The sequence below is a fragment of the Lissotriton vulgaris genome, chromosome 6, assembly GCF_964263255.1.
Source record: "Lissotriton vulgaris chromosome 6, aLisVul1.2, whole genome shotgun sequence".
Lineage (NCBI taxonomy): Eukaryota > Metazoa > Chordata > Amphibia > Caudata > Salamandridae > Lissotriton > Lissotriton vulgaris.
The window spans coordinates 150,490,479-150,778,836 of record NC_141694.1 but is presented as its reverse complement, the minus strand read 5'-3'; the positions used below and the strand labels follow the sequence as shown (position 1 = coordinate 150,778,836).

General features: G+C 46.6%; 1 protein-coding gene across 1 annotated transcript; it reads right to left on the bottom strand.

The window, feature by feature from the left end:
- Positions 1–65,733: 65,733 nt before the first annotated feature.
- NEIL2 (nei like DNA glycosylase 2) lies at positions 65,734–283,805 on the bottom strand. Its single transcript, XM_086925145.1, has 5 exons — positions 283,699–283,805; positions 240,062–240,204; positions 165,868–166,208; positions 147,591–147,787; positions 65,734–67,299 (listed from the first exon to the last, which is right to left on the bottom strand). The coding sequence occupies exons 2-5, from the start codon at positions 240,197–240,199 to the stop codon at positions 66,965–66,967; spliced, it is 1,011 nt and encodes a 336-aa protein (XP_086781271.1). The 5' UTR covers positions 240,200–240,204; positions 283,699–283,805; the 3' UTR covers positions 65,734–66,964.
- Between the last annotated feature and the right edge of the window lie 4,553 nt (positions 283,806–288,358).

Genomic DNA, 288,358 nt, shown 5'->3' with positions numbered 1-288,358 from the left:
TCATCTTGTCCCTTCCTAACACGGCTTTCGTGCGGAACACAGCACGGAATCCGCCCTGATCAAATCAATGGAAGACATCAGGCAGGTGATGGATGCAGGAGGTAGAGTGGCCCTTATTCTGCTGGACCTTTCCGCGGCCTTCGACACGGTCCACCACAACTTGTTGGTGGACCGGTTGAGGGCCTGTGGAATTCAGGGAAAGGCACTAAAAATCTTACAGGCCTTCCTGTCCGATAGAACCCAGTCAGTGGCCCTAGGAGACCATGAATCCCATTCATTTGTATTGCCCTGTGGAGTCCCCCAGGGATCTTCGCTTAGCCCCACCCTTTTTAATGTTTATGTGTCGACCCTCACCCCGGTGATTCAATCGTTTGGTTTTCACCTCACGGCTTATGCGGACGACACACAGATTGTGGTGTCTCTCTTACCCGGCAATACTGATAACACAGCAGACAGATTCAAAAACTGTATGCACGAAGTGGGCTGCTGGATGGCACAAAGCTGCCTCAAACTGAATTCCTCGAAGACAGAGGTTCTGCTCTTTGGAGCTAGGGAGAACTTCTGGTCCCCGAGATGGTGGCCAGATGAAATGGGACCCCTCCCCGCGCCGGTGGACAAAGTAAAAAACCTGGGCATACTGGTGGACAGCTCCCTGTCCTTTAAACCCCAGATTAATGCACTCTCTTCCTCTCTGCATTATACCTTCAAAACCATCAGGAAAATTCTCCCGTATTTGGAGAAGGAACACAGGAAAACTATCGTTACAGGTCTAGTGCTTTCACGCCTGGACTATTGTAACAGCCTGATGTTAAACGCCCAGCAGAGTGTACTGAATAAACTTCAACTATTACAAAATGCAGCCGCCCGCCTGATCACCGACACTCCCAAATTTGCATCGGTAACGCAGGATTTGGTGGCTTTACACTGGCTACCAATTTGTAAGAGAATTGCCTTCAAGGCACTATGCATGATCTTTAAAGCCCATCATGATATGGGCCCTAGATACATGAAACTGCTATTTCGCTGGCATAAACCAGCACGAACCCTGAGGTCAGGAGAATTGGCTCTGGTTACGGTCCCCAGAATTAAAAGAGCTCGCTGGGGAGGCAGGAGCTTCTCCCTTGGGGTGGCAGAGGCCTGGAACAAACTCCCACTTGTGCTCAGACAATCCCAGGACCTGATGGCTTTTAGAAGAGGACTTAAGACCTGGCTCTTCACTCAGTAATCCTACTCACTCACCCTAGCTCTATCATACCAGCGCCAGGACACCTCCTGGTAACAGAGCGCTCTACAAATGTGCTAAATAAATAAATAAATAAATAAACTATAACTGGTGTGAAACCTATGGTTTTTTCAGTGAATTTCATAGGTTTTTTAAATGCTAATTCCTAACTATAAGTCTCACTTTATAAGTAAGACTGTTAACTCTCTAGTTGTTCTTTAGAACACTCTGGTACATTCTATCATTGGGCTATAGTTGGGCTACATATGGCTGATATTTGGGCTACATTTGTTTTTTTTTTTGTCTCTGGTGTCCATCTTTGGGCTACATTGGGCAACATTGGGCTACATTTGGGCTCTAACATATATATAGCCCAATGTAGCACAATGTATATTTTTTTGAAAGTTAATTTTCGTAAAAACCACTTGAGTATAGCAAAGGCACATCGGGCTACCAGTCCCTACAATTTTTCCCATTTTTTTTTATCTTGGAGCGCTCCCGGTGAGCGCCCCGAAGAGCGTACTCGTTTGAAGCGCCCCGGTGCGCTAACCGGGAAGCGTCCCGTTAGCGCCAATGTCGCGAAAGAAAACATGATCGTGTCGTATCGCGTAGCCGCGTCTGCGTGATACGCACGGCGTAAACGCACCCGGAAGCATTGGACGCGCTTACGCGACGCACCCCGGGGCGCGTAGCGTAAGCGCGTCGGGTCATGTGACCTGAAAATAACACTTTTGATTGGTTCACAACAGTTTTGTTTAGCAAATGATGAAAGACCCCACCTTTTTTCCTCATTTTCACTTTGTTGTTTGAGTGAAGAAGACTGTGAGAAATGGCTTCAGTAGTAGCAGCTGCAGGTGCATCTGGACCTGGACCACCACCACCTCCACCTCCACCACCACCACAAAGACCACCACAAGACCACATTGGTGGTCATGAAGAAGAGGAGGTGGAGAGGAGCAGGAGGAGAGGCAATATCTGCCTGAGGACACTCCCCCATACAAGCCCAAAGAACATTTTATTTGGGAGTTTTTCAAAATGCCAAGGGGTGCCAAAAAAGTAAATGCAGCAAAGGTGACTTGCCTCATCTGTGACCAAGAACTGCCAAGAGGGAACCCAAACAGGAAATATTTGTTTGGGAACCACACGATGATAAAGCACATGCAGAGGAAGCACTCAAACAATTATTCAAGAGCAGAAGTCAGGCAACTGACCAAGAACCCTCCCCATCCTTCAACTTCAGGCACCTCCAACCAACCCACTCCATCAGGTGCAGAGGCTAGGGAGATGGTCCCAAATGTTCAAACCAAGTTTTCCAAATTTAAATTTGTTTGCATATATTGCAACAAAACTATATCTAATGGTGAGCAGAGCATCACTTTACTTAATCGAGCTGCAGACACCCATCACTGCAGCAAGCAACATTAATTTTTTCTATTTTTTTGCTCCAGTTGAGCTGTTTGCAATTCCCTGTCTTTTGTTTCACCCCAGAAAAACTACAAAAAAATATAAAATTGTTCTGAAAATCCAAAAAAAAAATGTTCCAAAAACAAAAATATAAAACAGAAAGAAAAAAAAAACAGTTCTTTTCAGAACTACCTCCCATTTATATAAAATGACTTAAATTTTTAAACTCTGCCATTCTCTTTTCTCCCTAGTGCGCTCCCCGGTGCGCGTACCGGGCGCTCTCCCCGCGCAAACCGAAACATTTTTATTTTTATTTTTGCCCAGCGAGATCCTTTTATAGCCCCCACATCAAACCTAGGGGGTCAGGGGGGTCTACCCTGCCCCCTTATGGTCAATTCCCCCTTTGTTTTGGCCACCTCTTGTGTCTCGATCCTACCGAGACACAAGATGGCGGCCGCTCCGGACTGTTTCAAATGCTTACAGACACCCAAGAACCAATCAGCTTTCTGTGCGCAAGTCGCGTGTCGCGCCCGGAGCGCTCCCCGGAGCGCGTACCGGGGCGCGCTTATAGATATATATATTTTTTTGAACCTAAATTACTCAAAATCCACGGTAGCACATATCTTGAGACATAGCAAAGGCACATCGGGCTACCAGTCCCTACAATTTTGCCAAATTTGGTGTAAATCCATTCAGCCATTCGGGCTAAAAGTGAGGTCGACCGCCTTATGGAAATTAACATGGGGAAAACGCGTTTTGGGAACCCCCTTTTATCTCGGCCCCCTCTTGACGCATCCCCCCAAACTTTCAGGGAAGGACCGGAGCTCGACGAGGCCATTTTGAGGAAATTTTCAGGCAGATTCGTCAACCGGCGCCAAAGTTATTCCAAATAGAATTTTGAGATTTAACATTGAAAAAAATCCTAACTATAACTACCTACTAGCGACCACCAGTAGGATATATAGATATATATATATATATATATATATATATATATATCCCAGATTGCTTGTCGAACCCTCACGTACGTGAAGCACAGCATAGCACTGTGAATCCAACCCGCTTGCACGTCTGGCAATGAGCGGAACTGGCCTTGTTTATACAAGTCCCCCAGTTGCGTAACCCCAACCGTTTGCAATGTGCACAGCACAGAACGCTCTTGCACCGCCAATATGCCAGAATACGCCGCGATCAGCAATTTAGGGGCATATGGGTGGGGTAGCTTCGCTCGCGAGCCAGTGTCTGCCAGGCCCAGGCGGTGCAAAGCGCCGTATTGATTTCCATCCGGGTGCCTCCACTACCACCCGAGAGTGCAGCTGCTACCAGCGGTATTGGGAGTATGGCGTCTGCCTCAATCGCTATTTGAGTGAGAAAACATTGTGGGAAGAACCAATAATGTGCGAATTGCGCCTGTGGGCATAAGTAATAAAGACACATGTCTGGTGCCTCAAAGCCACTACGTTCAAAGTGTTGTACTAGTGTGTCTCAGCTTCAACACGTCTTTTACCCCCCCAAACGAATGATAGCAGGGCCATCAGTAACGCCTAAAAGACAGAAATGTTCAGGCGGACAGGAATATTCATGAATATAATAATTTTGGCAAAACAACCATTTTGATCACTGCAATGCGGCCCGCTAGCGAGAGGGGCAGGCGAGCCCACCGCTCCGCCTTTTCAGTGAGTTGTGTGATGGTGCATCCGTAATTCATGGTTATTAGTTGTGCAGGATCTCTGTGCAATCGAATCCCCAGGTTTTTCACCGGGTACTGGGTCCAGGACAGGGGAAAGTCCTGTTCGAACTCAATAGTACCAGCCATCAAGGGGAGTATCGTCAACTTCGCCCAGTTTATCCCTAAGTGGTACAAAAGGGGGTGGTGATGGACGGAGCAACTGAACCAATCAAACACTCACACCCAGTCAACAGATCTGGGTTTAATCCATCACCGTTCTTAAGCCCACTCTGCCACCCCAGTTCAGACATGGCCATATGCAAATCAGTATGACCCTGTGCCTCAAGGGAACAGTCCAGCCTGAACTGCCAAGCCATGCCTTCCCTGGACCGGAAACAAGCTTCCGAGGACCGGTGTCTGGCATTTCAGCCATCTTCAGCCCGGCTTGCTTGAATCCAGTGGCAAAATGAGCAAGGGACTCACGTCTGAGTATACCCTGCCAACTTATGGCGAACAGATCTGGGTTTAATCATTACCGTTCATTAGCCCACTCTGCCCCTTTTGAATCGTCCCAGTTTATACCTAAGCCAGATAATCATTTAAAATTAACATATTCGCGCAGCAATTCAGGGAGGTACGTTGCAGGCTCAGGAACATATAACCGCATGTCATCCGCATAAAGCGAGACACCAAGTAGTCGTTGTCGGAAGCACAGTAGTAGCAAAGGCATGTAATTGGCGCAACTTACAGGCCAGTGGCTCCAGTGCCAATACAAATAGCATTGGCAACAGGGGGCATTTCTGCCGTGTACCTCTGCCTATGGGAAACGCAGAGGACACCCAGTCATTCACACAAACTCTAGCAGCAGGTTCGGCGTACAAGACCCTGATCCATTGCAAAAAGAACGGGGGAAAACCCATTTGTGTGAGAACAGTAAACATATATTCCCAAGAGAGGGAATCAAATACCTTGGTGGCATCAAGTAGCACCGCCACAGCCCGGAAATCAGAGTCAAAATAGTGTAGAATGGCGAAAAGAGTATGCAAATTGAGCATGGTAGTTCTTGCAGGCACAAAGCCGGACTGGTCAGGGAGTACCAACAAGGGGACCATAGGCTGAAGACTAAGGGCGATCATTTTTGCCAATATCTAGGTATCGATATTAATCATTGAGAGTGGTCTGTAGGAATCACAGCGATTGGGCGCCTTATCAGGTTTCAGTAGCATTACCAGGAGAGCCTCCCGTAACGAAGGCGGAAGACGTCCGGTGTCGTACACTTCCGCGTAAACTTCAAGAAGTCTGGGGGCCAGATCCTCCATGAATTGCTTATAAAACTCGCCCGGAAGCCCATCTATGCCCACAGCTTCTTATGTGGGGAGGGACATAATGGCAAGCTTTACATCTTCCTCATCAAAAGGTTGAGTAAGATATTCCCTATGGCCGGTGGACAGCCAGTGCGACATCATCCAAGTACGAATGGATATCATCCGGCTGCACCAGGTCTCTATTTCTATAAAGGGCGTATAATAGTAGAGTATGGTCTCACTGATGGCAGCTGTGCTGTAATGAGCTTCCCCTGCCTCATCTAGCATCTCCGTGATATACTCTTGACTCCGCTGTGGAGCCAACTTTTGCGCAAGGGAGCGGCTAGGTCGACCCCCCCTCACCATAGTATCAGGCCTTACTGCGCCTGGATCTATGTACCATCTCCTGATCAACAGTTTCATTACGTTCAGTCACCAATTTGTGGATTCTAGACAAAGTTTTCGGCAACGGGTCCGTCTCATAGGCTCATTCTAAAGCGTAGATATCAGAAGCCAATTTGTGAATTCTGCTCCTCACATTGTGCAGAACTCCAGCCTGCGCACCCATACAGACTCCCCAGATAGTGACTTTGAACGCTTCCCACATGGTACCTGCACTATCGACAGATTCAGCATTTCCCCCCAAAAAATTGCAAATAGCCTCCCCAACCGTGGCCTTGAAGACCAAGTAGGTCAGTGAGGACGGTTGCAGTCTCCCCCGGAACGGCGGTCTCTCACACGCTAGGACCTGTAGACCAAAGAGCACTGGGGAGTGGTCCGAGAGTGTCCAAGCCAAATGACGCACCCCAATCGCCCAAGTACATGTAGCCTCAGTAGCCAGCCGAAAGTCCAAGCGGGACCAAGTCCCGTGCACGGATGACACAAATTTACTCTCTCGCATCCCAGGGTGTTGCAGACGCCACACATCCCTCAAGTGTCCCGTCTCAATAAGGCCAAGCAACACCTCCGCAGCTTGTTTAGGCCGTGCCAATTCACTACCCATCCGATCAGCATCCATATTCAGACAAACATTAAAATCCCCTCCCCATATTATCTCCGCGTCTGGGAAACCCGAGATGCGACACCAAACATCAGCAGAGAAGGCCGGGTCCTCAACATTTGGTCCATACACATTCACAAAAAGAACACTTGACCCACCTAACTGGCCATGCACCAGCGCCACTCGGCCCAGATCATCGGTCTCATACGCGTGACCTGAAACTGTATCCCTTTCTTGATCAGAATCATTACTCCCTGTGCGTAGCTAGAATATGAAGAGACTACACGTAAAATACATCTGACATTAGTACCAATGGGTGACACAGGAAAAAAGTTAAAACTAAAATATATATAAAAAATATAGTGCAATTTACACTACTACTTTTAACATCAAGTCTAAAAGTAGAACAACATTAAATCAATGGGTGTGGACTTAGTTTAAAATGGTGATTTTTCACGTTGATGTACAGGAATAGGTATCTAAAACAATGTTGTTCTACTTTTAGACTTGATGTTACCCTAGTCAAAACGTCCTGAAGAAGGTGCAACCATTTAACAACCACTGAAACGCCGCATCGACTGTTGTTTTTTGACTGTTTTATGATTAAGTAAATTGTTTTTTTATGATGAAATGTATTGCTTTTAATGTTTTTAACTTAGAGTGTAACCCTGAATAGGGAGGTACCTAAATAAATTGCACTATATTTTTTATATATATTTTAGTTTTAACTTTTTTCCTGTGTCACCCATTGGTACTAATGTCAGATGTATTTTACATAAAATCCAATTAGGAATCAGTCCCCCTCACCCTCCATACACTACACAGCTTCTACATATAGCAAATACATTGGTCCTACCCAATTGACCAATAACATACCATAGGGTTTCACGATATTTTTTCTCTGTACTTGCTCCCCTCCCTGTGAATTGAACCAGGGGAACCTTCCAAACTATATTTTTTGGAGACTACACGTAAGCCAGCCCACCTAACCTCCACATTCTTTTCCGATGATTTCGTAAGATGGGTCTCCTGTGGACATCCATCCATCCTGTCTAAGTAGGCAAACACTGACCTGATATTTTTGGGAGTATTGAGGCCACGAACATTCCAGGTTAAGAGTCGTATTTTTCCACTCATCTGATCAGTGGAATATAAAGTGGCTTAGCAATCAGATAAATCAAAAATATGTGCGCGCTATTGCGTAAAAAAAATAAAGTGCATAAAACACAAAACAGAGTGCCAGAAAGCATCCCCCCTCGCACCCCCATACCCCGTCCCACTTCAGCATCCCAACTCACCAAATCCATCCCAAACCACACCCACCTCTTCCCAACTAACTGTCACGATCGCGGGGTTCGCGAACTACATTTCCCTGCATGCTCCGGGATAGAACTACAGTTCCCGAGATCCTCCGCGACGCGCTGCATTCTCGCGAGGAACTTCTTAAAGAGAATGGCGGGCGGGGATCGGTGTCGAGTATTCCTGTCCTGGTGCAGTTTCTGATTCGGAGTTCTTCGGTCCTGGTGCGGTAAGGGTGCTTGCACCACAGTTCTTCGCAGCAGAACGCTGTTTGCTGCCTTTTGGTTCCTGTTTGCTTTGGGGGTTCGGCGATAACGGTGTTATCGTGTTATCGGTACTTTGCTTTGGGTGTTCTTTGGATGTGTCTCGGTTGGCATTTTCGGCCAACGGTGGTGGTTCTTTTAGGTGCTATTAGACATTGAATAGCATCTCTTGCTGTACTGGTTGCTTTGCTGTGATTTGGATGAAACCTTAGACCCAGCTAAGAAGAAGTAGTTGGTGTTGTGAACTGCAGGAGTTCCAGTGGAGCTTTGTGTGTGGCATATAAACTGTGTGGAAAGGCTATTTGCTTAACTTTGCTGTAGGTGTTAACTGTGTATTTGACTCTTCTATTAACAGGGGTTCTGGAGGTGTGGGCTACACGATTCCCCTGTGAGGTTTAGTGGAGTCAATTCGTAGGTATGTTCATATGTCATGTATAGCTGGTTTTGTATATGAACGCTGGATCTTCTTTCCCAAGTATATCACATGTGTTCTTGTATTTTGTACATTACTTTAGTTACACCGTATCAACCCCTACGTTGCCTCTACACATCTACAAGGCTTTATTCTTCTTTTACAGGTATAGCCCTTTATAGTACTTTCCGGAGCATTGTGATGTTTAAAGCATAGGAATCTAGTCTTATGTACATGTTCTGTTTATGTCTTTCAGATCTCCATCCCTGCTGTCCCCTTCCTTTCCTTCCCTGATCTGTTTTATTATCCCCTCACTTAATCCGGTCAACGCTCTGTGCCATTACGGCTATTCAGGCATTGGCTCGATTTAGAGGTGGGCCTACCAATCAACAAACCGATCCTGAGGACTAAATCATAACACTAACGAACAGCAATAGAGAACATGGATGGGGTATTCCCACGGGAGGGCGTTCGAGTGCTACTATCCTCGTATCTAGTAGGAGGAGGCTGAGCAGGGTTCTGTAACTATGCCTGATAAAGACAATACCATAGATCATGCACATAATATGAAAGCATGGGTATCACATTCGATCCCAGCTGAATCCACCTGTGTATGGGAGAGAAGCAAGGTATACAGATAAGTGGCACGTCATGAGCTAGAGTGAGACCTAATGGGTCAGACAGGCAACCTTGGCAGTAGAATAGTTCTGCAAATACAACTTACAGGCCTATTGTTCCTCTGTATCTGACTGTGTTCGGGGTTCGAGTCGTCTTCTCTTAAGGCTATTGGCATGTTCGAGGGCTGCTTTGGGATTGCTGAAGATGTGAGAGTCCCCGTCCGGGCCCATCTTTAGGCGGGCAGGGTATAGCATGGCGTACGGGACCCCTTCAGATTGGAGACATTTTTTGACAGCCCCAAACTCCCTCCTCGCAGCTTGCACAGCGACAGTAAAATCGGAAAAGAATGAGAGTTTATTGCCTTGGTGTTCAATAGTGTCCTTCTCTCTTGCCATGCATAAGATAACATCCCAGTCCCTGTAATTCAACACTCTTGCAATAATGGGACGGGGAGGGGCACCCGGGACCGGACGAGCAGCTAACGAGCGATGCGCCCGCTCTTCAATGAACATAGGTGAAAGCGGCTCTGCTCTGTAACAAAAAGATCTGTGATCAGTGTTTCAATAAAGTGTTTCAATTAGTTGATTCTGGCAGCCCAGTGATACGGATTTTATTATGCCTGGAGCGTGCCTCTAAGTTCTCATTCTTAGCCTGAATGACAGAAAGGACTTTTTCCATATTAAGAGTCTTCCCAGCAACTTCACCGAGGCCATCCTTTGCTGCAGAAACCCGCTGTTCGACTTCCCCCATGTGGGCATTCTGCTTTTCTAACTGCGAGGACATGTGGTCCAGTCGATAATTGACAGGCGCCATTGTGCCCTCGATGGATTGGAAGCTGCGCTGCATAGCCAAGAGTGTGGTCTCAAGGGTGGAGGGGCCCCCTCCTGTGCATCAGCCTCAGAATCAGAGGCCGCTTTCTGTTGAGTCTTAGTAGATTTACGTGCCTCGAACGGGAAGCGAGATTGGGTTTCATCTGTTCTGCGCATGGCGCACAGGGTTTAAACAGGATTGTCCGTAGGGGAAGAGTGGAACCCGGCCCTCACGGCACCCCTCGTAATGCCAAGTGTACTCAAACCACGGTCCGCTCCTCCAGGCTAGCCCAAAGACGTCCCCGAGATATGCAGGCCCCCACCCACGCACTAACACAAGAGGCCGTAAGAAGCAGGAATTGAAGTTTCAGCTAGAGTCCCTGCATAGTACAAGTACAAGTGTTGGCCGGTCCCACACTGAGAGCAATAGAGCCGGCAGTCCGACTGAAGTAAGGGGGGATGCAGACCACAGGCCGCCATGTTTGAAAGGAGGTGCTCACTCAGAAGACGCACCAGGTGGAGGGGCCGTAGTAATGCAGAGCTCAATCCAGCACGAAACCCGGGCCACACGGAACTCTTCACGCCCAGGGACCCCCAGCAACAGCTACGAAGATAGCTTCACTCAGGTAGGCCGCATGAAGTCCATTGCACAGATACGAGCTAAAAACAAGTGGCAACACAGATGCAAGGCAGAGGCCCTGTAGGTGCACAAAGCTCCTCACTCAGGTCACCGCTCCCTCAGGGGCCCAGCACTTCGAGCTATCAGGGAGTCCCAGGAAGCGCGGGCCTCGCGCCGCAGAGAAAGGCAGCCCAACAACAACTGTGTAGGTAGCGACTGTCAAGCTACGAGCATTTGGGCAGCAATGGAAGTGCTATCTCCCACGCCGTGGTGTCTCCCTCAGAGGGTTTGCATCGGCCTCCAGCTCCTACCGGGCACCCGCCCCAGTTCGCAGGCACAGCCCTGACCAGGGCCCGCGCCCGCCTCCACTGTCGCGAACTCCGGCCAGCCCGTGCCCCACTCACTGTGACCAGCACCACAAGGGTTGCCTCTGCCGGCAGTCCGCTAGTAGTCCTCTTCACAGAGGCATGATTCTTCATATTCTACCGCTGGGCCGCAACAGCTCACCTCGCCTGCAGAGGGCCCGTGGTCACGGCGGCAGCACCAGGCAGCTCAGTGTCATTCCCTCAGGGCCCACACAGCCGCAACAACTTTCTGCCCGCCCCCAGTCGGCACCTCACCACAGGGGCAAAGCAGAAACGCCACAGCCGTGCCTCGTCAATTGGGCACCCAGGCAGCCGCCATCTTGTGCGTTCACCACGGGACTCTGCTCCTTCGGGAATCTGCCCCTATATCGCGCTTTGCCACTCCACAACTCCACCAAGGCATGGGGGGTCACATATAGCTAGGATCACAGAGTTTTGTAGTGCAGATGCAGCTGTTTCAGGCAGATTGTGGGTGGATGGTGGCTCAAGTTTACTCAAGTGAGCACTAGAGGGCTCACTGCAAGATGGCCGCACCTTAGGGTCGCTCTGACCCTAAGGTGCGGCCATCTTGCAGTGAGCCCTCTAGTGCCCCCCAAATTTTTCTTATAATGTTGATACAAATAAATACATGATTTCTGTTTTTCCTTTATTTTTAGTTTACAGACGCTGCATTTTCAGTGAATATTGTGTTGCACACACTAGTTAGGGCTTTAAGTGAGATGAAAAAAACTGGAGGGGGGGGTCTCTCTAAAAGGGGCATGGTAAACTTGTTGAGGGGGCATGACCAGCACAATAGTGCTTGGTGTAAATCATGAGAACGAGAATTGTGTGCTTAAGAAATCCATTAACACAGCACAGCCAGGCAAGAGGCACAAATTAACATGTTTGAAACAATAGTGGTGTAGGCAGTGTGTCATGATCTCTAGTGCAAGGGTGGATATGGGTCCCCAGGCTGGTCTTTGAATGTGAAATTCAGTAATAATCACGACTCAGTGGGCCCCTTAGCCTATGGGCTCCAGTACAACTGCACTTCCTGCACCAATTGAAGCTATGCTCCTTTATTCGACAAGTAGCAGCAACAAGACAGACATTGGGGCAAAGAATGGCCAGACTACAGAGGTTAAATGGCTATGGCATGGCAGCCTTTTGAAAGAGAGGCTACTCTATGTAAAAGAAATTTTAAAAAGTATTATGTCCAAACATGATGTTTGTTACATGGTTTACATTTACATTCTGATCCGGACCAAAGCAAATACAGAGTACACAGTCGCTGGACATGCCATGTAGAAGGCAAGGGGAACCCCAGGGGAAGCTTATCAAGCTATGTAATGCCTTGACTTTTGGGATTTATTTAACACCATGCGCAATTGCTATAAATAGCATGCATGTATCTGTGTACTGAAACCAAGCCTCCATCTCACTGAGGAGTGTGTGACGGTGGTGCCCGGCACACTCTTAAGCTTACCAGCCAATACAGTATACTTTCTGTACTACTGAGTGATACTATGTCTAACATAGATTATGTGAGTGGCTGTGTGACTGTTTAACAGTGGGCGCCTGTACAGGCGTATAAGTAGATGTGTGAGTAGCTGTGTGGGGGAGTGGCTGTATTGGTGAGTGAGTGGGTACATCCGTGTCTGTGTGGGTGATAGAGTGGCTGTGTGAGTGGGTATTTGGTTAAGTGAGTTGGTGCTTGAGTGGCTTTATTGTAGTGTCTGTGTGAAAAGATGTATGGGTGAGTGAGCATATGTGTGAATGCTTATATCGATGTGTGAATAGGTATATACGTGGTTGTGTGGGTGATGTGTGAGTGCTTGCATGGGTGAATGAGTGGCTGTGTACGAATGAGTGTGCCAGTAGCTGTATGAGTGAGTAGTTGTATGAGTGGCTGAATGACTGAGGGGTGGCTCTATGGATGAGTGAATGGTTGTGTGAGTACTTGTATGGGTCTGTGAATGGTTTTGTGAGTGGTTGTGTGGGTGTGTGTACGAGAGGTGTTAGAACTCTGGGTCTCTAGTTGGCAGAGGTAGGTACCACTGTCCAAATAGGGACCCTTGCTTCTAGTCAGGGTAAGGAGGAAACCCTCTGAGATAACCCCTGCTCACCCTCTAGGTAGATTGACACGAGCAGTCTAGGCTAATCAGAAGGCAATGTGTAAAGTATTTGTACCAACACTCACAGTAACACAGTGAAAACACCACAAACTGACTCCACAACAATTTAGAAAAATAAAGGTATTTAATTTAATTTAACCCTGTTTTGCTATTTGCTTTTGCCTATTTTAGAGTCTTTACCCTGCTTTTATTGGGAGCCCACTTACTGCACATAATTTTGTTGACTCACCGCCATTTGGGCGGGTCCGGTTCCCGGGGCTGGTGTTCTGCGGGCGCCATCTTGGATCAGGACAAGAATCTTACATCGGTGAGCGCCATTTTGAGCGTTCTAGCGCTCTGACAACATCGCGGGACGCCTACTTAAAGTCGCTTCTCCCCGCGCAGCGGGGACGCGCAGTAGGGAGGCCGTCGCGTTGCCGGAGTCGTGCCAGAGTCCTGCCCGTCTGCGCCCGTCAGCGACGAGGAAGCGCGAGTCGCGGCAGGGCTCTGGGCACAAGTCTGGACTACCATTATGCCTGCTTTATCTACATTCAGCTATACTCGGGCTGAACTGCTATCCATTGGGAATAGGGTCGATGTTGGTTCATGCGACCCTGTGGACCCCTTATCCGGTCCATATGCTTGTGGCTGCAGGGGCTGGTCCCTTGACAGACCGGTCAGGATCCGATCTATGGAAGGGAGTGATCCGGTCACGAGCAATAACATCGCGGCTCGTGCACTTCGGATCTGGAACCTGAACGTGAGGTCATTGGTCAAACATCACCAGTTTATACATGACCTCATTGAAAAGGACTCCCCCGATCTACTTTTTTTCACCGAAACCTGGCTCCAGGACTCGGATGCCGCTATTCTTAATCTTACCTTTCCTCCGGAATATACGGTCTTCACACTGAATCGTGCCACGAGAGGAGGTGGCATTGCTATGGCGGTAAAATCGTGCTTCCCCGCGGAATGGAAAGCCCTTGGGTTGCCAGCCTGTGAGAGCGCTCTCTTTAAAGTGTCCTTTAGTCATCACTTCACGTTGAGTGGCATTCTTATCTATCGCCCTCCAGGCAATGACACCGCCTTCTAGACCGCCCTTGCCGATATGGTTAGTTCTTTAGCACCTAGCTGTGCGAACTTTAATATCACTGGCGACCTTAACATTCACTTTGATCGCGTGACATCCATAGCCATAGACACTTTGCTTGCAGATCTTGAAGCACTGCAACTTGTCCAACTTGTTACGCTTCCCACTCATACTGGGGGACACATCCTTGATCCCTTCTTCTCCACTTTGGAGAGGATGAAGGTGTCCAACCCGATCCCGGTTGGCTGGACCGACCACCTACTGGTGGAAGTCTTCTGTCCCATTGATAAGTCGCCATTCAAACCTGTGGATAAGCTGATCCTTAAAAGACACTGGCACAAGCTCAAACTTGAGGAGTTTTATAAGCTACTGGAGCAGAAACCCATAAGCCCTTCTTTGGATCTGGAGCAAGGATACGACCTGTTCTGCAAATGGATTTCGGATGCCCTTGATTCCCTTATACCTATGCGCTGGTCAAAATGTCATTCCAAGGTACCCAGCCCGTGGTATAATGACTCTCTTGCCGAGCTTAAAAAAATCTGCCGGAAAGCTGAGAGGGAATGGAGGAAGTCTTATGACCTCAGTCTGAAATCCTCTTATTTTGCCAAATTGAAGACCTACCACGGGGCAATCTGCAGAACTCAGGCCGCATTCTATGCCCAGGAATTCCAAACTAGCACCAACCCCTCTAAATTAATTTTTAAGGTCCTTAAAGACCTTATGAATAAAAGAGCCACTTCGGCAGAAATCTGCACCGACTCTCATTGTGAGAATCTAGCCTCCTTCTTTTTGGAGAAAGTGCAGGCTATCTACCGAGGATTTGACCTGTCTCTGCCTGATCCTGAGCCAGCTGGCCCGAATTTTTCAGACTATGAGACTCTGACCTCCTTGCCTAACTTGTCTATGGAGGCCTTTGACAAACTGAGTCTCAGGATTAAATCAGGCTCCCCTCTGGATCCGCTGAAGCCAGCTCAAATTAAGCTGCTCTCCCCCTTGTGTCGGGTCCCGATTCTTACTTTGATCAACCTGCCGTTGTCTACAGGAATGGTCCCCTCCGCATGGAAGCGGGCTATAGTCACCCCAGTTTTAAAGAAGGCAAATGCAGACCCGCTCCTGCCTGAGAACTATCGCCCCATATCTCTTCTTCCCTGGACGGCCAAAGTCACCGAGGCTCATGTCAATTCCATCTTGACTGACCATCTTGCTCATAACCATATATTAGATCCGAGTCAGAATGGCTTTCGACCGGGACACAGCACCGAGACCGCTTTGCTCTACATGACCGAGCATCTGCGTCTGGTGCTCGACTCTGGGCGGACGGCGGCGCTCTTTTTATTAGACTTGAGCGCCGCATTCGATACGGTGTCTCACCGTATTTTGATTCAGCGACTAGAGGAAGCTGGAGTAGCAGGGATTGCTCTTCAGTGGTTCCGCTCGTTCCTTACTGATCGTTTCTTTAAGGTGGCTATACCACCCACAGGGAGGGAATGGGGGAGTTGGGACGTTCTTGAAAGCAGAAAACGGAAAATGTAAATGATTGAAATGTATACTGAAATATGTGTCACGATGCGGAGAACTACTGTGTACATGTCTATGTTATGTGCAGTGACCTAACTTGCAAATAAAGAAATTTTCAAAAAAAAAGGTGGCTATACCACCCTGCCAGTCCACCTTCCATCCACTGAACCTGGGGGTCCCACAGGGCTCCTCATTAAGTCCAACTTTGTTCAACCTCTACGTGAAACCGCTAGCTGTGATCGTCAAACAGTGGGGTTTGACGATGACCTCTTATGCAGACGACACGCAGCTGGCGGTGACACTGAGTGGAGACCCTGAAGTGGATGCCCCCAGATTCCGAGCAGGACTTGTGGCAGTGGCAAATTGGTTAAAAACCAATTGTTTACAACTTAAATGCCAAAAAAAACGAAGTTATGGTTTTGGGGAAACATGCAGAGCTTTGGGGAGATCAGTGGTGGCCTCCAGAACTGGGCGCCACCCCCATCCCTACTTCTCAAGTAAAGAACTTAGGGGTATGGTTGGATCCGGCTCTTACCTTTACGGGTCACACGAAGAAGGTTGCTGCCACCTGCTACGGAATCCTGCGAGGATTAAGGCCAATCCTCAAATTTTTTGACCCGGCAGCTCGTGGTCCAAGCCTCAGTCCTATCTCGGCTGGACTACGGTAGCGCACTGATGCTGGGGGTAAACCAGGCTGAGGCATCTAGGCTACAAAGGGTACAGAATGCTGCGGCGCGGGCCATTGTTGGTCTTCCTAGGCATTGCTCGGTCTCCAGCACTATTTCTGCCCTTCATTGGCTGCTGGTTAGGCAAAGAATTAAGTTTAAAGCGCTCTGTTTGGCCTTTAAAATGTTAAAGCTCTCCTCGCCGCCTGCACTGGCTAACTTGCTTACCCCCTATGTTCCTTCGAGGTCTTTGAGATCGGAGCTCGGACGCCCTTCATCTCGCGGTCTGCCCCCGGTTTAAACTCAGCAGGATGGGTGGCCGCTCTTACAGAGTACTTGCCGCTGGGTTATGGAATTCTCTCCCGGTGCACATTCGAGCTCTGAACAATCTGTCCGTCTTCAGGCGTGCTATCAAAACTTTCCTGTTTCCTGTACTTATTTAGCCGTCTGTTTCCTTCCTTCTGTGTGTTATGGTTTGGTACTTGTTCAAGCGCCAGGACGCCCCTTTCCTGGGGCAGCTGCGCGCTGTATAAATTATATTAACATAACATAACATAACATAATCTAAACTACACAAGACCAAAACAACAAAAATCCAACATACACAGTTCAAGAATATGGTTGAGATAAAGTTCTTTAGGTTGCGATAAAATAATCCACAGTTGCGTGAAAAGTTCACAGTTGCGTCACGTATAGCTCACAGTACCTTTAGTTGTGACAAAGTTCCAAAAACAGAAGCTGAAGTGGTGGAAAACAAGCGATGCGTTGCTCCTGAGACCTTGGTGAGGAGATGCGACAACCCCGCTGAAGGTGCGGGCGTGTTGCTACGAATCCGGTCTGTATGGGGAGGAAGGCAACTTGTATGAATTCCGGTGCGTAGGTTCTGTAGGAAGTTTGTTCTCGCAAAGGCACGATGCGGCAATCTCGTAGGGGCTGCGACGATCTCCGGGGCGACGATACATGATCCAGCGGCGATCTCTCTCTCGCAGCTCCTCGATGCGATGGTTCTGCGACTATGCTCGCAGTGACGTGATGCGGTCCGCAAGCAAGCAGTGAGGCGAGCTCCCCCAGCGACGACAGACTCTGCGACGACACTCGCAGCGATGGTAGTCTTCCCGCACCGGTCTGGTGTGTCCCGCAAACGGAGGATGCGACAGCTCTGGCAGCAGCAACAGGCGCTGTGATGATCTCGGCCTTCGAAGCAGCGGGAATTTCCTCGCACTGTTGGGGATGCGCTCCGCAGCGAGCGATGCAATAACTTTTCTGTAGCAAAGTCTTTAAATCTTGGTTTCCGGCTTCCCAGCACAGGTACAACTTCCAGAGGCACCACACATGGGCCACGCACTCCAGGAAGGACAGAACTCTCTCAGTAGAGCTCACGGGAAGCTGGGGGTGAAGTCCTTTTGTTCCTGGGACTTCAAAAACAGGGAGCCAGCTCTTCTCAGGCCCTTGGAGATTCCTTCAAGCAAAGGGACTCAGCACAAAGCAAAGTCCTTCTCCTCTCCTTGGCAGCAAAGCAACAGCAGGGCAATCCAGCAGAGCAACAGCTGGACAATCTTCCTTCTTCAGTTTCAGCTTTCTACTTGGCAGAGGTTCCTTCTTGATTTCAGGATGATCTAATTTTCTGTTGTCCTGTACTCATACCCCTAAAAATCGTTGTTCTCTTTGTGCAAGTGGGCCCTGAGCCCGGTCTGAACCAGTTCTGGGTGTTTCTTGAGCACTTTGTTTTCCTGGCTTCTCCTTTCCTTTCAGAGTGAGGGGCAGGGTTGCCAGCCGCCCAGTAGGAGGTGGAGCCAGCATTATGGAAGGCAGGCACAGCCCTATTCAGGCCCAGGTGCTATCTCCTCCCACCACTCAAGTTGCAAATGCAGTCATGCAGCCTAGGGCTGACTCAGCCAGCATCCTAGGGAATCCCCAGCCCCTGTCACTCTCAAACCAGACAGTCAAAACACAAACAGGCCAAGGCACACCGAAAGGTCAGACAAGAGAACAGCAACTTTCTAAAAGTGCTGTTCTCAAACACAGGACTTAAAAACAACCTTTCCTAAAAGATGTGTTATTAAAGTCTGAGTTCAGGGATACCAGACTTTTATGTCCTATCTTGTTCCTATGGGAACTGCAGTGGCAGGACTGAGACACCATTTTGGGGCTACTCATGAGGATGGCACAATCAGTGCTGCAGGCCCACTAGTAGCATTTGTCATCACCAGCCCTGGCACACTCAGTGCACTTTACTAGGGACTTCTTGGTGATACAAATATGCCAATCATGTATATCCAATCATAATAACAATTTACACAGGGAGCACTTACACTCTGGCACTGATCAGCAGTGGCAGAGTGTCTAAAGCATCTAAACCAGCAAAAACGAAATCCAGCACAGCATAAAAAAAAAATACAGGAGGTAGAGGCCAAAATGACAGGGGAAACCACGCCAAAGATGCCAGGTCTAACAAGAGGTTGTATAAGGGTGAGTGGGTGTGAGTTCTTCTGTGGATAATGCTATCAGTGATGTCATTTGAGATGTCATCAGTGTTGTCACTGACCATGTCATGAGTGATGTAATGGGAGGTCATAAGCAGTGCATTGTGGGGGCGTAAGTTATAGTTAGCTCAGCTAACTATAACTGCTGAATTTCACTGGTTTTGTACAAATGAAATCTGAGCCTAACTATAGCATCACTGTAAACTTTTTCAGTGGATTTCTAAGGTTTTTTAATTCTATTTCTTAATTGTAAAGTCTCTGTAACCTATGTTATTTCCGTATTATAACCACTAACCTTTGACAGTGCGAGTGCATGAGTGTCTCAGTAGGTCTGTGAGTGAGTGCGTGAGTCAATGAGTTGGTGCGTGAGACAATGAGTGGGTGCGTGAGACAATGAGTGGGTGCGTGAGTGTAATTGGGTCTGTGAATGTGAGCATGAGTGAATGAGTTACTGAGAGGGTCTGTGAGTGAGTACGAGTCTGAGTGGGTGCAGAAGTCTCTTATTGGGTCTGTAAGTGGACGTGTGAGTCCCTAATGGCTCTGGGAGAGTGTCCGAGTGCTCTCTGTTTTGCCTTTTCTGCCTTTCCTGCTTGTTTTTTCTGCCCTTTTCTGCTCCTATTTGCCTTTCCCGCTAATTCTTCGACCCACTACCTCGAGAAGAATAGAATTTTGGACCCGTATCAGTCCGGGTTCCGCAGCAACTGCAGCATCGAAACTGCCCTCATCAGCACCACCGATGACATCAGGGCCCTGCTGGACAACAGAGAAACCGTGGCCCTCATCCTCCTGGACTTGTCAGCCACCTTCGACACCGTCTGCCACCGAACCCTGTGCACACGCCTCCATAACACTGGGATCCAAGACAAGGCTCTGGACTACACCACCTCCTTCATCTCTGGCAGAACCCAGAGCGTCCGCCTTCCCCCTTCCGCTCCAAAGCCACTGTGATCATCTGCGGCGTATACCAGGGCTAAGCCTGACATTGTTCAACATCTACATGGCACCGCTCACCCATGTTGCCCGTCTGCATGACCTCAGCTTCATCTCCTACGCCGACGACACCCAGCTGATCCTCTCCCTCACCAAGGACCCCCTCATCGCCAAAACCAACCTCCACGAAGGAATGAAAGCTGTCGCCGAGTGGATGAAGAACAGCTGACTAAAGCTGAACTTGGACTAGATGGAAGTCCTCCTCCTCTGCTCCAATCCCTCGGTCTGGGACGACTCCTGGTCGCCGACCACACTGGGAACAGCTCCAACACCCACCAACCATGCATGCAACCTAGGGGTCATCCTAGACTCTCCATGACTAAACAGGTCAACGCTGTCTCGTCCTCCTGCTTCAACACCCTCCGCAAGATCTAAAGGTGGATCCCCACCGAAACAAGAACGGTCAGCCAGGCCCTTGTCAGCAGCAGATTGGACTAGGGAAACACTCTCTTCGCAGGAGCCTCGGCCAAACTCCTGAAAGGACTCCAACGCACCAAATACGCCTCTGCACGCTTGATCCTCGACATCCCTCGCTGCAGCCACATCACACCCCACCTGAGAGACCTTCACTGGGTCCCTATCAACAAGAGGATCACCTTCAAGTTCCTCACCCACGCGCACAAGGCACTCCACAACACCGGACCAGTATACCTCAACAGCCGACTCAGCTTCTACACCCACAACCGCCAGCTCTACTCCGCTGACCTCACCCTCGCCACAGTCCTCCACATCCGAAGAGTGACCTCCGGTGGCAGATCGTTCATCCAGCTCGGCGCCAAGACCTGGAACACCCTCCCCATCCTCCTACGGCAGACCCATGACCTGCTTACCTTCAGAAAACTCCTCAAGACCTGGCTTTTCAAGCAGTAGTAGAATTTCCCCCCCCCCCCTCCTCCCCCAGCGCCTCAAGACCCTCAAGGGTAAGTAGTGTGCTTTACAAATGTTATGATTGATTGATTGATACGCTCCGTTTTGCCTTTTCTGCTTGTTTTTCTGCCATTTTTTGTTTTATTTTTCTACCTCTACTATGGGGGTGGGGGACCCCCTCCCCAGGCCAATTTATGCCCAGGGGACCCTCTCCCCAGGAGCCCAGCCTTCAAGTTGCGGGTGCCCTGGAGCACACCCAGTCCCCACCGTTGGGGACAGCATGCAGAAAAACAGATAAAAACTCTGCTCTCAGCAAGCAGGAGCAGTTTCACAGCTGTCACTTGTTGGGAGCGGAATTTGTGTGTGCTCTGACTTGACAAGAGCTCTCAAAGCTCCCACCAAGTTAGAGCAAACAGCTAAGTCCCAGGGGTGGGCAACCCGTGACATAGCAGAAGCCAGACTGGGAGGGGGGTCCACAGGGCCATATATGGCTGGGGGGGATCTTCAGGCTCCGGGCAGTCCAAAGCTATATATGGCTCCAGGAGTGCAGGTTCTGTGCTCCCCTCCCTCTTTTGCTGTTCACATGCTGGCCTTAGGGAGGAGGTGGCATGGGGGGGTCCACGAGGACCCCTGATTTCTATCTATTTAGCCCTGGGGTGGTGGTGGCCCAAGGGAAGGTAAATGTGTCCCCCGCACAATTTTTAAGTTAAAGCTCCTGGGAGGTGGGGGTCCCCAGAGGGTCTTGTCGATGCACAGAATAAAAACATAAGGCCTCAGGGAGGTGGTATTTCCGGGGCATAAAACTGCCCTAGGAGGGGGGGTTCCCTTCCCCCTCCTTTAATTTAAATATATGTGCACATGCCGGCTGGTCCTGGCCCAATCGGGGACTTTTGCCAAAACTGCTGCTAGTTCAAATTATTGTCGATGATCAGCCATGATTTTTGGTGAGCATTAAAAAAAGCTTTTTTACACTGGCATGGTCCCAGAGCTATGGGGTCGGGATATTCCTACCCTGCCCCCTTTTCCTTTTTGTAACATAATTTTTCTGGGACTCAGCTGAAGCCAAGTCCCAAGATGGTTGCCAACACTTACTGCTTAAAGTGTTAGTAGCCAATCAGATCTCAGCACGAGATCGGGGGTGGGGCAGGTTTCTTGGAGCCTTCGCATCCCTAGATTTCTACATTTGTTTTTTATTTAATGTCTCCCAAACTACTTATCAGGTTTACACCAATTTCCAAAAAGGTCCCTTTCTGGACCAACAGCTACCTTTCTATCAAATTTGGTGTAATTCCATTCAGCAGTTCGGGCTGTAGGTGTAAACTACTTATCAGGTGTACACCAATTTACAAAAAGGTCACTTTCTTGACGAAAAGCTACCTTTCTATCAAATTTGGTGTAATTCCATTCAGCAGTTCGGCCTGTAGGTGGGTCTAAAATTCCTATGGGAAGTGCACATTTTTTTTATCCTCTCTCCTTTCCTCTTAGCCAGAGCTTGACAGATCATCCCAGAACTTTCCATGCGCAACAAGAATCACCAGGGCACTTTTATGGAAAATTTAGTGAACATTTGTGTTAGATCTGGGGGTCTCTAGTTGGCAAACATATACACCTTTGTCCAAAGAGGGACCCTTACTTTTAAGTCAGGATAAGGGGATTACACAGGGAATACCCCTGCTCAGCCCCTTGGTAGCTTGGCATGAGCAGACAGGCTTATCCCAGAGGCAGTGTGTTAAGCATTTGTGAATATACACAGTAATGCAGTGATAACACTACAGATGGGCACAACACAGGTTTTATAAAAATTAGTATTCTTTATATAGACTTAAACACAAGACCAAAAACGACAAAAATCCATAATACACTTAAGATTACTTAACCCCTTCGCTGCTGGCCCGATTCTGTGCTGGGGGGAGGGGGGTGCACAGCGCCCCAGTGCTTAAGACAAGCTCAGCTCATCATGAGCCACAGTTCTCGTGTGCTCATGACGAGCTGAGCTGGTCATGGCCACACCCGTTTCAATAGAACGCTCAGCACGGTAGGGGAATTATCCCCGCGTGTGAGCGTTCTAAAGGCCGTGACGAGCTCAGCTCGTCATGAGCACACGAGAACCGTGGCTCATGACTAGCTCAGCTCGTCATGAGCATGGGAGGGGTTAAAAGAGGATTAAAGTTGCTTAGTTCAAGTTGCTGTTAAATGCGACAAAGTGCTCAACAAAGTACCTGGATGCGTAACGCAAAGTAAACAAAAGGCTCACAAAAGGGGAGATGCGTTGGTTCCGTGATCTGGGGGACCGGTTGCGTCCTGCCTCAATGCATGCGCAGAGTAGGGGACTCGTCGTGAGCCTTACCGGTGTAGGTGATGCGTAGATTCTCGGCCTGCCGGCCCGTTGCGGTGCGCAAGATGACGCCTTGATGCGATGCGATGATCTGGTTGCGATGCGAGAGACGGCGCCCTTGATGCGGCGATGCAATGACGCCCTGGCAGCCTAGCGACGACCCTGTACTTTGGAGCCGCGACAGGCCCTGCGACACGCTTCTCCGGTGATGCGATGGCGACTCTCACGATGGCGTCACGCTTCTCCAGTACTGTGACAGCAGGTAGCTTCGATGAACACGCGCTTCCAGGAAGATGCGGCGAAGGCTGGCTTCTCCGGCGATGCAACGATTTCAGCTGTGGAGGTGACCCGCTTCTTCTCGATGCGTCACGCTTCCAGCTCCCAGCGGCACGCAAGTGTCTGGAGTCAGAATTCCCAGCAAGGAAATTCAGGGGGAGCTGGAGGTGAAGTCTTTTGTCCCTGAGACTTCAGCAGGAGGCAGGCACAGTTCAAGCCCTTGGAGAATATTCTGTAGATAAAAGTCCTTACAAAGTTCCCTCGCCTTTCCCTTGGCATTGAAGCAACCACTGTAGGCCAACCCAGCAAACAGCACACTGGTAGAGGGGCAGTCCAAACTCCTGTAGCTTCCTTGGTTCTTCTCCTTGGCAGAAAGGTTTCTTGTTCCAGAAGTGATATAATTTCTTGGGATCAGGGTCCCAGTATTTATACCCCAAAACCTTTGTTCTCTGAAGGCAGAGAGGCCTCTGCCCAGTCCAAACCAGTTCCTGAGCACATTGTTTACATGACTCTTCTTCCTTTCACTGTGCAGGGCAGCGACATCAGCCGCCCCACAGGAGGTGGATCCAGCACAGGGAGGGAAGATACAGCTCTGGAGTACTCTGTTGACATGATTCCTCCTCTCCTTTCCCAGTGCAGGGGAGAGGCATCAGACAAGCCACAGGGGTGGAGCCAGCATTGTAGAGGGAAGGCCCAGCCCTATTTAGGTCCCAGGTGCAACTCCTCCCTCCCATCTAGATGCAGATCTCTCTATTCACCACTGGGCTGCCCCAGCCGGTCTCCTGGAATCCCGCAGCCCTGTCACTCACAAACCCAGACAAGGAATTCAATTAGTATATCAATTTAACATAGGGACCACTTGCACTGTGGCACTCATTAGTAGTGGCACAGTCCCCAAAACATATAACCAGCAAAAACATAACACAGAGGAGGCAATCCGTCAAAAATGGAAGGGAGACTCACACCAATGATGTCAGGTCTAACAATTCGTCAAAAGGTGCCGAAGATATGGGCAAGTCAAAAAATGCTTTTCCTATGGAAATTAGGTCCTAACTAGAACTACATACTGGCGCCTGCCAGTAGGTAATATATTACCTATTGGCAGTCGCTAGTAGGAAGTTCTAGTTAGGACCTAGTTTCCAAAGGGAACATGTTTTTTGAGTAGCTTATGACTTTGGCGCCATTTGACGAATCTTCACAAAAGTTTCCTAAAAAAGTGGCCTGGTTTGTTTAGTTCTGCATGGAAAAGTTTCGGAGTGATCCGTCAAGGAGCGGCCGAAACAAAGGAAAGGTCATAAAATGTGCATTTCCCATGCAATTGCCCATAGCGATTTTGAACATGACTACAGCCCAAACTACTGGATGGAATTTCATCAAATTTGGCAGAGGTAGTTATTAGTCCAGAAAGAACCCTTTTTGTGATATGGTGTAAATCCATTCAGTAGTTGTAAAGTTACTAAAGGAAAAATAACATTGTATATCTAGGGACACGGACTCCCTGCGGATCCCCTGAAGTGGATCTGCAAAATCATGCTCCACCAGCAATGCAGAGAACAGCTGACCACAGCCTGGTCGGGAGGTTGCAGCCACCATTTTAAGTATTGGGGAACAGTCCCAGGGTCTTAACATTTTTCTGCAAAATGATTCAAGGGGTCAAAGTCAAAAGATCTTGTATAGCGCACAGATCACCGTTAGGTCTCAAGGCGCTTGCAGACCCTTCAGCTGGCTGATTTATAACTCATTTCACTTGAGGAACAGCCATGTTTTTAATTTACTACAGAAACGTCGATTATCTGGGATGGACATAAGATGGGGCGGAAGCTGGTTTCAAAAATACGGGGCGAGATGGGAAAAAGATTGACCACCGTTACGCACAGAGCGAACTCACAGGGGGAAGTAAAAGGAGCTTAGAACTGGATCTAAGAGTTCTCACAGGTTGCTGTTATTTCAATTTTTCCCCAAGATACCCAGGACTGGTGGCATAAAAGCTTTTATGTGTGAGGCTTAGGATTTTATACGGCCCTCTCTTCCTAATTGGAAGCCAATGAAGAAGCTTCAAATTGGGGACGGATGGTGTCAGGGAGGAGGTACCCTACCCCCATAGGTGTGTTACAGAAGTGTCAGTGGGACCGATGTTGGATACAAAATGGAGTAATATAGTTTTTCTTCCACTTTATGAATCAGCGGATCACCCGCGAGGTTCAGCGCTGCCCCCTTATAAATCTGTGACAGATCCATTAATTTTGACACTCTGAAAACAAAAAACACTTTCAGACTCTCTCCGACACCCACACAGGTGCTTTCACACCCATTTGCAGAACTGCACAGGCAGTCACGCTCCCACTCACAGACCTACGCAGGCATTCACATACCCACTCACAGAGCCAGGAAGCCCTCGCAGACCAACTTACAGACCCACTTATACACTAACCCTCCCCCAGACCTACATAGGCATTGACACATCCACTCACAGACCCATTCTGACTCTCAGACTCATTTTGACACTCACATACCCGCTCACACCACTTACTGATCAACATACTTGCACACAGACCCATAAAGAGACACTTACAGACCCACACAAGCATTCACAGACCCTCACAGGCATTTACAGACCAACACACTTAATCACAGACCCATAGACACACACACCTACTCAGGCACTCACCCACCCACTCAGACCCATTTGGGGACTCACACACCCACTTACAGATCAATGCAGGCTTTAACCACTTGCAGACTCACGCAGGCAGTCATACACCCACTCACAGACCCAGGCAGCCACTCATAGACCCATGCACTCAAATAATCATTCAGAAACCCACTCAGGCACTCACAAACCTTCTGACAGACCCACACATCTACTTACAGACCCACACAGGTACTTTTACACCCACACATCCACTAGGGTACTCACAGACCCACACAGCCACTCACAAACCCACGCAGGCACTCACATCCATTCACAGACCCACCACGCCACTGACAGACCCTCTCAGGTACTCACACACCCATTCACAGACCCAGACGACCATTCACACACCCATTTACCCATGCAGGCACTGACAGATGCATTCACAGACCAATAGAGGCACTCAAAGACCTACTCACAGACCCACATAGGCACTCACATACCCTCTCACAGACTCATACAGGCACTCACAAACCCACACAGGCATTTACAGACCAACACACTCACTTGCAGACCCACACACCCAACCAGGCACTCACAGACCCATATAGGCACTCACATACCCACTCACAAACCCACACAGGCACTCACAAACCCACACAGGCATTTACAGACCCACACACCCAACCAGGCACTCACAGACCCATATAGGCACTCACATACCCTCTCACAGACCCACACAGGCACTCACAAACCCACACAGGCATTTACAGACCAACACACTCACTTGCAGACCCACACACCCAACCAGGCACTCACAGACCCATATAGGCACTCAAACACCCACTCGCAGACCTATGCAGGCATTAACATACCCACTCACAGACCCACACATGGAAACACACACCTAAATACCCATGAGCCACTCATAGACCCAATTAACTCGAACACCAATTTACAGACTCACTCAGGCACTCTCACACCTACTGAGAGGCCCACACAGGCACTCACAAACTCATGCAGGTACTCGCATAGCCACTCACACAGGAACTCACACATCCATTCACATACCCACACATCCGTTGACAGACCTACTCAGGTACTCACACCCTCATTCACAGACCCAGACATGTACTCTCACTCAACCATGCAGGCACTGATAGATGCATCCACAGACCAATACAGACACTCAAAGACCCAGTCACAGACTCACATAGGCACTCATACACACACACTCACAGACACTCACATGTACTCTCATAACCACTGACAGAACCAAACAGCCACTCAGACCCACTGACAGAGCCACACACCCAGTCACAGACCCGCTCATAAACCCACTCACAGACCTATGCAGAGATACTCATATGCCCAAACAGGTCCTTACACACCTACACACAAATCCATGCATCTACTTACACACCCACTTACAGGCCCACACAGGCATATACACCCACAGAGCTATGCAGGCACTAACTGACCCATTCACAGATGCAGAAATGTACCCATCGACAAAACTACACCCACATACACTTATACACCCACTCACAAACCCACCCACAGACTCACACACCTACTCAAAGACTACACACACACTTATACACCCACTCACAGTCCCACAGAGCCAATCATACACCCACTCAGGCTCACCTAGCCACGCATACACCCACTCACCAAACTTTACAGCCACTCACTCACCCACCCACTCTCAAAGGTTGCAGTTCGGAAATAATATTAAAATAATTAGGAATTCACAAAAAAAACTAAGGTTACAGGGACGTTGTAGTTAGGCTCAGAATATACAGGCTCAAAACTATAGAAATTCAGCAGTCATAGTTATCAAAGCTAACTATAATTACGCCCCCGCAATGCACTGCTTATGACCTCACATATTACATCACTCATGACATGGTCAGTGACCTCACTGATGACAACATCTACACAACCACTCACACCACCACTCATACACCCGCTCATTCTATTTCCCAACTATAATTGCCCTGTAACCTTTGTTTTTTTCCAGTAAATAATATATACTCTTATTGACCTTCAACCCCTAAACTCAACCAAACATAAATATACCATAATCATCCAAATTGCCTCACCCATCCTAAATCCTAAAAACTCCATTGCCCCTTGCCAGCCAATACCTTGCCCACCCTAAACCCTAAAAATGCCCTGGTCACCCAGGTATCCTCACCCACCCTAAACCCTAAAAATGCTCTCACCCTAATATATATACACACACATACATCTATACACACATACATCTATACACACACACATACATCTATACACAGACACACATATGCTATTGCAAATAGTCAATTCCCCAACTCGTGTCACGGTGGCACAAAGTACAGAACAAATTGCAGCAGGTGATGGCGCAGAAACAAAATGCTTTATTATAAGCTCTGTGGGAAACATCCTAAACCACGATTCTTGAGCAACGACTCACCTAAACTACGAGGACAGAACAACGAAGACTGCTCAACATCGAAAGCCAGAACCACGACGTCCGGAACCACGACTTGCCGGCCATGTCACTTCTCTCCGCAGTCTTCCGCCTACCATCCCCTTATGCTTAAAACGATTGGGCTTTGTTGAAGTGATACGTCACTCAACACTGCCCAATCACAAAATAACTCCCACGATAGGTTAAGAAGAAAAAAAAAATAGCATTGTTTCGTCTGCACCCTGAATGGCGTGATAGGTAGGTCATGTTCCGATGCCGACCGGCCCAACACCGCAGGAGTGAAGAACGTCCCAATCCTCTACCCTCACCGTGACCCCCAACACCCGCAATCAAAACGGATGGTGGAGAACACGACACCGGGAGAAGGTGGGTAACAAAACAAGGAAACCCAAGGTCTTGGGGAACACAGCTCGTCTCCTCTGGCTTCTTGGCAGCTGACAGCTTGACACGGACGACACCGCTAAAATGAAAAAAGGGGACAAGATTAAACACACCCCTACTACTATTACCAGTGCCAAGTACACACACGAACCACCGACCTCCCTGCTTACCCCAGTTAAAAAAAGGGAGTGGCTTGATATGAAACAGGAATTCTTCTTCTGCAATCGTATTGGTTGTTTCTAGCGTAACCCCAGACCAACCACGCCCCCTCGGGAAACACCGAGAATATCAAAGGGGGTGGAATTCACAATTCATTAGACAAAAAGGGACAGGGGGAAAAAAGGCATCAAGGGAATACGAAAGACACCCAAAAAACCCCTGGAATCTAAAAAAGAACACGAAGGTAGCGCAAAAACGGCCGGTATTCAGCTCCTTCGTGAAACCACCCAAACACAACGTACAACAAGATGGTTTGGATACAAAAAAGGGATAATAACGGGACGCCAGAACTCATGGGAAACGCAGCCGCGAATCCCACCGAAGATCAAAAACAGGTCCCCACAAAGGGTTCAGTAATGCCCAAAGGAATAGGAAAACTGGGTAACAGGGAAAAAGGGGATCAAAAACCCAGCACTGGAAAGAGCGCTTGAACAGAGCACGAAGGAAGGGGAACAAGGTAGAACCACAGGAACAGGAATCACACGGCAAGGGGCCAATAAAGAAACCAAGCACCTGTTTCCTGTTGGCAGCCCCCTTTTAAAGCGAGCCCTAGGGAGCGTCCATAAATTTGCATATGCACTTGGCACTTTAAGAAAAAACGCTGAACGGGGAACTAGACAGAAGGCACCAGGCCCCCTCGAACCCCAACAGTACCCCCTCCCGAAAGCCTTCCTACAGTCCTAGGTTTCCCAGGGTGCAGGCGATGAAACAGACGAACTAACCGGGCAGCATGAACCCTACTCGCCGGAACCCAAGAACGGTCCTGTGGGGGGTAACCCTTCCAGTCAATAAGGTAATACAGCCGTTCCTTCATCCGCTTGGAATTCAAAACAGTTTTAACCTCATACTCCACGTTATCATCTATCAAAACGGGAGGGGGCAACTCTTGAGAAGTGGTGACGTATGGCTTCATAAAGGAGGTGTGGAATACAGGATAAATACCATACTCAGCAGGTAAAGTCAACCTGATCGCAACTGGATTCACCACCTTCTGGACAGGAAAGGGACCTACAAACCGAGGCTGTAATTTTCTTGATCCCGGCAACTTCAGATTCTTAGTTGCTAGCCAAACCCTATCCCCAACTGCATACAGAGGAGCTGGCCGCCTATGCCTATCTGCCTGTACTTTCATGGCTTTCTTGGGACTCAAATAATTGCTGTTGGGCTTTCTTCCAGATTTCAATTAAACCCCTACTCAGGGAATCCACTGCTGGTACCCTCTCAGATGGCTGAATAGGAATTGTCTTGGGATGAAACCCCATTGAACAATAAAACGGTGACATGCCCAAAGCTGAGTGCATGCTGTTATTATATGCGAACTCAGCCACAGGAAGGGCTTGTACCCAACTACCCGTCAGTGACGTTAGCAAACAGCGCAAATATTGCTCCATGGTTTGATTGGTACGTTCTGTTTGCCCATCGCTTTGTGGATGGTAAGCTGTTGACAAACGTACTTCCATCTTTAATGACCGACACAGGGCAGTCCAAAAATGTGAAACAAACTGTGCCCCTCTATCTGAAACGATGGCAGTAGGAACCCCATGCAGTCGGATCACTTGGGCCATAAACACATCAGCCAATTCTCTAGATGTGGTTAACCCTGGCAAGGGAACGAAGTGAGCCATTTTAGTGAATAAATCCACAACGACTAAAATGGCCGTAAACCCTGAATCAAGCGGCAAATCGGTCACAAAGTCCATACTGACCGTATGCCAGGGGGAGGGAGGTACTGGCAAAGGGTGCAACAACCCCGATGGAGACATGTGCGAGGACTTATCAACAGCACACACCGGGCATGAGGCCACAAATACCTGTACATCATGGGCCATAGACTTCCACCAAAACCAACGCATACACAGCTCCTTGGTCATATTGACCCCCGGATGCCCAACCAAGGCCGATGAATGACAATATGTAAGAACCAGTGTATGCAACTCAGGGGGCACAAACAACTTCTTTGCCTGATACAATAACCCATCCTTTAACGTGATTCCTGGTTCCGACAGCCAGGGAGCCAGATCCAACTGTTTCATTTCATCCTGCACTTTAACCATGAAATCGTCTATGGAAGCACAACCAACGATCTTATCACCGGGAATCATAAAACAGGACTCCCCCATCTTGCTTTCCTGTGATGGATCCGCATAAATCCGAGATAATGCATCAGATTTCCCCTGTTGAGCGGCTGGCCTATACGTGATGGTAAAATCGTATTCATTAAAGAATAGCACCCATCTCATCTGTCTGGGGGTCAAAGCCCTAGCGGACCGGTAAAACTCAAAGTTCTTGTGATACGTATAGATAGTAATGGGGTAACGAGCCCCCCAAAGGTAATGGCGCCATTCCTCAAAAGACAGCTTTATGGCCAATAGTTCCCTCTCTGCTACCGTATAATTCTGCTCAGCAGGTAGTAGTTTCTTTGAAAAAAACGCAATTGGATGCATCAACCCAGATTCACTGTCACACTGAGACAACACGCCCCCAACGGCTAGCTGGGACGCATCCGCCTCTACATAAAACGGAAGAGCAGGGTCAGGATGCATCAACACAGGAGCAGATGTAAAAAGCCCGATCAATCTTTCCAAAGCCAACTGTGCTGCAGGCGTCCAATCAAACACCACTCCCTTCTTCCACAATGAAGTCATAGGCGAAACAAGGTCAGAAAAATGACTGATAAAACACCTGTAGAAGTTGGCGAAACCAAGTAGCACCTGTATGTCTTTAACACATGTGGGTCTGGGCCAGTTAACAATAGCTTCGATCTTCCGGGGATCCATCTTTATACCATCCGCAGAAATCAAGAATACCAAAAACTCAACATGTGTCGCACCAAATGTGCATTTATCCAGCTTGACAAATAAACGGTGTTCCAACAACTTAGACAAAACCTGTGAAACATGAGCATCATGTTCCTCAAAAGACGGGGAAAAAAACCAAAATATCATCAATGTAAACAATTACACTGACATCCAAAAACTCACGCAAAACCTCATTTATAAAAAACTGAAAAGCGGCAGGGGCGTTACACAAACCAAAAGGCATAACACAATATTCAAATAAAACAAACTTAGTACGGAACGCCGTTTTCCATTCGTCGCCCTCGCGGACGCGAACGAGATGGTAAGCACCTCTTAAATCAAGCTTTGTAAACACCTTGGCATGTCACAGCTGATCTAACAACACCGGTATGAGCGGTAATGGGTACTTGTTCTTTATTGTGACCTTATTCAACGCTCTGTAGTCCACGCAAGCGCAAATTTCACCCTCCTTCTTCGGTATAAAAAATATGGAGGATGACACAGGCGAAGAAGGCCGAATAAACCCATTCTTTAACATCTCATCCAAATACTGCCGTAGATGTTTTTCCTCCGGCTCCGACAACGCATAAACCCTACTACAGGGCAAAATGGCACCCAGAACCAAATCAATACGGCAATCAAAAGCCCTGTGTGGTTGCAATACACACGCCTGATCCTTATCAAACACCTCCTTATATGCCACAAACGAAGGAGGCAAACTGTTCTGAATGCAACCACTCGCTGCACAAGACAACGGAGACACCCAATCAGTTGCTTCACAATAACAGTGAAGAAGACAATACTCCGAATCAAGCATGACCAACCTCCACGCCCAATGGATTCTGGGATTATGGGCCTGTAACCAGGGCACCCCGAGTACCACCCCAAATGCTGGTGCGGCAATCAGATCGAAACAGACCGTCTCAGAATGCCCATTATCGAATGTCATCAACAAAGGTTCGGTTTGTCGTACAATCGACCCAGAGGTCAGCTCCGTGCCGTCAATACCCCTCACGGGTTCAGGCTGTTTCTTCATCACACAGGGAACCATTAACTTCTCGGCCAACCCGATATCCATAAAGTTCCCTGTGGCCCCACAATCCAATAATACCGACAAGGAAGCTCTACCACTAGATGAATAAGCGAAGCAAGCCGATATCGTGAAATGATGCGGGACCTTTTGAACCGCCCCTTGTACGTCATATGGATTACAAAAAAACACTTTCAAGGACAGAAGGACTCTCAATATCCCTTCCCACGAAAGAAACAGCCTTATTCTCCGGTATCCGGGACGGTTTCACTGGACACTCTCGAGCAAAGTGTCCACCCCTCCCACAATACAAACACAACTGCAGCAAGCGCCTCCGCCCAAAAGCATAGGTTCAGGAACTGTTTTTACGCCCCCATTCTCAGATGTTTCTCTCTTGGTTACAGTTGTCCTTGGGGGTTGAAACCGGATCTTTTCCCCTTTTCTTTAGCTCATTCGATGGTCGAGTTTAACAACCAAATCGACAAACTCAAAGCAATCTTCGGGGGGGTCTACAACCTGAGAGACTATATCTTAAGTCCTCGCACAAGCCCTGATAAAATAAAGAGGTTCTTTTTGCCATGGGCAATTGTGTCTCTGCTACTAGGCGATTGAAAGTAGCCACATAACCCAGAAGATCCTGCTTACCCTGCCGTAGCTTCAACAATTTTATTTTAGCTGTTTTGTAGCGCGCTCATATACTACCAGAGTGTCCTGGCGCGTAAAAAGAGAAACAAGCAAGTGGCCGGAGGAAAAAAGTAGAGATCTAAATTTTCTTTTTACTATTAGTATTTTAATAAGCCGTTCTGAAAAGATAAGTTTTAAGTGCCTTCTTAAATATCACAACATTTTCAGTTAATCTCAGGGAAAGGGTGAGGGTATTCCAAGTCCTAGCCGCGGTGACAGCAAGTGATTGGCCTCCTAAACGAACTCGCTGAAATCGGGGTACTCTTAAAAAGTTACAGTCAGCTGAACGCAAAGCCCGAGTAGGGACATAGCGGGTAAATCTTTCCCTCAAATAAGAAGGGCCAAGGTCATGAACTGCTTTAAAGGCTATGGTAAGAATTTTAAAGGTTATCCTCTGCACTACTGGCAACCAGTGTAGTTCCTTCATGTGAGTCCGAGTACTTTCTCTATATGGCACATTGCACAGTAGGCGAACAGTCGCATTTTGAATGATCTGAAGCCTTGCGATTAAAAAAGCCGGAGAGCCACACAGCAGAGAGTTGGCATAATCGAGCCGTGATAAAATAAGGGCCCTCGCAACCGACTCTCTTGCTGAAGACGGCAGATAAGGAAAAATCTTCCTCATGGCTTTTAGGGACCCGAAGCACACCCCAGTGAGTCTTTTTATGTGTGCTTCGAATTGCAGATCCTCTCCAAACCAGACTCCCAAGTTTTTAGCAGGAATATTGACGGAGCCTGGCTGGGGAAAATCGGAAGGCCACAGAGTTTCTCTGAAGTTGGGCGAGAACTGGCCATACAGCAAGATTTCTGTTTTATCAATTCAACATCGCTTGCCTGCATGAAAGCATGCTTAGCAAACAGACTATGCATCTGGTTCTTAAATGCCGGGAAACTACTTAACACAGGGTCATTGTTTTCTACTAAGGGGACCGCCCAACTAGCTGCAGTACCCGAGAGATATGAGATCACGAACGCTACTTTAGTAGTATCGTCGGGAAAAGCGGTAGGTCGACACAAAGTGCAAATGGCACTGCTTCATAAATATAGCATATCTGCTACTATCCCCGGAAAACCTCTCTGGAGCTGCTAGAGGCACCAGCACGGCTGTATTCACTGTAACAGACCCACTCTGCCCCCACTCCTCTCATATTTAAATATGGCTGGTTGAATCAAGGGGGGCCTAGCCTTAACTGAGGGATCCCTCTTTCTTCTCCTAGAGCTTTCCTTCACCTCACTCAGTGCCCCCCGTAACTCCTGATTCTCCTGTCGCGGGATTGGACTTCACCCTGCATGTGCGCTAAAGCCTGCATAATTTCCTGCATCGAAGAAGCCCCCCCTGCTGCCTCCTCAACCATTCTTCACTCGGGCGGTGTATTAATTTGTGGGCTTGGTTTTCTGTTCCGATGCTGACCGGCCCAACACCGCAGGAGTGAAGAACGTCCCAATCCTCACCGTGACCCCCAACACCCGCAATCAAAACGGATGGTGGAGAACACGACACCGGGAGAAGGTGGGTAACAAAACAAGGGAATCCAAGGTCTTGGGGAACACAGCTCGTCTCCTCTGGCTTCTTGGCAGCTGACAGCTTGACATAGACGAGACCGCTAAAATGAAAAAAGGGGACAAGATTAAACACACCCCTACTACTATTACCAGTGCCAAGTACACACACGAACCACCGACCTCCCTGCTTACCCAAGTTAACAAACGGGAGTGGCTTGATATGAAACAGGAATTCTTCTTCTGCTATTGTATTGGTTGTTTCTAGCGTAACCCCAGACCAACCACGCCCCCTCGGGAAACACCGAGAATATCAAAGGGGGTGGAATTCACAATTCATTAGACAAAAAGGGACAGGGGAAAAAAGGCATCAAGGGAATACGAAAGACACCCAAAAAAAACCTGGAATCTAAAAAAGAACACGAAGGTAGCGCAAAAACGGCCGTTATTCAGCTCCTTCGTGAAACCACCCAAACACAACGTACAACAAGATGGTTTGGATACAAAAAAGGGATAATAACGGGACGCCAGAACTCATGGGAAACGCAGCCGCGAATCCCAGAACGTCATCTAAGATCAAAAACAGGTCCCCACAAAGGGTTCAGCAATGCCCAAAGGAATAGGAAAACAGGGTAACAGGGAAAAAAGGGTATCAAAAACCCAGCACTGGAAAGACCACTGGAACAGAGCACGAAGGAAGGGGAACAAGGTAGAACCACAGGAACAGGAATCACACGGCAAGGGGCCAATAAAGAAACCAAGCACCTGTTTCCTGTTGGCAGCCCCCTTTTAAAGCGAGCCCTAGGGAGCGTCCATAAATTTGCATATGCACTTGGCACTTTAAGAAAAACCGCTGAACGGGGAACTAGACAGAAGGCACCAGGCCCCCTTGAACCCCGACAGGTCATTGTTGGACTTGGCCCTTCTGGCAGGTTCACCCCTGAACTTTTTGCTTTTAATGGTGACCTGGTGATGGTGATTTTTTGGGTTCTGCACACTTTCACTGAGTCCCAGTGGAAAGTGCGTGCGCACTCTGAGTGCGTGGAGTAAGGTTGGCCTGCCCTCCCATAGGAATGCATTGGGAATGTATGTGTCCCTGGTACTTCCTGTTGCGTGGGGTGTACAGGCTCGAGTCTGGTATGTGTGGACTCGTGTGATTGAAGGCTGCAAAATGATGTATGCGGCGTGTATGTGTCTAGTGTGGCAGTGCCACTTCCAGACATGGCTGTGCATGTGCTGTAAAGGTGCTGGAGCGTGATTGGCTGGAGATGGCTGGCAAGCCTGGCTCCAGGAAGTCTGGATGGGTCTGCCTAGGAGTGAGTGGAGAGATCAGCATGAGTGATGTGAGGGAGGGCTGCACCTGGTTCCTGAATGGGGCTGGGCTTTCCCCACACAATGCTGGCTCCGCCCCCTGTGGTGCGTCTAACAACCCTAGCCTCCCTAGTGAATGAAAGGGGTGGGTGAGCCATCAAGGGTGCTCCAAAACCAGCTGCGACTGGTTTCTCCAACACCCTGCACCTACAGACAAAGGATTTAGTAGTATAAGAAGGGGCTGTGTCCCCTTACAATTTGTTCTCTCCCAGGATCCTGAGGGGGCTACTGCTGTTGCTGGGCATGAGGACCACCACTTGGATTGCCTCCCTGGCTGGAGGCCCAGTGAGCTGGCTCTGGGCCCAGCCTTGCCCCTAACTGCCTAGAAGAACTTTGTGGGAACTTTATTGGGCTTATAGCGCCTGGGAGCGCTGCATTTGACCCCTAGCGCTGGATTTGCCTTTATAGCGCTTGGGAGCGCTTTACTTTCCCTTTCGCGGCTGCCCACGCCCCTTTTTGCAGATTTTAACGTCACCTGGCAGGTGCCCACCCTGCCAGGGACTTTGTGCTGTTTTTGGCCTGAGAGAGTGCTCAACTCGCTTTATATTTAAATTGGAGGGACCCCACCCCTCGTAGCACCGAGTTCACCGCCGCAGCCCCGGAGTGTTTTTAAACGTTGCCGGGCCGCTGCCTAGTGCGACCCGGAAGTGCCCGCCTCCCTGCTCGGGGCCGCACTGTCATTGGCGGCCACCCGAGGCAGGAAGCCAGGCAAAACAAAACAAGACGCCCAGACGAGGGCGGGACCGGCGAGTCTCCCTTCCGCTTCACCCCCGGTCTGGAGAAGCCTAGGAGTGCCTCAGAAGCAGCCCCGGAATGCCACGCTCCCCCCGCAGGACAAGAGAGGAGAGCCCTGAAGCCCCGTGTAGCCGCTGGTAAGGAGGAGACGACCGGCAGCCTCCCAGAGCCGGTGAGTGCAGCAGAGCAGAAAGGGGGGCCGTCAGGGCACATTGCCGGTGCCCCCGCCCCCCCTCCAGTGTGTAGAGCCTGTTGAGGCTCAGGGGGCAATCCGTTTTATTAGAGCCAGAGAGGCTCTGGGGGCCATTGCGTCCTTGTTTCTCTCGAGCCTAAGAGAGGCTCGAACAACAGAGCAAGTGGTCCTAGAGCCCCGAGGCTCCAAAAGGCGACATTCCATTGTGAAGAGCCCTGAGAGGCTCTTGGGGGCCATAGTTGCTTCGAGTCCCCAGGAGGGGGGCTCTAACGAAGGAGTACATTGCCATTTAGAGCCCACGAGGCTCAGGGGGCATTTTTGCATTTCGAGTCCCCAGAGGGGGGTGGGGGGGGACTCCAACACTCCTGAGGGCCCAGTTGGTTGTTTCAGAGCCAGCAAGGCTCCCACATCGTTTTTGGTGCTACTGTTCCTTTTAGGAGCCCAGAGGAGACTTACAGCTGCCCAGCACTTCGTGGGCAGCTGCCACGTTTAGGCCCCTGACACTGGGACACAGGGCGTCCTAGCCCCAAAAAGGCCAGTTAGCCTAGGGACAGTCACAGGTGGTGACTTATGTGAGTTTGGCGCAATTGTTCTTTTGCTGCACCAATTGTTCTTTTGCTGCACCTCTGAATGTATGTTATGCATCATGTGTTTTCCTTCCCTACACCTCTGAATGTGTTGTGATGCATCATGTGTAATGTGCCTACGCCCCTACAGGTATTGTGATACTTAGGTGGTTGTTCTTGCTAGTACAGGTGGTGCTAGTGAGGTCCTGGTTCTCTGCGTGACCTGTTCCTAAGGTGGTTAGGGTTGCGTAGGTGGTACTTCCCTGTTACCAGTGATTACTGGTTGTGTGCTTTATGTTCTATTTTGTGCTACAGTGATTTATATTCCATGTTCTAAGAGCTAATTCTACCTAGTGCTAAGTTCTAAAAGGGCCTATTCCTGACAGTGGTCCATGTGGCCCTGTCTTGTACATATCCCCTGTAAATTCTGCCCGTGCCTGTTGGCACATTGTAAAGTGTGTGTTTTCATCTAATGTGTTTTGGTGTAATACAAAGGCTATTTTTATACATAACCTTGTGTGGAGTTTCCTTTGTGGTGGGCCTTGGGTGTTGTTGCTGGGGTGCGTGCGCAAATACTTAACTCACATCGCCTCCAAGTTTAGCCTTGCTGCTCGCGCCACGTTACCTAGAGGGTGAGCAGGGGTTATCTTGGCGTGTAACTCCATTGCCCTGACTTAGGAGTGGTGGTCTCTGACTGACTTTGGCGCAAGCCCTGGCAGAGCCAGGGATCCCATTTGTAACATTGGCTGGCAGCGGAGAGGATCCGGATTTGTGTTTGCGTTGTACCACAGTGGCAACAGGCCGCACTACAATACTCTGCATTTTAGATAACCACATTTCGGGGATTATTGTTTTTTTGAAGTTCCATATTTTCTTCTCCTGAAGGTATCATTGTGTAACTGTGTCTAGTACATTTGTCCCCCGCCCTGCGCCCAGAGTCGGTACCCATGTCACGTGTGGTCAGGTTGAGGAATCAGGGGTGGTACAAACTGCCTTACCAGTCCGAGGGGGGGTTGTGTGTGGATGAATGGTGCATGGCACTAGACAAGTGAGTGCGAGTTCTCTGGGATAGAGAGCTTGCTGAATACCTTTGTGAATTGTGTACTCCTGTGTTAAGCGCAGACCCCTAGGTTCCCTGTGTAATCTTGTCTCTGTAACGTCCTGCAAAAATGGAACCTGCTTTTGATCTCCGTAATCTAGGTTCATACAGTGTGTGGGAGCTGAGAAGGTTCTGTGAAGAGAGAGGCAAAGGGGCGGATAAGGCAGGCTGGTACGAACTTAAGAACTGCATGGTCAGATGGCAAGAGGATCAATGGGATCTTGAGCGCAGTGAGGAAAGGGCCTGGGCCTCACACCATGAGGGTGGTGGGTCTGTAGGGAGCCCTGAAGATTCAGAAGAGGAGGGAGAAGATGACAGAACCTGGACACCAGTAGAGAGTATAGACCCCATAGATAGGGAGTCCCTTGCTGGGTCCAGCGTAGGAGGCAGCGCCTCATCCCTTTCTCTGTCCCCAGAGGAGCTGGAAGATAGGAGGAGAGAAAGGGAGCACCAGCTGGCTTTAGAAAAGCTCAGGTTAGAGCATGCCCAGGCTATGGCACAGCTGGGCGTTAGAAAGCAACAGTTAGAGACTGAGAGGGTCTTAGCGCAGGAAAGGATAGAGGAGGCTGAGAGGGCCTCCACCAGAGGCAAAGTAGCTCTGGAGGGTAGACTATCCTCTGTGCGCAGTTTTAATTTTCTGGACTCCCCAGGGCGGGTTGAGTCCAGTGGTGTCAGATATATAGAGCCCAGTGCGAGCAATCCCACTCCCAGTTCCCAGAGTATGGTACCTGTTTCCCAGGAAGAGGAGTATAGGTTGAAATTCAGGGGCAGTTGGAAGCGGTCTCACCACTCTTGGGAGGAGTTTGAGGATGAATGTTGTGGAGCACTGTGGGCTTGGGTAGAGGTTCACACTGACTCTGATTTTGACACACTGCTTAATATGGTTCTCAAAGAGCAGGTGCTCAGTTGTTGTTCACCAGGGTTGCACCAACCCCTGTTGGGGTGTGGATTGTTTGATGCATGTGAGCTTGCAGATGAAGCAGACCGCTGGGAAAGAGTCATTAGGGAGTGACTCCAAAAGTAGTGGTTCAGGTATCCTCCAGCTCAGCGTGGTGGAGGAGGCTCAGTGTAGCCCAGCTAGGTCCCAGGATAGCAAGGAGGGTGTAGGGGTTCACTGCCTGGCTCAGTGGAGCAGGAGTGAGAGGGAGACCGAGGGTCCCCAGACGCCCGAAGCCCTGCCTCAGGACTTGGATAGGTCCTTGAGGGAACACCAGGTTGGGGACCTAGGCTGTGCTGTTAGTCCATTTGAGGAAGATCTCCTAGTGTCTAGGGAACCTTGAGCATCTGTAACTAGAGCTCCAGGGGTTCTAGAGTCTGGCGGTACCGCTCCGGTAGGGAGGGTACAGGAGTCCAGCGTGAGGAGTGATTGGGGGAGTTCCCCAGTGGAAGAACCAGTGGGTCAGGAACTACCCAGTTGGGCTAGGATCCCGTGTAGTGACCATGGTGACACCACTTCTGTTCTGGGGGATCTTCACGCACTGTCAGGTGGACAGGGGACGGGAGATCTGCGCCAGACAGACAGTCACACAACATATGTGTCATTTGTTAGCCTCAGGGGGATGGTGTGTGAATCCCCAGAAGTCCTGGAGTGCCAGGCAATTATTCCACTAAAGTTTCTAGACCTGAGGTTGGAAGGCCAGGTTCAGGATCTGCCTGACCTGAAGGGTAGGATGTCTGTAAGCAGTGTCCTGACCGGTTCACCTTCCAGGGGAACCCCTCCAGTTGGGAGGGTGCAGACCTCTGGAAGGGGGTGCAGAGGGTGGGAAAACCCACCTCTAACCCTGGTGCAACCTGAGGGGTTAAACCCTGGGTTGGAATGGCGTGCTAGGTGTACCCCTCGCCGGAGGAGGAGGAACCCTAGGAGAAGAGGTAGGGGGAGGAGAGCCTTCCCTGAGACTCCTGGTCCGCCTGAGGGTGTAGACCCTAGGCTGGAGAACCAGTGGCAGTCTAGTCCTGTCTTGCAGACAGGAAGAGTGGAGAATGGCTACTATGTGCCAGGGGTTAATACCCCCCGCTCTGCGAATTTGCAAGGACCGGTGGCACCTGGGTGGCCCAGGGCCTGGTCCTGGCCCCGGACAGCTCAGGAGTACCAGTGGGGTAGCCCAGTTGGTCCAGACAGTGTTTTGAGAAGGAATCCCATGGGTTCACCGTGGCATAGAACAGGAGGGTGTCCCTGCAGTTGCGGGCCCGCGTCCGTGTTCTATCACCCCAAGCAGGGAAGTCCATTACGGTGGTGATTGGTCTTCCCTGCGTTTTGGCTGGAAGTGGGTTGTGTTGGACTTGGCCCTTCTGGCAGGTTCACCCCTGAACTTTTTGCTTTTAATGGTGAACTGGTGATGGTGATTTTTTGGGTTCTGCACACTTTCACTGAGTCCCAGTGGAAAGTGCGTGCGCACTCTGAGTGCGTGGAGTAAGGTTGGCCTGCCCTCCCATAGGAATGCATGGGGAATGTATGTGTCCCTGGTAGTTCCTGATGCGTGGGGTGTACAGGCTCAAGTCTGGTATGTGTGGACTCGTGTGATTGAATGCTGCGAAAGGCGTGTATGTGTCTAGTGTGGAAGTGCCACTTCCAGACATGGCTGTGCTTGTGCTGTAAAGGTGCTGGAGCGTGATTGGCTGGAGATGGCTGGCAAGCCTGACTCCAGGAAGTCTGGATGGGTCTGCCCAGGAGTGAGTGGAGAGATCAGCATGAGCGATGTGAGGGAGGGCTGCACCTGGTTCCTGAATGGGGCTGGGCTTTCCCCCACACAATGCTGGCTGCCACGTTTAGGCCCCTGACACTGGGACACAGGGCGTCCTAGCCCCAAAAAGGCCAGTTAGCCTAGGGACAGTCACAGGTGGTGACTTATGTGAGTTTGGCGCAATTGTTCTTTTGCTGCACCAATTGTTCTTTTGCTGCACCTCTGAATGTATGTTATGCATCATGTGTTTTCCTTCCCTACACCTCTGAATGTGTTGTGATGCATCATGTGTAATGTGCCTACGCCTCTACAGGTATTGTGATACTTAGGTGGTTGTTCTTGCTAGTACAGGTGGTGCTAGTGAGGTCCTGGTTCTCTGTGTGACCTGTTCCTAAGGTGGTTAGGGTTGCGTAGGTGGTACTTCCCTGATACCAGTGATTACTGGTTGTGTGCTTTATGTTCTATTTTGTGCTACAGTGATTTATATTCCATGTTCTAAGAGCTAATTCTACCTAGTGCTAAGTTCTAAAAGGGCCTATTCCTGACAGTGGTCCATGTGGCCCTGTCTTGTACATATCCCCTGTAAATTCTGCCCGTGCCTGTTGGCACATTGTAAAGTGTGTGTTTTCATCTAATGTGTTTTGGTGTAATACAAAGGCTATTTTTATACATAACCTTGTGTGGAGTTTCCTTTGTGGTGGGCCTTGGGTGTTGTTGCTGGGGTGCGTGCGCAAATACTTAACTCACATCGCCTCCAAGTTTAGCCTTGCTGCTCGCGCCACGTTACCTAGAGGGTGAGCAGGGGTTATCTTGGCGTGTAACTCCATTGCCCTGACTTAGGAGTGGTGGTCTCTGACTGACTTTGGCGCAAGCCCTGGCAGAGCCAGGGATCCCATTTGTAACATTGGCTGGCAGCGGAGAGGATCCGGATTTGTGTTTGCGTTGTACCACAGTGGCAACAGGCCGCACTACAATACTCTGCATTTTAGATAACCACATTTCGGGGATTATTGTTTTTTTGAAGTTCCATATTTTCTTCTCCTGAAGGTATCATTGTGTAACTGTGTCTAGTACATTTGTCCCCCGCCCTGCGCCCAGAGTCGGTACCCATGTCACGTGTGGTCAGGTTGAGGAATCAGGGGTGGTACAAACTGCCTTACCAGTCCGAGGGGGGGTTGTGTGTGGATGAATGGTGCATGGCACTAGACAAGTAAGTGCGAGTTCTCTGGGATAGAGAGCTTGCTGAATACCTTTGTGAATTGTGTACTCCTGTGTTAAGCGCAGACCCCTAGGTTCCCTGTGTAATCTTGTCTCTGTAACGTCCTGCAAAAATGGAACCTGCTTTTGATCTCCGTAATCTAGGTTCATACAGTGTGTGGGAGCTGAGAAGGTTCTGTGAAGAGAGAGGCAAAGGGGCGGATAAGGCAGGCTGGTACGAACTTAAGAACTGCATGGTCAGATGGCAAGAGGATCAATGGGATCTTGAGCGCAGTGAGGAAAGGGCCTGGGCCTCACACCATGAGGGTGGTGGGTCTGTAGGGAGCCCTGAAGATTCAGAAGAGGAGGGAGAAGATGACAGAACCTGGACACCAGTAGAGAGTATAGACCCCATAGATAGGGAGTCCCTTGCTGGGTCCAGCGTAGGAGGCAGCGCCTCATCCCTTTCTCTGTCCCCAGAGGAGCTGGAAGATAGGAGGAGAGAAAGGGAGCACCAGCTGGCTTTAGAAAAGCTCAGGTTAGAGCATGCCCAGGCTATGGCACAGCTGGGCGTTAGAAAGCAACAGTTAGAGACTGAGAGGGTCTTAGCGCAGGAAAGGATAGAGGAGGCTGAGAGGGCCTCCACCAGAGGCAAAGTAGCTCTGGAGGGTAGACTATCCTCTGTGCGCAGTTTTAATTTTCTGGACTCCCCAGGGCGGGTTGAGTCCAGTGGTGTCAGATATATAGAGCCCAGTGCGAGCAATCCCACTCCCAGTTCCCAGAGTATGGTACCTGTTTCCCAGGAAGAGGAGTATAGGTTGAAATTCAGGGGCAGTTGGAAGCGGTCTCACCACTCTTGGGAGGAGTTTGAGGATGAATGTTGTGGAGCACTGTGGGCTTGGGTAGAGGTTCACACTGACTCTGATTTTGACACACTGCTTAATATGGTTCTCAAAGAGCAGGTGCTCAGTTGTTGTTCACCAGGGTTGCACCAACCCCTGTTGGGGTGTGGATTGTTTGATGCATGTGAGCTTGCAGATGAAGCAGACCGCTGGGAAAGAGTCATTAGGGAGTGACTCCAAAAGTAGTGGTTCAGGTATCCTCCAGCTCAGCGTGGTGGAGGAGGCTCAGTGTAGCCCAGCTAGGTCCCAGGATAGCAAGGAGGGTGTAGGGGTTCACTGCCTGGCTCAGTGGAGCAGGAGTGAGAGGGAGACCGAGGGTCCCCAGACGCCCGAAGCCCTGCCTCAGGACTTGGATAGGTCCTTGAGGGAACACCAGGTTGGGGACCTAGGCTGTCCTGTTAGTCCATTTGAGGAAGATCTCCTAGTGTCTAGGGAACCTTGAGCATCTGTAACTAGAGCTCCAGGGGTTCTAGAGTCTGGCGGTACCGCTCCGGTAGGGAGGGTACAGGAGTCCAGCGTGAGGAGTGATTGGGGGAGTTCCCCAGTGGAAGAACCAGTGGGTCAGGAACTACCCAGTTGGGCTAGGATCCCGTGTAGTGACCATGGTGACACCACTTCTGTTCTGGGGGATCTTCACGCACTGTCAGGTGGACAGGGGACGGGAGATCTGCGCCAGACAGACAGTCACACAACATATGTGTCATTTGTTAGCCTCAGGGGGATGGTGTGTGAATCCCCAGAAGTCCTGGAGTGCCAGGCAATTATTCCACCAAAGTTTCTAGACCTGAGGTTGGAAGGCCAGGTTCAGGATCTGCCTGACCTGAAGGGTAGGATGTCTGTAAGCAGTGTCCTGACCGGTTCACCTTCCAGGGGAACCCCTCCAGTTGGGAGGGTGCAGACCTCTGGAAGGGGGTGCAGAGGGTGGGAAAACCCACCTCTAACCCCGGTGCAACCTGAGGGGTTAAACCCTGGGTTGGAATGGCGTGCTAGGTGTACCCCTCGCCGGAGGAGGAGGAACCCTAGGAGAAGAGGTAGGGGGAGGAGAGCCTTCCCTGAGACTCCTGGTCCGCCTGAGGGTGTAGACCCTAGGCTGGAGAACCAGTGGCAGTCTAGTCCTGTCTTGCAGACAGGAAGAGTGGAGAATGGCTACTATGTGCCAGGGGTTAATACCCCCCGCTCTGCGAATTTGCAAGGACCGGTGGCACCTGGGTGGCCCAGGGCCTGGTCCTGGCCCCGGACAGCTCGGGAGTACCAGTGGGGTAGCCCAGTTGGTCCAGACAGTGTTATGAGAAGGAATCCCATGGGTTCACCGTGGCATAGAACAGGAGGGTGTTCCTGCAGTTGCGGGCCCGCGTCCGTGTTCTATCACCCCAAGCAGGGAAGTCCATTACGGTGGTGATTGGTCTTCCCTGCGTTTTGGCTGGAAGTGGGTTGTGTTGGACTTGGCCCTTCTGGCAGGTTCACCCCTGAACTTTTTGCTTTTAATGGTGACCTGGTGATGGTGATTTTTTGGGTTCTGCACACTTTCACTGAGTCCCAGTGGAAAGTGCGTGCGCACTCTGAGTGCGTGGAGTAAGGTTGGCCTGTCCTCCCATAGGAATGCATGGGGAATGTATGTGTCCCTGGTAGTTCCTGATGCGTGGGGTGTACAGGCTCAAGTCTGGTATGTGTGGACTTGTGTGATTGAATGCTGCGAAATGATGTATGCGGCGTGTATGTGTCTAGTGTGGAAGTGCCACTTCCAGACATGGCTGTGCTTGTGCTGTAAAGGTGCTGGAGCGTGATTGGCTGGAGATGGCTGGCAAGCCTGACTCCAGGAAGTCTGGATGGGTCTGCCCAGGAGTGAGTGGAGAGATCAGCATGAGCGATGTGAGGGAGGGCTGCACCTAGTTCCTGAATGGGGCTGGGCTTTCCCCCACACAATGCTGGCTCCACCCCCTGTGGTGGGTCTAACGACCCTAGCCTCCCTAGTGAATGAAAGGGGTGGTTGAGCCATCAAGGGTGCTCCAAAACCAGCTGCGACTGGTCTCTCCCCCACCCTGCAACTACAGACAAAGGATTTAGTAGTATAAGAAGGGGCTGTGTCCCTTTACAATTTGTTCTTTCCCAGGATTCTGAGGGGGCTGCTGCTTTTGGGAGGACCGCCACTTGGAATGCCTCCCTGTCTGGAGGCCCAGTGAGCTGGCTCTGGGCCCAGCCTTGCCCCTACCTGCCTAGAAGAACTTTTTGGGAACTTGGGCTTATAGCGCCTGGGAGCGCTCTATTTGACCCCTAGCGCTGGGAGCGCTGGATTTGCCTTTATAGCGATTGGGAGCGCTTTACTTTCCCTTTCGGGGCTGCCCACGCCGCTTTTTGCTGACTTTAACGTCCCCTGGCAGGTGCCCACCCTGCCAGGGACCTTGTGCTGTTTTTGGCCCGAGCGAGTGCCCACCTCGCTTTATATTTAAATTGGAGGGAGCCCACCCCTCGTAGCACTGAGTTCACCGCCGCAGCCCGGAGTGTTTTTAAATGTTGCCGGGCCACCCGAGGCAGGAAGCCAGGCAAAACAAAACAAGACGCCCAGACGAGTCTCCCTTCCGCTTCCCCCGGTCTGGGGAAGCCTAGGAGTGCCTCAGGAGCAGGCCTGGAAGTCCTGCCCCCCCCCCGCAGGACGAGAGAGAGGAGAGCCCTGAAGACCATGTTGCCGCTGGTAAGTAGGAGACGACCGGCAGCCTCCCAGAGACGGTCAGTGCAGCAGAGCAGAAAGGGGAGCTGTCGGGGCACATTGCCGGTGCCCGCGCCCCCCCCCCCCTCCGGTGTGTAGAGCCTGTTGAGGCTCAGGGGGAAATCCGTTTTATTAGAGCCAGAGAGGCTCTGGGGGTCATTGCGTCCTTGTTTCTCTCGAGCCTAAGAGAGGCTCCAATGACGGGGCAAGTGGTCTTAGAGCCCTGAGGCTCCCAAAGGCGACATTCCATTGTGAAGAGCCCTGAGAGGCTCTTGGGGGACATAGTTGCTTCGAGTCCCCAGGAGGGGGGCTTCAACGAAGGGGCACATTGCTATTTAGAGCCCACGAGGCTCGGGGGTCATTTTTGCATTCCGAGTCCCCATTGGGGGAGGGGGGACTCCAACACTCCTGAGGGCCCAGTTTGTTGTTTCAGAGCCAGCAAGGCTCCCACATCGTTTTTGGTGCTATTGTTCCTATTAGGAGCTAAGAGGAGACTTACAGCTGCCCAGCACTTCGTGGGCAGCTGCCAGGTTTAGGCCCCTGACACTGGGACACAGGGCGCCCTAGCCCCAACAAGGCCAGTTGGCCTAGGGACAGTCACAGGTGGTGACTTGTGAGTTTGGCGCAATTGTTCTTTTGTTGCACCTCTGAATATATGTTATGCATCATGTGTTTTCCTTCCCTACACCTCTGAATGTGTTGTGATGCATCATGTGTAATGTGCCTACGCCCCTACAGGTATTGTGATACTTAGGTGGTTGTTCTTGCTAGTACAGGTGGTGCTAGTGAGGTCCTGGTTCCCTGCGTGACCTGTTCCTAAGGTGGTTAGGGTTGCGTAGGTGGTACTTACCTGTTACCAGTGATTACTGGTTGTGTGCTTTATGTTCTATTTTGTGCTACAGTGATTTATATTCCATGTTCTAAGTGCTAATTCTACCTAGTGCTAAGTTCTAAAAGTGCCTATTCCTGACAGAGGTCCATGTGGCCCTGTCTTGTACATATCCCCTGTAAATTCTGCCCGTGCCTGTTGGCACATTGTAAAGTGTGTGTTTTCATCTAATGTGTTTTGGTGTAATACAAAGGCTATTTTTATACATAACCTTGTGTGGAGTTTCCTTTGTGGTGGGCCTTGGGTGTTGTTGCTGGGGTGCGTGCGCAAATACTTAACTCACATCGCCTCTAAGTTTAGCCTTGCTGCTCGCTCCACGTAACCTAGAGGGTGAGCTGGGGTTATCTTGGCGTGTAACTCCCTTGCCCTGACTGATGGATGATGAGCAGCCGCCTGAAACTGAACTCGGACAAGATGGAAGTCCTCATCCTGGGATCTTCACCCTCCGCCTGGGACGACTCCTGGTGGCCCCCCGCCCTGGGCAGCGCACCCAAACCAACAGACCACGCACGCAACCTGGGCTTCATCCTGGACTCCTCCCTCTTCATGAGCAGACAAGTCAACGCCGTCTCCTCGTCGTGCTTCAACATCCTGCGCATGCTACGTAAGATCTTCCGGTGGAAACCCACCGAGACCAGGAAGACGGTCACCTAGGCCCTCGTCACCAACCGTCTGGACTACGGCAACTCCCTCTATGCCGGAACCACAGCCAAACTCCAGAAGAGACTCCAGCAGATCCAGAACGCCTCAGCACGACTCATCCTTGACATCCCCCGTCGCAGCCACATCTCCGTACACCTGAGAGATCTGCACTGGCTCCCGGTCAACAAGAGAATCACCTTCCGTCTCCTCACCCACGCATACAAAGCCCTGCACAAGCAAGGACCAGCATACCTCAACAGCCGCCTCAACTTCTACGCTCCCACACGCCATCTCCGATCGACCAGCCACGCCCTCGCCGCCGTCCCCCGGATCCGAAGAGCCACCACAGGAGGAAGGTCCTTCTCCTACCTGGCCGCCAAGACTTGGAACTCCCTCCCGACACACCTCCGCCTGACCCAGGACCACCTCGCCTTCAGGAAGCAGCTCAAGACCTGGCTGTTTGAGCAGTAGCGGACCCCCCCCCCCCTAGCGCCTTGAGACCCTCCGGGTGAGTAGTGCGCTATATAAATGCTGTGATTGATTCAAGTCAAGTCAACACTTATATAGCGCACTACATACCCAGAGGGACTCAAGGCGCTTGAGGAAGGGGGAGAATTTTACTTATCGAATATCCAAGTTTTTAGTTGTTTTCTGAAGGATAGGTAGTTTTGTGTAAGGCGGAGGAGGATGGGGAGGGAATTCCAGGTTTTGGCCGCTAAGTAGGAGAAGGATCTTCCTCTCATGTTGGCTTTGTGGATGCGTGGAACAGCAGCGAGGGCTTGATTGGACGATCGCAGCTGGCGGGTGGGGGTGTAAAAGGATAGGCGCGTGTTGAGGCATTCGGGTCCAAGTTCGTAGAGGGCTTTGTGTGCGTGGGTGAGGAGATGGAACGTTATCCTCTTGTTGACGGGGAGCCAGTGAAGGTCTTTCAGGTGACCGAAAATGTGATCTTTGCGGGGAATGTCTAATATGAGTCTGGCTGAGGCGTTTTGGATGCGTTGGAGTTTTTTCTGAAGTTTGGCGGTGGTTCCGGCGTACAGGGTATTTCCGTAGTCCAGCCGGCTTGTGACCAGTGCGTGGGTGACTGTTTTTCTTGTTTCGGTGGGGATCCAACGGAATGTTTTTTTGAGCATGCGTAGGATGTTGAAGGATGATGATGATACGGCGTTGAGTTGTCCGGTCATCGAGAGTGAGGAGTCCAGGATGAAGCCCAGCTTACGTGCGTGGTCCGTCGGTATGGGTGCGTTTCCCAGGGCCGGTGGCCACCGAGAGTCATCCCAGGCAGAGGGGGATGTACCTAAGATGAGGACTTCCGTTTTGTCCGAGGTCAGTTTTAGACGGCTGTTCTTCATCCACTCGGCTACTTCTGTCATCCCTTCGTGTAGGTTGGTTTGGGCGGTGTTTGGGTTTTTGGTGAGGGAGAGGATCAGCTGTGTGTCATCTGCGTAGGAGATGATGTTGAAGTTGTGTTGTTGCGCGATGGTTGCGAGGGGGCTCATGTATACGTTGAAGAGGGTAGGGCTGAGTGAAGATCCTTGTGGTACGCCGCAGATGACTACGGTGGCCTCTGATCTAAAAGGGGGAAGGCGGACTCTCTGCGTTCTTCCGGCGAGGAACGAGATGATCCAGTCCAATGCTTTTCCTTAAATTCCGATGTTGCTGAGTCGTTGTATAAGGGTGCTATGACAGACTGTGTCGAAGGCTGCGGAGAGGTCAAGTAGGATGAGGGCGACTGTATCTCTGTTGTCCAGTAGTGTTCGAATGTCGTCTGTTGCTGCGATGAGGGCGATCTCGGTGCTGTGTTTGGCTCGGAAGCCGGACTGTGAGGAGTCGAGGGATTTGTTGGTTTCAAGGAAGGCGGCGAGCTGGCTGTTGACGGCTTTCTCAATGACTTTGGCAGGGAATGGGAGGAGCGAGATGGGGCAGTAGTTTTTGAGTTCGGTGGGGGTCTGCTGTGGGTTTTTTCAGCAGGGCGCTGAGTTCGGCGTGTTTCCAGCTTTCTGGGAAGGTGGCGGAGTTGAGGGAGCAGTTGATGACGTTTCGGAGATGGGGTGCGATAATGAAGTCTGCTTTGTTGAAGATGTGGTGGGGACATGGGTCTGTTGGGGATCCTGAGTGGATGGAGTTCATCAGGCGAATGGTGTCATCAGTGGTGATTGGGTCCCAGTCGTAGAGGTTGTTCGAGGGGGGTTTTGGTTCAGAGGTGGGTGGGGTGGACTGGTCTCCGGGTTGGTTGTCAAAGCTGTTGTGAATGTCGGCGATTTTGTCGTGGAAGAATGAAGCTAGGGAGTCGCAGAGGACTTGGGAGGGAGTGATGTCGTTGGTGCTGGCGGTGGGGTTGGTAAATTCTTTGACGATGTTGAATAGTTCCTTGCTGTTGTGGGCGTTGTCGTCTAGTCGGTATTTGAATGCTGATTTCTTGGTTGTCCGGATTAGTTGGTGGTGTTTGCGGGTGGCGTTTTTGAAGGCGGCTCGGGTGAAAGTGTTTGGGTCTTTTTTCCAGGCTTTCTCAAGGGTACGACAAAGCTTCTTGGATTTCTTAAGGTCATCGTTGAACCAGGGGGCGTTTTTGCTGCCTTGCTTGATTTGATGGTTTTTCAAGGGTGCTAATTTGTTGGCGCTGTGGGTGATCCATTGTGTGAGGTTGATGGCGGCTTGGTTTGGGTCCGATGAATTGGCAGGAGGGTTTTGGAGAAGCGATGTGAAGATCTGGTCGGTGGTGGTTTTGTTCCAGTTTCTTCGCAGAATTGGTTGAGGGTGGTTGTGGATCGTGGTCTTTTTGTAGTTGAAGTGAAAGCAGCTGTGGTCCGTCCAATGGAGAGCTGTGGTGTGATTGAAGGAGATGTGCTTGCTGGAGGTGAAGATAGGGTCAAGCGTGTGCCCTGCATAGTGGGGGTGTTTACAAGTTGTTTGAGTCCGAGATTGGCGAGGTTGTCCAGAAGGGTGGTGGTGTTGCAGTCGTTGATCTTTTCCAGGTGGAAATTGAGGTCTCCCAGTAGAATGTAGTCCTCGGAGGGGAGGGCGTGCGGGGTGATGAAGTCAGTGATGTCTTCTTTGATTGATTGATTGACTTAGGAGTGGTGGTCTCTGACTGACTTTGGCGCAAGCCCTGGCCAGCCAGGGACCCCAATTCTAACAGTCATTTCTTAAAAAGAATATTTTAATTAATACTTAAAATTATTATTAAAAGTATAATCTAAAAAAACTTTGCTTTAAAATTGTATTAAATAGGACGAATAAACAATATAAAAATCGAGCAAAAAACTATAAAGGGATTTAAGGCTAAATAAAAGAAATTCGTTGTGAAGGAAGTCGTACTAAAAACAAGTAGTTGTAATGAATAGATCGTTGTAAAAACTTTCGTGGTAAAGGAGGTCATGGTTCAGGCAGTCGTGCTTCAGGCAGTAGTTATTGAGTCATACAACCAAGCTTGTGATACCAAAGGGGATGATGGACGGAGCGTTTGAGCAAATCTAACACTCACCCCCAGTCAACTGATCTGGGTTTAATCCATCATTCTTTAGCTCACTCCACCACCCCAGTTCAGACATGGCCATATGCAAATCAGTCTGTCCCTGTGCCTCATGGGAACAGTCCAGCCCGAACTGCCAAGCCATGTCTTCTCTGGACCGGAAACAAGCATCCGGGTACCGGTTTCTGGCTATTCAGCCATCATCAGCCAGGCTAGCTTGAATGCAATGGCAAAGTGAGCAAGGGACACCCGTCTGTGCATACCTTGCAAACTTAGGGCGAACAAAGTGATACCAAAGGGGATGAGGGACGGCGCGTTCAAGCAAATCAAACACTCACCCCCAGTCAACTGATCTGGGTTTAATCCATCATCATTCTTTAGCTCACTCCTCCAACCCAGTTCAGACATGGCCATATGCAAATCAGTCTGACCCTGTGCCTCATGGGAAAAGTCCACAGACTGATTTGCATATGGCCATGTCTGAACTGGGGTAGCAGAGTGAGCTAAAGAATGATGGATTAAACCCAGAGCAGTTGACTGGGGTGAGTGTTTGATTTGGTCCAACGCTTCGTTCATCATCCCCTTTGGTATCGCCTTATTATACTTTGTCAAAAAGTACAAAGAAGAAAAAGAAAATTATTGCGGCTGACACGTTTCAGCTAGATGCCTTCTACTGGGCCTATGTTACTGTTACAGTGGAAATTACCTATTTATGTAGTTCTACTATAATGTAATCGATCCACGAAACACTAGAACATTTTGGTACATAACAATACATCCCATTTCTGCCTCCATTTGGTCTTATTTTCAACTGACAAAATCTCTCAACAATGCATTCCATTCATTTCATTATGTGTGCAACATTAGTCTCTTCTCAGTATTCATGCCAAGTGTAGGAAGGTAAGATCCTTCCAGGACGGTTATCCCCACTTTGTACCTGTTCTCAGTGTATTTTTGACTAGTCTGACTGAGATCCTGCTAATCAGGAACCCAGTCACGGTGCTTTCTCCCTAAATTTGACCATGGTAAGTACAGTTGTACTTCCAAAATTCGCTACTGATGTTTCCTTGTAAGTCCTAGACTATGGTACTAAGGTACCCAGGGCATAGGTACACCAGGGGTCTTCCATGGGCTGCAGTATATATTGTGCCACCCATGAGAGAAGACTGAAACTGTGACTACAGGCCTGCCATTGCAGGCTGTGTGAGTTGGTGCTCGCACCTCTAATGACAGATAAAAGTTTCCTTATATCTGATGTCACTACATTTGAAACCTTTAGGTCACCGCTATAGCAAGCCTTTTAGTCCTGAAGGTAGGGTGCTTGATTATGAATGTGAGGGTGCCACTGCATGAGCAGGACACCCCTACAAACCCTGGAATCAATTTGCCAGGCTTTGTAAGTGCGGTCAGCCATTTTGATACATATAGTGGAAATCAGTCATTACAAGATGTCCAACTATATAGTGGCTGCACCGAACCCGGTCATGTTTGGTATCGAACATGTTGGAATCATACCCCAACAATGATTCCAGGGTTGTAAGTAGGGTCCCATGTACCAGTGGCCCCTTTAAGGTATCCCCCTGTACTCCTGGTTACAGCCTTTCAGGGTCTGAAAGCAAGCTAGTGTTGCTGCCGACCACAGACAAGATTCTGCCCTCCTGCTGCTAAGCCCAACTCAAGCAGGAGAAGGTAGAACAATAGGTTTCCTGCCGCAGGGAAGAGTGACCACCTCCCACTCAAGAATCAGTGTATTGGGCCGAGGTGGGGGCGCTTGCCAGCGCCACCAGACTGTTTTGAAGGGCACATTTTGAGCCCTCCTTGCATACCCCAGTTTGAGCCAGTCCAGGGAGCCCTTGGCTCCCGATTTGGCACAAAACTGGACAAAGGAGTATCCTCCCTTCTGTCGAGTCATCCTAACCCCCTTCCTAGGATATTTAAGGGCTTACCTATGGGTGGGTCCTCAGATTTGTCGTGGGACATAAAGCAATCCTGAAACCACGTCACTCTTCGACCTTCTAGACACTTGGAATTCGCCTGGAACTGACACTGCATCAAGGAAGACTCCTGCTGCTCCTGGTATCGCTGTTCTACAAGTCGTCTTCATCATCTAGGTATGCGCTTCATCAGGATCTTCACCAGACCTATAGGCATTAAGGACACCCAAAGTAATTTCTCTTGGAGTCAAGGAGTTGCTCCCCTGCATCTGCAGGCACCGCAACAAAGCTGCTTGGCCTGCTGCTCCCGACGTCCCAGGGACTTCAAAAGGTTCAGCGACACATGTGGTGGTTCTGCAACTGCCTCAAGGCATGACCTGTCCTCTCAGCAATTCTGAAGCCAGTATCCCTCGTTGGAACCACTGGGACCAAACCCCTGTGCACCACGTGGATTTGCCAATGCCAAAGGTTGTTGGCTCTGCTCTCAAGAGATTTTTGGGTTGCAGGAAGCTCCAACCTCCAGCATCTCTTCCTGCCAAGTACAGCATCCTCACCACATCCTCTGCACAGTGTGCCTTCCTTCTTGGTGAGCTTCTCGAAGTCCTCTTGCGACTCGTGTACCTTCGGCCTGTGGGACATCTTGAGGGTCGCCTTCTGCAGCGGGCTCTACTGCTTGCTCAGGGCCTGCTCCGACTCTTCTGCTTGTGGTGAGTCCCTAGAAGCTTTGCTGGTCCCAGTGTTGCTCCTTCTTCACTTTCCACACCAGTTGCAGCTGCCTAGGCTTGATTTTATTCCTGCCGGACAACAAATCACTGGTTCTTGACTTCCCACATGGGACAGCTTGTGCAAGGCTCATGGTCCTCCTCAGCATTGCCTGGTCCTCACAGCTGCAATGGGATGGTCACAGCAACTCTTCTGAACAATCCAACATTGGTAAGCATTGCTCTTCCACCTGAGTGGCACAGACCCTGTATCCTCTGCTTAAAGGTTCTTAATTTCAAGAATCCACCCTCGGATTCCACCAGACTCTTGTACAGTCTTCTCCAGTGGCATCTTTCCTGAAGCCCTCCATTGTGGTCTACAGCAGTTTCTGACGTCACTTCACACCTATGTACCCAGCCTCTCCGGTGTAGGTATCCTGGTTCCTGGGGTATCAACGGGAGGGGGAGATGGGGTGACTCTCCAACCTTCTGTCTTCTGTGGAGATTCTTCAGGGTCCTTCTTCAAAACTGCAACCACGACTTTCCTGTTGACATCTACTGGACGCGGCTGTGTTTCCACTCTGCACACAGCCTTCATGGGTACTCACCTTGGGTTGTTCCTCGAGTCCCCAGCTCATCTGAGGCTCATGGTCCAAGTACTGACTGCGGTCGCAGTTCGCATTGCACTTTCTTAATACATGGTTGGTCTCCCCCTGGAGACCACTGTATTTTGTGCTACTTACTTTATTGCAATTGAAGTATTATGTATTTGGATTTATATCAACGGGTAGAAAATATACCAACGTGTTACTGAGTGTTGTGTGATACATAGAAATGTTTATATATACAATGTGTGGTTTGTTTTTTGTTTAACCTACACTATATGATTAACCTGGTAAAACAATCTTCTTAATACTACAAGGTAAGCCTGAAGGCTGCTCTCCACAGCTACTACTTTGAGAGCTTTCAAAGGTTATCAAAGACCCCAAAAATCACCATACATGTTGCCTGGATTAGTGCAAGGTGCTTCACCTAAATAAATGTGCACCATATACTAAGCCAGTCTTCTATACCAAGTGACATTTGTCAATTTCTCATTTTCAAATTAAGAAATTGTTACATGTCCTTCACTTACCAATTTCTTATATTTGCATCCTTTCTTCCATTTTTAGAAACCCATAGGTCCTTACCAGTTTCACAACATTTTCAATGTTACCTCGTATTTATAAAATGAACAGTTTAAACAAGATACATGTTCTCTCTGGCGCTGTAAAATCTGTATTTTCTTGATGCTTCATATTGGTGGATACCAAGAACAAGATTCATCTTAAACTTTAGAGACTTTAACCTTGTGAACTCAATACAAAATATTACACATCTCTTTCCATGAAAAAAATACACATATATTGTCTAATCAATTACTATGCACACATTTCAAATGAAAGTTAATTTCCAAGACTTAGTACCATCAGAATGTTTAGGGTTGTATTTATTCACTGCCGTAAAATGCCCGAATGTATTTCTAATGTGATGTGTATATTCAAAAGTGTCTTCAATAAAATGGATGTTGCCCTCGATGATCAAAGTAAATTTTTCACACTGGAAGATTTCATTCTCCCCATAAAGGTGCCAAAATAAATCTTAAAGTCTGTAACGGAATAGTGACGTGCATTAATTCCCAAAGGAGTTATCCGGTCCCTCTGCTTGTAATTTGACCAATTAAATGGTATGCGCTGTTCACATAATGACATTGGTATCTTTCATAGATTCACATGCCTGAATCATTCCCCGTCGCCGAGGCAGGAGTCCCACGGTAAATTCAAAAGTAGTGCCAAGAGTAAGTAGTAGTAGGCTTAAAGAAAAAGCCTAAGGCCTAAGTCTTAGTAGCCTATCTACATCATTATAGTAAAAAGAACCAAAGTTTGGTCCCAGCCAATCCGCTGCTAGCACTCTCTAGAACCTTCCCAGCAGAGGCAGTACTCCTCAGAATTTCCTAGCACAAGTGAGAAGTAAGTATCCCAGATATAGAGAACTGACTAGCCGGGGAGGAGGGTGGGTGCATGTGAATCTATGAAAGATACCAATACTGGATAACTGTAGTTACAGGTAAGCAACTTGTTTTCTTATCCAGTATTGGGGGATCTTTCATAGATTCACATGCCTGAATCAGAGTAGCAAGCAGTATAACCATATACTGTCGTTTGCGGATGGTGGGAGACATTGGTTCATAAACTCCCAAATAGCATCCACAGTGTTTGAAAAACATCTTTGTCTTTTTTTTCGCCAAATGGAGTGGTCTTACAGAAAGCTCAGCTATATCCAAGTATTATAGATACTCGAGTCTGCTATAAATGAAAGAGATGACGTAGACCAGCCTGTCCAACCGCTGCATCTTTTTGATGCAAAGATTGAAGACGGTAATGCTTAGTGAACATGTGGAAATTTTTCCATGTCGCAGCACAACATATATTTTCCAGAGTTACTCGAGCAAACAAAGCGGTCGCCGTTGGTACTGTTCTAGTCGAATGGGCTTTGACTTTCCTCTGTAAAGAAGTCATGGCAGAAAAGAATAGCAGATGCCAGCCATCTGGCTATTGTTGCCTTTGTTACAGCATTTCCAAGAGTTGCTTGACCGTAACCCACGAACATCTGGTTGGATCGTCTGGTATCCTTAGTTTTCTGTAGGAAGAATTTTAAACAGCTTTTAACATCCAGCGAGTGTAATGCTCTTTCAGCTGGAGTGGATGGATCCGGAAAGAATGTTTTTAATCTTACCGGTTCGTTCAAGTGAAATTGTTTTGGTACCCTAGGAATGAACCTGGGATTTGCTCAAAGGGTTACGTAGTCCCGGGCAAAATGTAAAAAGGGTTCCTTATAGTGAAAGCTTGGATTTCACGAACCCCCCCCCCCCCCTTTTTTTTTTTAGGCAAGAGCCAGTAAATGGGCAACCTTCCAAGAGAGGAATTTGAGATCAGCTTTATGGATCGGCTGAAATGGCCGCTTCATTAACTGCGCTAGCACAGTGTTGAGTTCCAACTCTGGAGGGGTGCTTGCACTGGAGGGAAGGCTCAGAAAAGTCCTTTCATAAATTGTTTGACAAATGAAGAAGAGCATAGAAAAGGACATTTTTAGCATTTCCTGAATCTGGAAAGAGCAGCAAGATGTACTTTTACCGATGAAAAAGTAAGCCCAGACATGGCTAGGGAAAGCAGATAATGGAGAACTTGTTCTGCAGGAGCTTGAATTGAGTGAATATTATTCGCCTCCACCAACAGCAAAATCGCTTCTATTTGAGGTGATAAGTCTTGATTGTGCTTTGGGCACGAGATTTGGCCAATATTTCACGATAGTGCTGTGAAATGTTGAGGTCCTTGAACTCTAAGAAATGAGGAGCCATGAGTGCAAGTGCAAAAACTGTGGGTCCGTACGAACAACTTGGCCTCCGTCCCTTGACAACATTGTAGGCGTCAGCAGTAGGCGAATGAGCTTGTCTTGAGACAATAGTAGAAGTTCCTGGAACCAATATTATCTTGGCCAATGGGGTGCAATCATAATAAGATGGCAACCTTCAAGCTTCATCCTGCGGAGCTTCGGAATCAATGTTATTGGGGGAAAAGCGTACGCACAAATCCCTGACCATCACATCCCTATTGATCCCTGTTGAGGGAACCTGCTGGCATAATATCGGCATACCTTGTTCGCTCTCGTTGCGAATAGATCCAGTGCTGGTTTGACCCAAGCTTGGAACACTGGGTTAGCCTGTTCCTTTTCCAGCTTCCACTCGTGACAGTCTGACTGAGACGTGCTCGGCGTGTCTGCCAGGGTATTGTGGAGACCCCTGACGTGTTCGGCACTCAGGGCATCTTGTGGAATGCGACCCCTTCCCACAATTCCTGATCCTCTTGCGAGAGCGTAGCTGATTTCGTTCCTCCTTGTTTGTTGATATAATACATGCTGATGGTATTGTCGGTCCGGACTCGCACAGAGGAACCCGCAATCCTCGGGAGGAATGCTTGGAGAAACAGAAAAACGGCGTGGATCTCCAGCCGTTGATCTGCTGTTGTTTTTGTCTTTGAGACCATCTTCCTTGAATCTGCAAGTCCTGCAGATGACCTTCCGATCCTTCCATGGAGGCATCAGTCGTTAAAACGAAATCTGGAATGGTCTGTAGGAACGTGAGACCATGGGTTAGATTCTCTGTCTGCAACCACTAATGCAGATAATTTATCATGCGTGGCGTCACCTTGATGGTATCGTCGAATGAATCCATGGCTTGTTGCCATTGAAGTTGCAGTTTCTCCTGAAGAGGTCTCATTTTGAGCCGTGCGTGGGTATGAGATGTATCGCTGAAGAGCATATCCTCATGAACGAAGCAAACATTCAGACTGAGACTGACCTTTTTGAAATAAACCTTGCCAATTTTTGAAGACGTACCTGGCGGCCGTGTGATCAGAATGCGTTGCACTGGACTGTGTCTAACCTTGCTCAGAGAAAAAACATGGCTTGGAGAGGACGCAACTGATTTGCTTTCGTTGCGAATCAGCCCCAGAGAAGAGAAGGGTACATTCTGCTGTTGCAATCTTGTTTTCGTGTTCTGAAGGACCTTTGAGCAGCCAATCGTCTAGATAAGGGAATACCTGTATTGCTCAAGATCTCAGTGCTGCTGCCACTGGTGCCAAGCACTTTGTGAAGGTTCTTGGTGCCGATTTCAGCCAAAACGGGAGCACTTTGAACTTATAATGGGCGCCAGCCACTTGAAAGCGAAGATATTTCTGCTTTTTGGGGTAGATAGGTATGTGGAAATGTGCATCTTCCATATCCAGAGAAACCATAAAATCTCCTTTATTTAAACAACTCAAAATCTTGTGAAGACAAGGGGGAGGGGGACCCCTGGGCGGAGTAGTAGATTGCTGTTTGATGAATTCCAGGGTGTGGCCGTTGGTCACTAGGTCTAGAACCCATTTCCTGGCACTTGTGAACAAAAGCTGAAATCTTCAGGCCCACGGGTAAGGAGGGTAAAATGGTTGGCACCCTGTGGAGATCACTGCTTCTGGTTAGTGTCTCGGCCTGGATACTGTGATCTCTTTCGACCAGCCTGTCGGGAGATACTAGTCGTAGACTATTGACGGTATGATGTCTGGCTGTAAGGCTGTACTGGGATTTATACTGCTTTTTCTGTTGGTTTTGGTATCCTCCTCTTGATGAAAAACCATGTCCTCTCACGCCTCTGAAAGACCTGTACCCGTATTGAAGGGTGCCTAATGATCGTGCAGTATCCGTGTCAGTTTTTATAGCTCAGCGGGCTTCAACAATATGTTTACCAAACCAAAACCTCTCCATCATAGGCCATGTCTAGAATCTTTGTTTGCCTTTCAGGTCTGAAAGTAGTGGCTTGCAGCCCCTGAAAGCTGACGGAAGTTGGTGTTCACAATGTGCAAGGCGCAATCTATAGTTTCCGATGCGGCACGTTCTCTTTCCAACAGAATCTTTCTTGCTTCCTGCCTTCGGTCCTCAGGTAAGAGGTCAATGAGACTCTCCATGTCTGACCACATTTGACGGTCATAACAGCCTTATGGCTAGATGATTGGCAGCTCCAATAGAGGCCGCTGCCAACGTAGAGAATTTTGTGCCTATAGGGTCCAGACGATTTCCTTACTCGTCAGGCGGTGTGGTGATAGGCGTTGCAGGATTTTAGATTGTTGTTGGGCAGCCAGTGAAAAAACTGAATGTGGCCGAAGGGTGGCCTATTAGACAGGATGGGCTGTTAGCAGGTGCACAGTATTTCTTTTCTATGCGCGGAAGCACTGCTGGAATAGACGTAGTCTATTAAAGGTACCACTCTCGTGATCTTCCTGGATTCTTCCTTGAAATCATGAAGGAAATATTCTGTCTGTTCGACTGTAACTGGCAGTTGAAATCTAGCTGCTGCCCGCTGCATTAAATTATGTACAGGATGCGGTCATAGACGAGGCCATCGTAGACGATCTCATCATAGACTTTGCTGTCGTAGATATGGTTATGTAGGCGAGGTAATTGCAGACAAGAACGTTGTCATAGATAACCGTCATGAACAACCATCATAGATGAGGCTGTTGTAGACGACAGTCATAGACAATGCAATCATAGATGAGGCAATCATAGGTGAGGCCATCCGTAGATGAGGCGATCATAGGTGAGGCCATCCGTAGATGAGACGATCATAGATGAGGCAGTCCTATGATGGTCATCCGTGGATGAGGCCATTCATGGATGAGGCCATTGGTGGATGAGGCCATTGGTGGATGAGGCCATTGGTGGTCATAGACAATACCATCATAGATGAGGCAATCATAGGTGATTCCATCCGTGGATGAGGCCATTCATGGATGGGGCCATTTGTAGTTGAGGCCATTTGTACATGAGGCCATACATAGATGAGGCCATACGTAGAGGAGGCTTCATTGATAAGGCTGCCATAGACGACCATCGTAGATGACCATAGTAGATGAGGTTGTCTTCAAGCTGAGGCTGTCCTAGGCAATGCCATTGTAGATGAGACCATCATAGACGAGGCTATCTTCAACTATCGTCGTAGATGAGGCCGTCGTCGATGACCGTCATAGATGAGGCCGTCGTCCACGACCGTCTTAGACAAGGCCTTTGTCGACGACCGTCGTAGAGGAGGCCGTCGTCGACAACTGTCCTACATGAGGCAGTCGTCGACGACCGTTATGGATGAGGCAGTCGTCGACGGCCGTCATGGATGAGGCAGTCTTCGACAACCGTCATATATGAGGCAGTCGTCGACGACCGCCATAGATGAGGCCGTCGTAGACTACCATTGTAGACGACCGTCATAGGAGGCCATCGTAGACGAGACCATCGTAGATGAGGTCCATATTGGTAAGGCAGTAATAGTAGACATGGAGTTTTGTTATAGACTCATGTCAGGTTAAGAGGATTTCCCTGATGTAGTGTCAGGGATGAAAAGGGAGTTGTAGGATCAGCCTCTGAGGAAGTTTTTTTCCAATTGCCTCTCTCTGTGAGAAGTGCCTTATAAAGACTCAAGGTGAGTCTTTATGGCTTTTATGCGCGCCCTCTGGAGGCTCCTGGCACGACTTCTCCCTTTGACCTCTCCTATGAGGTGAAGAAATCATTGTTGTCCTCATCAGAAGTGGCAGATTAAAGTCTCTGTAGTCCCAATAATAGCCTCATCTCTCAGAACGTGAGAGTTATTGAGGAAAAGGTTAGACATATTTTGTAGTCTATTACCTTGTTTTCTGCCAATATGCCATATTACTGCCTTAATAGGGTCAGAGAAATGAAGTATGATCTTGGATGATCCAAAAAGAAGTAAAAGCTGAATAAACTGAGCAGAGCTCAGGGAGACTCCCTTCACACACGACGTGCAGTGAAAATCTGAGGATAACTGCCTCTGCTGGGAAGGTTCTGGAGGGTGCTAGCAGCTGATTGGCTGAGACCAAGCTTTGGTTCTTTTTACTATAATGATGTAGATAGGCTACTAAGACAGGCCGTAGGCTTTTTCTTTTAGCCTACTACTATTATTTACTCTTGGCACTATTGTATTTACCATGGGACTCCCGCCTCGGTGACGGGGAATGATTTAGGCATGTGAATCTAGGAAAGATACCCCAATCCTGGATAACATGAGTAAGGGTGAAGTGATGCCAGAGGCCTCTGTGTAAATAATTATACCCCGGGGAACAGATGGGGTTTCAGCTTCTTTCTAAATGACATGTAGTCATCGGTAAGACAAGGTTCTAGAGGTAGTTCATATCAGTGAGTTGATGCCAGATGGGAGAAAAAGCCGCCCCCCGCCCAGGCTTTCTTAATGAGTTTGGTTTTTGCCCGTACCTGGTTGCACGACCTTACATTCCGTGTAGGGGCACAGAATTGGATTTTGTCTTGTAGGATTCTGGGGCCGTGATGATGTAGGGCTCTGTGTGCATGGCCCAGGAGCTTGAATCTGGCCCTTTGGTGCACAGGCAGCCAATGGAGCTCACTCATGCATTCTGATGCCAAGTTATACTTGCTTTTGTTGCACACTAAATTGGCAGGTGCATTCTGGATTACCTGCAGACGAGAGAAGAGGTAGTCCGCCATGCCCACAAAGAGTGCATTCCGTAATCCAGTTTGCTTATGAGCATGGCCTGTGTGATGGATTTCCAACATTCCAGAGGGATTCATAAGAAGAGCCTTTTTAGGAGTTTTAATGTAGAGAAACTTTTCCCACACAGTGCATGAACATTACACTAGAATTGGTGCCCCTAGGTGCTAACTACTGTGTGTATGTTGATCTGGGTCCAACCTATGTAATGCAAAAATGTAGCAACATCAGGTGGCGCGGAGAGGCTGTGTTAAAGCTTGCTGTAGTTCTGGTGTGAGTACTGTGTGTCTGCACCTACCCATCTTCGCGTCCCGTACCCCCTTCTCTTCAATAAGGGGTCCTTCTTGAAATGTTGCAAGTTTTGTCATATTTTGTTTCCTGCACGCAGTCTTACAACACGGTCCGCAATCTGTTTTTATGTGGTAATTTCATTAAGCTTGTGGATTTCACTGCTTTTGAGTCACTGAAAAGCACAATCGAATAAATATGTATTGTTTTCTGTTATCCAAACCACCAACAAAATGGAAATTGACATTACCGAATGGGCACTAGAGGAAGCACAATTCTTGCACTTTGATCTGAATGTTTTACACACATTTGTCTGATTTTCCTCCGTTTCACATTTGGGTTTCAGAAAAGGGGGTGGTGATGAACAGAGTGTCTGAATTAAGCAGACCACTCTTACCCAGTCCAAAGATCAGGGCTTGAACCATCACCGTTATTTTGCTCACTGCACTATCCCAGCTCAGAACCTGGCTATATGCAAATTAGTCTGTCCCTGGCCCAGTGCATCATGGGAACAGGGCAGACCAAACTACCAAGCCAATTCTTCACCAGAAAGGAGACAAGCTTCCAGGGACCGGTTACTGGCATTTCAGCCGTCGTCGGCCCGGCTTGCTTGAATCCTGATGGTGCAGTGAGCAAGGGACTCATGTCTGAGTATACCCTGCCACACCTATAGTGGCCAAAAACGATTCAGAAAAGGGGGTGGTGATGAACAGAGTGTCTGAATTAAGCAGACCGCTCTTACCCAGTCCAAAGATCAGGGCTTGATCCATCACCGTTATTTAGCTCACTGCAAAATCCCAGCTCAGAACCTGGCTATATGCAAATGAGTCTGTCCCTGGCCCAGTGCATCATGGGAACAGGGCAGACCAAACTACCAAGCCAATTCTTCACCAGAAAGGAGACAAGCTTCCGGGGACCGGTTTCTGGCATTTCAGCCGTCGTCGGCCCGGCTTGCTTGAATCCTGATGGTGCAGTGAGCAAGGGACTCGTGTCTGAGTATACCCTGCCACACCTATAGTGGCCAAAAACGATTCAGAAAAGGGGGTGGTGATGAACAGAGTGTCTGAATTAAGCAGACCACTCTTACCCAGTCCAAAGATCAGGGCTTGATCCATCATCGTTATTTTGCTCACTGCACCATCCCAGCTCAGAACCTGGCTATATGCAAATTAGTCTGTCCCTGGCCCAGTGCATCATGGGAACAGGGCAGGCCAAACTACCAGGCCAATTCTTCACCAGAAAGGAGACAAGCTTCCGGGGACCGGTTTCTGGCATTTCAGCCGTCGTCGGCCCGGCTTGCTTGAATCCTGATGGTGCAGTGATCAAGGGACTCATCTCTGAGTATACCCTGCCACACCTATAGTGGCCAAAAACGATTCAGAAAAGGGGGTGGTGATGAACAGAGTGTCTGAATTAAGCAGACCACTCTTACCCAGTCCAAAGATCAGGGCTTGATCCATTACCGTTATTTTGCTCACTGCACCATCCCAGCTCAGAACCTGGCTATATGCAAATTAGTCTGTCCCTGGCCCAGTGCATCATGGGAAAAGGGCAGACCAAACTACCAAGCCAATTCTTCACCAGAAAGGAGACAAGCTTCCGGGGACCGGTTTCTGGCATTTCAGCAGTCGTCGGCCCGGCTTGCTTGAATCCTGATGGTGCAGTGAGCAAGGGGACTCATGTCTGAGTATACCCTGCCACACCTATAGTGGCCAAAAACGATTCAGAAAAGGGGGTGGTGATGAACAGAGTGTCTGAATTAAGCAGACCACTCTTACCCAGTCCCCAGATCAGGGCTTGATCCATCACCGTTATTTTGCTCACTGCACCATCCCAGCTCAGAACCTGGCTATATGCAAATTAGTCTGTCCCTGGCCCAGTGCATCATGGGAACAGGGCAGACCAAACTACCTTTGGACTGGGTAAGAGTGGTCTGCTTAATTCAGACACTCTGTTCATCACCACCCCCTTTCCTGAATCATTTTTGTCCACCATAAGCGTGGAAGGGTATACTCAGATGTGAGTCCCTTGCTCATTGCACCATCAGGATTCAAGCAAGCCGGGCCGAAGGCGGCTGAAATGCCAGAAACCGGTCCCCGGAAGCTTGTTTCCTTCCCAGTATAACAATTGGCTAGGTAGTTTGGTCTGCCCTGTTCCCATGATGCACTGGGCCAGGGTCAGACTAATTTGCATATAGCCAAGTTCTGAGCTGGGATGGGGCAGTGAGATAAAAAAACGGTGAGGGATCAAGCCCTGATCTTTGGACTGGGTAAGAGTGGTCTGCTTAATTCAGACACTCTGTTCATCACCACCCCCTTTTCTGAATCACATTTGGGTTTGGCAGACCTGATTATACAACCTGATTATCTTTATCTTCGGGTTAACAGGGTTTGTAGCCTCGGAAGACAGAGGAGACAGTAACCAAGCAGTAAAAAGTCAACAGCAAACTCGAACAGTGGAAACAAATAAATCTCACATGTGACCTGGATATCACTCAACGTAAAAGGCATATGAAGTATGAATAGTAAAAATAGTTGTTTTCACCAGGAATTACAAAACAAAATGTGTTTCTTTTCTATTGTTCTCATTCCGAGTAATTCTGAAATATCAGCACAGTTCATTTTTGTTGTGTGGTAGAAAAAAATAACACCCAACAGCCTGTCCTCTTGCAGGGGTACTTAGCAAGATGGATCGTCACATAAATTCTCTCACTTTGAAGTTGGCAAAAGAAAAGTAAACACCAAGTTCCGACAGAATACGAAGCCTAACATTTGAATGCTCAGCAAATGAGGTAAGATAAGAACATGAATTAAAGGTTTGTTTTCAGATCGTGAGTTCAGGGGAGGATACAGTGAAAAAGGAATGCTCACAGGAGAAAAATCAAGCTGGACAGTATAAATTAACAAGCAAATGACAAAGCCACCTAGGAAAGATGCACTCTGTAGAGCTTCTCAACAAAAAGAAAAAATAGGTCCCAAAAGTGTAAGCAGTGTAAGGACACAAAGTCATATGCAAGAAGAGGGAAGTGTCGAACACAGAGCTGGCCAGCAGGAATCCAGAGTGGTTTTGAAGTCCACCAATGGTAAGTAATGGGAAGGCTCCAAACCCCCTAACAATATACAATATGTCTCGAAGAGGCAGTGCATTCACTGTCTATGCAAGACCTACAACTTGTTGCGCAGCATCAGTAAGGAATATAGCATAGTTGACAACATTGTAAAGACACTGTTCTGCTTGAAAGTTTTATTTTCTTCAATTCACAACAACAGTGTTGGTCATAGACATTCTGTTTACATCAACAAAATATCGGAATTGATACCTCTCGCCCTTCGAGGTTAATATAAGTTATATTTAACAGCTGAAAAGAAACATTTCTTAGAATTTTCTGTGTTTGATTAAATCAAGAACTGAATGTTTCTATATGACAAGCGATTCGTGTTTCCGTCATAGTGTATCAAATAGAAGGTGTGCTAGCACTCATTTGGCAAGGACCAATTTGCATGATTTTTACCTTGACAACTGCATATACATAGCAATGTTAAAATTATATTTGCAGTGACAAAATTATATGTTGTAGTGGTTCAACAGTGGATGGGTTGCATCCTAAACTGATCAGCGCAAAGCTGAACCCAAGTTTCATCCACTTGCAGTGTCTAAAGCACATACATTTAACTCTGAATTTGTCTGCGTTCATAATGAAACTGTGGAAAGCACAAGTTGGAAACAGTCAGCAACGACTGCCTCAGTGTCCGAGCTGCACTATCTGCAAGTCATACGTTAACTCAGAGGAATGTCTGAGCTTTGGTCACCGATCATACCGCAACCCCAGACGTCATTTTGTATTGGTGGGGTGGTACAAAATTGCACTGTGCTGGTGCAAAGTTAGGTAATCTGGACCCAAGTGCTTTACCCACGATCTACTCTACTGAGCAAATTCCTACATCTCAAGTGGCAGTTTACTTTGGACTCAATATGTCCTTACCACAGATTATTTAGTACACCACAACTTTCTTGAAATGCGCTGTAGCATTTTATTCAAGATAAGATATATACATTGCAGTTCACATAATGCAAAGCGCTGAAACAGCACATATGCACTGATATTTTTATTTATACTCTAAAAAACAAAGCAACCCTAAAAATAGAAAAAAAATAGACTTGGTCCATGCATTTGGAATCCTTCACTTGAGCAATGAGAAATATCTATTTGACAAATTAACTGTTGTCACATATAGCACCACAAACGGTATGTCTGTGTATGCTAGCTGAAAGATCAAAAGTGCTCCATTTTCTGTCTCGATTTGCATACATCCCAAATATGGCATTTTATGCTACTAGTATGTAAAGACGATATCTGGTCTTCGATCTTCCCACCATACCTTGGACCAAAAAAATAGAAAAAAACGTAACACTATTCTCTCAGTAACCATGCAACCTGTTACTGCAAACAAAAGCAAAGATGCTAAATATTCACACCCATCTTCAGCGGGACTGAAGCGTTCTCAACCTGATTTGGGAGAATTTGAGGCTGACACTCCGGACACCACCAGGTAGGCCGCTTCAATCCTCCTGGGGGCCCGAAGGTGTCCTTCATCACCGGGTGACCCAGGGGACAAGTTTCCTTCAAGTAGATCTGGTGATGCATTCGGATTCCTTGCAGCTTGTTATGCAGCCAATCAGAGGTGAAACGGATGGCGTGATCCAAGACGGACTCCAGAGTCTTGAGGCCCAGAAGCGAGCCTGGTGTTAGGGGGTGGATCCCAGCTAAAAACAGGATTTCATTTTTTATGATGTTCCCTGAAACAAACAATTCATAATTGTGAGCAGTTAGCGTAGAAACCGGATTTGTCAATAATCTCACAAACTACTTGTACTTTGCAAATTCAACTGCATAGGATTTATGGCTCTTGATAAATACCAGTTTTGCCTGTCTACTGAATTGTAACCCTTTATGGTTGGATGTTTACAAGCGTAGGACTCACTTGGCAGGAAAACACTGCAGAACAAATCCAATGCTTGTTTGCTAAGTGCAAGATATTTTTAGGCAACACTGGACAAAACTGTCCAATATTGTACATCTCACTGCTGGGCAACAGGGTCCGGCTCATGGACATTATTGAGCTTAGCTGTGGCATTGCAAAGTATCATGAATGGGGAATGGGCAGTGTACGGAGGCCATATAGGGACATTATACTTTTGCAGGTTACATTTGCAGAGCAAGACAGCAGTTTCAAAACCTTGGCTACTTGAGGCATGTTGCAACCTCTCCTCGTCCTCTAGGTCGGGAGACACAAGGTACTTCACTAGACCGGTATAAGCCGCCGAATGCTTTCTAACCAAGCAGTCGGCAAGCCATTCACATCTACTTAAGGCGGAGACACGTACCCCTCAGCTTATGACTCAGAACAGGTTTAGGTAGTGTGATTTGAAAAGGATACTGCCAATCATAAACACCTCCTAGGCATTTGTAATATCCTTGACTGCTCTGTGAAAGACTGTCCCATCTATGTATGACTAGGCACTGCACTCCATGCAGATTGTTATGAAGCCATATGGAATGTGGTGAATGTGAGCTGGTCAGTGAGATGCTGGGCAGAGGTCGACGAGGGTGGATGGGATCTTCTGTAACTAATAAACTTATTTATACTTTCAACATCCTGGGATGATTCAGGTGGCTACTAGTCACAGCATTCTTACTCACTGTTGTGCAATTGCAAACTCCATCACATTAAAAAACATGAAAACTAACATGATGTACAAATGTGTTGCAACCTTTCTTCTGCAGTGTCCAGTGAGAATTAAACAATTATTGCAAGGCAGAAATACAGTTTTAGTGAGTTTTTAGGGAGTGACCACTGCGCCCTAGGCCTGGTCGCCCTACACCCCCCGCCTGATCCTTCTCACCTGCCGCCTGAGCCTCGCACTGCACGACGCCCCAGCCACCGCAGGACCGCCGCAGAGCCACACCAGCCGCCGCAGGGCCGCCACAGCGCCGCCCCAGCCACCGCAGGGCCGCCGCCGAGCCCCCAGGCTTTTCCTTTTCCCGCCGGACTACCACGAAACCCCGCCCCCCTGCCCGCCGATTGGTTGCCGCGCTCCCCGCCTCCCCGCCTCCCCGCAGACCCTCCCTCCCGGCTCCCCTCTTATGACGCCCCTAGAGCGACCGCGCAGCGGACGCGCGCAGCGGGAGCACCGACTGAGCGCCGAAGGTGCGCCAAAGGTAAGCCCGTCAGCGCCCGTCCGCGCCTGGACCGCGCCCAGCGCCAGGACCCCTGGCCCTCGCAGACCCCTGCCCACCCGCCGGACGTACGACGCGGCCACCCTCAACGCACTCAACACCGGCCAAACCCCTGGATGCTACCAAGCCACCCCGAGACGCACCCACGGACCCTTCAGCTGCTACGCCTGCAAGTTCACCTGCATCCGGACCTGCCTCGCACCAGCACCCGCCAAGCCGAACACCAGCAGCAACCACCTCAAGTGCATCCTGCTCAACACCCGCTCCGTCCACAGACACGCCATCGAACTCTGGAACCTCCGACACCACAGCACCCGACGTTGCCTTACTCACGGAAACCTGGATGAACGACTCCTCAGCGCCCGACATCGCCATCGCCATCCCAGAGGGCTACAAGATCACCCGGAGGGACCGCACCACCAACCAGATGGGAGGAGGCATCGCCATCATCCACAGGGACACCATCCACATCACGACCAACACCGACGACACCCTGACCACCGCCGAACACCTACACTTCCAGATCCACACCGACCCGAAGACCACCCTCAGAGGCACCCTGATCTACCGACCCCCGGGACCACGCACACAATTCAGCGAGGACATCGCCAACTTCGTCAGCCCGCATGCCCTCCCCTCCGCTGACTACATCCTCCTGGGGGACATCAACTTCCACCTGGAGAACAACAACGACCGCAACACCATCACCCTGCTCGACAACCTCGCCAACCTCGGACTCAAGCAGCTGGTGTCCACCCCCACCCACCTCGCCGGACACACACTCGACGCCGTCTTCTCATCCAGCAAAGACATCACCTTCAGCCAAGCCACCGGACTCCACTGGACGGACCACAGCTGCGTCCACTTCACCTTCAGAAGAACGACGATCCACCACCACCAGCAACAGGTTGCTCGAAGAAGCTGGAACAAGATAACAGCCGACCAGCTCGCCGCTTTCCTGAGCCAGCACCTTCCCGCCAGCTCAGCGAACCCCAGCCAGGCCGCCGACAACCTCACGAAGTGGATCAGTAACTGCGCGGACGAACTCGCCCCACTGAGGACCCCGCCCAGCAGACCCGGCAGTAAGAAAGCCCCATGGTTCACCGACGAACTCAAGAGCTCCAAGAAGAACTGCCGAGCCCTCGAGAAAGTCTGGAGAAGGGAACCAACAGCGGACAACATGACCACCTTCAAGCTTGCCACCCGGAAGCACCACCAACTGATCCGCGCCACCAAGAAAACTGCATTCAAGGACCGGCTGGACAACAACGCACACAACTGCAAGGAACTCTTCAACATCGTGAAAGAGCTCTCCAACCCCAACGCCGGAAACAACGACATCACCCCATCGCAAGACCTCTGCAACTCCCTCGCCTCCTACTTCCACAACAAGATCGCGGACATACACAACAGCTTCAGCACTCAACCGACGCACGCCACGACCGCACCAACGCCCCCCACCACCACCCTCCGCGCCTGGACTCCGATCAGCACCGAAGACACCATCCGCATGATGAACTCCATCCACTCCGGATCTCCAACCGACCCCTGCCCTCACCACGTCTTCAACAAGGCCGACGCTGTCATCGCACCCCACCTGCGGGACATCATCAACACCTCCTTCGACACCGCCACCTTCCCGGAGAGCTGGAAGCACGCCGAACTCAGCGCTCTACTAAAGAAACCAACTGCGGACCCCACCGAACTCAAGAATTACCGCCCCATCTCGCTCCTCCCGTTTCCAGCCAAAGTCATCGAGAAGACCGTCAACAAACAGCTGGCCGCCTTCCTCGAGACGAATGGATCCCTCGACCCCTCACAGTCTGGCTTCCGAGCCAACCACAGCACCGAGACCGCCCTCATCGCTGCCACCGATGACATCCGAGCCCTGATGGACAACGGAGAAACAGCGGCCCTCATCCTCCTAGACCTCTCCGCGGCATTCGACACTGTCTGCCACCGCACCCTAGTGCAACGCCTCAGCAACGTCGGAATCCAGGAGAGGGCACTGGAATGGATCATCTCCTTCCTCGACGGAAGAACACAGAGAGTCCGTCTACCACCGTACAAGTCAGAGGCCACCGAAGTCATCTGCGGCGTCCCTCAAGGATCCTCGCTGAGCCCCACCCTCTTCAACGTCTACATGAGCCCCCTCGCGGCCATCGCACGCCAACACAACCTCAACATCATCTCCTACGCCGACGACACCCAGCTGATCCTCTCCCTGACCAACGACCCCGCCGCCGCCAGAGCCAACCTTCACGAAGGGATGAACGACGTAGCCGAATGGATGACGACCAGCCGCCTGAAACTGAACTCAGACAAGACGGAAGTCCTCATCCTGGGCTCCTCGCCCTCCGCCTGGGACGACTCCTGGTGGCCCCCCGCCCTGGGCACCGCACCCAAACTGACGGACCACGCACACAACCTGGGCTTCATCCTGGACTCCTCCCTCTCCATGACCAGACAAGTCAACGCCGTCTCCTCGTCGTGCTTCAACATCCTGCGCATGCTACTGAAGATCTTCCGGTGGATCCCCACCGAGACCAGGAAGACGGTCACCCAGGCTCTCGTCACCAGCCGACTGGACTACGGCAACGCCCTCTACGCCGGAACCACCGCCAAGCTCCAGAAGAGACTCCAGCAGATCCAGAACACCTCAGCCAGACTCATCCTCGACATCCCACGACACAGCCACATCTCCGGACATCTGAGAGACCTGCATTGGCTCCCCATCAACAAAAGAATCACCTTCCGTCTCCTCACCCACGCACACAAAGCCCTACACGATCAAGGCCCGAGCTACCTCAACAACCGCATCAACTTCTACGCTCCCAAACGCCACCTCCGATCAGCCGGTCACGCCCTCGCCGCCGTCCCCCGCATCCGAAGAACGACTACAGGAGGAAGGTCCTTCTCCTACCTGGCCGCCAAGACCTGGAACTCCCTCCCTCCCGACCTGCGCCTGACCCAAGACCACCTCTCCTTCAGGAAGAAGCTCAAGACCTGGCTGTTCGAGCAGTAGCAGCACACCCCCCCCCCCCCCCCCCCCCTCCCCCAAGCGCCTTGAGACCCTCCGGGTAAGTAGTGCGCTCTATAAAGGTCTTGATTGATTGATACAATCCACTCCAGGTGAGGACATTTTCCCATGGGACTTTTTAAGACTTTGACCCGTAGCCCACAAGAAAAGATAGAAAAAATGCAAATTTTTCCTTTTGGCTAAAGAGGTAATATAGATATTTTCTCTACAGTATGTAAAACAACAGACAGTATCTTGATAATCTGTAAACTAAAAATGTCCCTTGATATAAAGTAGATTAGGCAGCTATTTTTAATGTCATTAAATTGGACATACATTAACTCTAAATACTATCAAGATCTTATCTATCTTGCAAACAGTATAAGAAACAAACAACATGGAATGGAATGGTCAAATAATAGTTCTGCCACAGCTAGACAGCTAAACACCGGTGGAGGTAAATGTTACAAGGTGCTATTCAAAAAGATAAGGACAAACAACTTCCAAAACAACAAATCAAACACCTAAACCGCCCTAATCACTACCATCAACTAACTTCAAAATCCTATGAGTCACTGAAATGACTAACCTCCCAATAAGTTTGGCATTTTTTATAACTACTGCCAACTACTGTCCCATCGCCACCTTCATTAAGGGCCACATCTTCGAACAAGCCAAACCAATAACTACACTCTTTAAATCATCTATTATTTAGGGATAATTGGCTGGCACTCCAAAAGCACACACACACAGCTTAAAAGACTTTACATTCCACAGAATGTTTCGGGAACTGCGACCCAATTGCCATCATATCCTTCACCCCAAAACTGACTGAAGAGAAATTAGATGCCAAATGGAGCCACAAAAGAATGCCAAACAACATGCCACTAATGTGAATTCAGGCTGTGGCAGGGACATTTTTCGCTAATAGAGATTACCTTTTTAAACTCATCAATAACAGACAGGTGAAGGCTATAGGAAAATGCCTCCTTTTGCTTGATTACCAGCAATTGTTTTGAAGTGATGTTGCTGATGTTTTGAATCTGTGCACTTGGGCTCTGCTAACCAGACTACAGTGCATGTGCTCTGATACCTAAACCATTGAAATTGGCTATACTTCTAATTAGCATATTTAATTTATCTAGAAGTCCCTAGTATAAGGTACAAAGTACACCCAGAGCCTGTATGTTAAATGTAGAAAGTGGAATGCACCCATTGAGCCACCCACTATAGTGACAGTGCAAACAAGACTGTAGGCCTACCTGTACAGTTATAAAAATTCAAATTGGACCTGTCAAAATACCTTTTTGACATAAATAAACCTTACTTTTAAATATTAATAAGCCAACCCTAAGTAGGCCATGCTGCCCAGAAGGTAGGGTGCACAATATTCAACCCTTTAATTGCTGCCGTCGGCCATTGGCCGACGGCAGCACTACCTCCCCAGTGCTGCCGTCGGCCAATGGCCGACGAGGCCCCGCCCGCGCACGGAAACGCCCGCACCGCGGTGGAATTACCGCCACGGTTAACGGGTTAAAAGTAGGACATGTAAAAGTTTAAAGCTGAACATGTCCTTAAAGTGCAAACACCATAAATGCTATTTTCACTGTAGGAGGGTTAGCTGTTCCATAGGAAAACATTGGGATACAATATTAAGTGTAGTAATTTTTCTGGCTAGCAAACCCCTACAAATTTCACCATTGAACTTTTTGAAATATATATATATTACAAGACCAATTCATTGCCGAAGTAGATTTGCAATACATTTTTGGGAAAAGCTACTTTTCCAGCCTAAAGCCCCTGGAGGACAACTTGCATGCACTCCAACTGCCACCTGGCAAATGAATGTCCCTTTGATGTGGAGTGACAATTGCTCCCAGAGACGGACAAAGGGTTGGGTGTGGGGAGGTGCTCCAGTTTCTCTGGTAGGGTGACCATCTGGGATGTGCCCTGGAACTTAATTAAGTTGAAAGAAGACTACCCTGTCACTGGCAAACACTAGCTGACATCTGAGCAGGGCCTTTCTTTGTTCCCCCAGTCAGGCAAGACCAATCCCAATGGAGAGGATATATTCCTGAAATTGGTTTAAGGGACCACAAGTGAGGGGTTGCTCATTTCCACCGTCACACACATGACGTGGGCTCATAGGCTCTGTGAAAGGGGACAAGCTTTCACCATTTTTGATTTGGGCTGAGATGGGCACAGTGGGATTGTTTGCAGAAGGGCACACATGAACTGCTGTAAAAGTGGATAGGGTTACCCCTGGTAACTCTATCCCTATTGGTTAGGCAGGGGCCAGATTCTCCCCCCCCCCCCCCACCTCCCCCTCCCAGGCAGATGCTAAATGATTCCCCCGATTCACCAATCTAGCTTAGTGTTTAGTTTCAGAAGCTCTCCGTTGGGCACTAATTTTCTATCAGTGGCTCGGGATAACAACATTGTTGGTACGAAGGGAGTCAAACTGATAACAAATTAGCTATAACTGCTTACCCACTATGGCACAATGGTTCTTGGTAATGTCCGGCTGTAAACTGTGATTTTATTTTGAAACGGTCCAGAATTTACAGCAGCTGGTGGGTCACACTATGGAAAGGGTAAGGCTTTTGATCAGACTAATTATATGGCTGGAGCATCACCGGCCTGGTTTTCTGGAATCCAGAACCACTGAGTGCTCTTCTTGAGTTCTAAAAACTTGCAGCCAACCCCAACCGAAAGCCATATACCACCAAAGAGAGTACCTACAAATAGGCCAAATGCACTCCCATGCCTTTGAGGTAGGTATCAAGAAGGACTAATGACTGCCACTCCATTGAACTATCCTTGACTGATAATTTACTTTTACAGTTGTAGTGGGTCATCAGCCAATTGAGTCTACCTAGAGATCCAACAGGAAAGAAAAACAATGATGCCACATACCAGCAAGGCTGGGGCCCCTCCGTACACTCATGTTGTGTTAACATCCATAAATTCAGGTGCACAAATGCCCCAGTAGTATTCTCAGTGTTCGGATGGGAGCTGGTATTGAGTCAGTAATCTAACTGCGGGGCTGTAAAACAGAATTTTAAAAAAAACATCTCCTTGAAGGTAGTAAGATCAAGGATGTGTTACATACGTAGAGAATTCCGTAGCTTAGGAGTCGCTACTGAGAAGGACATAACTAGTGTTTTCCTGGAGCCAGGATACATCAACAAGTTATTCAATGGATAGTAAAGCTGGCTCACTAGGGGATATGACTGGAGACACATCAAACAGGAAGGGCTAGCAACAGAGGTTATTCTGCCTGGCTAAAGCCTGTACACACTAAATAAGGGCATTGCAGGTGCCCAATCATGCACGAATGAAGGATGAAACCACTATATTTCCTCTCTTTGTGGACAGGTACAGCATGATTTTGCAAAGCCTGCTAATGACAAAAGTATGACTGATGGTATCCAATTAAAAACTATCATCAATTTTAATCCCTCAGTCTTTCTGTGCCTTTGGAGGAACAGGGAAGAGCTTAATTTGCAAAGGCCTGAAAGATGGAGACTAGGGCCACGTGTATCAAATAAGCATTTTGCGATTACCAAATAGCAATTATTACTGAATCCCTATTGAGTAATCGCAAAATGCTATGTATGTAAGGAATCGCCAAAGATTTAGCGATTCCTTATTACTACCTAATAGCGGTTCGGTAAATAGAGAATCAATATTAGGTAATATTACTCTATTTTTCTATGGGCAAAAAGGCCCATAGATGGGAATTGTTTTGATTTTCCTAAATGCACAGTTTGCATTTGGAAAATGCTTCATACATGTGCTAAGGGAATCAAAATTTGCGATTCTCCATTTGTAGTTGCAATTTTAGATAATCGCAGTTTTTGAGATTACATACAATTGATACTACTATGCCCTTCATACATCATGAAACACTATTTTGCATTTGCACACGGACAATTTTACTGAATCACACCATTTGTGAATGCAAAAAACTTTCATAAATGTGGCCCCTAGAGAGCTGTCTTTTTATCTACTCGAATCACTGTTTTCTCTGAGCTCAAATTCAGCCCAGTGTCTGCACGATATACAGTGCATTAACTCCAAATTCAATTTCGAAAGGCAGAAGGTGAAAGACTGTTTGCTCCCAGTTTTGGCAAAATCTGCTGAAGTTCCGGTCTAGGCTGTCTACCTAAATGGAGAGAATGCAAGGCAAAGACTGGGGCATGACTCAGCACGATGCCTCAGTCCGCTCTGGAAGTCTTGTTGACGACTTAAAGCTCTGAAGCTTCAGTGGGGAAAAAACCTGAATCTCAGCCCAAGTCACGGCTCAACCTTGCCGGCTTGACTCTCATCGACAGGTCAGTCACCTTATTGTGTTTTTTCACCAAAATTCTCCAATCTCCTGGTTTGGGGTTCCAAAGTGTCCACAACAACAATCCAAGTTTTTGGAAGCTCTGACTTGCTCCTTGGGATGTTTGTACTGTCTCCCACAATGCATCTGGTTGAAATCCTTTCAGGTCCAGCTGAAGGTAGTCAGCTAATTTCTTCTAGCTCGAGATGATGCAGCTGAAGCTCTTTTAACCAGCTGCTGGCAGGAAGTCCACTCCTTCACGTTTCAAAGCAAGGCAATGTCGTTAGGGCTAAAGTTGCAAAGTGTGCATCAGGTGCAGTAATTCCGAATGCAATCCTCTAGGTGCAGGCCAGGGTTCTAGCAGGGAAGTCCTACTTCTTTTAGTTTCAGACATGGATCTGAGTTGCTGGGCAGCTCTCCCATTAAATTTCCCTAACTCTCCGCTTCCAGCCCCTCTGCTAATTCAATTACTGCGGCTCCTGTCTGGCTGGGGATGCAGGATGTGGGGGTGAGCCTGTGTCCTGTCGTTTGCTCTGCAGCTTTCCTCCTGCCAGATGTCCTTTTTCTCTATGCAGGTCACTTCACAAGTCATCAGAGCAATTTGGTTCAGCCTGCCAAAGGCTGGTCAATCGGAAGAGGCTACTGGAAGGCTGGATTCTGGTTAATCAGAAATCCAAGTTCTATAACTCTTCGGTTATAGTTATAATAAATCTAACCTTGGCAAGTTGTTGGATTTAGTCTATAATTTTAATACTTTGAAGTATGATTGTAGCCATTGGAAAATGCCCTTTTGCTGGGTTATCTTCAAACATTTTGCCTTCTTCCTCCTATATTTTCTGACATGATTTTGTTGACTTTGGGCACTTTATCATTGCTAATCAGTTCTGAAATGCGCATGTGCTCTGTCTAAATTGTATTGGTGATTGGTTTATCCATGATTGGCATACTTGATTTACTAGTAAGTCCCTTGAAAAGTGCACCATGTGTGCAGGGGGAACTGTAACTCAAATGCTACTAGAGGGCCTGCACCACGGATTGTGCCACCCACGAGTATGCCTGCAAACATGTCTCAGGTCTGCCACTGTAATGCCTGCAAGAGCAGTTTTAAACTGCAAGTTTTGACCTGGCAAGTGCGACCAGTTGCCAGGCCCAAAAATTCCCATTTAGTACATGCAAAGCATTAAAAGGTAGGATATGTACTGTTGTGTATTACGCGTCCTAATTTCATTTTTCATTATTGCAAGGCCTATCTCTCCCATAGGGTAACATGGGGATTGCCTTGAAACATCTTTTAAATGTAACTTCCCATTGAGAGCAGATGGAGATTTTGGTTTTTGGAGCCTCTGAACTCACAATTTAAGAATACATCTTTTCGTAAAGTTGTTTTTTAAATTGCGTGTTTGAAAATGCCACTTTAAAAAAATTTGCATTGTTTTGCTTATTGATTCTGTACCTCTGCCTGTCTGTAGAATCTATGTCCCGATTAGGGTGACACTAGGGCTCTTGTGCACTGTTTTGCTTATTGATTCTGTACCTCTGCCTGTCTGTAGAATCTATGTCCAGATTAGAGTGACACTAGGGCTCTTGTGCACTCTCTAGACAGTCACTCACAGGGAGCAGAGGTGTGCTTGAATATCCTGAGGGGCTATCACCATACTGATGGGCTTTCCTAAGCTAGAGTGGTGGGAGGACTGTTTATCGACACCTGAATTGGGCTGTGCCTGTCCTCATACAAAGCGGTCTCCAGCCCCCTGTAGTGCACCTGGAGCCAGGTCAGGGAAAAGCAGGATCTTGTGCACTAGAAAGACTTTCCTGTGCCATTTACCTACTTATAAGGCAGAAAGAGGTATAAGTATTGGACCTCTAACACTCAAATCAGAACACTTCTGGACTGTGGATATTCTGCCAGGAAAAATTGCTGAATGCAGTAGGGGGAAACTGTCACTCTGCCTGTTACTCTGTTGTGCTGGGCTGCTGCTTCTGTGCCCTGGGATTTAAAGGACTGGACTTTGCTTTCTGAATCCGGCTTTCCAAGGATCTCCAAGGGCTTGTGCGCATTCATCTCCTGTTAAGAAGTCTCAGGGACACAAAAGACTTCTTGCAACTCAGTTGGTGATGCCGGACTCTGCCAACTGGGAGTTCTATCCTTGCCTGAGGTGCTTCCCTCCAGGTAAAGGGCCTCAAAAGTGGGTTCTGCAGCTGATCTCTGCAAGAACTGATGCAAAGCCTCGCTATGCAGCCTCTCGCCAAGTCTCACTGCATAGCTGGCAGCTACTCGGAACCGAACAAATGAAGCCCTGCAAAGCTTTACCCCGCAGCCTTCCAGAACAAACGTCAGACGATGCGAAGCCTCGCAAAGCGGTGAATGACCTCCGCAGCACATCGTCCCTGGGTGCCATTTTCTCCATCAACACCACAACACAGAAAGAAGCAGAGGCATTGTGCATCACCTCCCCTGTGGCAGTCAGAAACCAACCTCCCTTGTACCAGTAAGGAACCAACACATCACCTCCCCTGCCTAGCAGTGAGGAACTGACGCATCACCTCCCTTGTACAGTAAGGAACCAACGCATGGCCAGCATCTCCCTGGAAGATCCTGTCTAGGCTTGTCTTGTGTATTGGTTTCACCTTTGCAATGTGTTAAGTTAGCATAAGCTTGCTAGAAGTTTAAACGCCATTTTTCCTTTTTCTGCTGCCTCTGCACACAACACATTTTGTTATTACAGCTTTTCGCCTAGTTAGGTATTTTGCTTTACACAATAATAACATGTTTGCTTATAATATCTGCCTTGCTTGGTAAGCTATGTCTGTACAGTGAGTGCCGAGGCCTTCAAGGTTATTTCAACACAGCGCTCATTGTTTGGATTGATCAGCGCACAGAGTAGACATAATATGGATGCAGCTGTGGCCAACTTTGGGTTTAGGTGCATTTTAATAATGCACTGCGCAAAAGCGGGTGACACACACTTGATGAATATCCGTATGCAGAGAGTTGGTGCAGGAGATGATGTGATCTATTTCTGCTGAACCCAAAGGTATGGGCCCGCCCTTCTAAACCCAAAGAGACCGTCTGTAGATATAATAGAATATACTAGCTAGGGAGGGTAAATTGAGGTTCTATTTAAACCTTTTTCCTTTCGCATTTTAACATGCTTTCACCCTTTGTATTTTATGGAATAGTAACCATGCTGTTAACTTTGTTCCTTGTAATATGTTTGCTTGTATTAGCTAAGATACTGCGTTTGAGAACACTACTTCAGAATAAACATTATAAACTCGTACGTGTCCTCATTGACTTCTCGTTCTGGATTGATATGTTAGTATATATGTGAGGTAGCAATCCCAGGCATACAACCAAGGTAATGGCACACTGTACTAAGGCAAACACACAACTAATTCAATATGAAAAATTACATTTTTAATATGATAAAGACATATAGTAAAAATCAATACATTGATACAAATTGATAAAATAACATTGTACTAATACATATGTTGTCACAATAAAAAGTCGTTTTTAAGAAAAATAGATGGTTTCCTGTTGACGCGTTTCGACATACACACTATGCCTTCATCAGGACTTTTACCATCATATTTCTGTGAAGAAAGATTATAAAAAACGTTTTACTATTTAATTTACTAATGTTGTAACAGTGTAATTGAATCAGTTTACGTTTGCCAAAACATTCTATTGCCAACTATTTATCCAAATCCTGATGTACTGCTCAATAATCAAAAGCCTGTATTCATATCAAGTACCTATGCATTAATTATTCTCTAGGGCTATTACAAGTAAAACACAAATGTCTTCAACCTATAGCCACACTTGATATAATGTGTACAATGGTTAGGTTTTTCTCTTTTTCTTATTGACATATAAGGTTGACATTTCTTACTTGCTCATAGTAGCTAGATACATTCATTGCTGCATGAGTCGTTAACATTTCATGATTCCGTTTACGATTTTGATAATGAATCATCTATAAAACGAACATTTTACTAACAATAGAAAAAAGAGATTTTAGCATGAAAAATAGGAGTGATTTTAGCATGAAGAATAGGAGTGGAGCAAGTAAGGAAGGAGACATAATTAAAAACACGTAAGTTAGAGTGAAATGTTCCTATACTCTGTATTTATGAACCGAGAGTACTATAAAGTTAAAGTTTCAATATCTGAATGCATCCAAATTTTAGTGTCTATATAGCTCAGTTCAGAACTATTTACCTAGTAGATTTCCTAATATTCATATCAAGCTAGATATTCACACCCCTGAGTACGGGTATGTACCACAGTCAACCTAATAGATTTCATACTTTTCTTATGGTTATTTCAAGCTAGATATTCACACACCTGAACCTGGGTTTCTCAGATGAGGATTTTGCTACTTTGGTAGGTACCACTGTACCTTCTAGTTCCAACTTTATGTCAAAATCACAGGGGAATAGCGATATAGCAAAGTTATCTAACCTGAAAAAGAAATTAATAAGGATAGAAGCTCATGGCGAGTTTATGCTTAACTACTTAAAGGCTGGAATTATTCCATTAGGATTACGAATTAGAAATATCCCAGGTCTATTTGTAGATATAAAATCTTTCCTACATAAGTGGAGCATGATAGCCAGCAGGTGCTCAAGGGATTTAATGATCCTAATCATAGCAACATCTAAAGAGTTAGCATCAGATATAAAGAAAGAAATAGAGGAATTAGAGAGCAAAGTTAAAACCTCCACAGTAATAGCAGAAGCTGATAAACAACTTGAAGCTTTGAATAAGGATATTTTGTCCTTTGCTGAATATCTTACAAAAAGAAAACAAGAAAAATTCACAAAGGATAAAAGATTTTATACTTTGGAACGTACTTACCCCTATTTAGGAGAAAGCTTCTATAAAACAGATAACCAACAAGGAGAAGCAGGCTATAATCAACAAAGAGTAAATAATTTTTCAGATTCCTCAGACCCTGAATCAGACAATGAGTCCAATTACCAAGAAGAGGCCCATTATAATCCCCAAAATGGGCGTAGAAATATGCGCCAGCCTTTTTTAGGATACCGAGGAGCCAAACGGGGACGACAAAGAGTATGATTCCAACCGCCATCCTGGGGTCACCACCAGATATACCAACATCCCATGGAGCCCCAACATTATCTGGAAACTCGCAGCAGACAATATCAGAGGCAGTGGATGTGATTCCCATCTTTAACTTGTCAAAACATAATTTAGAGGCTTCAGACATATCCTTGCTCTCTAAAGGTCTAACTTTTGTTCCTCATGCCACTGTAAATTTATTTGAACTCTACCAAGATTTGCATTCCTTTTTTAGGAAAATAAGACTCCAAAAGTTCTTCATGGATAAAATTGACATAGATCAAGATAATACCAACAATAATATTGTAGCTCTACCTTCTACATTTACTCCATCATTGGACCAACTCGGTCCAAAGATGGCCATGTTCGAAAAAGTTGTTTTATCCAAACTGGAACAAGCACTTAGATATGTGCTTAAACCCAAATACAACATTACCAAAGAAGAACATAATTCTTTGCAGAATCTTAAGAATAACAAATCTTCGATAATAAAGAGCAGCGACAAAGGAGGCGGTATTGTCCTCATTGATTCCAACACATATGAAATGAATATGCTAAGTATGCTAAACGACCCCCTCTTCTACAGAAAAGTTACTACTAATCCAACTGACAGGGTAATTAAAAAAATCCATCAAATAACAAAAAGAGCATTAGACCGAAAGATAATAAACAAGAAAGAATATGAATTCTTGAACAAATCACAAGGAAAAATAGCATGTATTTATGGGCTTCCAAAAATGCACAAAAACCAACAGGATCCACCCTACCGCCCCATCGTTTCCACGATTGGCACTCCACCGAAGCCCTATCTAAATATGTGGACAACATTCTCAGACCGTACATTCCATTAACCCCATCATATATCAAAGATACAGGGGCAATGATCTCCAAGGTAGAAAACTTACCATTTGATGATAACAGTGACCTACTGGTCACACTTGATGTGGAAGCTTTGTATAGCAATATCCCACAAGACTGAGCTTTAGAAGCCACTATGTGGTTTATTGACTTACATCAAATACCCTGCAATAAGCACTTTATTCTTGAGTGTTTGTCTATAGTTCTGCAGGAAAATGTTTTCCAGTTTGGGGACCAATTGTACCAACAAATAAAGGGCGTGAGCATGGGGGCTGTCATGGCTCCGCCGATAGCTAATATATATATGGCCCGTTTTGAATCTCGCAATAACCAGAATGAAATGGCCCCATTCAATGAGTCTGTTTCCCATTGGTGCAGGTTCATTGATGACATTTTTTTTTATCTGGACCAATGGGGAACAGACTCTGGGGGAGTTCTTGGAGTGGATCAATCTTGCAGATGAGAACCTACATTTCACGGCTCATATTGATGCAACTCGAGTTGAGTTTCTGGACATATATATTAGAAACAACTCTAATAAGCTGGAAGTAGATCTATATTCAAAGCCCACATCTAGGAACACCTTGCTCCATTTCTCAAGTTTTCACCCTAGGAATCAAAAAGACTGTATTCCCTTCTCACAATTTCTCAGGGTGAGGAGAAATTGTACAAATATCAGGGACTATCATGCTCAATCTGTGAAAATGAAGCAGAAATTCCTCGATAGAGGATATCCGCACTGTCTTGTCCGTGAGGCATACAAAAGGGCTCGATATTATGAACGAGATGTACTGTTGAGATCAAATAAAGATGTTCAGGAACCAAAACTGGTGTGTATTACAAAACACTCAACACTGAATGCAACAGTTAGACAAATAATAAATGCAAATTGGCATCTATTGAATATAGAACCATCAAAGCCTAAACAGAAGAAACCGATGTTTGCGCATCGAAGAAATAAAAAACTGAAAGATTTAGTAGTGAGATCAAGATACACTGGAACATCTAGTAATCCCCCTTTTATACAAAAATCCATACAAGGATTGAATCCTGTAAAAGGAACCTCGAGATGTGGTTCCTGTCATTCATGTGATGGTATTATACCAGGAGAAACCTTTAGGCTGAATGACCTGTGGACATGCAACACCTGTAATATAATCTATCTGATCGTATGCCCATGTAATATTGGATACGTGGGTGAAACATCTCGATCAGTAAAAGTTTGTTTGAATGAACACAGATCAGCCATAAAAACACGCAAATTGACGGCCCCTCTGGTTACCCATTTTTTGGAATTCCAACATGCCCCATCAGATATTAAATGGCGGAAAAGATCCAGATACCTAATGCAAAAGGAGGTGAAAAAATAAGAAAAAAGAGAGAAGTCTTCTGGATTTTTACTCTAAAGACTTTCACTCATGGGTTAAACAATGATTTACCATGGGAAAATGCGATTCTGTAATCTAACCAGTTATACTGCAAAATCCAAAAAGACTGTTCCTTAAATAATAAAATGCTTTAATCCTGCTCTAAATATAACATATAAAAATAAGATCTTCATGAATACAAATAAATTGCAAACATGACATACAAATAGTCAAGCTCCGAATACGAGATTAAAATTCATTTTCCTTGTAAAGAATTAAACCTTTCCTCCGGGGCTGCTTGCATAATAGTCAAAGAATAAATAGAGCTTTTAACACACATGTATGTAAACAAATAGTCGCCATTTTGCAAAACGTGCTATTAAAAACGGGATCTTTCCCTTTAAGAAAAGAGGCAAGAGGTGGACCAATTGAAATCCTTCTTGTATAAGGAGCTTCAGAAAAGAGCGTGATGTTGTTCCTTTGGAAAACTGAATCGCGAGAGTGTGTACCCAGATACGTCGCACCATAGTGCGTTTACCGGTAAGAGATAGTCATCTTCTCACCCCTTTACTTAGTTTAAAAAGAAGTAGTTTCTTGCATAAATAATTATGGTTTCCATTTTTAAACTAGATATATCGCATATACGGGCTGGGAACAGTGAAGTAGAAATCAGCACCTCCCCACCCTGAAACGCCGCATTAAAGTGTAATTATCGGTAAGAAATTATCACCGTTAGATCTTTTAACTTAATGGAATAATGGTGGATTATGCCTAATATATAGCCCCCCCTTTTTTTTCTCATCAAACTAGATATATCGTGCATACGATTTATAAAAACAGACGAATAAGCGTCACATACCCACACCGTTTTTCAACACGTTTAGACCAAATAACAAGTTTGAAGTTGGATCATTATGGCCTAACGTCTCATATTTTAGGTAAGCTCTAGCGTGAAAAAAACATTTAATTAATTTTCCCTGCGTATTTTGGTCTACAACTACCTGTCATCTTTATGCTTATAGATTAAACTCCTACAAAATTGTAATTATCTTCATGTAGATGGAACATTGAAATGATCTTCTTAGAGGAATCACCAATACAATAATATTCCATGTGCATAGGCAATTGTGATGTAGGGAACCGTACTGTTTTCATGCTTTCAAAAAGAAAAACCTAAACCTGTAGATAAGATATGGTCATTAAATCAGGGTTGAAATTACATTATTTTCTAAAAAAGTGGAACCAATCGCCATAACCTAAAACTAATAATGTAAAGGTCAGGCCCTGAAAAATCACGTTTTTTTCGCCTGCAGATAATTGAAAAATTAATTTTGGAATTTTGAGAATCGGAATATCCAACTCCATACCAGGTTAAACTACCCTACAATTTTAGAAAGGTAAGAATCTGGAACGGGTAGTTAATGCGATTAAGTAGAATTTTTGGAATTAGACCTCTGACTGTGGTAGATGCCCGTATTCAGGTGTGTGAACATCTAGCTTGAAATAACCATAAGAAAAGTATGAAATCTATTAGGTTGACTGTGGTACATACCCGTACTCAGGGGTGTGAATATCTAGCTTGATATGAATATTAGGAAATCTACTAGGTAAATAGTTCTGAACTGAGCTATATAGACACTAAAATTTGGATGCATTCAGATATTGAAACTTTAACTTTATAGTACTCTCGGTTCATAAATACAGAGTATAGGAACATTTCACTCTGACTTACGTGTTTTTAATTATGTCTCCTTCCTTACTTGCTCCACTCCTATTCTTCATGCTAAATCACTCCTATTTTTCATGCCAAAATCTCTCTTTTTTCTATTGTTAGTAAAATATTCGTTTTATAGATGATTCATTATCAAAATCGTAAACTGAATCATGAAATGTTAACGACTCATGCAGCAATGAATGTATCTAGCTACTATGAGCAAGTAAGAAATGTCAACCTTATATGTCAATAAGAAAAAGAGAAAAACCTAACCATTGTACACATTATATCAAGTGTGGCTATAGGTTGAAGACATTTGTGTTTTACTTGTAATAGCCTTAGAGAATAATTAATGCATAGGTACTTGATATGAATACAGGCTTTTGATTATTGAGCAGTACATCAGGATTTGGATAAATAGTTGGCAATAGAATGTTTTGGCAAACGTAAACTGATTCAATTACACTGTTACAACATTAGTAAATTAAATAGTAAAACGTTTTTTATAATCTTTCTTCACAGAAATATGATGGTAAAAGTCCTGATGAAGGCATAGTGTGTATGTCGAAACGCGTCAACAGGAAACCATCTATTTGTCTTAAAAACGACTTTTTATTGTGACAACATATGTATTAGTACAATGTTATTTTATCAATTTGTATCAATGTATTGATTTTTACTATATGTCTTTATCATATTAAAAATGTAATTTTTCATATTGAATTAGTTGTGTGTTTGCCTTAGTACAGTGTGCCATTACCTTGGTTGTATGCCTGGGATTGTTACCTCACATATATTGTTTGCCCTGTCCCAGGATATTGATCCATAGCAGGGGGTCCTTGTTTTTGTCAAAGTTGATATGTTAGTATAACTGTTGGACTTGGCCCTTCTGGCAGGTTCACCTCTAATCTTTTTGCTTTAGATCTGTGATCTGTGTGGATGATTTTCTGGTCTGTGCGCACTTTTTCCCTGTGTCCCAGAGTAAAGTGCGTGCATGTAGTTAGGCTGGCCTGCTCTCCCATAGGGATGCATGGGGAATGTCTGTGTCCCTGGTAGTTCCTGATGCGTGGGGAGTGCAAGCTCGAATTTGGTATGTGCGAGCTCGTGAGAATGAATGCTTCGCAAGGGCATTTCATTATTTTAGAGCACTGAAGCTCTTAGGTGCCAGTCCCTTTGTTCTTGAGCCCACGAGGCTCCAACGTTGGCATCACCTGTGATTCACAACTGTCCAGCACTTAGTGGACAGTTGCTACATTTAGGTTTTGTGTTCCTGACTGCCTGCGCAGCCTTCCCTGACATTGGACTGAGGGCATTTCAGCCCTTGCGAGGCCAGTTGGCCTGAGGGACAGTTCTAGTGTGGTGATATGTGCACCCTGCGCATTGTAATTTACTTGTGTATGTAATTCCTGCGCAAATGTTCTACCTGCACCTCTGAATGTGTTTTAATGCCTCATGTGCAATGTATTTTATGTTTTATCCCCTTTGCTAAGAGTGACCTGCTTAGAGGATTGTTTATGTATTACCTTTGCTAAATGTGACCTGCTTAGGTGATTGTTAGGTTTCCTTCCCTTTGCTAAAAGTGACCTGCTTAGATGATGGTTTTCCTTCTTTAGGTCCTGCTGATAAGGTCCTAGTTCCCTGCGTGATTTTCCTACAGCGTTTAGGGTTGCGTAGGAGGTATTTACTCTTTACCAGTGATTACTGGTTGAGTGCTACATTTACTATTTTGGGGCTAGTCATTATATGTTTATGTGCTAAGTGTTATACCTACAAGTCTTATTTCTAACAAGTGCCTACCCCTGACAGTGGTCCATGTGGCCCTGTCCTGTACATAATCCCTTGTAAATTCTGCCCGTGCCTGTTGGCACATTGTAAAGTTTGTGTGTTATCTAATGTGTTTTTACTATAATACAAAGGCTATTTTTTATATAACCTTGTGTGGAGTTTCCTTTGTGGTGGGCCTTGGGTGTTGTTGCTGGGGTGCGTGCGCAAATACTTAGCTCACATCGCCTCCAAGTTTAGCCTTGCTGCTCGCGCCACGTTACCTAGAGGGTGAGCAGGGGTTATCTTGGCGTGTAACTCCCTTGCCCTGACTTAGGAGTGGTGGTCTCTGACTGACTTTGGCGCAAGCCCTGGCCAGCCAGGGATCCCGTTTCTAACAATAACGAAAGAGTGTTTATGTATTCCACGTTACCTGAGGTGTTCTAAGTCCATGTTCTGGGTTGTCTAATCATTGAGGGTCGATAAGAACCAATGAGACACTGATAGCTAGTCTGGTAGGGTATTTTGGATACTGAGGCGAGTTTTGGCACACCCTAATTCACTGAGGTTCCAAGTCTCTATGCACAGTTCTGTATAGGAGCAGAAATCCCTGCTACATGGCGCCCGATTGTTGGTGGTCTTATTGCATGACACTTGAGTAGTACTTATATCGGTCCTTAACACCCTTCGCTATTGTTTTCCGAAAAAAGTGGTGTCGGACAAACCTACCTATACTTACATAGGTCTTTTCAAGCTTGATTCTTTCAAAACGGTTTCCTTGAATTACTACCCAGTTGTGCTACGTACTTTTTGTTGTAACTTTTTCTTTCTGTGTCACTATGGCCGCGGTGGACATTCCGCAACAGTCGCATTGCGGTGTGCAATCATTTGCAAACTTATAATGTCCCCGTGGATGGCATGGCTGTGATCATGGTGGTGAGTGCGGAAGTGGCTTACCCCTACGAAATATTTTATTCCTGGGCGACCTTTCCGGCTGTGAACGCAAATACTACTGTGTTCGACACGTACATTGCCATGGCTGTGCAACAGGAATATGCTCCGTATAGGACACAGGAGGTTCCGATTAACGCTTGACAGAACAGAGTTTAGTTTAATGGCGCCCTACCCCACTCTTTGACAGCTCCGAGGTTAGGTCCATTGTCCATTCCAGGCGCGACTTGGCTGGATTTACACCTCATCCTCAGCACGGGGCGTGTTCCGTTGCTGAATTAAGATGACTACATGTCGCGATTAGCGTGATTAGGTCGTTGCTGCAATACATTACCCGCAATCTCCCGGGCGGGGCCCCAGGAGGTGCGGCGCTTCCTGCTGGACAGGGCAGAATGAAACTTAGGGGCAGATGTTTCAAGATTCCATTTTGCGATTTCTAAATAGCGATTTTTAAGGAATCGCTATTTAGAAATCGCAAAATGGGATGTATGTAAAAAAAAAAACACGCTTTTTTTTGCGATTTCTTAATCTTCCTTATTTGCGAATTCGCAATTTGCAAATTCGCAATTAAGGAATAATTTCCCATTCATTCCTATGGGCCTGGAGGCCCATAGGAATGATTGTGAAATTAATCTCAATTTGCGATTCGCAATTTGCTAATCACAAATTGAGAATAATTTCAAGGGTGCAGGGGTGTCTCAAGGACACCCTGCTGCACCCCTGAAATGTACATGTGTGTGCATATGGCGCACATACATGCCCTATGGGCATATGTGTGCGTCACATGCCACCTTCAAAAATGCCAAATTGTGCATTTTTAAAAGAATTCGCAAATTAACATCAACTACAAGTTGGTGTTAATTTGCGATTTCTTAATCAAAATTCGCAATTGAAAAATGCTACGTACATAGCATTTAAGGAATCGCAAAATTGCGATTCCTTAAATGCTATGGCAAAATAAGGAATCGCAAATTTTTGCGATTCCTTAATTTGCGAATTTTTTATGCATGCCAAAACATCCAAATAGACCGTTTGCGATTCGCAAAGGCCAAAATTCTGCGGATTTCGGCCTTTGCGATTCGCAAACGGCTTGATACATCTAGGCCTTAGTCCTGTGATGGTCAAGGCTGTGATGGGCATGCGCCCCCAGGATAAGGATGAATTTCCTTTCTGGCTTGCCGAGAAGTTTGACCAGATGGAAGCTGTATTTCCTAACAAGAGTCCTGGTGAAAAACACAGGATTCTGATTATTAGCATGCCAAAAGACTTGACCCCAGAAATTGGTGACCGAGTCGTGGGGAAAGATTTTTGCGGCAGTATATGTGAGGTGCTTCGTCACTCCGTCCATGACGGTCCTTCCAACGGTCATTAAACGTGTTCAAGATGAGCACAGACCTGAGTCAGCGGTTGAATTGGGTATGTGCCTATGCAGCTCCTTTGACGTAGTTTCCGATCTCATACTTGCGAATGTCAAGGGTGATGAGGTGAACTTTGAGGTGTCCAATGCTTTGCAGGCGGTTCTCGATGCCCACAAACCACAACAATTACCAAGGATTATTGTGGCGGCTTATAAAACCGTGGGCCGCAATAATGTGGGAGTCGAGCCATTTTCCACTAAGGAAAAGAAGCAACCCCAAGGGCTGAAGTCAGAGACTGACGAACAGCCCAAGACAAAAAAACAAAATTGGCCGAAAAAACAAAAACAGGGTAAACAACAGCAGCAGAAACAGGAGTCTCGTCCTGCATCACCAGTGCCTGTGTCTACAGAACGTATTAATGACTAGCGCGACGATCAAATCACCTGATCGTTTTCAGGTTTCTGAACAACGCTCTCCTCTTTCTTTTCAGGACTCATCGGCCTCAACATCCGGTGGTGGAGGCGGCAGCAGAGGTCGGGGTGGCCAGCAGGGACGCGACCAGCCCCGCCAAAAGACAGTAAAGGCAAGCAGGACGATTCAACACAGAAGAGACCCCAGTTTCAGTAGAAGAAAGTTTCAGTAGAAGAAAGTTGCCGCTTTAACACCGAGATATGCCACAGACAGTAAGAACGCAGCTTCGGAATCAGACATGGGCTCTGACCTTGCTGGACAGCGGGGGGGAGATTACCATAGTGCGAGGGGCCCTGCGTCCGCTACTGAAGGTGACAGCGACTGATCGATATGTTGTTGTGGAGACAGCTGATACTAGAGTAGCTCCCCCTGATAGACTTCATAACATAGTCCTTTTAATTGAAGGTGACATTCAGTGTACCATCCAAGGGGTATTTTGGGAAAATCTCAAAACTACATATGACATTTTGTTAGCGGAGGCTGACTGGCCCCCCACCTCTTGTGCTAGCTGCACTGAGAGGGGAGGAGGTGATCCTCTCTTGTTTCGCGCACACAGTCTCGAAAGAGCATGCGCTGACTTTTGCCGAAGAGTGGGCTCTTGCGCCGGCTATGTACCTTACAGTGTGGTTGGGATAAATTTTCCCCTAACCACGAGATTCCGTTATGGTCTATGCCACAGCCTCAACCTCAATATTCCATCCGACGTGAAGCTAAGGCTTCTTGCTGGGATTTTTGAATTTCGGGCGTACTTATATTCCCGAATATGCCCAGCGTATCAACCCTTTGTATGCTTTGATACAACCAACTTTTACCAAATCTTGCTGGCTGCCGGAACATTCAGCTATTTTGCAATCTTTGCAGGCTGATCTTCTAAAATCTAAATTCTTACTGACTCGTGATAACCACACCAACCTGGTGATAAGAATCATCCCTGGGGCGGTGGGTTTCACATACCTTACCTTTAACGAAGGAGACACAGTACCTATTGCTTACAAGTCACACTTGTACACTTCAGCTGAAATAAGGTTTCCCTCTGTGGAAAAAGTTTTGACAGCAGTGCAAATGGCTTTTCTTAAGGAACGTGTGCCTTCGCAGGGAAAACGCATATTGGTTGTAACCCCGTTTCCTGCATTAGAGGCAGTAACGAAAGCCAGTGTGCCAAATTCTAAAGCTTTGCACCCACGGTGGATACAATGGGCAGCATCATGGACTTCTCCGGATGTCACGTTTATATTTTTGCCTCCTTACAGTCGCAGGAGTTTTTGCAGTATGAATTTGTTCAACCTGCCCCTTTGGCTATGCGGCCTTTGGAAGACTTCCATTGCATCATATACACTGACGGTTCAGCGCAGGTTGCGCATGGGTCTAAACACGCATACGTTTCCCCCTGCGCAATTGTGGTAGGTGCCATGGTGAATGATGAATTCAAGTCCAGGGTCCTGCACACGCAGACTCTAGGGGACTGCACAGCACAATTGGCAGAGCTTCGTGCTCTGATGCTTGCATTGGAGTACGCTGATCCTGGTGTGACAACTCTTATTGTGAGTGATTCTTACTACTGTGTACAGTCTTACAATGAAAACCTGCTCTTTTGGATTCAGAATGATTTTCGTGATTCCAAAGTGTGGGGATGTGCAGTCACTGGACTCCTCGACGGAACACTTTTTGCCTCATATCGCCCCCTCCCTTCTGTGTTTTCAGCCGGAGGACGACTATCCCTTTAAATGTTCCGAAGAAGGCCGTCATGAGACGGAATCACGTGACGAACAACCCTTCAAAGCGGAAGACGCCGGAACTGAACGGCGTTCGTTAGGACCGTCTTCTGGATCCTGGGAGGAAGAAGAGACACTCGTCAAGACTTTCTCTGTTCTGCCGTGGGAGTACGCCGGACCAGCGTCTGCGGAGAAGAAGGAGGGACCCGAAGGTTCGTTCCAGGAAGCAGAGTCGGAACGAGGCACAGACGGGCAGCCAGACCCTAGCTGCCAACGCGACGATGCCAGCCACGGCCCAGGAGGGACGTGGCTGGACAAGGTACGAGGCCGCCTTGGGCTGCTGGGGCATAGTAGCGCTGTCCTTAAGGGTCGGGGTGTAAAGGGAGAGCCTCACTGAGCTATAGCACCGCCTGTAGAAAAACGCTTGCGACACTGGTGATGGTGGTGATATCCTCCCTTTCACTTACCGAGCTTCCCGCGCCACTTATTGAAGGGAGAAACCTTCCTTACCTATTTTTTTTGTGTTCTTTCTTTTCCGGTCCCTCGCACTCTTGAGTGAAATACCTTCTGGGTCCAGCCACTGAAGGAGGAGCACTGACCGCTTCAAACTACGAATCTGAAAGCGGACTACATCTCCCACAATCCCTTGTCGGAAAGACAATATCGATTATGTTCATTGTCCCCTTTTTGTTCTAATCCAAACTGAACAGTTTTCAAGACGATACAGGCTTAATAATTGTATACAATAAAGCCTTCCCTTAGACACCGCTACTTCCTTGTCCGGGTCTGCTTCTCCACCACTCCACACGTGGTGTCAGAAGTGGGATCATACAGTCGCCTCATCATGGAAAGCCTGATCCAACAGTTAATAAGAGGGCAAGAGAAGCTGGAGTGGGCAGTAGAAAAACAGATGACCTCCGCCCAAGCAGACCAGGAACTTTTGAGGGACAGTCTAGCTAACCACGTGGAACAAATGCTACAAGTAGCTGATGATCGTCGGGAATTAACGACAACTACAAATACGTGCAGGAACTGGCCCAAGCGTCTCTCTTCAGAAATATGCGACAGGGGAAGATCCCGACGCCTTTCTACTCAATTTCGAAAGGGCAGCAAGGGCATCAGGCTGGCCAGAAGCCAAATGGCCATTTTTTCTAGCCCCCCTCTTAACAGGGGAAGCACAAGCTGCTTACCAGGTCGCTAACCCTAATGGCAACACTCCCTACAAAGAGATAAAAGAACTAATCTTGGACCATATGGGGATGGACGATGAGGCATATAGAATTAAGTTTAGAAAGGAGCGGGGCACCACGGCAGAGAACCCCAAAACACTGTACTTTAAATTAAAAGCTGCAGCTGATAAGAGGCTAAAACCCCAGTCGCAAACCAAAGAGGAAATCATGGATATGATTTATTTAGAACAATAGAGGCCCTTCCCTATCCTGTTCAGAGGTGGCTTAAACAACAAACATTTAAGCCCTGAACAAGCAGTTGAAATGGCCAATACCTTTTATAGAGCACAACCTCGGTCCTTAACCTGGGACTCTGAGAAAAGTACAAAGCCTATGGGTACGGTGGTGAAACCTGAGAAGAAACCCATAAAGCCCTCCTTTGAGACACTGAAACCCAGACCCCCCCCCCCGTTTAGATGCACCTCCTGTGCATAATCCACAATGTTTTGAATGTGGGGAATGGGGACATATTGCCCGCAATTGTCCCAGGAAGAAACCACAAGAAGAACCAAATGGACATCGGATGTGTCCCCCGTTCTATTTTATATTCAGCTGAACTGGGACCCAGCTTCCACGTAAGTGTCCATGTAAACGGCGCACCAGTCAAAGCCCTTCTGGACTCTGGGTGTAAACAGTCTATGGTCCTCCAGTCCATAGTATCCCAGTTTCAAGAACCCGTTAAGGAGTCTGTACCTTTAAGATGCGTACATGGGGACGTTAAGGCATACCCTGTAATTCAGATACTGGTGACCCTTCACCAGGGCCAAGTTTTAGAAGTCAGACTTGGGGTCGTGCCTACCTTACCCGAACAAATGATAATAGGACAGGACAATCCATCATTTCTCCTTATGTTAAAAGACAGGCTTCAGGGAATAGGTCTATCATCACAACCTGCTCTCATAACCCAGGCCCCCTGGTTAACCGACCGAAGCATCAGGTTGGCACAGAAAAATGATCCGACTCTCCAATCAGCTTGGGTCCAAGCCCAACAAGGACAACCGGGTTTTCCTTCCTTTCAAATAAAAAGAGATCTTTTATATCGCATTGGGAAACAAGGTGAGAGTCTCCAATTGTTGGTACCCCAAACATTCCCCGAACAAGTTCTTTTCTTCGCACACTCACATCTGTTGGCTGGGCATAGGGGAGCACAAAAAACTATCCCGGTGATTCTACAACATTTTTATTGGTCCGGAATTTTTTCCCAGGTTACCCGGTTCTGCCAAGAGTGTGAGGTGTGTCAGAAAAAGAACCCCTACAAACCCCCAGCCATTCCATTACAACCATTGCGGGTTGTGGGTAAACCATTCGAAAGAGTGGGTATGGATCTTATTGGACCCCTTCCACGTACCAAGAAAGGCCATCTATATGCCTTGGTCATCGTTGATTACTCCACGAGATATCCTGAAGCTTTTCCCTTGCGAACCCCTACAACACGGAACATATCTGATAAGTTACTCGAACTTTTCTCCCGGGTGGGTTTTCCCCGTGAGATACTTACTGATCAGGGAACACCCTTTGTTTCCAAATTAATGGGGCAGGTATTTAAGTCTCTGGATATTTCCCACATCAAAACGTCTGTTTATCATCCCCAGACAGACGGGCTTTGTGAGCATTACAACGCCACATTGAAGTTAACTCTAAAAAAACTGTTATGGGGGCGTGGCCAAGATGGCGGGGTGAGTGGACGCACTCGCCGTGAGCTCCGCCGGCCCTTGGCCCTTAAAATCGCTAAAACTGCGCTGATCTCCTCCCCAGGTCACTGCAATTGGCGGCGCAAAAGAGAAGAACCCCAGTGTAGCTGCCAAGGGGACATAGACGCCTGTAGCTGCGCTTGGACGGTCCCAGACCCGGAGCCATTGCCGGGAGCAGGAGAGGCCCGGGACGAAAGCCGGAGGTGGAGCCAGAACTTGCCCCGTGGCGGCTGTACACCCCGGTGGGCGCGTCGAGGCTGCGGGTCCTGCCCCCCGGTCCCAGATACTCCTACCCGACCCTGCGGGAGATCTCGGTGGTCCGAGTCGCCTGACCCCCGGAGGCGAGGTGGCAGAGGTGCGAGCCAAGGCCGAGGCTTGGGCCTACGCTTCGGGCCCCGGAGGTGCTGGAGGACGCTGTAGCTTTGTGGCGACCCATCAGCAGTGCGCATCGGGTGCTGTGCTGCACCACCGAAGACGCGAGTGCCCTACGGTGAGTCGAGGCCCCTGGGGAGACCGCTGGAGGCTATGATGCTGCTGAGGGAGGGTCCTCACGCGAGGCCGAGGCTGCGGCCTACACCTCCCGGAGCGCCCCTACGGAGGACTGGAGGCCAGGAAGCCTCGCTGCGGAGGGGCTCGGCCGTTTGCCCGATCTTGGAGACGGCCCTTACCGCGGTGCTGACCCCTGAGCTGACGACGCCTCGGGGAGGCCTGAAACCGTAACGACCGGTGTAGCGACGCCCACCCAGACTCAGCGGGGGTGCAGTGGCACGTTGAGCGAGAGGCACAGGCTCCCCTGCCCATATTGTTGGGAAGCGACAAAGGCGCCAGCAGACTACTCGTGTGGCCTACAGCCCTGGACATCCTGCATACATCAGGCCTGATCGAGGGGGGCCATCCTGCGGAGCGGAGGACGCTGGTGGCGGCCCCCCTGTTTGCGGGGTGCTGAGGGACCTGAGGCTTGTGCCTACGGTGCTGGCCGTGGAGGAGGCGGAGACGGGGCTAGCCCGGCCGGGCCTGGAGACCCTAGTGGACAGCCAGTCCCAGAGTGAGCGGACCACATCCCGAATTACGGACCATCGGAAGGGGTCGACCGGTGGTGCAAGCTGATCCACTGGATCCTTGGCAGTGAGGTGTGGGGGAGCGAAGGCCTGGTTTGAAGCGTGGACCAGTGGTTGACCAGAGGCCCCACGGACCATTCGAGAAGGCACCTCCACGTGAAAGATGGCGAACAACAGAGGAGCCAAGAAGGGGGAGCGCACGTTGCCAGACATGCTGAGCAGGAGTAACGGGAGACCGGAACGGGAACAGCAGTCTCCAAGCCAACCGGGCGGCTCCCAAGGGGCGAACGGAGGGGAGCCGCCGGTCACAAGATCTTTCCTTGAATCCCTCTTTGGCTCCTTGCGGGAGGATTTTCAAACGCTTAAGCAGGAGGTGGCCGGAGAGGTTCGAGAGATACGGAGGGAGGTTGACGGCCTAGGAGATAGAGTGACCACGGTGAAGGACGCTGGCCACGCCAGGGACGAAGAGATCACACAATTACAACAGGAGGTTATACGGCTGCGGGACCAGCATCTTGATCTTCAGTCGCACGCCGAGGACCTTGAAAACCGCTCTCGGAGTGTTGGACAGGCCACGTGAAGGGCTTGCTCCCTCCCCGCATGACAGGGCCCGAGCCCCGGCCCTCCAGGTGTTACCCACAGAAGCGACCCGCACCCCGTCCCCTACGGGACTCCTGACCCCGGACATCTCTGTATCATGGGGCCGAGCCACTACCAGCTCCATCGCCCGGCCCGGCCGCCATCTTGGATACTGCACCACGAGGCCGCGTGGCCTCAGCTCGACCCTAACCCTGGGCCTGGCCAGGCCCCGACATCCCGGCACCACCATCCACCCAGGAGGTGAACGGACCACTTGGCAGGTCAATGGGAGAAAGAAGTGTCGATGGCTCTCCCCCGCCAGGTGCCGATCGCCCCCAGCTCCCCCGGGCGCTGGCTCCACCCCCCTGCTGGGTGTCTGGACTCCCTCATCCCGGACCTCCCGACCTCCAAGTGCGAGGGTCCGGACATCAAAGGGCGCCAGACCTGTAACTGGGGCAGCTTCAGAGCAGGAAGGCAGTTGTATCCTGGAGTCGAGAGACACCGTGACGAACTCATCCTTGACGGACTACTGGCACTCCCGTAGCCCTGCCTTGTGAACTATTGTCCTGCCTGCTGGTGCTGCCGCAACCTACTGCATCCTTCATCCATGTCGGGACCTGCTGGCGCCGCCGCGGACCGTCGCTACCTACGATCATCTCGGGACCTGCCGGCGCTGCCGCGGCCCGTCCACCTAGAACGCCGAGCTCGAGGATTGTGAGCTATCCATCATATCATCGCATCTACCAGATTGGTAACAAGACTGTCCCGCTACCCCCTTTCCCATCCAAGAGACTAGAATCGAGGGGACCCCTGAGTCCTGACCTCCTTGTACCATCCTATCGTACCTAAAGATTGCTTATAAAGAACGTTAAACCTTATCTTTGTGTGGTGTACATCTGTGGGGGGGAAGTTACTCGTCTGTACGATCACTGGAGACGGCTCTCCCCGGAGACCTCTCCCCTTGTCCTCGGCCGACCCTCCCGGTCCGTCTAACATTGGTGGCCAGCGGCGCGATCCAAATCAACGCGTAATCGTACAGAGAGTAGCTCACCCCACGACTAAACCACAATGACAACCAAAGAGAGCGGATCCACCGAGAAATTACAGATGGAGAAATTGGAGGAGTACAGCCATCGTGAGTTGAAACAATTCTGCATTGAACTAGGCATTGCTACCACCGGTCTGAGCACTAAAGACTATTTCAAGCACGCCATTGAGTCTTGGGCCCAAACCGGGGCCGCCAGACCCCCGGACCAAAACATTGCAGCATCAGAGAGGAACACCACGGCTCCCAAGGAGCGAAGAACAGGTCTCTCGCAGGAAGAGATCCAAGAGAGAGAAAGAAGCAGACTACATGAGTTAGAAATGGCACGGCTCAAAATGGACGGTGAACTAAAATTAGCCGAACAAAAACTGAACCTAGAACATCTGCGGCTCCGAGAAGAACGGGAAGAAAAACAGAGGCAAAGAGAGCTCGAAGAAAAGAGATTAGCGTACGAACACGAGCGCAAACTGGCAGAATTAGACCTACGGAAGCAAAACAAAGAACTGGGGGTGCCCGAGCAACCGCACACCCCAGGAGCAACAGAAAAAAAGGTCCACATCCCCAAGGATGTCGTCCGAGAATATTTCCGAGATGACGACATACAACAGTGGTTCAAGGCCTACGAGATCGCCATGACCTCCCACAGGATCGACCGAAGTGACTGGGGAGCCGGTCTATGGGGGAGGTTCGTCAATGAAGGCCGCAATGCCCTGTTATAGCTCCCAGACCATCTGATGACATCCTATGACCACATGAAGGCTGCCCTCCTCACCCGATATGGGCTCACACCCGAAATGTACCGCCAGAGGTTCCGAGACTGCACCCGGATCCCGGGTACAACTTGGGTGGAATATGTAAACTATTTCAGCCGAGCCTTCGAGGGTTGGATCAAGGGGAGCCACGTAACAACCTACGAGCAACTTTTTAATCTCATGGTGTGGGAGCACCTCTCCAACAACTGCTTCGTCGAGCTCAGGCAGCACCTCCTCGACAGTAAATTGACTGACCCACGACAGCTAGCCGCCGAGGCTGACCGATGGGAGAGCACCCGAGTAGGCCGGAGTGGGCCGCACGAACAGAACAGGAACAACCAAGGTCAGCACCGTCCCCGAGGAGGAGGAGGAGGCCAGGGACGAGGAAGAGACACCGTCCCGGCCGCTCCCGCTGCCAGCACCCAGCCCCCGGCCAGCCGGGGCAACCCCTGATGCACCCGGGGTTCCGAGCCAATGTCACGTGTCACCGATGCCAGCGAGTCGGCCACTACGCCAATGACCCGAACTGTCCACAGAACCAGACTCCGAGGCCCCGCCAGGTAGCTGCCGTCGCCCTGGGGGGAGAGCAAATCTCCGAAGAACAGGAAGAATGCGAACAAGAACAACAAGAGTGGGAACCGGCCGCCATGGTTCTAGCGTGCCTAGGGGGAAGAGACATGATCCCGCGGGCTCCCCTACCCGCCAACACCAGAAAATATAGTCAGTGGGTGAACATTAATGGGCGCAGGGCCGAAGCACTACGTGACACGGGGGCCAGTGTGACGGCCGTCCGCTGTCACCTGGTGACCCCAGAACAGATCCTGCCGAACATCCTCTGCCCCGTCCGTTCAGCCGACAATTCCGAGAGTCTGTGTTGGATGGCCTGCGTCCCCTTCGAATGGGGAGGAGTCTCCGGCATGTTGAAGGTGACGGTCCGAGATGATGCCCCCGTGGACTGTCTCCTGGGGAATGATCTTGAGAGTTCCCCGTGGGCCGCCGTGGAAAGAAGAGAGCACCTGGGGATGTTGGGCCTCCCGGACTGGGCGTGCGTAACCACCCGGTCCATGGCCGCCCGTGCCATCCCCCGACCTGAAGAACCCGAATGGCCAGCACCTCCTCCTCCGATCGCTCCAGTGGAGGACACCGACCATACCGACCCCCCAGAGCAAACCCCCGAAGGGCCTGCTCAGCTCCAGGACCTTCCCGACCTGGCTCAGTGGCGTCAAGAAGGGGGGCCCACCCAGGAGCAGTTCCGTCAAGAGCAGAAGACCTGTCCCTCCCTCGAGGGACTCCGCCAGCAAGCCCTCGCCCAGAGCGCAGGGGACACCACCGGAGCCCATTGGATCTATTGGGACAACGACCTGTTGTATAGTGAACAGAGAATCGCGGAGTTAGGGGCCAGTCGAGTGTTGGTGGTGCCCCTCCGTTTTAGAGACTTCTTGTTAAATTTGGCCCACGATGTCCCTCTGGCTGGACACCTGGGACAGGACAAAACCTACAGTCGCCTGGTGACCCACTTTTTCTGGCCAAAGATGAGAAACGACGTCCTCAACCACTGCCGGTCCTGCCCCACGTGCCAGGCCAGCGGGAAGAGCGGCCGCAAACTCAAAGCACCTCTGCAACCCTTCCCAGTTGTCACCACCCCGTTCGAGAGGGTGGGGATAGACATTGTGGGACCCCTGGACCCCCGAACAGCACAAGGACATCGGTTCATCCTGGTACTGGTGGACCACGCCACCCGCTACCCCGAGGCTGTTCCCCTGCGAACTGTAACAGCCCCGGTGGTCGGCCGGGCCTTAATGGGGATCTTCTCCCGGCTGGGCTTCCCCCGAGAAGTCGTCAGCGACAGAGGCACCAACTTTATTTCAAAATATATGAAATCCCTCTGGCAACAGTGCGGGGTCACCTACCGATTCACGACCCCCTATCACCCTCAAGGAAACGGACTAGTCGAGCGGTTCAACCGCACGCTCAAGGGAATGACCGGGGGGTTGGAAGAGCCCCTCCGTCGCCAGTGGGATGTGCTACTCCCGTGCCTCCTCTTCGCATATCGAGAAGTCCCCCAGAAGTCCCTCGGCTTCAGCCCTTTCGAACTCTTGTACGGACACCCTGTTCGAGGGCCCCTCAGCCTAGTCAAAGAAGGTTGGGAGATGGCCCCCCTGAAGACCCCTCCAGACGTCTTCAAGTACCTCCTGACCCTACGCAATCAGACCCGACGATTCAGAGAAATGGCAAAAGAGAATCTTGAGGCCAGTCAGGAGGACATGAAGAAATGGTACGATCAAAATGCCTCCTCCATCGAATTCGAACCTGGCCAACAAGTATGGGTGATGTCCCCCACCGAACCGTGTGCCTTGCAGGACAAGTGGACGGGGCCCTTCAAAGTGGTCGAGCGCAAGAGCCCCGTCACCTATCTCATCGATATGGAATCTCCCCGAAACCCCCTCCGGGTCCTCCACGCCAACAGACTCAAACCCCACTTTGTGCGCTCGGAGCTCAGCCTCCTGATGGCTACAGACAGTGGAGCGGAAGGAGACTCCGAACCTCTCCCTGATCTCCTAAAGACCTGTGAGAAAGATGGTTCCGTAGACGGGGTCCGACTCTCAGATGCCCTCACCCCGGAACAGCACCAAGACTGCCGGGACCTCCTGCTGCAATTTGCGACCCTGTTTTCCCTCACCCCAGGGGTCACCCCCTGGTGCTTGCACGACGTGGACACTGGGGACAGTCCCCCTATCAGACATCGGGCGTACCGCGTACCAGATCGGGTACGTGCCTGCATCCAAGAAGAAGTGTCAAAGATGCTCACGCTCGGGGTCATCGAGCCCTCGGACAGCCCCTGGGCCAGCCCGGTCGTGCTGGTCCCCAAAGCTGCTGCCCCCGGCACCACTCCTGAGCTCCGATTCTGCGTCGACTATCGGGGCCTGAACGCTGTCACCAGAACCGACCTTCATCCCATCCCCCGAGCAGATGAACTGATCGACCGCATGGGGGCTGCCCGCTACCTCAGCATCTTCGACCCGACGGCGGGCTACTGGCAGATCGGTCTCACACCCCGGGCTCAGGAACGATCCGCCTTTTCCACCCCCGATGGCCACTACCACTTCAAGGTCATGCCATTCGGCATGAAGAACGCTCCAGCTACTTTTCAGCGACTGGTGAACCAGGTATTGGCGGGACTCGAGGAGTTCAGCGCCGCCTACCTGGACGATATCGCTGTGTACAGCCGCCACTGGGCCGACCACCTCCACCACCTCCGAGAGGTCCTGCAGGCCCTCCAACGGGCCGGCCTCACAATCAAGGCCAGCAAGTGCCAAATTGGTCAGGGCTCGGTGACCTATCTCGGACACCAAGTGGGAAGCGGTCTGGTGGCCCCTCTTCAACTCAAGATCGCTGCCATCCAGTCCTGGCAGCCTCCAGTCACGCAAACCGAGGTCCGAGCCTTCTTGGGGCTCACCGGCTACTACCGGCGGTTTGTGAGGGACTATGGCAGCATTGTGGGGCCCCTCACAGAACTCACATCCAAAAATCACCCGAAGAAGGTCAACTGGACCCCCGACTGTCAAGCGGCCTTCGAGAAACTGAAGGCCGCCATGTGCACTGCCCCTGTGCTCCAGGCGCCCGACTACAGCCGGGAATTCATCGTACAAACGGATGCCTCCGACCATGGCATCGGGGCGGTCCTCTCCCAGTTGAACCCCGAAGGACTTGACCAACCGGTGGCCTTCATCAGCAGACGCCTCCTGGCCCGAGAACAGCACTGGAGCACCATCGAGAGGGAGGCCTTCGCCATAGTGTGGGCCCTCAAGAAGCTCCGGCCCTATCTCTTCGGTACCCACTTCCGGGTGCAAACAGATCATCGGCCCCTGCAGTGGCTAACGCAGATGCGGGGGGAAAATCCCAAACTATTGCGATGGTCCATCTCCCTGCAGGGGATGGACTTCACTGTGGAACACCGACCTGGCCAGGACCACGCCAACGTGGATGGCCTGTCACGCTTTTTCCGCCTCGACGAGGAGAGTCCCCAAGAGGATGGGTGACTCTCCCCGCCTTCAGCTGGGGGGGAAGCATGTTGGACAGGCCACGTGAAGGACTTGCTCCCTCCCCGCATGACAGGGCCCGAGCCCCGGCCCTCCAGGTGTTACCCACAGAAGCGACCCGCACCCCGTCCCCTACGGGACTCCTGACATCTCTGTATCATGGGGCCGAGCCACTACCAGCTCCATCGCCCGGCCCGGCCGCCATCTTGGATACTGCACCACGAGGCCGCGTGGCCTCAGCTCGACCCTAACCCTGGGCCTGGCCAGGCCCCGACATCCCGGCACCACCATCCACCCAGGAGGTGAACGGACCACTTGGCAGGTCAATGGGAGAAAGAAGTGTCGATGGCTCTCCCCCGCCAGGTGCCGATCGCCCCCAGCTCCCCCGGGCGCTGGCTCCACTCCCCTGCTTGGTGTCTGGACTCCCTCATCCCGGACCTCCTGACCTCCAAGTGCGAGGGTCCTGACATCAAAGGGCGCCAGACCTATAACTGGGGCAGCTTCAGAGCAGGAAGGCAGTTGTATCCTGGAGTCGAGAGACACCGTGACGAACTCATCCTTGACGGACTACTGGCGCTGCCGTAGCCCTGCCTTGTGAACTATTGTCCTGCCTGCTGGCGCTGCCGCAACCTACTGCATCCTTCATCCACGTCGGGACCTGCTGGCGCTGCCGCGGACCGTTGTAACTACCACCTTCACCGGGACCTGCTGGCGCCGCCGCGGACCGTCGCTACCTACGATCATCTCGGGACCTGCCGGCGCTGCCGCGGCCCGTCCACCTAGAACGCCGAGCTCGAGGATTGTGAGCTATCCATCATATCATCGCATCTACCAGATTGGTAACAAGACTGTCCCGCTACCCCCTTTCTCATCCAAGAGACTAGAATCGAGGGGACCCCTGAGTCCTGACCTCCTTGTACCATCCTATCGTACCTAAAGATTGCTTATAAAGAACGTTAAACCTTATCTTTGTGTGGTGTACATCTGTGGGGGGGAAGTTACTCGTCAGTACGATCACTGGAGAAGGCTCTCCCCGGAGACCTCTCCCCTTGTCCTCGGCCGACCCTCCCGGTCCGTCTAACACGGAGGAACATCCGAGTCCGGGGAGTTACTTCCCGGGAAGAAGGGGAGGACGTGGCTGCGTACCTGGGGGACTTATTCAGAGAAGTACTGGGTGAATCGGCCGATTTTCCCATCCGGATTGACAGGGCGCACAGAGTGGGCCTGCAACGCCGGTCCTCGGCGCCTCCTCCCGACATCCTGACCTTCCTGCCGGACTATCCCCTGAAAGAGAGAATCCTACGCGAAGCACGGAAGAAGTCATCCATGGAATTTCGAGGTCACCGGGTGGCCCTTTACCAAGATCTGGCAGCATCCACCTTGCAGAAACGTAGGGCCTTAAAAATTGCGACTGACTTCTTTTGGGAGCATGGCACTCAGTACTCCTGGGGGCACCCTTTCCGCCTCTTTTTCCGTTGGAACGGGACTCTGCATCAGCTGCGTTCCCTTCAGGATACTTGTGGGGTACTAGGAATCACTGCAACAGACGACAGAACACACACGCCGCGCCATCGACGCGTCACTAGAGACGGGTGGCAGCCGATCCCTGGTCGACGGTCTTCTACTTCCTCAGCACGGCCGGACTCGCCTGTCAATGCAGACTTGGACAGTGCAGCGCGGGGTGTGGCCAGTGACACAGCAGCTGGTGAGGTGGCACTGATGGCTTGAGAGAACTCCGGGGGAGATCGACATCGCCATAACTGTACTGCAGGTTTGAGGGTCCGGGGGGTGGGAGCGGGGAAGTGCGTAGTGGCTGGACGTCCACTTTTGTGACTTTCCGCAGGCTTGTCCGTTGAGGACCGGACTGGGACAATGGGTTCTTGGGGTTCTTTGGGGTCCGAGGGGGAGGGGTTGGGGTTGTTGAGACAGTTCCAGTTGTGGGTTGGGACTGGGGTCAGTTGGGGAGTTGGGAAGGAGGGGGGAAGGTTTGGTGGGACCGGGAGTGGGGGGGGGGGGGGGGTTGGGTTGGGGGGGGTTGGGGTTGGGAAGGGGGGTTGGACCCGGGAGTTTGAGGGGTGGGGGGTGGGCCGTCCAGTGCACAACGGGGTTCCTAGTCATACAGGTCATATGCATGCTTCTTGGTTTGCTCAGACATGAATGCTGCACACACATCTATGCTTTTCTCTTTGCTCTGCTGCCTCTGATGGAGTGCGGAGCTCCTGTACTCCCCGCCCTGCTGGTACGGGGCCTCTATGCTTTCCGTTACGTTCCTTCATATGCCCCCGGACAAATGTAAAATTGTTACCCTGAATGTTCGGGGTTTGAATAATCCTGTTAAGAGACGGGCAGTGCTCTCTCTTCTGGAGAGTACCCATGCAGACATATGCCTACTCCAGGAGACACATCTGCTGCCGGCAGGACATGCATAGGCTACGCTCTTACAAGTTCCTGTCACAGTTCTTCTCCTCATGTACCACTAAGACAGCGGGGGTGGCGATACTAGTGGCCAGACACTTCAAAGGGGAAATCCTCCACAAATTCACCGAACAGAGGGGCAGGTTGTTGGCTCATCAGTTCAGGATAGGGGGGTCTTCCTTTTACGATTGGGTCCCTGTATGGCCCTAATGAACGGCAAGATCGTTTCCTGCAAGCGGCGGTCGAGGACATCACTGCCTCACAGGATAGACATATCATATTAGGGGGAGACTTTAACATGGTTTTTGATTCCACAATGAATAGGTTGGCGCAGCGCTCCCCGCAGGTCGGGGAATTCTCCGCTGATTGTAAAGCTCAGTTAGCAGAGGTGGACCTCCTGGATCTCTGGCAACACTTGCATTTCACGGCTAGAGACTATTTGTACTATTCCCACGCGCACAAGACGTATGAGAGGCTGGACCACCTCTTAGTCACTTCCCCGGTACGAGCGCTGGCCTCGGGGTCCGAAGTAGGTGTGCTATCTCTATGGGATCATGCCCCGGTTGAGGCCACGTTGTGCCTACCTCCGGCGGTTTCCCCTCCCAGGACGTGGCGCCTCCGCGACACGTTGTTGCATAGGAAGGAAGTGGTGGACCGCATTTAGGAAGCGACCCGGGAATATCTAACCCACAATGACAACTCCGACACCAGCCGGGCCACGCAATGGGCGGCCCTGAAAGCCGTCATCCGAGGGGAATTTTTGGCGATCTCTGACGCTGACAATAGGGAGCGACAAGCCAAGAGGGATGAACTCACAGATGGGGTTCGCGAGCTTGAGCAGATCCACCGGAGGACAGGGGCCCCCAGGATTTGGTGGCAGCTCAAGGAAGCGAGGAAGCTCCTGGCGGCTTTGGACCTCGACCGGGCCGAATATGCTGCCCTCCGGCTGCGCCACACCTTTTACACCGGGGGGGGGGGGGACCGTTGCGGCAAACTGCTAGCTAATAGGCTCAGGGTGACTCGCCAGAACCAGTTGGTGAAGGAAATCTCTGACCCGGCGGGATCGGTGGTAACAGAGGACACCCACATTGCGGCCGCCTTCTGCAGGTTCTACGCGGATGTTTACGCGGGAGAGCCCCCGGATGAGACGGCTATGACCACCTAACTGGATTCTGTCACCTTGCCCTCTCTGGATCCCTCGCAGGCGGAACACTTAAATCGGGCTATTGGGGTCTAGGAGGTGATTTCCGCTATTGCCAGACTCAAACATGGCAAAGCACCGGGCCCGGATGGATACACTGCGCTCTATTATAAAACGTTTTGCACGACGTTAGCCCCTGTCCTTACCGGCCTCTTTAATTCATTTGCTGAACCGGGAGCCATTCCACCTGATCTTCTGCGGGCATCTATCACAGTCATCCCCAAGCCTGGAAAAGACCCTACACGTTGTGGATCTTACAGGCCGATCTCTCTTATGAATATTGATCTGAAGCTGTACACGGGGATCCTGGCGGCACGTTTAGCCCCTTACTTGCCCGGTCTCATTAATCCTGACCAGGCTGGTTTTGTCCCAGGGAGACAGACGGTGGACAATACGAAACGGATCGTCCACCTGCTGGAGAAGGCCTTCCGGATCCCGGGGGAACGAATGATGTTAGCGGTGGACGCGGAGAAGGCATTTGACCGAGTACACTGGCCCTATTTGGAACGGGTCCTAGTGAAAGCAGGTATAGGGGAAAAGTTCCACTCCATGATTTTTAATTGTTATAATCGGCCGTCGGCAGTCGTCCGCGTAAATGGGTAAACCTCTGGGGCCTTTGACATCAAACGGGGCACTCGGCAGTGGTGCCCGCTTTCGCCCCTGCTCTTCGCTCTTTATATGGAGCCTTTCGCCCAGCGGGTGCGCGACAACCAGGCGGTGACGGGAATACGGATGGGAGGGTTCACACACGCTATCAGCCTTTATGCTGATTATGTCATCTTATCGATTGCTGGACCCCGGACGGCCTTGCCGGCCTGTATAGAGGAGCTGGACTCCTTTGGCACGGTCGCAGGGTTCAAAATGAACATGGGTAAGTCGGTGGCTCTTGATATCTCCCTCGAGCCGGCTACTAGGACCTATTTGCAACATTGGTTCCCCATGCTTTGGTCGTCGGGGGCTGTACCCTATCTAGGGATCCAGATTGCTCCCACATTACAGGCTATGGTGTCGGCCAACTACCTGGCCCTAGGTGCCAAGATCAGGGAGGAACTGGGCCGGTGGAACCGTGGAACCTTCGCTTGGTTGGGCAGGATTGTCGCCATCAAAATGACAGTCTTGCCCCAGCTGCTTTATCTGTTCCGGGCCCTACCGCTCCAACCGTCGGTCGGGTGGATTCCACAACTACAGGCAGATGTCTCGCGCTTTGTCTGGCAGGGTAAGAAACCCAGAATGCGCAGAGCTCTCTCGCTACTGGCTCCTGAGGCGGGGGGTTTGGGAATACCTGACTTCCGTAAATACTTCCAGGCAGCGCAGTTGCGTTATTTTGTGGAGTGCAGTCGGTGGGAGTCCGATAAGCATTGGCTCTTCCAAGATCAGGTGGTGGCGGGAAGACCCTTGCAGGAAATCCCGTTCTTGCGTCGACCTCACCGGCCCAGGAACTTATACGCCTCCTTTATTACACGGGTGCCCCTGAGGGTGTGGGATGCTACTAACACCCCATATGGCCTTACCACGTTCCCGTCGCCACTCACTCCGTTGGTGGACAACCCGGACTTCACCCGGGGAATGGAGAAGGGGGCGTTTACACACTGGAGACAGGCGGGGTGTACAGCCCTGTGTCATTTGTATGGCCCTGAGGGGGTGGTCCCCTTCCAGCAGTTTCGCCAGGAGTTCACTCCCGGAGACCGAGCGGCACCGCTATATGCAAGCTCGCCACTGGGCCCTTCAGCCGCAGGTGAGAGAGTCAGCTGACCGGCTTTTTCTTCCATTCGAAAGGTGGTTGCTGTCACGAAAGTCTGATTCGAAACTGATCACGGATCTTTATAAATTACTGCAATCACCCTCGACACACCTTTACCACCCAGGGAGGGAACGCTGGGAACGGGAGCTAGGGAGGACGTTGAGCCCTAAGGAATGGGATCATATATCTTATAGAGCAAGGCATTCTGCGTACCACATGGGTCTCACTGATACATTCACCAAGATCTCCACCTATTGGTACTACACACCAGAACGGGTCCACAAGTTTGATAGTAGCAAGGAGGATACATGTTGGCGAGGGTGCGGACACCGGGGCACACTCACACACATTCTATGGGATTGCCCATTACTGGAGCCTTATTGGAAGGAAGTGTTGTATGAAAGTGACTCATTTTAGCATTGAATTTCCACGCTTCCCCGCTTACACCCTGCTGGGGGCTCCCGAATGGACTGATGTATCCCCTTAGATCCCGTAGAGGCAGGCAGATAGCTATAGCTTTAGGGTCTGCAGTACAAAACATTTTGATTCATTGGCACACCGCTACGATACCCTCCATCACAGGTTGGCTCCATAGGCTATGGCATGTATTAGGCATGGAGAAATTGTCTCTAACAGTGGCGGGTGATATAGAGCAATTTAATGAGCTTTGGCAACCCTTTCATTCCTTGTTGCTTTCCGAAATTAAAGAGCTCACCTGCCCTAAGTACCTTCGCCTTCTGCGGCTTACGAGCCCTGTCACTCCTGCCCAATGACCTGTTGGGGGTTTCATTCTCTCTGTAGGAGGTAGCTTTTGATGTACATTCTGGCTAGGGCTGTGCACTGGACGTTGGGTGGGGACGGGGGGAGGGGGGGTTGGGAATGGGTGTTGGGATGTTGGGGGTTTGTGGGGGGGGGAGTTTTTTTCCAATAGAAATGTCACTTCATGCTGCGACAGTTCACATCATGTATCGCTCTGATGGCATAGCCCACTAGAACTGCACTCTATGACTCATTGCTGGGGACCGGGACTACCTGCCCTGTTATGGCGCCCTTTTGATGTTATGTATTTGTCCCAGTATGTTGTGCTGAATAAAATACTTTAAACCTAAAAAAACTGTTAACGGTGGAAGGGAAAGAATGAGACATGCTCCTACCTTTAGCCCTATACGTGATACGGAGCCAAGTTCAGAACAGCTTAGGATGCTCCCCATTCAAACTCCTATATGGAAGAGAACCCCAGAGCCTGCTAGAAATAATAAAGGAGGTATGGGAACAGGAAAAAGAAGAGGACTCAAAGTCTTTCCTTGAATATACCCAGAGCCTCCGTTCCCGGTTATGCAAATTGAGGGAGTTTGCGGACTCCAATCTAGAAAAAGCACAGAGAAAACAACAGGTACTGTACGACAAAGGTAAAAAATTGCGCAATATCCAAGTGGGGGATTGGGTGTTGGTTCTGTTACCTTCCCCTTTAGAAAAAAACAAGGCAGGCTGGCAGGGACCATACAAAATTACAGAAAAAGTTGGGCTGACCTCCTACAGGATACAGGTCAACAACAAAAAAGACCCAGCTATACCACATAAACCTCCTTAAGAAATGGCTTGGTCCACCCCCCCCAAGATGTACACCAGGTGATAAGAGATTCTCAGACAGAGTCCACCCTAGAGGAACTCGTTAACACAGAATTAACCAAGGAGCAGGCGAGGACCCTTCATGACACTCTGCTTCCTTTTACACACCGTTTTTCCAACAGTCCAGGGAGAACAACACTTGCCGAACACTCCATAGAAACCCAACCAGGGAAAATAGTCAAACAGAAGCCTTACCGCATACCAGCAGCAAGAAGACAGGCGATAGACACAGAAGTAGAAAACATGCTAAAGCTAGGTGTCATAAAACCATCTAAGAGTGACTGGTCATCTCCGATAGTTCTTGTCCCAAAACCAGATGGGTCGGTCCGTTTTTGTATCGACTTTCGCGCAGTAAACTCCATCTCAAAGTGTGATGCCTATCCCATCCCAAGGGTTGATGAGTTGATAGAGAAACTAGGAGAGGCACAGTTCATTACGACCCTTGATTTGACAAAAGGCTATTGGCAGGTCCCCCATAAGAGAGAAGATCAGGAAAAAAACGCTTTTGTTACACCATCAGGTCTTTACGAGTTCACTGTCTTACCCTTTGGGCTGCATGGGACTCCTGCCACCTTTCAACGCCTTATGAATTCTGTATTGCAACAACATGAGGAATACTCTTCAGCATACCTTGACGACATCGTCATATTCAGTCCCGATTGGGAAACCCATCTTCAGCATTGCACCCGGGTCCTTAATGCCCTTAAAGAGGCAGGACTCCACATCAATGCAAAAAAATCCAGGGCAGGTTTCAGAAATGTAAAATACCCGGGTTTTCTTTTGGGTAACAGGATCATTGAACTCCAATCTGAGAAGGTAAAAGCCATAACAGAGACACCGTTTACCTCCACAAAGAAAGAAGTCAGGGCGTTCTTGGGGCTCCTTGGTTATTATAGGAGATTCATACCCCACTATTCTGAAATAGCTGCACCACTAACTGACCTGTTGCAAAAGAACGTTAAAACTAAGGACTTTCAACAACCCAACCACAACGCCAGGGTAGCCTTTGAAAACCTAAAAACCGCCATAACTACTGCCCCGGTTTTACATTCCCCTGACTTTACACAACCATTCTTGTAACACACGGATGCATCCGACCATGGCTTAGGGACAGTATTGTTTCAGACTGCTCCTATTGGGGTAGAACATCCAATTCTTTTCATCAATAGGAAACTTTCTCCACGTGAGCAAAGACATCCCATCATAGAGAAAGAGTGCCTAGCCATCAAGTGGGCAGAGGACAACATTAGGTACTATTTGGAGGGTACTCACTTTCTCCTTTACACAGATCATGCCCAACTTCTCTGGATGAGCCGCAACAAGGGGAACAACCTGAGAGTACTAAGATGGTTCCTTTCCCTTCAACCCTTTTCCTTTGAGGTGGTCCATAGGAAAGGATCAGCAAACGCTGATTTTCTCTCCCGACTTCCCTTGTTCCCCGAACGTGAACAAACTGGGGTAGAGGTGTGTGGGGATGTGCAGTCACTGGACTCCTCGACTGAACACTTTTTGCCTCATATCGCCCCCTTCCTTCTCTGTTTTCAGCCCGAGGACGACTATCCCTTTAAATGTTCCGAAGAAGCCCATCATGTGACGGAATCACGTGACGAACAGCCCTTCAAAGCGAAAGACGCCGGGACTGAATGGCGTTCGTTAGGACCGTTTCGTGGATCCTGGGAGGAAGAAGAGACACTCATCAAGACTTTCTCTGTTCTGCCGTGGGAGTACGCCGGTTCAGCGTCTGAGGAGGAGGGACCCGAAGGTTCGTTCCAGGAAGCAGAGTCGGAATGAGGCACAGACGGGCAGAGAGGGCCCTAGCTGGCAACGCGACGACGCCTGCCACGGCCCAGGAGGGACGTTGCTGGACAAGGTACGGGCCGCCTTGGGCTTCTGGGGCATAGTAGTGCTGTCCTTAAGTGTCGGGGCCTAAAGGGAGAGCCTCACTGAGCTATAGCACCGCCTGTAGAAAAACGCTTGCGACACTGGTGATGGTGGTGATATCCTCCCTTTCACTTCCCGAGCTTCCCGCGCCACTTATTGAAGGGAGAAACCTTCCTTACCGTTTTTTTTGTGTTCTTTCTTTTCCGGTCCCTCGCACTCTTGAGTGAAATACCTTCTGGGTCCAGCCACTGAAAGAGGAGCACCGACCGCCTCAAACTACGAATCTGAAAGCGGACTACATCTCCCACAATCCCTTGTCGGAAAGACAATATTGATTATGTTCATTGTCCCCTTTTTGTTCTAATACATCAAACTGAACAGTTTTCAAGACGATACAGGCTTAATAATTGTATACAATAAAGCCTTCCCTTAGACAACACTACTTCCTTGTCAGGGTCTGCTTCTCCACCACTCCACACAAGGGTAGCACAATAAAACATAAAATGATCTGGGTCCGAGTGGCTGAGCTTAAGAGAGCAATTGCCCCTCGTGTTTGTAATTCATACTCTTGGTCATCATATCATGGGAGTCCACGCTGTTGGCAATTCGCTTGCCGATGAGGCAGCAAAATCAGCGGTATCAACATATTTGGTTGCAGCAGTTACACGTTCCAAAAGTAAGATTGATGATATCTTGGCAGCTGTTGCTGCAACTGAGAAGGGAGGTAAATATCCCAAAGGATTCCCTTAGAAGTATTCATACCACTTAAGTCCTGATAAAGTTCCTTATGTGAAAATTCCTGACGTTGGTGAGAGGTTACTTCCCAACGCGGACCGCAGGCCTACTCCAAATACCGCAGCCCATGAAGGTGTTGCGTCTGCGCATGCGGGCGCTTCGGCTACTGTAGCTCAGTTACGTTTCTGGTGGCGGGGGCTGTACAAACAAACGCGTGACTATGTCCTTCAATGTGACATTTGCCAGCAGATTAAGCCTTCAACTGCTGCGCGTCCACCCCAGACACAGTTGTACATTTCTAATAAACCCCTTGGGTGTGTTTATTTAGATCACTGCGGTCCCTTTTCTTCTGATACTGCGTAGAAGTACATCTTAGTAGCAGTTGATTCATGCACATGCTTTGTGTGGGTCTGGCCTCACCGCAGCGCTGATTCACGGACTGTCATAAGAGACTTGCGTATCTTTGTAGGGAATTTTGCCTGTCGTACCTTCCATTCGGATCAGGGTCCGGCTTTCGCCTCTTAGGCGTATAAGGATGCCATGACTTTGTTGGGGGTCCAAGTCAAGTTTTCGTCTCCATACAGACCTGAGGGTAATAGTGTTGTGGAACGGATGAACCGAGATTTAAAGCAGTCTTTGACAGCTCGAGTTTTTAGGCACTGGCAGGAATTGGCTGGCCCATCTCAATGGCGTGCAGAGTGCTCTTAATAATCTCCCTAGAAGGTCTCTGGGTGGGCGGACTCCATACGAAATGCTCTTTGGTATCAAGATGTATATACCGGACCTCGGCGGTCTAGACTCGGTGGCTCAAGCTGCCTCCTTTGACGTAGATGAACACTGCAATGTTTTACAGGATCTACAAAAGACCAGAGACAGTCTTCCAAAGGACCATTTGCCCTCCACCTCGGATGATGCGTTGCACATCCCAGTAGTTGGCTGGCTACCCCAAGTTGGAGAACTGGTTCGTGAGAAGATCGAGAACAAGAAATAATTAGGTCCCTCTTATCGAGCTCCAGTTCCAGTGCTTAGAGTGAAGGGCACAAGAACAGTCATTTTACCACCACTTCCAGGTCGTAAGGAGAACAGGTATATCTCCATTGACAATGTCAAGGTACACAGAGTGGCCGATTCTGTTTTGGACCCGGTTTCCAATTCTGTGCCTGATGTTGCTCTCGAGTTGCCTGCAATTTCCAGTCCTTTATCGAGTATACTCCCTGGTACTCAACATGATGAAACTGACTAGACTTACCCAACTGACTTATCGATGCCTGATTTGCAAACTCGCTTGGCTACAGAATCCAGATTTTCATTTGACACTGTTTCCCACACATCTAAAAAGCTCTCAAAGATTTCTGTGTTGGCAAGACTGTTTAAAAAAACATTTTTTTTTATTCCCCCTTAGACTTTTATGTGGATGGTGCTTTCTTCGATTTACCTTTTTATGTCAATTGGTTTTGTGTTTTAATTTCAGTCTCGTCAATGGACACTATGTCGAGCATTCGACATATCAATGGAACTTTGGCTCCCCATTCCTCTTCACACAGAGTGCAAAGAGACTTGGCTTTTGTTAACATCACTGCTTGGCTTGTCTTATATGGGATTGTATGGGATGCTGTTCGATTTCAGATTAATGGGCCCACTGAGGTTATAAATGTCCCTAATGTGCTTAGAGTATCTATGGGGGATGTAGTTAAACAAAATATACGTTCTGATGATTGAGATGTTCAGGCCGTTGAATCATTGTTTTCTGATTTGAAATATTATGCTGCCTTTGATGCTGATAATTTGTACTTGGAGTCTGCTAATTACGGTGATTTATATTGTTATCAACATTTTGGCAATCACTACCTGCATAAAGCGAATACCAGGAGGCTCACTGTAAATTACACCCAGTGGGAACACTGTCCAGCTCCTGTACAAGGCAGTTTGGCTACCTTTTTGAAAATGTTCACTTATTTTTACAGATTTTAATCAATCTAAACCAAATGCCTTTTATTTTAAAATGGGTGAAAAGTCCATATCCAAAAGTTAGACTTACCGATACTAAATTACTATATTCGAAGTCCTTTCTAGACCAGTTGGCTGTTGGGGGCTACGAGTTGTGGAAGGATATGATTGACCGCAAATCAGTTTGGAGTTCTAAAAGCTTTGCACCATGCATGCCTCATCCCGAACCATATGTTGTTTCTGAATTCTACGATTTCACAGACAACATGCTTTGGATTGACTACTCGTAAAAAAAAAAAATGCTCCTTTTCCTGATTTAGAGGAATATTCTGGTTGGGGTAATACTACTAAATTTTAAGTGAGAGAGTTACAAACTCTATTATTGAATTCCTCCTTTAACATATCCAGTTTGGATCCCGAAGGCTGGTTGCTCTGGCACAGAAGTGCTGATTCATGCCAGCATCGTTTTCTGGGTTTAGCTCATGGCTTTTCACAGGTCAGGGTAGATCTCCGTTTTGAAAGTGGCCATTCTGTGACTATCTATTCTGTAGGCAAATTGTGTGAGAACTGGCTCAGACATTCTGCAAGTGTGCATGATGAAGTGTCTGCTTTGTACCCGTTAGGGTTTGTGCACACCAAAGAGCATGTCCCCTCTCATTGCACTAGTGGTCTCTGTAATAGCTCTCTTTAAACATACTACTGAAAGCCTTTGTTATCTCAGCTCCTCCCTAAGACTTCTGTGTATGTTGCTCAATGTATTCACAAGTTTGGACATTGCTGTCTTGTTTGCACATTGGACATTGCTTTTACCAAGGCTTATTTCGAAAACATTGGACCTTGCTTTTACCAAGGCTTATTTAGAACACTCCTCCCTAGGCCATGTGTTACTTCAACTCATTAGCATAATAACTGAAGCTCTGCACACCTGCTTGTGAGAACCACACCCAGTTCTTCGAACCACACCCAGTTCTTCGAACCACACCCTGCTCTTCGAACAAGACCCTGCTCTTCGAACAAGACCCTGCTCTTCGAACCACACCCTGCTCTTCGAACCACACACAGCCCCGTCTATAAAAGGCAGCCCCTGAGCCTCACCCAGTGATTGTGCTCGTCTAACTCCCACTTACCTGAGAACAGATCCTTCGGCGCTGGCACTCCTGCTCTCTCCAGTACTTGATAGATTCTGGCTCTTCCTTCTTCTGGTTTCCGGCTACTTCTTGCCTCAGCCCCTCTTCTGTCCATTGCAATCGACCTGCAAAAAGAGAAAAAGGTCAAGGTTAGACTGATCAGTATCCCTTTTCAGCAACAAGCAAGTGCAAAACCTTTTATTACCTGAAAGAACTTTATCAGCGATTTCTGGATTCATGTAAAGACAATTTGGAACAAGATATCTCCCACTAACTTTGTGGTTCAAACCTTTTGTTAAAGAATACTTAGTGGAACTTTGTGAAATAAACATTGTTTTACATGGAACTTTAAGAATCGAACAGAGGAAACCATTGACAGCAAGGCAAACAGTAAATAAAGGACTTGCACAAATTACCTGCTGTATTTTGATGTAAAAGTACAATATTTGTTTTATAAAAAGTCTGGAAATGTGTGAAAAGTGAGTTTGCTATTAAGAATTTAGGCTTTAGTTATATTAAGGTGAATGTTAGACGTTGGTAATTCTGATAATGATATTCGTTTGATTTTACAGAAGTTTTACAGTAATAGAAAGCACATCCTAGAACAGTAACACATTCCAAACCTGGAAGCTTGAGACCAGGATCCAAGAGGTACTTTTAGAAGAGAATTTCTAATAAGATTAAGGTTTAGTCAGGAACACATTTAGGGATAGGTTGCACTTATCTGTTCTATGTTATGTTTCATTAGGCACCAGTTTCTACAGAAGTCAGAGAGGGCCGCAGATTTTAGCAGCTCCTCTACAGTGGAAACGCAAGAACGGTGTTGTCTCTCTTTTTTTATTTTATCCACCCCCCCCCCCCCCCCCCCCCCTTCCCTTGAGCTTCTGGTTCTTAGTGCACGGTTTTAAAACTAGTGTGCTGGAACAAGCAGTTTCAGGGTGGGGTCGGAATGTCTTCAACCTCCATCAGAACTGAACAGAAACTCAGGTGAGCTGGGCTTTGACAGAAGCACAAGCCTTTAAAATATTCCGTTCTGCTGGACGATGAATGCCGGGGAAGAAACAAAACTGTGTAACAAAAGGGGGTTTTGGCAAGAGCACAGTAAGGCTGTGCCAGATACTCAATGAACAAAGAAATTGCCAGTACTGTGCAATAATTTGTGCTTTTAACACGGTATTGAGCAGAAATTTACTCAACCCAAAGACCACTGATTCAGTCTGAAAATTTTGTAAGAAAAGTGCATTTATTTCATTTTATATTTTTGTTTGCTTATTCTTTTTACTTGCTTTTAAAACAAAGTGGACCAATCAATTTGAACAAACGGTTAATTTGGATGACTGTTGACAATGAACTCATCTAATGGTCAACATGTAAAGCATATTTGTTTTAACAGATTAATTCAATCCACAAAAACAGAAACCAAAGACAATAAGGTATCAATACCAAAAACATTGATTCACCAATACAACATGAAAAATGACGCTTTTAGACAACAATCAGACAATAGACAACATATAATAGTGATACAGTTAAGAACCTGTATTTTTAAATTCAAACCATTTGAACTGAGGCCTATTGCAGAAACTCTGCACTGATCATAGATAAGCCTATACATACAAATGAAAGCATGCCTGTGTAGATATTTCTTTTTCATAAACGACCACACATTGATTTTATATTTACAATTTTTCAAAGAAAAGAGGGTTGGTCGCAAATTAGAATGAATCAAATAGGAAGGGGAAGGGGGGTCGACGCGTTTCGAAGCCCTGTTTAGTTTCAGGGATTCTCTTCAGGACCAACAGACAAAATCTGAAAAATATAAGTAAACAAACACTCAGTCAAAACCACACTTGAGAGACCTTCAACTCACATACTGATCAGCACGATCTATTGTTGTACCTGTGTTTTTCAAGTAACGATGTCGCAGTCATAAAGTCTGAAAATAGAAAGGGCCATTCTAAGTCGATTACAGTGCTTAAAAGGAGGATACAGACTTATATACAATCCATTTCAAAGGAGAAGCAACTTACATGGTTGTTTGTAAGGAGAGTCCAAAATAAATTCTGATGGAATCAGGAGTTTGTGTCCCGACTTTTCAGTCAATTTGTGGGCTATTCTGAAAAAGAGCAACCGAGTGCATGATTGGCATGGCGTATACCATTGACATAACTGACATAGAAGAAGCCAGTGTTCTTATAAAATTGGTTGCTTCCAAACCGATTTTTCGCACACAGGCGAAATGATAGTTTAACTATGGGCGGAAACCATTGATTCATATTACTAATAACAAGAAACAGTGTGCTCGTGTAACCGGTTGGTTGCACACGGGCGGAATGACAATATATGATTAATGAGCGGCGGACAACTTTAAATTTAAGGGGGGGCTGCCAACGCAGATCGCGCTCGTGCGAGGCGTCGTGGAATAGGGCGTTTGGACGGGAGCGTCGTCTTTTACCTTTTCCAATGGCTCTGTCCTCCTTCACTCGCTCCTCGCTTTCTCGTACGGAAACCGCCGTATACTTTGGCATGTTCAATTCCGCGTTTAACCGGAAGCGGATATAAAGGGAAACCGGTGTTCATGGGAGATGTAGTCTCCACTGGTTATTGAAGTCACACACAAGCGGGAGTGATTAATGGTTACTTATTTACTAAGGCAAAAGGGCCCAGGTTTGATTAATGTACAGATCGAGCGCCCCAATTTTAGTTCGTGTAGCACATGTTGGTTGTTTCATTAATGTTTCATTATTAGAACAGGACCAACAAAAGACCAGAGGCAAAACAAGATTCCAACAACCTTGGGAAATGTCAACGAGGCGACAAAATTACAAGAACTGAATCAAACGTCCATTTACAATCTTTCAAATAAAACACTCACCTCAAGTGAAATAAGTGCACTTCAAAAAGGACTCACTTTTGTTCCATCCAAAGCCACTGACTTCGTGAGACTTAAACTAGAGTTCATTGAATTCTGCCGAAAGATACGTTTAATCATTTTCTTCGCAGAAAAAGAAATGGGTCCACAAACAGAGATTACTGGATTAAGGAAAAAATCCAACTTTACTCCACCCATTCATAAATTACCCAAGGAGGTCTTGTATTTTGAAAAAACCGTGTTATCTGCCATTGCCTCGCACGAGAAAAAGAATAAGGATTTTGTTTCACCAAATCTATCTCGTCAAGAAAAACAAGCATTGCTTTCAATTAAAAATGATGCAAGCATCATAGTAAAACAAGCCGATAAAGGCGGAGCTATCGTCATCTGGGGGAACAACAGAATACGTGGCAGAGGCCACAAGACAGTTGACTGATGAGCAGTGTTACCGAAAAATCAATTATGACCCAACAAAGGAACTTCAAAATGCACTATCGGAAATTTTGACTAGAGGACTGGAACAAGGTTTTTTGGGCAAACAAGAATACAACTATCTTTCCAATAAGCACCCACGGATCCCTCTGTTTTATGTACTCCCTAAGATACATAAAAACGAACAACAACCACCAGGGAGACCGATCATTTCGGGTTGTGGTTCACTGTTTGAACCTGTTTCTAAGTTTATTGATTTTTTTCTTAAACCATTCTGCACCCAGGTTAAGTCTTTCCTTCAAGACACAACGGATTTTTTGAATAGACTACATGAACTTCCATTAAATCCAGAACATGACCTTTTAGTGAGTATGGACATTGTTTCATTATATACCCAAATCCCCCAGGATCAAGCCTTAGAAGTCCTAGAGATATTCCTGAACCAACAAGACATGCCATCAAAAATCCCAACAGAATTTCTTTTGGAGTTAGCTAAAATGGCCCTTACCAAGAACTACTTTAAGTTCAAAGACGATTTCTACTTTCAAATCCAAGGAGTAGCTATGGGGTGCCCTTTTGCCCCTGAGCTAGCTATACTATATATGAGTCAGTATGAGGATACATTCATATACAACAACAACCCCTTTCGTGAGCGGATTGGGGGTTGGGTCCGTTTCATCGACGATGTGTTCTTCACATGGACTGGGAATAATGAACAGCTTGAGCTGTTTCACACATGGCTCAATGACAGAACAAGAAACATCAAATTTAGTCTTGAATCATCCCCAACACGCCTCTCTTTTTTGGATGTTGAAATTTATTGTTCAGATGGTCAATTAGTAACAACCTTATTTAGGAAGAAATCTGACCGCAACAAAGCTTTGGACTATTCCAGCAATCATCCGAGAAACCTAAAACAAAATTTACCAATAGGGCAGTTCCTCCGAATCCGGAGAAATTGTACCTTCAAGGATGAATATCTGTCACATGCAAACATTTTAAAAGAGAGACTATTAGATCGTGGATACCCAGCCAAACTGCTGAAAAATGCAATAAAACGAGCGTGGTGGACACCGCGTGAAGCACTTCTTCAGAAGAGAGAGAAGAAAGATCTAAACCGGACGGTTTGTGTTTCAACCTTCTGTCCTTCATCCAATTTTTTGAAAAAAACAATCCACCAAAATTGGCATTTAGTAAAAGAAATCAATGAACAGCTAAAAGAAGTGCCACTTTTTGCATTCAAAAAAGACACAAGTATAGCCAATCAGATCGTCAGAGCGGCCGTACCGAAACCCAAGACATTGACTCTACGAGACTATGTAAGCCTACCCCCCATCAAAGGCCATCATAAATGTGGCACTTGTTTATGTTGCAATTCAACGATCGAAGGTGACCTTTTCCAACATGGTGGCGTGTCATGGAAACATGACCAGTTCACTAATTGCAAAACGCGGAATATAGTGTATGCCATCACCTGTATTTGTAACAAGCTATACATTGGCAAAACCAATCAAGAAGCCAGACATAGAATGTCACAACATAAATCTCGTATAAAAAAGAAAGTCTTAACAGCTCCACTTGTCCAACACTGGATTGATGAATCGCATGGGGATGAGGAGTTCAAATGGACAATCATATCAAAAATAGAACCAGATCCACGAGGTGGAGATCTAGAGGCCAAGTTAAGACAGAGAGAAGCAATGTTAATTCTTAAGTTTAACACCACCATTACTGGCCTGAATGAGATGTCTGAACTGTATCACTTGTGAGCCAAACTGCATAATCAATTATAGGCTGATCAACCGAGTATATAAGATGTACTATGCAATTTTTGTTACATTTTTGGATCAACAAAAATACCTTCATCCAGTAATATTTTAGGCACTTCAAGGCGTCATCTTTGTAACCAAAGACACAGACATTTCCCTGTAATTCCCATGGGTTAGAACCACAACTCCCATGAAGAAGGCGGTTACCATATGATAACAACCACGGACGAAACAATAATGAAACATTAATGAAACAACCAACATGTGCTACACGAACTAAAATTGGGGCGCTCGATCTGCACATTAATCAAACCTGGGCCCTTTTGCCTTAGTAAATAAGTAACCATTAATCACTCCCGCTTGTGTGTGACTTCAATAACCAGTGGAGACTACATCTCCCATGAACACCGGTTTCCCTTTATATCCGCTTCCGGTTAAACGCGGAATTGAACATGCCAAAGTATACGGCGGTTTCCGTACGAGAAAGCGAGGAGCGAGTGAAGGAGGACAGAGCCATTGGAAAAGGTAAAAGATGACGCTCCCGTCCAAACGCCCTATTCCACGACGCCTCGCACGAGCGCGATCTGCGTTGGCAGCCCCCCTTAAATTTAAAGTTGTCCGCCGCTCGTTAATCATATATTGTCATTCCCCCCGTGTGCAACCAACCGGTTACACGAGCACACTGTTTCTTGTTATTAGTAATATGAATCAATGGTTTCAGCCCATAGTTAAACTATCATTTCGCCTGTGTGCGAAAAATCGGTTTGGAAGCAACCAATTTTATAAGAACACTGGCTTCTTCTATGTCAGTTATGTCAATGGTATACGCCATGCCAATCATGCACTCGGTTGCTCTTTTTCAGAATAGCCCACAAATTGACTGAAAAGTCGGGACACAAACTCCTGATTCCATCAGAATTTATTTTGGACTCTCCTTACAAACAACCATGTAAGTTGCTTCTCCTTTGAAATGGATTGTATATAAGTCTGTATCCTCCTTTTAAGCACTGTAATCGACTTAGAATGGCCCTTTCTATTTTCAGACTTTATGACTGCGACATCGTTACTTGAAAAACACAGGTACAACAATAGATCGTGCTGATCAGTATGTGAGTTGAAGGTCTCTCAAGTGTGGTTTTGACTGAGTGTTTGTTTACTTATATTTTTCAGATTTTGTCTGTTGGTCCTGAAGAGAATCCCTGAAACTAAACAGGGCTTCGAAACGCGTCGACCCCCCCTTCCCCTTCCTATTTGATTCATTCTAATTTGCGACCAACCCTCTTTTCTTTGAAAAATTGTAAATATAAAATCAATGTGTGGTCGTTTATGAAAAAGAAATATCTACACAGGCATGCTTTCATTTGTATGTATAGGCTTATCTATGATCAGTGCAGAGTTTCTGCAATAGGCCTCAGTTCAAATGGTTTGAATTTAAAAATACAGGTTCTTAACTGTATAACTATTATATGTTGTCTATTGTCTGATTGTTGTCTAAAAGCGTCATTTTTCATGTTGTATTGGTGAATCAATGTTTTTGGTATTGATACCTTATTGTCTTTGGTTTCTGTTTTTGTGGATTGAATTAATCTGTTAAAACAAATATGCTTTACATGTTGACCATTAGATGAGTTCATTGTCAACAGTCATCCAAATTAACCGTTTGTTCAAATTGATTGGTCCACTTTGTTTTAAAAGCAAGTAAAAAGAATAAGCAAACAAAAATATAAAATGAAATAAATGCACTTTTCTTACAAAATTTTCAGACTGAATCAGTGGTCTTTGGGTTGAGTAAATTTCTGCTCAATACCGTGTTAAAAGCACAAATTATTGCACAGTACTGGCAATTTCTTTGTTCATTGGGGAAGAAACAGAAGGCATTGACGCCACGGATATGGCGCAGGCCCTAAACGAGGACTTGGCCCATGATGAATCAGTGTCTGGCATCTTGCAACATATGCAAGAGGAAATAGAGAAATTAAAGTTGGAAAACGCCTTTTTAAAACAGGATTTAAGCAGGTATAAACCTAGGGAATCTCAGTGGAACACAGCTTTTACAGGGGCACAAGCAAAACATGCAACTCCCCCCCCCCCCAGTTCAGATTACTGCTAATATTCCTAATGCTGTGCCTTTAGCAGCACCTGAACGTTTTCATGGAGATAGTAACAAATTCCATGTTTTTATCAATCAATGTCAATTACACTTCGTTTGTAAACCACAACAGTTCCCTACTGATGCTACGAAAGTGGCATTCGTCTTGTCTTTTTAGGGCGGTACAGCAGCCAATTGGCCAATTCCTTTCGTGGATAGAGATGATCCCATCCTCCATAATTGGAATCAATTTAAACGTACTATGACCAGCCTTTTTGCAAAACACACTTTCATGCAGGCAAGAGATGAGCTTTTAAATCTTAAACAAGGTAACAAGGATTTATTGACCTATCTCACTAGTTTTAATCGTTTACTCACCAAGACACGTTGGCCAGAAGAAAAGCATGTATCCCTTTTTTATAAAGGTTTGAGAGAAGAGTTAAAAGACGCGCTGGCTCATATCGTTGATTTGCCAGAAGACTATTCTGACTTTGTAGATTTAGTCGTGAAATTGGAACACAGACTAGGAGAAAGAAAGGGAGATAAATCCAAACTGGAATCGCGGTTAACTTTTATTAGATATGAGAAGAAAGACACAGATAATAAACTCCCTGAACCTGAGCCTATGCAAATAGGGACACTCAGAGGTCCATTCACGTCAGAGGAAAAAGAAAGAAGGAGAAAACTTCAATTATGTTTATATTGTGCCAAGGCAGGACATTTTGCCAGAGAATGTCCAGTAAAACCTAAAACTTCACGAAAGGGTACTGTTTCCTCTATCTTTTCCTGCGTACCTGCTGCCCGTGTGCTGGTGGATCAGCCTTCTTCTTGTGGACTCAGCGACTCCTCGCCGGACCCGCTCCGCGGGTCCCGCTTCGTTGCTTGGAAGCAGAGGAATACCGGGAGTGCGTGCAGACGCCAAGGGTGCCGGTAAGCCTTGCAGGGCTGCGAGCAGCGTGGTCAGGGACTCCATATCCCAGGAGTCCCTGATAGCCCGGCAGCTAACACCTGGGCCGCTCTCCCTGCAAGCCCCGCCCCTTCACCTACGGAGCTAAAAGCCCACGCTCCCATCGCTTCACTGGGACTCTTTTCCTGCGTACCTGCTGCCCGTGTGCTGGTGGATCAGCCTTCTTCTTGTGGACTCAGCGACTCCTCGCCGGACCCGCTCCGCGGGTCCCGCTTCGTTGCTTGGAAGCAGAGGAATACCGGGAGTGCGTGCAGACGCCAAGGGTGCCGGTAAGCCTTGCAGGGCTGCGAGCAGCGTGGTCAGGGACTCCATATCCCAGGAGTCCCTGATAGCCCGGCAGCTAACACCTGGGCCGCTCTCCCTGCAAGCCCCGCCCCTTCACCAATCACACAATCTATATACCAACGCTTGCTCTACCGCTACGCGGGAGCGAGCGGGAGCGACCGGGAGAAGCCCGGGACAAGGGCGGGACCGTCTGTGGCCGTCCGGGGCCGGAGGAGGCCGGGCTGGGCCACATCCCTTGGCTCCATAAAGCGGATATCCAGCCACCAGGATTATGGCTTCAGGAACCCGGTCTTGCAAGACAAAGAAATCTGCTGGAGACGTTGTTTTAGGTACTATGGACCAGTTCATAACCCGTGCTGTTTCCATAGTTGAGAAGGAGATAATCTTGGCAGAGCGAAGGTTGTCTCGGGACTCATTTAGCACGTCTAATAAGCGCTCTTCTTTGGGCGCCATTGCCCTAGCTGATAGCCCTGGTCATATTCCATCAACTCCTTTATTAATAGTTGACTCCCCCACCATTGACGAGAGAGTGAGTCGGATTAGGGCTAGCCTAGAAAGGGTAACTACCACAGCTCCAAGTATTGTGCTCGACCCGACACACTCCACTTCCTCTCTTCTTAGTATTCCATCACCAGAGAGGCAGATTCCAGATCGTACTCCCAATACCCCTGATGATTCGAGCCCCCATGTGCTTGTTAATATAGCTGTGAATTCCTCATCCACTGCAGGCCATTCTGTTGCTAACACTCCTAGAGTGGTAGTCCCTGAAACTGTACCTGTAGGGAATCTAACCCTAGGCACCGTCCCTCAAAAGAAGAGAAAGCGTCCCACTAGTCCCCGTAGGGGAGGCTCTCTAAAACCTCACAGTAAGGTTAGTAGGAACATCACACCAAAAGGGGGTATTACCCCGAATCAGGTTCCTCACTCAAACCCCCAAGCGTCCCATATTGGAGACTCTGCTGTCGAGGGTACTCCTGGGCAATTGGCTCCTATAGATGCTAGCATTTTCCCCCAAGTCGAGAGCATTATTAAGTCTGTGGTGATGCCACTCGTAGACAAGATCGATGGCCTTACACGCAAACTAGCCTCACTTGAGCAGTCAATGCTGGACAACTTTTATGCAGTGAAATCGTTAGTTAAATTTCACGCTAAAACCCAGGCTGAAGAAAACGGTGGGCTAAGGAGTGGTGCCGCTCCAACAGTTCCGTCTATTCTGACAGCCCTCCCTGAGCCCTCACCTAGTTTAAAAACGCCTGCCTTGGCTAAGGCTCCCAAACCTATTACTGGAACCACACCCCTCCCATCGACCCCTACCCTTGAGTCTAGTTTGGCACGTCCAATGAACAAATCCAGCACCCATGCACCAAAGGCACCTAAGGTCAAATTTGCTGCAAATCCCAAGCCTACCACTTCCAAAACTAAGGCAACTGGAGATACAGTGACCGTAAGCAAGGGCGCCACAATCATAATCACATCCCCTCCTACTTCTGCTTCGCATGCAGCGCCCAAATCCCCAGCAAAAACCACAACAAAATCCCCAGCCAAAGACAGGATAAAACGGCGTACGCCAAATGCTAGCCTTCCGCCTGGCTGTAAGCCTTATGTGGTTATCCTAACAGGGGTACCCGAGCTTGAAGAGGGTTCTTGTGAGTCCTATTCTGAACTCAAACACAAGACGCTCTCCTGGCTAAAAGCTAATAGACCCCTCCCAGGGCACATTGATGGCAGAATAGCCTTCGTCCGACGGGTGGGTTGGATCGGTAACAGACGTAAGGCTATTACCGGGGACTGTGTGTTGATCAATTTCAATGATCCCAGAGCTGCTGGCATGATTTGTAGCCAACAGTCGCAGCACAACTTTTGCGACATACAAACTAGGGATTTGGGGTATTTTTACCACCCCCCCCCCTTAATGGGGCTCAATAATAATAATAATTTCTTTCAAGATGGGGGTAGAGGTGTATGGTTCCCTCATTACCCAACCTTGGATCCTAGAGCAAGGGTACGGACCCCCTCCCGACCAACCACTCCACAGGGTTGGGGTTGGTGACTTAACACCTTAGAGGTAACAAATGTCTCCCCCCAAAGGGCTAACTCAACTTCTCTGGTAGGGGAGGTACCGCTGACCAATATTGTAGTGCCCCACCCCTCGCCTACCCCAATCCTACCCACTCCTCCAGGTGATGGGACAGATAAACTTGAACTAGTGGCTGGACCCCAAATTTTGGGTCCTCAGGGTGGGAATAGCGGTTATAATGAGCCCCAGCATCACGCCCCTTTGAAAATCATTAGTTGGAATGTGGCAGGCTTAAGCAGTAAGCTAGACGTCCCAGACTGGGTGGCGCTCGTTGAACCCCACTCAGTTTGCGCATTTCAAGAGACATGGTGCACAGAACCAAGGCACCGAGTAGGTAATGCCACCTTTTTTGTCCCGGCAGAAATCCCAGCTTCGGGAAGAGGTCGCCCCTTTGGAGGTCTCTTGGTTTGGATAAACATTACTTTGGGATGGAGGGTACACCATCACCCCCAAAAAACTCCAGATTTGATGCACCTCACTGTAACTTGCCCGAGGAGAGCAGAAAAGCTGGAGATTATTAACATCTATACACGAGAGGCCTCCGGGAGAGCTTTGTCACCAACGCTCTTGGACCTGGAGGCAGCCCTGGGTGAGTGCTGTAGTGATTCCCTAATTTTGGTCATGGGGGACTTCAATTGCACATTTGAGCCTTTGTTACCCGATGAATCCCTGGATCTAAATGATGAAGATTCTAGGAGAGGTGTCCCGTCACTTGACTTGCCCATCATAAATAGTTGGACCCCCAGAATCATCCAACTAAATTCCCTCACTTTAGAGCACGGCCTAAGGGCAGCCAATGGGAGGACACCATCAGACCTAGTGGGGGCTCATACATATAACAGGGTCGGTCATTCTTCCCGGATCGATTATATCCTTCTAAACTTTTCCTTGTGGGCTCACATGAAGGATATGGTAGTTCTACCCTCCCTGGACAGCGACCATAACGCCCTTTCTTTGACCCTATCAACCTGGTGGAAAGAGAACTTCCCTGGAAGTGGAAACCATGATGCTCTTGCAACTGGGCCATTGGGAGGAGTGGTCCCTACAAACTGCTTAAGACGCTTGAAATGGGACAAAGTGGCTATAGATGAGGAGAAAATGGCATGTATCAGAACTGTTACTTCTACAGCCTGTGCCATTTTAAAAAGTCAGCCTATTTGCCCTAATCAGATTACAGCATTGTTTTGTGAGGTCTCACTTTCAATTGGGGACCTTTTCATGGCCAAAGTAAAAAATGGGAACCCTAATCGTAATAACCAACAAGGCAAGTCAGGATGGTACACGAAGGAGTGTCGTGCCAAGAAGAGAGCCCTGATACTGGCGGTGAAAAGTGGAAATGCCACCCTAATATCCACTGAACGGAAGGGCTATAAATCGGAGCTTAAAACAGCAAAGAGAGACTGGGAAGACATGTTCTGGCAGGATCTCCGAACTGCCAGTGGCGGAAAAAACGCAAAAGCTTTCTGGGACTTAGTTCACAAGAAGAACAGACCCCTTGATACAGTTATTACCTGTAATATAACCGAGGACTTATGGTTCACACATTTTTCGAAATTGTATACGGCAACCGCAGTTGAAGCGTTGGATTTCGTTTTACCACAGCCCCTCAGAGTGATGGAAAGATCCGAGGAAAGTCTGTTTACTAAGATAGAAGTGGAAAGTGCAATAAAATCTCTGGTGCCACGCAAGGCGGCTGGCCCCGATGGTCTTCCGGGTGACTTGCTCCGAGCTGACATAGATGATTGGAGCACACTGATCTCCTCGGTTTTGAATGCTGCTTTGGAGGGCGCACCTCTGCCCGCCTCTTGGATGGCCGCTGAGGTGGTTCCCCTTCACAAAAAAGGTTCGAGAGAAGATCCAGGGAACTACAGGCCAATCAGCCTGATCGACTGCTCACAAAAAGTCGCAGGCAAGGTTCTTTTAACAAGAATACAGCAATGGGCAGATGAGAACAGGATCCTTTCAGATTTTCAGGCAGGGTTCCGTGCTGGCACTGGAACAATTGAACAATCGCTAAGGCTTCTTATGATCCACTGGAAGGTCGTCACAATTGGGAAGGGCACATTATATCTGGCCTTCATCGACCTCCGGACGGCCTTCGATTTGGTCCCCAGAAATAATCTATGGAAGGTTCTTAATGATCTTGGCCTGCCACCTTACCTGCTCCACCTGGTCATGAAGTTTCATGAAAACAACTACGCCCAAATTCGCTGGGGCCCCAATGGCCAAAAAACCCGAAGAATAGATGTGAACAGAGGAGTGCGGCAAGGGTGTGTTCTTGCCCCAACACTCTTTTCGCTCTATGTTAATGGGGTGGTGGACCACTTGTTAAGGATTCCAGCAGATGCCCCTCGTCTGGCAGGTCGCTCCATTCCCACCCTGCTTTTTGTGGACGATACTTTGCTCCTGTCAAAATCGCCAATGGGCCTACAACAGCTTCTCTCAGGCTTTGACGAATTTTGTAAACAAAGAGGACTCTGTATAAATACAGACAAAACAAAGTACCTTATTTTGAACCCTCCGCAAAAACTGGGCCCTCCGCCAACATTGGGCTCTGTGGCATTGGACAGGACTAAAACCTTCGATTACCTGGGCATCAGGTTGGTGGATTCTATGAAATGGGACCAGCATCTGCTCAAGATGTTGTTAAACCTAAAAAGAATAACCGGGACCCTGCTAAAAGAGCAGAGAGCAGCCTCAACTAAACCCATAGCTGCAGTATTGGACATCTACGCGGCCAGAGGAGTAAGTGCTGCCTTGTATGGGGCGGAATTATGGGGAATGTCGAACTTGAAAGACCTTACTCGAGCTGAGAATTCCTTCTTGAGAAGCCTGATGTCCCTTGGCCCTTCTGTCCCCATCTTGCCTCTGCAATTGGACATGGGCTGTCGGGCTATAGAAGACCTAGCGAAGTTACGCCCTTTGCTTCTATGGGCACGCATCTGGAGAGTTCCTGAACTCTCAAGTTATGCGGATGGTCTACGGGAGATACTAAGATCGACAGGGTGGGCGAAAATAAAGTGGCTAACGGACATTAAAGCCTTACTTACCAATCTGGGGCTGGAAGAAGCATGGCACCAACAGTCAGCCCCCCCCAAATCCACAATAAAACAACTTTATTGGAATGGGTAACAAACAGAAGGAATTCCTCCACCTCGATATGCAAGTCAACTAGAAATTTCATGGAGTCCAAAGATACCCCCTTTAGAGAACTGTATCTGGACACTATCTCAGCCCCTTGGGAAAGGTCCCTGTACTTTAAATTCAGAACTGGTCTTCTCCCTGTAATGGAACTTACTTGTCACTGGAAAATCCCATACCAGACTGCTCCGTGGTGTCCCTTCTGCCCACAGCGCAGAGAATCTGTCCCCCACTTTTTATTTGAGTGTCCTGCATATATAGTTCCACGGTCAAAATGGCTCAAGCCCATGTGTCGTACTCTGGGCACTAGGCATTGCAACGTGGCTTTAAGGATTCTCTATTCGGACACTCGTACCTTTTACGCATGTGCCACCTCGAAGTACCTTGGGTGGGCATGGCGAATCCGGTCAAAAAGACTTAGGCAAATTGTTTAATTACATTTTTTACCATGGTCTGTTTTAAACTAAATGCTTATTTTAAAACCTATAGATTCATTTTCTGATAGCAGAAAATTATGGTTTATTTTTAAATGCACTGAAAAGTATTTTTTATTGTATGTACGCTTTTTAAGATATTGTTATATGTCGAAATAAAGCCTTTTTGACTTTGACTTTTGACTTTGACTCTATCTCCTCAACTGAGTCGGGAAACGATTAAGCTCAACAAGGGGGGAGGTTACTTGTTCGAGAAAATATCTTAATCAAACCTCTAATTCTGCTGCCTTCATGGTACCGCACATACCTAGACATTTCATAATTCAGATCTTTTTAATTGTTCCTACCCAAGTTAGACATTCTCTCCCAGTCCTATGTTGTGGAAAATAAGTTAGCTAACAGATTAGTTCTTCCTATTTGCCTAAAGCCTTGTCCAGAAGCAGTATGTGCAGTGGATGGGTCAGAATTGATCTCTGGATTAATCACAAAACAAACAAGTCCCCTTGTCATGGTCTGTCAAAATGGGCACACAGAGATGATTAGCTTTGATCTGATAGATACCCCTAATTTTGGCTTGATTGTCGGGGTACCCTGGTTAACAACTCATAACCCAAAAATGTATTGGGTGAACAGAACAGTTACTTTGGATTCCTCATTCTGTAGAACCAATTGCTATCAAGAAGCAGGTACAGAACAGAGCTCAGTAATACACTGTGCTAGTGTTATACAAGACGAACCAAGTCTCCCTCCTGAATATTCGGACTTTAAAGACGTTTTTGATCCAGTGAAGGCTAGTGTGTTACCCCCACATCGGTCATATGACTGTCGTATAGATCTCATCCCAGGGGCCCCTTTACCTATTAACTGAGTATATGCTTTGACTGACGAAGAGACCAAATATTTGAGAACCTAACTAGATGACCTTCTACAATCTGGGTTCATCCGACATTCCACATCTCCGGTGTCATCTCCACTTGGTTTTATCCCGAAGCCGGATAAATCTCTGCGCGCGTGTATCGACTATAGAGGACTAAATAAAACTACAAAAAAAAAAATATATCCTCTTCCTCTAATACCTGTGTTGTTGCATCAATTAAGACATTCTACTGTATACACTAAACTAGATCTGCGGGGAGCTTACCACCTGGTCCGAATAAAAGAGGGAGATGAGTGGAAGACCGCTTTCAAGACAAAGTTTGGTCTATTTGAGTACACAGTAATGCCCTTTGGGTGGTGTAATACCCCTGCGGCCTTTCAATTCTTTATAACTATAAAAAGTTTAATACTAGAAGGACCCTTTCCCCTCCTGAGGCGGAAGCCGGGAGGTCTCTTTCTTTAACCTTTGTTTTGTAAACCCTAGGAAGTGTATTTTAACTTTGTAAAATTGTATTTGATTGCAAAATCATTTTTAAGTCTGCATTCCCTAGCGTGTTGCCCAGCGCTTGACTAAAAAGCGCTATAGAATCGAGACTCCTTAGCGCTCCTAAGCGCTCTGTGCCCCTCCCTTACCAGGACCGCCCTCGGCTGAGTATCGACGCCGAGGGATGGGAATAGAACTTGGCGGCCATATTAGGTGTGGGCCAGGCCAATCGCGCGCTCTAACTGCGCTATAAAACGGAAGCAAGAACAAACCTCCAGTGATTAATACTAGAAGGACCCTTTCCCCTCCTGAGGCGGAAGCCGGGAGGTCTCTTTCTTTAACCTTTGTTTTGTAAACCCTAGGAAGTGTATTTTAACTTTGTAAAATTGTATTTGATTGCAAAATCATTTTTAAGTCTGCATTCCCTAGCGTGTTGCCCAGCGCTTGACTAAAAAGCGCTATAGAATCGAGACTCCTTAGCGCTCCTAAGCGCTCTGTGCCCCTCCCTTACCAGGACCGCCCTCGGCTGAGTATCGACGCCGAGGGCTGGGAATAGAACTTGGTGGCCATATTAGGTGTGGGCCAGGCCAATTGCGCGCTCTAACAGCGCTATATAAACGAACGGTCATGACTCCGCGCAGCGGACGCGTACAGCGGAAGCGCCGGGCCTGCGCCGGAATCGTGCCAGAGTCATGCCCGTTTGCGCCCGTTCGCGCACAGTCGGGCTTAGGGCCCAAGACTCTTGATATCTATACCCCATGCCCTATAACATACTCCCGCTCGCATTTACTTACGCTCAATAGGACACTCCCACCTCCTTGCAGCCATTCGATTGACCTTGGTCTCAGTCCCCTCTCCTGTAATAACTGCCCGTTCAGTACCACTGAGGCCATTATTAAAACCACGCCAGCACAAAACAATAAGACAGTAGACACCGCTCTAAAGATGGCACTAGTTAATTGCCGTTGCTTACCAAAGCACTCCACAGAAATAGCTTTATTGATTGAAGATCTAAACGTGGACGTTTTGTTTCTAACAGAAACGTGGCTTGGCCCGTCCTCCGGTCCCGACATTACCCAGGCCCTACCTGCTGGATACTTGATCCAACATAGAGATCGAGAAATTAAAGTTGGCGGAGGGATCGCCATTTTATATAGGGAACATCTAACCTGTCGCCTGACTAACACGACTATCCTAGACTGTGAGAGCACACTATTCTCTATCTCCTATTCTCCAGAACTTTCAATCTCCGGTCTCTTAATCTATCGTCCCCCCGGCCAGGTTGGCCAATTTACTGAAGGACTAATCGAAACTATTCTGGACTCAGCCACTATGGTATCTAATTTTATAGTGTTAGGAGACTTGAATCTCCATTTTAACAACCCTTTGGACACTATCGCTATGGAATTAATCAAAGACCTAGCCGCGTGCCAACTCAACTTGATTGTTCAACACCCTACTCACTCTAAAGGCAATCTTTTAGACCCAATATTCTCCAATGTCGCGAACTTGTCTACATCCGCACCTTATTCTATCCCTTGGTCAGACCACATGGTCGTACCATTCGTATGGAAAATTAACAGACCTTGTACCAATCAACCCCTTTATAAAACTCTAGGCAGGCGATGGACAAAGTTAGAGCCCAGTGATTGGATAGACTCGCTGAAGCAGAACGAACCTATAAACAATCAAAATATCGACAAGGCCAACACAGATTTTAATCAATGGATAGAACAATCATTAGACAGTGTGCTTCCTAAAACACGCATCTCTAAGAAAAAAGGTCCGAACAAACAGCCCTGGTTCAATTCAGAGCTGAGACTCCTTAAACAGGAGTGCAAACGAGAAGAAAGACAATGGCGAAAACTCTTTGATGAGGAGAAAAAAATTAAATACAAACTCACAATCAAGAAATACAAGATGGCACTTAACGCAGCCAAATCCACTTTCTATTCCGAAAAAGTTGAGAACTCTACCAACGCTCCGAGAGAAATGTTTAGAATAGTAAAAACGCTGATTAAGGCCCCTGATCCCCCTACATCTGAACTTTCACCGGAAGAATCTGGTGCTCGTTGCAACGAACTAGCAAACTTCTTTGCCACGAAGATTGAAAAAATTCTACTTTCCCTTCCCCCACCCCCAGTAGTAGAGCTCAATCCTCCATTGAGGGATGATATCAATTCTACCTCACCTCATCTTGCATTTTTTCACCCTCTCAGTGATGACCTTTTCCCCTCCCTTTTCAACTCCATAAAGAGTGGCTCCCCTCTTGACCCCGCCCCTATGTCTATCCTGAAATTGGCCCTCCCCCATGTTAGTAGAAACATCATTGATCTTGTCAACACCTCCTTGGACTCCGGGATAGTACCTCAAGATTGGAAATTAGCCATGGTAAAGGCCCTGTTAAAAAAACCAAATCTCAACCCTGATGACTTCTCTAATTACCGCCCCATTTCCCTCCTCCCTGGTATCAGCAAGCTTGCTGAAAAGTGGGTCAATAAACAACTGGCATCCTATTTGGAGTCTCAAAACCTGCTACACCCCACACAAACAGGTTTCCGAAAAGGACAGGGAACTGAAACAGCTTTGTTGAGGGTGGTTGAGGTATCCAGGAGGATTCTGGATGCAGGTGGCAGCGCGGCCATTATCCTCCTGGACCTCAGCGCCGCCTTTGACACGGTTAATCACGTGTCCTTCTTGCCCGTCTAGAAAGAATTGGAGTCACAGGTAAAGGTCTTGAATGGCTTGAATCTTTTCTTAGCAATAGATTCTTCAAGGTCTTCTCAGATACCAACTGCTCCCTCCCAATACCATTACAGTGTGGGGTACCACAGGGCTCCTCCCTTAGCCCCACACTGTTTAATGTGTACATAGCCCCCTTGGCAGAGGTATTAACCCCCTTCGGAATCCAACTGGTGAGCTACGCTGATGACACCCAGCTAGTAGACTCCCTCACCCAGACAGACTCCCCTCAGAACAATCTTTGTAGCTGCCTGGGTGAAGTCGCAGAATGGATGGATGCCTCCCATCTAAAACTGAATGGAGGAAAAACCGAGCTGATGTTGCTCGGAAGAAAGGCCACCTTTAACACCCACTCTATGTGGCCCTCCTGCATGGGACCTGGACCTACCCCCAAAACGGAGATAAAAAGCCTAGTGTTTTGGCTCGACACGGAGCTTTCTTTTAAAACTCAGGCAAAAAAGACAGTGGCTACGTGCTTCGGACTAATAAAAACCATCCGTAAAATTCTCCCCCAGCTACCTGAAACTGCGAAGAAAACCATAGTCCAGTCCCTCATCTTATCGAGGCTGGACTATGGGAATGCTCTCTACTTAGGAGCCCCCACCTCAGTCATCCGTCAACTGCAGATAGCTCAAAATTCCGCAGCAAGGCTACTCACCGGAACCAGCCGCCGTACCGCCGTACCACCGCAGCCCCCGCATTAAGGGCCTTACATTGGCTCCCAATAAAAGAGCAAATCCATTTTAAAACTCTCTGTCTGGTCCATAAAACTCTCTATGGGAACGGCCCCCCCATTCTGAAGGATATGATCAGACCATACATTCCATCCAGGCACCTTCGCTCTAAACAACAAAATCTCCTTATAACTCCCAGGACCACCAAAGCCCGATCTGGGGACCGCCTTTTTTCCCGAAATGCAGCAAAGCTGTGGAATGCCCTACCGCTATCACTTCGCTTAGAACCCAGCCTGCTGGTGTTCCGAAAACAGCTAAAAACAGCATTGTTTCCTAGGCCATAAACTAGCCTTTTCCATCTTTCAGTTTCTGCATCACCCTTCTATTTAACATCAAGCGCTGGGATGCTTCCGAGTAGCCATGCGCTATATAGGAGCCTTTCAATTTCAATTTCAATAAATGAGGTCCTACACGAATTCCTGGACGTTTATGTCATAGTATACATAGACGACATCCTCATTTACTCTAAGAACCCGGAAGAACATACCCAACATGTTCATGCAGTATTATCAAAGTTAAAAGAAAATCATCTCTTTGCTAAATTTGAAAAATGTACTTTTAATGTCAGCAAAGTGGACTTTTTAGGATACTGCATGTCACCTCAAGGAATAATTATGGATGAAAAGAAAATTAATGCTATTACTCATTGTCCAGAACCATCATCTGTGAAGGATGTTCAGAAATTTCTGGGTTTCGCCAATTTTTGTAGGAGGTTTATTTCTCATTTTGCAGGCATTGCGGCCCCAATAACCACCTTGTTGCGGAAAGGGCAACGATTTCTTTGGTCTGATGAGGCGGCTCACGCCTTTCAACTCCTGAAACAAAAGTTCACTTCAGCCCCAATTCTGAAACATCCTGATCCTGACTTGCCATTTTTTGTCGAAGCGGTTGCTTCACAAGTGGCTTTAGGAGGAGGTCTCTCTCAACGAGATGCAGTAGATGGCCAATTACATCCTATAGCCTTCTATTCCATAAAGTTATTACAAGCTGAACAAAATTACACTGTGGCTGAAAGGGAACTATTAGCTATCAAAGTAGCCTTTTCTGAATGGAGGCACCTTTTAATGGGAGCCAAGTACCCTGTTACCATCTTTTCTGGCCATAATAACCTACAGTTCTTTGGATCACTAAAAGCATTAACTCCACGTCAGATGCGCTGATTAAATTGTTTTAGTACATTTCACTTCGTTATAACCTATAGACCAGGTGCACAACAAATTCAATCTGATGTGTTATCTAGATTCGGACATACCTCAGACATGAAACAAGGCAAAATAGGAGAACCCATTATTCCTCCCCAAAAACTTTTGGCACCAGTACAACAGAAGGATTTCATCACGGATCTATATAATGCACACATTCAAATGGTACCTCAAGATTGGTTAACCCCTTGTGTGCTTGTGACGGAACCGCTCCATCACAAGCCACGGGTGAGCTGTGCTTGTGACGGAACGGTTCAGGCGCGGCGCGTTCCATTGAGCAGGCGCGTTCGTGACGGAACCGTTCGTCACAAGCACAGCTCACCCGCGTGCCGTGACGGAGCGGTTCCGTCACAAGCACGTGACCGCCGCGCGGCCACCCTACCCCCTTAGCGCTGCGGCGGAATAGCCGCCGCAGCGAAGGGGTTAAAGGATTCCCATAACTCAATACAACAAGGTTTATTGTATCACAACAACATGCTGTTAGTGCCCACCACAAAATTTCAAACACAGGTGATAATTTGGCATCACGTCTCACCGTTGGCAGGTCATCCTGGCTGGGTAAAAACCCTGGAAAATGTGCGAAAACACTTTTGGTGGGACAATACGAGTAAGGACATTAAGCAATTTGTCACTACCTGTCCAGTTTGTGCAAGACATAAATCTTCTAATAAGGCCCTTGACTGTTTGCTAATACCAATGCTATCACCCAAACAACTTTGGCACACTGCGAGTGTAGACTTTATTGTAGGTTTACCACCAGCAAAATCCTTCACAACAGTATTAGTGATAGTGGATTTTTTGTCTAAAATGGCACATTTTGTACCATTACGGAAATTGCCAACTGCGGCAGATTTTGCCGATATTTTTATACGACAAATTGTGCGTTTACATGGTTTGCCAAGTAAAGTGGTGTCAGACCGAGGTAGCCAGTACAACTCTAGATTTTGGAAAAAATTATGCGAAAAACTGAAAATAGATGTGGCATTATCCACTCCTTTCCATCCAGAAACAGATGGACAAACTGAACGACTGAACCAAACCTTACTTCAAACGCTATGGGATTAGGGAATTGTGTTAGAACTCTAGCGGACAAGTGGGGGAGATGGGGATTAGCAACAATTAATATCGAGGGAAATAGGTTTACTGTTTGTTCTATGTACGGGCCAAATTTAGATGATAGTGAGGTAATGAATGTGGTTAACTTATAGCTTGCCACCTGGTGTCAACCTATAATCTTTTGTGGTGATCTAAACGTGCATATTGATGCGGATATCAATATTAGGACAATATTAGGACAACGTGGAGCTATAATGGACGTAAGACCAAGACCTCTAAAGCCCTCAGAGAACTTGTATTAGGGAACAGTTTGATTGATGTGTTGAATAGGTTGCGACCTCTGGCGTCTGGTTTTACTTTTTTTTCGGCCCCACACCAAAAAAGTGTTCGTTTAGATTATTTTTTTGTTTCTCCGGATCTTCTAGAGAAAGCAAATATTTACAAAGCCACAATTAGTTTCAGACCATAACCCTGTCATTTTAGAAATACAATTACTCGGTCAACACAAAAGCTTTAGCAGACAGTGGTCATTTCAAAGAAATTTGTTGTTGGACGAGGATTATCTGCAACATATGTACAAAATCATTATTGAGTTCTTTGCATGTAATAATGAGAAGGCTTCAGTCCAAATAGTCTGGGACGCCTTTAAGTCAATAATAAGGGGAGAAACTATCAGCTACTCCAATTTCCAGCAGAAAAATAAACTAAATAAATGTAAACCAGAATTAGATAAAGTGATGAAGGCAAAATTAAAAATTGCTTTTAATATTAAAATAGGTCAGGGTATCGAAGACGCTCAATGCGCACTAACCATCCAGCGTGCTGTTGCGTATTCTTATTTAGCTGATCAGGTAGCACTTAAATACAATCAATATAAGACCGAATGCTACTAGTTAAACGAACAAACGGGCAGAACGTTAGCACAAAGACTCAGACAGAAGGCCGCTTCTAACGATATTATAAAGATCACAGATCAAAATGGAGTAATTCAGGAATCCAAAGCTGGGATATTAAAGACGTTTCGTGACTTCTATTGCTCATTATATAACAAGTTAAAGGACGGTACAGGCACGGCATGCAATACTTCGGCATATTTAACTAACCTGGATAAGCTTCCACTTTCGGAAAGTGATAAGGCTTTATAAGCTGCTCCCATCGCTTGGGAAGAGATTGAGTTAGCTATTTTGGGTCTTGCTTCAGGTAAAGCGATGGGAACAGATAATATACCATTGGAATTTTATCGCACTTTTCGTAATGTTTTGAAACCAGAATTACTCAAGTTGTACCAACAGGCTTTTCAGGGTCATCCACCTGACTCTTGGTCCTTGGCCACTATAATTGTGTTTAGGGAAAAAGGAAAAGATGGTACCGAATTAGGATCATATAGGCCAATTTCTCTTATAACAGCGGATAGTAAGATCTTTTCTAAGATTCTTGCCAATAGGCTAGATGATTTTATGCCCATTTGGGTTTCCAAGTTTCAACATGGTTTTATTAAAAAAAGATATACAACTGACCATGTCAGACGAATTATTACTCTACTAGATTGGGCGCAGGCCACGGGATCCCGGAGTAACCCTATTGGATGCATAAAAAGCCTTTGATAGGGTCGACTGGGGATTCCTGTGGTCTGTTTTGACATGGAAAGGATTTCCTATAGAATATTTAAACGCTATAAAGGCGTTATATTCTAACCCTAAAGCTGTTATCCGGGTCTCTTCTGAGACTTCTGATCCCCTAATGATAACAAGGGGGACAAGGCAAGGGTGTCCTTGTTCCCCCTTGTTATTCGCGCTGTATATTGATCCTTATCTGAATGGATTAACAAAGGAAGTCGCCATTCCTCCTGTTAAAATTAATCAAGCAGAATATAAGGTCTTCGCATATGCCGACGACGCGGCGATGGTCACCTCTAATATCCAATTGGCGCTACCCAAAATGATAGAACTAGCCCAAGAGTTTGGTGAATCGTCAGGATATAAATTGAACATCTCGAAAACTCAGGGGATTCACTCCACCAAGGGCAGACCGGATGGCATGATGATCTCGCCTGAAGCTTCGTATCTTGTTGTAACAAAATCTGCCAAAGTGGAGGATATCGTACGGCTTAATACAGCCCCCTTGCTAGACTCTGTCAATCGGACCCTGGAGAGACTGAATAATTTACATTTATCCCTGTATGGTCGCACTAACGTACTGAAAATGATGATATTCCCTAATTTTTTTTACTTGTTTCGCACTATACCTCTATTGTTTCCTTCTGTTTTTTTTAGCAAACTAGACAGAATTGTCTCCAGATTTCTCTGGGGCTACCGGAGAGCTAGAAGATCTCTTAAATGGTGTACCTTACCTAGGATTAGGGGTGGCTGGGGGGGTGCAAAATTTTCGACTATACTATTGGGCAGTCTCTTTAAGATATATGGGAATTTTAATTTTTCAAGACTATGTAATGGATGATTCAGTTAGACCATCAATCTACGAAATGGTTCTGGGGATTGAAGCACGACAATATTTGTTGAGATTAATAGAACCCAGTTACTATAAAAAAACAAAATTTAAAATAATGATTACAGTGTTTCAAATCTGGAAACAGTTCAAAAAGAGATTTAACTGTTGCTTAGACCTAAATTACTATACACCTCTCTTGAATAATCCGGTCTTACCTGAAATTTTTAGAGGCCTTATTATTCAGAGATGGCACTATCGTGAGTTGTGTCTACTAGGAGATCTATATTCGACGGGGCAATTTGCTCCATATTCTTATTTACAGCAAAAGTATAATTTAACAAAAACAGATTTTTTTAAATAGCTCCAAATTATTTGGAGTCAAAAAATGTATTAAACACTAATATGATGGGAAAAATAGATGTATTAGAAAGTTGCAGGAAAAGAAGTAAAATTGGTGTAATTTACCAGATGATGATAAATAGAACCCAGGATAATTTGAATGTATATACAGAGAAATGGCAAATAAATTTTGGAATTGGGAATGTTGATTTATCTAGGTCACTTGAATTGGCTATTAGGGTACTATTTAACGGATCGCTAAAAGCCAACATTTTATGTCTGTTTTTGATTTATACTACACCCCAGCTAAGCTGGATAAATGGAAAGCTAAAAGTGGAGATTATTGCAGCCGGTGTAACCGTTTTGCCGCGGATTCTAATCATATGACTTTTAGTTGTCCCAAATTAATTCAATTTATTACTGATGTACATTGTTTTTTAAATAAAATTTGGGGATATCAACTCAACTATCCGCGGTATTAGTAATATTGGGAATGCAATCGGATCAAATTGGTAGAAAAACAATGGAAGAAGAAGGCCTTCTGTTTATATGTATGTCTGTATTTCGATACTGTATAACTTCACGCTGGCTAGATGTAGATCCACCAACCTTTCATCATTGGCAGTCTAAATTTTTAAATATCTATTAACTTGAAAAAGCGATTTATAAACTAAAAGGACAGAGAAGAAAGATCTTTTGTCAAAAACTCTGGGCTCCTATTTTTGATTGGATTTAATTACTTAGCTTGGAAATTTAAAGTTATAGATCTTACTGCATGTACTCTTTGCATTTTCTTTCATAAACTTTTTTTTTCTTCTCTACTTTGCTCTACCTTTGAACTGATGTTATGCCGGAATCGTTTTTCGTTCTTCTATAATCTTTTTTTTATCTCTATGTATTTATTATGTACAGTACCTTGTATAACTATCTGCTGTCATAAAATCAATAAATAAATAAATAAATTCAAAAAAAGCTACGTTGTTTATTGGCTGATTATTCTAGTAAATGGTTGGAAGCTCTCCCTGTAGCGGAATTTGTTTATAATAATACTGAGCATGCAGCTCTACTTTGCTCACCATTCTATTTCATGCGGGGTGTCATCCGAGAGCTATACCCATTTTATTAGAAGATTCCCTATTGCCTACAGTAACAGATAGACTAACGAGATTAGGTGACATACAAGACAAGGCTAGGAAAGATTTATTAAAGTACAAAGAAAGCATGAAAAGACAAGCAGACAAACACAGATTTGAGGACCCAATGTATAAAATCGGTGACAAAGTATGGCTCTCCACAAAGAACCTAAATATAGAGGGATCCCGAAAGCTGCAACCACGTTTCATTGGACCCTTTAGTATAACTGCCATAGTAAACCCGGTAACAGTCAAATTGGACTTCCCAAAATAACCAGTACATGCTATATTCCATGTGTCCTTGCTTAAGCCGTACAACCCAAATACCAGACCCGAACCACCATCTCCACCCATACCAATTAAGGGAAATCTACACTATGAAGTGAAAAGCATAAAAGATGCAAAAAGAATTCATGGACGTCTGTTTTATTTAGTAGAATGGAAAGGATGTGACGAAACTGAGAATTCATGGGAACCAGCGTCCTATGTACATGCCCCACGGTTGATTAGACAGTTTTAGCTAAAAAACCAGGGAAACCCCGTCTAGTAGGAGGGCCTTTGAGGGGGGCGACTGTTAGGGTTTGTGCACAGCAAAGAGCATGTCCCCTCTCATTGCACTAGTGGTCTCTGTAACAGCTCTCTTTAAACATACTACTGAAAGCCTTTCTTGTTATCTCAGCCCCTCCCCAAGACTTCTGTGTATGTTGCTCAATGTATTCACAAGTTTGGACATTGCTGTCTTGTTTGCACATTGGACCTTGCTTTTACCAAGGCTTATTTAGAACACTCCTCCCTAGGCCATGTGTTACTTCAACTCATTAGCATAATAACTAAAGCTCTGCACACCTGCTTGTGAGAACCACACCCAGTTCTTCGAACCACACAGCTCTTCGAACCACACCCAACCCTGTCTATAAAAGGCTGCCCCTGAGCCTCACCCAGTGCTTGTGCAAGTCTACCTCCCACTTACCTGAGAACAGATCCTTCGGCGCTGGCACTCCTGCTCTCTCCAGACCTTCATTGACTTCAACTGGCGCAGCTTCTGGCTCTTCCTTCTTCTGGTTTCCAGCTACTTCTTGCCTCAGCCCCTCTTCTGTCCACTGCAATCGACCTGCAAAAGAGAAAGAGGTCAAGAATAGACTGATCAGTATCCCTTTTCAGCAACAAGTAAGTGCAAAACCTTTTATTACCTGAAAGAACTTTATCAGCAATTTCTGGATTCATGTAAAGACAATTTGGAACAAGATATCTCCCACAAACTTTGTGGTTTACACCCTTTGTTACAAGAATACTTTGTTGAACTTTGGGAAATAAACATTGTTTTACATGGAACTTTTTAAAGAATCGAACAGAGGAAACCATGGACAGCAAGGCAAACAGTAAATCAAGGACTTGCACAAATTACCTGCTGTATTTTGATGTAAAGGTACAGTATTTGTTTTATAAAAAAGTCTGGAAATATGTGAAAAGTGAGTTTGCCATTAAGAATTTAGGCTTTGGGGGGAGGAGCCAAGCCAGCGACCGACATGGCCGCATAGACGCTCGGCTCCGTGAGCCCTCTCACCCAGCGCATAAATCCTGGCAATTATCCTGAGCCGTTACGGCATATTTAAGTAGTCGAAGGAAAACTGTCTCTTACCGTTTGCTCCTGAGGCTTCTACGTGCGGCAGTCTCGGAGAAATGTCCCCGACTGATTTGCGGCCTTCGGGGAGCTGGGACCGGGATGTCGAGTAAGGAGAGCAGCCGGCCGCGACTGCGACAACAGCGGCCATTGGTGGAGGTGAAGAGTTGGCCGGAGGGCGCCGGAGAATTGATGGGCCGACGGCGACAGCGACGACCCAGTCCACCTAGCGGAGTGCCTCGTGGGGATGCGTGGCAAGGCAGGGCCGAGGGGAGTGCATGCTATTTGGCCCCCTTTCCAGTTTTGTGTCCGGGCATAATCAAGGACTACCCCCGGAATCGGCGGGCGGCTCCCGGGGAGCGGCAGGGATTTTGTTTAGCCCTTTGGTGACTCTCCTCTGGGAAGCCTGCCTAAACTTTCTGGGTCCACGCTGTGAATCCTGTTGAGCCCTGGTTTAGGGCCTGGTCCCTGGGGTGAGGTGAAGAAGGTACGAGGCCGGATCAGCTAAGATGGGGGCCGGCACCCTCCTACGCAGATCATCTCCGGATCGAAAAGCTGCCGTGTGGGTGAGCTCAGGGGACTGGCGGCACGAGAAGGAGCCTATGTCCAGAGATGTCATGGCTGCTCTAACGATCCTGCATGATGCCCTGATCTGTAATGCCCGGGATCTGGGAAGAAGGATGGCCGCCATTGTTGTCTCGCCGTTCCACAAGGGCACAGTTCGATCTCAAGGGAGTGCTGACATGCCCGCCTCTATATCCGTGAAGAGTGCTCCAGCTACGCCTGGGTTCATGGAGACGCTGGGGGTCCTGGCTCAAGTGATCGCCCTGGACAAATCTGTTCTACATGTGAATGTCTTGTCAGGGAACATGTCTAATTGGCGGCTGGGGAAACAATGTCGATATATTTCTTGGGCTGCCCCGGCGACGTCTCGGCGCATGCCGGATTGTGCGACTCTCTCCTTGGTTGGTTAGACTGTGTTCGGACTTGAGGATGCTCCCGGGGTCGACACCGACGCAGATGGATTTCCGCCATACATGTTCGGCTGGGGTCTGGTTGCTGAAGTCTCATGGAGCGATGGCACGGCCGGTCCGCCCAGATCACTTGGACCCTCCACGCCGCTCTGTATGCCGATTGATGAGGGGTCGTATGTTGGTACTATTGATAGACAAGGCCAGGGGTGATATCGCCCGGAATCCAGTGGACTCTTTTTTTGTTGGCAGACGGTGATTGGGGGACATTTGGTGGGATTATATTGCTGGCATGATCGGTGATTAATGTTTTCCATGAATATTCTGATCTTGATTTTAGGATGGGTACTGTGCGCAGGGGTGGGGGGGGGCGGGTGGCAAGATCGAGGGCCCTCCTCCACTTTTTTCTTCTCTTCTTTCCCTTCTTTTTCTATATTTCGGGTCTCCATTAGGGCGACAGGCACGCTGCTGGGGACGGGGGGTAGGCTGTGGCCTTCTGCAGGGGTGCAGGGTGGGGGGTTAGGGGGATGGGATTTGTTGATTTGTCCGGTATTTGTTTCTATGGCCCTTTAGTTTTTCTTCTTTTTAATGTTGTCGTTCTTCATGTTTCCTACAGTATGATTCGTTTTGAGGGGTGGGGTTCAGCTTTGCTACGGAACGGGTTCGTGTTTACGTTTATCCTGACTCGTGTACCTCACCCCCAATACTCCAATTGTATTTGTATTACTTGCTGAGCTTATGATTCATGCTTGTTATTGTGGGACCATGTACGACCGTATGGCATTTATTCTTCGTTTTTCTTTACTGTAAAATGAACCTTCATAATCCTGAATCTCGGCCACTGAGCTTGAATACAAGTCATATCCTGAACTTTTGTTAAACCCCAGTTTCGAACTGCTATAATTTCCATATTGCTTGCTGTACTTACGATTTGACTAGCGGCCGGCCGGGGTGGATGTAGGCCCATGCCTGTAATTGCTTGAAGTAATAATAAAGGTTCCCAAAAAAAAAAAGAATTTAGGCTTTAGTTATATTAAGGTGAAGGTTAGACGTTGGTAATTCTGATGATATTCGTTTGATATTACAGAGGTTTTACAGTAACAGAAAGCACACCCCAGAACAGTAACACATTCCAAACCTGGAAGCTTGAGACCAGGATCCAAGAGGTACTTTTAGAAGAGAATTTCTAATAAGATTAAGGTTTAGTCAGGAACACATTTAGGGATAGGTTGCACTTATCTGTTCTTTGTTTATGTTTCATTAGGCACCAGTCTCTACAGAAGTCAGAGAGGGCCGCAGATTTTAGCAGCTCTTCTACAGTGAAAACGGAAGAACGGTGTGGTCTTCCTTTTTTTTATTTATCCACTTTCCCCCCCTTTCCTTGAGCTTCTGGTTCTTAGTGCACTGTTTTAAAACTAGTGTGCTGGAACAAGCAGTTTCAGGGTGGGGTCGGACTTTCTTCAACCTCCATCAGAACTGAACAGAAACTCAGGTGAGCTGGGCTTTGACAGTACCACGGTCAAAACCATTTGGGTTTCATTATGTAGTTTACATGGACATTGCAGACCCTTAAGGCAGGTAAAGTGCCATGGCATTACATGAATAAGTCATCCTTGTTTGCCCCTTTCAATTTGACTGACAAGCAACGCGTACTATCCATGAAGGATGCTTCTTTTTCCATGTTACACATTGAGAGGTTAGAGCCTTTACTGTTTTCAGTGTCAGAAGCCAATGCTGCAACGTGGCTTATTCACGGTTTAATAACTCTGCCGTTTCCTTTGTTAGAGTTGGTGAAGAATGCACTGAAACACCGGATCATTCCTTAATGTGTCGACATATCCAATTACATGGCTCTTGCAATCAAAATGAGCCTAATTTAGCCTGTGTTGTGAAAGGTTTACCCGTGCCTGCAATCGTTCCCACATTCACATTGCTGGCAAATGGGAGTTATTTACTTTTAAACAATGAGGATTGTTGTGTGTTAATAAAAGGGATTGCTTATGTCGTTACAGCCAGTGAACGTGTGGTTTGTTGCAAAAATGTAATGTATCCACCCCCGCATGGGAAACTTGATGTTTCCATCTGGCCCAAGATTCCGACCTTGAAAGCAGAGTTCAATAAGATGAGTCGCAGAAGAGCTCTATTGTCCCAGAAAGAAGTTGCCCTCACATCTGCTCGTGAAACATTTGTCCTTCACGTGGCTATCACCCGCACAGAGGTGCATGCCTTATTAAATACTAATTTGCCCTTGCACTTCGGTGAGTTAATTCACACAATCTTCAATGCGTCCTCCACTTCGAGGCTGGCTCACTTTTTTAAGTTGTAAGGAGTGCCTTAGTGACTTCCTTCCAAAAGATTTTCGGAGTAATTCCAGCTTTCTTTCATTCAATTTTTTCCAGCCTGTTTGGTGGATTTCCCTTGCTACTGGCTATTGCTGCTGGCGTGCTATTGCTGTTTTGTTTATTTCAAAATGGATGCACGTCCTGTGTTATAAGACGAGCTGTCTCGGCTAGGGCTCCTTCACGCCCGGATGCTTGAGTACTATGGTGCGCTGCCTCTTGCTACACTAAGTGCAGCTTATGGATTATCGTTTCGATTTTCCTACTTTACATGCGTTCAGCCTGTTTTCCATTGCCTGAGTTGCGACTTCGAATGGGCCCTGGATTTAGGTCTCTGCAATACGGTGTCTCCCGATGTGGATTATAATCAACTTAGAGTCCCTTAGTTACTCATGAATTGCTTTGTTCTGATGGAGGGGTTATGGCCTTTGCAGCGATGCATGGTATACTGGGTCATTGGAATGTGTTCACAGCGGCGCAAGATTTCTTGGCTCGCAGCTTCCTCGAGATTCCACCGAGTTGTCCTCTGATGGTGCAAGAGGCTCCGGTAATCAAAGAGCATGTAATATATATCATAAGAACAAAAAGGTCTTATTAAACTACAAAGAATATTTCCCACCAGCAACCTTTGGCTACTGCTATGGAAACATGGTATCTTTCTTTGAGCTTCTCATTATCATTTCACCAATAAGATAGAGGTACTTCTTAGTTTCAAGAATAATCATTGATATTCTTTGTATCCTCTGGTTGAACCATTGATAGCACACTTGAACCAGTCACCTTCTTCTCCCAAGGGATTAACAGGCATTCACTTTGAAGGCAATGTCTCCCAACTGAACAAGTGTGATCAGTCACTATGATAAATTCTGAAAAATCAAAGTCTTTCTTCATGTTTATCTCGCATGCACTAACCTGAGATACCCTGAACCGAACAGGAGCGATGTTCATGCTTGTCCTACCACCCCTCTCACTGCGAAGCAGACCACATTTCTGCCAGCCAGTGTTACAATGAAGGGAATGGGGCGAAATAATAAAGTAATAAAGAAACAAGGTCTGATCCGTTGGCTCACTGAACACCCTAGTCTGTTTCAAGGTAGGCATCACCCTTGACATGTTACCAGGTGGGCGTGGAGGATATGGTGCACACTATAATATAAACAAACAGGATTACCCACAGATAGTCACATCTAGTGCAAGCACTACCCTGAGCATCCCATTATCTTTTCATGCAACCAGATCAGCAGGTAGCCTAGGATCTTGGCTCAGGAAGACAGCAGGCTGGTGCCTTCAGTTAAGTCACAGAATAATCGCCTGAAGGAATGGAGCCCTTCTCCAATTCGAAAGTGCTGTAAGACACCTTACACATGGGCCCCACAATAATGAACTGTCCAAACCTGAACCAGACAAACCTTTGGGCTACTTCTCCCTCCAACTATCTCTGGCGGCTATCCCTAAACATTGCAGCAAGCTGGGAATGAGATGCTAAGGGAAGTGTCATATGTGCTAGTAGTCCTAGTCCTTTGCCGAGAGCTGCTGTGGCAAGATTCTATTGTAAGGCGTTAAAGATGCTCCTTTGGGGGTGCCCGACTGGCGGGGCTACTTATTGTACAGTTTCAGACAAACCAATGTCCTCCACAGGTCCATGACAGAGGAGGGCTTGCTTATGTCCACTGCAGACTCGTGACACAGAATGATGCGCCAATGTCCTCTGCAAGCTTGTGACTCAGGATCCACTAGATTCCCTTATCATGAAGATCACAGGCTGCTCGGAAGATGCAACCGAGGACGCACAGATTCATGATTGCCTAGCAACATGGTGCGTTCAGGGAGTGTATTTATAGTCCTGCCCAATTAAGGCTGTGAGTGGGTGACTGGTTTTCTGGTTGTATAATCGCCAAGCTCATACCATTACGCAACAGTGTCAACACAGCAACTACATACCAAATATATGGGGTGAGAAAACACAAAATCAGATGCACACGTGGAAAGCACACATACACCACACAGATGCACATGGGTTCTAAATGTGGGTTAACGCAGAGCATTTCCGCCAAGATCGCACAGCGCCTCTCCAGGAATGCACATCACAATAAGCGTTATATATAGTGGTGTATGTCCCCATGACAGTTAGTCAGTTTATACACTTCTGAACCAGCTTGTCGTTTCATGAAAATTAACACATTTGCCCTGGCAGAACAGATTTGTTTATTTCTGTAAATAGAATTACCTGCATTGTGTCGTTTGCTCTGAACCCACTAGGTTTGTTACCATGTTCATTTATTATTATTTTTTTTTAAAGAAAATACACTAATTGAGACGTCAAACATCAACTTGCATCTCTTAATACTGCCCTTCCATGGCAGATACTGTCACTATTGTCCAGGCGCCAGCATCACAGAGGTGCCCACCAAATTCTCAAGAAGGAGAGCACCGGTTGCGAAGAGAGCCCACCAGAAGCTCTGCCTAATTTTTCAATGCTAAATGGAGGTTATCACACTGCACCTCCCAAACTCCAGTCAATAACTTGAAAAATATTTTCATGAATGAATATACACTTGAATTAATCTTATCCTTAGTTAGGATTACTTTGGGAAGACTTAATTTAATATCTTTAGCTCAGCTGCGATACAAACAGGATTGAAACATTTGCAAATCTGTCTTAAACACACCCAAAAGGAGCAGTCCAGCCAAAAAGCTCCATTTAACTCCCACAGTATGGGAACATAATCAATCACAGACGTTTCAGGTTTGTTGGGCCTTTAGTAAGATGACATTTTGGTGTGTGGCACAGCAAGCTTAGGACCAACATCTCAGTGTATAAGTGTCAGCATATTGTGCAGTGCCTAGCAATAGCTGGACTGTCCCTTCTTAAGAGGAGCCCAGATTGATTTTCATGTGTTTGGTCCTGGGCAATTGTGCTGCAGACAATCTCAAAATAATGGAATTGAATCTATCCAGATTTTTTACCAGAGTTTATCAAAGATTCCGACTTTCAGAGGATTTCAATCCATCACTTTTTTACTATATAAATTAAATTAAAGCAAAAGCGATGCTAGACTATCAAGATTATGAAAACCAAGACGAGCTTCATTAAGACAGACTTGCAATTAATTTAAAAGGCTTACAGGTGTGTACATACCCAATCCAGAGAAATATCGCTGGTCCAAAAGTGTGATACATACGGGTCGCGAGTTACGGAGCGCCTCCAAGGCTTGCCCTCGATGGAACCTGGCGGACAGGATGTCAATGGCTGGTTTGATGAAGGGCCTTGAGCACCAACTCATGCGACAGTTGTAGAAAGCTAGAAATCCTCCATCATCAAAATTCAACACCAACCTGAAATTGAGGAGCTAAATTTGCCATTAACTAAACTCATAACATTAATGCCCATATTGACCAAAAGTGTGCAACATACATTTATTTCATTTGCAAGCAATAAAATGAGTTTCTGAATATACTAGTGGTTTACAAGGATTACCCTTGAAATTGATAATATTCCACTGTATATCCAGTCCCAGGATCTGCTGGGCGTAAAAATTGTTACACGTGATAACAAGGACTTATATTTAATTAATGTCTATCATAGGCCAAGTGCATCCAACAAGGAATCGTTGACAATAGAACAACTTGACTCTTTCTTAGACACAATAGGGCCCATGTCACGGATAATTGTTTGAGGCAATTTTAATTGCAAGTTCGAACTGATAGTTGGTTTCGAAAATCTATTTGCAGAGCAAGATATGGCGAATAATATTCCGGCCATAGACAGTAGCAGGGGGGTAAAGTGTACTGTTGCAGAGGCACAAATTCTACAGTTTACTGTAGGACATGATTTGAGGGCATGTAATGGGCGTCTGCCGTCAGCTAGACCTACGGCATTTACATTTTGTAGAGGTAGTGCTCAGAGCCAGATAGATTTTATATTGGTTTCAATAAGTTTGTGGCATATTGCCATTGATTTTAAAATTGACCCCAGAATGGAGAGCGATCATTTTCCCTTACAATTGACATTAGAATCCCAGCTTTTTAAGGTTACTACAGCTGGGAATGGAGGGAATGATACAGCTACCTGTGATCTCCTAATAAACAATAATAGACGAGCCCTAAAATGGCCTTATATCCTAACTAAAGATGCAGTGATGATAAATATTTATAATACATTTGCTGACATTGTAACACCATTCCAAGATCTCCTAATAGGGGAACGTCGTGTACTGGATATGCATCATAATTTGGTGGATGCACTGACCCCGCTTTTAAGTAACATCTATAAAGAGAAAAATGGAGGATGGAACAACCAAGGTGAAGTAGGAAACCCCTGGTATAACAAAGATTGCAGATTAGCTAAGACCACCCTAATTCAGGCAATTACTAGAAATAAGGGAGAGAAGGCATAACTATAATGGCTAGTGGAAACAAAAAAAGTCAGGGCCGATGAGATTTGGACAGGCTTAATTATTGCAGCAAAGTCCAAAGACCAGGCTGCCTTCAGGAGCCTAATAGAGGGGAAATAAGACAGGAAGGACTGCCAAAGACCTTTTTCTAGACGAAAATACTTGGGTGGAACACTTTTCTCAGCTGTATTCGGATTATACTGGGGAACCGCCTACAGTAGAAAAGGAATTGGAAATTGAAGCAAAGGCTGTTGATCTGCACTTTAGTCTAGAAGAAACCATAAAAGCGATTCAGGCCATCAAACCAGGGAAAGCCACAGGGCATGACAAAATTCAGGAGATTTATTGAAGCATGATATTGAAGTCTTTTAAATGTAATTCAATAGTAGCAGGTACACCAATTCCTGATACATGGAAAGGGGCAGAGATTGTGACAATTTTAAAAAAAAGGTAATTGCTATGATCCGGCAAATTATCGCCCAATTAATTTAATTGACCTTTTACAGAAAGTTTTTGCAAGACACATTTTAAATAGACTTTTAGAATGGATGAATGAGGCATATATATTATCAAAGTATCAAGCAGGGTTTAGAATCAAAACAAGCACTACTGATCTAGTGTTCAGATTCACATGTATTTGTTGGAAATATATTACATTAAGGAAGGGCAGTTTATATATTGCCTTTGTAGATTTAAGGTTAGCCTTCGATCTAGTTCCTACTGTGGGACTCCTTAAAACATACCGGGGTGCCAGAAGAATTATTTGTGCAATTGATCAGGCTCCACGTAGGAAATTATGCAAGAGTAAGATGGGGCCGAGGGGGGAATTATCTAAGGCAATACCAGTGAGAAGGGATGTACGACATGGATGCGTGTTAGCTCCCACACTCTTCTCACTGTATGTAAATATCCCTAAATATCTAGAAAATTGCAAACATGATTCTCCGCATCTCGGGGGCGAAGTTATCTCAGCATTATTAATGGCTGACTATACAATTTTAATTTCTCAAACCCCTAAGGGATTGCAATGCCTAGTGGATTCTTTTAATAATTATTGCACTATGAAGGGACTTGAAATCAATTCAAGTAAGACTAAATACATGTCAATAAACCCACACAAATCTTTTAAGAAGAATTTAGTTTTAAACAACCAAAAACCTGGAATATGTGGAAAGCTTTAACTATTTAGGAATCACCTTGGATAGTAAATTGTCTTGGAAGGGGCAACTAGAAAAAGAACAGGATAATGTTGCCCCAAAATTCACTGCCAATAATGAAATAACATAGGGCTAGTTCTTCAAAGGCTGTTTCTCCTGCCTTGGAGGTTTTCAAGTTTAAAGCCGTGCTCTATGGGGCTGAGATTTGGGGGCCATACTGTAAAAAGAACTTTGAAAGGGAAGAAAATAATTTCTTTCGGAAATTATTAAAACTCCCAACCAGAAAGCCCTTAATCCCAGTACTTTTGGACCTTGACATTAAACGTATTGATCATCATGCAGTGTTAAGACCATTACTATTCTGGGTTAGGATTTGGTCGACTCCTGAGCTTTCCCATTATAGAGAAGGCCCTTGAGGAGATCATGAGGATAGACCGAAGTAAGGATATTCCCTGGCTAAAACATGTTTTATCATGAACAAAGAAGTTAGGCCTATCCCATTATTGGGAGGATCCATTACACCTGACGTCATCTTGTAAGCGACTTTTACAGTCTACTTTTTGGACCTACATGAATAACAATATCCTACATAGTTCATCTGTTGGGTCCTTAACGTTGAAATTGATAGCATTCAAAGATGTCGTTCATTTTGAACCTTTTTTGGATGAGGTAGGCCCCCCGCTAGTGAAATCCCTATTTCTGCAGATTAGATACGGGCTTTTACAAATAAATGTAAATACGTCTACATGGGGTGGAACCAAGGTGGACAGTAGATATGATTTGTGTCCCCTATGTACAAAAGAGGTCAAAGAAAATGATGTACGGTTCATATACTTTTTTTCTGCCCTGCATAAAAATTAGCCAGGGAACGATGGATTAGGTCTCGCAGTAGGAATTGGGTGTTAGAAGTTGTAGTGAGGCCGAACGCATATTGAAGACTGATACTTCACAACTTGTCGTCTTCTGTGTAAGTAGGTTTCTATTTAATGTACACCTGATTAGGAAGAAAGCTGGTTTAAAGTCAAAAGTTTACATTCCCATATTAAATATTAAGTAAAAGAGCTTTTGCACCTGCACTTTTCAAAATGGGATATGTTTATTTGGATTAATGTCTCGTCCCTCCCTGAGACTATTTTTTAAACCTTTTTGATGGTATAGATTTTTATATGATGTAGAATGCTTAGTTTTTAAACGTATCTTTTTAAATGTATTTATGACCATAGATAGGTTTTATGGCATATTTGAAACAGATCATAAAAATTGTATATCAATTATTGCCCTTTTCCTTTTTTGTACCTCAACTGTTGGATTAATTGGTATTGTAAAATAGAATTTTTAATGTATCTTTTATGGTTATAATGGACCGAAATAAAGATTAATGAAATTAATATACTAGTGTTGTAATTTATTTTTTCCCCTTCACTTTTATTTTTTTTGGTGCTGACAAATACCTTTGTGTCTCCATGAAGTCGGATCACACTACTGTTCTGAGGTCAGATGGTTGTTACAACGGCAGGAGACCTGTAGTGGTGGTGATGTGCGACCCTCAACTAGCCTGGCTACTCAGCAACAATTACAGATACCAGCTCTTCAAAAGGACAATGCAGAACTGCAGGTTATAGGCACTTCTTTGGGGTAAGGATGGCTTTTATTCTACCGAATGTACCACAATAGTAAACTCCTCAATCCCAAAATAAGCGAAAAAGAACTCTTGAAGAACTCTTGAAGCTAGTTACAATTTACATTAAAAAGTTGTCAGCACTGAAATACTGCACCAGGATTATCTTTTTATTTTATAATAATTTTTATAATAATTTTTATTGAAATTGTAGGTTTTTCACACATTATAAACAAAATCATAGAACTAACCACTTTTCCGGCTAGACTTGGCAAACATATAACAGACTGCATTGCCAACAATAAACATGCTCGGACACAATTGCAGTCAGTTCTGCGAGCATGCTTTCAAAACCCTTCCAAAGAATCAAAAAACATATGGTGTCAATACGCCTCGTTTTATCTCTGTAATGAGGGTTTGTAAGTGTGGCTCCTTAGGATCAAATAATCACCTCTGGTGCCATGGGGTCAGAGTTTTAAATAAAGGCGAACAACTTGCAAACTAACTATGGAAAACCTTAACCTGAGATAAAATAACCTTCAAATAGTTTTTATTGATTTTATAGAGACTTCTAGCTGCATATTCCTACCGTAGATTATTCCCTAGGTATCAGAATGTTTGAGCAGTACCCCTGTGTGCCTGTTGGAAGTCTTTCAGCTCCGCGTCAGCATGGTCTGTGCCGGAACGGATGTGTGGTGCCTATATAGGCACCAATCCAGCGGGCTAATGTCAGTTATTTTCTTTCCGCGCCTGTCAGCACAGATCTGTGAAGAGCTACCCCTAGTCAATTTATGAATGACCTTTTTCTTGATGTTTTGCCAACACTGAGAATTTCTGTTGTTGCTTGGGATGACCCCTAAGAACCAGCGGGTTTCACGTCATGTGGTACTTGTCACTAGGTTTGTCTTTAGTGCTTTGAGTGGGACTACTACTCCAAAACCTGCAAGGACTACCACACCATGTACCCTCAAGCTCCTTGCCGCCCAATGTCAGACAGCACCACAATTCTCATTATCCATGGGTATCGGTCACATGGAAGATCCCAGGATTGCTAGTGGGACTGCTCCAGACAGTCATCATCCCAATCCAAATCATCGGATAAGTCTCACTAAAAGAAGTCGAAGAGGCCTTCGACTTCACTACGCCTCGTCCATCAGCACTCTAAGCCTCACTCCTTTGTGGAGTTCATATCAGGGTCCGTGCCTCCCTGAAGTTCCTGGAGCTGGGCCAACCCCTGCCCTTTTGTAAGAGTTCTATTATAAGGCCATGAACCTCATATTTAGGTGGCCGATCCCTGTAGAGCGCCTTCAGGCTTCACAGGTGTGGGAAGGGGCCAGCACTGGATTCCTGGCAGTGAGTTCACTCTCAGCGCGACTCAGGCCCCTGGGATTCAGTGCTGATCTGGAGCAACTCTGCCTGCTAGGGTGCAGCCTTCCTTGGTGCCCGCTCCAGTACAGATGTCCTACAGTGGCACCATCCCCACTGTCATACCAGACTGGTACGGAGCTGGAAGGGCAGCATCGGACGCCAGCTCTGGCACCAACCTGGGTCATGGTCTTTGAGATGGAACCAGTGTGTTTTACATTCAACAGGCCTGGAGAGGATGATGAATGGATGAGGTCCTATGACCCTCATGGATACCAGTATCTCCTAGATGACACAGAGGACAACTGGTATGAGCACCTAGCGGATGGCAGTGGTTTGGACACCTCCCTAGACACTGGCTTGATCTCTCCTCCTATTTTGGCTAGGGAGGTGGTGCCTTATATGCAAAGGTGGGGCAGAGGGAGGTTGAGGTCTTGGAACTTATTCTACCCTCAGTGGCAGCCAAGACGAATGTCTTGACATATATGCTTCAGCCAGGAGTTGGCCCCACCTAAATGCACTCCTTTGGGCCTGGTACAAGCCCCGCACTGGGGCCCCTGGACACAGGGCAATAACCTGCTGCTACCGCCCCACTCCTGGGGGCTGCAGTATCCTCACCCAGCACCACACCCCTGAAAGCTTGGGGGTCCAAGGCTCCACTTCTTGAGTCAGCCACGGCACGTTCCCTACCACTCCACCCGATAGGAAATTTAAGAGGTTGGACACCTTTGGAAATAGGATTTTCTCTTCCACCAGCCTAGCAATGTGGTCAGTGGACACTGTGTGCCTCTTGGGTCGATACACCCAAACGATAGGAGATTCAGCTGCCAAAGGTTGGTCATGGTCCCTCCCCCAAGATGGTCTACGCCTGCCGCTGGGACAAATTATGCATGGTGTACTTCCAAGTACTTCGACACTCTCTGCAATCCTTTTTCAGGTTTTACTTTTTGTTCTATCTTTGGCCCCTGCAGGGCTCTGCTCTGGGCATAGTTAAGGGCTATGTATCAGTCATTTATGCCGTTGCTGGACCAACCTTCTTTGTGCGAGTCACCTACACTGACTAGTGGCCAGATGTAGGTGGCTAAATAGCGGTCGGTAACGCCGAAATTCTGTAAATTTCAGCATTACCGACCGGTATTTAGCCAATCCTAATATAGGTAAGGAATCGGTAAATACCGATTTCTTAATACCAATTCCTTATTGCTCATGCATTTAAGAAATCGGTAATACCGATTCCTTACATGCAATATAGGAAGCACATTAAAGAGTGCTTTTGAGCCTTAAGAAATCAGTAATTACCACCAACTTCAAGTCGGTGGCAATGACCGATTTCCCTTAAAAAAACACTTTTTAGCTTTTTTTAAAGTGCCATGTGGCACACATCCTTGCCCTTAGGTCATGTATGTGCACCACATGTGCACACATGCACATTTCAGGGGTGCAACTGAGTGTCCTTTGGACACCCTTGAAATACCTCCCGGTATTACTGATTCGGTAATACTGATTCGCTAATACTGAATATCCTCACAGTCATTCCTATGGGCCTCCAAGCCCATTGAAATGAATGGGTAGGTATTCCTCATTACCGAATCTCAATTACCGATTCGGTAATAAGGAATATTAATGATTCAGTATTTTTTACCGAATCTTTACCTACATAGGAAATACGGATTTCCTAATAGCGAATCAGTATCATTTGCTATTAAGAAACCGGTATTTCTCATTTACCTACATCTGGCCCTAGGTTCCTTAAACGTCTCCAACATATGTTTCCTCACAGGCCATTCATTATGCCCCAATGGGAATTTAACCTAATTCGGACTTTCCTGATGTGCAAGCCTTTGGGCCGCTGCACAACTGCCCACTCCGTTTGCTAACCATCAAGATGATTTTTCTTAGAGGCCATAACATTGGCCAGGAGGATCAGCAAACTTTTTACCCAGATACGCTGGTTCTTAGAACATGTGCCTCCTTACTTCTGAATGTAGTTACACCCTTTCATGTAGTTCAAAATGTCCCCTTGCCTACCTTCTTTGCTCTGCTTCACTCTTCTAAAGAAGAGAAGAGACTCCAACGACTGAACTGAAAGACAACATTACATTCTACCTTGAACATACCAAAGAGTTCAAGGTGAAGGATCAACTCTTCATAAGGTATTTTGGGACTAAGAAGGGAAAGTCTGTGCAAAAATGGACCATTGTACTATGGATAGTCGTCTGAATAAAGATCTGCAATAACTGGCCAAAATGCAACCCCCTGAGGATTGGAGTGCTCAATTCACCACAGCCATGGGTGTGACCACAGAGTTATTTTGTAGAGTCCCTGACTAGACATCAGTCAAGCTGGTTACTAAGCACTACTACCTGAAGGGTGAGGTCAGTCAAAAAGGGAATTTTGCCCATTTGGTCCTGCAGGACTTTTTGGTCTAAAATCCGTTTAGCAGACAGTGCCTGGGTATCTATTCTAAGGTAAGGAATCTGCTGCTAGTAGTCTTAATCAGATGAATAAGTTACTTACCTCTGGTAAAGCCTTTTCTTGTAGAGACCATCTAACTGTAGATTCCTTACCGACCCTACAATCCTTCCGGCTTAGCAAATGTACAGTGCAAGTGTCACACTTATAAGGGCCTTAGATATGCATACCAATCTGTCAGTGTTTCTCATGGCTCTATGCTTCTGGCGTGGAAAGTCATGAAAAGAAACTGATGCCAGCATGCTGGGGTGGTACCTATATAGGTAACATACACAACACTTTTGGTTCGAACGATGCAGAATCAAACGCTGCCACTTACCAGTGCACAGCGGTACTGCTCGAACATTTCCAGATCCAGTCTGCCACCTGGGGAGTATTCTAGTAGAAGGAAACTGCAGCTAGATAGATTCTCTACCAGATAAGGTGTTGCTGAAGGTAAGTAACTTGTTCAACTGGGCCTACAACTACTTCATCTACTACAAGAGGGAAATAATGGCAAACTGAATAACATCAAACAGATGCTACTTTTAATATGGAGGGGTTTGCAAGTGGGTTGGGGGTTCCACAGACATTTCAACTTTGACTGAGTGGTCAATTAAGACTTATTTATCTTACCACTCCTTGTTGCCAGCCTCTCAGTCCTCCATAAAATGGACTGGTTGTTTTTTATACAATACTACAAAGGGCTAAGTGTCAGCCTGTTGCATTCCTAGTAGACTGGGAGATGAAGTGTGGAACCTTAACCAATATTGCTTTATGTCCACCAGCTTAAGTGGCTATAAGCAAACGGAGATGTCCCTTAAGCGAAAGCCAACAGAGGTAAAATCATGCTGGAGAGGAAGAGTGAATATTTTAAAGACATTTTATATAAAAATGATAATGGGCCTCTCAAATCTGGTTCTAAGCGATGTTCTTAGAAACCTCAAATGATCTCACCCAAAGACTTTCTCATGGGTGCTATTTAATCAATTATTATATGTCCCTAGGTGGTCACTCAAAATGAAAACGCAGTTTCCCAGCGTGAAAAAGAAAAACTCCTGCTAATTTTTGGGGTGACATTAAATAGTGTTGGACATACACTGTAGCGTTACAATATAAATCTGGGGGTCCTCTATCTCTGTAAGCACATTGTCAAACGTGAAAAACTAAAATCATGTTTTAACCTGAGAAAACAGAAAAAAAAGTTAAAAATGTCACACTGCAGGGAACCCAGTTCATTTCCCCGTATGAAATACCATAGACTAGTTAAAAATATGTGCAACAATAGCCAACCACCTCTTGCGCACTCATCAGGACAAGGTCATTTGTGTTATACTTATCCGATGAAATAACATCGGGTCCTAAGAAAGGATACAGGTCTTTTTCTATATCCTCCATAAACCTCCTGAGGCAAAGCACCAGGAGATCAACAACATTAGGATATCAGAATGGCCCCTGCATGCACAAAAACACAAGACGGCGTCCCATCTTGTATTTTGGTTGGAGGATGAACTAAGCAAGTACATTGTTCCCCTTTGGTTAACCTGTGGTTGGTCAGGTCTGAAGTTAGCTCTTTAGTTTTACAAAATTTAGATGCACAATATACCTACAGGGGCTTTCAGGCAGCTGTCTTCATCCATTGTCTTGTTCTAGTGTCATTTACATTTTTTTTCCATCCACTGCAGCACTATAGGGCAACGGGTCAGCAGGACAGAGTCGGGCACCTGTACGAGGCCCTCCTCATCGCCAAATGTGGTGCGTAGGCAGCCACTGCAAGAAAGCTGGACCCCACCGCAATAATGGACACTAGAACCTAATGCTACAGTGTAAGCAGAAGACCCAGAGTGGCATTATTCCAAATTATTTATACCCAGCCTTGAGGGTTGAGTGCAATATATCTGGTGTAAGAATCCATGACTGCGTAGAGGGTGGCTTGATACACCCTTTTGTCCCAGCTTTCATCCCAGATTTAGGCTATAGTCATCTTTTGTCCTTTATAGAAAAAAACAGACCTAAATCTCCACCAGATTTGTGGGTAGCTCAAATCCTGAGCATTTTTGTTGTGCTAGCCGTTCGCCTTACACATGACGGGCATCATTTGAACAAACTGGTTTTCTGCAGGCTTTTTAGGCGATGCCCGATTCAGTTGATTCCTGCACAGGATCAGCTCCACATCATAAAAAGGACAGACTGGGCCTCCAAACGTTATAAAAAACATGACTGTGTGCTTTGCAGACCAATAGGAGCAGGCAGGCGAGTAATGATGGATAGGGAGTATCTTAGCGACTTATATGCGAAGGTGAGAATGGCAGGCAGCCCTTCCCTGCCTCTCACCAAGGTAGTTAAGGCGTGGAAGAAAGCTATTAGGGTTTTGGGATGGGGAAATACCCTAACACTTGTGTGCCCCTCTGAGACTGGGGTATCCTGGTAGAGGTGTCAAAATTGCAGGGGTTCCACAAATGGGATGTGCTGGGATTAGAGGGGATATATGGGACCCCACGGCATGAGGTCTTTTGCAGATCTCCAGGCACAATTCTAACTTTCTACCATACAACACTTTTGATACCTCCAACTCAGACAAGCACTAAGTACAAAACCCATCTTGACCATATAGGGAACGAGTCCCGCCTACAATGCTAAATCCTAGCTGACCCACTCTAAAGGCATGCAGTCTCTCAACCATATAGACCACTAATCAATAACAGGCAGCCCCTCACTACTCTGAAAGAGCGGTGGGAGTGTGACCCGAGTATACCTGAAGACAAGGATTGATCTGATGATAGCCAATACACACAAATTGCCATCATGAGAGCAGGCTTCAGATTGACACAACTCAAGATCATTCATAGGGCATACATCACAAGGACTAGACTTTAAAAATCAGAAGAATCTCTACAGACATATGCCTCTGTCACTGTACACAACAGAGATTATTGATACACACCATGGTCTTGCCCAAATATTAGGCCATTCTGAGAAGGAGAACAGAAAAGCCTCTCAATGACTGTGGGGACTGTGATAGTGGTTACACCATGATTGGCTCTTCTGGAAATCTGCCGAGAACAAAGTTTCCCAAAATATGATCTCCTCTTTTGAAATACAGCCCTAATGGCGGCAAAGTGACACATAGCCCAGTTATGGAGAAATGAGTGTCCTCCAAAAGTGGCGAAGTGGACAAAAATTGTGAAATGATGCATGAATGTGAGGAGTCTACATATAAGGCTAGGATATGTCCCCGGAAATTTAATAAACTATGAGATCACTAGTGGAAATACAGAGTCGAAGACTGTCAAGGGTCAGCAGTCACAACTCTGCCATACCATGGACCAAATAATTTAGTGGGAGATGGGATGGACCTTGAGCATCTTTAATGAGCCTGTACGGAGCAGAACAAGTGAGGCCCTGCAAAGGTACTGAATGCAGGTCATGATTGTAGAAATGTTGTCAAGATCCAGTAATGCACTGCATGTATGTGCCATGATGTACAATTGGCTTACTCAATTCCATTCTAATAAAGAGAAATAAAAAAAATAAAAACATAGGGATTGGGCCATCCCAAGTATTCTAACCTCTTAAGTGCTGCGCCTATACCAGCGGCCAACGGCACCACTACCTCGGGAGTGCTGCCGTCGGCCGTTGGACGTTCCAACTGCACCTGCGCAATGGAACGTTCAGCACTGGAGTTGGACGTTCCAAAGCAGCTAAGGTGCTAACAATAATAATTATTATTATTACAACACCACCAATAATAACAATATGAATAATACTAATTATGTTTATTATTTTCTTGCCATTTCGATTCTAAGTTTAGTAAATAATGTGCGTAACTGTTACCCAGTAAAATGGCCCTTTATTTAACAACCACAGAAATATGAAAGGCCTTGCAAGGAATCTAATATTTGAAAGGTAGATTACACCAAATGTCAGGAGCATGTGCTGAACTTGCAGAGCAATTCGACAACCTATCCCTTTCTGCTAGGCCAGTTAAGGGGGGCTGGATCAACTATGAAGCCCCAGGATGTATCCTACCACTCCTTTGTTTAATCCAGGAGGATTGTGACTGGAAGGGTGCCTATGATTTGTCCTGGATCTGACACTACGTTGGATTCATTATTGAAACTATCAATGTCTATCTCGGATTCAGTCAGTTGAATCTGTGAAAAGACCTTGTACCACCTCTGGATGGAGACGCCATTGGTGATCAGCTAAGCATCGACAGCTGAGTTTGTCCGCTCTGGCGTCAAGAAAGCCTGCAAGATGTTAAACCACCAGGAAAATGCCCTGATGTCACAGTCATATTCAGAGACGTCCTGAACCCACCATGCCTTGTTTGTTGTGATGCCACATGGCAGTGGTGTGGTCAGTGAACACCTGATCTAGCTTTCCCATGATAGGAGGTTTCCAGTGCCAGTCAGATCCCTCTCGGCTCCAGCAAGTTGATGTGGAGAGGAGATTCTATTGGAGACCAGAGTCCTCTGATGTCCACGTCCCCTAGATGACCGGCCAAGCCCAGGAGTGATGGATCTGTTACTACAGTCTGCTCTGGCTGGGGAGTGGTGTCTGCCGCTGTTTAATACGCAGCTCGTCAGCACCACTGCCGATCTGCTGCAGTTCCCTCTAATATCTGGACCAGGTAGGAGAGGCATGTGTTAGCATCAGGATGCAGGAGGCCATGAGTCCAAGCAGCCTCATAGTCCATCTCACCAAAATCCAGGCTTTGAGCCTTAAACGTCAAAATCATATCCTGAATATCATGAACTCGCCATTCCAGAGAATTGGCTCGAAACTGCACTGTATCCAGAACAGGTCAGACGAAAGAGCCTGTTGGTCATAGGCACTTTGGACCACCAGAGAATGCAAGAGGTCTCCCGCGGTCTAGAGGTGGGAGATGAGTTCCTGGGGCAAGCCCACCTTTAACATCTAGCCATTGAAGCAGGAGAAGACTGGAACCCCTTACCTCCACAATAAACTGCAACCACCATAATAACCTTGGTGGACATTCAAGGGATTCTGGTAACGTCCAAAGGGAGCACAGTAAACTGATAATACTCATGGGACATGTGAACTGCAGGTAGCACCTGTGGGCAGGCAGGAGGGGAATATGAAAGTAGGCGTCCTGCAAGTCTAGCACAACCATCCAGACTCCAGGGTCTAGGGCAGACCGATGCCGAGCTAACGTAAGTATCTTGAATTTCTTCTTCAGAAAGAATTTGAGAGGGTGCAGGTCTAAAATAGGGCGGAGGCCTTCGTCCTTTTTGGGCACCAGAAAGTAGCGAGAATAGCTACCATAACTAGCTTCTGATGCTGGCACACTCTCAATGGCTCTTTTGGCCAAAAGAGATTGTACTTCCTGATGGAGCTGGCAGAGCTAGTGTTCTGTCAGCCGATCGGAGGATGGTGGCTTGGGCGGCAGGGTTTCTAGAAAACATATGGTGTAACTCTGCTGACCGATCTGAAGTACTCTTTGTCCAATGTTATGGACTGCCAGTGGGGCAGCTGATGTCGGATCCTGCCTTGTTTCTAAAAAGACCGGTGTGTAGAAGGGCATGTCCATAAGGGATGCCTGGACATCCCCCAAAAAGTTATGTTAATATGTTTTATATAGCGCACAGTTGCCCCAGCAAAGAGGCGTCCCAGCGCTGAAGCAGGTAACAGAGGCTGGGAAACAGAGAAAGCACTCGGCTATGGGGAAGAGATGGGTTTTAATTGCTTTGCGAAAGACCAAATAATTTTCCATAGCACGAATGGCGTATGGTAGAGCATTCCAGAGCTTGGCAGCCAGAAGACGGAAAGAGTGACCGCCCGATCGTACCTTCCTTGTACGAGGCACAGTAACCAGGTGTTGTCCAGTAGAGCGAAGCTGGCGCATAGGGCGGTAAGGTGACAACAAATTGGAGAGGATGGCCGGAGAGGAGAGTTTCAGGATTTTAAATGCAGTGCAGAGGACCTTAAATTCCACTCGGTTGGCAAAAGGGAGCCAGTGCAACCGACGGATGGCCATAGAGGTGGAACAGGTTCTGGGAAGATCCAACAGGGTTCTATCCGCCGCATTTTGGACTCGCTGCAGTCTCAGGGTCTTAATCTTGTTCACCCCTAGGTACAGTGCATTGGCATAGTCCAGTCTAGATAGAATGGAGGCCTGGATAATCATTTGCCCGACTGGTGTGTCAAAGAACCCAAGCAGCGATTTAAGCCCCTTAAGTATGCCAAAGCAGGTCCCCATGACTTTTTTGGTTTGGAGCTGAAAACTAAGGCCCGAATCTACCCAGACTCAAAGATCTTTCACCGCCTGCTTAGGAGTAGGTGCAAATCCCAGTATGGTTGGCCACCACCAGTCCCCACATAGCTCTTGATGATTGCCCACCAACAGGATTTCTGACTTGTTGGAGTTCAGTTGAAGACAATTATCAGTCATCCATTCGGCAACAGACATGAGATCTTCCCAAAACTTAGATGCTGCACTCCCAGTATAGTCAGAGAGGGCTACCACTAGCTGTGTATCATCAGCATATGATACAATGGTAAGCCCTCCACTGCCAAGGGTTGAACGTAAAGATTGAAAAGCAAAGAGTTCAAGACGGAGCCCTGGGGACCCCTTGCCTATTGGCATGGTACGAAGAGGCAAAAGGGGGGGCTATAACCTGGAAGGTCCTATTTGAAAGAAAGGACGAGCACCAGGTCAAAGCTGAGCCCACAACACCTGCTTCTCCTAACCTTTGTAACAAGATCTGATGAGAGACCGTGTTGAATGCGGCGCGGAGGTCCAACAGAATCAGCGCTGACGTATGTCCCTCATCCAAAGAGAGTCAGAGGTGTTCTGTGACAGCCAGGAGAGCAGACTCCATACTATGGCCTGAGCGAAAGCCATTCTGAGAGATGTCCAACCAGTTGTCTTCTTCCAGAAATCTGGCAAAGATGGAATAGACGCAAGTCTCTGTCTTTTTAGCAATCCGTGGGAGGAGAGATATCAGGCGATAATTTTCCAGTTTGGCTGCGTCGAGGGTGGGATTCTTAAGCAAAGGAATCACCTTCGCTTGCTTCCAAAAATTGGGAACTATCGCACTGCACAGAGAGTTGTTAATCACATGTCTTAGAGGTGACAACAGCAAAGGTAACAATATCATAAACTGGTCAGGTTTAAAAGGATAGGAGGGGGAACTTGATTTGATCTTGGAACACACTAACCGCAGCTCGTCCAAGGAAACCTGCGGGAAAGAAGCCAAAGTATGAGCAGGGGACGGACCTGGAGCCGGGTCGGAGCTCGTGGCAGTCTGAGTGAGGGATAGATAAATGTTTTCAACCGGGACCCCATGCAAAAAAGCCAGTCTATCTCAGCCAGGCATGTCATCTGAGTGCCACTGACAATGCAATTGTCCTTACTAACAAGTTGGTCATATCAAGTGTGCAGCGAATGGTGAACTCTGCTGCATCTCTGCCATCAGCAGTAGCTTGTGACATTATGGCTCAGGCATCCTCAGTACTTGCATAACACAATCCCAAACGTATGGGTGTATCAGCCAAAAGTCAAGCGGTGTTCACCGACCACAGAGCAAGGCTAGAAGAAGAGAACATTCCCTTACCAAAGAGGTCCAACCTCTTGGATTCCCGATCCAGTGGTGTGGTGTGGTAGGGAACGCACCAGGGTGGACTTTCGACGTGGAGGCCTGGGTAATCAGGCTCTTGGGGATGGGGTGCTAGGTGAGAAAAGCTGGATTCCCGGAGGGGAGTGATGGCGGCTCTGAGAGGGTTATTCCTGGCTGTAGTGTCTTGACTGCCACTGAGGGTAGCCGCCCGTCTCCCCACCATAGGCCCTTCCTCCGTAGTCCCTAGGAGAAGAGACCAGGCTAGAGTTTAGGGAGATGTACAGACCACTGGCATCCACCAGTTCCTCATACCAGTTATCATGGTCCCGTTCATGGGGGCGATAATTACATGGATCCTCAGATCGTCCCCAATCATACTCCGCTCAGGGCCTGTCGAAAAAGGAAGGCCATAGCTCTGGCTCAGAAAATCAGGTTCCGGCCAGCGCCAAACTCTGCATTGGACACTGCTGGTCTGGCTCCGTATTGGAGTCTGGTATGATGATGGGATCAGCGCCGCCAGGAATGAAGTTGCTGGAAGGGGATGCGGGGAAGGTTGGGGTCTTGTGATCAGAGTTGTCCTGAATACAGCACAGGATCCAGGAGGCCCAACTGGCGCAGAGGGCAGACTCGCCACTGGAAATCCAGTGGAGGGACCCACCAAACAAATGGGGCCCTTAGGCACTCCAGAAAGGTCAGTTGTTTTTCTAAGACACAATCCTAGGCAATCGATATACACACACACACATATATACACTCTCAAACACATGCTTGAATAGGAATATATGTTCTCCGACGAAACGTTAGTGGACGTTAAAGTACATGTAGCAAAATGAGTGCTCTGTGACAATAAAAAAACATTACTTGCGGTATTAAAATACAAATTCAAATCATAGATATTAGGATTATGACGCCCAGCTCATCCTCTCCCTCACGAAAAACCCCAAAGACACCAGACTTCGCTTCCAGGAAGGAATGAAAGACGTTGCAGCTGGGATGAGCAGCAGCAGCCTTCAGCTCAACTAGGAGAAGACTGAGGTCCTCACGCTTTGTCCCTCCCCTACCGCTTGGGACAACACCTTGTGGCCCCCGCCCTCGGAAACCCCGACCCCTACTGACCACGGCCAGAAACTTGGCATCAGCCGCAACTCCTCCCTCACCATGACTCGTCAGATCAATGCCGTTGCCTCCACCTGCTTCAACTCCCTCCACATCCTTCGCAAGACTTTCAAGTGGATCCCACCCGAAGCCAGAAAAACCGTCACCCACGCACTCATAACCAGCAGACTCGACTACCGAAACTCTCTATGCTGGAATCAACAAATCCCTGCTAAACAAACTCCAGACCATCCAGAACAGCGCAGCCAGACTCATCCTCAGTACCCCGCGGCCCAAGCACATGACCCAACACCTGTGAGACCTCCACTGGCTCCCCGTAGAGAAGAGAGTAACCGTAAAGCGACTCGCCCACGCCTACAAATCACTCCACAAACTCGGATCCAAATAGCTCAACAAATGTCTTTCCACGTACCCAAAAGATGCCTCGGCTCTGCCGACCTCGCCCTACAAAAACCCTGCGCATCCGCAGAACCAGAACCGGTGGAAGGTATTTCAGGATAACCCAGAGCTACCCCTCCACCCCCACTGCCTCACAGGTGAGTAGCGCGCTTATAATTCCCTGATTGATTGATGATAAAAAACACAAACACTCTGCTTAGTTTAGCTTCACTGACATTGACCTCTTCCGAACATCTTAAAAGAAAGCCACATGCTCCAGAGATTGTAATATCTACACTGCTGCTGCGGGAGGGATGGGAGCGGAGACATACACTAACCCAAGCAATGCTGGTGATTATGGCCTGTTCTCATTCAGGTTGGGGAAATGAAGACTTCGAGAAAGCAGCACTATCTTGGAAAGACACTTTGTCTTGTGTGCTGTAATTGTAACACATTCTTGGAAAAATACTGTTCTTAATTTTAAATCCATTTAAAGTGATACATTTTTAAAAAAACATCAATTAACAGGCAGACTTTATGAAAAGTACTATTATTTGTTTTTCTTATTTTAATATGAAATAATTTTCCACTATTTTAACTTAACACACATTTATGGCTATGACGACTTTCTGGCTAACTCGAGTTTATGGCACAGCTTCTTACAGTGAATTAGGCAAAGGGTTGTTACATTATGGCATTGGTGGACACTTGTTCAGTTCCCAAAAACTTTCCCAACCAAGAACTCCCTTGCGTATTATTCGTGAAATCTCGAACACGGAAGCGAAGTACTTTTCTGCAGCTTGGAACAAGTTCCTGCTCCTTCTGCTGAAGCAGCACCGATTGAGAGTGCAAAGTAGCAAATAAATGTAACATGTATTTTTAAGCCAAATTATTTGTGCGTTAGTATGAAGTTATGAAAATATCGAAAATGTGTTTATAGAAAATGGACTATCGCACTTTTCCCCCAATATCAAAGTGGAATAATGTTCTGTTGGTGCGGCACAAGCAAATATATTTGCTGCTTTGCAAAATGTTTTGGTTAAAAAGCATCTATGGCACATGTTCAAGTCCAGGGAATAAAGGGAAGAATTGTTGTAATATGCGGAATCCATCGAATGAGACTAATTTAATGGCAGATGTGCACAATGTGCAGGAGCAAAATGCTGTCACTCAAGCTCAGTAGAGCCATTGGCTTAAGTTGGCTGGACCGCTGCCCAATGTGGTGGTGGGCATGACAATTTAACTGACCAATGGATGAAGAGGTTGGATTCAAAATCCCAATTTGTAAGCATATACATAAAAAAAAAAAAAAAAAAAAGAATTTGCCAGAATTCTGCAGCAGTTCATTAAGTACCTGGGTATAGGGTCTTTCCAGTCTCCTCTCTTGTTAGCTTGCCTGGTTCTGGCAAATTCATTGGCCCGAATGCTGCCATACATCCCAAAATGAAAGCGCAACCATTTACAAGTCGTCATCTCCTTGGCGAGCTCATTGGATGCCCTATTCTTGATGGTTTGATTTGTTCCTGGTGTCTCGGACATTTCCAGATCATTATCTTGCAGCATCACACAGTTTCCCTGAGGGTGCATGGTGCCTTCTGAGCTTGGGCCAGCTTCCAGGTTTTCACTAGGCAGGTCATCACTCGTTGCTGATCCCAAATCTGAACCAAATGCAAGGAACAAATTCTTTCCATGGACCTAGAAGAGAAACTGTATTTTTGACACAAGTTCAATTAGGTCACGTTTGATTGTTTCTTTAAGTTATTCTTTCTAGTGCCAACACACTTTCTAAACCTATCCTTTCAAAACGGCGCAAAACAGTTTCTTACCCAAGCAAGACGCTATGGAAGGATCTTTGAGAAGTTAGCCTGGCATATGGTGTCCACTAGTTCTAGTCGGCACCTTGCACCAGTCTAATCGACCCTTATTGATGGTGGTTGTAAAGTCAACCTTATAGAAAGCTATCCTAGTGGTAGCATGGACCAGCAGTCATCAGGCTAAGACTTCAGAGAGCGTATTAGGCAAGTTGTTTTACCAATTATAATCCCTTGAGTACCAAATGAAAGGACACCACACAAGGTATATATCAAATATATGTATTTATTCTAAACACAACCCCTCTGTACTCTTTATGAGGTCAGAGGTAAAAGTACAATACAAGTTACTCAATTAACATACAATAAGTTGCACAGTATACGTTATGCCCTAGGGGCCTCACAAACAATATACTAAAATAGTGGTATAAGAACAACGACAGAATTAGAAAGCAGGCCTGGGACCTGTGGAATTGCTGGGGCTACTCTAAACCACAGGTTAGGAAGTAGGAGGCCCACGGGAGACGCGTGCAGTGTCTAAACACAGCCGAGGGTTACCATTGACTTTTTATGGGAAACAAAGAAGTTACAAATTTACAATTTAAGGACACTTCCAGATGGACTATGATGGAACCCTTTTAAACTAGGACACTTCGAGAGTCAAGACCCACATGCTCACCGGAGTACTTGTGTTACCTATGCACCGGCTTCCCTGGGTGAGGTGTCTTTTCGTGTTGACTTTTGGAGTTGTTTTCAATGGAGAGCTGCAAAGAAGTGCTGCAGGCGACCAGAGGAAAAGTGTCCGGGGGGATCCAAAAGTGGATCGAAGAACCGTAGAACCTGAAAGCAGAAGGGACAGAGTCTGGGTCACTTGCCAGTGACCAGGGCAGCAATCGAAATATGCCACTAGATGTCGGGTGATTTCAGGTGAAGATGTGAAGTTTGTCTCTTCAGCCACGAGGACCAGGAGGCGTTGACCGGGAGCTGGATTCAAGCTGTCCCATGAAGGATCTAGTTGACTGTAGTGTCGGTACCCAGACTGGACCAAACAAGCCTTGGCAAACGCAACCCATGCAGGATGTCGAGATTGGCCTCGGTGCAGACCAGCAAGGTCTGAGGAACTTCTCCTTTGTAGGGAAGTTGGAGCAAGCCTGGAGCAACCAGGAAAGCAAGTTAGATTCAAAAGAAAGTCTTCGGGGAGCTCACTATCCAATGAACTAGGAACCGCAAAGACACGTCAAGCTGAAATGCAAAAGCGGGGCCCACGGGTCACTCGTGGAGTGGGGGTCTCTGAGCTTCGGTGCAAATGGTGCTCGGGTCTGGGGCTTCAAGCACCCCAATGCGCGACTTCGAGTTACCTTGTAAAGTGAGTGCAGCTTGCAAAATGCAGGATGTCCAGGAGTTCCAGTCCGCCACGGGTCTCAGCTTTGCTGTCAGCGAAGGTCGGGGTCAGAGATGTCTTGAAGTCTGTGTCCTCTGTCGCAGATTCTTCGGGATCCGGCGGGAGCCTCGAAAATGCAGACCGGCAAAGTTGCTGCTGGTGCCTGTTTGAACAGGGTGGTGACTCCTTGACCACAAGGGAGATGTCTTCCCTCTTCCAGTCGAAATGGAATGTCGAAGGTCCAGGATTTGTGTTTCAAAGTTTCAGCCAGGGTACTCTAAAGTCCTAGTGACTGGGTTCCTATACTTATACTAAGTTTAGGGGCTGGACTACCCTTAAGTACCCTCCTAAGGGTGGACCTGGGAAGGGGTGGTTACACCCCTTTCCCTTTGTCCAGTTTTGCGCCAGAGCTGGGGCAGAGTGCCCCAGCATCCGGTTTGAACTGCGAAATGCATGGAGCACCTTGTGTGCCCCAGGCAGTGTCTGGAAAGCATTCACTAAATGCAGCCCTCCCTGCCCCATTGGGGGTTGCCAACCAAACTTCTGTCGGCGATAATGAACCTTTATACAAAAGCGTGGGTACAAGTAAAGAAAGGAGACGGATGCAGTATAACAAGCAAGATTCCAACATAAAATGGACTAAAACAGGGGTGTGTGTTGGCCCCTTGTCTTTTTAACATCTATACTGCTGACCTTGAGAAACACCTCCAACAAGTTCGAACCAACCCCACTAATTTGGGCAACACGCCAATCACTAGCCTTCAATATGCAGACGACATTGTTCTCCTTTCTCAAACACCTATAGGCCTGCAGCGATCAATGGCCCAACTAGGAGCATACATGATAACAGCCCAACTAACAATAAATCACAAGAAAACAAAGGTGCTATGTTTTTCCAAACATCGGAAAACAGGGTCAAAAGTAAGCATGACTGAAAATTCGTTCCGCTCGGGAAATTTGCGGATTTTCCGCGAATCTCGCGAAATCGCGATAAAATCCGCGAATCAGCGGGACACATTTTCAGCCAATGACTTACAGGGTAAAAGCAGCAGGTGCAAAAGTTGAAGCTAATTTTTTGTAACCTTTTACAAAAGGGTTACAAAGAAATTAACTTCAACTTGGGCACCTGCTGCTGTAAGCCTGCAAGTGCTTCCTGGCGCCTCGTTGCCTACTTGCAACTATTCTCTGACCCTGCTCTGACCCTTGAAGCAGGGTCAGAAAATAGTTACAAGTAGGCAATGAGGCGCCGGTCACGAAAATTAAACCTCAACAGGAAGCACCGACAGATATAAAAACAAGCATTTGCAATGCAATAGGTCTCGCATTAGGAAAGTTTGAGCTATTGGTCTTGTAAATGACAATTCTTTTTATTTCTGTGTTGGGTTTAAAAATAGCGAAATTAATAGCTTTGTCATTTACAATGCCAATAGTTATAACTTTCGCAAATGTGACACCTATAGCATTTGTAATGCAACATGTTTTGTATTTACGTGACTTAGATGTATTGATATTACAATGGCTTTTAATTTTTTAAAATAAATAATACTTAAATAAAAGTGATTTTAATTTATAATGGCAATAGCTTAAACTTTTGTAAATAACTTTTGTGAAGATTATGTTCAGTGTATTTTGTGACAAAAATCCAAGAACAGAAGTGAAATATTAACATCTTTTTGTGACATTTGTAATAAAGCTTGAAACATTGAGAGAACATATTTGAACCAGTTGTTGTTAAATGGTTGCGCAGATTGATGCTGGGGTGGCGCTGTGTGGTGCGGTGGTGATGCTGTGGTGATGCTGAGTGATGCTGGGGTGGTGCTGAGTGATGCTGTGGTGGTGCTGAGTGATGCTGTGGTGGTGCTGAGTGATGCTGTGGTGGTGCTGAGTGATGCTGTGGTGGTGCAGAGTGATGCTGTGGTGGTGCAGAGTGATGCTGTGGTGGTGCAGAGTGATGCTGTGGTGGTGCAGAGTGATGCTGTGGTGGTGCAGAGTGATGCTGTGGTGGTGCAGAGTGATGCTGTGGTGGTGCAGAGTGATGCTGTGGTGGTGCAGAGTGATGCTGTGGTGGTGCAGAGTGATGCTGTGGTGGTGCAGAGTGATGCTGTGGTGGTGCAGAGTGATGCTGTGGTGGTGCAGAGTGATGCTGTGGTGGTGCAGAGTGATGCTGTGGTGGTGCAGAGTGATGCTGTGGTGGTGCAGAGTGATGCTGTGGTGGTGCAGAGTGATGCTGTGGTGGTGCCGAGTGATGCTGTGGTGGTGCTGAGTGATGCTGTGGTGGTGCTGAGTGATGCTGTGGTGGTGCCGAGTGATGCTGTGGTGGTGCCGAGTGATGCTGTGGTGGTGCCGAGTGCTGCTGAGTGATAATGTGGTGGTGCTGAGTGATGCTGTGGTGGTGCTGAGTGATGCTGTGGTGGTGCTGAGTGATGCTGTGGTGGTGCTGAGTGATGCTGTGGTGGTGCTGAGTGTTGCTGTGGTGGTGCTGAGTGTTGCTGTGGTGGTGCTGAGTGTTGCTGTGGTGGTGCTGAGTGTTGCTGTGGTGGTGCCGAGTGGTGGTGCTGAGTGATGCTGTGGTGGTGCTGAGTGATGCGGTGGTGGTGCTGAGTGGTGCGGTGGTGGTGCTGAGTGGTGCGGTGGTGGTGCTGAGTGGTGCGGCGGTGGTGCTGAGTGGTGCGGCGGTGGTGCTGAGTGGTGCTGTGGTGGCGCCGAGTGATGCTGTGGTGGTGCCGAGTGATAATGTGGTGGTGCCGAGTGATAATGTGGTGGTGCCGAGTGATAATGTGGTGGTGCCGAGTGATAATGTGGTGGTGCCGAGTGATAATGTGGTGGTGCTGAGTGATGCTGTGGTGGTGCCGAGTGCTGCTGAGTGATAATGTGGTGGTGCTGAGTGATGCTGTGGTGGTGCTGAGTGATGCTGTGGTGGTGCTGAGTGATGCTGTGGTGGTGCTGAGTGATGCTGTGGTGGTGCTGAGTGATGCTGTGGTGGTGCTGAGTGTTGCTGTGGTGGTGCTGAGTGTTGCTGTGGTGGTGCTGAGTGTTGCTGTGGTGGTGCTGAGTGTTGCTGTGGTGGTGCCGAGTGGTGGTGCTGAGTGATGCTGTGGTGGTGCTGAGTGATGCTGTGGTGGTGCTGAGTGATGCTGTGGTGGTGCTGAGTGATGCTGTGGTGGTGCTGAGTGATGCTGTGGTGGTGCTGAGTGATGCTGTGGTGGTGCTGAGTGATGCTGTGGTGGTGCTGAGTGGTGCGGTGGTGGTGCTGAGTGGTGCGGTGGTGGTGCTGAGTGATGCGGTGGTGGTGCTGAGTGGTGCGGTGGTGGTGCTGAGTGGTGCGGTGGTGGTGCTGAGTGGTGCGGCGGTGGTGCTGAGTGGTGCGGCGGTGGTGCTGAGTGGTGCGGCGGTGGTGCTGAGTGGTGCTGTGGTGGCGCTGAGGGGTGCTGTGGAGTGATGGTGGTGCTGAGTGATGCCGTGGTGGAGTGATGCTGTGGTGGTGCTGAGTGGTGCTGTGGTGGCGCTGAGTGGTGCTGTGGTGGCGCCGAGTGATGCTGTGGTGGTGCCGAGTGATAATGTGGTGGTGCCGAGTGATAATGTGGTGGTGCCGAGTGATAATGTGGTGGTGCCGAGTGATAATGTGGTGGTGCTGAGTGATAATGTGGTGGTGCTGAGTGATAATGTGGTGGCGCAGTGTGGTGCTGAGTGATGCTGTGGTGGTGCTGAGTGATGCTGTGGTGGTGCTGAGTGATGCTGTGGTGGTGCTGAGTGATGCTGTGGTGGCGCTGAGTGATGCTGTGGTGGCGCTGAGTGATGCTGTGGTGGCGCTGAGTGATGCTGTGGTGGCGCTGAGTGATGCTGTGGTGGTGCTGAGTGATGCTGTGGTGGTGCTGAGTGATGCTGTGGTGGCGCTGAGTGATGCTGTGGTGGCGCTGAGTGATGCTGTGGTGGCGCTGAGTGGTGCTGTGGTGGCGCCGAGTGATGCTGTGGTGGTGCCGAGTGATAATGTGGTGGTGCCGAGTGATAATGTGGTGGTGCCGAGTGATAATGTGGTGGTGCCGAGTGATAATGTGGTGGTGCTGAGTGATAATGTGGTGGTGCTGAGTGATAATGTGGTGGCGCAGTGTGGTGCTGAGTGATGCTGTGGTGGTGCTGAGTGATGCTGTGGTGGTGCTGAGTGATGCTGTGGTGGTGCTGAGTGATGCTGTGGTGGCGCTGAGTGATGCTGTGGTGGCGCTGAGTGATGCTGTGGTGGCGCTGAGTGATGCTGTGGTGGCGCTGAGTGATGCTGTGGTGGCGCTGAGTGATGCTGTGGTGGCGCTGAGTGATGCTGTGGTGGCGCTGAGTGATGCTGTGGTGGCGCTGAGTGATGCTGTGGTGGCGCTGAGTGATGCTGTGGTGGCGCTGAGTGATGCTGTGGTGGCGCTGAGTGATGCTGTGGTGGCGCTGAGTGATGCTGTGGTGGCGCTGAGTGATGCTGTGGTGGCGCTTAGTGATGCTGTGGTGGCGCTTAGTGATGCTGTGGTGGTGCTGAGTGGTGCTGTGGTGCTGCTGAGTGGTGCTGTGGTGGTGCTGAGTGATAATGTGGAGGTGCTGAGTGATAATGTGGTGGTGGTGAGTGATGCTGTGGTGGCGCTGAGTGGTAATGTGGTGATGCAGAGGGCAGAAAGGCATAAAAAAGCAGCCTAACAATGGGCAGAAGGGCAGAAAAACAAGGGAAGAACGAGTCTAACAGAGAAATTACTCCAGGGCAAATCGCAAAAAAATCCGCGTTTTCACAGGAAAATTCGCGAATTCGCAGATTTTTTTGCGATTTCGCGGGGAAATATGCGAGTTCGCGGAACGCAAATTCGCAAATTTCGTCCATGCTTAGTCAAAAGGTAAATTCATCTGGAATCTAGATGGCAAACTAATATCCCAGGTGAATTCCTACAAACACCTAGGGTTTCAACTTGAACACAACCTCAACTTTAACAACCAGCTGAACAAAGGAAAAACGAAGGCAAAACAACTCCATTACGCCTTTAAAATTCTAAAGAGGAAGTTAAAAGGCTGCTCAACGGGTCACCTGTTAAAGGTAATTGCAGCAAAATTCATTCCAACTATTTCATATGGCTCAGAACTGATGAATACAAAAGATGCAGCCGCTTTAAACCAAGCCCAGTCGAGTCTTTTTAAGAATCTATTTTCAATTCCACGATACATCTCTCAGCCTCAGATTCAATTGGAATACGGGCTCAAAAACCAAAAACCAGCCCGACAAGGAGTGGTGGTCAAATATTACTAGCGGATGAGGCAAGCAGAAGAAAACACCTTAGCCCTTTCTTGCTGGGCAGAAATTGAACAGCAAGCGAGACAAAATAATTCCATCGTCAGCATTTTAAAAGAATCACTTGCAGACCTACACCTTGAAGAAGCCTGGAATACAATTGCCTCTTATTCCGTGTTCAAAAAAGTGGCGAACACGGCTGCGAAACAACTGTCTTTGTTAATGGATAAAACGGCATTTGCAACAAAAAAACATGCATGGGCAGTGATTCAATAGTATCAGACGCTGAAACCACAACAATACTTGTCAGAACACTTCTCACACCACAAAAAGCACTACCTGATGATGCTACGGTTGGGGCACTTCCCCACGAAGGATCTGACCTCGAAATGGAAACGCACATGGCTGACTAAAGAATGCAGACTGTGTACACAGGGAGATGAGACACTACTTCACCTCCTATGCATCTGCCCTTCGCTTTTAGAAAGCCGGAAAATCAGCCTTCGAGAGTTTTTTAGGAAAAAACAATTAAGGACATGCAGAGCTCCTGTCATAGAAAGCCTGGGAGGCCTGTCAGTGCAACTTTCCTGCAAAGCGATCACGTTCTTGGATATGGCAGCCAAAGAACTAGATAAATCACAAGAATTAACGTGAGTGGCCCTCACAAGACAGAGTAACTGGACCTCACCTTTTGATGCACTAATTTTTGATTGTTTCCAAAACGAAATATCCTAACCTTTTAAATGCCACTCTGACTATAAGCATAACATTTCTTATTTGTAATTTTAATGGGGATTGCGTAATGATAAGTATTTTTTTTTGTTTGTTTTTTTTACCTCTTTGCATCTTTTAAATCATTGTATTATTTACTGTGTATAACGTGTTTTTACAATCTTTTACGATTTTTTTTACAAAATCAAATAAAAGTATCATTGACTGACTGACACTGTATCTAAATGTGTTCTAATATTCGATTGTAAGGCGGAGTAGCTTCCAAGAATGTCTGTTGTTCCTAGCATCTTGTTGTGGGCCGACGCCAGGTTGTGTCTCCATTAAAACTACGCTCCCTGCCCCAATACACAAAAGCCTGTCTGGGGAGGTCAGGGCTTGACAAATCTGAAAAATATTACTAGTCCTCCAGGTCTAGTACCTTGTAAAATCTCCTCGACCTAACAGTATCCTACTTGACCTCCGTCTCTAAAAGCGAAGGAAATGTGATAAGATAACAGGATTTAAAGGCATCTTTATTGCTCATTTGCTTTGTAAGCAATAAAAAGGCCTTTAAATCTTGTTATCTTGTCACATTTGCTCCGTTTTCAAAGACGGAGGACAAAAGTTAGTATGTTTTCCTACTCGCCAGAAAGGGCGAGTAGGACCTAAAAATAGCTCGACCTCATAAAATTTACCTCGCAAACGCGAGCAGTCGAGTGGATTGGTCAAGCCCTGGAGGTGCCAGCACCTCCTTGGACAGGAAGCCTATTGTCCAGGCCTCCCCTGCCAGAGTTTTGTCCAGCAACAGGAGGTCAGACTCGTGTCTGTGGCAGCAGCATCCATTTTGTGATGCTGAGGCTCTGTTTAACTTTAACCAGGTAAACCAGTAACTAGTCTTCTCCCTCTAGAAGGGTGGAATGCTACCCCCGCCACCAGGACTGGAAGGGGCTAGTATTCCAAAGTGTTCAACACCTTACACAACATGTTTTGATAAAGTCAAACCAAAGTTAGCATTAACCGCAAGGATTATAATGCACTTAAGAGTATAGGGTAGGGGGGCGTGGCTTGGACGCGAGGCGGAATGGCTGCTTAGACCCGCAGCTCCGCCGACCGAGCTAATAAATCCGGCATATATCCTTTTAAATGGACGGCAATCCCGGACCTCTCCCGCTCAGAAGCCCTGTGTAGTGTCGGGGGTTGCTCGCTGGAGGTCCGAATATAGAAGCGGGAAGATCGACCGCTCGGAACTGCCGCGGGCGGCCCGCGAGTGGAGTGGCGGCCTGGGACCAATTAAAAGCCGGGACCTCGCGTGAGTCGCGATCCGGAGGAGGGCAGTGGGGAGCCCGGCGCTGCGTGGCCTGCACACCGGGGGCCGGAAGGGGCACCCAACAACTCCGCGCTGAGCTGCAGAGGTACCTGACAAGATCGATCGCCTCCTCCTCAGCTCCGGAGTAACGTAACGGACTGGTTTGGCCCGAATCGGGGGCGCGCTGTGAGGCGGCGAGCTCTGAAGACTGTGCTACCGTCCTGCTTTGGGGCTGACCCGGTAAGGAGAATAGCAGGGGAGGCTGCCGACGGACCAAGAACAAGTGGGGTGCGAGGGTGCAATAATTGGCCTGCAGGCCCCCCGCGAGGCCAATCTGTGTAGAGGGGCAGGCAGAGGTGCCTGCTGAGAACATCACTTTGGTGGCACCCCCCCCCCTGGGGTCGATTAACGCTTGTGGTGGCACGCTGCTTTTGAACTCCAGGAGCTGGGCACGGCTGCTGGAACCCTGAACTTTTGGCGCGAGGCGCCATTTTGAACCGCCTGAGAGGGCTGCTCGGCTGCTGAAACTGACAAGCAGAGGGCATCCTGGCTACGAACTGCCTGCTAAACAAGCGTGCACAGCTCCAACTGCCTGCGAGGGCGCTGGAGAAGCCTCGGCCACGTGAGACACCTCAAGCTGCAGAACTTGCTAGACGGAGCCAGCGCACGACTAGGTTCTCTGCGCTCCCTCCGTTGAATTCGCCGGGCAGGATGGGGAAACCAGATACGCGACAGCCGAAGATCACCTTTGATAAGGCCAAGCAGAAGACGACAGGCCAGGAGCCATGCGAGGAAGGGGCGGCCCAAAATGATGATGGGGGCGCGCACACTTCTGAAATTAAATCCATGTTTCAGGACCTCAAAACGAGTCTCCAAGGGATAGATAAAAAGATGGACGACTTGGCGGCGCGTATGGATGGCCTGACCAGACGCATGGACAAGCAGGATGGCAGGATGGACGTGATGGAAACGCGTGTGACGGAAACGGAGGAGAGTCATACTGCTATAGACCGGAAAATACGAGGCATGGACAAGGTCTTGACGCTAATCCAACAGAAGAATGAAGACTTGGAAGCCCGCTCAAGACGCAACAACGTCCGCGTAACGGGTGTGGCCGAAACGACCAACATTGCGAAAATGGAGGTGTACGTGGAGACCATGATGTCAGAACTATTCGGGTCAGGCCTCTCCCAAATGTTCCTGGTTGAAAGGGCGCACAGGACACTGGGGCCCCAGCCTCAACCGGGGGCTCCGCCGAGAGCAATTATAGCGCGCATACTGAACTACAGGGACCGTGACACCATTTTGCGCATGGCCAGAGATGTACAAGACCTCCAATATCAGGGAAACCACATCTCGATCTTCCCGGATTTCACCATGCAGGTTCAGGCGGCTAGGAGGGAATTCGTCCCGGCCAAGAAGATCTTCCAGCAGATTGGGACCAAATACTCGCTGATATACCCCGCCAAGCTGAGGGTGCAAGGCCCAGGCAAACCTTCCTTTTTTGTGGACGCCAAGGCAGCATTGAAATATGCAAAGCAACTTTCGCGAGATCAAAAGAATCAGCCGGCATCTGAGGAACCTGAAGAAAGAGCTGTTCTTAGTGACATAGAGTGACGGAGGGATGAACACTGAACCATCCTTGCGGACGCTCTGCGATGCAAGGGTCGGAAAGGCTTGCTGAGGGCCTCGGACACTGCAGATCCTTCATATTCAGATAAGTGTGCCATTACTGATACACGTGTGGTGGAGGGGGGAGGTCCACGCGGGAGCGCTGTCAGACTGGCGCTCGGTCGCCCTGGCATGAGTACAGGGTTAGTGTGCGAAAGACCCGCGTTCCCCGAGGGATGACTCCCATTGTAACTGAACTATTGAATTGCATTACAGGGTGTTTGATGTTTGGGTGGGGGGGGAGGGATAGCTTTGCACGACCTGATTGGGGGGTTGGAGCGGGTGGGGGTTGGGGGGGTTTGGGATTGAAGAGCACTGTTGCTAATTGTTTTGTTGAGAGGCAGATGTCACAGGACACGAATACCTATACAGATGCACGTGGTAGGCCCCAGAGCACTTTGGACGCCAGATATTGCGTGATGGCTGAGCGTGGTCGATTGTGTTGTACCCTAGTGCATATACTGCGGAAGGGAATGACGCTGCATTCTCACAAATCTGACTATGGCTCACATTAAATTGTTAACCTGGAATGTGCGCGGCTTGAATGATAGGCGTAAGGCCCGGTTGGTTCAAGCCTACTTGCTGCGAAGGAATATTGACATATGTTTTTTGCAGGAGACCCACCTAACTACCAATGCCGCTGCGATGCTCCGTAGTACTAGATGGGGGGTAACACTGCATGCACCCTACTCCAACTACTCCCGGGGGGTAGCGATACTCATTAGGCGGGGTCTTCAATGGACAACATCAGAGGTACAGTTGGACACAGAGGGGAGGTACATCATAGTGGTGGGAACTCTGTGTGGTATGAGGATGGTTTTGGTGAATGTGTATGGCCCTAATGATGACAACCCTGAGTTCTACAACGATCTTTGGTACAAAGTGCAGACTAAAGGGCAGGCAGCGATTATGTGGGGAGGAGATTACAACGTGGTGCTCTCAGACACGATGGATAGACAGGGTACTGCGAGAGAACACCACCCCAAGGCGGCGGCTACACTGTGGGATATCATCTCGGAGGCCCGCCTGATAGACTCCTGGAGGGCACTTCACCAGGGAGCCCGGGAAGGTACTTGTCTAACAATGCACAGAGCCACGTGGTCCAGACTCGACTACTGGCTGCTCTCTGGAGAAGTCCATACACTTGTGACAGATGCAGCACACCTACCACGCTCACTGTCCGATCATGCGCCAGTATGTCTTGCCCTAGCCACCCCAACACCCTACATCCAACCTTTTAGCTGGAGGTTCCCTTCCAGGGCACTTAGAGACCAGGTATTTAGCCAAGAGCTGAGGGTACAACTGGAGGAATACTTCGAACTGAACGAGGGGTCGGTAGACTCCCCGGGCACGCTATGGGAGGCCTGTAAGGTGGTGATAAGGGGGTGCTGCATGTCACTGAAGACAGGTGTACTCCGCTCAATCAGAAACACCTTGCAAACATTGGAAACTGAACTGGCAGAGATCGAGGCTAGACTTCAAGACACACCTACAGACAGAGCGAGGGCTGAGTTTCGTACGAAGCTCACGCAATACCAGGAAGAGGCAGACAGAGAGGTCTCCTTTCTAACGAAAGATGCGCAGGCACGACGATACGGGGAGGGCGACAGGGCAGGCAGGACGCTGGCTAATATGATCCGGGCTCCCAGGGGTGCGGACTATGTGCTAGAGATTAGAGATGAGGGAGGAGACATAGTGAGGGAGCCAAAGGCCATCCTCGGAGTCATGAAGAAATACTACAGCACACTCTACACATCGAAAATTGCGCCTGACGACCAAACTATCACAGACTATCTAGACACCATAGCCCTGGCCTGGTTTAACGACGGGGCCAGACAGTATATGGACCTACCGTTCTCGCAAGAGGACATACGGGCTATAATAATGAGCATGCCACCTGGTAAAGCACCTGGCCCAGACGGCTTAACGTTAGAGTTTTACAAGGAGTATGTCGATATTCTGGTACCCAAACTACACAGGGCCTTTGAGGAAGCGGTCGAATCAGGGATACTCCCGCAATCCATGCGCGAAGCACTGCTCATCACCCTACTCAAGCCCGGCAAGGACCCTCTTGAGCCGGACTCGTACCGTCCCCTCTCGCTCATCAATGTGGACGCCAAGATTTATGCGAAACTACTGGCTGACCGGCTAAAATATATGCTACCGCAGATTGCGCTATCAGATCAGTCGGGTTTCGTCTTGGAGAGATCCACTTCACACAACCTGAGAGTTCTGTTCGGGTTGCTCCACTATTTGGACCCCAAATCGAAAGCCGCCGCTGCGCTACTTGATGCGACAAAAGCGTTCGACTCCCTGGAGTGGAAGTTCCTGTACGCACTCTTTACTAGAATGGGGTTCAGCCCGCTGTTTGCCAGACGTATCGGCGTGCTATACAATCACCCGACTGCAAGGGTGCGAGTGAATGGGCAAATCTCTGACTCTATTCCGATCACGAGAGGGACGAGACAGGGGTGCCCGCTCTCTCCCCTACTTTTTGCCGTAGCTACGGAGCCGCTGGCGGCACGGATGCGGCAACACCACACCCAGAGGAGCATAGGCTTCACATCGCGCGGTCTGCTTATCTCCCTATATGCAGACGACATCACCATCTACATGATGGACCCTGAGGCGAATTTTGATCCGCTGATGAGAGAGGTGATTAGATATAGTGGCCTCACTGGGATCAATATAAATTGGTCAAAGTCAACCATGCTGCCACTAACAGATAGCACGGTAAGGTGCCACACCGAATTTCAGATTGACTGGGCCGAGGGGGAAGTAAAATACTTGGGCATTAAAGTGAGCCGCACCGTTCATGACATCTGGCTCTCGAACTTTGGAGTGGCAATGGACTGGCTGGAAGGCAAAGTAAAGAAGTGGAAGTCTCTTCCGCTTTCATTGATGGGTCGCATAGCTCTTGCCAAAATGGTGGTGGTCCCCAAATTCTTGTATCTATTTATAAACATACCCCTGCCGTTAACAATGGCATTTTTTGCCAGGCTCCGGTCTGCGGTCATTGAGTTGGTATGGGCGGGTCGGCAACCCAGGGTGGCCTGGAACCTCCTAACTCTCCCGTTCCGGCAGGGTGGTTTAGCTGCGCCAGATTTTGAGCTGTATGCGTACAGTGCACAAGCTCAGTTCCTGTACTACTGGCATCATCCGATCCCGTACCAACCTCACGTAGCTATCGAGATAGACGTTGCGTCTCCATGCCCCATTAAGACGGCGGTATACAAGAACTTTAAGAGGCCGCATGAGGACATAGACACGGTGGAGATGGTGCGATGGGCGTGGGCAGGCATAGCAAAACGAGCGGGCGTGAGCGACATGTACGCCCCCAGCATGCCACTAGATGGCAACCCCCTGCTGGAACCACTCACGGATGCAGCAGTGGTCCGTAGAGCGAGCGAGAGGGGCCTGAGGGTGGCAGCAGACCTGTACCCAGATGACCACTTTATAGAGATACAGGCCATGACTGACTCTACGACCCCGACGGCCACGGAACTTTTGTTGTATTATCAACTACGGTCTGCGTGCAAACGTAGATACCCGGGCTTCCCGGAGGCACCGCCGACGCTGGCGGCACTGGAGGACGTTCTTTCAAATGCGTCCTCCCGTAGATTGATATCAAGGATCTATAGGGCCACACAGAACGCGACACCAGTCCCACACACTGACTCGAGGATGGCCTGGGTGAGGGAGGCGGATATACAGATATCAGAAAAACAATGGACGTTCTGTTGCACGCAACTAGAACACTTATCCCCAAACTACAGGCTCAGGCTCATTCACTTCAATTACTTACACAGAACGTACCGTACGCCTTTGCAACTGGTGAGAATGGGTCTGTCGACTGATGCCTCCTGCTGGAGATGTGGTGAGAGAGAGGCCACCTTTTATCATTTGTCTTGGACGTGTGGCCCGATAGGGGCGTACTGGGAGAATGTGTTCCGCACCATGAGTCTGATGATGCATATACCCTTAGGTCCCGACCCATTGCTAGGCCTCCTGGGCTTTGTATTGCCGGTACCGAGTGCGTCCAGAAAGCTGGTGGCAATGTTACTCCTGCTTGCCAAGCGGCAGATAGCGCTCAAATGGAAACAGAAATCCCCACCAACGATATCAGGCTGGCTGACATCTGCCTTGTACTGCAAAAACCAGTTGGCGGCGTATTGGGAACTGATGCCACTCCGCTCTAGGCCTGTGGACATTTGGCAGCCATTGGTGGACTGGCTGGCCCACTCGGAGGGGGCGGACAGTGACTGAGGGTGGTACAGAGAATCATGTAGAGCGGGGGTAGGAGAGGTGGGGGAATGGCTCCATGCTGATAGTCAGGACCTTCTGTCGGCGTGCCTTGTGATCACTTGATGGACACTGATTGGGTAGACCTGTGACAATCTCTCACATATGTTTATGTTTAATGTTATAGGTTTATACTATATTGACTGTATGCGAACTGTGCACGTATTGCAACCTTGCTATATGAAAATTGGACATATGCTGCCTGCCCCCGGGTTGTTGGCTAAATAGCGGTGTACAGATTCAGAACACTAATAAAGGTTTTTTGGAAAAAAAAAAAAAGAGTATAGGGTATGGCTATATCATAGAACAGCTATAAGGAGATGGTTCCGAAAGCTGCAGAGGGGCTCAGCTCATGCTAGGGCACCCTCTCACATAAAACCAAGCACTCTGCCTCCAGGATTGTTAAGGCCTGGCATAGGAGTGACATAGGTGTATATGTGTCTATATAGATATAGGTATACTATATCTAAGTAAGGGGTGATTTCACCACCTTACCCAGGCTGTGTGAACAGACCTGTGTTGTCAGTTTGGAAGGCAAACCATGGGTGTCACAATACATGCTGCAGCCCCTGGTAGGCCTAGGGTGCACCTATGCCCTGGGTACACTCTATACAGGGGCTCACAAGGGTAACCCAGTAACCAATCTGGTATGTACCGTAAGTACATGGTATCAATTTAGAGAGAAAGCAGATAGACTGGGGCCCTGAATAGCAGGGTCCCAGGCCAACTAAGTAGAAAACCAGCAAAACACCAGGAAAAAAGTGGGGGTAACCATATAGTCAGATATCCACCTTCCTACAGGATCGACTATCGTTTTTAAAGCCAAATTACAAATCAAAACAGAAATAATCGACAAACGAAAACCATTAAGATAGCTGAGCAAGGATATCCATCACCATGAAAATCCATGTGTTGAGAGAAGGTCAGAAACTCACCTTCAGATACTTAAATTCATACCCTCTTATTCTTCCATGGCCAATGTAATGACTACTACTGAGTGGAGGTAAAACAACAACTATTTATATTGCCCTAATATACTTGTACATAAACATTAATGGCTAGATTTAGATCAAAAATAGTACAATATCTATGTGTTCACAGCAGGTTTCTATCGAAGTTATGTATGCCAGCATTGCTTAGATTTATGATCCCTATGAATTTGTACGTAGTTCAGATGCACTGGTGTCAAACTGAGGAACATGAGAGACTAAAACATTAATTTTAGGGCACGCTTTGAAGAGTTTCTGAATGCTAATGCCAAACATGTCACCACAGATCTCTAAATGCAGAATTATATTCTCCTTACCTCTACCTAGAGCTTAATACTGAGCATAAACAGTTTCATTCATCCCTAGTCATTAGGATCAAGCAGTTGATGTACCGCAATGTGACTTGTACTGATTAATTGAAGAAAGAAAAAAAACAGAAAGCCAAGACCAATTCATGTTTCAAAAATTGCTACAAAAATTTCATACTTAACTGGATTTCTGATTGTGGGTATGTGATATTTGCAAAATAGTTTTTTGCTGACTTTCAAATTTGCCAAGTTTTCTAAAAAAAGTTGAAAATATTATGCAAAAGGTTTGCCTTGCAGTTGATACTTTTAACAAAACCGATCATTCCACATGGAAATATTGCAGGAAAAGTAACTCAAACAGTTGACGCAAGCCTCACCAATAGAACCACTGTTTACAATTAGTTCAATTGCATTCTAACAATTAACCTTCCCCAGATAGATCCTACACTCCTAGGGTCTATAATGTGCTTGCTATCAATCATCCTTCACCTTGTTGTTAGTATAGTCAACATTCAGTTAGGAAAAGAACTAAATAACCCCCTTTATTCCAGCAGATCTTCAGTTTGCATTCAGTTCGATACGAACAATCAACATTCCTCTGATAGATCACATGATTGTACGGCCTAAAATGTGCCTGCTATCAATTATCCCTCAACTTGCTGATAGCACAGCCAGCATCTAGTTACAAAAATGATCAAAGAACCCCCCCCCCCCCTTTCTCGACAAGGATGTGGCCAATTTTAATGGATGGATTATCAATGCCGTTGATTCTATGTTGCCGCTAAAACCTCAGGTGGCGAAAAGAACTAAGCCCTCGTCCCCTTGATTCTCTCCCTCGTTAACCCCTGCCAGGCTCATGACGAGCTGGGCTCGTCATGAAGTAGCCTCCTGCCAGGCTGATGACGAGCCCAGCTCGTCATGAACAATGGACTTTTTAAAATTCCAGCACAGGAGAAAAATAGCATTAGCAGTGATGAGGTTAAGGGAAGAGAAGAGCCGATGTAAAAATCTGGAGCAAACATGAAGAAAGTCCTATTGCCTGGAGGCCCAGGATCATAAAGAAGCACAAGCACTACTACATTTCAGAAAATCTTCTTGTAGAGCTCAGAGAGAGTATTCCTCCTCTCCAATCTCGGTGGCTTTAAACACTTCACACGAAGCATCCAAAATTGATTCTTTTCTTTCACCGGAAGCCACAAAAAGTAATTTTGGTCCTTCCTGCGAACTCTGCAATGACATTTTTTGAAGACAAAATTCAGAAAATGTATGCAACCTTCGCTATAAGAACTGTACCTGAGGCACTGGTAAACACCACGCCAACTGAAAGTCATCTACTCTAATTTTCTCATGATTGCAGAAGACATTTGAAGGAACTGGACAAGTGTAAATCTGGATCCCCAGCAGACCCTGGCCCTCACCGAATCCTAAAGATGATCATCTCCACCATCAATCCTGTGCTCAATAACATTTTGAAAATCTCTTTAGAAGGTGGTCATTTCCCCTCGGATTGCAAACTAGCTTTTCTTTTGCCCTTACTTAAGAAACAATGCAGACCCCGCTATACTGAATAATTGTAGACCCATCTCCCTTCTGACTGCACCGAGCGAAATCCTGGAGAAACTGGTAACGGGCCAGCTTTCTTCCTCTGTAGCATCTAATGGCCTGCTTCAATCTGGCTTTCAGCTAGGCTTTAGCACTGAAACTGCCTTATTGGAGGCGAGAGATTACCTGGACTGCGGACATTCAGCTATGGTAGTTTTGTTGGACCTATCTGCAGCGTTCTATAGAGTCTCACATGCCATCCTTTTTAGACAGATTTAGATTTGGAGGCATCAGAGGCAGGGCCTTCTCCTGGCAGAAGTCCTTCAGAGGTCTGCTTTGAGTAGTTACATAGGAATGTACACACATCCAGATGTGAATTCAATTCTCTTTATTAGGTGAAGGTCCTGTAACCTCCACCAGCTCACATCTCAACTAACTGCCAGTTCCTGAGATTCTCTACCTTAACATTCCATATTACATCACAAGTAGGAAGCATTCCTACACAACTTTCACCTTACAAAATGTGTGTGGGGGGGGGGGGAATTAACATCACATATAGAAACTTCAAGTCACAAATTACACAAAATGGAATAGAACATTTATACCTGGAAACTTCAAGGCACACAACAGATTTGAATTAAGAAATAACTGTACTGTACAGTGTCCCCTTCACTCATCAGGCCCAATCACCTTGTTCAGACTTCCTAAACTCCATTCATTACCAACCTCCAACACAACTACATTCTTCTTTACTCCAATTACCTTACTAGGTATAGAATACTTGCTTTCCCTCCTTTTTTATACCATTCCAGTGTTCATGGTCACTACCCAGTCTCCACACTCATTGTTTTTCTCTCACTCTCAATTTCATGGCCTCCTTGGTCAACCCAGATTTGTCTCTGATCTTGCAACCACATCAGTGATTCCTTGGTGGCAGGTTCTCTTCCTTTAAGCAATAAATGGTGCTACTCCTTTCACAGAATGTGGAGTGAGTCCATGAACCCAGATCACTTTGTCCAACTCATCCTTCCAAGGCAATCCATTCACTATAGAAAGTGGTATGTTTTCCATTAGGATACGGTTTACTCTCTTAACCAAACATTTGCATGTGGCCTAGATAGTGCCACTTTCTCATGCCGGATACCCATTTGCGTCAAGAAATTCACCATCACGGAAGACATAAATTGAACTCTATTATTAGTGGTAATAACTCTAAGAATTCCTTCCCACATGAAGATGTATTTAAGAAACTTCAGAACACATTCAGTCGATTTGTGTTCCATAGTCTTCACCACAAACCATTTACTGTGATAATTTGTACTGACAGCTAGAAATCGATCTTGTATTCCAATTTTGTCCACTGGACCAATAAAATCCATTGCCAAATATTTCCCACGGTCTCTCAGGCAGCTCCTTGCAACTCAAAGGTGATTCTCTGGTTACCTTGATCTTTTCAGTATTACTACATGCACTGCTATCTTCCACCTTATCCTCCACCTCTCTATCCATTCCTGGCCACCATAAAAATTGTCTCAACCTTCTTTCACTTAGACTTCTACCTATATGTTCTTCATGCCCTATATCAATCAAACCTGCCCTCAAATTGCTTGGTGGAATAGCACAATTACATCATAGTACTTTGAAACCACAAATACTCAACTCATCATTTACCACACTGTATGGTGTCATTATTGGACTATCCCAGCCATCCTGATCCCAGCCACCACTAATAAGACGCTTCAACACTCCATAAGCTTCCTCCTTCGCCACAGTTTGTCGCCAGTCACCTTTGGTCAATACAAATTCCACAAAATCTTGTTCTTTTTCCTCCCCATTATACCAACTGTCCTCTATTGGCATTTGGGACAACAGTCAGTAACAACATTTTTCTTTCCCTTAAAAATGAATTTCAATTTTGTGGTGGATTGTGTGGACAGTAAACATCTCGTTATTCTTGGTGTCTCACCACCCTCTAATCCTTTACCACACTTGAGTATGTGCAATAAAGGTTTGTAATCTGTACGGACCGTAAAAGGTAGACCCTATAAATAATATTTAAAATGGTTTATCCCCCAACAACACGCCAATGCCTCCATCTCAAAAGTGGAATAAGATTGTTCCGCTCTTTGCAATCTCCTATTACCCTTTCCTACCCATCCACTCTCTGGGACAACACGGCTCCCTATCCAATGTTACTGGCATCAGTGGTAACCATAGTTTTGTTATTCACATTAAAGTGACACAGTGACGGTGACCTACTAACAGAGTGTTTGATATCAATAAATGCAGTTTCAGACACCTCCCCCCATTCAAATACACTTATTCTTTAGCAACAACCGCATGGGTCCAACTTTCTCATTGAAATTACTTATACATTTGGAAAAATACCTAGGCACATCAGATTCAGCTTTAATAATGTTCTTCCTAGGCTTGATTCCCTTTGCTGAAACTCCTGACCTAAATAATACACTTAGTTTCCTTTCAATTTACATTTTTCCTTCTTTATGGTTAGTCCAGGTCTTTCAATACTTGACGACACTTTCCTGAACACCTCATTATGCTCCTTTTCTGATCCAGCAACCGTCATACTGGAAGCATAAAACCTTCCGTATCCCACTGAAAATACCCTGCATCATCCTTTTGAAGACAGCTGAGGTGGAAGCAAGTCCAAATGGCATCCTTCCAGATCATATATCTCTCTGAGGAGTGACAAATGAAGTAAGAAGTCTTCATTCTTCATGCAAATTCACCTTGTGATAAGCCCATGACATGTCAAGTACACTAACCCATTTCCCTTCCCCCATTATGCTTAACATTTCAGAAATATTTGGCAGTGGATGTCTGTCCACCATATGTTCTGGTTCAGTTCCCTCAAATCTGTACACAACGGAATCTTTCCACATCTTTCGAAACCACCACCAATAAAGATGACCACTCCGATGATGATGACTCAATTGGTTCTATGATTCCTTCTGCAAGAAATGTATCCAACTCCTTTTGTAACAGTTCCCTCATCAAGTACGGTATAGACCTTACTCTATGAACCACAGGCATAGCTTTTTCCTTTAGAAATATTTTATGGGTGAAACCCTTCAATAATCCCAATTTTTCTCAGAAAACCTGAGGAAATGTAAGCACTAAATTCTCCCCTTCCTCATTTTCCTGCACAACTGATTTGATTGTTGTGATGGGTTCATCAGCAATAGGATTTAAGACAATATTCAAATGTTTCTGGTGCTGCGCCATCCCTGGAGATCTGAACCTTCCTTGGTTATATACACCTTTCTTTGCTGTTGAATGCAATATTCATCCACTTCATCCCCACAATTTCTATTCTTCCCCCCCCCACGTATCCTACTGCTTTCATGTCAGATACCTGCAGCTCTTCTACATTCCCTCTGAAGTATTCTTGGTAGGTGTTCATTCCAATGAGAGTGAATAAGCTACCCAAATCAATCAAGATCCGAATCCTTACTCCATCTAAAACCACATTGCAGGCAGTTTCTTCAACTTGCAATTGCTTTCCATCCTTTTCTGTATGTTTACCAACATTGATTTCTTGCACTGGTTCTGCAATTTGACAACACTACTTCCTTTATGTCCTCGCACATGTCATTAATCACCTTAACACCTTGTTGTCTACCCTTCATCCTACAAACTTTAGCCAGGTGGCCCTTTCTACCACAACTCAAGCAAATAACTTTTCTGGCTCCACACATGGTAGTCTATTAATATGCCTAGAACTACTACACCTATAACAAATTACAGTTATTTGCTCATTCGCCGAGCTCTTGTTCACACCTCCTGCTCCACCACTTGTTCCACAGCCAACTCCTACACTAGTTCCATAAGTCTTTATCTTTATTTTATTTTCCATTTCTTCACCTCACCACCTTCCTCCCTAACTTCCCTCACTTTTCTTATTACCAGTGTCCATGCCGTTCAGCAACATTGAAGTACCCTCCATATTTCTTGTAATCTGATCGGTCTCTTCTAAATTAGAATCCCTTGCAAACAATTTTCCTTCACCTGTTTATTATTAGTACAACATACAATTTGCTCTCCAATTAAACTTTGACAAATTTTGGAATGGACAGGTGATAGCCAACCCTCTTAATGCAGCTACATAACTCAAAATATCTTTTTCCTCCCTCTGGACATGAGAAAAAAAACGTGTCTCTTTCAAAATTGGTATTTATCTTTGGAATGAAACACTTATCCAGCATCATTAATGGCATGTCATATACTCCTATACATTTGCAGCTGGACCATCCCCAACACCTAATGATCCCAACAGTAAATCATCAAACTCTACTTCCCTCTGTTTCTAAATGATGCAGGAGAATTGCCTGTTTTCTTAATGGTCCATATTTGTTCCTTCCAATTGCCAACATATAGGTAAAAAACATATTTTTCCATCTTTTGCATTGAATTACTGGTTCACCAGGTGTAGACAGAAAAGTAGGAGGTGCCATCATACTTTGCGCAGCCATCCTGTAAATGTAATTTAATACGATAAACTAAAGAAAATAACAAAAATAACTTAATATAACAAATACAACTAACATAATATAAACTCCTATGAAGAAGGAATGTGCACTAGTCTTTTGCCTATTAGAACACTCCTTGTAGTAGCATTGTCTCTTTTTTGTTTCTGTGAAGAATGTGCAGTAGTCTTATCTATTAATATATCGTAGTCCTTCTATTGTTAAATCCTGCTTGTGGAGGTGAACTCGCAAAAACAAACATGTAGGAGAGACTTCACATAATTGCTTTAGCATATTTTCTTTTCATAGATTACAGGAATTGCCAGGCCGATCCTTTTTTAGGTCGAGCTGATGTGGCATTCATTCGAAGCATGAATGCATCAGCTCGACAACTTATGCTGCCGGTATTTAGGAGAGTGGACAGCAATCAGACGCGCGCTTTCCCATTGTCAGATTTCACATCGGGAGCGCGCGTCTGATAGCTGCGCATGCGCGGTGCAAGCCCTGGCTCTCACACAGACACAGGCAGCCCCCGCCCCTCTGCATGCACGCACGCACTCACACACACACACAGGCGCGCGCATGCACACGCAGGCATACGGCACACATACAGGCACACTATCCCCTACCTCGCATTCTCTCTCAATCACACACAGTCACGCATGCGCACACACATTCCCTCGCGCACACACGCACATTTGCACACACTCCCCCCTCTACCCCCCTGCCCCCACCCCAGGCATACACACAGGCACGCACGCACCTCACATCAGCCCTGGGCCCCACTCACCAACTGCGCTCTTCCGGCGGGGCTCCTCACGGCGCGTCTCCTCATCTACATCGGGGCTCCCTCAGGTCAGAGGAGCCCCGCAACAGGCGCCACACTCCTCCTTCTCCCCGGCCTCTTCCTGGGGACCCGGGCTATACCGGACGGCAGGGCGCTCCATGCGCCGGCAGCTCGCGGACCTCGGGAGGCGGGACTTCCGGTCGGCCGCGAGCGGATTGGCCGGCCGGCCAAGAGATTCCGGGTCGCCGCGGGCAGCGCGGCGGCACTCTCGATGCAATGCAAACTTGATTGAAAATAAAAGATGTAATAGCTGTATTGCAAAATGTTTATTAAATTCAAAGTATGGGGCAGGGAAATGATTTTAAGACCCAGGCGTGGATTGTGTAACAGAGGAAATAATGATGCAGTGCAATGGCAATGAAAAAAGAGAATAGTGAAAATCATAAGACCATGTTACAAAAGTGCACACATGAGCCAACTCATGATTGGCGGTTAAGCGTTCACAGCTAAATCTGTAACTCAACAGAAAGGACAATGCGCACTGAAACAATGCTTAAGATGAAGCATTGTCAGTCCTCAAAACTTACGAACACAATTTCTTTTCTAGGATGTCTATTCACAATGGCAAGATTCTTTGAGTGCTTTTTTGTCCTGGGCTGTAAGTGCTGCATCTGCTTTCATTCAGTATTAGGGGAGTGAGAGGTTGCCATCCGATGCCGCGGAATGGAACACTAGCTAGGTTTCTCATGGTACCCATCCAACTACATTCCTGGTAATGAACACAATCTTTGAATGTGACAGACCGTGACAAAGCGGGCACAAAATATCCATTCTTGGATTCTGGTGACCAGTGGTCTAAGTATCACCTAGCTTGTGTTTCCAGACATTGGTTAGGTTAGTTCACGAACCTACACAAGGATCTGCACTATATCATGTCTGCCCTGCCACCATTTACTTCTGACCCTCACCCCTCCTGCACCCTCTCACCCTCACACACCCTCACACCCCCTCACCCTCACACCCCCCTCACCCTCCTGCACCCTCACCCTCCTGCACCCTCACCCTCCCGCACCCTCACCCTCACGTACCCTCACCCTCACGCACCCTCACACCCCCACACACCGTCACACCCCCACACACCGTCACACCCCCTCACTGTCACACCCCCCTCACTGTCACACCCCCTCACCCTGTCACACCCCCGCACCCCGTCACACCCCCGCACCCCGTCACACCCCCGCACCCCGTCACACCCCCGCACCCCGTCACACCCCCGCACCCCGTCACACCCCCGCACCTCGTCACACCCCCGCACCCTGTCACACCCCCGCACCCCGTCACACCCCGCACCCACCCCTCACCCACCCCTGCCATTATAAATTACAATAACTTTTATTTAAGTATTAATTATTGGAAAAAAATTAAAAGCCATTATTATTTGTAATATCAATACACGTAAGTCACGTAAATACAACACATATTGCATTACAAATTGTTATATTCTCCCTGTCCTCAGCGTGCATCTCGTGCTGAGCTCGTGCTGCCCGCTTCCATTACGTGGCCAGTGTTCGGTCCTAACGGCTATTATTGCCCGTTTGGTCCCGGTCTTGCTGGTCGGGTTTTTCTACGCTCTAACTCAAATAAACTACCTAACCAACGTGACATCGTTGTACAGCCTCGTCTTTCCTTTTACAACATTTTGGCGACTTGGTGTCAAAGACGAAGTCGGAGGGTAGCCGAAGACAGAGAAAAGCAGAAACTGACGAACAACACGTCAAAGGAGAAAAGCGGAAGACCCGACCAAAGGAGAGCACTTGCGATTTGGCGAGAAGGATCGCTTAAAGAAGTGAAAGTATCGTAAGCCTCATCGGAAGGTACGTTTAAAATAACTCACCGGGGAAGGATGTAACTTTGGGTGAAGCGTGACGGAGCAGTAACTGTAAGCCCTTAGCCCGTCAACGCAGGCAACAGCGCCTCGGCGTCATCGTGGTTAAAAGGGAAATTACTCTCTAAACCGAAAGGCAGCATCGGTGAGCCCCACCACTGGGTGAGACTAATTAAAAGAGCAACGCGCTCAAGGAAGTGAAGTACATTTGGTTAATTAAAAGGATAGCGCACTCGAGGTGAAGTGCATTTAAAACCAGCACAAGCATCAATTTGAAACGGCTAACTTTCGAAATGCAGGCAACAGTGACACACTCACTTTAAAATACAGTGTGTCATACAATAGCCAATCAAAACAGCAGTGACACACACACTTATATTTGTTGTACCACGACATCTACAACAGCCGTATACGGAGGGTCACATCTTGATTCATGTTTCCTCCTGTTTTTGTTATTTAAACTGTTTATTTTGCTGTGACTTTAGCTCAGTGTTTACGCCATGAATGTAAGCAATGCCATCCAAGCCCCTGTCCCTTTCTTGAGTGCCCCGGGTGAGCCATCCATGGAATGGGATGATTGGTGTGAGGCATTTGAGAACTACATCGTAGCCTTGGATGGCACAAAGTTTTCTGCTATCAAAAAAAAGGCTTTATTACTGGGTGCTTTAGGGAAGGAGTGACAGAGAGTTTTTAAGTATTTACCGAGCCCGCCCTTAGATATTGATGATGTATATAAAGATGCTTTGTTTAGATTGTATACAAGGTTTGCTAAGCAGGAAAATGTAGTAATGCGCAGACATGAATTTTACACTGCTCCTCAAAGAGAGAATGAGACAATTGATGAGTTCGTCTCTAGGTTAAGGGAACTTTCTGTGAAGTGCCAATTTGGTAATATTCAGGATGAAATGATCCGTGATCAGTTAATTGTGCAATGTCTTAGCAAAAAAACACAAGAAAAGCTGTGGGCAGCCAAAAACCCCACTCTCACAGAGGCAATCACAATTGCTAAGGTTGCTGAAGAGAGTGACAGATGCATGAAAGAGCTTAAGAGAATACAACATGGGCACGCCAGCGGCCAAGAAGTTGCAGTGTTGCAAACAGATGTTTCAGAGGGCATTAGTTTAATACAAGGGAGACAGACAAATAGAGGGGGGAAGGCCACAACCTCGTTTAATAAGAGTGGGCAACCAAACAGGTTTAGACAGACCACACGTTCCTGCAACAGGTGTGGTAGTCCTTTTCACCTAGCTGATTCAAAGAACTGTACAGCTTTGTCTAGAGATTGCTTGAAGTGTGGAAAGAAAGGACATTACGCACGTATGTGTAGAACAAATAGTTCCAAAAAGATTGCCATGGTTGAGAGTGAAACCACTGATGATGAGGCGGAGGTAATGATGATTACATCTGCTGGGAGCCAAGAGATAACGGAAGGTGTTATTTTATCTCGCCCAAAAGCAGATTTTGAATTGAATGGGTGTGTAATAAACTTAATGGTGGATACTGGGTCACTATATACAATCATTCCAAAGAGTTTGTTTAATTCCTCTTGCAAAGAATCGACTCTTATCAAATCTGATATCACTCTGAGAGGTTATCAGGGGGTGAGCATTGGCGTTCTTGGGTTCTTTGAGGCCAGTATTAAGTTTAAGGGGAGAATTACTCGAGGGAAGGTTTATGTATCACCACACGGCCCTGCTATTTTGGGATGGTTACATCAGTACGAGTTAAACATAAGGGTGAACCCGAGAGCAGATCCACCTGTGATGTGTGTAGATAGTGAAAACGAATGCAATAGTGTTCATGGAGACTTAGAGACCATTCTTAAAAGGCATGAGAACATCTTCAGTGAGAAACTGGGGGAAGCTGTTGGTTACCAACATGTTATTAAAACCAAGAGGTGTGTTGCACCTGTAAAACACACTGCGAGGAAAATACCTTTGTCTGCTAGAGATGAAGTCAGAAAGATTATCAAACAGTTATTGGATGATAACATAATTGAACCTGTAGAGGCCACACAATGGTTGAGTCCTGTAGTTATCACGCAGAAACCGGACAATTCTTTGCGTTTCTGTGTGGACATGAGAAGTCTAAACAAGGCTGTGATAATGGACAACTTTCCACTTCCCAACATAAACGAAATTGTTCTGAGTTTGGGTGGAGGCAAAGTTTTTTCGAAGTTGGATCTTCGCAGCGCATACCACCAGATAAAACTTCACCCGGACTCAAAGCAGTTTACATCGTTCATCACCCCGGAAGGGACATACCAGTTCAAAAGACTTCCTTTTGGCCTTTGCTCTGCGGCAAGCGCATTTCAAAGAATCATCACCGACGTCCTCAAAGACATAGAAAGAGTGGTATTTTTCCAGGACGATATCCTTATTTATGGTTTAAATGTTGATGATCATAATGTTATTCTTGACAAAGTTCTCACCGCTCTTTCAAGGGCTGGTTTGACCTTGCGAAAGGAAAAATGTGTATTTGCTGTTGGGGAAGTAGACTATTTGGGGTATCACGTGTCTGGCCTTGGGATTCAGCCAAAGAAGGATCTCGTAAGCGCAATATGCAATGTGTCTGAACCTGATGATAAAGACAAACTAAGGTCTTTTATGGGCATGGTAGAGTACTATGCAAAATTCGTAAAGAATTTTGCAGAGAAAGTAGAACCCTTGCGTGTCATCATGAGAAAAGGGAAAGGTTTTACATGGGGAACTGACCAGAGAAATGCCTTTTTAATGATCAAACAAAATATCTTGGATGCTAACATCCTCTCAAGTTTTGTACAGTCATTTCACACCATTCTCACTGTAGACGCCAGCTCTGTTGGGATCGGAGCAGTTCTTACACCAAAAGGTGGTGGTAAACAGAACACTGTTGCGTTTGCTTCACGTTCCTTGACTGAGACTGAAAGGAATTACTCGGTCATAGAGCGTGAAGCATTGGCGGCTGCTTGGGCTACTCGGTATTTCCGTGTGTATTTGTGGGGGATCACATTCACACTCAGAACTGACCACAAGCCACTGTTGAAGGTTTTAGCCCCCGGGGGTATTAGGAATTGCTCAGGGCGGTTAGCGAGACTAGCTGTCAGCGTCCAAGAGTTTACATGCAATGTGGAAAACCTACCTGGTTGGTGCAAGTGTTGCAGACTGTTTATCGAGGTTCCCTGATACTAAGTGCAGCCTAAAGAGTTGGTAACTGAGAGTGTAGTTGCGTTTTTAGATGACCTGGAGAGCGATTTACCCTCTTCCATATCTAAGGAGGAATGGATGGAGGAAATGAAAAAGGATCTTGTAATGGAAGGGTTGATCAAGATGTGCAAGGAAGGGGTGTCAAGGCAAAGTACGGTCTCACCTGCTCTTAGGCCTTATGTCCAGTTACAGGATGAAATTTCTTTACTGACTGAGTTCATTATTGTGCGGGGTGAGAAATACATACCACCTGTTTCCCTTAGACCCCGTATCATTGCCTTGGCGCATGAGGGCCACCTAGGACAAACCCTTACTGGCAAACGCATCAAAGCTGACTTTTGGTGGCCGGGGGTTGATGCACAGGTAAAGAGTTGGGTTGAACAATGTCAGTCGTGCAAAGAGTCGGAAAAGAGGTTACAGGTTCGTGCTAGTAAGGATACTATGGGACAGATCATTTCTGACGATGGTGCGTGGCAGAAGGTCTGTATTGACTTCATAGGTCCTTTTCATGACCTGCTGGATTCAGAGAAGTTTGCTTTGGTGTTAGTGGATTCGGCTTCAAGGTGGGTGGAGGTTGCTTTTATGAAGAGCATCACTGCTGAATCCACTGTCAAGGTACTGGATGAGATTTTTAGGCGAGAGGGGATCCCTTCAATAGTTTTGACAGATAATGGCACACAACTTACCTCGGCAATCATGGAGAACTATTTTGTGTTTTTGGGCTTAAAGCACTTGCGCACGTCGCTTTACAACCCTCAAGGGAACAGACTGTGCGAGAGGGTGAACAGACTTGTAAAGGGCACTATGCAGCTTGCTTTAGCCTCTGGTCGGTCAGTGCAGAAGGAGATTAAAGAAATGTTGTGGGCATACCGCACGACTGTTCACAGCAACATGTCTGTTACACCTTTCGAACTCATGAGAGGGAGGCCTGCGGGTACGAAGCTGATTCCTACTTGGCTACATGGGAAAGTAGAGAAGGTTGGTCACAGCAAACCGGGAAATTATGCTTCCACTAACATAGCTGAAGGGGATTTAGTAAAGGTGAAACCTGGCGGGAATCGGAATATGTTCAACAAGTTTAGAGGACCTTACCAGGTGAAGTCTGTGGTTGGTAACTACATAAGGCTGCAGAATGGGCAAACTTGGAATCTCCGCAGGGTAGGACTTTACCAGAAAAAGGCCAAGCCAACCACTCATGTGCCTGTCACTAAAAAGATTGTTGCTGAAGAAGCTTGCAGACCAATTCGCAAAAGAGTTGCTCCTGCTTATTTAAAAGATTTTGTGTAATTTTCGCTTGTCCAAGGAAGGGTGTGGGGTTACATGGTCCTATGTTACATGGTCCTCTGCTCTTAAAGAGAAAAGCTTATGTTCTAAGCAATGTCATTTTACATGGTCCTGTGTTACTTGGTTCTTTGTTCTTAAAGTGAAAACTGCGTGTTCTAAGCATTATCTTTTGTGTTCTGGTGTACATTCTTGCCTAATTTGTTTTAGTACGCTTTCCTTTTCCACTGTTTAAGGAAAGGAGATGTGTTATATTCTCCCTGTCCTCAGCGTGCATCTCGTGCTGAGCTCGTGCTGCCCGCTTCCATTACGTGGCCAGTGTTCGGTCCTAACGGCTATTATTGCCCGTTTGGTCCCGGTCTTGCTGGTCGGGTTTTTCTACGCTCTAACTCAAATAAACTACCTAACCAACGTGACATCGTTGTACAGCCTCGTCTTTCCTTTTACAACACAAATGCTATAGGTGTCACATTTGCGAAAGTTATAACTATTGGCATTGTAAATGACAAAGCTATTAATTTCGCTATTTTCAAAAACAAAACCTAAATAAAAAAATTGTCATTTACAATACCAATAGCTCAAACTTTCCTAATGCGAGACCTATTGCATTGCAAATGCTTGTTTTCTTGAAAGTGTGCTTCCACAAAAGTGGTTCTTAGCCAAAGGTCTCAGTCACGTACAGCAAACTGCTCAGTAAAAAAGCTGCTCAAGAGTAGGAAGGCATCACGAGCACACTGAAAATCCTCGTTCTAAGGAGACGCGTTTGAGCGCCTTTTCGGTCTTCAAGAATGTATATTTCTATTCCTGTGTTATTCATCTTCAATAAAAAAAAATCACAAAAAAAATGTATCCAACTGTGAAACTGCATTTTACTCAATAGTTTCACCATCTAAACCTTTGTTTAAGATTAACTTTCCCCGAATTCGTCGTTTTCACAACTAGTGTGACCCACATAACGCTAATAGGAGCACGTTAAAAACATGACGCTCGAGTGCATGCTCCTTTAAAAATGTCAGAGTGAATTTTCTTTTTTTCCTTCACTTACGCCGCACCAACAATCACTACGTGTTGCAATCCTGAATTCACTATTTAAAGCGCTTTCATAATCCTCTGAGCTGCAATGGTCTACATTTCTAATGTTGAAACTGACAATGCCTTACAGTTTACCAGGCGGCTTCAGGGGTGGAGGTCATGGGATGGATGTCCTTCCCCTATATGGACACATGTCATCAAAATATGTAGTAATTTACACACACCCAGATGCGAATTCAATTATCTTAATTAAGTAGAGAACCTGTACCCTCCAGCAGCTCATAGCTCAACTAACTGCCAGCTCCTGAGATTCTCTACCATAACATTCTATAGTACATCACAAGTAGGAAGCATTCCTACAACTACCCTCTTCATTCTATATTTAGCACCACTAGCCCAGCTGATTGAATCTTGGGGTGTGCAGGTGGTAGTCTTATGTGCACGACAACCAGCTCTTGTTGTTTCAGAAGCATTCGGATTATGCCCTTACTACGCTTAAGGAGTGCCTTAAGGTCGTTGCTGTCTGGATGGATGCCAACTTCCTTAAATTAAACTCGGACAAAACAGAAGTCCTTTTTTACGTGCAAGTGGTCCCCACCTCTTAGCCTGTGGTGGCCTGAGGAACTTCATAACGCTTCAGCTCACACCTCCACTGCGAGGAACGTGGGAATAGTATTGGATTCCAATCGCTCTTGTTCTATTCAAATTAAACAAGTCTTATCAGTCAGTTTTGTTAACCGCATGCGCGCTAGCAGTTTTCCCGCTGAGCGCTGCGATTTTGAAAATCCCGCATTACGGGACAAGGTCAACTCGTCACACGCACAGCGCAGGTAACGCCCATGACGAGCTGACCTTGTCACACGCACCGAAGGGGTTAAACTCAAAACTTTGAAGAAGCTGCTACATTTAGTCCAGAAGGAGGTGTGAAAAACGATGGTCCGCATTTTGTTAACCTCCCATTTAGACTATGCTAACAGTCTCTATTTGGGCTTTCCTGCCTTCCTAATTTAAAGACCCCAGGTGGTTCAAAATATAGCAGCAAGACTGATGCGGAAAGTTCCCTATCAGCAGTCTATATAGCCTCATCTGAAGCAACTACATTTACTGTCAGTTACTAATCGCATCAAATGTAAAGCCCTTACTTTTAATTTTAGCACCTTTGCTGGGGAGGTCCCTTCAGATCTTAGTAAAAGACTTTGTCCATGCTAGCTATGCAGATTGCTTAGATAGGATAATCTTCGATGACTGAAGGTCCCAAAACACAAAAAGTCTAGAGAGGTAGAGAGATCCTTCATGTTCCTCACATCCAAACTGTGAAACACACTCCTGATTAGCCTTCGTAGTGCTACCTCGGTCTCGACTTCAAAAAAATAAGCAAAAACCTTTCTTTCTGATAAAGGTTAGTCCACTCTGCACTGCCATCTTTTGATCAGTCCCACCTAGCCTCAATAGCCGGGATGCTTCGGATGTAGCAGCAGTGCACTGTATAAAGGTCTTTGATTGACTGAGTGATTTCTTCCAGCATGAACTCCCATTCTATAACCTCCTGCTTGTCTACCTACTGACTCTGAACCGCCTCCACACCTGCTCGAACACTGAGCAAGACCCTGCCTCAGGTGCAAGTTTGTGAACCTCCCAACCCACTGCCAACATCAGATTCATCCCATTGATTTAGACTGCACCCTCCATTACCTCCACCGATAACCTCAAACACTTTCCCCTAGATGCATCATTGTAACATTTTGCGATTTCTTAATTGTGAAAATTAAGGAATCGCAATTAAGAAATCGCAAAATGCTATGCATCAAAAAAATCGCAAAAATGTTTGCGATTCGGTAATTTTCCTTAATTGCGATTCACAATTTGCGAATCGCAATTAAGGAAAACCCTTCCCATTGATTCCTATGGGCCAAAAGGCCCATAGGAGTCAATGGGAAGGCATTAACATTTAGCGAATTTCAATTTGCGATTCGCAAAATGTGAATGCAATTTCAAGGGTGCAGGGGGGTTTCAAAGAACCCCTCCCTGCACCCCTGAAATTATACTGTAAGTGCAATTTACACACACACGACCCAAGGACATGTGTGTGTAAATTAAAACTTTCAAATATGCAACTAGTGCATGTTTGAAAGTTTTCTGTAAATTAGCATGAAGTTGAACTTCATGCTAATTTACCCCTTCCAAATTGCGAATTCGCAATTCTAAAGTAATCATGCATTGCATTTAAGAAATCGCAAAATTGCGATTTCTTAAATGCAATCGCAATTTAAGAAATCGCAATAAAATTGCGATTTCTTCAATTGAGAAAATGGCAAAATGCTTCATGCATTCCAAAAACGGGATTTGCATTCGCAAACGGCCGAATTTTGCGATTCGCACCGTTTGCGAATGCAAAAACCCTTGATGCATCTAGGCACAAACCCCACCCTGCTGGTCTAAGTTTTGCACATTTTCCAGACCATAGAGTTCATCATTTTCATTTCAGTGTTTTCAAATATTTTCCTGTTTGACTATGCAAGACAGCCCTACAAAAGCACTCCTTTCACGTCCCCCGTAAAACCCAGGATGCAGAGGTTCAAAAATACAAAACAGTTTTTTAAAATGTCTTAGGAAGCAAGACTTCCTGCCAATCAAAATAAAGAGAACATGATATTGCCAATTTTTGTAGCCATTTTTGTGCATTTTGGTAGCATTGCAGCAGTTCTTTTGACAAGATTTATATGGTCTGGGGTAACAAGAAATGTACCGGCTATTAGTTTCAGGGTTGTCATGGACCTTATAGAGGACATATTGTATCATGGCTCCAGCATCATTGCATTGCATGATCCCAATATTTCTTGGAGGGCATGGTCAAGACAGATGCATGTCTGGTACATCATCTCAATCTTTTCAAAATATCGAAACTAGCTTTTTTATGTGTTCTGTTAAAAAGCCTCACAAGATAACCAGGTTTTCAAAGAGAGTCTAAAAAGATTGAGAAAGGTAGTAAGGTGCGAATCCTGGCAAAGGATTCCACAATTTAACTGAACAAAGTGAAAAGCAATGGCACCATATTCTGTTGTTTGCTGAACGCAGTAACAGTTAGTAAATCAGTAGTGGATAAACGTACTGTACTGGAGAACATGCATCTTTTTAGAGGTTTCTGATAAATGCTGGATCCTGCCCATAAATGGATCGTGGAACAATAAAAAGGGTCTTGAATTGGTCAAGTTCCTTGACAGGGAGCCAATGAAGCTGGGAAAGAAGAGGCAGAGGATAAGAGAATCGCTGCACTTTCGGTATCAAGCGAACAGCTGCATTTTTTAAAATCTACATTTGTAGAGTAAATAAGATCGAGCTATTTGAGAACTGACATATTCAAGTTGGAACCCAATGAGGAACAAGGTACAGGAAGAAATAACTGAAGAGACATGATCAGCCATGGATCACAGTCGCTCTTTAGTCCTAGACTCTTCAAGTTTAGCATGAGATGGAAGACGTTCCATTTCAGATGGCCAATAGGTATCAAGGTACAAAGGTTTTGTGCTGCACTTCCTACTAGATCGTCTGTTTTCCCAGCATTCATTATGTACCAATGACTTCCCCCCTCCAGTTACAAATGAACATTCATAGCCAACTGGAAAGATTGGTGGAGAATAGGGGACCAGTATTTGGGTATTGCCTGCATGCACATAGAAGATGGTCATGACTGGGACGAGGAGGACGTTAATTGGGGTGATGAAGATTACCTAAAGTGTCAGGGATGTTATTGGCAGGAAGATCAAGATTGCGGTGCGGAAGAAAATAAAGCTAGAGGTTAGGGGCGACAAAGTGGAAAATAAAGTTTTGGAAATGTTTTACTATTGAAGAATTATATTTTTATATTTTGGACACTGTACACATCTGGAAATGAGAATTGTCTACGTGATTTAACCTACTTAGCCTTGAGAAAGCCCCGGCGCCAATCGCCAAGAGGGGGCGAAACACGTGTCGGCTGTCCTTGTCGTATGAATAAAAATAAAGAAATCTCGCTACAAACAAAAATGTCTCTGTGCTCCATATCACGAGCTGGAAAAAACGGATATTAATCCTGGAAAACTGAATTAATTTTATGTGGAGATCACACTTACAACTTCTCAAAACTGTTTCCTTAACTTGAAGCCCAAGAGGTCCAGAGCTTCGAGTGTGTCTCCATTCACCAATTAACCATACTTATTCAAGTGTTGTCCAAAGCCTGAAAATCCCTGGGCCTTTGCTACCTTATTCGCACATAGAAGATGACCCTCCATATAAGGAAACATCTCGACAAGAGGGTGTGATTATATATATATATTATATATATATATATATATATATATATATATATATATTACCTACTGGCGGTCGCCAGTAGGTATATATAGTTAGGATTTTTTCTCTATGGGATTTTTGAAAATTCTATGTCTAATAACTTTGGCGTTTGTGGACGGAATTGGCTGAAATTTTCAGGAAAATGGAACATTTTGTTTCTGAGCAGCCCCTGACAATTTGGGGGGGTTTCATCAAGGGGGGGGCGAGAAAAAAGGGGGGTCCCAAAACACGTTTTTCCCATCGTAATTTCCATAGGGCGGTTGGCCTCACTTTTAGCTCGAACGGCTGAATGGATTTGCACGAAACTTGGCAAAATTGTAGGGACTGTTAGCCCGATGTGCCTTTGCTAGGTCTCAATATATTTCGAAATGCACCACCCAAGTTAGATGAATCGCCACTAAGCTTAATTAGTAAAGTTCATAAACAAATGATCATTCCAGATGGAAAACGCTGAATCCGTGGTTGCAAAAGAGTTCTTTTAATATGCCAAGAGAAACCAGCCAACGCGTTTCGTTCCGTCAGGCGGAACTTCTTCAGGGCGCAATAATGTACAAGAAGGCAAGAATATATTCCAATTCCGAGTGTCAGTTTGAGTAAGGAGCCAAGATCCTTCTGTGTAAGTATCCAATATGTAGAGTAGAATTTCGACAATATTTCCAAATATGATCTTTACCTTTTATATTCGAGAAATGTAGTTCTCAAAGGAACGCTCCCTTATCTTCATGCAGATTTTTGACGTGTTACGTATTCCACTGGGCCCAAATATTGGCCTTCGAATGGTGTGACGTGCACTTTATTTGCACCGTCGCGTATTCAATTCCAACAGTCCTCAGTTGGCTCCAAATTAGTGCCGGGAAGGGTTTGGCGCGCGGATCGTGGACACGCCAACTGAGGGGACGGATACGACCCCGAAAGGTAATTACCTTAAAGTGACTACTAATTTGGAGCCAACTGAGGACTGTTGGAATTGAATACGCGACGGTGCAAATAAAGTGCACGTCACACCATTCGAAGGCCAATATTTGGGCCCAGTGGAATACGTAACACGTCAAAAATCTGCATGAAGATAAGGGAGCGTTCCTTTGAGAACTACATTTCTCGAATATAAAAGGTAAAGATCATATTTGGAAATATTGTCGAAATTCTACTCTACATATTGGACACTTACACAGAAGGATCTTGGCTCCTTACTCAAACTGACACTCTGAATTGGAATATATCCTTGCCTTCTTGTACATTATTGCGCCCTGAAGAAGTTCCGCCTGACGGAACGAAACGCGTTGGCTGGTTTCTCTTGGCATATTAAAAGAACTCTTTTGCAACCACGGATTCAGCGTTTTCCATCTGGAATGATCATTTGTTTATGAACTTTACTAATTAAGCTTAGTGGCGATTCATCTAACTTGGGTGGTGCATTTCGAAATTTGGTTGAAAATTGTCTTTTTCCTAGAATGTATCTGGGATGTACTCCTGGGACAGGGAGTATTTGAAACTGCACGCCATTTGCAAGAAATCCTCATTTACATATTGGTGATACATGGGTTGGTGCATTGAAGGTGTAGAAGTGGTCCACTGTCCCGATTGTTTTGTACAGGTCTCAATATATGTGCTCCAGTGGATTTTGAGTAATTTAGGTTCAAAAAAAGATATATATCTGGGCGGAGCCTAACCACACATCTGATCTGATTGGCTGTCAGCACTTCATCCAAGAAGTGTTGGCAGCCATCTTGGGACCAATATACATGATAGCACCTCATTAAAAAGCATTGTAGTTAATAGAGGGTTTTAGGACTTTAGTTACATTATAAATCATTTGTTGATGGTACCATACTCGTTTTAGGAATTGTGGTGGGTTCTAAGGTGATTTTACCATGTGAAAAAACCTTCTGCTGTGATATCATGAATATTGTTTGAAAGAAAACTAATATCTCATGATTTTCCCACAGTGGTTTGGAAGGGGATCTATAAGCTAAACTGAAAGCATATTTTCTGTAAATTCACATTATCTTTCTCAGTCATGTGAAAATGAAGTCTGACATTCTCAGTAAAACATGTACATCCAACAAGGACAGAGACTGTCAGTTGATTCCTTTGTGTTCTACTGCAGCCTCCTAGAGTGTTCTAAAGAACAACTAGAGTGCTAACAGTCCTACTTATTACAAAGGTATGGCACACCTGAAGCCATCTTGATTGGAATAAAGTGGTAACTCTTAAAACATTTAATTTAAAAAGGAACAAAATGAGGGGGTATATTATGCAATAGAAGGTATTATTAGTGCTGCAGAAAGAAAAATTAGGGCACATTTTGAGTGACTTTTCAAATCCTCTTCTATTTCATTAAAAAATTCTGACATGCAGTCTCCCAAAATGGCCACCAGAGACAAAAGAGCCCAAATGTAGCCCAAATATCACCCAGATGTAGCCCAAGTATAGCCCAATGACAGAATGTCCCAGAGTGTTCTAAAGAACAACTAGAGCGCTAACAGTCCTACTTATTACAAAGGTATGGCACACCTGAAGCCATCTTGATTGGAATAAAGTGGTAACTCTTAAAACATTTAATTTAAAAAAGGAACAAAATGAGGGGGTGTATTTTGATATATGAATTATGATTAGTGCTGCAGAAAGAAAAATTAGGGCACATTTTGAGTGACTTCTCAAACCCTCTTCAATTTCATTAAAAAATTCTGACATACAGTCTCCCAAGATGGCCACCAGAGACAAAAGAGCCTAAATGTAGCCCAAATATCACCCAGATGTACCCCAAGTATAGCCCAATGACAGAATGTCCCAGAGTGTTCTAAAGAACAACTAGAGCGCTAACAGTCTTACTTATGACAAAAGTATGGCACACCAGAAGCCATCTTGATTGGAATGAAGTGGTAAGTCTGAAAACACTCAATTTAAAAAGGAACAACATGAGGGGGTTAATTTTGCCATAGAAAGTATGATTAGTGCTTCAGAAAGAAAAATTAGGGATCATTTTGAGTGACTTCTCAAATCCTCTTCTATTTCATTAAAAAAATTCTGACATGCAGACTGAAACATGCACTTTGAATACCAGCAGCAGACGTCCCTGGTGAGCAGTAGCTTTACTACAGTGATCTAATGTGCAAATAGAGTGCTAACATTCAGAATTTATGGCAAATGTGTGACACATCTGAATGCCTTCTTGATGGAACCAAAGTAAACAAGCATTGAAAATGCAATAGATCTCGCCCTCGTTTAAGTTAAAGCCATTCTGTTTGTAATGAGGTGGCTTTTTAGCTTTGCTTTTATTAGTGTTTTTTCAACTTTCATGTAAATAACATGCATCTGTATGCATATAAGTATATGTATGCATGCATTTATGTTTGTATTTATATAGATATACAGATGATATATGTTTATATATGTATGTATATATATATATATATATATATATATATATATTCACTGAAAAAACCATAGGCTATAGACCATATATAGTTAGGAATTAGCATTTACAAAACCTTGAAAATTCACTGAAAAAAACCATAGGTTATAGACCATATATAGTTAGGAATTAGCATTTACAAAACCTTGAAAATTCACTGAAAAAACCATAGGTTATAGACCATATATAGTTAGGAATTCGCATTTACAAAACCTTATTTTACTCACACAAAACCATTGAAATTCCATATATAGTTAGTTGCACTAACTATATATCGCGCACCCGCAATCCACTGCTGATGATGTCACATATTACATCATTCATGACATGGTCAGTGACATCACTGATGACATCACTGATGACATCTCAAATGACATCACTGATGACATCACTGATGACAACATCCAGTGACTGTATGTTTCTGTAAAGTTAAAATATGTCTTACATATTGAAGAATGAGTGGATGTATAAGTGTCTGGATGAAGGATTTAGTAGGTGCATGACTGACTGTATGAGTGAGTGATTAAATGTGTCTCACTGAGTGCATGGGTTAGTGACTAAACTGTCTTAATTTGTGCATCATTATGTCTGTTGTTCTGTAAACTGTTGCATGTGTTGATAAGTAGCTATATGAGTAACTATATGGGTTATTGATTGGTTGCCCAAGTATTTGTATGGGAGACTGAGTGTGTGTGTGGGTGGCTGGGAGGTGTATGACTGTGCATAGATGTGTGAGCAGTTGATTCACTAGATGTATGGTTTCAAAAGTGCATGTGGAAACAGCTGTATGGGCGGTTGACTGTGTGCATGAGTGTATTGGTGAGTGAATGGATATCTCAGTGCTACATGTCAAAGTAAGTACATATGTAAAACACAGTACATGTGAGAGTTGACATATATAAATAACTGTGCATAAGAGCCAGTGAATGTGTGAGTGGCTGTATGGATCATTGTGAACTTGTATCAGGGATTGTATAAGAGAGTAAATATGTGTTAGTATATGTTTGAATAAGTAAAGTTTGTATAACTGTATAGTTGAGGAAATGGAGGTGTGATTGATTCTTTGCATGACTGACTAGGTGTGTGAGTAACTCCATGGATGAGTGACAGTCTGTGAGTGTCTGTTTACACTGATTGTATCTAAGGTTATATTAGAGTCTGAAGAGGTTCATCGTATTATCACATGAATGATATCATCAGTGATGTGATCAGTAATGTCAAATGAGATGTCATCAGTGATGTCATTTGAGATGTCATCAGTGATGTCATTTGAGATGTCATCAGTGATGTCACTGACCATGTCATGAATGATGTAATATGTGACATCATCAGCAGTGGATTGCGGGTGCGCGATATATAGTTAGTGCAACTAACTATATATGGAATTTCAATGGTTTTGTGTGAGTAAAATAAGGTTTTGTAAATGCGAATTCCTAACTATATATGGTCTATAACCTATGGTTTTTTCAGTGAATATATATATATACACACATATACATATATACACATATATCAAAACAGGGTGAGAAAGCAGGGCCCTGAGGAACCCCATATTTGACTGGGGCTCTTGGGCTTTATATAGGAGGTAATCTGACAGATATGTAGTTGTGGAAAGCTTCAATGAGTATTTGTTTATCAACGTTCACTGCTAAGGCAACGCCTGAATTGAGAATAGAGTACGGGCCTTCAACAGGAAGTAGGAAAACCAAAGGAAATGATGGACGGAGCGTTGACAATGCAAGCACTCACCCCCAGTCAACTGATCTGGGTTTAATCCATCACCGTTCTTTAGCCCACTCTGCCACCCCAGTTCAGACATGGCCATATGCAAATCAGTCTGACCCTGTGCCTCATGGGAACAGTCCAGCCCGAACTGCCAAAGCCATGCCTTCCCTGGACCGGAAACAAGCTTCCTAGGACCGGTTCCTGGCATTCCAGCCGTCTTCAGCCCGGCTTGCTTGAATCCAGTGGCAAAGTGAGCAAGGGACTCACGTCTGAGCATACCCTGCCAACTTATGGCGAACAAAGCGGTACAAAAGGGCGTGGTGATGGATGGAGCATCTGAACCAATCAAACACTCACACCCAGTCAACAGATCTGGGTTTAATCCATCACCGATCTTTAGCCCACTCTGCCACCCCAGTTCAGACATGGCCATATGCAAATCAGTCTGACCCTGTGCCTCATGGGAACAGTCCAGCCCGAACTGCCAAGCCATGTCTTCCCTTGACCGGAATCAAGCTTCCCAGGACCGGTTTCTAAGCATTCTGCATAGGGTATTGATATTCTTTGGGCGTGTAGTATTGCATATATACATACACACATTAATATATATATATATATACATATATATATATATATATATATATATTACAGCTTCCAAAATGCGGGGCACTCCCAAGAGGTATTCAATAGTTCTTTAATAGAGCATCATTTATAGAGCAAATGCATTTCAGCGTTTAGCCTTCCTCAGTGCTCATCAACACAGCTCTAAGCACATAGCACATTTAAACACAACCACAAATGAATTCATTAGGGAGACTTTTTATACCGGCCGATGACGAAGGACTCATTGAGTTCATGGTATATTGCTAAACCTTGTGGCTGCCATGTCTGCGTGTGCTTTACAGCCAAATGGTAAATACCAAATTTTGTTTAAACGGCTGCATTTCCTCTTGAATAAAAGAAAGTCATGTTTGCCAAATGTCACTTACACGCAGCCTAATGTGTAAGTGACCAAATGTGCTGGACTATCCTCTCGTGCCCCTGTAGTATTGTACTACCTACATATCGTAGAGCACAGGGACACTCCAGCACATAAACCACATGGTCAGATTTACAATTAAGGGCTTTGTTAATTTTCCTTTCTTGCTCACTAAATGGGGTACTGTAGGTGGTCTTCTTGGTGCCATGTTGGCACGCTTTGCATGTTTTACATGGAAAAAGCCTTTTCTTTGAAATAGCCATGTGCCCTCTGATGGAGTAAATCGGTAATTCCGTACTAGAACATCTTTCATGGAAGCTGCCCTGCTATACGTAATAGCGGGCTTTTGTGGGAGTAAGTGGCCAATCACTGGATCATCTCAGATAAGAGGCCAATTTCTTTTAATTATGTTTCTGATGGCCTTATCTCGTCTGTTATAATCAAAAATAAATCTAAATGTAGCAGAGTCTGCAGTGTCTGTATCAGTAATCTTGGAGGGTTTATTTACAAGACTCTCCCTAGACACTGCATTACACTTGCCAATCGCGATGCCAATGCAATTGTGGTATAACCTCTAGCTAGAAACTTCTCCTTACTGGCTTGCTGAGTTAATTTAAGTTCATCCTCCTGACAGCAGATACGTTTGATGCGGAGCATCTCCCCATATTGGATGCTGTGTATCAAATGTTGTGGATGGGCACTGGCTGCATGTAATACTGTGTTTCCTGCAGTTGACTTCTGTGCAGTTTGGTTTCTATTTGGACATTTTGGATGTATATCTGTACGTCCAAAATGTTTACAGTGGTGGAACTGATGGAGGCTGTAAAATGTAAGTTGTGGCTCTTTACATTTAGTTCATTATTAAATTGATTCACTTCATTGATGGACCCCTGCCAAATAAGAAAAATATCATTTATAAATCTCAGCTACTTTTTGCCTTGTTGTTAAAAGGTACTGGCATGCTCCTTTCATAGAACCAGCTCCTCCACCAGCCCATGTGCAAACAGGCATAGCTGGGGAAGAAACTGTCTCCCATTGCCACACCGCACTTTGTAAATACAGTACATTCTGAAATAGGAAAATGTTGCTATTGAGGCAAAAGTCCACCGTGTTGGTAAGCATTCTGCTGTGTTGAACGAAGTTGGATGGTCTTTTGGCCAGGTAGTGGTTTAGTGCCTTCCCCCCCCCCATCATGGTGGTGAATGGCGGTATAAAGTGAGGGAACGCCCACTGGAATGAGTAAATAGTTGCTTTGCCAATCCACATTCTGAATTTTGTAAAGAAAATCGCCAGTGTCTTTTAAATAAGAGGGCAGGTGTTGAACAAATTCCTGTAGGTAATAGTCAACATATTGCGCGGTCCTTTCCAAAAGGCTGTTCCAGGCCAAATTATAGACCTGCCTGGTGGCTTTGCAGGGTTCTTAGGTATCTTCGGTATGAAATATAGTACTGGGGTCACTGGTTTGTCATTCTGCAAAAACGTGTATTCCTGGATGGACAGTAACCTGCATTTTTCCATGCCACTAATCTCATATAATAATCACTGTAGATGCATTTAAGTTGGAGATGGTCGCTGCGGTGATAGCAGTTTTTGTCGGATAGTTGACTCATTGCCTCATTTACATATTCACTCTTTTTCCAGAGGATTACCGTTGGAAAGTCGGTTACTGGTAGGGGCAAATGTAGGTCTGCCACTGGCCATATGGCCACTAACGCATGATAGGACTCAGCATAAGTCTTAGAAAATTATTCCCATGCTCAACACTTTGTAACGTGGCTGCGAGCAGACAGGCTTAACTTCAAATGTATAGCATTTAAAAAACACAATTTCAGTAAATAATTAAGACAACACAAAATAAAAATCCCACACCAATTTATACAAATAGGTAATATTTTTATCTTTTAAATGACACCAAAACGAAATAAATCCACTGTAGGGAACCAGAGATATGAATTTTTAAAGATTGGTCACTTTCTAGTGTTTAGAAACCAACAGTGCTCCTTTAAGTCATTTTGTTTTCTTGGTCAGGGACACACCTTTATAAATTGCTCTGAAGAATTTTCTCCCCACTGTGGTGGGCCACCTTCTTCAGCAAGCGGGGTCCAGTTAGAACACCTTCCTGGAGTTCTGCTTGCAGGTCCCAAAGTATCCAACACACAATCCAAGGTTCTGGAATCTCCAAGAGGGTCCTTGAAAGCGTGAAACTTCAATTCCACAATCCACTTGAACAAAACCCTTACAAATCCACTGGTACTCCAGGCTTTGAATTCTTTGTGGGACGGTCCAGGTGAGCTCGGTTAACCTGTAGCTTACAGGGAGTTCAACTCTTGAGTCCTTTGGCAGCAAGGTAATCCACAGGGCTGCAGTTTTACTTGGTGCAGTCTTCAGAGGTCAGGCCTTAAAGTTCCTTGCACAGCAAAATCTTTTAAGCAGGGCACTTCTTGCTTCAGTAAGTTTCAAACAGCAGATCTGGAGGGCTCTGACCCTCTCAGATACTTATTCAAAATTCTCTGGGTCAAGCACCAGGTCACTGCTGACCAATGAGAGCAGGACAACTCCTCATAGTTATGACCACATCCTGTAGAGTGTGGCATTAGTTTGTCCCAGAGTGCATCATTCTTCCAAATCCATAATGGCTGATTTTCCAGCAAGGAGGTAAGAGCTGGCTAAACACACCCCCTGGGGTGGCTTATTTCCATGGACTCTCCCCCCACCATCTGCACATACCTTCCTTAAGCCTAGCCCTGACTCTGGGTCAAGAGTGTCAGATTGAAGCTGAAACCCAGGCCTCCCCTCTGCCTTTGAAGAGCATAGTTTACGACGCCACCTCCTGGCCTGGCATTCCTATAGACCAGCACACTGCCCTCCCAGCATCCTGGCTAAACCACTTAACTCGGACCAATCAGGGCAGACTACTGAAAGGCTGAATTTGGACTTCCAAACGAGAAAGTCTCATAAATTCTTGTATGTACACTTTAGGAGAAATTCAACAATATAATATCGTTAGATTTACTACTACCATTCTGGGAAGTCTTTGAATGGTCCGGCTAGTCCTCTCCTATCAATATTTATTAATCAATAACTTCCTTCTATGTTAACCTATGGGCCATGGGGTTTGCAATGGGGAAAATGACTTGGGCTACTCTTCCAGCACCAGGGCTTATAAAACCATATTTTATAAGTATTTCCCTAATTTCTACAGGATCCCCACCCCCTGTGCAACTAGGGGAGACTTCAGGGGTTCTGAATCTGCAGAAGTATTGCAGATCATCCTTACCCAATTCTTTTAGCATCAAAGTCGAATTTGAGCAGCTCTTTAATACAATGTGGGGAATGAAATGTAAAATGTGAAATGTAAATTTTACTTTACCCAGGTATATAAAACCCATTTTATAAAGGAGCTCCTTTTAGATAACTGACCCCCCCCCCCACCCTTTGGGATACCTAGGGGTGACCCTGGGGGTCCCCAATATGCAAAAACATGGTAGGTTTTTCATTTTTAAGGGCCCTCCCCCCCAAAGTCGAGTTTGGGCACAATTTAAGATTTAAAAGCTGTCCTGGCCACCAGTGCTTCTTTTAAACTGACCTCAGGCTTCAGCACTGCACACATACTGGTGAAGAGAAACTGCTGGCCTCTAAACTGCCATGCCCCAGGGAACTGGAGACTTGTAGGGAGTTTCAATCCCCTGCCCTATTACATACTAGGGGTTTATGGGGTAGGTCATGCCAATTACAGAAGTACCCCACCATAACATAGTGTACCCTAGTGTATGTTGGGTTTCTTAACTGTAGTCTTATGTGTTCCTTTTAGCTTGGCACTGGCCCTGGTTAAACAGAGCCCAGGGTCAGTCAGTCAGTTACCACCAGTTCCAGGCAGCAAAAAGTTGAGGGGTGCCCAGGGCACAGGATGACTTTGCAACATAGCCCCCCCCCCCTCAAAACGAAAGGTTATGGGTTACCAACCTACACCCTGGAAGTCCTCATCGGCTAAGTGGAAAAACCTGGAAAGTCCATCTGCATTGGCATGGGCAACCCGAGGTCTGTGTTCCACTGTAAAGTCCATTCCCTGTAGGGAAATGGACCACCTTAACAGCTTGGGATTCTCCCCTCATCTGCATGAGCCACCTGAGAGGCCTGTGGTCAGTTTGAACACGAAAGTGAGTCTCAAACAAATATGGTCTCAACTTTTTCAGTGACCACACCACTGCAAGAGCCCCTCTCTCAATGGCACTCCACCTCTGCTCTCTGGGAAGAAGCTTCCTGCTAATAAAGGCAACTGGCTGATCAAGGCCCCTTTCATTTAGCTGTGACAAAACTGCCCCAATCCCTTGCTCTGAAGCATCAGTCTGAACTATAAATTCTTTTGTGTAATCAGGGGCCAGTAACACTGGTGCTGAACACATAGCAGCTTTCAGAGTGTCAAAAGCCTTCTTACACTCTGGGGTCAAAATCACCTTTTTGGGCCTCTTTTTAGAAGTCAGTTTTGTTAGGGGCCAAATCAAAAGTACTCAGGCACTTAGCAGCACCTAACCTATCAATGAGCTGATCAGCTCTAAGCATAGGGTGAGCGTCCGTCTTTGTGACTGCATTCAAAACTCTTTAGTCCACACAGAACCATAACTTCTTGGGTCCCCCCTGAGGGTTAGGTTTAGGTACCAGTACCACTGGACTGGCCCATGGACTCTCAGACGGTTCAATTACCCCCAGCTCCTGCATCTTAGCAACCTCAGCTTTAATGCTGGTTCTGACATGGTCAGACGACCTGTACAGTTTATTTTTGACAGGTAGGCTGTCACCAGTGTCAAAGTAGTGCACACACCACTCAGTGATGCCTGGGGTCAAAGAGAACAGCTCCAGCACCTGCGGCTGGTCTGTCAATTTGGGAAAGAATGCAACTCCCTCCACTGACCCATATTGCACATTAGTGGAGAGGAGGTCGGGCACAGGCTCAGTTTCCTCCTCCACACCCACATTGTGACCAGTAACATGGTCATGTCTGCCCTGTCATGGTTGGGGTTTCAATCTATTCACATGCAGGACCCTGTGAGGGTTCCTGGGGGTGCAAAGGTCAATCAAATAGGTAACCTCTGCCTTCTTTTCTAACATTAGATAGGGCCCACTCCACTTGTCATGCAGGGCCCTGGGAACCACAGGCTCCAACACCCACATTAACTGTCCTGGAGTATACTCGGGCACAGTAGCCTTTTTATCATACCAGTGCTTCATAAGCTCCTGGCTGGCCTCCAGTTTCCTGTTAGCCTTGTACATGTACTCCGCCATTCTAGATCTCAGGCCAAGCACATAATCAAGCACATTTGTCCTTAGCTTCTTTAAGAGGCTTCTCTAAAGACTTTCTTAGCAGGCTCAATGGCCCCCTCACAGGGTGTCCAAACACCAGCTCAAAAGGACTGAAACCAACCCCTTTCTGTGGCACCTCTCTGTAGGCAAACAGTAAGCATGGAAGGAGAACATCCCATCTCCTCCTGAGTTTCTCTGACAACCCATTTATCATGCCCTTCAGGGTTTTGTTGAATCTCTTAACAAGACCATTTCCTTTTGGGTGATAGGGGGTGGTAAACTTGTAGAGGACACCACACTCATCCCACATAGCAGTCAGATAGCTGGACAGGAGGTTTGTGCCCCTATCTGACACCACCTCTTTTGGAAAACCCACTCTGGTGAACACACCAAGCAGTGCTCTAGCCACTGCAAGTACATACATGGTTCTAAGAGGTATGGATTCAGGGTATCAAGTAGCATGGCCAACTACCACTAAGTTATACCTATTCCCTGATGCAGTAGGTGGGTCCAGGGGACCAACAATGTCCATCCCCACCCTTTCAAAAGGAACCCCAACCACTGGCAGTGGTATAAGCGGAGCCTTTGGCTTGCCCCCTGCCTTGCCACTGGCCTGACCGGTGACACAGAAGCTGCAAAACTCCTTTACCTTTTCAGACATAAGGAGCCAGTAGAAATGGTTCACCAACCGGTTCCATGCCTTTGTCTGTCCCAAATGTCCTGCCAAGGGGATATTGTGACTCAAAGTCAGGATGAACTCTCTGTACTTCTGGGGCACCACCAACCTCCTGGTGGTCCCCTCCTTGAGGTTTCTGGCCTCGGACTAAAGCAGTCCATCTTCCCAGTAGAGTTTGTGAAACCCACTGTCATCCCCTCCTCTTGCTTAGAAGCAATCCACCTCAAGCTCTCAAGGGTGGGACAGTGAGGCTGTCCATGACTGAACTCCTCTCTGGAGGGTCCACCTGCTCCTGTCAGTTCTGCCAAATCTGACAGCTCTGGCAGGGATGGAGTCCCTCCCTCAGAGGCCAGATCCTCCCCATCAGGGTTAGATTCTTCCTGCACCTCTGGAGTTCCCTGGGCTGGCTCACCAGGCCCAGTGCCCTTGTCCTTGGATGCTTGGCCCCTTTTTCTAGGGACCAGGTGTCCAGCCCCTCCCTTCCGGTTAGTCTGTGACCTAGTTACAGCACATACCCACTCAGGGAGCTCCAATATTTTCATACGGAGTCCTCTCGCCACCTCTGACCACTCGGAGGCTTCAAGATCATTGCCCAGTAAACACTGGACAGGGAGCACCTTTGACACAGCTACCTTCATAGGGCCTGTCCTCATTCCAAATCCACCACCACCATGGGATGGAGTTTGGTAGTGCGGTCTGCATAAGTCACCTAGTGAAACTCACCAGGTAACAACTTCTCTGGGGGCACCAGTTCATCCAGGAACATAGTTACACTAGCCCCAGTGTCTCTGAAAGCCTCAACCCCAGTCCCATTCACTTTAGGCCTCTGCCTGTACTTGTCCATGTTTGGAGGTAACAGTGGAACAAATATCCAGATAGAGATCTGGAAAACCTGGTGCACAGCTCAACTCACTCCTAAGAGTGTAAAGTACTATATACAATGTTCAACTTAAATTCAATACATTTCGCGCATATTTACAAAGTAATCCTCATTTGCATGACAACTGGTAATGAAAGAGTCTTCAAATGAAGTATTGATGCTTGGTGGTGTTAATTTGTTGATGGGAATTTGTTGGCTGTCACAAAATCCACGATTATGGCATCATCGCATCAATTTAATACATTCCCAATGCATTTAAGGCACGTCATGCCCTTCATCAGGGGTATCTGCAGAAATTAGTACAATATATTACAACAAACATACTAAGGGGAAGCGTATGTACATGTGCTTACTCATGGGGTTAGGCTAATACTCGACTGGAGTATCAACAAATTAATCAATCTCAATGCCAGAGTGCCGCGAACAATAGTGGTGGTGAAAAGAAATGTGACGGCGAGGAAAACAGAAATGAGAAAGGTGATGGTGAAAACGTGAAACACCTGAACATTACACCAAAAGGAACCAAAAACAAATCCAAAGGCTCGTGACAATTACACATGCACTACATCGATTGGGTAAGAAATGTTGAGTGATATGAACCAATAAGTGCTCAATCGGGTGTGGAAACGTTGTGCTAGAAGGCTAGACAATAGTCCTTACTTCAATAGGTAACGTCTGGCTACCTCCGACCACAAAGTACAGCCCAGGCCGATGGCCCGGAGGGGCTGAAAAACGGCGTGCTACGAACTGAAGTGACTGTAACGAAAGAAATGGAAGTTTGTTGAAAAGCAGACTAACCACTCCAGTACTAAAGTAATAATAAATGAACAAATGTGAAGCAGCGGGACTTACCCGTCTGGATTTCACAAGTGAGCCCAAGGTTTGAGGAGAAAAGCGGTGTCTGTTACAAACAATCTAAAAGTGAAAGCACTTGAATTAGATTGCTGTTGTACTGTGGTGGGGTTGAGTAACAAGACAGAGGAGCTGCCAACAATGTGATCAAACTCACCGGCACAATAATCAATAGCTCGAGAAGAATATCCACCGCAACGTGATGACGTGGCAATTCCATACGGAACACGCTGAAAGGCACTGGCTCCACGTAGAAGAGCTTTCCCAAGTACTCATTGGATTAGAGTCCAAAATCAAAGATCTTCAGGCCAATTTAACCCAACGAATGGAGGTTGACCTTTGGTCAACAACCTTAGCAGATATTAACACTAGACTAGACACCTACGCCAAACACATACATGAACGCAAAGTCCGAGAATTTTGTCGAAACACAATCGACTATTAGCATGCCTTCATCTGCTGGTATGATTCTGCATCCTCTCCCTTCAGGGTCAGGAGCCTATCCCTCCCAGCTACTGGAATGAACTCCCCCAGGAGTGCACCCCAATACCTAGAGTGAACCCTACTCATTTTAAGGGCCCTCTCAAAATCTGCTAGCCACTTGTCAATGTCATCCCCCTCAGTGTACTTGGGTACTATTCCTTTGGGAAGTTTAGGTTCAAACCTATCACCCCTGGATGTCTCAGCATCTTCTTCACTTTCGCTGCCACCATCCCTTTTCTCCTCCTCCCTATCCCATTTTCTCTTAGCCAATTCGAATTTCTCCTTCTCCAAGGCTATCAACTCTAATTGAGCCTGAAGGTGTCTCTCTGCAAGGGACAGTAGTGGTACCTGAGTAAGGGACCCTTCCCCACTCCCACCACCACCTTGATTCACCTGGCTAACACTAGTCACAATGGGAAAGGTCTCATCCTCACCCCTCTCTCGGGTGAGGTTGGGGAGGGGGTGGGGGGGGGGTTAAAACATTTTCCCACCCCCTTGGGTTCTCCTCGGCTGCCCTGGCCCAGGCATTTAGGGACTCAAGCAACCCTGCCTTCCTCATCTTCTTGGCAGGACGCAGCCCCCTAAGCCTACACTGTTCCCTAAGATCTGCCATCTTAAACTGGGACAGTTTAGCCAGGTCCAGCTCCAAGGTTCCCTACTTTTGGGTCACAAACAACTAAGCACAATAGATTTAGAACAATTTGGAAAAATCAAAACAATGGATTAAAAACAGTTTAGTCCAAATTCCAAAAATCAAACTCAAAAGTTTTCTTCTAAGGCAATTTAAAGGATTTTTAGAACCTTAATTTATTCACTGAAAGGTGTACCTTTTAAACACACTCCTCATCCACACCGCTGAAAAGCAAATGTTGGAAAGTGGGTTATTGGTAGGGGCAAATGTAGGGCTGCCACTGGCCATAAGGCCACTAACACATGATAGGACTCAGCATAAGTCTTAGAAAATTATACCCATGCTCAACACTTGGTAACGTGGCTGCGAGCAGACAGGCTTAACTTCAAAGACAGGTATGTATAGCATTTAAAAAACACCATTTCAGTAAATAATTAAGACAACACAAAATAAAAAAAACCACACCAATTTATAAAAATAGGTAATATTTTTATCTTTTAAATGACACCAAACGAAAACAATCCACTGTAGGGAACCAGAGATATGAATTTTTAAAGATTGGTCACTTTCTAGTGTTTAGAAACCAACAGTGCCCCTTTTAGTCAATTTGTTTTCTCGGTCAGGGACACACCTTTATAAATTGGTCTGAAGTATTTTCTCCCCACTGTGGTGGGCCACCTTCTTCATCAAGCGGGGTCCAGTTAGAACACCTTCCTGGAGTTCTGCTTGCGGTTCCCAAAGTATCCAACATACAATCCAAGGTTCTGCAATCTCCAAGAGGGTCCTTGAAAGCGTGAAACTTCAATTCCACAATCCACTTGAACAAAACCCTTACAAATCCACTGGTACTCCAGGCTTTGAATTCTTTGTGGGACTGTCCAGGTGAGCTCGGTTAACCTGTAGCTTGCAGGGAGTTCAACTCTTGAGTCCTTTGGCAGCAAGGTAATCCACAGGGCTGCAGTTTTACTTGGTGCAGTCTTCAGATGTCAGGCCTTAAAGTTCCTTGCACAGCAAAATCTTTTCAGCAGGGCACTTCTTGCTTCAGTTAGTTTCAAGCAGCAGATCTGGAGGGCTCTGCCCCTCTCAGATACTTATTCAAAATTCTCTGGGTCAGGCACCAGGTCACTGCTGACCAATGAGAGCAGGGCAACTCCTCATAGTTATGACCACATCCTGTAGAGTGTGGCATTAGTTTGTCCCAGAGTGCATCATTCTTCCAAATCCATAATGGCTGATTTTCCAGCAAGGAGGTAAGAGCTGGCTAAACACACCCCCTGGGATGGCTTATTTCCATGGACTCTTCCCGTACCATCTGCACATACCTTCCTTAAGCCTAGCCCTGACTCTGGGTCAAGAGTGTCAGATTGAAGCTGAAACCCAGGCCTCCCCTCTGCCTTTGAAGAGCATAGTTCGATGCTACCTCCTGGCCTGGCATTCCTATAGACCAGCACACTGCCCTCCCAGCAGCCTGGCTAATCCACTTAACTCTGACCAATCAGGGCAGACCACTGAAAGGCTGAATTTGGACTTACAAACAAGAAAGTCTCATAACTTCCTGTATGTACACTTTAGGAGAAATTCAACAATATAATGTTATTGGATTTACTACTACCATTCTGGGAAGTCGTTGAATGGTCCGGCTAGTCCTCTCCTTTCAATATTTATTAATCAATAACTTCCTATCATGTTAACCTATGGGCCATGGGGTTTGCAATGGGGAAAATGACTTGGGCTACTCTTCCAGCACCAGCGCTTAGAAAACCATATTTTATAAGTATTGCCCTAATTTCTACAGGACCCCCACCCCCTGTGCAACTGGGGGAGACTTCAGGGGTTCGAAATCTGCAGAAATATTGCAGATCATCCTTACCCAATTCTTCTAGCATCAAAGTCGAATTTGAGCAGCTCTTTAATACAATGTGGGGAGTGAAATTTAAAATTTCACTTTACCCAGGCATATAAAAACTCATTTTATAAGGAAGCTCCTTTTAGATAACTGACCCCCACCCCTGGGATACCTAGGGGTGACCCTGGGGTTCGCTAATATGCAAAAACCTGGTAGGTTTTTCATTTTTAAGGGCCCCACCCCCCAAGGCGAGTTTGGGCACAATTTAAGTTTTAAAAGCTGTCCTGGCCACCAGTGCTCCTTCTAAACTGACCTCAGGCTTCAGCACTGCACACATGCTGGTGCAGAGAATCTGACGCCTCTAAACTGCCATGCCCCAGGATACAGGAGACTTCTAGGTAGTTTCAATCCCCAGCCCAATTACATACTAGGGGCTTATGGGGAAGGTCATGCCAAATACAGGAGTACCCCACCATAACATAGTGTACCCTAGTGTATGTTGGGTGTCTTAACTGTAGTCTAATGTGCTCCTTTTAGCTTGGCACTGGCCCTGGGCCTGGTTAAACAGAGCCCAGGGTCAGTCAGTCAGTTACCACCAGTTCAATTCAGCAAAAAGTTGAGGAGTGCCCGGGGAACAGGATGACTTTGCAACAACTACATTTCCGCCCTTAACGGCATTGCGGATGACTGTCGTTTTTTAATTTGTTCATTAGTGCATGATATTGAAGTTCATCTTTGTTAGATGTTGTTTTGCATTCTTCTGCACTCGATTCCGCCACTTTATGCCTGTAATCAATTATTTGAGAAAACGTTAAATTCAATCCCTTACAGTGATGGGATTAAAGGTGGACCTTGGTTTAAAAGGAGTCATCCCTGGAACCGGTTGGCCTGGATTCTGAGCAGAAGTACTGGTCCTTTCACTGGTTTGTGTCATGGACACATTTTCAATTGCCAGTTCCTGTAATTCATTCAGTAAGGGCAGGTCAGAGGCAGTTAAGTTGCAACATGGAGGGCTCGCTGTTAGGTGTTGTGTTTGTGATTGGCCCATCCTAGTTGTGTTCTCATCGTTATTTGTACCGCGTTGGAGGAAGTGTTTCTTTAGTTTTAGTTTTATAATGCAAACCTTCACATTTGAGTAGTAGACAAAGGGGGAATTACAAGGGTGAATGACTTGCGTGACTCTCACTGCATTTTGTTTTACCCAAAATGCCCTGCTAACCTCATATTTAGTTAAAAAAAATCTTTCCACAAAACGTATTGAGGAGACATCAAAATTGCCTATCACAAAACAACCTGGTTTTGCGAGGGGGGTTGGGTGGGAGGGGGGGGGGGGGGGCCTGGGTTTTTGGCCTGTGCTCAGCAGGCAGCTAGGGAAACCTACCAAACCCTTCTGAAAACTAGACACCTGGAGGGTTCCAGGGAGGCATGGCTTGTGTGGATCCCCCAACGTTTTCTTACCCAGAATCCCCTGCAAACTGCAAATTTAGCTGGAAAAAAAATCACTCTTTCCACATATTTGTGTGGGGAAAGTTGTGGGATCACCGGGCTGACACAAATTTCCAACCACCTAGCGTTCCCCCAGGTCTCCTGATAAAATTGCTGCCTCACTCGTGTGGGAGGCCCAAGTACCCGCAACAGGCAAGGGCCCAACACTTATTGAGGAGACATCAAAATTGCTGATCACAAAACAAAAACATCCTTGATGTCTTCTCAATACATTTTGGGCCCTTGTCTGTCGCAGTACTTGGGCCTCTCACACGAGTGAGGCACAATTTTTAATCGGGAAACCAAGGGGAACGCTGGGTGGTAGGAAATTTGTGTCAGCCCAGTGATCCCACAACTTTCCCACACAAAAATTTGTGGAAAAAGTGATTCTTTCAGCTAAATTCGAGGTTTGCAGGGGATTCTGGGTAAGAAAAAGTTGGGGGATCCACGCAAGCCATACCTCCCTGGAACCCCTCCCCCCCCAGGTGTCTAGTTTTCGGAAATGTGTGGGTTTGGTAGGTTTCCCTAGCTGGCCGCAGAGCACGGGGTGGATCCACGCAGATTCCAGAACATTCTACCACGGAAATATGCGGAAAATTTGTTTTGACAATTTTTTAGGTTTGCAATGGATTCTGGGTAACAGAACCTCGTGAAAGCCAGCCAAGTCACCCCACTCTGGATTTCCCTGGGTGTCTAGTTTTCAAAAATGTATAGGTTTGATAGGTTTCCCTAGGTGCCGATAGTGCTAGGGTTCAAAATCTACAGCTAGGTACTTTACAAAAAAAGGGTCAGTTTTCACTGTAAAAATAAAGTGTGTCCACGTTGCGTTTTGAGCAGTTTCCTGATGCGGGCACTAGGCCCACCCACAAAAGTGAGGTACCATTTTTATCGGGAGACATAGGGTAGCAGAATTGTAGAGCAACTGTTATTACCCATTGACTTCCGATGCATTTCTGCCTTCCAAATGAAAGACAATGTATGACAAAGAAGTCATTTTGAAAAATAACCTATAATTCTCATGCTAGTATGGGTATTCACAATTTCGGAAATGTGCAAATATCTACTGTGTCTAAACTCTATATTGTGTTCCAATTTCATAAATACATAGGTGTCTTTCATACCGATTTTTCCATGTATATCTTTACCCAAATTAATTGCTATATACCCGGTACATAATAAAAAACCATTGCAAGACGCTGCTCAGTTATTGGCTCTGGGTTCGTCGGCTTCTTGGTGAACCTACAAATCCTATATATCCCCACAACCAGAAAAGTCCAGCGGATGTAACAGTATATTGCTTTCAAACAGCTGCCAAATTCGAAGAAGTTACAGGTGAAAACGTTGAGACAAATGTCTGTTTTTTCCAACTAATTTTCCCTATATTCAACGGTTAGTTTCTATAAAGAAACCTTCACGGATCTACACAAATGACTCCTTGATGCATTTAAAGAATTTTGTCTACTTTCCCATAATGTATAGCTTTCCAGGATCCATTATTGCTTTCATACCCATTTCTACCATTAACTGAAATAGCAAAAATAGGCTATGTCCCAGAAAAAATGTCAAAACTGTGAAAAATTGTGGTTTTCTGACAAAATTCTGATTGTCCCTGAAAGCTGGGATGATGGTGATTACAGCACCACCACCCATTTTTTGGATTCCACTTACAGGGAAAAACAGACTTTCATCTGTAGCCCTTTTTTCCCAAAAAATAAAACAAAATGTACCTGTATTTGTACTAATTTCTGGGCCCCCTCTAGGGGAATCTACAAACCCTGAGTACCTTTAGAATCACCACGATGTTGGAAGAAAAGGACGCAAATTTGGCGTGGAGGCCTAATTGCAAATTACCACAAATAGTCCAAAAAAGGGGTCAGCCTTGGGAGGGGGGGGAGGGCAGCAGTTAATGGGGTTAAGGTTTTACAGAAAGCCAGGAGGTTGTTTTCTGTCTTCAGTCCTATTGGGAGTGAATTCCACAATCTGACTGTGCCTGCAACGAAGCTTCTCTCCCACCCCCAAGAGGCCATTTTGGCCCTGGGAACTACAAGATTTGAAGAAGACCTTACATGAAAAATATTTTTGGTTCTTACTGGAGAAGGTCGAAACGCGTCAGCATTAATAGTGGTTTGGAGCACAAATGGAATAGACTTTCCCGTATGGGAATTTACAGTGGAATGGACTTTGTTCTCCATTGGTTGAATGAATTTGAATAATCTCCAACCCTATACAGGACTCCATCAGTTGGTTACACTGAGGGCAAAGAAGAAAGTGTTCCCGGTGTGGCATCTTTGCGAATATAAGCAGGACAAACACGATAAAATCAATTTGTCTTGATTTTGTGATTCATCAGAGACTTTGTGTGTAATGCTGGACTATGACGAAGTGAAATTGAGTCTAATTACTCTAAACTGCATTAAGCAATTAGTCAAATGTATATATGGTGTACAAATTAATGTTTTGTGTAGATATAGGTTTTGTACAAATCATTGTTTTATGTATATATATGTTGTGTACAAATACGAATATAGGAGAGGTGAATACATTTTTGAAATGAAGGACATCCTCAATGTACAAAATATTGAAATAACAAAAAATAATACGTTTAAAGCCCAAAGTCAATAAAAGGGATTATTGTGGCAACAAAAAAGTGCAATTTGTATTGTCAGAGGTATTATTTTTTTTAAAAATATTGTGTTATAGATTTCAGCCTCTGTTCTCCTAAACCAAATCATTCTCCTGTGGTATATACCTATGGTTGGTAGGGCATAGGCTACCGATTGATGTTTTGGGATATCAAGCAGCAGAAGAGCTGCTGCATTTTGTAGGACCTGCATTTTATTGAGAAAGCGTGCACGTATGTTAAGAAACAGACCACTGCAATAATCCAGTCCGGACAATAGGAGCATGGTTACCACCGCTTTCTGGAGCTCTAGTGGAATGAAAGGAAGGATATTTCTGATTGTTTTCATCAAAAACAGGAAGAGGTGATTGCATTGATTTGTCCCTCGAAGGATAGCTTGGAATCAAAATAAACTCTGAGGTTTTGCACCTTAGAGATTGGAGTGGGAGTTTCGCTCATTTCCTGTGGCCACCAGCTTAGTTGCCGGGAGGTGTCATGCCCAAATTATTATTATTATATTTGAATTTATATGGCGCAACAGCTACCCGGAGGTTTCCCGGCGCCTACGGACAAAGGTTAAGAGACATAGCAGCAATTGGAGCTTAGTGATTAAATAACCATGTTTTGATACCTTTTCAAAATTTAACATAGTTATGCTCAAGACGAAGTGAGAGTGGCAGTGAGTTCCATAGCATGGGGGCAAGTTGGGCAAAAGATCGACCACACATACGAGGCAGTTTGAACCTAGGGGTCACAAATTTAGCCTACTTGGCAGAACGGAGAAGACGAGTGGGAATGTATTGGTGAACTAAGGTGCTAAGATAGCGAGGAGCCATTCCAGCGTTGATTCTGTGCATATAGCAGAGTGCTTTGAATTTGGATCGATTTTTAATCTTTAGCCAGTGTAAGTCCCGAAGGGTCTTGGTGATGGAGGCCATTCGAGGAAACTGATATAGGAGTCTAGCTGCTGAGTTTTGAACCACTTGTAGCTTGCGGATGGCATCCTTGTTGACCCCTAGATATAAGACATTTCCATAATCCAATCTTGACACAGTAAGCATTGGACCACAGTCTTTTGTGCATGGGAGGCAGCAACCATAGAATTTTTTTTAACCATTTCAAAATAACAAAGCACATTAGGGCAACCTTGACCGCTTGTTGTCGCAAAGACAGTTGGTCGTCTATAATAATGCCCAGGTTGCGAACAGATTGCGAAGGCTGGGGAAAGGGACCCATTTGATGTGGCCAGTGATGTGGGCCCCAGAGATCTTTATTGCCACCAAGAATAAGGAGCTCCGTTTTTCCTCCATTCAGTTTTAATGTATTTGAGTGCATCCATCCAGCAATGTTTTGCAAACCTAATTGAAGAGAAGACACCTTAGAAGTGTCATTTGCAGATAAGGAAAAGATAAGCTGAGTATCATCTGCATAAGAATATATTGTAAGCCCAGCTTCTTCTGCTAAGGATGCCAGAGGACTGATGTAAATGTTGAAAAGTAAAGGGCTCAAAATGGAACCCTGGGGAACTCCATACGGGGAGACATGAGATCTGGAGTTAGCAGCTGATGAAAATACCTGAAACGTACGGTTAGTTAGAAAGCTTGCCAGCCATTTCAGAGCAGTGCCACCAATTCCCTTGGAATGTAAAATTTGAATAAGGGTCTCATGTGATACGGTGTCAAAAGCGGCACTCAAATCTAATAAGATAAGTGCCACTGTGAAACCCTTGTCCAGTCGCTGACGGATGGTTTCTATAACTCCCAAGAGTGTCGAGTCGGTAGAAAAACCTGTTCTAAAACCGGATTGGGACAGATGCAGGATATTTTGGGAGTTTACGAATTGAGTCAGTTGGTGGTTAAAAAAATTTCTAACATTTTTGGAAATGCAGGAAGCAGGGAAACAGGTCGGAAGTTAGAAAAAACTTCCCGATCAGCGTTGCTCTCTTTAGCAAAGGAAGGATCATTGCATGTTTCCAATTAGCAGGCACTACTGGCCCAAATCAATGTGTAGGAAGAAATCGGAGAGGTTCTGGATAAAGGTGGGAAGTCAGCTCTGATCCTTCTGGACCTCTCGGCGGCCTTTGACATGATTGACCACAATCAGCTCGATAGCCGCCTTTTTCGGTGGGGATCAGGGGAAAGGCTCTGGCTCTATTGATTTCCTTTCTGCCTGACAGAGAACAACTGGTGGAGCTTGACTGACACAATTCATCCTGCCCTGTGGGGTGCCACAGTTTTCACCCTGTATGTTACCCCCCTCTGCTCGCTCATAAAGTCCTTTGTATTCAAAACAGTGTTGTACGACGATGACGACACGCAAATTGTGGCGTCCTTTTCTGGTGATCCCACGTTCCTAAGTTAGCTGGATAGTCTGCCAATATCCGCTCCTAGACAAAAGGTAGTAGTAACAGAAACCGTATTGTTCTAACTCTTGAATCACTTGCCCGTCTTGGCCACATACAAGTTACATCATGTTTTCCTAGGTCCAATTTTCCCTAATGTCTGAATTCCACCCAGTCTCATTCCCAGTTGTCCAAGCAAAATGCACCTCCCACACTCCTTTTAGATACTAATGAGGTTAGGGAACCTTTTTAGCACTGAGAAAAACATTAAACTAAAAACCTATTAGTCTGAGGTGTCAACTCTGCCCAATCAGGGAAGCTATAACACTAAAAGCGGCATCCTGGAAGTTTAATGGCTACCCTCACCATTCATAGTGTGCTGAACTATTGAAAAAAGTGGACTTCTGCGGGACTGCCTCCAAGGTTGCCTTAGGACTGAGAAAGTTTGGAAATATAAAATGGGGAATACACCAGATCCAGTCAGTGGCAGGGCGCTTAAGTTATCTTTTTACGCTTCTCCCTAGTTTACCATATGCCAAATGCTTTAGACTAGGTTTAAGTTCTGATGTTTTCTCTTACCCTTTGTGGAGGCTACTTCAAGACGTACCTCTGCCCAGGGGATTCAGCAAAACTTCCAATCAATTGCGCAACATGAAACCTTATGGGCGGTGTCTGATTCCTTCAGCTGCAGTTGGGTTCGAGTTCCCAATCAGCGTCATTGGTGGCTCACCAAAATGTTGAGTTTGAAATCCCTTAAAAATAAAAGTAAGGCAAGAGGCGTTTGGCAAAACAGGAACAGTTTGTTTAATTTAACATTATGGCCAGGATAACAGTTACAGGCACAGGGTCTGAGGACTGTCTCTGTTTACAATCTATAGGTATCCTACTTTTATACAAAACTTAGGAAGTTGTAAAAGTTTCCAGCATAGAATTTAAATAATTTAAGCTAGGAAGAAGACAGACATGCAGCCATTTAAGATCTGGAAACTCAAGCAGCACGATTAGGTCTATTGTCCCTTCATTTTCTTGGTCCTGCACCCACTCCTGCATGCCCATAAATTCAAATTGTGCAGTAAATAGTGCTTAAAATAACACTGCATTTCTGCCAGCAGATTATTATGACGAGGTTGAGTCAGCTACTTTGGAACGAGTCCCTGGTGCTGGCCTACAGTTTCAATCACCCTGGCACACTACCTGAAAAAAGGCATTATTAATCTCCAAAAGGGCAGAGAGGACACCTTTCAGATCCCATATCCTTATCCTTGGTCATCAGGGGTAAATTCAATCTCTGCTAATATCACCTGTGCCAAAGCGAAGTCTAGTGGTTCCATTCTGGAATTGCCACTAATATCAAGGAAAATTAAGCCATTGAGTTCTTAGACTCCTCACCTTTACCCTTCACAGATGCAGTCCTATCTCTGATGGAAATAGTTCTTTGAAACACACAAAAGGTGATCGGAGGCTGCTTACAATAAGGCTAACCACTGGCAATAGCTGTGGTAGCACTCTAACCCACTGTTCTTTTGCTCACAATTCCACCTCAGTTTAGACCCAGCCATATGCAAATCAGTCTTGACCCTGTTCCTCATGGGAACAGTCCGACCAAACTGCCAAGCCAGGTCCTCCCTGAAACCGAACACAAGCACCCCAGGGCCAGTTTCACCCAAGAGATGGGCTTATCAGCCATAATGAAGTCTTGAACAACGGGGCGTGGCTTGGATGCCGAGGGGATAGGCGGCGTGAGCCCGGAGCTCCGCGCCCGATCCCCGCTATTATCCTGTATAAAGGCACGAAATTCATCGTGAACAGGATTCTCCGGACATAAATGGCAATCAGAACAGCGCCGGACCCCCAGGCACGGGGTTTAAGGCTTCTCCAGTAGCCCATTAGCCCGGCAGGAGAACAGAGAGACACCGAGCGCGCTGACTCAATATGGCGGCCGGTACTCGGAGCCGGAGAAGATAAACATCAAGAGAGCGCGGCGCTCCCGCAGCGACAACACGAGGCAGAAGTGGTGCCGCTCAAAGTTGCCTGGGCCCCCCTCCACGAGTGTAGACAGGGGAGCCACTCACTCCTGCGGCTGGGGCGAATTGGATTCCTAACGAACGGCGAACACAAAGAACAAGATGGCGGCCGTCCCTGAACTCAGCAGCTGAGAGAGGCCCTGTGAGTAGCGACAGAGCAGGGAGGCATCAGCCGCGCTGAGCGGCGGGAAGCCCTGTAAGGAGCTTTGCTGTGAGACGTGCGGCGAACTGGGATTCCAGGGAGCAAATCCTTCAGAGGTCGGAAACCAGCGCCAGATAAGCCTGACGGGTGCAGCACGCGGCGGAGGACAGCGAGCGACGGCTGTCTGATTGGGAGTCTAGACTGGTACGCTGCGGAGGCCGGTGCACGGGCTTGGGGCTGCGCTGAGCCTAATTACATTTTGGGTGGCTCCGAGTCCACAGGGGCTGACTCGGCAGACTGCAGGGAGAATCCCACAAGGGAGACTGGATCTCGATGGGTGTGGGGCTTGGCTGCCAGCAGAGCTGACCGCGTCGATGCGGCCAAGAGATACATAGGAGGACAAGTGGCTCTCTGCGGGTGCAGACCATGTACAGGACTAAGACGAGTGCTATGGGGCTGTCTGAGGAGCCCTGGGATGACCCTGGAATAGTGCAGAGAATTCCCGAAACTCGCTGCTAGCTGGGACTGGGCTGCGACTGAGCTGGAGATCCCAGGAAATAGCAGCACACCAAGAAGTGGGTCAGAGCAAGAGCTTGGACGCTGTGGCAGCCTTTAGCGAGGGCGAAGAGGGCACGGAGTATCGAACGGTCCTCTGACTCCTGCAAGAGCGGTCACTAGTAGGAACATTGGTGGTATGACCGGCACATCGGGGCTGACCGAATCCGGATGGGTACGGCACGGTGGATTTGAAGGGGAACTGACCCATTCCCACGAGAGAGGGCTAATTGACGCTTGATAATGGAGACGATTCATGCGGACTTTGGATGTTACCTGGAGGGGACCGGAGCCAACCGATGGTGAAGAACACAAAGTAGGATGGATGTTCGGGAGTGATTGTGGGGGATTGTGGGGTGGGGGGATGGGACTGTGGTGACCACCTTCGGAGCCGAGCTATGCCTTTCAGGCCCTTAAGGCCACCATGGTGCAGACTACGGAATAGTTGGGCAGTTGGGGGGGGGGGGTTCAATAGCCCCTCACTAGGTTTGGATGGGAGCTGCTTTCGCGAAGCTGGGTCCTGTTCTGGGGGGGGGGAGGGTGCCGAGAGTAGTTGGGGGGGCTCGAGGCGGGATGGTTGGGGAGGGGGGGATTGCTGTGTTGGGGCTGGGGAGGGAGAGTGCGACCCTGTGCGCCCGGATGCGAACTACTTCTAGCTTTCATCGGACAACATGGAACTATGGCTAGTACTGGCACTGTGAAATGTGTAACCTGGAATGTGAGGGGACTACATACGATGGCAAGGAGGCATAAAATACACGCTTCTTTGGTTCGGAGAGGGGTGCAGATTGCGCTCTTGCAGGAAACTCATTTGACGAAGCAGGAGGGCATTGCGCTGCAAAGAAGATGGAGGGGGTAACTGTTCAATACCACATACTCTGCATTTGCAAGGGGCGCGCTGGTCTGGATAAGAGCGGGGACCCCTTTCCAGGTGATCAGGCACACAATAGACCCAGAGGGCAGGTTTGTGGCAGTTGAAGGAAAACTAAAGGGCAAGGACATAGTGCTATGTAGTGTGTACGCGCCCAACACTGATCAATCGTCTTTCTTCACGAAACTTTCCGGGGCACTGGCGGGGTTCTTAGCGGGCCCCATTGTTATGGGTGGGGACTTTAATTCAATAACAGATACCGTATTGGACAGGTCCCATCCACCTCTGGGAGCGTCCCCAGTGCACCGTCTGGCAAAGCGTAGATTCGAATGGCAAGAGAGTTGGGAGTTGCAGGACGCCTGGCGGGTGCAACACCCAATGGCGAGGGATTACTCCTATTATTCTAGCCTGCATGACCTCCATGTCCGCCTTGACACCTTCTTATGCTCCCCACAGGTGCTCCCGGCGGTGACAAACACAGAATACTTAACTCGCACCCTATCTGATCATAATCCCCTGCTGCTCACCCTTAATTGGATAACTGAGACCTTGCATGTCCCGTGGCCGGACACACTAGATGTCATACTGTTTCGGGAAGGGCTGGGGGATAGGATCACACATTACTTTGGAGAAAACGATGGCACCGCGACATCCAGAGTGATGGAGTGGAACGCCTTTAAGATTGTTGTTAGAGGCCACTGTATTGGAAAATATACCGGAGCGCGAAAGGCCTTACTAGATGATCTGGAGAAGGCGGAGAGAACTCTGCGAAAGGCTGAAATAGCACGCCTCAATCATCCAGAATTGCAGGAGATGGTATGCACGGCCAAGGAAGCGGTGGCCGTTGAAATGGAGTGGCTCCGCTGCTTTGATCATAAGACTTATATGACAAGAACGCATGCGGAGGGGGATAAGGCGGGGACGCTACTGGCCTGGCTGGCTAACCCCACAAGGCGTAGCCACCCGATTTTAGCCATAGAGGGGGAGGATGGCCTTACGCACGACGCCCAAATGGAAATATTGGAATGCATCCGCTCGTATTATGAAACGCTCTACGAGAGCGCGCTGGAAGGGCAGGATAGTGAGATTGATGCCTTTCTGGAAGGACTGCAGTTGCCGCAACTAGAACAAGAGCAGGCGGAGGCCCTGGGCAGAAATATAGAACTAGGGGAGATTAGGAGCGCGGTGAAGAATATGGCTTGTAACAAGACCCCGGGTTTGGATAGGCTGCCTATAGAATTTTACAGCAAATGCATAGAACAATTGGCTCCGCGGCTCCGGGTAGTGTACAACGAGGCTAAGTCTCGGGGTAGACTGCCTGAATCCATGTGTGAAGCTTTGATGATACCATTGTTGAAACAAGGTAGAGAGCAGGTACCCGGCATCCTATAGGCCGCTGTCTATGTTGACGACGGCTTACAAAATCCTGAGCACCATATTAGCGACCAGGTTATTGCAGCACATGTCAGAGCTGGTCCATAGTGACCAACCTGGATTTATTCCCACTCGAAACACAACTGCCAATATACGCCGACTGATACGCCTGCTGGGAGAGCCGATGCCAGACACACAAACGCCTGTAGTACTATCGATTGACATTGAGAAAGCATTTGACAGTTTAGAGTGGGAATACCTGTACAGGGTCATGCAAAGCTTTGGCCTCGGAGACGGCGACATACGCTGGACGAAAGTGCTATACGCCTCGGCGGTGGCCCGAGTACGGGTGGGCTCCCTCGTGTCGCTCCAATACCCAGTGTGCCGCAGCACTAGACAGGGGTGCTCACTTTCCCCCCTGTTATTTGCATTAGCGATAGAACCCTTTGCAGCAGAAGCCAGGAAGGGACATTATTATAAGGGCCTAGTCTATCGAGGAAGTCCACAGATTATTTCGCTGTGTGCGGACGACCTCTTGTTATTCCTAGAGAACGCGTTTGAGGCGTTGGAGGGGGCAGAGAGACTCCTGGTGTTATTTGGCAGGCTATCCGGTCTAAAGGTTAATTGGTCTAAATCTTGCTTATTTCCATTACGACGGGGGGAAACGAGACCCGCCACCCGCCCACTGCTTAACTGGGAGCCTGACTGTTTGAAATATTTGGGAGTGCACATATATCATAGAGCTGCGGACCGGCTCGAGGGCAATGTGGGCCGCTGTATACGGGCGTTGCGGGGCTGTATGACCTTTTGGGCCACCCTCCCGCTTTCGGTGACGGGGCGTATATCCCTGGTGAAAGTGATAGCCTTGCCGCGCCTCCTTTACTACTTTCGCACACTGCCTGTGTGGATACCTAGATCCATCTTTCAGCAATTGAAGTCTTTACTGATATCTTTCCTCTGGGGCACGGGCAGGCGTAGAATAGGTCTGACCACGCTACTTCGGCCGAAAGATGAGGGAGGTCTAGCGGTCCCTGATTTCGAGCTCTATTACTTGGCAGTTCAATTGCAGATTTTCACGCAGGAGGTGGCGAGGGTGTATCGAGGGCCGGAGCATGAGAGAGAGAAGGGTACCCCCGCCATGTGCTGGCGTTCATAGTCCTGCAGCAGAAGCTGACTATCAGAGATCTATCGCTGGAAGAGCAGACGTTCAGACCCTGCTGGAACCGTGCACAGAGGCGAGTGGGGGTTCGACGCATGTACGCACCTGAAATACCATTGGGTATGGTGACAGCACTTCCCCATGGCGGGGATTGGTCGCGATTGCAGGGATGGGAGGATGCTGGGCTGCAGATGCTGGGAGATCTCTATGAGGATGGGGCGCTGATCCCATACCAAACCCTGCAGGATCGTTTTGACCTCCCCAGGGGGGACTTCCTGATGCATGTGGCTATAATACGGGCGATGCAGGTACATTGGGGGAAGGGATCCAAGAGCCCACCACATCCATGGCTTGCCAATACACCATGATGGCGGCCGGCACGTATAAAGCGGTGACGTGCCTCTACTCAAGGATGCTGCGCGAGACGCTGCAACCCCCAACAGCACTGAAAACTGCATGGGAACTAGATCTCCAGATAGAGATCCCTGATACTACTTGGGCGCAGATAGTGAGGCGGGCGAGGAAGAGCACGAGAAACACACGTTTTCAGTTAATACATTTCTACATCCTACATAGAGCCTACCTTACACCAGGGAAGACTGGGAAGTTTTTTGGTGTGGAGAGCGCGGCATGGCCTAGGTGTAACACGATAGGAGCGGACATGGGACATATGCTCTGGGACTGCACACACCTACGGGACTATTGGAGGGAGATTATTGAGACATTAAACAGTGTGACGGACAGCGAGTTACAATTCACCAAGGCGGTAGGTGTGCTGCACTGGTTTCCGCATACACCCAGGAATAGGATTGAGCAAATTTGTAGACATGGGCCTGATTTTAGCCAAAAGGGAATTAACAAGAAATTGGAAATCGGAGAACCGTCCGACGCTCAGCGGATGGACTAATGAGATGCTTAAGTGGGCAGCGAGTGAAAGTACACTTAGATACCAGCTAGCAGGTCGGATGACAAAGCAATGGAGGCGGCTATGGAGTGGGAGATGCTAGTGCAGACTTTGCGAGACAGCACAGTGGAGGAGGAGGAGGGACTCTCTGAATCAAGCGATGAGGCCCCCATACACATACCAGGAGCACATTCTCAATAGTGCATTAGTTACTCCTGACAGTACACATACATGTGTATCACCGTAGAGCTCAGGCGCATGGGAAAACACTCGTGGGTGGGTGGGAAGGTTGGGGGAGGAAGGGGGGGGGATCAGGGTGGAGGGAGTTGAGGGACAGTTGGAGGCAGGGGTGGAAGGGGCGAAAAAGTTAAAAGCGGAATAAGGAACTCCTGGCAAGTAGAATAACCATATTCAAGGGAAATCAAGACCGGGGATCCACCGATTGACGACGCCCGACCTCAGGGTTGTGGGCTTATTGGCTGTGTGCAAAATATATGTGATACAAGAGTGGCGCGTCAGCGGACTAGGAGTAATGTAAGAATATGCTGTGGATTGCGTTTTCTGCAATAAAAACGGTTTAAATTAAAAAAAAAATGAAGTCTTGAACAACGCTTGCTGTGATGTGTAGTATGCAAGTGTGCAGCGCAAAAATGTCATACCGCCTACTATAAATCTTTTCTCAGGCCACCCCTGAATAAGGTACGCTTCGACTTTGTTTAAAGTCTCATTGTTCTGAGAAGCAAAAATCCAAAATAGATTCTCCAAGAGCGGTGCTGCATTCTTCGCTAACTGCATCAATGGAAGCTACATACACTACATCAAAAAGATCATCATCCTTTGACTCTTGAGTTGGCATGCATGACAAGCAATGAGCACAAAAGTTGCTGCCACTTGACATATGCTGGATTTCAAAAACAAATTCCTGTAATTTGGATATCAGTCTAGTAAGGCATGTAGAAACATTCTTGTTTTACCCTCCTGCGAGTATGTGACTGGAGTACAATTGGAATTTGCAGCCCCATACATATATCTTACATTTTTGTACGCTCCAAACACAAACTAGAGCTACTCGCTCAATAGTGCTGTATTGTCTTTCATACTCTTTAACTGATCTGGAGGCAAAAGCTACGATAGGTTTTCTCCCTGCAAATTTTTGACTCAAAACAGCTCCTAAACTTTTTTGACTGGAATCTACGGTGATGACCGACATTTTATCTTCCTGGAATGCACTTAAAGCTGGAGCTTTAACAATTAAAAGTTTAACCACATCAAAGCACACTTTGTATATCCTCTGAACACCCTCAATGGCTCGACTGCTTGTGCATACCCAGAGACAAACCTGGCATAATTCTCTGCAAGACCAAGAAAAGAGCGCAAAGCACATCTATCTGTAGGTGCCCGCGCATCCTTAATGGCCCTGATCAGGGAACATTTTGGCTTGATAACGCAACCTGAAATTGTATGAGCCAAATAATCCAATTCATGTGTAACATGAATCCTTATGGGCGGGGTCTCATTCCTTCGGTTGCAGTTGGGTTTGAGTCCCCAATCAGCGTCATTGGTGGCTCGCCAAAATGTTGAGTTTGAAATCCCTTAAAAATAAAAGTAAGGCAAGAGGCGTTTGTTAAATTAAACAAACTGTTCCTGTTTTGCCAATCTGGCCAGGAGAACACTTACAGGCACAGGGTCTGAGGAATGTCTCAGTTTACAATCTATAGGTATCCTTTTATACAAAACTTAGGAAGTTGTAAAAGTTTCCAGCATACCATATATGGTAAGCAATGTTGGTTGCTGCATTTGGAGTCATACATTAATTGTCTAATGGTTATCACAGGTGGGTCTCTACTTCGAGTAGACACAATGTGGCCAGTTGTGATCATGTCCAGATGTCCGCCATGGGGAGCTTGTGATCACTACGTGTGCTAGGCCTGTTTGGGTTGGAGTTCTTAACTCATGTTGCATCTGACTTATGGTGTTTTTGGGAAAGCGTGTACCTCCTCCAGCCATGTGTGCTTTATTGGGGCAATCGCCTTTGAAGTGTTGCTGCACTAAGATGGAGGATGGATCAAGTTTCCTGCCTTAGCATTAGCGTGCTAGCTGATAGGATCATATTTTATGAAACTGTGTCTAAGTGACCTCATAGAAGACTGACTGATCATCGGATGTCTGAGCACTGACTGAATGTTAACCATTTACAAAGTAGCAATGTTATTTGGTGCCAACTAAGAACTAGATGGCTCATAAAAGGTAATTTTGAGAGCACAGTAACCCAATAATACATATTTCAATGCGAGACAAGTCATGTGTAGTGATTGGTATAAGATTTAAAATGTGATCTTACCATTACTGTAAGTGCTGCAGTCCTCCATCTGCTCCCTAAGACTTCACATTGTGGCATATAAAGTCTTGTCTCCACAATTAGCATTTGAAGCGAGAATTTTCGGATTAGCATAATCCGCTTTGAGAGTCAACATTTCTATATTTGTTTGAGAGCTGTCTGTATACTTGCTCATGTTTTAAGGATCGTGTCCCTGTGTAACTCCTTTGTTCCAGTCGCGATACATGAACTCCCGTTACAGCAATGAATGCAAAAACATATAAAAGTAATGTATGCCTATGGTTATGCATTTGCGGTGCCAGACAGGTACCTCCTTCACCTGATTCTGGGACTCACAGATTGGTATTTTCTTAATAAACTTAAAATCTGAGTCTTTTGCTTTACATTTTTAAGGCTAAAAGAGCCAGAGGTGTTCGAGTACCAGCACAACTGAGACCCAGAAAAGGAGTGTTTTCAATGTGCTTTTAAACTAGTCTAGCCTATCAATATCGCTCAATTCCTACGGTATAACTTGATGGCACTCTGCTCCCACATTTTGAAAAAACTGGTCCCCAAGTGTTCCTAATCATAAGGACATCTAACCAGACTTATTTTAGGATCAGATAGTTCTTAAGGGAAATATACATTTCAGTGCATGAGCCCTTCGAGAAGGACAACCTTGAAGTGTTTAAATTCACATGCTTGAATAATAGGAGCTAATATAGCCTGCACAAGTGCCTGCAGCCGTGGGGGTGATTTGATCATGATTACTTGGCTCTACTATATGCCAGGTTGCATTTATAACTCTCGACAATGGATTCAGAGTGACATAAAACAAGGTGCCGCAATAACTGAACCTAGCTATCACTATGAAAGCAGAAGTCGAAGTTTTGAGGTAAGACGATAATAGTGGCAGCAGATCTTGGCCTACTGATTTAGCTGGGCCTCCATATGGAGTAAAATATAAAAAAATCCAGGTATTTTTACCTCTGAAACAAGGCTTATGTTACGGTCTACCAAAGGCCAGATTTTGTGAGATTCATTCAGTTTTTTTTATGGATGTCCTTGAGCCAACCAACAACTCCTTGAGCAAACCAACAACACCACCATCTTAAAAGTGTTGTGTGCCAACCAGCTCTCCCACATCTAAGCTGATGTTCTTTCCAACAAGATAGAAAATGCTTTTGAATCCAATAATAAGTTGACATTCAGCGGGAGCAATAGCTGCGTGCCCTCTAACTATGTATGTGGCATCCTACCACTATATCGCTAACTGGTCATATAATGGCTTCACATTGAAGGTAAAATGAATAGAGAGAACCTGGGGCTCTCGGTATTCTGATTCCCGCATAGGCTCCATCTCACTCTTAACTAAATGAGATGGTCTACAAAAAAGGAAGAACGTAAATAATTTAAGCTAGGAAGAAGACACGCATGCAGCCATTTAAGATCTGGAAACTCGAGCAGCACGATTAGGTCTATTGTCCCTTCATTTTCTTGGTCCTGCACCATCTCCTGCATGTCCATAAAAAAAAAAAAAATTCTGCAGGAAATAATGCTTTAAATAACACTGCATTTCTGCCAGCAGATTATTATGACAAGGTTGAGTCAGCTAATTTGGAACGAGTCCCTGGTGCTGGCCGACAGCTTCAATCACCCTGGCACACTACCTAAAAAAAAGCCCTTAATAATCTCCAAAATGGCAGAGAGGACACCTTTCAGATCCCATATCCTTATCCTTGGTCATCAGGGGTAAATTCAATCTCTGCTAATATCACCTGTGCCAAAGCGAAGTCTATTGGTTCCATTCTGGAATTGCCACTAATATCAAGGAAAATTAAGCCATTGAGTTCTTAGACTCCTCACCTTTACCCTTCACAGATGCAGTCCTATCTCTGATGGAAATAGATCTTTGAAACAGCCAAAAGGTGATCGGAGGCTGCTTACAATAAGGCTAACCACTGGCAATAGCTGTGGTAGCACTCTAACCCACTGTTCTTTTGCTCACCACTCCACCCCTGTTTGGACCCAGTCATATGCAAATCAGTCTTGACCCTGTTCCTCATGGGAACAGTCCGACCAAACTGCCAAGCCAGGTCCTCCCTGAAACCGAACACAAGCACGCCAGGGCCAGTTTCACCCAAGAGATGAGCATATCAGCCATAATGAAGTCTTGAGCAACCCTTGCTGTGATGTGTAGTATGCAAGTGTGCAGCGCAAACATTTCATACCGCCTACTAAAAATCTTTTCTCAGGCCACCCCTGAAAAAGGTACTCTTTGACTTTGTTTAAAGTCTCATTGTTCTGAGAAGCAAAAATCCAAATAGATTCTCCAAGAGCGGTGCTGCATTCTTCGCTAACTGCATCAATGGAAGCTACATACACTACATCAAAAAGATCATCATCCTTTGACTCTTGAATTGGCATGCGTGACAAGCAATGAGCACAAACGTTGCTGCCACTTGACAAACGCTTGATTTCAAAAACAAATTCCTGTAATTTGGATATCAGGCATGTAGAAACATTCTTGTTTTACCCTCCTGTGAGTATGTGATTGGTGTACAATTGGAATTTGCAGCTCCATACATATATCTTACATTTTTTACGCTCCAAACACAAACTAGAGCTTCTCGCTCAATAGTGCTGTATTGTCTTTCATACTCTTCAACTGATCTGGAGGCAAAAGCTACGATAGGTTTCTCCCTGCAAATGTTTGGCTCAAAACGGCTCCTAAACCTTTTTGACTGGAATCTACGGTCATGACCGACATTTTATCTTCCTGGAATGCACTTAAAGCTGGAGCTTTAACAATTAAAAGTTTAACCACATCAAACACACTTTGTACATCCTCGGAGCAAATAATATTTTTGAGCAAGAACACCCTCAATGGCTCGACTGCATGTGCATACCCAGAGACAAACCTGGCATAATACTCTGCAAGACCAAGAAAGGAGTGCAAAGCACATCTATCTGTAGGTGCCCGCGCATCCTTAATGGCCCTGATCAGGGAACATTTTGGCTTGATAACGCAACCTGAAATTGTAGGAGCCAAATAATTCAATTCATGTGTAACAAACTTACATTTGTCTTGTCTAATTGTCATATTCCTTTGAGACAGAATGGTGAATACTTTCTTAGAATGCTGTTGTGTTCCTCAAAGCTGCTAGCATATATCAAAATATCATCTTAATAGGCTTGTACCCCTTTTAAATCATCACATAACAGACTTTCCATAAGTTTTTGAAAAACACTGGCGGCTGATGCCAAGCCACATGGTAACCTTAAGTACTTATATGCACTGTATGGAGTAACAAGCATGGTTAACGCCAATGCCACCTGATGATATGCAGCTCTTAGATTGATCAACGAAAACCACTTTGCTGCTACAATATTGGCTAAGAGCTCCTGTCTTCTGGAGGAGGGGATGAGAGCCACCAGTATGTTAGCGTTTAAACTTCTTAAGTCTGGGCATAACCTAATCTCAACAGACTTCCTGTGTGCGACCACAGTGGGGGCAAACCAAAGCGATGAACTGCAGGGTTCAATTATACCTTGCTCAGAAAGGTTCTGTATGGTAGGTTTGAGTTCCTCTCTTACACTTAGTGGTACAGGTCTTACCTTGTGTATTACGGGTTGCGCTTGTGGTTTTAATCTGATGCAGTTCTCAAAACCTTTAACACTACCTACTTGATCTCAGAAAATGACCTTGAATTAATCTATTAATTCAGTTACAGGGTCATTAACACAGCTGATGTAACCCTCAGGTAAATCTCCCAGACCGTTTGGAATCTTACCACCAGGTTTAAGCAATAAACCCATTTTTTCTTGGTCTTGCCACCCCAGTGTGTTTTTTAATTTAATGGCTGCGTAAACTTTAGTGAAAGTGTGTCTGCCAAGGCAACTAAGCTTGTTAGAGAAAAACCCCAATTTTGCAATGTCTTTCTCACCAAAGGCCTTGCGATTGTGTTTATATTTAAAGCACATTGGGACAAATTGTTATGTCACTGTGAATGGTTAGGGGCAAACCATAATCTGCCATGACTTCTAATGTTAAACCACCAATAATAGCTTCACATGTAGGATCTCTGAGTGAAGTCTGAATAGCATTGAATTCAATAGCGAGTACTTCGTTATTGACATTTATCAACTTCAGTGACTACGCAATTGGCTCACAGAATTGTTGTTACTCTTACAGACAGATTTAAAGTAACCTATTTTCTTGCAAAATAGACATTGTATACCCAAAGCTGGAAAACTATTAGTGATTTCTAGATCCACATCTAAAACGAACAATAATTCCTTTTTTTGTGTACTCTTGTAGTTTTTTAACTGAGTGATAACTAGAAAAATCGGTTCAGCTTGTTGGCTACTTTCAACTGTTATTAAGTTAACAGAATTATCGACATGAAGAACTTTAAAGGAAATAAGAGACTAAGTCAATGACTTCACTAAGTGTGCGATTGCAACAGCTCAATAGTCTTTCTTGCATTTTGCAAGAGGAGCATCTGAAAACAAACTGGTCTCTAATACTTGTGTTGAGATTAGCAGCAAATGTGCATGTAAAAATTTGAGCAGCAATAGATTACTACACACCTTACTAATCTGCCTGCTTGTGTATAAACATTTTTTACGTTCTATCATGATGCTAGGTTCCTCAGAAAATTGCTTGCGTAAGCTTGCAATAGCTGTAAATGTACACATTCCATTGAAAATCACCAAAGCACCCTGCAGGTGCTTGAATAATTGGCAAGTTAACAAACATTTCTTGTGCAGCCAAACCCAAACGCGATATAGAAGCGCAAATTTACTTTGCGGGTCTATAACCTCCATTGTTTCCCCTCTATTAAATTGTCACATTGGTTGGAGATTATAGCCCACTTGGTTTACATCGCTTGTAGTGGCAAGCACAAGGTTATGCTCAAGACTCTCGAGTCTTGCTTATGTACAATATAGCATACTGTAATCCACCATTTGCGTTCTGCGAGTGGTCGCCCTAGGAATTCCAAGCAGTTGAGATATTTGCTGTTGGGTTCTTCATTTGCAAATAAACTTAGAGCAACTACAGAACACCTCCGCAGCCTTAATTACTACAATATGTCAATCGTTTCACTTAAGGTGATTGTGGTCACTCCTCGGAGGATGTCAGGTGCATCCCTTATACAATATCCTTCCTCCAGAACTCCAATTTCTTCACTGACTCAGTACCACACTTCTTAAGATGACAACCTTTGGTAGAACACATTCGGAGGTAAACTATGTTAAAATATGGCAAGAAATGTTGATGGTGGAGGTTAAAAGTGTGTTCTTTTGTTCAGAAGTTTTGGTAAATGGATTAATTTGTACATGCACACATTCCCCTCTGGGTTGGCTGGTGTTGATAGCTGCCTATATGTTTTAGTCAATCTAACAAGGTATCTTAGCACCCTGTGAGACATATTTCCCTCCATATACTTGAGCCTTACCCCCTAGAGGTCTGTCACCACAGACGGGCTTGTGAGACACTTCCCTGTTGTTACAGTCCCTCTAAGGGTTAGGCATCAAGTATAATCTGTACCTAAACACTTGGGCATAGAACAAGTATATACCTCTCCACCTGGGGCTCAGACAAGTAGGCCAGCTTCCTTTTCGATGTTTGTCTTACGTCCTGTGGTTGCGAAAATGGAATGACCGAAACAAAATTGCAAACCAGCATAGTGACAGTAGATTACAAAAGGAGATTCTCCATTGGTCCTGATGTAAGCCAGAAACCCTACATGGGCTGTGAAGAAGGGATGACACATGTCGACTTAACTAAAGAATATATGGGTAGTAACCCTCCCTCCAATTGACCCAAATGTTCCTTAACTGTTAAGTATACCAGTGGTACCCAAAATAAAGGGCAGCTGGGGTAGCCAAAGTACTTTTAGTATTCAGTCTCCCTGTCAGAGTAGATATTATTCAAAGTGCTACCTGGAAAATGGTTGAGCCTATCCTGGTTTATAGGGACCAGAGCGCAGACCCAATGATTAAGCATGACACCAATAGGGTGTGTGAGGGCCCATAATAAACATATTTAATATTTCCTGATGGAGAAAAAGGACCAAGTCCAAATGTTATAATTGAGGACAGGATGGTAGGATACATTTTGTTAGAATGATTCGAGTTAGGGAGAAAGTATTCCACATTGGAATCTTATATCTGTTCCCTGGCACACTTTTGGGAGGGTTTTCTTTGATTGGAAGCCTGTATGTTTTAGTCCATAATGCCACCCTGACTCGACCACCTTCAAGACAGACCTCATCCCTACCGCTTTCCTTGCCCCTTCCTCTAGAAGCATTGAAAACATGAACCATAACACAAGCCCTGCAGAATACTTTATAATTACCGGGTAATAAAAATATTTTGTGCGCCTTTTGCTCACGCTTTGTCCATCACATTACTAGCGCTATGCCACAAGATAATAGCACATCCATGGTCAATCATGATTAACAATAAAATGTTTCCCAAACAGGATCACAACACATACAACATTGCTAACCAGGCACTCACCAAGGTGTAGTATGCTACCATCTGAAAATGCACTTCGGCGTCCCACAACAGGATATGAAGCATTATACAAATTCTACAATACAAAACTATATCAATGTACTCTGTACTCATTAGGCATGTAGGACAAGTAGAACATTTTCATATTCAAACTTGAAGCTGCATAATTGGAAGGGAGATGGGCTTACCTGACAATTTTGAAACTGGCGCTCGTTCAAATCCTTTAGGTTAATTTGCTTGGTGGATCCCGCAACCTTAACCACAAACCGTCCCACAAAGGGAGAAGCAAGAGTGTAGAACTTTTTGACAGATGGACCCTCTGGCATCCTGACTTAAAAAGAAAGAAACATCAGCAGCAATCGCAGAATTACAGGCTATCTGTTAATGTGAATCAGCGTAAAAGAGGACACTTTAAAAGGTTTATGTCAGAAAGATTCGTCTGTGATTAGTTTTGACTTCTGCCCAATTTACTCCTGGGGTAAGTAAATCTATTGTACCACAACTGATCCAATGTATAATATATATTCTAAGTAAAACTTATTTTAAATAAGTTAACAGGGAAAGAGAGAGAGGTAGCGAGAGGGGGGAGAGAGAGGGGGGGGAGAGAGAGAGAGAGAGAGAGAGAGAGAGGGGGGAAGAGAAAGAGAGAGAGAGAGAGAGAGAGGGGAAGAGAAAGAGAAAGAGAAAGAGAGAGAGAGAGAGAGAGAGAGAGATATTCTAAGTAAAACTTATTTTAAATAAGTTAACAGGAAAAGAGAGAGAGAGGGGGGAGAGAGAGAGAGAGAGAGAAAGAGGGGGGAAGAGAGAGAGAGGGGGGAAGAGAAAGAGAGAGAGAGAGAGAGAGAGAGAGAGAGAGAGAGAGAGAGAGAGGGCGGGAAGAGAGAGAGAGGGGGGGAAGAGAAAGAGAGAGATGTGGTACACAAACAAGGATGCGTAGTCCAGGTGTAGTAGAAGATCCCTCTTTATTAGCAGGTAGTTAGGTGCAGGCTACAGGATAAGCAGATACCAGGAGAAAACCCCACCTGGAGAGAGCTACCAGCTCCTCAGCCTGAGATGCATAACTGACAATCTCAACACAGTGAGGCACACTAACATTCCATGAGGTCACAGGACATTCTGATAAAGTGGTAGAGGGGGAAAATACATAGAAACCATTTACCACACATCCTCTTCCGTTAGCGAACAACAGCAAGTAAGAAGTCAAGACGGAGCAGAAGGATTCAGAGGGACTGTAGACACAAGAGCTACTCAAAGAGACAATTAGAAAAGAAGGAAACTCAAGCATGAAAGCAGAAACAAAGGACAATAAAAAGAGGCATGTAGAAAGATAAACATAAGATGCACAGATGAACTAAATGCAAATTACATAACATGCCCATCCACCCTCCTTAATAAAACAAGGTAGCGATCTTGGCAAATCAAGCAGGGTGTAACAACTTAATGACAAAATCAGTGCAGATGGAAATAAGCACAATAAGATGAACATAGAAACCTACACAGAAAAAGGAATGCCTTGCAAAAGAGACTAGTGCATGACGTGCACTAACAACCTCCCCAAAAAGGGTACACATAGAAAGGCAACCTTATAACCGTGGAACAAAACAACTCCCCAGGAAAGGGTACACCAGAGGAACCTAACACCCCTGGAACAAAGTAGACAGTAGCCGCACAATAGTGGCACAACTACACCAAGAGGTAGCGCTGACAACGCACCCCGACAATCCACAGAGTGATGCAACTCCTCCCCAAACAAAAGGGTACACCATTGAACAATGTAGGGATTGTTCAAGATAACATCACTAAATGGCGGCGCTGACAACGCACACCACCTTCCCCAGAAAAGGGTACACAAAGAAAACTAATCCTTGAAACTTTGGAGAAAAATAGTTACATGCAGACAACCTCCCCTAATAAAAGGGTACACCACATTAAAAGTGCGCAACGTAACTTCTCCAAAGGGTAACGACAAGACCCTAGGAAACAAAAAGTAGGCACTGACTGGCACCACAACCCCACAACCTCCCCTAAGTAAGGGTACACCATAAGTACTAACCCTAAGTACATGGATGGGGTATTAATTAGACACAAACACCCTAGCTGCACAAGGAGGGTGAAACACAGGATACACACCCTGTGAGACCAAAACCACAACGTCCCCTATATGTACATACAGGGTACCCCATAAGGTACAACATCACCCCAGTCTCAAAATGAGGCATTGACTAGCCCCACACCCTCCCCTAAATAAGGGTACACCGTAGGGTTAAGATGTTGCCTTAGGAAACTTAATGCTTAAAACATTCACCCACCCACAACATGCATGGAGATACTAAAAAGTTCACCACAATGACATACTACAACCCCCCAAAAGTGAATGAAACAATCCATTATGCCCAACACACACATCAACCTTCAACATACACCAAAATACAAATAAGGTAAAGCAAAGGCAAATTAAGAAAAAAAAAAAAACAAGAGTTTTTAGCTCCGGTGAGCGATTTCTCACCCGAGATCTTCATGGCCAGGATTGTCCATAGACTCTGATGAATTACTTGACACCAGGCGACGTGCAGGCAAGAGGAGGAAAGAAGTCCAGAAGATCCTACACCCAAGGAAACAAAACATCCAACCAAGGAAAGAAAACTGCTGAAGAACAACCAATGTTGAGACATCGACCGCCCCCAGGGCAAGAAAGGCACAAGCTCCGTTGTGCACTTAGTGGAGCTGAAACAGGTCATGTTAATAAGTCGCCCAGAACGTTGTACTGAGGAAAAAAAAACGCGGTTGGCAGGACGTCATAAACGTGGTTGGCAAAGCATGTGTATTACATGCTTAAACAAAAAAAAACAAACGCATAATGGCGGCACGCAGGATGCGCTGACCAGGGTGGCTCTCGGCACGTTAGTGCTGGACAGACGTATGCGGGTGCCGTAGAATTAGCTGAGATCGGCAGACGTCAGAATGGCCACTGAGGTAAGGATTAAGCGCATGACTAAGCTCGCACACTCATTTAAAAACAAAGAGACCGTTGAACTGTCCTGAGTAGCACGAATGAGAAACCCAACATTGTAAAAATAAAATATAACACAATGTACCTCAGCAGACGCGCACAACTTGCCTCTGTGTTTTAAGATCAGCGTAACAGCTCGTTTAGCTCTGCACACTCGAGAACAGCTGACAAGGGGTGTCTGTCGGTCTTCCGATAACAGTCAGCAGTGGGCAATACATGAGCACAAAACCTGGTTAAAATTCCACAAATGTCGGCGCTGTTGGCAAAACACAAACACCAAACCTCGGTAAAGCTCCACAAAATTACAGTGCAGACGTCCCACGCAGGCTAAGTGGTGCAGGCTTGAAGCACTTCGGAAACAGAAGGAACAGACCTTGACTTACAGATGAAAGGCACACATGCCGGTGATCTTCACATGAATTTCACAACGAAATTGGGAGAGGTGAAGGGTAGCGCCAGCGCTGGACAGCAGTAATAGGACACTTAGTGATGTTGACAGTTGAGAAAGAAACTGCAAGCGCTGGGCGAACTGTCATGGAGCAAAAGCCATAGAGAAACAGTAGGGTGAACAGGCCAGATGAATCTCACACACTTTTGTGGCTGGAGATAAACAATTTCCAGAAACAGCAAGTTCGCAGTGGACTCCCTCACTTATCAAACGCCCAGGGTGCAGGCTGTCCAGGGTGAAGAGGACACTGGTGAGGTTTGCTGGGCGTTTCTCCAATTACAAAAGGAAATAAACTTACTTCAGTTTTAATTTTGTCTGGATCCCAACACAGTCCTTGGTGTCCTTAGTGCTCAGTTACAGACCTCTTTATGTGCAGCATAGGTTAGTCCAAGAAACGTCGCCAAAATATGGTACACAAACAAGGATGCGTAGTCCAGGTGTAGTAGAAGATCCCTCTTTATTAGCAGGTAGTTAGGTGCAGGTTACAGGATAAGCAGATACAAGGAGAAAACCCCACCAGGAGAGAGCTACCAGCTCCTCAGCCTGAGATGACCAACTGACAATATCAACACAGTGAGGAACACTAACATTCCATGATGTCAAAGGATATTCTGATAAAGTGGTAGAGGGGGAAAATACATAGAAACCATTTACCACAAGAGAGAGAGAGAGGGGGGAGGGGAAGAGAGAGAGAGAGGGGAGGAGAGAGAGGGGGGGGGGAGAGAAAGAGAGAAAGAGAGAGGGGGGGGGGAGAAAGAGAGCGAGACAGAGGGGGGGGGGAGAAAGAGAGAGAGAGGAAGAGAGAGATATATTCTAAGTAAAACATATTTTAAATAATTTTAATAAGTTAACAGGAAAAGAGAGAGAGAGGGGGGAGAGAGAGAGAGAGAGAGAGAGAGAGGGGGGGAAGAGAGAGAGAGAGAGAGAGAGAGGGAGAGGGGGGAAGAGAGAGAGAGAGAGAGAGAGAGAGAGAGAGAGAGAGAGAGAGAGAGAGAGAGAGAGAGAGAGAGAGAGAGGGCGGGAAGAGAGAGAGAGAGAGAGAGAGAGAGGGCGGGAAGAGAGAGAGAGAGAGAGAGGGAGAGGGAAGAGAGAGAGAGAGAGGGAGAGGGAAGAGAGAGGGGGAGATAGCGAAGAGAGAGGGAAGAGAGAGGGGGAGAAGAGAGAAGAGAGAGAAGAGAGAGAAGAGAGAGAAAAAAACATAACAAACCTTTTTAGAAAAAAAAAAGAAAACCACTAGACAGATAACCAAAATATGTATAATTGTCAAGGTTTATAATTAGGTATAACTTCCAATTAAAAATCTGCTTACTAAGGGGAGACTTCACTTTTTCTGAGATATTTCCGAAGACAGGAAAACCAGGATGGTGGCCTGCAATCCAGAATGAAGAGACTCTGGGAACAGGTCCAGACCTTGGCTGAACAAAATTCCATCATTATGGCTAAACTGGAGGACGAGGAAGGCCGGTTCGGAAGGAATAATATTAAAGTGGTGGGAGTCCGGAAGTGACGAAAGGGTAGAGTGTCGAGCGTTACTTGGAGGACTTGATCCAGAATACCATTCGCCTCCAAGAGACTTTCTAAGTTCTACTCAATTGAGAGGGGCCCACCGTGTGCTGGGCCCTCCATTGAAACCAGGGGTGCCCCCACACAGCTTATAACAAGGAGTTTCAATTACAGGAATCGAGACGCGATCCTCCATGCGGCCTGAGTGCTTGGAGATTTTCACATTGACAACACGACCATAGGAGTTTTCCCAAAATTCCCCCTTCAGGTGCAGAGGCAGAGACCGTTTTGTAGGGGTCAAAAAGAGCGCCGAGAGAAATGGAGATTAAATATATGATGCTCTATCCAGCCAAGCTCGGTGTCATTTCTGAGGGCAAGATCGGCACTTCACCTCCCTGAGGGAGGTGTGGAATTGGATAGAAGGCTGGAGTACAGTGCGACCAAAAATGGCAAAGACTGGGCGCCAAGAGACAGACCTGGAACCTGTCCATCCTGCTTCTCGATTCAGACATGTGAGCATAATCTGAATAGGAAGGGAGTTTTATTGTATTAAGGCTGAGAGGGCTGAGTAAGGGCTGCACGTCTTCTCCACAATGTGACTTGGGCAGTTATTGTGGTGACAGGGATGCTGAATTGGTTGTAGACCCGAACTGACAGACTGTGGCGTGGTCCATTCGGGATGATAAATACTGAACATTTACAGCACATCTGAGTGAAAAGAAGAACACTAAGAGGACATCCAGTTGCACCATCAAGATGGTGGTGACGTGGCATTCCCACGTCCCCAATTGCGTGTTTTAGGGAGATAGGCCAGCTAGGGAGGTGGCTGGTTTTAGCAAAAGATGCAGGGTTGCGGTGAGGGGTGGATTTTCAGAGTAGTTAGATTTCAGTTGGGGAATCCTCTGCGGCTTCCAGACCGTAAACCATCCATACACACCAGAAAATAAGATTGCTTCTGTTAGCTGACTTTGGCTGCAGTTATGTTTTTTGTACAAGTTTGCCTGCTCATCTGCAGAGGGTCTGAATGCATTGGGGGTCAATACGAGATGTTTGGGGAAGTAGAAACTGCTTGCTAGGCAAACGAGGGAGGGGGTCTGGGAGAGATTACTTTCATAACATGGTAGGTAGGGATACGAGTGAGCTGAATATTTGTACCTGGAATATTAATGGTCTGGGGAATAAGATTAAACGGATGCGAATACTCCAACACTTGTGCAGACAATCCCCAGACCATGTACTGCTCCAGGAGACACCTCAAGGAAAATCAATACAAAGCTCTGAATAGATTTGGTTATAAACTGATTGCACATGCTGGACATACCTTTGACTCACTGGGACGGGGAACTTACTTAACCACTTAACTGCGCTGAACGTTTCGCTGTAGTGCGGAACGTTCTATTGAGCGGGCGGGGCCTCGACGGCCAACGGATGTGCGCAGCACTACAAAGGTATGCACACGACGGCCGTTGGGCATCGGCAGCAGCCATGAGGTTAAGCAATCAGTCCCACTAATGGTACACCACACATGGCTGGGCCCTGAAGGCCGATTTGTTGCAGCATCTGGAACATGGGAGGAGCTCTCAATATTTGCTAGCTGTACAACTCACCAGGCCTCATTGCGGGTACGTTTACGGAGGAGAGTGAAGTGCTGCTACAAACGACTGATGGATCTGGGTCCTGGGAGGAGCTATGAATGCGGTAATGAATCACAGCTTGGATAGGGAAAAGACTGGGACGACTGTCAGCTGATCAGGGTTTTCTGCAGCCCTTCTCGGAGGCACTGAGACTGGTAGACCTATGGCAGTTGCGTCACCCATACTTGAAACAATACACATTCTCCCCTGCACACTGAAGCTTCTCTCGGCTAGCTTAGATTTGCACTCACATAGGTGACTGCAGGTAAATTCAGAGCAGCCACACTATGCACGAGGTATATTAGATCACTTTCAGGTTGGAGTGACACTAGAAGGCCCCAATAAGGAATTTAAACTTCCCCGAAAGCAAACTCATGGTACCTGAAAGATAAAAGGGATTAAGGACATACTCAAAGAGGGAGCGGAGCAGTACTTTACGGAGAACTTGGGGTCAGTTGATTCAGCGAGTGTCCTGGGGGCGGCCTTTAAGGTGGTTCTGCGAGGTCAGGATCAGGTGCTGATTTGGGAGGGGGGTTAGGGGGGGGGGGGGGGGGGGGGAAGAAGCATTGACCTACTTGCTATGCAACTGAGGAGGAAACTGCACGACCAGAGGCAAGAGTGATTGTGGGGGGAAACTTAAAAAATATATTGAGTCAGAGACAGTATTATGTAAGAGTATTGGCGAGCGCGCATCCAAGATGGTCGCGTGAGCAAAGGGCTCCCGAGACCCTCGCCGCCTTCTACATATATCCGGTCACGGATCCTGAAATGAACGACGGGTTATTGCGGACATAACCCTGCTGATCTAACTGCTGTTTCCAAAACTCGAATTGGATGCCGAGAACCAGAGTTACTCCGCTCTGAAGCCTGAAGGCCTACATCGAGAGACAGCCCGGTACTCCAGCCTCCGAAACACCCAAGGGGCAGTTGAACAACATCGGCTAGTGGAAGGCAACTGGTACCCCTGGTGTACTTTCGGTTTCGTTTTCACTGCTCTTGTCTATCGAAAGACGACTGCCCTTTGTCCTTGTCTACCCACGGTCCAACTTGATGGACCGCTCCTACAGGGCGCCCTGTCTTTTGACTTTTCACAGCTTTGTCCGTGGGGAGCCATTCACACCAGGTCCCAAAAGCCCCTTTGGGGTGCACAGCTCAACATGGCGGGCAAGTCTGAAAGCGAGAGACGACGGTCAAGATTACGTCCCGAGGAGGCGCCACTCAATCCAACAACATGGATCGATACACTCGCCCCAAAGGTTCCCTCAGCGGTACTGGTAAAACACCGGAGGACCTTGGAGGTGGGCCCCCAGACACGGAAGAGTGGACACTGCGGGACATCATGGGCGCCATTGCGAGCGTGAAAACTTCCATGGGCCAGCAATATGAGACACTGGCCTCCAAGATCGACACAGTGGCTATTGATGTCAATTTGATTAGGACGGATCTGGCTAAAACTAATGAACGGGTCAAGTCGTTGGACATCACGACTGCCAGTCTTACAACCGACGTGTCTGATCTCCAGACTGAGGTCCGGAATTTGAGAACGTCGAACGATCACTTCGCCCGCCGACTTGATGACTTTGAAAGTCGTGCGAGGCGCAATAACGTACGCATTATAAGAGTTCCGGAGGAGTCGGATGAACAAACCACAGATCTCCTTGTGGAAGATCTGATACTAAATCATCTCGCCCCCAAGGGCCTCAGCAACTTTTTTGCAGTGGAGCGTGCCCACAGAGTTCTGGGCGGAAGACACAAACCAGGCGCTCCACCACGGCCCATAATTGCCAGGATCTTTAATTTCAGGGACAGAGTTGCCATCCTGCAGACATCGAGAACTGACGGCCCCACAAAATTCGAGAACGCGTCCATCAGTTTCTACCCGGACTTCACCCAAACGGTACAGAAGCAGAGAGTGGGATTTACCGGGGTGCAACGGAGACTCAGAGACTTGGGCTTGAAGTACGCCATGCTCTTCCCTGCCCGGTTACGGGTTGAGCATAACGAACGTGTGCTCTTTTTTGATCGGCCTGAGGTAGTCAGTGACTGGCTAGACACTTTATCCACGCATCGAGACCGCACGGAATGACCTGGAGGTGCGGAAGGTGGCCCGATGGAACAGGAGGAGTGAGCTGAATCGGCGTGTGTGGTTCATGGACTTTGCAGCAGTGGTTCGTTGAAAATTTGGTTTACCGTAAATACAATGATTATGCACCCAGAGGCGGTGGGGTGATTGGGACTCTTCCTCCTCCCGGGGTTTTCCTGTTTCTTCTTGTAGATTAGTTTTGGGGTAGGGCGACAGGCACACTGCAGTTGGGGTGGTTTTTTGGATTAACGCAGGGGTGCAGGGAGGGGAGATGCGGGTTCTGGGTTTCTGGGGGGGGGGGTTCTTTTTTCATTTTGTTTTGCTACAGAAGCTACATATCATTGTACAATTTGACTTTTGTGTCCTTCTCACTGTTTGGGAGATTCCGCCAGCGGTCCGGGGATGGGGAGTAGGGGGCTGAGAGATTTAAGTTGAAATGTCAATGGCTTGGGTGACAGGATAAAGCGGGGGACTGTACTGCAGTACTTGAGACGCCTTTCCCCCGATGTGGTGCTACTACAGGAGACGCACTTAGTGGGGAACACATGCCACGCAATGAATAGGCGAGGTTATCGGCTGATCGCACACTCGGGGTTCACCTCCGGATTGAGAGGGACTGGTATCCTTGTTAGGAACTCCCTCCCCTTGGAGGTTGACGATACCATCCTGGATGATAGGGGACGGTATGCCGCTATTACTGGTAGATGGGAGGGGGAAACGATTTCTATGCTCTCTGTGTATGTTCCACCTGGTCTACAAACCACGACATTCGCTGACTTGGGAAAGAGGGTGTTGGAGCTCCCCGAAGGGATCTTAGTGGTGGGTGGAGACTTCAACTCTGTTGTATGTGGTAGAGAGGATCGTTGCCCCCCCAGGGACCTCACAAGAGCACAATCCTGGCTTGGCAGCTTCCGGGAGACGTTGGGTCTTGTTGACTGTTTGAGAATGATGCATCCCGGGCAGGCCTAATATACCTTCCACTCAGGTGCACATGGGAGCCTCGCAAGGCTTGATTACGTCCTCATGCCAGCAGCACAGGCCACATCGGTGAGAGAGGTTAGACACTTAGCCAGAGGCATTTCGGACCACTCCCCACTATGGCTTCTCATGGATATCCAGCCGGGGGTCGGGTCGCCCCAATCAATCCCTGGCATCTTCGAAACCCTGAGACCCGGGAGGGTATTGTCAAGACTATAGACCACTTCTTTGTTGAAAATGTGGGGTCAGTGTCCTCATCTATATCGTTGTGGGAGGCTTTTAAAACTGTGATTCGAGGCCAGACACTGTTGTTGATTGTGTGTGGTAAGAGACGCAAGAATGAGGAGGTTGTGCGACTGGAGTCTGAAATCACTACCCTGGAGGCAGAGCTGGAGTCTGGGGTCACGCAGGATAAGCTACATGTCCTGCCACTCAAACAGTTCGACTACAGAGCCTTAGTGACAGACGCGGCTAAAGCCATGAGTCGCGAGCAACAGGGACGGCTGTACGATGTGGGTGATAAAGCGGGGAAGTTGATTGCATGGCTGGACAAAAAGGAAAGATTGAGTTGAGTTGTGCCAGTTGTCGAAAGAGCGGATGGTGTGCGAGTGGTTGATCCCCTTGAGATAGTGGAGGGCTTTGCATGTCACTTTCAAACGGTGTAAGCGCCAGTCTCAGATAGGCCTGAGGAGGACTCGCATTTACTGCTCAGAGATATCGCACTGCCTAGCTTGTCTGATTCTGATAGAGAGCTTATGGAGGCGGATTTTTCCAACGATGAATTAGCGCTCGCTATTTGCTCCATTCGCTCGGGAAAAGCCACTGGCCCTTATGATATCCCCATCGAATTATACAAGCTGTGCCCCGACAAAATGGCGCCATATCTCCGCGCGATGTTTCTGGAATCGAGCAAGGATGGGTCGCTTCCCCAGGACCAGAACTTGCCTCCATTGTTGTGATCCATAAAGATGGGAAACCCCCAGATTTGTGTGCCTCTTACAGACCTATATCACTCTTGAATGCTGAACCTAAGATCCTGGCAAAACTCTTAGCAAATCGATTAATTAAAGTAATTGGGGACCTGATCCACCCGGATCAGTCCGGATTCATCCCTACTCGTAACACCGCGTTGAATTTACGTTGTCTTCATGGCGTTTTCGCGAGGGCGGGAACGTTGCGTGAGCCGGCCATTTTGGTATCCTTAGATGCCACTATGGCCTTCGACACTGTGGAATGGCCGTACTTATGGGCGGCCCTTGCGAAGTTCAGTTTTGGCCCGGGATTCATCGGTTGGGTCAAACTCCTCTATGAGAATCCGCTTGCCCAGGTGGTGGTCAATGGTAGGGTATCGGAGCCCTTTCCCCTCGGAAGAGGCACGTGACAGGGCTGCCCCCTGTCTCCGCTACTGTTTGCGCTTGCTTTGGAACCCCTAGCGGCATGGCTGCGGTGGGAACCATCGCTTAAGGGCATTAGATGGACCCCCGACTTCGAGGACCACGTATCTCTATATGCGGACAATATCCTCCTGTATCTTACTTCCCCTCAGAAGTCATTGGGAGTGCTGTTCGATGTCCTTAGCTCCTTTGGTAAGAATTCCGGCCTGGGGATTAATTGGGTCAAATCTTGTGTCTACTCACTTACGGGTGAGGTACCGTCTGTGCAGCGTAACTGCCCGATACAAATATCTCACTCCGGCTTTAAATACTTGGGCATATATGTCTCGCTTGACCCAGCGGCTCGGTACCAGAATAATTTGCTCCCTCCGCTTCTTCGGCTAAAATCCGACGTGGCGGCCTGGTGTGGATTGCCGTGGTCTCTGGTCGGAAGGGCTGCCCTATTCAAGAGGATGTCCCTACCCAGATTTCTATATGCCCTTCAAAACACACTTGACATCGTGCCCGCCAGTTATTTCCGCGAGATAGAATGCCTTCAGAGGCGGTTACTATGGAGGGGCGCCCCCGCATTGCTTTAGCAAAGTTAACACTGCCCTGGTATGATGGGGGCATCGCATTGCCGGACATCAAGCGCTATTACTGGGCTTCCCAACTGAGTGCAATTAATCATGCCATGTATGGCCCTGCATCCAACCCTGCATTCGAGATGGGTAAATGGCAACTTCCGGGAGGGAATTACAATATGGCACTATACTCTAAATTGACCGGTAGGACATTAACGGGACCCACCGGAGTTGCGGTGCGGATTTGGCATAGTGCAAATGTAGCTATGGGTTGGTCGGACATATTGACCCGAGCGACCCCGCTTTATGTCCCCGATAAATTAGGAAGTCTATGGACCTCCAAGGGCTTCGAGAAGTGGGACCTCATTGGCATCAGTAAAGTCGGGGATCTCTGGGTCAAGGACACGATCAAGACCTTCGATGAACTGAAAATTGACTATACGCTAAACGATAGGGAGTATTTCCGATACATGCAGATACGACACGCGATTGGTTCGGTCTTTCCGACCGGAACCTTAATCCCGGAATCTTCCCCTCTTGAAGATAGAGTGCTGGATGGGCACGTCCCGGATAGCACAATTTCCCTGATCTATACAAAACTCATTAATGATCGATCGGATCTCCTTTTACAACTGCGGGAGGCTTGGACCGGCGATGGATTGGAGCTGGATGATGAGGATTGGCAGGCTGCGATATCCTCGCCCAAGGAGGTCGCGATTCCGGCCCGTCTTCGACTGGTGCAATTAAAGATTTTACACCGTATCTACATGACAGGCCCCCGACTGTTGCAAATGGGTTTTTCAGTTGATGGGCTGTGTAAGCGTGGGTGTGGTATGATGGGTCCCTTTCTCCATATTCTATGGGAGTGCCCCAAAGTCGTAACGTTTTGGAACCGTGTGCATGCGGTCATGAATGAAGTTACGGGAGTTGCGATGTTGCCTGATGCCCGACGGTGTTTGTTGAATGTGTGGGAGCCTAATGATTACAACGTGGCGCAGACACAATGGGTCACTCTGGGGAATATGGTGGCCAAGAGGGACATCGCGCAGCTATGGGGGTCCCAGAGGGCGCAGAGGGTCTCCACCTGGACAGAGAACATGGACTGGTGCATGTTTCGTGAAAAAACTGTGTATGTTGCATGGAAGGCCCAAGAAGTGAGGCAGAATATGGAACCAGTGGAACCTCTATCGCGGGGAGATCTGTACTCCTCCTTTTGTAGATACCCCGCAGATGCCGCAATCCCCGTAGCCTGACATTCCTTCTACCGTGTTGAGTTTCGTTGCTAACATAATTGTTTGTTCTCTCTCCCCCCTCTCCCCCCCCTCCTTTTCTTTCCTTCATTCACTGATTTGCATACAACTTTTCAGATGCGGCTCTCCCCCTCCTGGGAGGGACACCTCACATAAATTTCCTATTTTGCCTCTCTTTTACAGTTTTTAGTTTCTTTTTATGTTTGTTTATATATTAAAAAAGTAAAACCTTAATTTATCCTGCGTTTTTACGTATATTTTCATGATATGTGCTACTATCTGCCGCCGGACCCCCGGGTTGCCGGCTGAAGTGCTGTGTAACTGTACAAATACCAAGCTACTGTCTGCCTTGGCGACGGCCGGCCCGTCTGGTTGTAGGCTCGCATATGTAACTGAATGGTTTTTAACCCCTTCGAGGCTAATGACGAGCTGGGCTCGTCATGGCGCTTACCTGCCGTGCGCGGATGACAAGGCCAGCTCGTCATAAAACAATGAAAAATAATAAAACCCAGCGCAGGACGGGAAAACGCCTAGCAGCCAAGTGGTTAATAAAGGTTTTCAAAAAAAAAAAAAAAAAGTATTGGCAGAACAGGCAGCCTGCGGAAGCACGCTCTGGCGACGCAGTGACGCCTATATGATATTGGGGACAAGGTAAAAAAGCTATTAACTTGGTTTGAAAGCAGAGACAGAGACCGCTGCTGGTTCTAGAAATAATGGATCAGAAGGGCAAACCACAGACTGTTAGCTCGGTCATTGTGGACACGTTTGTAGACTACTATGAAGAACTCTATAGCTCAACCGGGTCCAGGTCTCCAGCTGACTGGGTTGACCTCCTTCTTACCACTGACTACTACACTTGCAGGGGAAGATACAGAGGAATTAGAGGCTGACCTCATTTAGGATGAGCTTGTGGCAGTGATAAAAGACCTCCAGTCCTGCAAGGCACCAGGGCCTAATGGCCTTGCAGTAGAATTGTTTAAAGGGATGGTAGACAAGATGGCATCAAATGTGCTGGCTATGTTCAATGGGGCACTGGATGGGGGATGTCTACCAGATCAGAGGACAGCCCTAAATAGTGGTAATTTATAACAAGGACAAGCCTCCAATGGAGTGTGGGTCATACAGGCCCAGATCCCTGCTCACCGTAGAAGTAAAATACCGTAAAATACTGGCGTTAAGGCTACCCACTTAAATATCATCCATTGTGCAACTGGACCAATCAGGCTTCATGCCTCACAGGAGTACTCGCTTAAATCTCCATCGCCTATACGAAGTGATGCATGCAACAGTAAACCAGGGGTCAGGCGTGGATTGTAGAGGTCACTGATGCAAGGATGGCTTTTGACAGTATCAAATGGAACGGTTTGCCACTCTGACAAGACTTGGCCTGAAGTTTTGAAGTTGGGTCAGACTACTGTATCAAAATCAGTTGGCGAGGGTGCAAGTTAATGGAGTGGTCCCCCCACCCCACCCAAGTTTTTTCTCTGCAGAAGGGCATTAGGCAGAGTTGCCCCACTTCTACCATGACTTTGCCCTGACCCTTGAACTACTTGCCGCCTGGATCCGACAGGACCCACTGCTGCAGGGGGTGAGGTGTGCTGGGGGTTGGGAGGAGCGTATATCATTGTACACTGAAGAGGTTATGCTGTACCTGACCATCCCAACCCTCTCCATTGACAGGGTGTGCTGCACATTTTTTACCTCTTCTGCAGCTATTCTGGCTATTGTATTAATTGGTCAAAGTCATTGGTCCTCTCGCTTGCAGGTGACAATGTGAGATTCTCTCGATCCTGTATGGCGCTTCTGGTTGCGGGCAGTTTTACATATCTGGAAATCCAGATAATTAGTGACCCAAGGGAATTTTTTGATAAAAAAATCTCATGACACAGCTGCTGAGGTTACGAAGGGATATCCAACATTGGGGTGCACTTCCTCTTTCCCTTATGGGTAAGGCAGCATTATATGAAATGACGAGGCTTTCGCGGTTGCCATACATGTTTCAAAACACACCCTGTAGAGGTTCCAAAAAAGTTTCTCTGTGATTGACGGTGAAGTCCATACATTAATATGGCAGGAAGGAGCACCGTGGATAGCGCTCTGTAAACTTCAGCGGGGAATCTATAAGGATGGTTAGTCCTAAATATTAATGAGAGACTCAGCTACTCGTAATAAATGACTGGGTCTTTGGAAGAATCATCAGGAGTCAGCATACGTAGTAGATAGACAAGCAATGGGAGGCAGAAGACATGAGGCACTTCTATACCAGAGGTGAAGAGAGAGGGAGTTGCCACCCCCCACACAGACAGTAGTTAAGGTATGGAAGGAGGCCACAGCACTGCTGTGGTGGACTTGTCGACTTACAAACATGACACCTTTACGGTACAGTGAAATGCTTCATGAAGTGGGTGGACTGGGGGTTTTTTCAAGGTGGGAGCTACTAGACATAGAGCACTTAGAAGACATTTGGAGAAATCAGGGCTACATAAAATTTGACACCCTGAGCCAGGAATTTGAAATGCAAGAAACAAAAAGATATAGATAACCCCTGTTAGGGAATGCCCTAAGATGACATATACGAGAAGGGGAGCAATTACCGGGAGGAATCTCTTCTGGAGTATCGCCTCCTAACCAAGCACATCCTCAATAACACTAAATCCATCATATAAAGGAAGTTGGTAAATAATTCACCTGATCCTTTTGTGGCGCAGAGGGCGGCCTTGGAGGGGAGTCTTAGTGAAGTAGACAATGACTGGCAGGAGGCCATTCAAAGCCCCCGGGATATGGCAATACGAGACAGGTTGTGCCCGGTCCACCTCCGTATTCTTCGTCACTCCAATTATTGAAGGGCCAGACTAGCGAAAATAGAGAGGACGCCCATGTCGGCGTGCATATAGGGATTTGGTGGGGAAGGGTACGTTCTACCACATTTTCTGGGAGTGTCCAGAAATACTAATGTATTGGAGAGGCATTACACATCAGAATGTCTAGGGCGATGGCCTTAGAGCCCCCAATGGATTTGAAATAGCAGAGGAAGAACAGTGGCCAAAGTATCAGAAAATCTGGTTGATGCTGGCAGCAGGGGTTGCCAAGCAGAACATGAGGCTCGGCTGATGCACCTAAATGAAACGACTGCAAACAGACCTAGATTGGTGCCTCCTAAGGGCAGAATTAGTGGTTTATCAGAGAGGCGATTGTTTCCAGAAGTGGGAGAAAATATGGGGAGCTTGGCAAGCATACAGGGGGTATTGGCAGGTATGCTTAGGGGATAGGAGGTCCCCGATTTGAGAAAAGGAGGCGGGTGAAGGAGGGAATTGATATAATTCATGGGCCATGAAAGCGCCCCTACAGTCCGGATTTATGTTTCGCTTTGTACTATAATCATCTTTCCTATGTAGTGCCAAGCTGTTTGATATGTCCTGATGTAAGTTCTTCTGCGATGAGCATGCTTGCAATAACAATAAAAAAATAAATACATAAATAATCAAATACTGTCTGCTTGAGAAATTGGACAGACATTATTGGTGTTAGCAAGTGGTTTCAAAAGAATAATCCTATGCACTTTCAGTCAGTCAGTCAGTCAAACAAGCTTTATTCGACATAGTCATAAAAGCATTACATATAAACATTTTAAAAATGGAATTAAAATTTATACAAGGTTTAAAACAAATAATTCATTATAATAAAATGACGAAATTAAGATACATCAAGTATTCATATATAAAGTGCACTTTCATAGTAAGTGTGGAAGATTGCTGTTATGTTCTTGCCGAACCTGCAGCTATGACATGCTGATCCAGTTTGTTTCCAACCAGTGCTTAATATGAGCCGGTGGTTTCCGGTGCTCGCCACCGGCATTTAATTGTCAACACCAACGCTTATGATGGTCTGCCACGTGGTGGCATTGTTGATTTAATTTGGAGAAGAGCACAACAGTTGTTTGTCAATGCAATATAACTTAAAAATGACTTATACCTGCTTCCAACCATTCTTATAGCTTTGGGGATGGAGTAGTCTGACCAGCCACAGGATGGAATAGTCTGACCTGACTGACACACTTGAGTGTAATAGTTAACATTTGTGCTTGTACTGTGTTTGGCAGTCCTGACTGGGGCATTGGATGGTGTAAGCTGCAGTGACCTCCTGACAAGGGCCTCAGCACTTATTTTTTCACAAATTAAGCATGGGTTACAACATACCTTAACTTTATGGTTGGGTTCAGGAGAAATCTCAATAAGAAAAACTAGTACAGTGCATGGCAGGCAAATGAACTCAATAAATATCTTTGAGTTACTAAGTCAGTGTATCCATTTAAGATGCGTGTAGAAACTGTCTGAAATCCAAAAAAGACACTACATATCACCCAGGCATGAAACATTTCAAATAGTCCAGGAATTCCCATTACAACTGTTTAGCTTCTAAGCATCTGTCTACAAAACATTGATTAGACCATGTTCTAAAAATCTGGCTTGGCCACAGCCTGAAGTTCTGTCTGCAGCATTTTTGTAATATTTGGCCTAGTTGAAAATCTAAAATGAGCCCTATTCACAAGCCTGCAAATCTATAAACAACTGGACTTGGGCCCGTTTTGGACTGGCGGTTTGGGCCTGCCATTAAGTCAGGACACCCCCATGACTCCCCCAACGACTATCTTCGCGGCGCCCATTGGGCTCCCACACTCTGCTTCCAGTACCTGGCCAGATGCCGGCCCGGCCCAAACCGGACTGCAGACCGGGCCCTCCAGCATATGAGCCAGTGTTGCACCCAGTTCTGGTGAAGGCTGAGGAGACAAGGTGCCCCGGATGAGGTCGGTGGGGCCCCCCCATTACGACGCAACAACACCCCAAAAGCAGGACCTGTTGTAGCCCGGGAGCCAGCACCTGCCCGGCCCCAACTGCCGAGGGCCAGGCCTAGGCATAGGCAGCTGAAGATCGGGAGCGGGCCCCAGGTGAGATGTAGTTCCCCCTCATTGGGGTGACAGCACCCATGGTCCCCCACACACAGCTACGACACAGTGCCGATGCTTGCTGCGGCCTAGTGCCTGATGCCTACCAGGCCCTGACGGACACGGGGTGAGCTGTGGCCTGGGCCGCCAAAGCGGAGGACCCGGAGCAGACTCCTGGAGACGCCACCAGAGGCTGGGTGCCCCAGGTGAGGTTTAGTGGGGACCCCCTTTAATGAAACAGTGCCCCAAGACCACTGCAAGCAGCCGCCACACACCGCGGTCCTGCGGGACCCATCGCTGCTGGGATCTACTGCAGCCCCAGACCTGCCACCCTGGTGAAGACAGCAGAGACAGGGACTGACCCCGGGTGAGATGCATTCGGGCCCCTCTGTTGTGACAGCATCCCAGGGCCCGTATTTGGTGGCACCCCTTTCCTTGATCAATGTGGGTAGGAGAGAGTGAAGCCAGGGAGGTACCTGGCCGCTTCCTTTACATTTTCCGCTCAGATCGGAGCACAGGGAGTGGGCCCAGACATCGCAGAGCGGCCCTTGACATTATGGAGCAGAGGGCCCACAGTGAACCACGCCCTGTGTCCCGAGATACAGCGCAACACCCAAGGCTACTTCACTTACCCCTTCGCTGTGGCGATCTGGACGGTGCGAGTGAGTGGGGGGGGAGGGGTTGGACACTTCAGCTGGGTGTACATGTCACTGGGTTGCGACACCATTGCATGCCGGGCGCTATCCCTAGACTTGGATCCTACCTCGAGAGCCTGTCTGGCAGCACATTATAGCCCGCAGGGCCCATCGCCGGCCTACTTCTTGCCCCCCTCCATTCCCCCTCATACCGGTGCATGTGAGGGGAACCTGCTGGATTGAGCAATAACTGGGACAAACTGGCCAGACCATTGCACCGCAACAAGATACCTACCACCTTGGTGAAACACATTGTAAGCCCTACCAATCACGCACTGAAACACCGGAGGCACTAGAGCAACCAGCTCTTTACTGCCCCAAGCAGACACAACTCGAGTCATGTGTATGATATATCCCCTGGCCATCTCCACAGGCACCCTTCCCACAATCCGGCGCTCAATCAGTATGCATGGGCAGAAGAGGGACCGCATCGACCACCAGGAGGCACCATAAACCCTACTTGGCGCCTAGTATATCGAAAACCTACCCTATCGCCTCACCCACCTCTGCATTGGGGCAGGGGTCAACAACCGCGGAGGAAGATTTCTCTAGACTGTAAAGCCATTCCACCAGCCCCCCTGAGACTTCATCAAAAGCTCATCCTAGACGATCCACATCACCCTCGTAGAAGTAGGGGGTGGCAGGACTCATGCTGGTATCATATAATTTCCGGGGCAGGAAGGCACTCTCGACTTTTCATCATGGGATAACATAGCCGACTACTCACATGAAATTGACAATATCTACAATAAGATAACCTCCGCCTCCACAAGTACATGCCAAAATTTGATTGTTGAATGCGCTCGAGCCCCACCTAGCTCCCTTACTTTAAAAGAATTCCCTTTGCTCACCATCCAAGACACAAAATCCCTATTAAAATCTTCCAAATCCGGATCCCCCAAAGACCTAATACAAGCTAAAATCTCCAGAAGTATCGCAGCAGAGCTGGCTGCACCGCTTTGTTCCATTCTTAACAGCTCAATCAAAGAAGGTGAGCTTCTTGCGGAATGGAACTCCGCCCAGATTATGCCAATTAGGCCAAAACAACAAACTGGCCCCTGATGTGATATCTAACTACCGACCCATCTCACTACTCCCTCTCCATAGCAAATTATTGGAAAACACATTAATACTCACCTAGCCACGTTCATTGAATCCTCAGACTGCCTCGATCATTCATAGTCAGGATTCAGTCCCAGGTATAGCACGGAATCAGCCCTGGTCAATGTCATAGATGACATCCGAATGCATGCGGATGCTGGTAGAGCAGTAATTCTCATACTGCTAGACTTGTCCGCAGCATTCAAAACCATCTCACACCACAATGCTCTTCAAAGACGCAGTTACTAGCTGGTGGCCAGAGGAACTGGGCCCTGCACTATCCCCAAAGTCAGTGGTTAAAATCTTGGGGGTCCTAATATATAGCAAACTCAACCTGGATGAGCATAGTTGCAACCAAACGGGCTTGCTTCTATGCACTCGGCCTGCTCCGCAAGGCGTTTCACTTCCTTCCCCCTTCCACACGTAAAACCCTGGTACACGCTCTGGTACTCAGCCGACTAGATTTCAGAAATGCCCTGCTGATCGCTGCCAAGGAGACCTCCCTTAGCAGTCTAGAGGTGGTCCAGAACACAGCAGCCCGCCTTGTAGCCAGTGCACCGTACCAAACTCCCCCTTCTCCACAAACTACACTGGTTATCCATACGCAAAAGAATTCAATTCAAAATTTGCTGTATGGTGTTCAAAGGCCTGAACCAGATGGGACCAACATATCTGGCAGACAAAGTGGTGGAGTTGTGTGAAGGGAGTGGAAATGGAGGTAGAGAATATTGAAAGGTATGTCGGGAAGGAGACAACATTGAGAATGGATAAAAACATAGGAGTGCGCTGGCGTCTCTCTGGAAGAATGGCGAGATCACATTGGTCTACAGTATAAGCTGATGGGGACAGGCATAGAGGTCTGTTATGGGATGTGGTAGTAAAATGGAGAAGGGTGCAAGCAGCTTGGAGGAAGCCTGTTTGGGCACTGTGTAGTGTATAATTACACAACTAGAAGGAAAACGTTGATCTTGGGGGCTATGTTAAAATAAATTAGGGACTGTGGGTTGCATTGTCACTTATATTGCGTGCATTAAGATCTGGATAAATATCCGAATGTTTGTTGTTTTTAATTGTAGTGAACCCCTGATAAAGGGCATAAAATGCCCGAAATGCATTGGGAATAACATGTACTACTAAGGATGATTTGCGTATGAACTCTTGCTTCAGAAAAAGGCCTGGAGTGGCATATCTGCTGCATTAGATGTAAAAAATACGTTGTGTCTCTCATGGGACATGATTAATTGATATAAGCAAACAGACAAAACAGTTGGAATACACAGAATAAAACTTTATTGAACAAGGATAAACTTGTGGAATCTTCTGTCATGAGACATTTTTCGCTGTGCGTCCAGTACAGGTGTGTCACTTTGCTCCAGATTGAGACAAACTGGTCAGACACACACCTTCACGTACCCTCCGCTCAAAAGGAAAGGGTCTTCTCACCGTCTCACGCATAAAACAAACCAGACTAGGAGGCAAAGCGTTCTCCTACCTAGCCCGCAACTCTGGAACCAACTACTTTTGGACATCAGCCAATGCATCAACTACTTGACCTTTAGGAAAAAAACTAAAAACTTAACTTTTCTAGTGCCTAACTCACCACCTCTATAAGTCCACAGCGCAGAGATACCCCAACCGGGGTGATTCAAGCGCTCTATAAATGACATAATAAATAAAGGGGCAGACTCCAGTCAACCACTCCAGGCCCATCTTTCAACGGTGCTCCACCGTCAGCCATCTCAGAAACATCAATGCAGACCCCGCCCTGAAGAGGTCCACTTCCGATCGGTTTGATCAGATGTAAAATACCATAAAGCACTCCCATATCATAATGGAGACTATGGGGCCGATTAGGATGGCGGACGGAAAAGGGTCCGGACCACCAGTCTCACGGGAAATGACCATCTGACCGCACCGTGGGGAAACATGCGGTGCTATTAGGATTCCCCTCCAGCAAAACCTGACCGCGGCGGACGGATGTCTCCAAAGACCGCCGACGGAACCATAGAAAAACCGACCGCCGCGGACGGAGTGGCCGCGGTAACAGGACCAACCGCCTACAGTGCAGTGGAGTGTGTCCGTGGGCTGGCTGTGGGGTTGCGTAGGCTGTGGTGTTGCTTGGGCGGCGTGTGCCTGATGCGGGGGTGATTGTGCCGAGGTGGGACTGGTGTAGGTGCACTTGTGTGTGTTCCTGTCCCCACCAGGGTGTCTGGTGTGGACAGGTACCAGTGTACATGCTGTGGCATGGTATGTGTGTATTGCATGCTTGTGTACCTGCGGCAGCGTCCACGACGGTGCATGACTTGCTGGTAGTGAAGTAGGAACAGGGCCGGGAAGGTGTATAGGGCTGGGTCCATGGTGGTCGGGTCTGAGCGGTGGGTCTCTTGGCAATGCTTTCCCTCTCTGTTGTGGTGCTTCCGCCGTCTATGAGATGGAGGTGTTTCCGCTGTGGTGTTCTGGTTTATTTGCGACATTGTAATATTGCGTGGTGTCTGGTGTGTTCCCGCCGCGGTTCACGTTTTTACGCGGCGGACGGTAAATGTGCCCAGTTCCTCTTCCTAATATGGCGGACGGAGGCCCGCTACTGGCAGAAGATAAGGTGCATTTATCGCCACCTCAAGCCCAGCGGTCATGCATCCGTCCGCCATCCTAATCGGCCCCTGAGTTTGGCAAACTGATTGCCGAGCTTGGCTTCCTCAGCAAAGATCATCGAAAGCTCTCATGGAGGGTGAGAAAAGCTACTTTGCAACCAGCAGTGGAAGACAACAAGCACTCCATCCATGATTTCCAGGATCAAGTCCGCTACCCAGAAGAGAGAGAGCAGAGGGCATAGGAGGACGCTCCCGGAGGAGCAACGCAAGAATACTGGGTTGCATGAGGAGTGAAATATCTAAACCCCATCACTTACTTGGAGAACTGGTTCAAGTCTTTCACCCCTGCTTCTGACTTCACTTCCACCCCTTATTCACAATGGAAAGGGCGCACCATGTGCCAAATAGGCAGCCCTCTCCTGGATGCTCTCCTCGCCAATGTTGGCAAAGCTGCACCACTTCCAAGGACAGGAATTCAATTCTCTGTGCTGCTCCCTGCACTGGCCCCCTCCGGATCGAGGACAAAGTGATCATGGTGTTCCCAGATAACACCAGGGCAGTTTAACAGCGAACTTCCTTCCTCTAAGCCACTTGCAAAAAATTAGGAGTCCAATACTCACTACTATTACTGGCGCGCCTTAGGATCATGGTTGATGATGGCTCTCATTTCTTCACAGATTCCACAGAGGCATGGGACTGGGCGGACCAACACTATGGCACAGGGGCCCCACATTGTCTGACCAAGCTCTCACCAGTGGCAAAACTGTGCCAGAACTAGTAGAGGAAGCCCCAGAAAACCCCTGCATCCCGAACCTCCCCGTGGACACCCCCGAACAGTTCAAAGAAACCAAGCAAAGGGGCCTTCAAGTAGTTGCCGCCATGGGAACCATCAACTCCGACACTGATGAAGAGAAGGGCCCGCACATTTTCACCAGAGACTATGACACTCTCCTGTCAGACAACTTGCATCAGGGCTCACTGACTCTTCCAACTGGGACCCCACAAACTGCAGAAACTGATTGAAGTGCATCTGCTGGGTGTGGCCTGCTCGCTATACTTAAAATATATATACTCGCTTATGTTTGTCATGCTATGAAGTTGGTTTTTACTGCAACTTATCCACTCAACCTTTACTTATAATTCCTTCTCCCGGCTCCCTCGGCCTATCACTTTTTCTCCAGAGCGCCCACTAAGCTCTGTGTGTGTGCAACTTCCAGAGGACCCTTTCCAGGTTAAAAAATGTACTATCCTGCCCCCTATCTCAGGGCATCCCAGCTAAAGACTCCTCGGGCATCTGCCGATGGACGGCCCTCATACATATTTTCTCCTTGCAGAATTGGGCCCATGAGTGATAGTTTTGCCACTTAGGCTTGAGCCACCCCCAACCTCGAAGTACAGGCAACTGTACTTGGAGGCAACTGGTTTGGGCATTCTAACTGTTGAAATAGCCCCTGTTCACTTACTTATTACCCATACCATTGTTCTTCACCCCCGATTAACCCTCCTCGATTGAACTGCCACAACAGAGCAGGAATACATACCGTACCCAAGATAGAAGAGTGACACCAATGGGAAGCTACCCCCAGCCACAAGCCCCCATCCTCTAGACCCCTTCCCTACAAGCAACAACATACTACCAACACACTCGGATTCCTCCACCTCACAATTAATGTACGTGGTATGCACATGGTGCGCTAAAGATGGTCTCTTCCTACATAAAGCCCAAATCATTTTAGTGCAGGAGACACACTACAAAGGAAGAACTTGAGTGCCTGTGTAAGCGTAAGGGAGGGGCACAATACATGCAACCACCGCGTATGCATAGGGTGACCTCATTTGGATTAGGCCTTGTATCCCATACCAGGTGCTAGATTTTATCATAACAAGGAGGGATGCTAGGCGCTACTTGAGGTCTGCCTAGACAGTTGACCAATACTAATCTGGTGTGTATACGCACTTAACTCTGACCAGGGACATTTTTGGGATGCCCTATCCACGGTCGTAGCTCACAAGACTACGATCCCTTGGATCCTCAGCGGGGATTATAATTACACATTGAACCTCACCCTTGACAGGCCCCATCCTGTATGGCAATCCTACAACCTCAATGGCAAAGTATACTTCTTTTATTAAGCACCCCATCAACTGCACGTGCACCTTTACCGTTTCTATGCTCACCCTTCCTAGTGCCACAGATGCATCACACTGACTATTAAGGTCGCATAGTTTAGTTTCACAATGCACATTTTATTGATCGGAGATGGACAATCCCCAAATCAGAGGATGCCAACCTGCTGCTTTCAGAGAGATTGGCTGGAAGACACTGTCCTCTGTGCCGAGCATGACACTTGTATTCAAAATTACTTTGCTGACAATCAACATGGCATCCACTAGAATGGTTGAGTGAGGTGAATTTAAGGTGATGCTTAGAGGGGATTGCATGTAGCAGATAGTGGGGGTCCGAAGGTTGCTCAATAAGGAAATCACTGCTGCCGTACAATAGCTATCTGAACTGGGGAAAGCAGTAGGCCGTGATCCTGATTTGACTGCGCAACTCGCTACACCCAAAACATTGTATATTTAATTATTAGAGCGCCTCTGATGCTTTCATTTTACCACCCACATGGCAAAGGGCCCCAGTGAGGGCAATAAGTCTGGGTGTCTTCTCGCCTGGCTGATACAACAGGATCGCACAATCACCCCAATCACTGAGATAATATTGCCTAGTGGCACCACGGTTCACATGCAGGAGGAGATCCTCCAGTCATTTTACTATTATTACTCAATAGTTTATAGTGCTCCATCACACTGCCTGGAGGAGCACTCCTCCTCGCTGGGATTGCCCTGCCCCGAATTCCCACCATTGTCAGTCAAGCCCTTAATGCTGCAATCACCATGGAAGATGTGACGCAAGCAATTCGAGATATTGCCCGCAACAAAAGCGCCTGGTCTAGACGGCCTACCCCTTGAATATTATAGCACCTTTGACGCTCCTGGCCCCCCGCTTGGCTGTAATGTAAAAGGCATTGCTGTCTACAGGGGAACTGGCCGACTCACTGCACGAGTCCCTTCTGGTCTCTCTATGTAAACATGGCAGAGACCCCTTGCAATTAACATCCTATTGCTCAACAGCAATACTGGGTGCGGATTACAAAATACTTAGGAAAATCCTCTCTGACCAATATGTACGGTTCCCACAACCACCTGACTGATATTGGCCCTGCAGGAGGCGTTTGACACGCTGACGTGGCCATACCTTTTCCCTGTACTCACTCACATAGGAGTGGGTCCCAGACTACTGGCTTATACGACTACTGTATACTCCGGCCTCGAAAAATCTACTTGCCCACTCGCAATTGCGGGTAAAGTTTTATCTGGTCAAGCTATTTTTAGCACCTACTAGTCCCATCTGGCGAGTAAACTTAGGCTGGAAATGACCAGGTGTTCAGTTCATTCAGAAAGTGAAGGAGCAATAAAGATGCCATTAAATTTTGTTTTATCTTGACACAGTTGCAAGAGGTCAAAGGTCAGTTCATCTTCTAACTAATAGCTGCTTGGAAAATTAAGTTTATTTCTCTCTCGGAGTCAGAGGCTTTTGTCAAGTGAGCTGTCTGAATGTCAGTTATTTTTCTCTAACACAAAACATTTAAATAAATAGCCTGTAAATTAATATTACAAATATATTAGGACTTACAAAAGAACATTTTATTGTAATTAAGAGGTGTTATGCAAACAAAGAGTTAAATAGACGCAAAACAAACCGGAATACTTGGTGATGTGCAAATGACACATTTGCAGTAACTATTTTCAAACATTGTTTGTACATTATATAGTTTTATCAGTAAAGCAGCAAAATCAGTGGGAAGATTTGTGGCCATTTCAATGTAAAATCTGCGGTTTACAAATGACAGTGTGCTACCACTTAGTGCTTTCGTTAAGTATTTATTAAAGGTTTTTAAACATGATTTGAGAAACATTTCTGCCCCCGCCCTTACGAAAATGCGGTTTATGAACTAAGAGGCAAGTCAGGGGTCATGTGTATCCTATATGTGCCTATATTTGTTATATATGGAAAAAAAGGTTTAGTCTATTAAATCAAACAAAATAATTTTTTGTACAGAAGACATGCTGAACTCGCACATTTGAAGGTGCTCCCATATGTGATAATGAAGAAAAAGGCAGCTCAATGAATTACATTATTTGCCCACGATCACATAATTTGAAACAAGTTTAGGGTCAAGTGCATTACAAATAGGTCGAGTAGATTATTTAAGTCACTAGAACGGCAGGTCTAGTAAAATGTTTATGATTTTGAGGCCTGATACTAGACCGACCTCTAGAATGAGATTGGGTCGAACCGTCTCTGCCGCCTTCCCGGTGTACCGGGGAACCAAACAGGGGTGTCCTCTATCTCCTCTGTTATTCACTATTGCGATGGAGCCCCTGGCCATCAGACTGCGGACAGAGGGACAAAACTGGGGTATTCCACTGGCAGATAGTACCCACTCAGTGTTGTTATACGCAGACAACCTACAGAGATATCTTCGGGACATTACCTTGGATCACTCCTCGATATGGAATACCTTGACCAAGTTCACTGCGCCCACTGGATAGCGTGTGAACTGGGAGAAATCTGCTACATATCTCCTCAATCCTGCCCAACCTGCATGCCCAGTCTATATAGGAGAAACACCCCTTTGTTGGCAGGGTGCGTCAATCCGGTACCTGGGAATACGTCTGTACAATACCTCACTGGACATGTACGAGGGTAATCTTCATACTGCCTTGCCTGATATAGGGATCTCAAATACATTTCTGCCAGTCCCTTCCTTTAGCCACTATAGGCCTGATAGGTCTCGCTAAAACGGTTCTGTTGCCTTGGCCCCTAGATTATTTTGTTAATCTGCCGGTTGTCCCACTGTGACCTTTCTTCAAAGAACTGAACACCCTAATATGCAACCTTATTTTTGGCACCTGTAGACCACGAGTAGCTCTTTGGAAACTGCAGTAACCGGTGGACCGCGGGGGTCTGGGCACTCCTACGTTTGAAGCCTACTTTTTAGCAGCTCAATTACAATGGCTGTCACGATGGATAGCAGGTCGGTATATGGGAGATGCTAGGAATGAGGAGGGAGTCCTACCCTCATCCACAACTCTTGGATAATTACTCCCCAAATCCATGCCTTCCCCTAGGCAACTGTTGCAAGTGGCAGTGGCCTAGACGTGCATATCCAGCGCATACTGAATAGTGAAGACATTCCAGGATACGCCCCAGCATTTCCCCTTGAAGGTCTACCACGCTTACTCGGCACTTTGGACAGCTCAGTACCTTCACACGTATGAGACTTATTTACAGATGGACATCTCCTTTCTTTCGACCAGCTGATGTATGACTACAACCTTCCCCTTGGCCATTTCTACTCCACAGACAAATAGCTCTCAACTGCCATACCCTTTGGAGCACTACGGACACAGAACCTCCCACTCACCTAGTAGTGCACACTATCCTTACAATGGGAGACGGCTAGCATCCATTACCTGGCTCTACAAGGCCATTCAAGACTTAAAGTGGTCTCCATAGACTCGCTTCAGCAGAGATGGGAGGATGACTAAGGCAGAGGGATACATGACAAGGTATGGACACAGGCCCTGGAATTCCCTGAACAAGTTTCTGATAATGCTTGTTTCAAGACAATACAATACTTTATTCTCCACAAGGCATGTCTTACACCAGCTCAATTAAAACAGTCATTCCCCGGCACCCAGACAACCTGTCCACTCTGTTGGGTGCTAGACGCAGATTTAATGCACATGCTATGGTCCTGCCCGGCAATTCAACACTACTGGCAAACTGTACATGACACTCTATGAGAAGTCACAAAACTGTCTTGATATACACAGCTGGGAAGCATGCTAGATGGGAGTTTTCAGATGCCGTAAGCAGCATAAAGTATGAATTCTGTTTGCCTCCCCGGCACTATTTCATGCCCCAACATGCACTCACCTTACAGTGGCGCTCTCCAACAGTCCCGCCATTGGAGGCCCGGTATGGGGTAGTGTGCTAATGGGCAACATGAAGTGCAACATTCACGAAAACTACTTAAATCTCCACACTGGGCCTAACACAATTCTCACAGCACACCAAGGAGAGCTACCTCCCCCACCGATAACATGGCTCCCCTACTTCTACTACAGGCATCGCCCACCTTCACAATGCATAGGCAAAACCATGCTATGGCCCCCCTGTCTTTGCCCCCCTGTCTCTGGGTCTTCTCTGCAGTATTCCTCTCTCATGGTACTCCTTCCCATTTTTATCTACTGCCATATCCTGCCATCCAACGAACAAAAGAAGGGGGTTCCCCGTGGGTTACTAACTGATATAGGCAAGCCAAAGGGGGGGGGAGAACAACTGTAAATAGAACAAGAGAATGCACCCTGCCTTTGGATACAAGGGCCCTAGCTAGAGGGTCCCGAATTGATATAAGAAGGGGTGATTAGCCTGGGAGTTGACACTGCGCACAACACACACAAGGTCAAACCAAAAGGACTCAACAGAGCATATTCAAAATATATATTATTTTATTTTCTTTAAATATATTTTTTTCTTTTTAGAATAGAGATATCAAAAACATATAAAAATGGAGCAGTACTTTCAATCTACATGATACAGTGGGGACATCACAAGGACAGATACTGATATGGGGACAATAGGGAAAAAAGGATTATGCTACATTCAAACCTGCCCAGTACCAGCCATACTTCAGACACACTATCTTATGTACATTCTCTCACTCTACCTTATATTCTATCATTCAGCTTTCATTCTTCCATTCATTCTTCCAATCCTGGCGTATGCAACACATAGATGACCAATATGTTGCAAAGATCGGGATGTTCTTCCAGGCAGGTGACTTTTAATACGTGTCCTGGTGTAATTAGGACAAAGAACCGTATTCCTGGAAAGCATGATCTGTTTTGCGTGACTTTCTACGGTAATACCACTGGCGCCCCAGGGTTGTAGCCGCAGCAAGTGTAAAACCTGGTGTCATCGAACAGAAATGGAGCAGCCCTTGCTTCCATCAAAATATCCATTCTAAATGTTTGTAGACTCTGGGGGTGAGACTACCACTTCCTAATGGCGAGCACAAACTTGCAGCAGGGCCTTATTTTATGTAATATAGGCTTCGGTGTCATGTTTATTACTGACGGATAATCTCTTATATATGCCTCTTATTGGGCTCTTGGCAGCATGCCTGATTTGCTGTCTTTCTTAGGCCCTGTTCGTCGCTTTCTCTCAACGTCATGGAGGTTTGAGCAGAAATATCCTGTGGGGGCTGTGAAAGCAGATGTTTGCTGCCTCAGCAACGCTCCCCACAACATTCACAGGAACTGGACGGTCCCAGGGTAAAGGTGCGCGAGTTCATTTACGCTCGCAAACGGATGGTGAAAATGGCATCTCTTGAAAGTTCAAATTTACACAAGGACTTAAGTTGTTGTGTAAAACCTGTGGTTCTTGTGGGAATGATGGATGTTGTGTAGGAAAGAAACAAAGCAATGTAATTTCAGCCCAACGTAAATATGTGCATTGGACCGCGTATGTGGTGGACGTTGGAAACTCAACAGGGTTTTGGGGTTTTCCATCAAACCTGTTAGTGTTTGCCTTCTCAGCCTCAAGTAATGCTCCTAGGGTGAGGGCTACACGGCGGCTGATAGGTAGCCGACCGACAGCAGCCTTTGGCCCATCTCACTCCACCCAGTAACATGGACAGACGCCATAGGATTGCCTCCGAGAGCTCATGTACAATGATAGCTTGTTCCTCTTTCTTAGGCGTAGGGAGACCCTATGCTTTAACTCCTACAGCTCAGTCAGCCACTGGACTGGTTACAGCTCCATACACCCCTGTCCTTGTGTGCAACTGGTGGATTGTTAACAAAAGGTGTGCTGATAACGTCACTACGATATACACTATACTAACAGCATATACGTGAATCCTCCATATCACACGCTGGGCTGTTAACACTTTCGAATGTGCTGGTGGCGCGGTGGGCAGCCTTTACAAATCACATAACCGAAGTCTTCTGGATCCCCAAATCTATTGTTTACAGTTTACAATGCATCAGCAGTGTTGGGGCACACACACGCACACGCTCCTTGATCTTTTTATCCCACAGATGCTGCTTAAACCGTCAGTAATTTCTTCCCACCTGACCCCAGCTCTTTTCCCTGGAATGACATCCCCTCCCTCGCCTTCGGTGAGTCCTTAGACAGATACTAGCATGGGGACAGTGAACAATAATTGTATTCTGTTATCTTAAGCTTTCGACAGTCTGGCGAGATACATAACCTTAAGTAATTCAAAGTAAACTATACATTTTCAGGGACGTTCAATAATCAGATCAAACATATATGCCACTGTGTTAAAAGTAAATCAATACCTCCCTGACCCTGTCCAACTCAGCCTAGTAAACTCGATGTGACCCATCTGATTATTGGAGGGCCCGCCCCTATCTCGGGATGATGGTACGAGGACGCAGATAAAGAAGTAAGTTATGGAGAACATCACTTCCGGCAGATCCGCGCCCTCTCCCCTCCTGGGAGTGAAACATTGGACAGCTCCGTGGGAGATCGCCTTTCTCTGCTTTTAAGGGGAAACCATGAACAGGTCCGTCTGAGACTCCCAGCTACGACCCCACCTTCTTTGATCCTGGACTGAACCATGTAAGAACCCCACCCCTTCCTACCCCTCCATCCGAGACCCTGAACAGATTTTTTTCTTTTCTTTTTATTTATTTTGTGAGACCCTGGAAAGTCCAGTATAGGCACCCCCCCTCATGCCGTCTGTTATGAGACCCTTAATAGACCCCACGCCCCCCCCTTCCCGCCGAGTGAAAACCTAATCAGATCTTACAAAGCCCCATCCCACGTCCAGTCCAGACATCAAAGCCCAGTGACCCCAACAAAACAACACAGCCACATCCTAGGCATATGCAAATAAGCCCCACAATCCTCTTCCATTATTAACACCCCCATACTCTTTGGGGCTGTATCCCAAATCCCTCACATACTCGCAGAAACGGGGGCATTTGTGATTTTAATTAATTAAAAGCATTTTCCCGTGGGAGCGGTTGTCTTAGCCTTCCACCCCCTTCCCTCCCAGTGCCACCTGTGGGAATCCGCCGGGTCGAACTTCTAAAGGAGGGTGCATTTTAGAATTCCTCCAGCTGCGCACACCGCCCCCTGCCCGACGCTGCCTGCAGTACCCCGCCAGTGAAGAGGAACAGTCGTCTTACCTGGCGTATCGGCTCTTCTGGAAGTCCAGCCGCCTGGAGAGGAACATCTGAACCGGTCCATGGGGGTCCAGCCACGGCCCGGGTGGCCCCAGGGGCCAGCCCATCAGCACCAATAACGGGGAGCCCCAGTCCTGCGGGAGGGGCCCACGGGAGCCTGGGTGGTCTCCTCGGGTACCCAGGGAGGGAGCGCCGCGCCCGGGGGACTCGCACAACTTCACCCGATCCGGCTTTGTCTGCCACTCAGCACTGGCATGTGGGAGTCAGGCAAAGAGAAGAGGCGGGGGCGTGGGGCGGGAGGTGGCGAGGTGGAGAGAGAGCGATGGGTGCAACAGAGGAGAGGCAGGAATGGAGAAAAGAGGGCTGGACAGAGAGCGAACGGGGGTAGAGATAAAGAGAGGGGGGCTAGAAGGGAGGGGAGAAGGAAAGAGGTCAAGGGAGGGCGCGTGGGAGTGAGGGGTGGACTGGTAGGGGAGGTGGAGGAGTGGGGACGAGAGAGAAGAAAATAGAAGCGGGGATGCTGAGGACGAGAGCGCAAGGGGTGGGAAAGCGAGGGACTGAAATGAAATATGTGAAGATAGAGAGAAAGAAAGATGGAGGGGAGGGGGCGCCGATGGGGTGGAGGGCTGGGCCAGCCGGCGCCACCTGTCCTGATTGTCAAAATATAATCCCTACGTTTTGAGAACATTTCGGCGTTTCGCCTGCCGCGACCCTGTTGCATTTTTATCATCTCGGTAAGCATGTCCCAGTGACGTTTTCTGCAAGTCCCTGAAAAATGTATTATTCCCCACAGAGTCGCTCAGTAGAGCTTTTTGCAAAAGAGGCAACCCCAAGGAAAGAAGGAGACAGACAGCGAAACGGAGATGTGATCGAGGAAGGAATAGAACTAACAATCCTTCGAGAAGCATGAATTGCATATTATGCTATAAACCGGCATCTGTGGTGATCAGTAAATCATGAGCTCGAATCTGGCAACACCGGCTCCGCAGTCCATCCTTCCTTGGGTCAAAAACAGAGAACAGTTACATGCATCTAAACAGTAACATCTTTTTACAGCTGCGGGAAACTAGTACATTGCAAGATGAAAAACAAGTCAGGTCCCGGCGCCGGCAGCCAATCACAGCGCGGCCCGGGGAATGACGTCACGGGGGTGTCCCGGCCAGCAGATTCGGGGGCGTGTTTTTCGCCCTCTCCCCTTCCCATTGGCTGGAAGGTAAAATTCCAGCCAATGGGAAGAGGAGAGGGCGGTACTTAAAAAAGACACAGAAACGCCCCCGAATCGCGTTTTCACGGGAAAAGCGTGATTGACAGCCACTCTCTTCCAATGGCAAGCCTCCATTTATGGAGCTAGCCAATGGAAGAAGGGGAGTGTTCAAGTCCCCCATAGTTTAAACAAAAGTTTAAAAAATAAAAAAGGTTGCATTGATTCTTAAATAGATCAAGGGTAGCACACTGCCATAGAGAGTCATCAGATCTTATTTTGCCAGGCATACTTTAGTGATGGTTGTAATTGAAAGACTCAAATTATCCTAACTTCTAGTTTTTTTCCCCCTACAAGACAAAGGCAGGTTTTTTAATTTCTCCACTGGGAGGTAGCAATGCCACATCCAGACACTTATAGGAGTATGGGCCCTGCTTAGCACGCACACATACTGACAACAGGATGCCACATTCAATGTTCCTCAATCAAATTTTATTTAACTCCTCACATGCCATTTTTATCTGCTATCTGTAGCCCTGATGGTCACAGTCCATCTGCCTCTACACTCAACTTCACCTTCAGAACCACAACATCTGATCTCATCACTTCAACCTCAATAAATGACTGACAGTAAGTAGCTATATGTCATCCTCCCTCGGAGGGACCTAACCATCAAGAAAAAAACATTCCTTAGACCCACAAACAAAATCAAAGTCAGGATCCTGCCCACCCATATTCAACCCAACTCTCTTATTCCTCTCCTCCATGCCCACATAGCAATCCACACGGTAGTCAGCCAAAGCCCTTTATTTATCTTTATCGCTCAGAGTGAACCCTATTGTCACATTATTGCTAGATCTAATAATAGCCACTCAGCAGACCACCTTCTACAGGTTATTTCACAAATTGAGAAACACATGGTCCGCATCACTACAGATGCGCCCACTCCAATAAAAGCATGATCTACAAGGTGCAAGACACAAATTTTGTATCAAAATATCTTTTTTACATAAATAGTGGTAAAATGTAGTAATTACAAAAATAATCGAGGAACAGAATGTAGAAAGTAAAAATATTGTTTTTTATGTACATATAGTTTTTGAAATATTGCATACATCATTCACTTTAATATAGTTGTATTAAATAGTGTTGCTTAGTTAAATATATATTTAACATTTTATTATTAAATTGTTTTAAGTATATTTTGACATTTTTAATGTGCAATTACATTTTTTACACTTAATTTATAATTTAGAAGCGGGTTGTTGGGTTTGTAGTAGAATAGGATGGGAAACTATTTCAATTATAAACGGTTTTATTTCCAATGATTGTAGGTTGCTCAAATATTTAATTAGTGGTTATGCAATCATGCATTTCTTAATTGATATTTTCATGACTTCAGTGTAATTTGTAATGCATATTTTATTTTTGCATAGTTCAATTAGTATTTTATTTTGGGTGGAAATGTGTGGGAAGATATTTAAATTATATATTTTTGCAAATTAATTTCTTAAATAAATGTGATTTTTAATATGTATTGTGTACATTTTTTCGGAATTTTATTTACCTTTTAATTAATAGGCATATTTAATGACACCACTCAAATGTATTTTATTTATTATAGTCTTTAATTGTGTTTTATTTAATTACTATTTTAATATTATTTAGTTATTTATAATTGTAGTTTCTGGAGGGCCCTGGATGTTTTGGGCAGTAGGGAGGTAACTGTATTTTATGTTTTATTTGTTTAATTATTTTTGTATTAATACTTTGTTTATGCATGTATATGAATTTTTCATTTTCAATATATGTTTTAATAATTGTATGTTGTTAGGTATTTAAAAGTTTGTTTAAAACTCATTAGGGGTTGTAATAGTATATGTGACTCCTCCAAAGTCAAACAGTTTCCCTACTGTTGCGTAGGTTGGAGTAGGGATAACAAACATAACCCCTTCAAAGTACAACAATTTCCCCTACGTTTGACTGAGAATAGTAAGCATTAGACCAGATATTCTTGGGTGGTAATCCTGCAAACCTTTTGCTTTCACCTATCCTTTTTTGCTGAATTCATTTTTAGTGGCATTAGGACTCTAGGCACTTTACCACTAACAAGTGCTTGTGATCTCTCCATTACATATGGTAAAATTAACTTATAACCAATTGGCACATTTAATTTACTTGTAAGTCCCTAGTAAATGGTACTCCATTTACCGAGGGCCTGCAACACTCCTAGTGCTACCCACCAAAATAGCTTTTAAAAACAGGTCTCAAGTCTGCCACTGCAGCCTGTAGTGCAGTTTTAACTGCCATTTAGACCAAGCAAAATAAACCTTTTGCCAGGCCTAAACCTTCCTTTTTGCAACACACATCACTCATAAGGTAGGCCCTAAAGGATTAGAAGGCAGTTTGAAAAAAGTAGGACATGTGGGTTTAAGATTTACATGTCCTGGTAGTGAAAATCTCCTAAAGTTGTTTTTCACTATTGCAAGGATTCTCGCTCTCCTAGGATAACATTGGGCTACCTTATTAGACTTAATAAGTGATAACTTAAGTTTGGGAGAAGATAGTTTACACTCAAAATAATTATAATTTAAAACCATATTTAATGGTAAAGTTGGATTTTAAGTCAATTCAGAAAATGCCACTTTTAGAAAGTTGCCATTTTTTTATCCTAACCATTTGGTGCTTGTAGCCTGATAAAGAGGACTAAGTGTTGGCAGGGTGGACCATCCTGCTAGGGTGGTTGGGGTGGAGTATTTACCCATCCCTGTTGCATTTCAAAGAGACTTTATACACACAAAGGGACATGATACCAGCCTATTGTCACCCTGGACCAGTTGGAGCTTTGGCAGAAGAAAGGGCCCACCACAAAGGATAACACGCGATATAAATATTGGACCTCTTGAACCACCCATCAGATCAATTCTGGACCTGTGAAAGACTCAGAAGAAGGACTGCCCTTCTGTTGGAAGGACTGGCCTGCAGTCTGAGGAAGGAAGCCTGGAACTGTTCCATTAACCCACGGTCACCGGAGTGGCTCCAAGGACTACTCGACCTGCCTCCTATTCTGAGTTACAGTGAGACAACAAGACCGCTGCCCATTGTACCTGCCAATGAGAAGCTCCAGTGAGTCAGACACTTTGTGGTAGAACAACTGCCAGCGATGACATGCAACATGAGCTCTACACACCAACAACCGTCTGCAATACCTAATCCGATCTTTGCACTACAGTGACGACCATCTGCAATGTTCTCCCTCCTTCTCACAGCCTCCTTCGAGGCAAACTGAACCCTTTGTTGTGAACTTTAAAGTAATTTTTTCAGTGGTACTATACAGGTTCCTGTATTTGAACCTCGCTCCATCGGGGTCGGCCTGAACTTGTGACTTTCCACTGGCATAGAATGACAATATGACAGAGTGACATTTGTGCTTTTAGGCGCTATAATTACCCAAAACTTTAAAATTGTATCTCTCTAGTTCTACTGATTGGATTTGTCAATCTGGTATAATCTTATTTAATAAAGTGAATGAGAGATTTTTCTTAAAATGTTTTTTCACACTATTACTTTTGTTACCAGAGGGTTTAGTAAGGGTTAATTTAGACACTTTTGCTGTTCATCCTGACTGGGAATGTGGTTGTTGCTTGGAAAGGGTCCTCACCCACCTCAATCAAAAATCCAATTTCTTACAGTAAGTCTAACCCCTCCAAAATCCTATACTTTCCTTGCTTTTGCTTACGTGTGAGTGAGAATGGCAAATGTAACTGCTGCAAAGTCACACATGTTTCCTACTTTTGCTTAAATTGGAGTTAGATTAGTTAATCTGACTTGTTTAAAGTCCAGCACTTTTGCTAGTGTTATTTTTGATTGTTATAATAATTTGTATTTTCTGTCTTTCATTTTTACATTAGTTTTAAAACAACAAATGTAATTTTTGTGTAAATGTTACTTTTTAGGTCTGGCCTCAGACAAATTTAGCTGTCGAGTCAGACTATTGTTTAAAAGAAAAAATAGCAAATATTATACATACATATATGGGCTTTTTGTCCGCTTTCTTTATTCACTGGTCTGATCAATTGTCATTCACTTTTAGCTTACACCCATCAAGCATACAGAATGAGGCACAGGCTCAGAATGGCATAATTAATGGGGCAATGTATTTTTTTCATTTCTGTGTTAAATTGTTTGTCTTTGATAATATTTACTTTGTGAGCCATGTGCTATTGTGATGCAGGCCAAGCACCACACTGCACTCTTGCGAATAGCTGCCTCGGGCACCTCCACTGACTTGTTTGTTGTACTGCTCATTAGGAATACAAAAGCATACGACTGTGTCAGCAGTTTGTTATTGCAGTTCTGAACAGTGCAGGTTGCCCCCAGGGAATGATAGTGTTTTAGTTGACAAATCAGAATAGTTACACCTTTTTAAGGTATAAGGGTGATTGAGTGATTTGCTGCGAGCCAATGCCAGGATATGTTATCAGCCTGAAGTGTGTTTCTCCTTGTGATCTTTTCCTTTCCTCTTGCCTTTCTTACACATTATCTCTTCTCTGGACTGTTTATTTACTTTTGTTACTGCTGCTTCAATACATCTGAGAGTATCCCCGTGCTTTGAATCTACTTTTCAAAGTTATGATCTCCCTGTTAGTTTCTGCCAATTCACAACAATTCTGTCTTACCCTTACTCATTCCCCATACGGAATGCTTCTGATCAAGTGTTTTGGGTGGGAACTAGTTGCATGAAGCAACGTGTTCCCAACCGTGGGTTTCCTGAACAACTTTGTTTCTAGCTTCTCGTTTTTTTATATACACTGAGATCCAAATTATATTTCTGCATTAAATAAGCAATGAGTTCAATCACGGAAACAAGATAAATAAAACGGGCATACAGTTTGAATTGTATTTTACGTTTATATTTAAATAATTCAATTCTTAGCTGTTAGATTTGGGGTTGGCAGTGGTAGGTAGGTACCTTTGACCAAATCGGGACCCTTGCGTCTAGTCAGGGTAAAAGGGTACAGTCCTAAAATAACCCCTGCTCACCCCCTTGGTAGCTTGGCATGAGCAGGCAGGCTGATCTCAGTGGCAGTGTGTAAAGCATTTGTGAACACATACAGTAACCCAGTGACAACACTACAGATGGACACCACACAAGTTCTAGTTTAAAAATAAGTATTTTTATATAGACTTAACACAAGACCACAAACAACAAAAATCCACAATACTGTACTTAAAAATGGTAGAATTTGCTTAATTCTCTTAAGATGTAAAATGCGACACTGAGTTCAGTGGAACTTTGGATGCGTAACGCTATACTACGAAAGTGTTGCAGGGAAGGTGATGCGTCAGTTCCTTACACGCAAGAACGGTGATGCGTTGGTTCCTCTCGGCGTGGGGAGGTGATGCGTCTGTTTCATAATGCCCTTCTGTGGCGATCCGACCAGCAGCGATGTGATGCGATGAAGATACGGTGCAATGAACAAAATGGTGTCTTCTCTTTGATGCAACAAGATGCACGCGTGCCCGATAGCCATGCAGCGACTCAACCATTATTCTGAGCCGCGACAGGCTCTGCGACACGCTTCCCAGTGATGCGGCGGCGTCTGATGCGACGTCAATCCTCTTCTCCAGCAATGCGAGGCGCTTCGACAACGATGCGACAGCGGCAGCAGCGGCACACACTTCTTCTCCGTGAGTCATGCTTCCAGCTCCTTGCAACATGCAGTCTCTCAGAAAGCCCAACACAACTGCAGGCACTTCTAAAGAACTCTTGGGGAGCTGGTGGGTGAAGTCTGTGGTCTCTCTGGTTCCTCTACTCAGCAAAGGTTTCTTCTTGTTTCCCAAAAGAGATATAAAGTTCTGGGGATTGGTTCCCCTCTTTTATACTAATGTTCCCTTTGTTCTCTGAAGGCAGAGAGTCCTTTGCCTAGTCCAAACCAGTTCTGGTCAGTCCTTGAGCACTTTGTTGACAAGACTCCTTCGTTCCTTTCACAGTGTAGGCCAAGGACATCAGACACACCAAAGGAGGTGAAGCCAGCATTGTGGAGGGAAGGCGCAGCCCTATCAGGTCCCAGGTGCAACTCCTCCCTCCCATCTGCATGCAGAGCTCTCTATTCAGCCCTGTGCTGACTCACCCTGTCTCCTGGAATCCCCCAGTCCCTGTCACTCAAACTCCAGACGAGGAATACACAACCTAGCAGAGGCAGGCTTGGATGGTTAGACAATAAAATACCTACTTTCTAAAAGTGGTATTTTCAAACACAGAATGTTAAAACTAACTTCACTAAAAGATGTATTTTATCATTCTGGGTTCAGGCATACCAAACTCAAATTTCTACCTAGTTCCCTGAGTCAGTTAGGATTATAAGATGTTATAATCAAACTGCCCATTCTGGCCTATGGGGGAACAGGTAGCCTTGCAATAGTAAAAAACGAAAATGGTTGTAATTCACTATCAGGGCATGCCACACACACCAGGGCATGTCCTACCTTTTACCTACAATGCACCCTGCCCTTGGGCCTACCATAGGGGTGACTAATATGCAGAAAAGTGAAGGTTTAGGGACTGGCAAGTGGGTGCACTTGCCCAGTCAACATGGGAGTACCAGACTGTACACAGACTTTGAAATGGCAGACCTGAGACACACTTTTACAGGCTGCTTCTGTGGGTGGCACAACCAGTGCTGCAAGCCCACCGGCAGCATTTGATTTACACACCCTGGGCACATTCAGTGCACTCTACTAGGGTCTGACAAGTAAACCAAACCAGCCAATCATGGAGTCACTAATCCATACATCAATTTACCATAATGGAACACTTGCACTGTGGCACTGGACAGCAGTGGCACAGTGCCCAAAGCATCTATAACCAGCAAAAACACATGAGGCAACAGTGAAGAAAATGGACACAGCCAAAGTGTAGTAAAATAATATGGCTACCATTTCATTTTTTTAAAAAAAACATTACGCAATTATATACTGACATTTACCATGGTGTATCACAAAACTACCACTGTATACAGTTGCCAGAAATATAACTAAGGCCTATCTATAGTATTGTATTGCGGTACCCTTGCGTCACACATGGTGCTGCATGGACAACGCAACATTTAGTTATATATAATTTAGATTTAGTGTTGTCTGGTTAGCTAGCTGAAAAGAAAGTGTATGGAGGTGCGCTACTTATAATTTGAAAGTGATGGATAAATTGTAAATGAAAGTCATAACTATAGCTTTAGAATGTCTAAGGTTTGTGAAGTTTAAGTTTGGTTTGTATAGAGGTAATGGAGCAAGGTTTCATACGTAAAGAAACTTGCTTGGACTCAACCATCTCGAAATAACATGTAATAATGTAACCAACATGTTTGTCATTACTAATAATTGCATTACACAACATTTTCTTTATCTAAAAGGAAGCTTTCCTATGTGCCTTCCTATCCAGTAACCAGAGTGTCTTAATATGGCTGCTGAAAACGCAGGAACTCTTCTGCGCATGAGTCTACTGCATCTACATAGTATGACGTCTTTCCCTTTTGGTGGGAATTCTTTGCAGCTGCGCAGCAGAACTTAAATGGTCACTTTGAACCGCACATGCTAATGCAATAGATAAAATAAATTAATGGGATTAGAGTAGGAATAAGTGGTATACAGTGCATTCATTTATTTTCGTATTCTAACATGTTCTTCTATTACTTTATTATTAGTTCATATTTGGGCTGGATGGTGACTGAATTGTCCATCTTGTCTGAATTCTACACATGCGTATTGAAGTCATGAAACTCCTGGGACTATGCCATTGAACATCAGCCAAGGACTGTCACACAGGTAATGTGCCCGGGAACTTTACCTCTTTAGACCCGGAGAGGGGAAGAAGAAATATAAAATGTGCATACATTGTATTTGTCCTAATGTGAAGGTTGCTGGGAGGATTAAATCATGGGAAAGTAAATTTAAGGGTGGGAACAAAAAACAATTAAACCAAAGAAGATGACTTCACATTAGTATGGTGTGATGACCTCTCCCCGTCCCACTGACCAATCGAATGAAGGGAATACACAAATGTTGAAACATTGGGGGGTGGTACATACACTGAGAATAGTATAACTAAAGTAGACTCAGTTAGTTAGTTTGTCCAACTTGTCACAGACTCAACGTTGCGGAAGAAGATCGGGATGCCACAGAGCTCAGAGGGCTGGTAGAGCACTCTGAAAGAAGAATCGGGAGATTGCTGATGAAAAAGAATCGATCTATCTAGAAGGGAAGAGAGTAGCACCAGAGAGGGGTGTAACGCTGGTATTGCACTAGAAGAGGTTACCGGTCCTGTCCTACACCTTTCCTGAACTGCTGGCTCCTGATTAGTCGGGTGCCCTTTCTTTCCAGCCCTCGGCCAGGGATTGGTCCTCGCACCATTCTAGGTAAATATAACTATGTGGTATGTCCTTGTACCATTTTCCTTTTCCACCCTTCCCAGATACCAATGTCTAGAGATTTTACTAAGCCTTTAAAGATTTTTGCTTTGATCATAATTTTATTCTTGAGAAGTTGGTGATTGACATGTATTGGTATATGACTCACAAAATATTGCAAGATAATTTTTTTAAAACTCTCCCGAGTCTGTGGTCCTTCAAAGAAATAAAGGTAAATGTCATTCATGCCTATTATGCTAACAACTTGATCTATCAACCAGAGGAAATTATGAACTAAGGTATTACGGGTTTGTAAGAAAAGGTGTACAGGTAATATATTTCAAGGTAGACCAAGTCTGGAATTTCAACGGAGGAGTTGCCAGCTTACTGTATGAATGTTTATGGGCCCAGGTGAGTATGGTATTTTAGAAATAGCCCAAGCTGGTAATCTGCGCTCCATCAGAGGCGGGAATGTTTTCCTAACTATAATTAAGCTTTAACCTTTTGGTTTTTTCCATTGAATGCATAAAGTTCATTTGTGTATTTAGTTCACAATATTAAAACTGTTTTTTAATTAATTTTGGTATTTAAATTAGGTTACCAATATGTTTTGGATATCTGTGTTAGTTACTTTTTACTTTTAAATTAATATATTTCATCTAATGTATTTTAAAAATACAGTGCAAAGGTAAATCAAGCAAAGTGTGGCTCAACATCAACAGACCCCTCCTAGAGCACATCACCTTCTGATCCTGGCGCATAGCGAAAATTTCAATAAAAGTAACTCAATGAACTTTTATAAACAGCTATGGTCTGCTTTATCGAAGCAGAAATGAAATTACAGTTTGAAGTTACAGATTGTACTTTTTTAAGGCACTCACAATCTCACAGCAGAATGGACCACTGAGAGCTCGCTTTAATCGGTATATTCACTCTTGTGCACCAAAAAATAAACAGATACCAATCCAGGTTTATACATCCACAGAATGTTGATATTACGCGCCTATCTTGATGAGACTGTTAACACTCCTGGGTATACACTCAACTCTAGCTAAAAATTCAACAAAAGAAATAGATCTTGAGATCGTGGACTTCAAAAAGTCCACCAACTTAAACCACAGCTGTATGACAACTGCCTTTACCACGTCAAGCATAGGCGAAACCACACAGCACATGCCCTCTATGTTGCGTCTCAGTAGTACCTTGAGAACTCAAAAGAAACCCATAAACAAAAGGATCACCAAGGTCCCTACAAATCCACAAATCAAAGCCACATAATATGTCGATTCAAAGTCAAACACATTCATGACTCCATCTCTTTCAAACTACATGTCCCCGCATTTACCGCTTCGATTGACATTTTCTCTCAACCGCACAAATGCAACTCTTCTCCCTATTGATACAAGGACCGCTTCAGGAACCCAAAAACCGCTGCCACATCTTCATACGGTCGGCAGGAATCAGGGATGCAGATTTAGTCAGGTTTAATTTGAATCTCTGGGCAGGACCACCTGACCCATGGAGATACAGTTTTCAGTCTCTAAGACCAATTTACCTACACAGGTCAATTGGTACTGGACATGTCCAGTCAGAACCATCACCTCTGCTACCATATTTTGACGTTGCACAAACACAGTTCTCATTCTGTGCATGCCCAATGGCTCAGTGCAAACCCAATATGGATTTCTGTGTTCCCGTCTTAATTGTATTATTCTAAATGGCAAGGGAAGTCTTAATCTTAAAAAGGTTTTATTTGAAAAATTGTAGTCATATAGGCTCAATCGAATAAAGTCAAAATCAATTAGTCAATAAATCAGATTGCAAAATGTAATTAACGTACAGATTTAAGTCATAACTCAGTAAAGTTCAAATCATCAAAATACTAAGGTAATTTGGAAAAAGTCCCAGTAGATCAAACACACTTTTTTATAGATTTCTGAACAATGGATTTCTTGGTTCACATAGTCTGACTCTAAACCAATCAAAATTTAAGCAAAGATATATATATTTGCAGTTAAATACATTCGACAAAACTCTCCTAATTATACAACATAAAGCCTCTGACGGACATCACCTGAGCATGCAACAAAAAAGCAGTTATTTCGTATGCGATTTTCCCTGGTAAGGTGGGACCTTGAATTTGTATTCTTTTATTCAGAACTTTTATTCTAGCAATACATGACAATACAGTTAAACGTCACATAAAAGAGTTCCAGTTGTCATTAATGCGAAGCGTTGAAGTTCTGAAAAACAGCTGTATCTGAACAAGTCCTGAGAAACATGGCAACTATGGAGGCATTTATGTCTTAAAAGCATGGTGTAAATGTTGCTGAGATAACCAGTCTGATTCGACAGGGATTCTTGGGAGTTACTTTTAAACTGGCTTGGCTTTTATTCACCAGAGCTAATCGCTTATTAGCTTTTAGAGCCCCACTTAGGAGAAACGTAAAGCTAAAAGTCACAGTAAGCAAAATAGTGTTGTTTGAAAATACAGCAGCCACTCCCCTGACATGGGCAACTTCGAAGTCGGCTTCAAAATAAACTAAAATAACCATATTGAATATCGACCTTTGCGCGTTCTATTAATATTGCTTATGTTTCTAGAACATGATATGAATATGGTAAATGCACAGTCGGATGTGAAACGACCCAAAAACAGCAAATATCGAGAAACACAAACTCTCACCAACAATTCTGCGCCTTACAAAGCAAACATCACAAAAAAGGCGCGCTGCTTACCAAATTTAGCAGCAATAATCTGCCCGTGCTGTGCCACAACTGTGAAAGAAGCTGGGCCAACTATGCAATTTCCGGCCGGGGGTGGGAACGTGATGGTTTGAACCACGTAGGATTACGTCTGCCCCTTTAACGTAGCCTTAGTACCTGGAAGTTAATCAACCGGCAGCCCAGACGTGATAAGGGACTCCACTTTGCAGGAGACACGTTTACTCACCAAAGACCACAGGTTTGCTGGGATTAGGACGTGTATGACTTTTTTCTTCTCTTTCTCTTGTTTATTCCCCCTTTTTTTAATTCAGCACTATATGTACCCGATTGCAAGATAAATCTCTAAATTGGAACATCAATTAATGCGTGAATTTGGGAAATTTGAGAGCTTCCGGGACCTTTATTAAATGCACGATTGCTCTGAGATTTGTACTGCTGCTGAAGGAACGGTGCAATTTGCTAGAGGACGGTTGTCCAGATAACCTGGACTGCATGGCCATGCTGTGGCAACCCCTGGCAAGGTACCGTAGCCAAGGCAGTCGTCCTTAGTGTTTGTAGCTCTGGAGTTGAATTCTAATGGATAAAGTGTATAGGACTGCAAGTACCAGAATGCAAAGTACCTGGATGTAATGAGTCAACAGGTGAAGTTTGGATGCTCGGGACATGTTTCTACCACATATTATTTTCGACTTTAGTTTTCCAATTTAAATATTGCACAATTGTAAACAAATGATCGCTATTTTATTTGTTGTCTTTATATATGTGGGTGTTATAATAAAATGAATAGTAGTATTGACACACAAAAAAATATATAAATAAAGGCATTGATGGTGGCCAAGATGGCAGCTGGATAGGACGCACAATCGTGTGTGTCCGGTTTCGCCACTACTTAGCTTTGTCTTGCTACCCATTCCCGGTCCTATTCTTCGAGTAGGGAGATCCGGGTGCCGAAGAGGAACAGAGGCTCGACAGGGCTGAGCTAATCTGGTGGCATTCTCGCTCTCTTTAGCCCGAAAGAAAAGAGAGCGGAGAAGGCAACCAGGCCGAGTGCAGCAGAACCGGGACCGTGAGTGTCTGCGGAGACTGGAGAGATGGACCGGTGCCCGATCGCAGCGACTGCGTGCCGGAGCTGACCCCCAGGAGCTCGTAGTGCCTCGCCTGCCAGAGGATGGTGCCCCTTTAAGAAGAGCCTGGGCTTGGTGAGGCAAGGATCGACGGTGGGGACACAGTGCCTGCCATATTGGATGTCTACGGTGCCCAGTTGCAGGCAGGTGGATGTAGAAAGTGGTGGGCGAAAAACGTAGTACCCCCAATGTAACAAGCGAGCGAGCCCGAACTGGAAAATTTTGAAAAAAGGATTCAAATGGAGGGTTTTACACCACATATTTACTGCAAATTGTTGAAAAAAGGGGGAATCTAAATATAGCATTTTATAGCACAAGTGTGAAGAAAACATTAGAATCAAACCAAGAATGTGCCCAATCCTCAAACTGGTCTGCTTGCAAAATGACCCCCAAGCCAAGCACATACAACCAACAGAACTATGCCTTCTAAGTGTTTCCTACCTGTAACACATCTCTGAACCACCTATGTTTTCATTGTATATAATAATAAAAATGCTGCAGTTTGTTCTTATTTATCTTATGCAACGTACAACCATTGACAAAGACTATAGTCCTGGCCTGTTGTAGGTTTAATGTCACTCGTATTATATAGCTGGAGGCAATGACAGGAGAAGTACAATACCAGTGGGGCAGCACACTATGCTAAGTACAGATTTTTAGCTTAACAGTTTTAAGCCACTATCATAACTACATCGGCTGCCCCTATGAGAGACCCCCCCCAGTTTTTTCATCCCACTTAAACCCTTGCACACATACTTTGCTTACACTTTCATGAGAGCCCTGGGAAACTGGAACGCAGAGGTTACTCACACGTAAATCAGAGAAAGAAAAATAAACACCAAGCTCCCTGGAAGACAAAGTCTAACATTTGACCTCTGTCTTTGATTGCGCAGCAAATGTGACAAGATAAGAACAAGACTTAAAAGCTTGTTTACAGAAAGCGAGTTTGTGGAAAAACACAGTATACAAGATTTTGGCAATGGAAGGGACAATCCAGACAGCCTAAAATAAAAGCCAGCAAACAGAAAATGTGAGTTACAAACCACACAGCTAATGGTAAGCAACTGGCGGAATGCATTCCTGGGTCAAATTTCTGAATGTCCCCAATGTCTTTAGCAAACCAGACAGCTATGCGGTTTGGTAGGCTGAGACGTAAAAAAGTAGTTATATGAATGTAAGCAGTGGAAAGATAGATCTCATCCAGTCTAAGGGATTGTAAAGAAGCTATTTTCCAGGGGAATGACAAACACGAGAGGAAGAAAAGACATCAACTAATAAGCAGGCAAACAAGCGATTAGACAGGCAACTAATGATTAGCAATGAGCTGGCACAAAGTCCACTGGAAGTTTTTGATATGGTTCACAGAATGTCTTTTAGGCACAGACAGCTAAAAGGCATCTGTAGGCAAGATCTAAAAATAACAGATGAATGCCAATGCCTAGGTCCTTGCATTGGGGGAATGGGACTCTTGGGCTACTAAGCGTTTGGCTGGCTGAAGGGAGAGGGTGCAAATGCATGCGTGTGAGCGAGTGCATAGCTGGAAAGATGAAAGCATGTGTGCATGGATGAAAAGATGAATGTGTGAAAAGATGGATGCTTGCCGTTATCTCCCCATTTTGAGGACAGAGAAAACAAAGGCTTCCCCAGCTCCATGAAACAGAGAAATCTGGGGAGGGGTTGCATTGTCATGGCTATGCTGGGATCAGGGAAAGACAAATTTCAAGTCCCAGAACATTATGCCATTTTGTTTCGAGTTTAAGTCTGATGCATTGAGGAAAGTATGGCCACAACACAATGGGGCCACTGACCGTGCAAAGACGCACACTGGTGAATGTATTAATGCACCAGTGTCTGTAATGATGCGTCAATGGATGCCTTAGAGTGGGAGGGTACATAGATGGCTAAATAGTTATGGACAAGTGCCTGGGTGTGACTGGATTGATAAAGGTAGATGCAGAAGTGTGGCTCAATGATTAGAGCGGCAGACCCTGATGCAGAGGTCTAGCCCGGGACCAGGGTTCAATTCCCCGCCTCGGCGGGTCTTGGGCTCGAAATTCCACGGACCTGATAATTCTCGCCTCGGTGCCTATTCCAATCATGGAGTCCCACTCTGCAACTCTGGGCAATAGCTTGCTTAATTTCCACAACGGCCCCCACAACGCAAAGGATGCCTGGCCTCCACCTTGGGGGTGCCCTGGAGTGGACGCCTCACAGGGAAAGCCAGGATGGGTTCCACAGCGGTATTCGTACAAGCGCCTTGAGACCCTTGCGGGTGAGTAGTGCGCTATACAAGTATCAATTTACATGTGGTGGAAGTCAAGAGCTGGATGCCTAGGTCTATTTATAGACTTCTCTAAGTAACTGCTTCTAGAAGCCACAATTTCACAGCTGTAATGTGTGTTACAGAAGAATTTCTCCTGAAAAGTAGCAGTAGAAAAAAAAAATCACGAAAGCGCAAACAAATTCCAGGTGCTGGCCAACTTTTTATGTTAAACCTACAGGCTTGTAAATGCTGAACTCTCAGTGGGAGAATGGGTTATTTTTGCCTCTCACACTCCTCAGGGCATGTTCAGTGGGAGAAGCAGGAATCCTTTTAGTGGACAATTAATTTTGTGGCCTCTCACATTTTGATCTTAACCCATGTGGTGACAAATTGAATAGGCTCTTGAAGACACATGGCTCCATACCCAGTATTGATTTAATTGCAAAAGAAATCCTGAGTCACGTAACGTACACGGGTAGAGGGAGGATGCCCTTAATTGATTTTATCACACTATCTAAGGCTTGGGCTAGAAAGGTGTGTAAGTTTAAATTGTAAAGAGTGTTCTGAATGACCATAACCCACTTGTTTTAGGCCTTAACCTATGGCCGCCCTTGGTGTCTATGAATGGGATGGTTTGCCACATCGTATATATGAGAAATAGGGATGTGCGCCGTAAATGGAGGGACGACGAACCAAAGGTCTTCTTAGCCTAGCTTGTGGAGAATCAAAGGGAGCACTTTGAGCTTTGTCTAAGTGCTGCACCCGATCTGGGGTTGGTGCTAGGGGCCTTTGCCAAAATGTGTAAGAAGCCAACTGAGCAATTAAAATTAACACTATTTAAGCTACACCATGCCAGAGGCACAATAAATGGTTTGATAAGTCATGCTCACCAGCTCATAGTAGCCTCACACAAGCTCTAAAAAGCTTGCTGAGGGTTTTGCTAGAAATTAGAAACTGTAGGACACTCTATAAAGAAGCCATTAGTTTAAGGAAAGGGAGGCTTAGGAGAAGCTTCTTGTTGTCTGTGCAAGGAATGATGCATCTCAATTTTGGAAGGAAGTCAATGCACCTTTCTTTTCAAGTAGCTCCGCAATTAGCATAGATGGGACCATTCCTGAACATGTATGGGTCAAACACTTTACGAATTTCTATGATTCTAATAAACTGGAACCCATTGAGATCATCGCCATTGAGAATTCAATTGGCCTAGGAGGTGCAGAAGAGCAAACATTCTCCCTTGGGAACATAATCTCGGCTCTGAATATATGCCCAAGCAACAAAGCAC

Coding starts and splice junctions, on each gene's coding strand:
- NEIL2 (XM_086925145.1), bottom strand. CDS start 240,199: ATGCCAGAGGGTCCATCTGTCAAAAAGTTCTACACTCTTGCTTCTCCC. Junction 166,209..240,061: donor GCCAGTTTCAAAATTGTCAG/GTAAGCCCATCT, acceptor TTTCTCTTCTAG/GTCCATGGAAAGAATTTGTT. Junction 67,300..147,590: donor GCGATATTTCTCTGGATTGG/GTATGTACACAC, acceptor TGTTTGTTTCAG/GGAACATCATAAAAAATGAA.